Here is a 288,358-nt window from a genome sequence, read left to right as displayed (position 1 = left end):
TTTAGCCCAGAATTTGCAAGATTACAACTTCATTGCAGCGTGAATGTAGACCTACTTCTGACACTAATAAATAAATTTAAGAAACTTAAACATCTTCCAGAGATGAAACCTGGAACCTGCAATCTGACACTGGTTTTGTCGTTTTTGTGGACCTTACCAAGTGATCCCTTTGGGAGGCTTTGTAAACTGCATAAACATTTTTAATCTGAAGAAATAAAAATATGTAACAAAAAACTGTTCTCTAGCACAAATTTACTTTGTGCATAATTCTGAGCGATTTGGTCGGAAGTGTTAACCTGCTTAAGAACTTCACACCATAGTGGTATTATTCCTGTAAACACCAAAGTTAATGGCACTGTTAGAAATCTAAATCTTAAGTAGGTTAACTGGATGCGTTTAGTGACAAGAACAATGTATTTATACAGAGTAACGGCTTCAATCTAGGAGCTGTCTCCCTGCTTGCTTGTGCACATGGCTCCGTCCAACGTTAGACTAACCCTGAGGTTCAGGTCATGAGTTTTCTTACATTAATATGTGGGCAATAATGTACTTAGTCCCACATCAGACCCTCGTAATACACTTTCCTCCAAGTCTTTATCCGATGTATTTCAAGTTATTTGAGTTTACCCTGTGTATTTACATAAACTGCATCAATCTGCAATGAAATGTGAGCAGGCCTAAGCATAGATTTATTTTTGTGCCGGTTATGGGGTTAATGCCTCATAGCCCTGGTGAACAGCCACTGCAAGAATGCATCATAGTCACAGCAATCTGTCAGGTGCAGATTCAGTCTCACACATGTTTGTAGAGTTACAAAGAGTGCAAATGGGTCTAATTGGAGCAATAACAGTCTGAAATGCACAATTCTCAAATTACTATTTAACATCTGTACTTGGATACACTTTCCATTATGAAGTGCTGATTTTTGTACAGGGCAGTGGATAAAATATACCAGCAGAAGGGACCAAATGAGAACGGTATCACTGTGTTAACTGACCTACATTAAACAGGTCAGTGGAGATACTTCGCAAAATGCCACTGCGGTAATTTTAATGAGTTTTGCTAAAAGGTGTATTTAATTGGATCGACCCTCATTAGGAAAAGATCATTTACAAAAATGATGCCGAACAATCAAAGACATCAGAAGACAATAAAAGCGAGCCTGAAATTGGGCATAATTTAAGGAATACAATTTGATGCAAGCTGAGGCTATAAATTGGCTCAGTGCTGATGAAATACTGAACCACACACTGAAATATTTAATTGAAATACTGGAACATTTGGTGAATGGGTTGGAGGGGTCAGCACACCATGGAGTGGCAGGGTGTGTGGTCACCCATGTCTGGTCTCAGCCATATTTCAGAAAGGGATTCTCAGCAAAAACTGCATCTGCTGCCATCAATTTGTGTCTAATTGCAGGAATATTAATAGGACTGAAATTAAAATATTAGTCACATGACAAGGCAGACCTTCCAAACCCTCATGACCACTCCCATCTTTAAGGACAAGGGCAGCAGAAACCTGGGAACACCACCACCTGCAAGTTGTCCTCCACCTCACTCACCATCCTAACTTGGAAATACATTGCCGCTCCTTCACTGTTGCTGGGTCAAAATCCTGGAACTCCCTCCCTAACACCACAGACACCACATGGACTACAGCAGCGGTTCAAGAAGGCAGCTCACCACCACCACCTGGAGGGCAATTAGGGATGGGCAACAAATTCTGACCAACTAGCGACGCCCATACCCCACAAATGAATTTTTAAAATTCCTTCCTGAGTTATGAACTTTTTTGATCTATTAATTCATGGGATGTGGACTTCGCTGGCGAGGCCAGCATTTATTGGCCACCTCTAATTGCCCATGAGAAGGTGCGGCAAGCCGTATTCTTGAACTGTGCAGTCCATGTGGAGTGGATACTGGTTTGGAAAGTCGCAGATCCTAAATTCGACATATGAAAATCTACCTATCTGTGCCTTGCCCTAATTCAGTCATGTATATTTAACCTTCTTACACGCAGATCACAGAATCATACAATAGAATCATAGGATCCCGACAGAGCGGAAGAGGCCATTCAGCCCATCGAGTCTGCACCGACTCTCTGACAGGGTATCTTACCCAGGCCCTCTTCATCACCCTATCCCTGTAACTCCTCACATTTAGTATGGCCAATCCACCTAAACTTCAGATCTTTGGACTGTAGGAGGAAACCAGAGCACCCAGAAGAAACCCACACAGACACGGGGAAAGCATACAAACTCTACACAGTCTGTAGCTTACATTCTATATACCAGTTCCTCAATACTGTATCTGATTTATAGTAGTTTTCATTGCCAACATTTCACTTCACAAAAGCCCAAAAAGACCATTCCTATTACTGCTGAATGGCACATTAAATATCATTCAGGGCAAAAAAAACCTTCCCTTCTCACAGAATGTCATCCTCAGATGCACAGTTTTGTAGTTGGAAAATGGCAGAGAAAACTGAAGTTTAGCAGTAACACTGTGGTGGGATTTCCTGCAGATACTTTATCACTTATTCTGCCCTGCACATATATATGGCTTTCCCTGATGTTTTTTTCTTTGCTAATATAACTACTGGGAATTAAAGAAGAATTTCAAATAAAGGAGAAGCACGCCAGTGGTACTGTGCTGCTACTAGACCTTTGACATACGCATGCATTTTGCTATTAGTAAAACTGGGAAAAAAACTAGGTTCTCTCACCAGCTGTAGATTTTTATTATCACGATTAGGTTGCTGGATGTTCAGTCTAACTCTCCAAACATTTATTTGAATCTGATCTATTGATATACTTTTCTCACATTTTATAAATGCTTGCATTTTTCCTACTTCCTTAATCTTTACCCCAGCTTTGGGACCTGTCACAGTGAAGTGTCCTCAGAGTTATTTCATTCATTTGACTATTTTCAATCCAGTCAGAATTTAAGTATATATTTCACATGCACACTGGTACTGAGTACACTCTTTTTCCATTTGGTAACAAAACTCTCCTATTTTCTTAACATCTGTTTCATTCAAAAAAAAGTGTTTATTTTACATTCTGAATGTTTATAATTGTTGCAAATGAATATATTGCGAGTGCAGCCTCAGTAAAAAAACATGCTCGGGTTCTTCGGAATAGCAGTGAAGAAGCATCATCAACCTCATGGTTTTGCCCATTCCAAAGGTATCTTATCAATCATGAATCTTTTAGGTGGCCATTATGAGCAAAAGGAGTACTTATTTTTAAATGATCTATTTGGAAGTAATATTCCTTGACGTTAAACCTAAACTTTACAAATTTGATAAAAGGTTTTTAAAATTCTTTCATGGGATATGAGCAGTAGTAGCATTTCAGAGAATCCCCACAGTGCAGAAGGAGGCCATTTGACCCATCGAGCCTGCACTGACAACAATCCCACCTAGGCTCTATTGCTGTAACCCCACGCACTTACCCTAGCTAGTCCCCTTGACACTAAAGGGCAACTTAACATGGCCAATCCACCTAACCTGCACTGTGGGAGGAAACCAGACGGTGGGAGGAAACCGGAGCACCCGGAAGAAACCCGTACAGACATGGGGAGAACGTGCAAACTCCGCACAGACAGTGACCCAAGCTGGGAATTGAACCGCGGTCTCTGGCGCTGTGAGGCAGCAGTGCTAACCACTGTACCACCACGCCACCCCATTTGTTGCCCATCCCTAGTTGCTCTTGAACTGAACAGCTTGCTAGGCCAATGCAGAGGGCAGGTAAGAGTAATCCACATTGCTATGGGTCTGGAATCACATGCAAACCAGACCAGGTAAGGACAGCAGATTTCCTTCCCTAAAGGACATTAATGAACCAGATGGGTCTTTACAATAATTGAAGATGGTTTTCATGGTCACGATTACTGAGACTGAGACTATCTTATATATCAAATTTATTCATTGATTTTAAATTCCACCAGCTGCCTTGGGGTTTGAACCCATGTCCCTTGGCCATTAACCTGGGCCTCTGGATTACTAGTTCAGTGATTATGCCCCTGAATATGATGAAGTTAAGTAAAATGAAGCATAATTAACACCATTTACTCATGTTACCACAAAAGATTAATTTCCCCAAGTTACGTAAAGATTGGACTTGCCTGTTTAGAAAGAAAATACATCTTCTTGTATTAGAAAAATACAAATTAACTTTGTAGAACAGTCCATGACTGAAAAATCAGAGAAAAATATAGTAATCTCCCTTTCCAACATATCATTCAATAGTCAAGCAAAGCACAACTTAACCAGTTGAAAGTCACATCATGCAAAACAATTTTTAAAAGATACTATTGTATCATTGATTATTATTATACTTACATACCAACTTATTTACACTTTCCTTTAATAACTCTGGCTTGGTTACATTAATGGTGCAATTAATATGAACATTCATTTCCAATTGAAGTAACGAACATTTATACAATGTAAGCATCGCACAAAGCTTGTTGAGGGATCTAACTTGAGTCTGTGCTATTTTATTCAAGTAATACTTTTTCCTTGCCAGTTTATAGACCCACATCTCCTCCCTTTAACACATTTTCTAGCTGGGTTAGAGGCCAGTTGCTAGCCAGCAGCTCATTCTACTGGCTATTAATCATGGAAGGGTCCTCACGGACAAGTGCTGATAAACTGGTTGGCAGTGAGGCACCACTGGAGTTAATCCTATACTTAAATGCCCGTATGTAGATACTTCCGAGTAGTGATCACTGGATAGCAGTCAGGAGCAAGAACCCTGGCTGATTTTCCCCTTGCTAACTGAGATATTGAAGCCAATATACAAACACCCATCTGTCAACTATGACTCAGTGTTGCACTCTCATCTCTTGGGTCAGAATGTTGTGGATTCAGGTCCCAGTTCAGAGATTGAAGTGCAAAAATCAATGTTGATACATCAGTGCAGTACTGAGGGAGTGCTACACTGTTAACATTGTCTATCAGACGAGATGTTAAAGTGCAGCCTCACCTGCCCTCTCAAGTGGACTGAAAAGATTCCCATACACTATTCGCAGAGTAGGGGAGTCCTCCTATGTCCTGTCCAACAGTTATCCCTCAGCCAGATAAATTATCTGATCATTACCACCTTGGTGTTTGTAGGACTTTGCTGTGTTGTTTACATTACCCAAGTGACAACACTTAGACATTGGGACATTATGAAGCTGTGAATGACACTTTGGAATAACAGGTCATTTGTGCTCTGCTCCTCCCTCCACCCTGCCTTAAATCAGTTAGCTGAACTCAGCACAGGGCTTGAAGCTTTCTTAAACCTTCTGGTGTGCATGGATCAGCTGGATAAAAACTCTTCTGGCAGGCATCAAATCAATTCTCAGGTGAGTTTAACTTCCTTTCCCTCAAACAAGTGCGAGAAACTTCGACTTTTGTCACATGATGAATTGTATTGTAAATACACATTGCCTGTTCTTGATTTGATTTATTATCACATGTATTAACATACAGTGAGAAGTATTGTTTTTTGTGCACTATACAGACAAAGCATACCATTCATGGAGAAGGAATGAGACTGCAGGATGTAGTGTTGCAGTCATAGCTAGGGTGTAGAGAAAGATCAACTTAATGCAAGGTAGGTCCATTCAAAAGTCTGATGGCAGCAGGGAAGAAGCTGTTCTTGAGTCAGTTGGTACGTGATCTCAGACTTTTGTATCTTCTTCCCGATGGAAGAAGGTGGAAGAGTGCATGTCCGGGGTGCATGGGGTCCTTGATTATGTTGACTGCTTTTCCGAGGCAGCGGGAAGTGTAGACAGCGTCAATGGATGGGAGGTTGGTTTGAGCGATGGACTGGGCTTCATTCATGACCCTTTGTAGTTTATTGCAGACTTGGACAGAACAGGAGTCATACCAAGCTGTGATACAATCAGAAAGAATGCTTTCTATGGTGCATCTGTAAAGGTTGGTGAGAGTCGTAGCAAACATGGCAAATTTCCTTAGTCTTCTGAGAAAGTAGTGTTGGTGGGCTTTCTTAACGATAGTGTTGCATGGGGGGACCAGGACAGATTGTTGGTGATCTAGCCACCTAAAACTTGAAGCTCTCGACCATTTCTACTTTGTCCCCATTGATGTAGACAGGGACATGACCTCCGCTACGCTTCCTGAAGTCAATAATTATCTCCTTTGTTTTGTTGACATTGAGGGAGAGATTATTGTCATTGCACCAGTTCACCAGATTCTCTCTCTCTTTCCTATGCTCCATCTCATCATTATTTGAGATCCAACCCACTATGGTGATGTCATCAGCAAACTTGAAAATCGAGTTGGTGGGGAATTTGGCCACACAGTTGTAGGTGTGTAAGGAGTAGAGTAAGGGGCTGAGGACACAGCCTTGTGGGGCATCGGTGTTGAGGATGATCATGGAGGAGGTGTTGTTGCCTATCCTTACTGACTGCGATCTGTGGGTTAGGAAGTTCAGAATCCAGTCGCAGAGGGAGGAGCCGAGCCCCAGGCCATGAAGTTTGAAGATGAGCCTCGTAGGAATAATGGTGTTGAAGGCTGAGCTGTAGTCTATAAATAGGAGTCTGACAGAGGTGTCTTTGTTATTTAGGTGTTCCAGGGTTGAGTGTAGGGCCAGGGAGATGACGTCTGCTCTGGACCTGTTGCGGCGGGAGGCGAACTGTAGTGGATCCAGGCCATCTGGGAATATCAGCATGTGACAAAATTGTTCATTATACAAACAGAATAAAACTTGATTGTTCATTGCATGGGTAACTATTTCTTCTGCTGCATTTTCATCAACATAGTCTTCTGTTCAGTAAAATTGTCAGTAAACATAGATTTTTAACCAAGGGAAAATTCAATATTTAGACATGTGACTATTTCTTCATTTATAGGCACATCCTACCCAAAAAATTCAATATTATTAACACTGACTTTCTATAAAATTCAAGACAGCATGAGGCAAGCAAGGTAATTCAGTCAATTAAAGCCATTCCTTCCACACTATATTTCCAATCTATCATATGGTGGAGGCCACCCCACCTTATTTGTGTTCATCTCCTTTGGTAGGTTGAGTGTAAATACTCCATGCAGTGAACTTTACAGCACCAATTTGTGATGAGGTCTAACAGCAAGTCGGAGTTTGTTTTTTAAAATTTGCTCCCAACAATTATAAAGCCAACGGTTTCTGGGCCATTTTGTGAGGAGCCTCCAAAAGGTCCCATTTAGGACATCTGGTTATTCTGCTCATAGCCTGGTCCACAACCGTCCCATTTGAAACAGGTAATTGCGATCCAAAGCTTACAATGTAAGACCCTTGCCTGCACATTGCAAGGGGGCCCCACCTATTTCAGGCCTGCCTTGAAACTGCATTTGGCTTTAAGGCCAAAATGGGCCCCAGACCTCTCTCCAACCTGGTTTTTAATTGTCAGCTATCTGTTTCTCCAAGTGACAATTGGGCAAAGTGCGATTGAAAAACACCACTGCCACGTCATGGAATGAAATAAAAAATATTAATATTCCTGCTCAGTTGGCTTTTTACTTCCACGTTATTTCACCCCGTCTTGCCATTTGACCTCAAGTGTGCACTCCTCAGAGAGTTCCATGTGCTCCCAGTGTCAGTGCCCGGAATGCATACAATTCCTTCTGGTGGGGCTTTTAAGAGATTTTCACAACTAATTTAGCACTAGACAATCTGAAGCACTCCGTTTTTCGCATAAATACATTTAATCTTTGCTTTAATTGGTTGTTAGCCTAGCATTTTAACAGACGTTCCTGCTCTAAAATTATTTCCAATAACTTATGCTGCATGATAACAAATTTTCATTCTAAACACAAACATACTCACAACGATAAAGGAAAATCTGTCATTTTTCTAAGGAGGAAGCAGTTGAAATAAATACTGTCTTGTTCTGGCATTATATAAGGAATGTAAGAGAGGGGGAATCATTACTATGCAAATGTACGATGCTGAAAAGAAAGAGAGACTAAAAGGTCATCGGAACTGCAGTGCAATGACAGACAAGAAGAGCTGAGGCTGTTGGAAAAATATGAAAACAGAATAAATGAAAACTCAGCAAAACTGGATTAAAGGAAAGGGAAAAGGGTAAAGCCACGTTTCAGTTCTATCGGTAGTAATTCTTGTTTGGTTTGTTATGTCAGAATTGTAAGTGCTATCATCCTTCTGAAACAGATTGACAAATGGGATTTTTCTCAATCCTCTGGAACAAAAAAAGCTTTTTTTTCCAATTGGAAAAGTAAGGATTGTTGAACAACAAATTTGCCTTCATTTCCTATGCCTACGTCTGTAGAAATCTGCACTTCAAAGACAAATTTATATATAACGCTGATAATATTGACGATGTTAAGGCTGCAGTTATTCTTTAAAGACAAAGCTGTAATGTACAGTGCTAACTCACTGTTCCTTTATAGCTGAGGATTATGGGCGGCACGGTAGCACAGTGGTTAGCACTGCTGCTTCACAGCTCCAGGGACCTGGGTTTGAATCCCGGCTCGGGTCACTGTCTGTGTGGAGTTTGCACATTCCCCTCGTGTCTGCGTGGGTTTCCTCCGGGTGCTCCGGTTTCCTCCCACACTCCAAAGATGTGCGGGTTAGGTTGACTGGCCATGCTAAAAAATTGCCCCTTAGTGTCCTGGGATGCGTAGGTTAGAGGGATTAGTGGGTAAATATGTAGGGATATGGGGGTGGGGCCTGGGTGGGATTGTGGTCAGTGCAGACTCGATGGGCCAAATGGCCTCTTTCTGCACCGTAGGGTTTCCATGATTCTATGATTATACTCAACTGCTCATTGCAGTGAATGCAAAGAAAAGGTTATCTGCAGAAAGCATCAACCTCATTGCCGGATTGCAAGGAGTACTGAACTGATAAATCAATGGCCTGCAGGTTCAGAAAGGTGTAAAGATACAGGAGTAGACAAGATGCTGTACAAATTCATTGTACCCTTGAGGGAGTTTAAACTGCAAAGAAATAGAGATGCGGTCATCAAGGATGATATTTATGAACCCGTGACAACAGCAGCCACCAAGGGTAAAAATCAGAAAAATACTGCGGATGCTGGAATCTGAAACAAGAAAAGAGATGCGGGAAAAACTCAGCTGGTCTGTTAGCATCTGTAGGGAGAGAAAGCAGAGTTAACGATTCAAGCCCATTTGGCTCTTCATCAGAACTAAAGAGAGGGAGGAATGTGTTAGATATTAAACCGTAACTGTGAGAGATTGTAACAAGACGGAGCAACCTTCAGAACAAAAGACGGATGGCCTGGTATGGGAGGGGGCAGGAGAACAGAGGGTTGTTGCATTGAGGCAATAAAAGTTTGGCATATTTTACAAATCAATGCTGATACTTTCTAAACCTAATAACCTCCACACTTGTCTATAAGAACTATGGAGATCTGGTGGCCGAGCCAGTGGGCATCACCAGTCAGTGTCTGGGACATGACATCTGACTCACTGATTCCCACCTCTCCTTGATGGCGGTTTACATCCATTATTTCTGGCAGCTGGCCAAATATTCTATTTGATGCACATCAGTGAGTCAGCATCTGGTGATAAGCACCAACTCTCAGCGGCTATCCTTTCCCCCGGTTCTTTTTTTGTTGAAAATGCAGCAAACAAATAACCCAGCTGAAATCGCGGAGCCAGGCAGCCTGATTGGATGCCTCCTTGTGAAGACAAAGTGTTTCACCTCAGAGGAAATCTAACTTTGACCCCCTTCTCCTACAGAAAACGCATTGCTTGTCAGCTGAACAACGCGGAGTGATGTTGATATTAGTGGTCACGTGGGAGTTCACAACCCCTTCACCTCGAGTCCCAGTTGATGGAGAATGTGTCACGGAATGCAACTTCTTGAGTAAAGGGAAAGAAGCAAGGCAGCTCTGCGAAAAAAAAACACCCATTCTTTTTATGCTTGTGCATAATACTTTCTGGATGATACTAATAATATCAACACCATGGCACAATTGGAAAGTTGATTTCTCATCTTCCTCTTAACTTATCCATACTGTATTGTTCGAGTGTTTTAAGGCTCACTATATTTTAAATTATGCTTACAGTTACAATAAAAGACTCATTGGAGATGGCATTAATAATTTAGGATGCCAGTTACACTGACTTAATTTTAATACTGAATAATGGGGTGGTAAACTCAGTGAGAATAGGAGGAAGGATTGATTATTTAGTTAAGCAAAATGTCCATGGACTATGATCTTTAACTATGCCATGTTGCATGGCTAACAGGACAAACTGCCATAAGAAAAATGATTGCCACCAATTTTGCTTGGAGAAAATAGTAGATTTAAACAAGCTATGTATTTAATAGATTACATTTAAATTGTTGATTGCTCTGAAAGAGAAATAACCTAAGATTTGAAAGGTAGAATCAGATAACGCAGTGCTCCGACCATTGTTCTCATCAGTTGCTGTGTTACAGCTGCAATGTGAGCTTACAGGTCAAGGCAGTGACCCAAAAAGTGCTGCTGCTTGTAGACTTGGGCGCTGCTTGCTGAACCAAATCATGCCTGAAGTGTACTGAGGGCTTCTTATACCCAACAGTCGGATGCAAACATTGACTCAATTGATCAATCACAAGACACTACTGATCACTGAAGCTGCAGAGAACATTTCTGGCTCACTACATCAAGTAGTGAGCCGGTTATATCAGAACGGCTAAATTCTCACAAGGGTTCTTTAAAGGAAGGAGCACGATTGTCGACAATGCACGTGCACATCTTCAGAGCACAGAACGCAAGGAAACAGCAGACAACATGTCAGACTGCTAAACTGTTGCCATATTGGTGGCGGCAGTTCAGTACAATCAGAAAAATGAGACAACTTGCCACAGTCTGAACATCAAAGCTTTTGCAAAAAGTTCGCACTTTTGAAACTTTCCAGAAAAATCTACTTTGGTTTCAGCAGCGACATAACTTTTCATTTTACTTTGAAACCAGCAATCAGAACAATGCTGACAAAACATTTATACCATTCAAAGTTCTCTTTTCCGGCAGGGTTATTGCAAAGATGCAAATTCCCAAGAATGGTTCGAAAATCTTAATCCATGCTTGGAATTAGGCAGTGAACTACAAGAATAACATGTGAGAAACTCATTATTGTCCTGTGAAGTACCAAGATTAATTTACAGCCTGGAAACCGTCTCTGAGTGGAAATTCTTCATATATATCACGTGGATGGTGCTACTTGTCTCACCAATATTTCAACCCAATAATGAAATTGTGCATCGACCATTCATACCCTCACCATTTTCCGTTAGAGATTGAAATTTTATTTCCAAAGAAGACTTTCAAATCACCACAAAAGCTGCAAATGTTAAAGAATCTAAAATACAAAAAGTCTGGGGGATCAGCCCAGTATCTGTATGGAGAAACACAAGTCATGACATTTTAGGTGAATACTTTTCAGTATCCTGAATTTGATGCCTAATATTTTTTTAATGGATTATAGCAGTAACCTGATAACCCTGCAAGTGTTATTCGAAAGAGGACTAGATATATACCTGGAATGGAAAATATTTCAGGGCTACTGCGAAGAAAACAATAAATATGTCAAATTTGATAGCTTGTTCAAAGAGCCAAGCCAGACAAAATGGGCTGAATGGCCTCCTGTTTCATTAAGAATTTGGTTTGTGCTTTTTCCATTCTCTAAAAATAGCACAGATTTGGGGAAAAAACATGAATTTATTCAAGGTTGTGTGTCTCAGTTTCCCAGATAAACAAGGAATTACAGTGCATTTGTAACATCTGATGTGAGTGGAGATTTATTTTTCACCAAGTGGGGTTAACCCCAGGAGTTAAAAAACTTGAACTAAATCATTTAGCTTTGGAGTTAAGATCCTCAAAGCACATAGGTTGCCACTTGCTCCAAGCACATGTGTTGCCACCTTCCCAATAAAGCGTTGCAAGGTGATCAGAATGTTACAGATACTTTCCTCTCATTGTGTTTAAGTTTATTTCTTAGTCATCAGTAGGCTGACATTAACATTGCAATGAAGTTACTGTGCCCCAGTCGCCACACTCCGGGTGTGGGAGATTGGAAATTCATACTGAAGACAAAGTATAAAAGCTCAGGGAGTGTAAGGGCTGCGAAGGGGGGGATGCAGAGATGAAAGGAAGAGGACATTCAGCAGTGCTAAGGAAGCAGATGAGATCCCTGGGCTGTGTGAAATGTGCAATATTATTGGTCCATACTGCACTACCCTGAGAAGAGTGGCAGTAAACAGCAAATACTCTCCTAAAGTCAAAAGTCGGAATGTTGAAAGTCACTTCAGCCAATGGGACCATCTCATTAGCACAGAGCATGTGTTTAACACACAATGCAAAAAGCATCCCTTGGCACTATTTTAAAAAACATATAATGCTTTAATGTCTTACCCAGCTGCTCCAGCTGAATCTTCATCTTGTAAACATGGTGGGAAAAAATGTGCTCAAAATTTGAAAGCAAATAAATAATAGGAGATAGAAATCAGAAAAACACCCATCTGCACTATGTTGCCGAGCGCAACTGTTTGTTAAACAAAGAATAAGGCGCCTGGTTCTAATTAGCAGGAGGGTGCGAAAGCATTCCTCTTGTTCTCAGCAAACACAGCACCCAAACGTCCCTTGCCTCAACACAAACCTACAGCTGGATTCCTTTACGTTTGAAATGCACCTTCCTCTGAGTTTCAAGACATGCCGGATAATGTATTTCATTTCAAGCTCTTTGCAGCAGCTGTTTAGGTTGTGGGGGGACGGGGGGGATAGGGGTCATCGTGTCATCATTGACCACCAGTCAATCCTAAACCGCACATTAAAGCATTTACACAAGATGTGATACATCTGTTTCCATTGCGCAGGAAAACTGGAATCCCCTCCCCAAGACCCTCTCTCTCTCTTCCATTCAGACACTCCCATAAACCTATTTTTTGACCAAGCTTTTAGTCACTTGTCCTCAAATCTCCTTTTGTTGCTTGGTGCACATCATGTGGCTAACTCTAATGTCCTCTGAACAAATGATTAGCTAAAAAAATACTGCCTTGCCAGAGCTACCAAGCACCCCTCCACCCTGGATCCAAGGAACAAAACCAGGAGGAATCAAAGCAGGAGCTAATTAATTAACTAAACTTCCTGTTTTTTTATATAAATAACTAAGCATAATGCATGTTGTTTTGCACAGCATATGCACAGAGAAACCTAAAGTGTAATGTTTATGCACAGTCTGCTGCCAATTTACTGGAATGACCCTCTTTTCATCCTGTGCTGTGTGGACTGAAACTAATTGTTTAGTTAAAAGGGTTTTTTTTGAAGTATTAACTATCTGCTGTACTCTGGGAATTTGTATGTCAAAAGAAAAATTGGCATCCAGTAAAACGGACCAAAGGACAAAGTATAGGAAAGCATGCATCGATCATGAGAACCAAAGTGCCCTTTATACATGTCAAAAACAACTGGCATTATATTGTGCCTTTAATCCAAAGCCCTTCACAGGTTACCAAAGAAAATTGAACGAAAATCACCCATGGGCTTGACTGGTCATTTTCTCATGCTAGCCCATAAATGACAAGATTTAATGAACTCATGTGTCACTATTTGCCACACGAGGATCTGAACTTATGACACCTACAGTGCTGAGTGCAGTACCATAACCATCCATACCATCCATTTCAGAGCTGAGCTGCAGCCTGCCTCATTTCTGACTTTTAGTAGAAAGTCTTCATATATAACAAAAGTAAGCCTCAGTAACTAAAGCAGAGATCTCTCAAACACCAATGAAGTTGTTCATAAAAATTGCAAAGGGTAATGTACGTGTCCACCAGAAACTTTGGGAAATCATAGTCTCCCTAACTAAAAAGAACCAATTTGACTATATTTCCTTACATGGATTTTACTTGTATGTGACCTTCAGCAGGTTCAATATGACAACATTGTCATTCTTTCTTTGGTTTGCGCTTTATCTCCATCCAAGCTGCAACCTTTGCTTTATTCTGGCCTGTTATGAATATTACCTTAGTCACATACCTGACGAAGAAGCAACGTCCAGTATCTGCAGAGAAAATAATGGCGTGTGAACAATTGACAGCATTATTGTGAAAATCAGCCACCCATACCAGGGATTTAAGATACAAATTTGCAGAATTAAGCAGTCAACCTAACAACATCTTGCCATTCACCTCCTGTTATTTTTAAAGAACTTCCAGGATTTGCATATTAATTGTTCAATAAGCTCGCCACAGAAAGTTCATGGTAAGTACCAAGAAAATACACTTTTAGCAATGTGATTGGTGTCAATCGTGACTAATCAACTCCTGGGCCCAGAAAAGGAATAATTTAAACTTTGTTGTCATATTCCTTCAGGTGGTGAAATGTTGTTGGAGAATTGGAAACTGCCAAGTTTTTTTTCCCTTACTTTAAACGTCTGTTTCTTTCGCCCCTCGTGCATTAATTACCGTGCATTACCGTGCATTAATGCAAGGTAAGAGAGCCTACTAAGACAACAGCCACGCAAACATTTCATAATAGCAGGGTTGTTAACAGTCCTGAAGACCAAGCTGAATGTCAGACACTGGATAAACATCCTTTGTTCAAAACCTTGTGGAGAGGGAAGGTCACACGACCTAAGACTCTGGCTTGTTGAACATGTTAATATTGCCTTCCTGAGCTGCAAGCAGTGTGCTGAATTGGCAGGCCCCACAGGAGCAGCTCTGGGCAGGCTGAACAACTGGCCCCATCTACCTTAGCTCTGCTGAAAGTTCCGTGTTATCAGCCACAAACTCATTTATCTCAGCATGCCTATTTCATCTTGTGATGTCAACACCCCTGGAAAAACAAATTTTACACTGCCTGTTTTTGGCCCACTGACCCCCGTAAAGGAATTTCTCATAGGACAGTGATCCTGGGCTCAGGAACTCACGTGAACCAATATTTACTTTCTCCGTGGTTTTATACTGTAAACATTATTTTCTTTAATCCTCTCTTTACTGTAGATGGATGGTCTGTTCTCCAGTTGGTTCCTCAACGTATTGGTCCAGGAAACCATCCCTTATTTACTCCAGGAATTCCTCGTCTGGGGTATTATGACTCATTTGGCTAGCCCAGTCTATATGCAGATTACAGTCACCCTCAATTACAGATATTCCTTTCTTGCACGCATCTCCAATTTCATGTTTAGTGCCATTCCCAACATCAACTTTAAAAGTGGCGAGCAGGACCCGGATGCAGAAGTCCCACCCCCATTTCTGATGTATCTAATTTTGCTAGCAGAGGAAAGTATATGTGACTGAGTGGGAAACCCAAACTCAGCAGCACCATTCGAACATAATACTGAGTTCAAACAGGCCCCATTTCATCTGGTCCAAGGATTTTAACCTGGAGTATAGGAGTTATGAATTGTTGGAATAGACATAAATATTCTTGAAGGCTGGATAAGGTCTATTTAGGTGTCATATTCTGAACTTTTTGTTAAAATCTCCCACTCTTCAAACATGAAAAGAACAGGCTGAATCTGTCAGAGTTAAAAGAAAAATCGTCAGCTAGACCACTTTGATTAACAGGCCATCTGGAATACATTAAGAAAGCATTACCAGTGGTCCATGCAGTTTTAATGGTGTTTGTTAAACAATCCCAATAGATGTTATTATGTCATTGCAAATGTTTGGCTGAGCCTCAAATGCTCCAATTATCTCAGCAAATAGTTTGCAGTTTGATTAACAGTTTAAAGAGGCTATCAGAGGATTAGCCACCTTTAATGTGGGAATTCAATGGAAATTAGTTTTTTGTAATCATAGATTAACCACTTCAGAAGATTTAAAAGCTTTGACTGAGTTTCGTAAATGGGAACAGTTTTCATTATCAATTGTGTATGAGTGAGAGCTGTATCAGATTGTTAGAAATGTATTTTTGTTCTCATGTCCTTGTGACTTCTGAGGTCTACCCATACTGTGTGATTGACTATGGAGCTAGCATGGGAATATGAGGGATGCATGGGGAGAGGATGGGTGATATGGTTTGGCATGGGGGACATGAGGGGTCTTTGGGGATTGCTAGGAGTGAGGCATCATCAGTTAAAGTGCCTAATTGGTTCTGAAAGAATTGGGACAAAGACCCAGAGAATCGAGATGAGCCTTCGAGCTAACCCATCTTGGTACTCACTCACCCCTTTGGCAGTCTGGGATCTGCTTCCAGGGTCAACAGGCTCCACTCTATCCCATTCCAGTCTCCCCAGAGTGAAAATTGGTTTTAACGGGGTCCTTTTAAAGTGAGACAGGCCTGCCGAGTCGGGAAATTTCCCAACTCACGTTCTCCACCTTGGTACTAAAAATCTGACCCAGGACATCTCAGCACCATCTGCGACACATTCACTGGACTACAGATATTGGACTAATCAGACCCACAGAAAGCCTGGAATAAGGAGGCAAAACATCTCTCTGCTCAATAATTTATGTATTAAATATCATTTAGTGCAGGTAAGTGAAGCACATTTTAAAAGGTTACATTTACATTTTTATTCAGCATTTAATACCGCAAATGCATTTTTGAAATGTTAAGAAGGATCATTTGTTTTCCAAAGGGTTTTCCATTCTATTCTCTTTAACAGTGCTGTCGCTTAACAAGTTTCTAAAATAAGGGTGGTACAGCCCTACTTTACATTTAAAAATCTGTCCATTATCATTACTCATTTTAAATTATAATTGTGCCATTTTATGGTCCCACAAACACCTATTATCATCAATTAAAATGTAAATAAATACAGACTGAGAGTCTAAAATAGGCTCCTAAAGCTCTTTGAACACTTTACTCAATTCAGATGTTCAGGCCTAAAAGCTGAGGTTTGAAATCCCTGGTGAATGTCTTACTTTGGAACAGTAACTTAAAAAAATTGCATGAAACAACATGTGGTTAGTAAATGATTGAGCTCAGCACCAGTCCTGCTGAATAGAATAGTTTCTGAAATATTAGGACTGGCCCAGGGGAATAGATACAAACAGGCTCATACGCTTAAAATCAACAAAACAGCTCATGGTTTTTTCCAACAGAGAAATTACATTGTGACAGCATCTGTGAAAACCATTCACAATCAACAGCTCTTTTAAAGTGACGGCTATATGAAATCTAGAAGGAAATGTCAATGCAAATTTTTGTGGAAAAGTCTTAGCAGTCAGTGAGTTAAGGGAAGGATACAAGTTTTCCTCTCGGCCTCAAGAATTTTAACAAACTGCATGCAAGAACAGAGCCTCGCAACATAATGCATGATATGCTAATACGCCACTCCAAATAGCGGCAGGAGGCGTGTTCCCTTAATAATTTTTCAAAAATCGTTTCATAAAGTTCTTTGCACAGTTGAGTGTGTAAGATGCACATTGATGAAGGATGATGTTTCTCTTTCCGCATCTCTTGTTGCACAAGGCAGACTTCCATTTATCTCCATAGCCAATTTTTCCCGGAACAGTTCACTCGCCTGTCGCCAAAGGCTTAAAGTTTGAGGGTCGCAACGGCACATCAAGCGTGGCTGACCAGGAGTCTCCCCTGCTCTTACTGCCTGCCGTCAACATGGAAGGATTTTGCAGGTTAATATTCAACCTGTTGGCCATGTTACTAACACACTTTCTTTGGCCATCAAGTCATGGGGTGGGAATTGAACCTGGAGCTCTGGCACAGAGGCAGGGATATGACCCACTGTGCTACAAGACCTCCAAATTGATTAAGGTACTAACCCATAAACATTCGAATAATGCTGATTCAATCCACGATGGATGATGGGTTCATTGATTAAAGCAACAGTGGTGATAAAGTTGCCTTCAGAACCTCTAAACTACGGAGAGGCAAACAAAAAGGTCTTTGCCCTTCCATTAAGTGCAACTTTTGCTGGAACATGAATACCAATCAGGCTCAGCTATGATGCCTTCCATGGTTGAAGGGCTTAGAAACATGCACCATTTAATCCCACAGAAAACAAATGACCACTTAGACTAGAGGGTACCTGGCATCCTTGAGATAAGTAACAATACCTTCAAGAGAGGAAATTGAGGGAGAACTGAAGTGATTTCACATTTCATTTGTTACCCTAGCAAGCTTTTGCTGCTGTTTCACTTTTGAACAATGCATTTTAGTACACTTATTAAGAATTTAAAAAGACAAAATCATTCAAACATCATTTTCAATGCTGAAGCATTCACAGTGTTGGGCTGAAGAAAGGTCACTGTTTGAGCTGTATTGCGTATCTGTGAGTAGGCCACAAAGGAAAACACGCTTATGACATCAAGATCAGTCCTCGGCCTCAAAACATGGTCGCTTAAAGTCTGGAAACGCAGGAGTTCTTGGAGTATTTTTAAATAATTCAATGGCATTCAGAATCAGTTCTTGCCAGTGTGAGGTCTAGCCAAGCTGTCCAAATACACCTGCAACTCCTACTCTCAACCACTTTAGTCAAGAGTGGCTGAATACTGGTGGATTGCATGGTTAACTATTACAGATGCTACCCTGAATAGTAATTGTTGGAGACTTCTTTTTCTTGTATTTTTCAACATTTTTAGAATTGGGGAACGATGATTTCTCAGAATATTTTTCAAAACAAATGCACTGTGCTGGATCAACCTCCACAATGTAAAAGGACCCAAATGATCCTTCATTAGCTCTGCCCTGCAGGAAAGAGTCTTGAGATAACGCCCTCGGAATTGGGCGAATGTCTCTGTATATTATGAAGAAATGTCAGATGTTGACATGGTTTATTTCCTGCTTTTAATACCATGTTAAATATGTCATCCTAGCGCAGAGTGTCACTGGAAGTCATTGTAGGGTGACCTACAGGAACTGTCACTGGTGCTGCAGGAGATACTTTCACATAGCAAGGATCTGACATTCCCAAGTAACACACAGGAAGAGTGACATTTGATGATGAACATTTTAGTACAACTCAGCTTTTGATAACCGTAAAGACCTGGCATGATTCAAATAACATATAGTATATAACTTTGTTAAAAAAAAGACAATATTACTGTACAGGATAACCTTAGACATAAATCACTTGCTATAAATTACTGTAGCTTTACAGTGATTATTATTAGACCACTTCAACCCCTGACTTTTCCCAAAGCAGCCTAGCATTCCCATTATTTGCAATTCCTATCAGCCCACTGTGCCGACTATTTACCTGACTCTAAATTCCACCGGAATATGCTCATATAATGAAGATCACATTTACATTGAAGAGTCTGGGACACCAGCAGCCCCCTGGGGCTATTCATTAATACATTCTCTATGGGGTTTATTTTTCAACAGTTAATCCAAAGCCAAATTTGAACATTTGGCATGTAGAAACAGAAATTACTTTGGCTGCTTGGACTAGTAAGGGTATTTTAAAAAAAATGTTAGGAGGAGTTTTGAAGAAAATTATTCTCCAAAATTCACTCTGTGTTTGCATAGGAACATGCCCCAAATAAAATTTCTTTTCAGGAAATAATAGGACTCTAAGGGCATTTACATATATGGATTAAATGTCAAGAGTAAAATGCAGCATCTTAATTCATGGTGAGACATCACAACAGAACGGATGAAATCATGCCCTCGCTGTTCTTGTTTGCTGAGTATTAACATTTGAGCAGTAGAAATTAATGATTCCAAAAATATCATATCGGCTTTCCGGAAGTGAGAATTAAATGCTAACAATGAATCCTTACTGTATGGCTAAAACAGATTAAAAACAGATACAATTGGCTGACAATTTTAAATCCTCAGAAAACTGCACTGATGTTGCAGCATTAAACCAGACATTTGCTGTTTATCCCACAATAGGAGTAAAATTCAACTTGTGCAGGGGCATATACTTAGGGGTAGCGGACATTTTGTCCATTACTTACCCCACCCGATCTTCCTTTCTACTCAAGTACCACTGCCTCGGAAAAGCAGCCAGCATAATCAAGGACTCCACACACCCCAGACATGGGCTCTTCCACCTTCTTCCCCGTCGGGAAAAAGATACAAAAGTCTGAGATCACATACCAACCGACTCAAAAACAGCTTCTTCCCTGCTGCCATCAGACTTTTGAATGGACCTACCTAAAGGTGATCTTTCTCCGAACGCTAGCTATGACTGCAACACTATATTCTGTACCCTCTCCTTTCCTTCTCCCCTATGTACTCTATGAACAGTATGCTTTGTCTGTATAGCACACAAGAAACAATACTTTTCACTGTATCCCAATACATGTGACAATAATAAATCAAATTGAGTCAATGGTTCTAGCTTCACAACTCTTGCTACAGTGTATTTGAAAGTCAATCTACCAACGTAACCCTTCATTTTTGTACCCCAAAATCTTGTTCCCTCAAAACCATGAGGTAGAATAAGAATGGTCTTTTGGTTTGAATTTTGTTACCAGATAATTTTAAACGGACTGTAGAACATTCACACAAATGTATCCTGATTGCAGTGGAAATCTGGAGCCAATATGGAATTATATTGATCTTTAACATGTAGCAGTTAAACCCATTTGCACTTCATTATCACTGCAACTTTCCAGTAATAAGCACAAGCATCGGTACAGAATGTTCTACTTTGTCAAAAGCCATTACCTTATTGAAGTGCCAGCATACTTCACAAAGATTATGCCTTCTCTTCCAAAGTGCCATATGTTTGCATATTATTAAACTAGAATTTTTTTGCAAGAATTTTCTTTCAGCATTTAAGGTGCATTTACTTGTTGGTAAATACTTGCACTTGTCATTACAAAGACATGCCAGGTGTTGTATTGTTTCAGATTTCTTCCAAAGAAATTAAAGATGTTCTTTATTTATAGGGAATGCACAATTATCCAAAGCCAAACAATTTATCACCTGAAAAGTTCTACTTTTTAGGCACTAATTATTGCATCCTTGCATTTACCATTCAAAGCAGCTTATATTTAAATAACGCCTAGATGTTTCTTTGTAAGGAAGCAATGGAGGAGGAGGTCTGGCCAGATTTATCATTGGGGGTGTCCAATATTGATTGGGTTTATAACAAGCAGAATATTTATTGCCACCCAGTTCTCACCAGAATTTCAATCCCTGCCTGACTGATGGGCTACGCACATCAATAAGTTTATTTATTAGTGTCACAAGTAAGCTTATATTAACACTGCAATGAAGTAACAATCCACTAGTCGCCACATTCTGATGTCTGTTTGGGTACACTGGGGGAGAATTTATAATGGTCAATGCACCTAATCAGCACGTCTTTCAGACTGTGGGAGGAAACCGGAGCACCCGGAGGAAACCCACGCAGACACGGGGTGAATATGCAGCCTCCGCACAGACAGTGACACAAGCCGGGAACCGAACCTGGATCCCTGTGAGGTAGCAGTATTAACCACTGTGCCACCGTGCTGCCCCAATAAAGGGGAAAAACGAAATTTGCTGGACTCGCAACATGTTTTCCTCAAAGAAACCTGGAGACAATGTTTTGCCAGCTAAATAGTATTTCTGGGAATACCAAAAGGAAAGTGCAGAGAAGGCAAGAGGATCATGGAGAATGAAGCATGACTGAGGCTTTATTACGTCTGAAGCCAAAGTAAATTGGAGTGAGAAAGTTGATTCTAAAAAGTGAATGAATGTAAAAGGAAAGTTGTTTCAATTGAAAATCTCCTAGAATCACTTCGAATTATTCAAAATATTATAATCCATAATATTAAACAAAAGCTTCCACTTTCTGCAGATTGGAAATCTGTCTTCAGGATATATACCAGATCTTGAAAGAAAGGCGGGTTTAGACTCATAAACTGCATCAATTTGTAAATACACAGGATTTGAGCTTACTATCTAGACTGCCACTCCCTCCCACTGAGGGAGTGCTACACTGTCAGAGATGCTGTCCTTCAGATGAAACATTGACCAGGATTTTCCAGCCCCCCCCTCTGTGTCGGGTTGTCCGGTGGTAGAAGTGGCTCGCCACTTCCAGTCCCACAAAGTCAATGGCCATATGACTTGCTTGCACGCGACAACACAGGGCAACCCCGCTATGGGGCAGGGGTGGTAGGGTCACCTTCAGCGGGACCGGAAAATCCAACCAGCAGGAAGGGCTGGAAATCCCACCCTCTGTGAAGTCTTCATCTACTTGTTTGACTGTCCATAAAAGATTGTATCACATTTTCAAAGTGAGTGTGTGGATTTCCCTGCATCTCCATTTACACCTCAACCAATACCACCATAACTAGTCTTCATCTCATGGTTGTAAGTTTGATCTGATTGTGCACAAATTGGTTGACACATTTGCTGCCAAAATAACAGTAAAGACAAGTCAGAAATAATTCATTAATTGTGCAGTCCTTTTGGATGCCCGGACATATAAAAGGTGCTGCATAAATCTGAGTTATAAAATATAAAGCACAAAGATTAGCTTGTCTGAGAAGACAAATGGTCAGCCTGCTTACTGGAAATAATTAACTTAGTCATATGTTTAGATTAACAACAGGCTTCTTTCTCTTGCAAACCCTGAAATGGTCACTCCTCCAATAAACTAGAATGCTCCATTGCCAAGTAGGCACCTGCTTCCACATTCTGCTAGGTTTCTTGTCTCCTACAAAGACAAATAAATTCCTTATATTCCTTTAGGGATTTGGCTGATACTCTAGATAGAGCTCTGATCAACAAAAAAGAAACCAAACAAGATATGCCAGGAGATGTATGAGCAAATGTTTTACTGATACATTTTTTAAAAATCCAGTAAAAGGCTTGAGGCAATGGAGGTCTAAAGGAACAGGAAAGTATGCATGATTGGAAAAGAGAACTGTGATTTCTCTCACCAGTCCCAGCATCTAAGAAGTATCATGTTCTTTTACACGTAATACCTTATTTCTCAGGAGGTTTGCAGCTTTGGATGCTGAGTTTCGCTCTGGCCCCCTAAGAGCTGTCCGCACAATGTTTCTTCACTTTCTGTGGACAAGGATAGTTTCAAGGTTGCTTCTTGGATAATGTTTACTGACATATATGATGATGTTTCCACCTTCACTCAAGGGAACTTTGACTTTCAAGAAAACTCTTGACTCTGTCCATTTGATCTTTCCTTTCCAACAGTGAAAATTCTGACAGTGTCAGACCTTGCAGACACAAAATTAGTCATATGGTGTTGTACGTGCATACCACAAAGTGCCTGATATGACAGAGGACTGGTGGCTGGGGAGGATTGACATGAGACACTTGTGCTGTGATAACTTCAGTCTCCACAGGACAGAGCTTCCCTGCAGTCGGAGTTATTTCATTTACATTGTTTGTTTTACTGACACTTCTCTACTGGGAATGTAAACTTTTCAGAAACTCTATTGCTTTCTTCACTTATTTCCTGTGTTCTGCTCATCATTAACAGTGCCATTTTCCTCTTTGTTGGTGACTGTGTATTTGGTAAAACTGATTTTCCGAGTGCCCGATTTCCCAGGAAGTCTCTCCACATTGATTCCAGAAGAAGGTTCATTCTTTTACTACTGGTTTCATTTATGGTAACAAATTACTCTTTGATAATAAACAATTCTGACTGTTGCACTTGTCATATGATGGAACCCAATTTCTCTTCCCTGAACTGCTTAACATTTGCTCAGAAGCTCTTCCTTAGCTGCTCAGTTTCTCACTTGCAGATGCCTTGTTCTTCAGCTTTATCTAAACCTCCCTCTCAAACATAGCTTTATCAAAATTGCATTTCTTCCTTTCATGCAGCTGGGATGTAAAACTCAAGGAATGTTTGATGGACGCCGAACTCCAATTCCTTTTATACTTCACCTTGTTTATCCATTATCTAACCTCATTTCTTACTGAGTCTTTACCATATGCTCTGATATTCTGACCCTGCACAGTCTGTCCTTACCAAAAGATGTTAGCCACAATGCTCATATTGTCAATTGACATGAGGTTCAGCTCCTCTTCTCCCACCTCTGTCTACATGCCTTATTCCTGAGTTTTCCTCACCTGCTTCCAAATTTGACCCCCTCTGCTGTCCAGAGCATTTGTGAACTCTTCCCTTCAGTCTCTTCCTACACTTGATCTTTTAAAAAGAACTGTCCAATGTTTGGCTGCCTCAGTTCTGTACTCATATTATTCTTCTTTCTGAACTTGCAGCTCTCTTCTTTACTGTTGCCAGCTCAGTTGCCAAAGGGGAAGCTGCTGTTGGGTAAGGAACACAGCTCCACTTGGGTTGAGGTCAATCATCTGAATTTCCAACTCCAATCTCCTCTTACATCGGAACTTTGCGACTGAGTACCAATCCATCACTTCCCAGATGGTTACATTTCTTCTCGAATTTCCCTGCAATGTCTCCAGCCTCACATTTCCCTGCCCAAGATAAAACATTTCTACGTCGCTCCGAAGATAAAAAAAGTCAATGTCCAATTTGACCAAATGTTTTCGGGAAGCATTTGCTTCATGACAGACTCCCCAGCAAAACAACTCGTGTGGACAAAGTTCTTGTCAGTAAATCAAACGATGATCTCTTTATAAAAGACTATGGCCACGATTCGCCCCGAACATAAACGGCAATGTGGGTCCAGGATTTTGACCCAGCGACTGTGAAGGAACGGTGATATATTTCCAAGTCAGGATGGTAACCTGGAGAGGAACTTGCAGGTGGTGGTGTTCCCATGTATCTGCTGCCCTTGTCCTTCGAGATGGAAGTGGTGGTGGGTTTGGAAGGTGCTGTCTAAGGATTCTTGGTGAATTGCTGCAGTGCATCTTGTAGATAGCACGCACTGCTGCTCCTGAGCGTCGATGGCAGAGGGAGTGGATGTTTGTGAATGTGGTGCCAATCAAGTGGAATGCTTTGTCCTGGATGGAGTCAAGCTTCTTGAGTGTTGTTGGAGCTGCACCCATCCAAGTGGGGAGTATTCCATCATACTCCTGACTTGTGCCTTGTTGATGGTGGATAGGCTTTGGGGAGTCAGGATGCGAGTTACTCGCCGCAGTATTCCTAGCCTATTTGAAATAGAGTTTGCAAAACATGAACCAGGTGAAGGGAACCTGCTGGGGTCCACAGATAGGTATGGATTTCCCATCTCAAAATGTATCAGAAAGATAATACAGAGATGATTGAATTACAGGTTTGTGTTTAGCGTATCTGATAAACATGCGATCCAGTGTGATGCAAAGTTACACAAATTGTTGTGGCAAGTTGAAATTAGTCAACTGCAGAAGGAGACAGATAAACTTGCTGCTCTTGGCCTTTGACACTCACTTGATTAATATGAAGGCTGTCTCAAAGTGTTAGGGTTAGAGCTTCAATGACTGGGGAATTGCACATCTGATCCCTTCTCTTATTTGTAACGTAGTTTAGTATAGGTCGCTATAATGGTGGGTGGACATCTGACTTATCAGCCTCTTCTGTAAATTTAAACTGTGCCTTCACACAAAAAGCTAATCCCAGAAATTCAAAAAAAGAGGCTAAATCTCACTGTTAATTTTGTATCGTTGGCTGTTGGTGATTACCACTCTAATTTGCAGTGATTAAGCCTTTGCTGTGAATGTTACCACTCCATTCACCACACACTTCCCAAATCTTCCAACATATTTTTTCTCCTTCCAGCAACAACTAAGTGGAATGAAATAAAGTACCCCATATAGACAACAAATACAGTAACCGGAAGCCTTTGTAATGTAAACCTCAGTGAGATACTGTCTCATAATTGCACCCAGATTTCCACGATTATCCATTTTTGTTGAACATGTCACATTTCAGTCCTTGGCTCTGATTCGCTCCAAAGCAAACCCTGAAGTGCCAAAATGCTTTCTTCCTAAATTGTTACTGCCTAATCCCATCAAAGCCAGATTAAAGGTGACACTAAGAAGTGCAGGCCCAGTGTTATAAAAGCACCAGTTTATGTGCTTAAATCATCACAGCAGTGACTATCATTGTCTAGTTAAATATTCAAGCTGGTGCTGCGATGAAAAGTCATTTCTGTCATCAGCTGTCCATGAAAGAAACTGCATGCCTTAAATTAACTGTCCCCCTGTGTTGTCGACACAATCTATTCAATACAGCACGGCACAATATTTGCATGCAGTAAGGCAACATAAGCTACAAGACTGATGATGACAACAAAAGTCATATGTTTGGACACAATGAACCCTCGTTAGACAATACCAAACATATGAACCTAATCATTAACAAAGAATCTATCAGCAGTAATGAACCAAAAGGCAGATATATTTCAATGATTTTACTGGGCTATATGTAATCCGCCTTACCCTGTGCCAAAATTATCAATGTAGTAATGCTCAGTATATATAAATCTTCTGGATCATTGTAAGCCAATTGATTATAGACTGTTAGAGAATAGATTTTTACAGTAGAAATTTCATTGCAATAAGTCTAATAAAAAGTAGACACAACATGTTTGATACTTCCCACTAGATTTAAGTAGTATGCACACAGCCCTTTACCATGAAGAAAAACATATCATGCACCTCTACAGCGTTTGCAAAGCAATAAGCTTCAAATGAATCAGTGATGAAACACTGTACCATCTGAATATCACATGGAACAATGGAACAAATGAGTATAGGAAGAAGAAAAAAACTGAATGTGTTATTTAACAATCAATATCATTTTCAGGTTAAGGTGGGCTCAGTTCCAACTACACTAATTTCAGAAAAGGTTGCAAATAGATGAGGGTATATATTATATATATAATCTATGTATAAATCTGTATTTATATATTTTTTGCATTAATGCATCTTGCAAAATCAATGCTGTCTTCAATATGCTTTTCTGTACACTCATTCAATAGTCTGACAAAAGCATCTCCTACCATTGGTTTAAATTCACTCAAGTCAATGACACTATGGGCCCGATTTTACCATTTTCATTCTGAGTGCCGAATCTGGGCGTAGTACAGATCCGACTTAGAAATCTGCTTTCTGGCGCCCCCATACGCTCTCAGCCATCTCCAGTCCCATTCGTGCTGTGGGCGGGGCTTAGCACTGCTGGAACGATTGGAGCTCTGAACCGCGCATGCGCAGTTAGAAAAAAATTGGAAAAAGCACGCCCGTGTCGGATTGCTCCCGACACAGGCGTGTGTCCCCCTTACTCCCGGTGAGTAAGGGGGACACACACACATCACTGTCCCCCTTATCCACCACCCCCCACTACCCAGACCAATCGCCACCCCTGCCCCTCCCCACCACCAATCACCCGCAGAGTGGCAGTGGACCTCCCTACCCCCTACCAAAGATCCATCTGCCCCCTCCAAGAGATCCATCTGCCTCCCTACCAGAGATCCATCTGACCCCCACAAGAGATCCATCTGCCCCCCGCCACAAGCGATCCATCTGCCACCCGCCCTCCCCAGGATACATCTTATCCGCCTCCCTCCTCCCCCCCCCCACCCAAGACAATGATCTGGCCTCACTCCCTCCCCCCCCCCCCCAAGACAACGATCCGGCCTCACTCCACCCCCCCATCCAAGAGAATGGTCTGGCCTCACTCCCCCTCCCCTCCAGAGGAACATCTGACCCACCTCCCCCCCCCCCCCCACCACCAGACAACGATCGGCCCTCCCCCCCGCCCCCGCCACAGATACATCTGACCCGCCTCCTCCTCCTCCCCCCCCCCAACCAGACAACAATCTGACCCACCTCCCTCCTCCCCCCCACCACTGATCTGAGCCAGAGAGCCGTTGGAAACATTGAACGCGCTCTTTAGAGGCTGGAGCACCTGCTTCAGACTTTTATTTAGCAGGTCGCTAAAAGCGCGGTTCCGGATCGGCAAACGCGGTGGTAAAGGGGGAAATGCTGATAGAGTTGGGCAGGCAGTTCATTAATTCAATTTAAATGCATGCAAATGCATTTAAGTCGTTGTTACACCCGATTTGGACGTGGAATGGATCCCCGCCATTCGCGGGTCTCGGTAAAGTGGCGATCTGCGCGGACGCTGGTGCAGACCGCGATAAAGGCCTCACACCCGACTTTACCGTGATTTCACGCCCGAAAACAGGCGCAAATTGTTGGTAAAATCGGGCCCTATGATTGCTCTATGGCGAACCCAGTTCATGGTCAGTCTATTAATATTCATGTTGAACAGTTGGACTAGAGGAACAATTTGGACAAGGCTAACTGCATTATGAATGCACTTTAAGGTTAGTGGATACAAGTGGACTCGTGCTCAGGCTTATCAGCAAACATTTGCGGAGAAATTGCCATTTATGAGACGTTGACAAAGGTCCCTTCACTCACCCTATGGGTAAGATTTTAATTCCCTCAAAACCCATCCACATGTACAGCATTAACATCAGATCCCATACATCTGGCTTTTGTTCTGGCTCTTGTGAAAGAGGGCTATTGAATAGCTTTCCTTGAAGAAATATTGGCCAGGATACGAACCTGCTCATACAGAATTGTACACAGGTTCTTCCACGCTGTGCTTGAACTCTCAGCCTTCAGCGGTCAAAGGTGAATGTAAACCCCACTAAGCCAACAAACATTCTGTACCCCATTTTCACACTTCCTTTCTGCAAGGTATGTTTATCACATCTTGATCTCTCTAGTACACATTGTGCTAAATAAAAATATATACGACATATATTAGCACCATTAAAACTTGTAAGATATGTTAGATAAAGAATTGCCAGCTGTTTTTCTCCTACGGATCATGAAATATTAAACGTGCTATATTAATTGCTGACACTGCCTTGACAAAGCAAACAACAGGGTATTTCTGTCTGATTAAACTTGTTCAAGTGAATTAAGAGATCTTTGTGCCTCTCAAAACGAGATTACCAATTCCATCACAAGTCTGGGGAAAAATGAGCATCTGTGTATTTTCTGAAACTGATAGGCCAAATTTTAAAATACTTACAGGGCACTTGCTCATTTGCAACATGCTACTTATTTTTAACCTTGGTTTTATTATTTGTTGGGGCAAAAATCACCTCTGACAGTTTTACGAGCAAAGCACAAATTTGAATAGTTGAGGGAGACATTTTGAAATGTGGTCCCATGAAATAAAATGCAACATGTTGGCAGGCTCGGAAGATCAGCAATTGCATCCAAATAAGGAGAGAGAGCCTGATATCGTGGGTGTACAGGATTAAAAATGTCAAGACTGAATCACAAAGTTTAATCAAAAAGTGAGATAAACAGTTTTACATAATGTTATATTTGGACTGCAACCTTTTAAAAACTGAAGGTACCAGGGTGTTTTCAGAGGGTACACTGCACAAAATGCTTGGGGTCTAATATATGATTTTTGCTGGCACTTCAAAGACACTTGATTGATGGCCACTTTAGTTACAACTTTAGCACATCTCAGGAACGATGCTTTTAATATTTTGCTACCAAAGATAGCAAATTTTGATACCAAAGATAGCAATATTGGAGTTATGTAGGGCAACTCCAATTTTATTTCTAAAAGGGTTTTAAGGAAGAATCAATACTATTTTAGATTATAGAAGTGATTTTTCTGTACAATTGCTGTGATAGATTCATCCCAAAAATCACTCAGTACTTCAGGCGAAGTTCCTTGCTAGTCTCCTTGACTAAGTATTTAGTGCTTTATACAGCCTGGGCTGCAAACTAGAATCATCAAATCACAGAATCCTACGGTGCAGAAGGAGGCCATTCAGCCTATCAAGTCTGCACCGACCACAATCTCACCCAGGCCCTGTCCCCATAACCCCAGCTAGTTCCCCTGACACAAGGGGGCAATTTAGCATCGCCAATCCACCTAACCCGTGCATCTTTGGACCAATGACAAATATTCAGCCACATATCCATATCATGTCAACTAATGTAACAGATCACATCGCCTCGTCATACATGTCAATTGCATGCTCATGTGTCCCTAACGTCTCAGATCTCAGAGTAGACAGAATTTTCCCAATTTTATCCAGGCTCATAAGACACTATTTCCAATCATGAATGCAGTATTTTAATAATTCAGGTTGTACCATTTTTCTCAGATTTCAAAATGGCCCCTTCATGCTCCAACTCAAACACAAAATCCACAAAAAGTGGGGGTGAAGGGGAAGAAAACAGGAACACAGCTTACATCTCACCCACTCCACCCCAATACCTGTACCTAACTTAAATAATAAATATCCTTTTAACCTATAACTGATTTAAAACTACAATCAAATGGCAAACACCCATAACAATATTAGAGGCAGCACGGTGGCACAATGGTTAGCACTGCTGCCTCACAGCACCAGGGACCCGGGTTCAATTTCGGCCTCAGGTGATTGTGTGGAGTTTGCACATTCTCCCCGTGTCTGCATGGGTTTCCTCCAGGTGCTTCGGTTTCCTCCCAAACTCCAAAGATTAGGTAGAATTAGGTAGTGCAGTTTAGGTAGAATTGTTTGCCAATACAATGAAAAAGAATCAAGTGATCTTTGAAATGGCAGCAAGAGAAGGATGATTGAAGAATTTTGCAATGGTTGCATATGTGAAAAATAAAATGGAGAAGGCCTAAGTGGTCACTGATGCTGTTACAGTGAACTGGCACAATCCTGTGCTTACAATGATAACAAAATCTGACTTTAGCAGCTTAGATTAGGTCATTGAAATTCTTTCCGCACTTCTTCTGGGTTAAATAGATTGAACTGCAGAAAGTTATCTTAGTATCTTAGAATCCCTACAGCACAGAAAGAGGCCATTCGGCCCATCGAGTCTGCACCGACCACAATCCCACCCAGGCCCTACCCCCATACCCCTACATATTTACCCACTAATCCCTCTAACTACACATCCCGGGACACTAAGGGCAATTTTTTTAGCATGGCCAATCAACCTAACCCGCACATCTTTGGACTGTGGGAGGAAACCGGAGCACCCGGAGGAAACCCACGCAGACACGAGGAGAATGTGCAAACTCCACACAGACAGTGACCCAAGCCGGGAATCGAACCCAGGTCCCTGTGAAGCAGCAGTGCTAACCACTGTGCTACCGTGCCGCCCATATAAGTTCAGCCACAATGGACCATTCTTAAAGTTTATTTATTAGTGTCACAGGCAGGCTTATATTAACATAGAACATAGAACATAGAACATTACAGCGCAGAACAGGCCCTTCGGCCCACGATGTTGCACCGACCAGTTAAAAAAAAAACTGTGACCCTCCAACCTAAACCAATTTCTTTTCGTCCATGAACCTATCTACGGATCTCTTAAACGCCCCCAAACTAGGCGCATTTACTACTGATGCTGGCAGGGCATTCCAATCCCTCACCACCCTCTGGGTAAAGAACCTACCCCTGACATCGGTTCTATAACTACCCCCCCTCAATTTAAAGCCATGCCCCCTCGTGCTGGATTTCTCCATCAGAGGAAAAAGGCTATCACTATCCACCCTATCTAAACCTCTAATCATCTTATATGTTTCAATAAGATCCCCTCTTAGCCGCCGCCTTTCCAGCGAAAACAATCCCAAATCCCTCAGCCTCGCCTCATAGGATCTCCCCTCCATACCAGGCAACATCCTGGTAAACCTCCTCTGCACCCTCTCCAAAGCCTCCACATCCTTCCTGTAATGTGGGGACCAGAACTGCACACAGTACTCCAAGTGCGGCCGCACCAGAGTTGTGTACAGTTGCAACATAACGCTACGACTCCTAAATTCAATCCCCCTACCAATAAACGCCAAGACACCATATGCCTTCTTAACAACCTTATCTACTTGATTCCCAACTTTCAGGGATCTATGCACACATACACCTAGATCCCTCTGCTCCTCCACACTATTCATAGTCCTCCCGTTAGCCCTATACTCAACACATCTGTTATTCCTACCAAAGTGAATTACCTCACACTTCTCCGCATTAAACTCCATCCGCCACCTCTCGGCCCAACTTTGCAACCTGTCTAAGTCTTCCTGCAAACTACGACACCCTTCCTCACTGTCTACCACACCACCGACTTTGGTGTCATCAGCAAATTTGCTAATCCACCCAACTATACCCTCATCCAGATCATTAATAAATATTACAAACAGCAGTGGCCCCAAAACAGATCCCTGAGGTACACCACTTGTAACCGCACTCCATGATGAATATTTACTATCAACCACCACCCTCTGTTTCCTATCCGCTAGCCAATTCCTGATCCAATTTCCTAGATCACCCCCAATCCCATACATCTGCATTTTCTGCAGAAGCCTACCATGGTGAACCTTATCAAACGCCTTACTAAAATCCATATATACCACGTCCACTGCCTTGCCCCCATCCACCTCCTTGGTCACTTTCTCAAAAAACTCAATAAGGTTAGTAAGGCACGACCTACCTGCCACAAAACCATGCTGACTATCACCTATCAATTCATTACTCTCCAAATAACTATAAATCCTATCCCTTATAATTTTTTCCAACATCTTGCCGACAACAGAAGTGAGACTCACCGGTCTATAATTCCCGGGGAAGTCTCTGTTCCCCTTCTTAAACAATGGGACAACATTCGCTAACCTCCAATCTTCTGGTACTATACCAGAGGCCAACGACGACCTGAAGATCAGAGCCAGAGGCTCTGCAATCACTTCTCTTGCCTCCCAGAGAATCCTTGGATAAATCCCATCCGGACCAGGGGATTTATCTATTTTCAGACCCTCCAGAATATCCTGCACATCCTCCTTATCAACTGTAATACTGTCTATTCTACTCCCTTGCAACCCAGTGTCCTCCTCAGCTATATTCATATTAACGCTGCAATGAAGTCACTGTGAAAATTCCCTAGATGCCACACTCCGGCGCCTGTTCGGGTACACTGAGGGAGAATTTAGCATGGCCAATGCACATAGTCAGCAAGTCTTTCGGGCTGTGGGAGGAAACCGGAGCACCCAGAGGAATACACGCAGACATGAGGAAAACGTGCAGATTCTGCAAGGTGACTCAAGCCAGGAAACAAACCTGAGTTTCTGGCATTATGAGTGAGCAATGCTAACCACTGTGCCACCACCATGCAGCCCCATGTAACGGTTTTTCCTTATGATGAAGATAGGAGAATCTTTCTTCTCAAAATCTTGGCAGTTTCCCAGTTGACATTTTTTTCCCATTGCAGTCCAGAAGCTGTCTTTTTAATTGAGCTTTACAAAGAGTACTGCACCTCCCATTTAATAAAAATAATGGTATTTCATTCCATTTTGCCGCCCAAATTATAGTGAGGTTCACACCAACAAATTCATTAAAGGTGCAGGCCACAGCGAAAAACCATCTGACCGTGGGCGAGCTAATAGACGCTTCACAAGATTTCCTTCAATATCTTGCCTGTCAAATTCGCAAACCATTGAATCTGAAAAGGGTTTGTACCACACGCCAATGACATTTGGTGAATGACAGCCATTTCATGGAAGTTTTGGGAGCAGATTACAATGATACGGCATGGTGGCACAGTGGTTAGCACTGCTGCCTCACAGCGCCAGGGACCCAGGTTCAATTCCAGCCTCGGTCACTGTCTGTGTGGAGTTTGCACATTCTCTTCATGTCTGCTTGGGTTTTCTCCCATAGTCCATAGACGTGCGGGTTAGGTTGATTGGCCATGCTAAATTGACCCTAATGCATGGGGGATTAGCAGGGTAAATGTGTGCTGTTACAGGAACAGGGCCTGGGAGGGATTGTGGTCGGTACAGGCTTGAAGGACAGAACAGCCTCCTTCTGCACTGCAGGATTCTCTGAACATACCTCATAAGACAACATTGCTCTACACATTAAGAGTAGCAATAATTATTGTAGATGATTCTGATCTCAGATTTCCCATAAGCAATTACTCAGGAGGTCAGCTACTTAGCGTCGCACATATTCCTGGACTTACCGACATGACACCAAACAAACTTGAGGATTCCTCCAATTGGCTGGGCTTGTTAAAGAAAATCTTTAAGGACCTGGTCCTCTGGGCATGTAAGTAATGCGCTATTGAAATTACCGATCAGATTTCTAATCAGGAAAATACATTTTGATTCATTTCTTCCGAAACCTTTCTTTCTTTTATAGGCTTGGATGCTCAGATGCATGAAATCTCCCAGCTTGCCTTGGGAAAAATGATGGGATCTTCATTTTGGGGGAAGGGGCAGGTGTAGGATTGACTGGGTCTCTCCAGCACCAGATACAGATTGGAGGTGGCCACAGGGGCTGCTAAATGCCTAGGCGAATTGGTTCAAAAACCTGGGTTCCCTAGGGCTTTGTTCCAGCTGTGTTGTTAAATATTAGGCCCTCCAGCTCTTAGCCTTCGCACCTCCTCACCCCATTCATGCCATCTCATGCTAACTCTTATCCCCCACCCAGCTCCAGTGGCCCATCATTTCCTCCATGCCAAGTGCTCCCCCCAACCTTCACACCCCCATCCTGTGCTCTTGTACCCTCCATGCCAACTCACCCAGTGTCCACCACTCAAGAGCCATGCTCAGATTTAAAAAAATAAAGTTCTCTATAACAGACCTCTCGATGTAAAAAGAACACATCCAAAAAATCCCGTTCAATATATTGAAATCCCTTCAAGTGCTTGATCCCTTATAAGACCAAATATTTGTATTCTTAACTCCACACCCAAAGATAACTAATCTTATAATCACCTCTTGGAGGTGTAATCAAACTGTGAACCTGCTGTCCCTCCACCACCACCTTGTGATAAGGTCAGGTTGTGGAAGTAGTCATGTAGTAATAATGTGATAATGATAGCATATAATGTATGTCAATTGAAACTGCAAGTACAGATTATTTTCAACTCACAGACAGGCTGTTATTTAATTCAACGAGCGTGGGGTTTCCATGGCTTGACTGTTCCACAGACCTTATGCTCCCTCTTTGAGCATTTACATCTACTCTCGAAAATTATAACTCATACACCGCAGAATAAGCCCTCGCTTCAGCGAACATGGGGTCTGTTTGAACTCAGCACTGCCATTGTACCAGGTGGGCACTGCAGTGAGCCAGGGACAGTGCATGAAAGCTGTCTTGACGGGGCATGTCAGGGGTCGGGCAGATGGATTCATTGGAAGGGCCCAGATGCTGGCAACCGTGTCGGGGAATGAGTGAGGGAACATGTCACCGATTGGGGGGGTCTCCCAGTGTACTCTGAGATTGAGGCATGCTTGCGAAATGGCGCCCGTGCGCTCTGAAGCCAGGCTCACTGACATGTTTAGGCCCTGCTCCCCCACTACCGGCACAAAACTCCCAAGTCTCCAAAAAGTGACTGAGTGTGGGAAGATTGCGGTCCGGGGTGTGCGTGAGACACCGGCACAGATCACTCCATTATTCTTGCCATTATGACTTTTTGGGAGAATTCCATCCATGACTGCCCTTGGGACTCTGCCAAATTGAACACTCTTCCAATACCCTGATCACTTACTGTCTTCAACTTGGCCTCTTCCTGTGTAAGCCCAGAAGATGGAAATCTGTCCATTCACATCCTCCAACACCATTGTCGAGAGCCCTGAACACCTTTTTACAAAAGACAGCATTTTATATGTACTTCTTTCAACCTATTGGATACCATCAACTGCTCATGATGCAGCCTCCTCTTAATGGAGAAAGCACCAGTGAACCCCCAAAGTAAGTGCTGTGCACCTTCCGTGTCTTGTATTACCGAGCCAGCTCATTACAATTTTGGTACTGGGCTTCTTGTCCAGTTGTCAGTGTTTGTGACCTCGGTGCACAACACTGCTTCAACACCAGTATTTGAAGGGACATTGCAAACCTCCAAGCTGTGGGTTCAGGATAGAATAGCTAGAGAAAAACTGTTCCCATTGATGGAAGGATCGAAAACTAGAGGACACAGATTTAAGGAGATTGGTAAAAGACGCAACTGCAACACGATAAAAAACATGATTGAGTGCTGTGTAGGTAAGAATGCTCAAAGTTATTATAGAATCATAGAATCCCTACAGTGCAGAAGGAGGCCCTTCGGCCCATCGAGTCTGCACCGACAACAATCCAACCCAGGCTCTATCCCTGTAATTCCACGTATTTACCTGACTCATCCCCCTGTCTCTAAGGGTCAATTTAGCATGGCCAATCAACTTAAGCCGTACATCTTTGGACTGTGGGAGGAAACCGGAGCTCCCAGAGGAAACCCACGCAGACACGGGGAGAATGTGCAAACTCCATACAGACAGTCACCCAAGGCCAGAATTGAACCCAGGTCCCTGGCATTGTGAGGCAGTAGTGCTAACCATTGTGACACCCATAAAATCAATGCCAGGAGAAGGATACTTGTGCAAGTAATCATATTTCAAAGGTTGTTGACATCAGATTAATATGAGGAGCGAGTGTTGTGTACCATGTGGCTCCCTGATATTTAATTCCATCACCAGATATGTCTTGGTGAAAGCTGCAAAATGTTGGCCACCATCTGATGCAAGATCCTAAGCAGCACATCACGCTGGAGTTCCTACTTGCCAAGGAAGCTAACCTCTACCTGTAGATTCAATAAGCCAGGTATAGCTACCCGCAAGCTGAACATCCTTGGCTCATCCTCTTTGACCTGTGGAGCTGAAGATTGTTGCTGCTCATCTCTGCTGCTGCTTACCGTGGTCATCAACAGAGGTCCGAAGTGACACAGGGTAGACCACCCAGACATCACAGGTCTAAAGTGCCGATCGTCCTTCAAACTTGTGTGCAAAATAACCTTGCAAGTCACGGAATCATGCAATGGTCACAGCAGAGGTGGTGGCTATTTTGCACACTGCAGCCATTCTAGCTCCCTGCCAGCCCCATTCTCAGCACTTTCCTTACAGCCATCCAATTCTTCCCTCTTCAGACGCTTATCCAGTTCCCTTCTGAAAGGAATGTTTGAATTTGCCTCCACCATCATCTCAAGCAGTGCCACTAAACCAGTTGCATAAATAGGCAGCATGGGACCCGGGTTCGATTCCCGGCTTGGGTCACTGCCTGTGTGGGGTTTGCACATTCTCCCGTGGGTTTCCTGGGTGCTCCGGTTTCCTCCCGCAGTCCAAAGATGTGCAGGTTAGGTGGATTGGCTATGCTAAATTGCCCCTTAGTGTCAGGGGGACTAGCGAGGGTAAATACATGGGTTTATGGGAGTAGGGCCTGGGTGGGATTGTGGTTGGTACAAACTCAAAGGGCCAAATGACCGCCTATGATCCAATGATCCTATGAAGTTGCCCTCGTGGTCTTTTATCATTCACCTTTTATCATTACCCTTGAGGGAACAGAAGCAGCTATTTGAGTGGGCAGGGCCGTGGGTAGCAGGTGGTTCTGTAATAAAATGTCCTGGAATACACTGAACCAGAGCTGGAAAACCTTGTGCCAATCAGCTTTTCTTTGCCTCAAGCTGTTGGATTCTGCTCCATGTTGCCAACTATTCTGGTTTCCATTGAAGACCCAACTTATCTCTTGCCACATCAGTTGTTATTCATGCATTCCCCAAGTCTCTTGCACATCTTCAGTCTCTTACACTATGTTTCTTGCTTTTGGCTCATTAGCACTTCAGCTATTTAACCAGATCCTGCTATCAATTTAAGCACTTTACCACTCAGTCAACCTAGAACTTGTGTATTTACTTTCCCATCTTTTCACTATTTTTATTCAATGCTGGAAATGTAAATTTGTGCAGTGCATCTTGTAGATGGTACACACTGCTGGAACTGTTTGTCAATGGTGGAGGGATTGCATGTCTGTGGAGGGGGTAGCAATCAAGCAGACTTTGTCCTGGATGGTGTCAAGATATGCAGTGGTCACTCCTCCCAATGTTGTCAAGGACAGATCTGTGACAGGTAGGTTAGTGAGGATGATATCAAGTTGGTTTGTCTCTCTTGTCGATTCCCTCGCTGACTACCTAAGACTTGGTCTAGCAGCTTTGTGCTTTTTAGCTCTCAGGCGCCTCGGTCTGCAACAGTGCGACCAAGCTACTCTTGGTGCTTGAATTGAAGTCCCCCACCCAGAGTATATTCTGTGCCTATGCCACCTCAGTGCTTCCTCCAAGTGGCGTTCAACATGGTGGAGTACTGTTTCACCAATTAGGGGTTGGGGGGGGGGAGGGGGGAGTGGTACAGTAGTTGGTACCTAGCAAGAGGTTGCCATTTGACCTAATGCTATGAGACTTCATGGGACCCAGATGTTGACGACTCGCAGGGCAATCCCTTCCCATGTGCATACCATCGTGTCGCCATCTCTGGTGGGTCTGTCCTGTTAGTCTGGATGGTGATGATCTGGACATCGTCTATAAGGTGCGATTCTGAGAAATATCGGTATTGTTACAATTCCAGCTTGTTATTACTGCTCAATATGGGGTAGAGTTGATGAGGTAGGGCCCAAGAACTACCTCAGGCGGTACGGGGATGGAACGCATGTTTTTCAGAACCATATTCTAGCCATCTAAGCTAATCAATGCCCAATCATGCTTGCCGACATGAAAAGCGCTGTAAGTGATGTTCATCTCCAATAACGAGGACAATAAGATGCTACACACTCTGGATGCTCAACATCACCTTGAGTTCTCAATATCAGCCCCATTAGTATAGAGAAGAACAGTAGAAAATGGAAGAACTAGAAACTCGGTGGGAGAGTTAAGTGTGGGTAGGATATACCTGATGGTCACTTCATAGCAGCTTTAGTGGGAGCAAGCGACTTTGCCATTTGCACTCCAGAGTATATGATGCAAGCATGTAAAGGAAAACAAAATAGAACATCTGTCTTTAATACATTGACAATCATCTATTGCAATGACTTGCTGTTTCCAAACCTTTACTTTCTGCAGTCATATTTTAACAACAATCATGGAGTCATAGACTGCCCATCACACTTGTGTTGGCTCTTTCAAACAACAGTCATGCTTAATCCCACATCCTTGCCTCGTTTGTAAAGTTCCTCATCCTCACTTTCAAAATTATTTGAGATCAGCTTCCAGTAACTTTTCAGGTATAGCATTCCAAGAACTCCCAGTTGAAAAAAAAATCTCCTCATCCCCCTGCCTCCCAATCTTTTGCTAATGATTTCATCGACAACCCCCAGTTATGGACCCAGTCGCCAGGGAGAATAATTTTCCTCTCTTTACTCCATAAGATCAAATCATTTTGGAAACCTCTATTGGGCTGCCTTTTCATCATATTGGCTCCCAGGAGGACAGTCAGAACTTCTCCAACCTCTCCCCATAACTGAACTTCAGCCCCTGTAACATCCTGGTAAACCTCTCCACGCTTCCTAAACATACTGAACAAAAAACAAAGAACAAAGAACAGTACAGCACAGGAAACAGGCCCTTCGACCCTCCAAGTCTGTGCCGCTCATTGGTCCAACTAGACCATTCGTTTGTATCCCTCCATTCCCAGGCTGCTCATGTGACTATCCAGGTAAGTCTTAAACAATGCCAGCGTATCTGCCTCCACCACCCTACTTGGCAGCGCATTCCAGGCTCCCATCACTCTCTGTGTAAAAAACGTCCCTCTGATATCTGAGTTATACCTCGCCCCTCTCACCTTGAGCCCGTGACCCCTCGTGATCGTCACCTCCAACCTGGGAAAAAGCTTCCCACTGTTAACCCTATCTATACCCTTCATAATTTTATACACCTCTATTAGGTCTCCCCTCATTCTCCATCTTTCCAGGGAGAACAAGCTCAGTTTACCCAATCTCTCCTCATAGCTAAGACTCTCCATACCAGGCAACATCCTGGTAAACCTTCTCTGCACTCTCTCTAAAGCCTCCACGTCCTTCTGGTAGTGCGGCGACCAGAACTGGACGCAGTATTCCAAATGTGGCCCAACCAGCGTTCTATACAGCTGCAACATCAAACTCCAGCTTTTATACTCTATACCCCGACCTATAAAGGCAAGCATACCATATGCCTTCTTCACCACCTTCTCCACCTGTGCTGCCACCTTCAAGGATATGTGGACTTGCACACCTAGGTCCCTCTGTGTTTCTATACTCTTGATGGCTCTGCCATTTATTGTATAACTCCCCCCTACATGAGTTCTTCCAAAATGCATCACTTCGCATTTATCTGGATTAAATTCCATCTGCCATTTCTCCGCCCAATTTCCAAGCCTATATCCTGCTGTATTGTCCGACAATGTTCATCGCTATCCGCAAGCCCAGCTATCTTCGTGTCATCCGCAAACTTGCTGATAACACCAGTTACACCTTCTTCCAAATCATTTATATATATCACAAATAGCAGAGGTCCCAGTACCGAGCCCTGCAGAACACCACTGGTCACAGACCTCCAGCCGGAAAAAGACCCTTCGACTGATACCCTGTCACCTGTGGCCAAGCCAGTTTTCTACCCATCTAGCCACCTTTCCTTGTATCCCATGAGCCTTAACCTTCTTAACCAACCTGCCATGAGGGACTTTGTCAAATGCCTTACTGAAATCCATATAGACGACATCCACGGCCCTTCCTTCAAAGAACAAAGAACAATACAGCACAGGAACAGGCCCTTCGGCCCTCCAAGCCCGCACCACTCCCTGGTCCAAATTAGACCATTCTTTTGTATCCCTCCATTCCCACTCCGTTCATGTGGCTATCTAGATAAGTCTTAAACGTTCCCAGTGTGTCCGCCTCCACCACCTTGCCCGGCAGCGCATTCCAGGCCCCCACCACCCTCTGTGTAAAATACGTCCTTCTGATATCCGTGTTAAACCTCCCCCCCCTCACCTTGAACCTATGACCCCTCGTGAACGTCACCACCGATCTGGGAAAAAGCTTCCCACCGTTCACCCCATCTATGCCTTTCATAATTTTATACACCTCTATTAGGTCACCCCTCATCCTCCGTCTTTCCAGTGAGAACAACCCCAGTTTACCCAGTCTCTCCTCATAACTAAGTCCTTCCATACCAGGCAACATCCTGGTAAACCTCCTCTGCACTCTCTCTAAAGCCTCCACGTCCTTCTGGTCGTGTGGCGGCCAGAACTGGGCGCAGTATTCCAAATGCGGCCGAACCAACGTTCTATACAACTGCAACATCAGACCCCAACGTCAACCGATTTTTGTCACTTCCTCAAAAAACTCCACCAAATTTGTAAGGCATGACCTCCCTCTTACAAAAGCATGCTGTCTGTCACTAATGAGATTGTTCCGTTCTAAATGCGCATACATCCTGTCTCTAAGAATCCTCTCCAACAACTTTTCTACCACGGACGTCAAGCTCACTGGCCTATAACTGCCCAGATTATCCCTGCTACCCTTCTTAAATAACGGTACCACATTCGCTATCCTCCAATCCTCAGGGACCTCACCTGTGTCCAATGAAGAGACAAAGATTTCCGTCAGAGGCCCAGCAATTACATCTCTTGTCTCCCTGAGCAGTCTAGGATAGATGCCATCAGGCCCTGGGGATTTGTCTGTTTTAATGTTACCTAAAAAACCTAACACTTCCTCCCTTGTAATGGAGATTCTCTCTAACGGGTCAACACCTCCCTCTGAGACACTCCGAGTCAACAAGTCCCTCTCCTTTGTGAATACCAATGCAAAGTATTCATTTAGGATCTCCCCTAATCCCTTGGGTTCTAAGCATAATTCCCCTCCTTTGTCCCTGAGAGGTCCGACTTTTTCCCTGACAACTCTTTTGTTCCTAACATATGAATAAAATGCCTTCGGATTTTCCTTAATCCTATCTGCCAATAACATTTCGTGATCTCTTTTTGCCCTTCTAACTCCCCATTTGAGTTCTTTCCTACTCTCTGTATTCCTCCAGAGCTCCATCTGTTTTCAGTTGCCTGGACCTAACGTACGCCTCTTTTCTTTTTGATCAGATCCTCAATTTCCCTGGTTATCCATGGCTCTCGAATCCTACCTTTCCTATCCTTCCTTTTTACAGGTATGCCTGTCCTGCAGCCTTATCAACTGTTCCTTAAAAGACTCCCACATGCCAGACGTGGACTTGCCCCCGAACAGCCTCTCCCAATCAACGGCCACCAATTCCTGCCTAATCCGGCTATAGTTAGCCTTCCCCCAATTTAGCACCCTGCCCGTAGGACAACACTCGTCCTTGTCCATTACTATCCTAAAGTTAACAGAGTTGTGGTCACTATTTGCCACATGTTCCCCTACCGAAACTTTGATGACCTGACCGGGCTCATTTCCCAGAACTAGATCCAGTATAGCCCCCTGTTCCAAAGAACCTTCCAGTACGCATTTTACAAATTCCTCCCTGTCCAGACCCCCAGCCCTAAGCACTTTCCAGTCTATACCAGGGAAATTGAAATCTCCCACTACAACAACCCTATTTTTTCTGCACATATCCAGAATCTCCTGACATATCCGTTCCTCCACTTCCCGTGGGCTGTTGGGTGGCCTGTAGTATACCCCCAGCATAGTGACTGCACCTTTCCGGTTTCTGAGCTCCACCCACAGCGACTCAATACATGACCCCTCTAAATTGTCCACCCTCTGCCCCGCTGTAATATACTCTCTAACTAATACTGCTACTCCCCCACCTTTTTTAGCCCCTCCTCTGTCGCGCCCAAAACACTTATACCCCAGAATATTCAGCTGCCAGTCCTGTCCTTCTTTTAACCATGTCTCCGTCACCGCAACCACATCCAAATTCCGCGTAAGCATTAAGGCCCTAAGTTCGTCTGTCTTACCCGTTACGCTCCTCGCATTGAAGCAGATACACTCCAGACCTCCAGGCCCACTCAGGTCATCCTGCTCCAGAATGCTTTTCTTCTTATCTAGCCTTGCCCTGGCCCCCAGCTCGACCCCAGCCTCAGTACTTACCGACCTACTGTTTTGATCCCCACCCCCCTGCCACACTAGTTTAAACCCTGCCGAAACACTCTAGCAAAACTCCTGGCCAGGATATTTGTGCCCTTCCAGTTAAGGTGGAACCCATCCTTTCCGTACAGGTGCCATCCTCTCATGAAGACTTCCTAATGATCTATGAATTTGAAATCCTCCCTCTTGCACCAGTCCTTTAGCCACGTATTCAATTGTAGAATCTCCCTGTTCCTGGCCTCACTAGCACTAGGCACTGGGAGCAGTCCAGAGATTGCTACCCTCGAGGCCTTATTTTTTAGCCTAGCACCCATCTCCCTGAATTGCTCTCGTATGACCCCCCCCCCCCCCCCCCCCCCCGCCCCGCTCTTTCTACGTCATTTTCACCAATGTGTACAATTACATCTGTTTGATTACCTTCCCTTTTTAATATGCTTCCTACCCTCTCAGAGACATCCAGTACCCCGGCACCAGGGAGGCAGACTACTATCCTGGAGTCTCATTCGCGCCCGCAGAACCGCCTGTCCATGCCTCTAACCATCGCATCCCCCACCACCATTTCTCTCCTAATCCCCTTCTTTCCCTTCTGGGCCTCTGAGCCTACTGTAGCGCTATTTCTCCTAATTCCACAGACTTCTACCTTAAGGACTTGTGTGGCACATGGTCAGATGCTTTCCGAAAATCTACTTGTTCGAATCTACTGCACTACTTTGATCATCATCTCTATAAACTCATGTCTTGATATTTTAATAACAGAAACTGCCTCTGCAGCCTTACTGTAATTACACACTCCTGCCAACGATGGCACCATTGTGCTTCAGTCCAGTTCCCCAACTCCTCAGACTGTGCCACAGGAAAACTATGATGCTCAAATCAACTTGCCTCCTTTCATTCTATACCTGCGATTTAATTGTAAATAAAGTATTATGCAAAAACAAAGGCAGGGTTTTAAAATGCAGCTTGAGCTACATCTCTTGTTCAATGGTCTTGAGCTCCATTTCATTTGAAAATGCCACATCATTTTCCAGTGTTTGTGAGATATGTATTTACCTTGATCATCAATCTATAGCACCTGTTCAGTATCCTCTTCTGCTAATTGGTTGGCCTATTGTCACAGACTAATCCCCACTCCCTACAGATTTCTCATTCCAGATCTTGAGTTCTATCTTGCCTAGCTGCAGATGTGCACAAGATTGCTCAGACTCATTAGATCAATGTTGCCTGGCCTCAAGGTTTACGCAAACCGAACTTGCAGCCATTTGATTCCAACATCCTCTTTCTGTGACGAAGGAGCAGCAATCTATTTCCAAGGTAGGATGGTGTGTGCCTTGAGGGAAACTTGGAGGTGTCGGTGTTTCCATGCATCTGCTGCTGTGGTTCTTCTAGACAGTGATGCTACAGGTTTGTATGTAACTGGGGCACAGACATTGACCACAATGAGCTGTGGTAAAGTAGAAAAGCAGACATACAAGGTGGCAGTGGCATGAGCAGAGAGGTTCCACAGCACAACTACATTATTGCAGACAACTGGTTTCAGAGCTTTTCCATTTTCAATGTTTATACATGCAATGTTAGATGTAGTTTCATTTATTCAAAACTGGAGCAGAGGAGCATGTTTCATGTTGGGGCCATAAGTATCATTGATTTTTACTGACAGCACAAAAAGCCCTGGATAATGCAGTTCCAGGTATAAATGGAAGAGATAGATCTCACCTTGCACACCACCACATCCTGGCCAATGCAAAGATGCATGTTATTGTACTCATCTACAACAACGTCAGTTGTAAGCAATGAAGTAAACACTGGATCTTTTTGGGAGGTAGAACAGGAACAGAATGAAAAAGAGAAAATGGAAATGAGAAAGTTTCAGTTAAGACAATTTTGGATTATTTGCATTCTTAATGCTAGAAGAAAAATGTCTAAACTAGGTGTGAAAAAATCTAACTGATTGATTAGTAATTTGAGCTTACTTGTGGGCAGTCAAGGAACTCTTATACAACTAAATATGATTTTGTAACTATATAAATTATAGGCACGGTTTATATGATGAAAGCCTCTTCCTGAGTTCTGAAGAATATCAGACTCCAAACACTCATCTGTTAAAGTTAAACATAGTTAAAGAAAATTGGAGTAGCTTCTCATCTCAAGTCATTTGAATGACCTAAAGGCTGAAAGTCCTCAGGTCCCGACTGCCTATAATTTAGATATTTAAATAAACACTGGGTCTTTTGGGAGGTAGAAAATGAACACAAAAGAAAGATGAATGCAATATAAAACAAGTGGCTGCAGAGATTGCTTAGATTTTGCAATGGCCCCAGCAGATTGGAAAATACTGAATTGAACATTTTTATTCCAGAAAGGAGGGAGCCAGAAAGCTGAAAATTATTGGCTAGTTAGCCTAACATGTGTCAGAGGGAAATACCTATAATCCACGATGAAGGCCATTATAGCAAGATACTTCCAAAACATAATGAAATCAGGCAGAGTCAAGTTGGTTTGGTGAAGGGGAAATTTGTTTAACTAATTCATTATGAGTTCTTTGAGGAACTAAGTAACAAGTAAGGTGTATAAAAGGGAACCTGTAGAAGTGGTTTACTTGGATTACAAAAAGTCCATAGAACCATATAGAATTGCTGCAGTTCAGAAAGAGGCCATTCAGCCCATTGAGTCTGCACAGACTCTTCAAAAGAGCATCTCACCCAAGCCCAACCCTCTGCCCTGCCCCTGTAACCCCACACAATTATCATGGCCAACCCACCTAACCTGTACATCTTTGGACTGTGGGAGGAAACCAGAGCACCCAGAGGAAACCCACACAGACATGGGGAGAACGTGCAAACTTCATGCAGTTACCAGAGGTCGGAATTGAAACCTGGGTCCCGGCGCTGTGAGGCAACAGTGCTAACCACTCTGGCACCATGCTGCCCTATACCAGTTTTCTCCGGATTTTGCACCCCCACCAGTGATCTCATGCATGGAGGCTGCGGACTCAAGATCCCGCCACAGGAAAGCATATGGAAGGCATTTGATAAGGTGCCACATCGAGATTACTTCACAAAAGCTCATGCTGTAGGGAATAACATAGATAAAGGATTGGTTAGCTGACAGGAAGGGCTAAATGGGTCCTTCTTTGGGTTGGCAAACTGCAACTGGTGGACTGTCATAGGGATCAGTGCTGGAGCCTCAACTATTTACAATCTACATCAATGGCGGATCGAACGTATGGTAGCTAAATTTGCTGATGACATCAAGATAGGCAGGGTAAGAGGAGGTAAAGAGTCTGCAAAATGATGTAGATAGGCTGAGTGGGCAAAAATTTGGCAGATGGAACATGATGTGGGAAAATGTGAACTTGGGCAGGAAGAATAGAAAAGCAATATTCTATTTAGATGGAGGGGTTGCAAAACTCAGTGGCACAGAGGATCTGGGTGTCCTTGTAGATGAATCACACAAGGTTAGTACGCAGATACAACAAACGATTGGGGAGGGGCAATCATACCAGATTACCAAGTGTCAGTTCTGGCTCTTCAGCTCCACTTTTCCCTCCAGATTTTGAGCCTCAGTCTGAACAAAAGGAGTGGGTGTGCTATACGGTCACTCTGGTGGGTTGAGGACTCAGTCGGCTGCACTGCAGATTTGCCATCTTTAAAGGGTGCCCTTATCAGAACAAAGCTTCCCCACGTCCAGATCACCAGCAGCATCCCACCCCCACCATGATCATCGCCAGCATTCACATCCTCAGTCACCCCCACAGCTTGACCATGTCCCTCTCCCCCAGGGGCTATACTGACCTTTGAGCCCCAGAGGAATCCCCTTGACAAACCTGTTGAGAACTTAGCTGACGTGACATCATGTTGGTGAGGTATCAACATTTAGTGTGTGGGATGGGAAATTTGGCGAGGGGACTAGATAATATTTCAATTGATTTAAAATTAGATTCATATACTCAATATGGCATGAACCTGATCACATCGCAGGCGAGGTACGGGGAAAATCAGAAATTGTGATCTCATTGATGAGATCCGCGATTTCCGGTTTTGTCCGGACTTTGTGCCCCTGCCAGTAATCCTGCACACGGAGAGCTCAAGATCCCACCGCAGGAAAGCAAATGGGATTTTTATATTTATTGCAAAGTGAATTGAATATAAAAAATAAGTTTTACAAGCTGTACAGTGCTTTGGTGAACCCATATCTGGAGTAGTGTACACAGTTTTGGTCTCCTTATTTGAAAAGCAACATATTTCCATTAAAAGCACTTCAGAGGTGGTTTACAAGATTAGTTCCTGGGATAAAGGACTTATTTGCTTAAGAAAAGTTGAACAGGTTGGTACTATACCGAGGAGTATATTGGGGAGTTTAGAAGAATGAGAGGTGATTTTACTGAAACATATAAGATCCTGAGAGGACTTGGTAGGATGGACACCAGGAAGCTGTTTCCTCCTGTGGGGGAGATGTTCAACAGTAAGAGGGGCCTCCCTTTTAAGACAGAAAAAAATCAATTTTCCTCATCTCCAAGGTCATTAGTTTGTGGAATTCTCCAGGTCATTAATAAAAATGACAAACAGCAGTGGCTCCAAAACAGATCCTTGCGGTACACGACTAGTAACTGAACTCCAGGATGAATATTTCCCATCAACTCTCACCCTCTGTTTTTTTTTTACTTACAGCTAGCCAATTCCTGATCCAAACCGCTAAATCACCCTCAATCCCATGTGTCCGTATTTTCTGCAATAGCTTACCATGGGGAACCATATCAAACGCTTTGCTGAAATCCATATACACCAGATCAAACGCTTTACACTCATCCACCTCTTTGGTCACCTTCTCAAAGAACTCAATAAGGTTTGAGAGGCACGATCTACCCTTCACAAAACCGTGCTGACTATCCCTAATCAAATTATTCCTTTCTAGGTGATTATAAATCCTATCTCTTATAATCCTTTCCAAAGCTTTGCCCACAACATAAGGCTCACCGGTCTATAATTACCAGGGTTGTCCCTCCTCCCCTTCTTGAACAAGGGGACAACATTTGTTATCCTCCAGTCTTCTGGCACTATTCCTGTAGACAATGACGACACAAAGATCAAAGCCAAAGGCTCTGCAATCTCCTCCCTAGCCTCCCAGAGAATCCTGGGATAAATCCCATCCGGCCCAGGGGACTTATCTATTTTTACCCTTTCCAGAATTGCTAACACCTCCTCCTTATGAACCTCAATCCCATCTAGTCTAATAGCCTGTATCTCAATACTCCCCTCGACAACACTGTCCCTCTCCTGTGTGAATACCGACGAAAAATATTAATTTAGTGCCTCTCCTATCTCTTCAGACTTCACGCACAACTTCCTACTACTGTCCTTGACTGGCCCTAATCTTACCCTAGTCATTCTTTTACTCCTGACATACCTATAGAAAGCTTTAGGGTTTTCCTTGATCCTACCTGCCAAAGACTTCTCATGTCCCCTCCTGGCTCTTAACTCTTTCTTTAGGTCCTTCCTGGCTAACTTGTAACTCTCAAGCGCCCTAACTGAGCCTTCACGTCTCATCTTAAAATAAGTCTCCTTCTTCCTCTTCACAAGAGATTCAACCTCCTTAGTAAACCACGGTTCCCTCACACGACTGCTTCCTCCCTGCCTGACAGGTACATATTTATCAAGGACGCGTAGTAGCTGTTCCTTGAACAAGTTCCACATTACAATTGTGTCCATCCCCTGCAGTTTCCTTCCCCAAACTATGCCACCTAAATCTCGCCTAATTGCATCATAATTTCCTTTCCCCCAGCTATAAGAACATAAGAAATAGGAGCAGGAGTAGGCCATCTAGCCCCTCGAGCCTGCCCCGCCATTCAATAAGATCATGGCTGATCTGACGTGGATCAGTACCACTTACCTGCCTGATCCCCATAACCCTTAATTCCCTTACCGATCAGGAATCCATCCATCCGCGCTTTAAACATATTCAGCGAGGTAGCCTCCACCACCTCAGTGGGCAGAGAATTCCAGAGATTCACCACCCTCTGGGAGAAGAAGTTCCTCCTCAACTCTGTCTTAAACCGACCCCCCTTTATTTTGAGGCTGTGTCCTCAAGTTTTAACTTCCTTACTAAGTGGAAAGAATCTCTCCGCCTCCACCCTATCCAGCCCCCGCATTATCTTATAAGTCTCCATAAGATCCCCCCTCATCCTTCTAAACTCCGAGTACAAACCCAATCTCCTCAGCCTCTCCTCATAATCCAAACCCCTCGTCTCCGGTATCAACCTGGTGAACCTTCTCTGCACTCCCTCCAATGCCAATATATCCTTCCTCATATAAGGGGACCAATACTGCACACAGTATTCCAGCTGCGGCCTCACCAATGCCCTGTACAGGTGCATCAAGACATCCCTGCTTTTATATTCTATCCCCCTCGCGATATAGGCCAACATCCCATTTGCCTTCTTGATCACCTGTTGTACCTGCAGACTGGGCTTTTGCGTCTCATGCACAAGGACCCCCAGGTCCCTTTGCACGGTAGCATGTTTTAATTTGTTTCCATTGAGATAGTAATCCCATTTGTTATTATTTCCTCCAAAGTGTATAACCTCGCATTTATCAACGTTATACTCCATTTGCCATATCCTCGCCCACTCACTCAGCCTGTCCAAATCTCTCTGCAGATCTTCTCCGTCCTCCACACGATTCACTTTTCCACTTATCTTTGTGTCGTCTGCAAACTTCGTTACCCTACACTCCGTCCCCTCCTCCAGATCATCTATATAAATGGTAAATAGTTGCGGCTATAACTCTTGCCCTTTGGTATATACCTATCCCTTTCCATTGCTAAGGTAAACGTAATCGAATTGTGGTCACTGTCACCAAAGTACTCCCCTACCTCCAAATCTAACACCTGGCCTGGTTCATTACACAGTACCAAATCCAATGTGGCCTCGCCTCTTGTTGGTCTATCTACATACTGTGTCAGGAAGCCTTCCTGCACACATTGGACAAAAACTGACCCCTCTAAAGTACTCGAATTATAGCTTTTCCAGTCAATGTGTGTAAAGTTAAAGTCCCCCAGAACAACTACCCTGTTACTTTCGCTCCTATCCAGAATCATCTTTGCAATCTTTTCCTCTACATCTCTGGAACTTTTCGGAGGTCTATAAAAAACTCCCAACAGGGTGACCTCTCCTTTCCTGTTTCTAACCTCAGCCCAAACTACCTCAGTAGACGAGTCCTCATCAAATGTCCTTTCTGCCACCGTAATACTGTCCTTGACTAACAATGCCACACCTCCCCCTCTTTTACCACCTTCCCTGCACTTACTGAAACATCTAAACCCTGGAACCTGCAACAACCATTCCTGTCCCTGCTCTATCCATGTCTCCGAGATGGCCACAACATCGAAATCCCAGGTACCAACCCATGCTGCAAGCTCACCCATTTTATTCCGGATGCTCCTGGCATTGAAGTATGCACACTTCAAACCACCTTCCTGCCTGCCAGTACACTCCTGCGACCCTGAAACCTCATCCATGACCTCTCTACTCTCAACCTTCTGTACACCGGAGCTACAATTCAGGTACCCACTCCCCTGCTGAATTAGTTTAAACCCTCCCGAAGAGCATTAGCAAATTCCCCCCCCCCCCCCCCAAGATATTGGTACCCCTCTGGTTCAGGTGCAGACCATCCTGTTTGTAGAGGTCCCACCTACCCCAGAAAGAGCCCCAATTGTCCAGGTATCTGAAACCCTCCCTCCTGCACCATCCCTGTAACCACGTGTTCAACTGCTCTCTCTCCCTATTCCTCTCCTCACTATCCCGTGGCAGGGGTAACAAACCAGAGATAACTCTGTTTGTTCTAGCCCTAAGCTTCCACCCTAACTCCCTGAATTTCTGTCTTACATCCCCATCCCTTTTCCTACCTATGTCTTGAGTGCCTATGTGAACCACAACTTGGGGCTGGTCCCCCTCCCCCTTAAGGATTTCGAAAACACAATCCGAGGCATCATGGACTCTGGCTCCTGGGAGGCAACACACCAACCGCGAGTCTCTCTCGTTCCCGCAGAATCTCCTATCTGTCCCTCTAACTATGGAGTCCCGAATGACTAATCCTCTATTCCTCTCCCCCCTTCCCTTCTGAGCCACAAGGACAGACTCTGAGCCAGTGACCTGTACACTATGGCTTACCCCTGCTAAGTCCCCCCGCCCCCCCACCCCCACCCCACCCCACCCCAACAGCATCCAAAAGTGTAGTATCCCCAATTTCTACTACATTTCTTGTTTCTCCCCCCACTTGGACGGCTCCCTGTACCCTGCTGCTGTGGTCAGTTTGCTCATCCTCCCTTTCCCTATCCTTCTGAGCTGCCGGGCTGGACACTGCGCCGGAGGCACGGCCACTGTTGCTTCCCCCAGGTAGGGTGCTCCCCCCAACAGCACTCAAACAGGAGTACTTATTGTTAAGGGGCACAGCTACTGGGGTACTCTCTAGTACCTGACCCTTCCCCTTCCCATTCCTAACTGTGACCCACTTGTCTGTCTCCGTGGCCCCGGTGTGACCACCTGCCTGTAACTCCTATCTATCACCTCCTCATTCTCCCTAACCTTATATGTCTCTATGAGATCACCCCTCAGCCTTCTAAACTCCGAGTACAGGCCCAATCTACTCAATTGCTCCTCATAAACTAACCTCCTCATCTCCGGTATCAATCTGGTGAACCTTCTCTGTACTCCCTCCAAGGTCAATATATCCATTCGCAAACAAGGGGACCGAAATTGCACACAGTACTCTAGTTGCGACCTCACCAGTCCTTGTACAATTGCAGCAAGACCTCCCTGCTTTTATACTCCATCCCCTTCGCGATAAAGGCCAACATTCCATTTACCTTCTTGAACACCTGCTGCACCTGCAAACTGAGTTTCTGCAATTCATGCACAAGGACCCCCAGGTCCCTCTGCCCAGTAGCATGTTGTAATTTTTCACCATTTAAATAATAGTCCATTTTACTATTATCCCTTCCAAAGTAGATAACCTCACACTTGTCAACGTTATACTCCATCTGCCAGATCCTCGCCCACTCACTTAGCCTATCCAAATCCCTCTGCAGACTTTCCGCATCCTCCACGCAATTCGCTTTCCCACTCATCTTTGTCATCTGCAAACTTTGTTATCCTACACTGGTTCCCCTCCTCCAGATTGTCTATGTATATGGTAAACAGTTGAGACCCCAGCACCGATCCCTGCGGCACGCCACTAGTCACCAACTGCCAACCAGAAAAGCACCCATTTATTCCAACTCTCTGCTTCCTGTTAGATAGCCAATCCTCAATCCACACTAACACTTTACCCCCAACTCCGTGTACCCTAATCTTCTGCAGCAACCTTTTTGTGAGGCACCTTATCGAACGCCTTCTGGAAATCCAAAAACACCACATCCACCGGTTCCCCTCTGTCAACTGCACTCGTTACATCTTCATAAAAATCCAGTAAATTAGTCAAACACGACTTTCCCTTCATGAATCCATGCTGCATCTGCTTGATCAAACCATTTTTTTCCAGGTGTCCTGCTATTTCTTCTTTAATGATGCATTCCAGCAATTTCCCAACTACGGACGTTAAGCTAACCGGCCTGTAGTTACCCGCCTTTTGTCTACCTCCTTTTTTAAACAGTGGCGTCACATTAGCTGTGTTCCAATCAGCCGGCACTTCCCCAGAGTCCAGCGAATTTTGATAAATTACAACCAATTATTAAGTTTAGAGAATGGAAGATTAGCCAGGAAAGCATTAAAAGGATCAAATCTGCAGATGACAAAGGCATGGATGGTGAGGATGGGGTGTGACTGAACATTGTAAAGCCGTGATGGCTCCTTATCATGACAAACCTGTCAGGAATGGACTCGTGGGCGAGAAAAGGACCAGGCACATAACGTTTGAGATTTTTTTTTGCTGTTGAGGAATGTTCCTCTCCTGGGTCTCCACCCCCAAACGCCACCCTTACCTCAGAACCAGAGTAAAATTCACCAATAAAGTTCCTGCTCCCAACTACCATGAGGTAGCACACATGGTCAGGTTCATACAGTAGCCAAAGTAAACTTGCCCAATTATGTGCTGAACTTCTATGTAGTGGCACAGTCAGATAGCCACTCTGTTGGTAGTTTTCGTACCTCAAAATCCTTTCAACCAAGGCCAGCATGTTTCTGAGACCTTCTGTCAAGGGTTGCAGAGTCAGATGCAAAGAGGCCACTCCCCCTTTATTTATTGTCACGCGCTGTAGTAAAACAAGGTAAGTTTAAAGGTCCAGCTGTTTTCAAACCAGACAGAAATTAGGTTCTTAAGCTAAGAGGGCTGTGAGAGGGTGGTAGGTCAGTTGGGTCCCCTGAGGTGTTGGAGGTGGTCAGTTGGAGGTGACCAAGGCGGTACGGTGGCACAGTGGTTAGCACTGCTGCCTCACAGTGCCAGAGACCCAGGTTCGATTCTGGCCTTGGATGACTGTCTTGTGTGGAGTTTGTACATTCTCCCTATGTCTATGTGGGTTTCCGCCCATAGTCCAAAGATGTTGCAAGTTAGGTGGATTGGCTGTGCTAAATTGCCCCTTCATGCCAGGGGGGAATTAGCACGGTAAATACGTGGGGTTATGGGATAGGGCCCGAGTAGGATTGTTGTCAGTGCAGGCTCAATGGGCCAAACGGCCTCCTTTTGCATTGTAGGTATTCTATGATCGATATAATAGCCACCCAAATGCTATTAGTGGTTTCAATTTTTGGGGGCAACTCTTGCCGTTTAATGGTTGGAATCATCATATGTCTTCAATTTCAGTTGCATTTTCAGATCATTTCCAGTGCAAGACAATTGCCCATTGGACTTAACCAGGAGGAAAAAACATTACAATGGGGCAATAGGGATACTGGTCCACAATGGGTTCATGCACACTGCACCCACCCCTATTCTATTGACAAGAAGCCTAAAGGTACAATGCAGCAGGCTTTAACCATAAAGAGGTTTTGTTTTAAAAAAACATTAAATTTGCCTTAAAACATGCAGCCAGAATTTGTACAAATCCAATACACACCCATCTCCTGAACTGCCAGAAAAATTGAATGCGAAACTGTTAATGCAAAATATTCTCAAATATCTTGCTCTACATTTAAATTAATTTAATCTACACACTAAAGCAAAGGATTTCCACTTACCAAGCAGAAGGCATTAACTGCTCGAGAGATCACGGACAACATTTTCACAAGGTAATTACAAAGATTGGATTCGGCCCATCTTAATTCATCCAACCTGAAGCACCAACGATTCCACATTGCCTCATCCAAATGCCTCATAATTCCAGGGATTCCTCAGCATCAGCATTCTACACGAGTTCCCATTTCATGTGCTGATCATTTCTTGTGTGAAGCATTTCTTGACATCAGTTTTAAATGTAATTATACCAATTTGAATTTTTATCCCTGGTTCTACATCATACTGAGTGTTCCGCATTTACCTTTTCTTTATCCTTTCCACCAAATATATAGGGGTTACTTGTTGCAGGAAATTGGGAACATTCAAAACAATGCTGAGCATTCTATGCATAAGCAGCATCCCTCAATCTGGAAGGTATATAAAGAATCTGCATTCAATATTGCACTTTCCACAATTTAAAGGATGTCCCAAAGAGCTTTAAAGCCAATGAACTACTTTTAAAAAAAAAAATAAAGTGTCATCACTGTTTTAATGTAGGAAACATGGCAGTCAATTTGCACACAATAAAATTCCACAATGTGATTGTGACTTCTTTAAAAAATTGGTTTTGGCCGAAGGATGAACATTGGCCAGGAGAATTTCTTGCTTTGCGTTGAAGTGATGCCATGGGATCTTCAATGGCTACCAGAAGGTAGACATGACCCAGGCTCAATATTTCATCCAGAAGACAGCATCTTCAACAGTGCAGCATCCCTCAGTAATGCACTGGAGTGCCAGCCTAGATTTTATGTTCAAGTCTCTGTATTCTAACTTGTATTAAGGCACATGACTCTTAATTTCATGTCTTGCACCAGTAACAAATAGTCATATCATGAGATACCGGGGGAACTATTACCAGCTGTTAAAGTGGCACAGTCAGTGTTTTGGGGTTACAATGCCAAAACAGCTACACTGAATACTCATTACTGATATCACCCACAAGTGACTCTCTTCTATTCTCAGAGGACAGAGACTTTTTCCTCCCTGCAAATTAGATCATGGTGTTCTGCTGCAAAATCAAAATAAGAGCTTGCAAAACCCTTCTCGTGGTGATGAAACTTCTCAACCCTTTTGGAGAAATTAACAGGAGGCAGAAAACTCCCAATTTCCAACTTTTTTTTATTGAGTGGATGAAATGACAAAACTGCAAGGCTAAGTGCTGTTTGTTGTGGCTAAAATGTGCGTTTTGGAATTCAATTTTTTTTGGAAAGTGCACATGATGATTCAGTTGTGTAATTTGTAAAAATAATCAGCCTGGCCAAACAATGCCCAAATGTAGACTATAAATTGCAATTTTAAAAATGAAGCATTGACACATCGAATCAAAAAAAATCAAACATTGAACAAAGCGATAAATATATTTTAGGACGCATGTGCATGGTTTGTATATGTGCAGCCAGAAACAAGAAAAAATTAATTTTTAGCCTGACATTTCTTTGGATGTTGTATAAGTGTAATTAAACTATGCAACCACAAGGTGGCATAAAGATAGTAGAATAACTACTGGAAACATTGGGAAATCTCTGGAAGAACTGTTTGGATTTAACAAAGCAAAAATAAAATTCTTATAATTAATGTTTCCAGCATTCAAAATGCAAAATTGCTGAAACACCAAATGATTTCTGTGAACCCTGGATTTTAGGCCATATCATTTGACATTCAAATTTGACAAAATAATCAAATGCATTTAATAAATGGGTGGGAGAATATTATACAAGTATTGTTTCTGAAGAATTGTATAAAATTTGTTAGTCTGTCCAAAAAAATCATTAACAAAGCCATTGCTGAAAAATATTGCCTTTGAGAACAACGTCCACCGAGGTGCAAATTCACAATCTGTAGGACACAAATTAATAAGCTCATGTGAAAAACGTTTATATGTTTATTGCGTCTCAGCCAACAGTGACTGTCCTAGCCAGATGCAAGAAAGCACAACTTTATAGTCAGTACACTGAAAAGGAGGGGAACTGTTCGCAAGTTGACAGGTGACTCTTCAACACACAGACACACTGTCTCCTCAATAAGCTTTATTACCCATGTACCCACTGTCAAACTGTGCTTTTCTGCATGCAGAGCTCATTATTTTAATCAGCATTACTGAAGTAATAAAATACAAGATCAAGCAGCTTTAACAAAACCAAGAAATTAAAATTGTTTAACTCTTAAGGTGCATCACTTTGTACTTGCACATTTCTCACAAAAGGTTTTGCTCATATGGGAGAACAATCTTGAAATAGTATACTTATGCAAATATGAAAATGCAAAGTAGTCATTTTAATAATATGTATATATTTACATTTCACATCACAGCAAACCACATATCATGTTGAAATTTAAGTCCTAAATAATATGAACAATTCTACAGATTTTCATCATTAGGAAGGATTTTGAAAAGAAAACTCAATAAAGTTTATGGATCACTATCTTGCGCATATTGATTTGCAAAGGGATGAATTCTGCTCCCCACAGACACAAATAAAGAGGCCAACACAGAACATGTCAGAAATGGAGGACAGATATCTATTCATGTTTTGAATGCAAATAATCACAAACCAAGTATTACAATTTAAAACTTAGATTCACGTAACTATAATACAAATCTGGAAGCTAGCTTTTTAGACATCATCAATTAAATTCCATTATAAACATTTGACATATTATGGAGATGGGTTTTTGTGTTGATAAATTTGAAGCAATTCAGGAGCCAACTCAAACATAATCATCATGGTAACAGAATAGCTGCATATTTAAAAGCAAAATCAGTTTGGTAACATGGCAGCATGTACATTAATTAAAAAGTATATTGTGACAATAATAACGTGAAATTAAGAAATGGCAATTTTTTAAAAACTACAAGTCTTTATAAAATGACCAATAGCTATTTCATAGGTTGAGAAATTATCCATCAGCAATTCAAGAATAAGTACAACACTACTCAAGTTTGATAGCCATGTCATCTGCTCCAGCCATTTAATACACTTCATTTACCTGATCAACAATTATAATCAGAAATTTGACTCAGCAGACATTTGTTGTAAAAGATGCATTAAGGCAGATTTCAGAATAGCATGTAAATGTTCACTTCAAATATAAAATTTTAAACAAAACATGTTATTAACAGACAAAAGTGAACAGAAACATCAGGTTTTTATGTCATTACATTTACAAATATGTGCATGTGTGCGTCTGTGGGGGAGAAAAACGGAACAGATATCTACTGCATTTTTGTTCAATTATATCAAAGAAATGGTTACATTCAAGAGTGCTCATGTCAGAAATACAAAAGCAGACCAATTTTCTAAAATAAACAATTTGTAAATTTATTAGCAAGTAGCATTTGTCATATTTTGTGTTGAATTAGGATAAATTAAAACAAAAAATTTTCAGATCTATCCCATAGTTTTGCAATAAAGTGGCTTTGTCATCAGCGAACTCATTACACAAAACATTTAACTAAAAAAACTATTTTTCTGGTTAATTTTTGAAGAATGAATGTGCTAGGGAAGCTGTGGGGATTTGTGCAGTGGCATCCTTAGTGCATATTCTTTATCAATATATAGTTAATTACAATTAAATAGAAACATTTTAGCATTTCTGTAAAATATAAAGGCACATTTTATAGTACTTTGGTTTTCTCCACAAAATAGATGCACAAGGATTTACAAATCTAAAAAACAATTTAATGCCTGGCCATATTTGCAACACAATCCAGGCTGAAAATTAGGACAGACTTGTTTTGAAAAATAGCTTTTCTTTTTTAAACAAGTTAATTTGCAATAGTGAAAATTATAAATGTTAATGATAATTCACAAGAATAGTCAGTAATAATTTAAAGATAGAGATTCTATGACCAAATATGCAACAATTAAATTAATGCCACAAATGTACAGAGACAATCGGGCAAATGTAACACATTTTCAATTTTTTTTACTGATACAGTAACAGATTATACTGTTAATTAGTGTGATATCACTTTATCCTTCGCAACACAGCATTGTTTTTGGCTGACATCTTAAAATCCCTTCATGGGAATAAGGAATAAAATTCAAATCCCTTTTAGCTCAAAATATGGAATAGCCATCTCTGAAGCCTGGGAAGAGGATGAGGTTTCAGCTATGACTTCGTATAAAATTTCTTTACAAAGCGAAAAAATGTAAAGGAATTAAAATGTGCAGTTCCTAGATACATGTTCTACTCATCTTGTACTTCAAATTCACATCGGGTCATTTATAAATAAAGGTTTTTCTTCCATGTTAAGGGAAGGGAATTCCATTTTGGGCGACATGCCAAATCAACTTACTCTTGTGCTTCCTCACCACCACTTAGTTTTTCAGGATGGCAAATGCTCAATTTTAGAGCGTGGCTAAAAGCAATTTAAATGGCTGAAAAACTACCCACTGCACTTAGAAACACCTTTCTAAATCAAATGTAAAAGAGTCAAGAATCGGTGTAACAGAAATTCCATTTCACAAATAAAAGATAATTTTCTTTGCCCTATCCTCTCAGATTTTAGTCTGTTTTATTTTTGTCTCATGTACTTAGAGATGAGAGTACGGTTCCACAAGCTCTGGCAACTTTCCAGTATCTGAGTTAAGTAACCACTCTTCACGTATGCACCCGGACAGTATCTTCAGCTGGGATCACTGCAATCCTCGATCTGGAACAGGAATCTCAACTAACATTTCCTTCTTAATTCAAAGACGTCCAGGTCCGTTGTAACACCTCCCAAAAGCTATCCAAGTTGAGATCAGATGATTCAGCACACCCCCTTGAACCTGAGATCTTATCAGCCTGCAATGATTAACTATCACACCTGGTATCACAATTTAGGGAATAGCTTTTTAACTGACAACTGTCACTCTTCAGCTGTCGAATGTTTGTACTCTCAACATATCCTGCATTCCCGGTTCCCTTTCCGTATTCTATTCAATAAAAATGTGGACATTTACTTGACATATTATCAATAAATCACATTTACTAATTGTCTAACACTGTAGAACTGATCTAAATGCTTTGTGAAAATAGTCTTGTGAGGTTTGTAGAAATAGTTCTTTAAACTTTAATGTGTTTTAGGTGCACTAAAGCCACTAGAAATAATTTAGTTTAATAAACTGAGAACAGCCCTGGGCAACGTGGTGGCACTGCACGTTGGAACATCACAAAACTAGAAATAGGCAAGTTATTTCCCCCTTCTCTGCTGAGTAACAAATTTCAACTGTGCTGCTTTGGGGATAAAGAAAATCAGAGACAGACCTGGGTGTGATTGTCCAGTCCCGTCATGGGTGGGGCAGAAAATTTGATGGAGCAGCCAAAAGTCTATCGACTTTGAACTGGAATTTCAGTCATTCCCAAGCCACTCTAGCACATCTATGGGCAAGCTGACACAGAATTGCAATAGTCAAGGATCTTATCTATAGTTTCTGGTGAATCAGGGCTGGGGAAAAATGAGGAAGCTCATAATCAAAGCTTAAACAAAGAAAATGGCCAAACTTCATGGTAACAAAACATTATTCTGGTTTTCTGTGCACCTTTAATTCACCAGGTAAAGATATGGTTGAACAGTAATTGTTCATAATAGTGATATATCAATGGGTAACTAAAATTACAGTATTAAATTGTTTTTTGTCACAAAAACAACAATAAAGGCACCTTTTAAAAGCCATAAATGTCACTGAACATTTAATAATATTTTGGTTAGCATTGTTGTGACTTACAAGGAACATTCAAGCAATTTAGAATTTGGTCCATACAAACCAAATGTTGATTTGCATAACATACCAATGCTTGGTGCAAATTCATACAATGTCACTAAGCAGTTATGGGGTCAACAGAAAATATCACAAAGCCACAAGATAGATGTAATAAATGCTATAAATAAGAGCATGACTTATGTAACAAGGCACAGTAATGTCTGGTCCAATAGGCCTACAGGAAACAGATTTGCATATGATTGTAAAAAAAACTGCAGGCATGCCAATTTTATTTTTAAAATATCAAGTGTAAGGACAGAAATGGAAACAGTTTATGAAGTAAAACACAGAAGGCCATTGAGAGGATGTAATTACTAAAACAAATGCAATTCAGCATACAGAACCATGTCATTAAGAACTTATTTCTTTTGGGTATGTGTAACTTTCCTTCCAATTATGCCACTGAATTCTGTACAACTATCCTTAGACACAGAATAACAAAGAGTAATGATAGAATATAGAAACACTGAATTTTTATGTTCATATCTTCTGGTTTTTCTTCTTCCTGATGCATGATTTGCTTTAGCTTGCTGAAGAAAGTGCATGCATGCGCTTAGCTACTTCATACACATAGGCAATATCTGGTCTCTTCTCTGGATCTGGGTTAATGCAGATATTTACTAATTGTCGAAGCTAGAAAACAAAGCAGTTTGTTCAGTCTAGAGGAAAAGAACCATTGTCAAGAACAAAGAGGTCATGAAATTGGCTTAGCAATGTAGTATGTACTGATAGGATTGCATCTCATTTCCTCAGTCTGAAAGTAGTACATCTAACATAACTCACAAAAGTGCAAGGCTATAAATGAGCTACAGTATCTTCTCAAGAATGAAATACAGTTTCCAATCAACCACTATCCACATACATGAATGGTAATGGTTATCAGACCCAGGTGGAAATGGTAAACAACTAGGCCACTGGTAGACAGTAAACTAGGAGTTTTGCTGCTTAATTAGATGTCTAGTTTAAATAATTCAGCTTTGGTGCAGTTGGATATAATAGAACCTTTGACTATGTGATGCGCATAATTCTCTGACTTAAACACCCCATTTCCATTGTGTTTAATTGCAAATGTATTACACAGTGACAAAAATGGCCTGATCACCATCAATACTTCACTAAAACAGAAAGCAATTTTTGGAGTCTGCACATGTGCAGTTAAATGTGGGTATCCAGAAGTTGCTGTTTTTAATTCTATGCTTTCCCACAGTGCACTGGTCAAATCCACCAAATAGCAATCAGGTAGAAATCACTGAACAGATAAAAATTTGTAATCTGCACTATTTGTTTCACTGTAAGGACTTCTGAAGTGGCATCATTTTGAGTGAGGTGTACTGGCTTTTCAACTGTGTGCCAAGAACTAATTACTGCTGAACTGTCTTACCATCCCTGAAAAACTGTATACTTGTAGAATGCCTTTTTTTAAAAACAACTGATACTTCAGCTACCTTCACCCCATGCTTATGTTCCAAACCATTTATTTTGCTCTAAGATCTTTTAAAAATTAGAAGTGAAAAATTCAGTGCATTTCACTTCCCAGTTTACAGCCTGAGAATACTTCAATGTGATTCATTGCTTACCCTACTTGATGACATCACTGTTGCTGGATGCCTGGAGATCCCCTGGACTTAGTGCCGGATGCAACTGACATCGGGAAAGGGGAAATCCACACCAGAGATCATTGTGTCTTTTAGGGCAGCTTTCTTCAGGGTCAGTGGTGAGCGTTATTGCTTGACCACCGACCGCGAAATTCAGACCATTAGTCACTGGCAGGAAAAGTTTCAAATCTATGCCATCCATTCGATCTCATATGCTAAGCACACCCTGTATTCAATGTAGTCTACTTTCTTTTTGGACTACGTGAGTGATTTGTTCAAACATTTTTTGCATACAATCCTATTCTAATTCTTTTTATGCAACCATTCTTAGAGGAGTCAATCTCTGGTGTAATTTACTGTGGCATCAAGCTCATATGAGAAAAAGATGAGCTGGGAATTAACACAAGGGACCAAGTGAATCTTCCAAAACATGTTATATCTAACTTGTTGATATACATGAAACAAAAAAAAGCACAATTTTATCTGAAATGAAATTGTCGCTATGTCAGTGAATCACGGCTACTATTGCAGTGATCACTGGAGCTCTGCATCACCAGCAATATAGTAACTATACTTCACTGCCATTTAGCTCCTGGAAGAGTCTTGCATGTTTTGAAAAGAATTTCTGATCACAAGGAATTAATACTGACCATAACATTTTAAGTGCCACCTTCTAGGTTTGGATATCACTTCACATCAACTAGGATTTTCATGACTACAAGTTGTTTCAATGCCATCAAAGGTTCATTTGAATCTTAAACATTTCTCTTATTCTATTGTAGTATAATCACCCTAAGGAATTTCCTGAATTTTGTTTCACAGATATTGGAATTTAAAATGTGCATTTCCAAAAGTTGTGCGCAGTGTTTGGTATTCATGCCACCATGGGAACTACACAGCAAATAAAGCTGATGGAAATGGTACTACAATCCATATTGCTGGCATTTAAAAAAAATGTCAAGTGTCAAACTAAGAAATAAAATGTTGAAAGAAATGATCAAATTCAACATTTTCTATAAACTAAAACATCTGGTTAGAATTCATCATAGACTGAACTGAAATTCTATAGAGGGGTAAATGCTTGTTGCATTATAGAAGTTTTATTTCTCATTCAGAGAGAATCATTCTCTGCATTGTTATAGAAAACGGTTTCATAATGTAAGGCATGATTGATTATCGAATGCCTCCCTGTCAAATAGTTTGTGTTTCTATAAGCGAGTTAGAGTCAAAGTCACAATTAAAAATGTTAATTTTTTGGGGGGATGTAGGCATTTGTTGTCCATTCTCAATTGTCCTTGAACTGAGTTAGACCATTTCAGAGAGCAGTTAAGAGTCAACCATATTGCTGTGGCTATGGAGTCACATGTAGGCCAGGTCAGGTAAGCAGGGCAGATTGCCTCCCCTAAAGGACATCAGCAAGCTAGTTGGGTTTTTTTTTTACAACAATTCATGTCAGTTACCATCGTCACTATGTTGAGACTAGCTTTGTATTTCAAATTTATTAATTGAATTTAAATTTCACCAGCTGCCATGGTGTCCCCAAAGGATTAGTCTAGGCCTCTGGATCCAGTGACATTGCCACTCCACCATCACTCCCATCTTTTTATAATAAATATGTTTCACTGGAAGGCATTCTGTGTTCTATTTATAATTGCTATGACTTTTGAAAAAATGTGCACTTTCTGTATGTATAAACATTTGGCCATGTCATTCTATTCAAATATTTTTTTTCCACTTTCCAAAGGGCGCGAGTGACAAAATAATACCTAAAAAGTCAGCAGCTTAATTATTCTAAGCAGCATCAGATGGCTCACAGAAATGCACTCAACATTTAGATTTGATTCCAAAGGTTCAGTATGCATGGATAATGGACAATGCCAAAAAAATTACTGCAGGTGCATTTAATAGAAGAATTGTTTGCATTTAAGCCTTTAGTAACATTTCATGGCAGGCCCAGTTTGCTAAGTGCAGGACAGAGAAGCAAATGTTATCAAATGTAAAATGTTGTACACATTATATGTCAAGAAATAGTACAACTTAATACAAAAGATCCTTCTACTATTTTGTACATTTATAGATCAACTAGATAGTTTGAAAGAGATTCATATTTGTCACAAATACACTATTTCTTTGACCATTTCTTTGCCAATGTAAAATGTGGCATATTGAAATGAAAAATGTACTATCCAACAAAACACTACAGTTATTCATGTATTTTAACGATGTATATATTTTTAGTCTACATTTTTCATAAAATAACGAGTGAACATGAATGGCAGTAACTATACACAGTAACTCCCTGTTTGGAACCCAAATAGAGTAAATCTATCTCCCATGCCTCTAGGAAAGAAGCAAATGCCAAGAATACTAACAAAAACAAAGCCAATCTATTACCATACACATTCACATTGTGTCAGGCTGGAAGGAAAGATATGCTCCTGTTTTGTGCTAATTATCTTTCCACACTGGCATAGCTGAAGGTAGGGGAGGAATGGATTGGATTCAGCCTTTGCCAGCTCTGGGACCTTCCATCTGGGCCGGTCCCTGATAATTGCCCCTTGGCTGCAAATACACAACCCCCACTTCACACTTAGCCACAATAAGAGGCTGAGCAGAGTAGCCCTGCAGGCAGGCCGACTTCAACCAACCACTAGTGGCATCATCATTAAATCCTGCCGAAGGTCGCCATAGCAACCGCCTGCTGAGGCTCCTCTACCACGCTCAACATCTCCTAATCAGCTACCATGTGAAATGCAAATTCAGACAGTCTGAAAATTAGTCAAGAAGAATGGGGATGAAGAAGCAGATACGTGAAATATTCATGTGCATCACAGCAAAAGCAGACAGTCTGAATGACACAATAAAGAACAACCTATGACATTTTTGCCATCTTTTCACATTATTGTTTACACCTAACTGTACCATCTAGCCCCACAGATTCTAAGTCAGCTAAACTGAAACAGTCTATGTACATTGCTGGAAATATCACTGATCAAGAATTAGATGGGATATGTATGAACAATTAGAAAATAAAATAAAAGCTAACAAGGTGCTATCATCAAATAACACAGTTAGTGCTCCAAGTAGATTACAATTAAAAGAGAACATTGAAAAAGCAAACTGAAATTTTGCACCAAGGATTTCCCTCTGCCCCCTTCCAAATATGGTTCTATACTGACATAAACCAATAGTTTTATTATTAACCTTAGTTAAGCCTGTAAATGAACATTGTAAACACAATTCATGTAGAATCATCTTGCAATTACTACTAAAATATAAATCTGTTGTTTTACAAAGTCTAGATTTATTGGTATATTGCATGCAACTTTAAGATAAGAAAAGTACTAATGGCAATATTGATTAATGTTATTCTGCATCACATTTTGCACATGCATTTTCCTTTCTCATAATTGCCTGAAGGAAAGAGCAAACCAATTCCATTGCTCCTGAACTGAGCATTACAATGGCACTCTTCATTTTTTTTCTTGCCTCACAAACTTCCCAGATGGTTGGGTTGAGATCAGAAACTCACCAGATGGGGAATAAACACATTTTTACCAACCAGAGTGAAGTATGTCAAAGTTGTTTTAGAAGGCTGCCTGACATGAAGCAAACCCAAGGTAAATATTGTTCGAAAAACATTTAAAATATTTTGTTAACTATTAATATTTTACATTACTAACCTGAATAGCAGAAAATACTGATTCTAGCTCTTTTGGACTCATGGTGATTAACATTACTTCATTTGAAATCATAAAAGAAACCTCGACCGCACAAAAACAGAAGGCTTCCAATAGCGGATGGAGTACTCCAGGATCATTTTCTTGCATTCATTTGCATTATAATTCTTTGCTTAAAGTCGAAGGACTACCAATAATGTAAAACAAAATTGCACCCACCTCTTCTGAATAATGGTCAGAAGGAAGAGGAGGATAATCACACTGTTCGATCTTTTTACAGAGAGAATATAGGTTCATCTTATCACCGTAGAATGGACTTTGGAGTGCAGCCATCTGAATGAAATTGAGAGAGAAATCATGGACAGATGAGTAATTGAAAGAAATTAAAGTGCATCAACATGGGGTTTATAAATGGGACCAGTTTCAGTATTGTTCATATGGAAAGCACATTTTAATTTCTCAATCTTCAGTTAAATTCCAACATTTGCTTTTCATTATCACTTCCAAATAATCCTAACCGATTGACCAGAATACGTTCCACTAAAGCAAAGATGAATTTCATTCAGGATCCATAAATTATTCAAAATTTCCACCATTTAAACACCTTTGCTTGAATAAGTTGCCATTATGATAAGCATTGAATACAACAAAAAATACAGGAAATCGTCTAAACCGTTTGTTATTCATTTTGATAATTTAACCTTTGACAAGAATGTCCCATTTTGCATGGTGTTGCGTCACTTTCTTTGACTGTTTAACACATGCAGAATGCCATATCAGTTAAAATGCTAAAATAACCAAAGTACAAACTTATTTCACTCTGGATTTCCTGTGCTACTTTTTGAAGGTACAAAAGGGGGTTTGTTACCTTTAGGTACGAAACAAAGTGACATTTTTTTGCAAATGATTATGTGAAAAAGATTCTAACATTGACATTCATGGAAAAGCAGTCCAGATTAGTAATACAAAAAGCAGAATACTGCAGATGCTGCAAATCTAAAACAAAAAAAAGAAAATGCTCGAAATACCTGCCTTTTTACCTCCTCTTTCCTTACTGCCCAAGGCCCCAAACACTCCTTTTAGTGGAAGCAGCAATTTATGTGCACTTCTTTTAAGTGCAAACCAAACAGAAAATGGGTGACTGCTTTGCAGAACATTTCGCTCAGTGCACAAGCATGACCCTGAGCTTCTGGTGGCCCGTAATGTTTAATTCTCCACCTTGCTCTCACTCTGATATCGGTCTTTAGCTTGGTTCACTGTTCCAGTGAAGCTTGAGGAATAGCATCAGACCTTTTGATTGAGCTCTTTACAAACTTTGGGACTTAATACAGAGTTCAATCATTTCAGAACTTAAACTCTGTTTGCCCCATATTGTTTCCCTATCATTGCATGCATTGATTTTCTCTGATTTTTGCTTTCAGAAAACAGCAAGTTCAAGGGACAACTTTTGTTTTCTTGACCCATCACCATTTCCTTCGCTCCTGGAAGAATAAACTTTGTCATCCAATCTCTCCTGTTTTCCACCCTATTATAGACCTTCCTTTGTCCTTGTTCCACCCACTCCTTTGCTCAAATCTTATTACATTTCCAACTTTTCCCAGTTCTGATGAAAGGTGATCGATGTGAAACATTAACTGTTTCTGTCTCCACAGATGCTGCCTGACCTGCTGAGTATTTCCAGAATTTTCTGCTTTTATTTCAGATTAGTAATAGCGAGCCAAGTTGGAAACAATTTGACCTTCTGAATCCATGCACATTTTCAGTAGTGATCACAAATGCAGCATAGGGTGCAAACACTGCTGCCTCACAACGCCAGGAGCTTGGGTTCGATTCCCAGCTTGGGTCAGTGTGCGTGGGTTTTCTCCGAGTGCTCCGGTTTCCTCCCATAGTCCGAAAGACATGCTGGTTAGGTGCACTGGCTATTCTAAATTCTCCCTCAGTGCACCTGAACAGGCACAGGAATGGGGTGACTGGGGGATTTTCACAGTAACGTCATTACAGTGTTAATGTAAGCCTACTTGTGAGACAAATAAGCTTAAAAACTTACTACTTTATCAAACAGCAGAATGCAAGTTTCTGTCCATGGTTCCCCATTTGGTCAGTTGTCGGATGTCAGCAATTTTTAAAAAATGATTTCTGTGTGGCATTAGTAGTATTTATAGTTAATTATTTAATGTACTAAGACTCCTAATTTTGATCAACCGACTAGACTCTGAACCGGTGAGGGCTGGGTATCCCCAAAACCTGCAATAATTCAGGATCTCATCTACTAATCTGCATTTGAGTGTGTTCATGTGCCCCAGAAACAGAATCACATTTTTTTTCTACACTTGCTTTTTTTAAAAAACAAGTCTCAATGTCTGGTTGAAGAGTGCAATTGACTCCCAGATTCCTGCTGACCAAACTCGGAGCTTTGCTAGGATTTATTCTTTCCTCTTCCTTCTAATCGAAAGCAGATTGTGGAGAGAAACAGCAAACTTCTATTTCAATTTTAAGCAAATTAGAGAAAAAGGAAGAGATTGAAAAAGATGTGGAATGGCCAACTTAATGAAAAAAAGAATGCAGTAAGACTCATATTTATAACCATGTGAAAAGCAAAAAAGGGCAAAAGGGCAAGTTTGACAGGAAAATGCATTTGGAAGTGCAACAGCCCAATTTTAACCAAGGATAATTCGTACATCCAAACTTTTAAATAACCTAAATTTCAGCCATTCCTTTCAAGAAAATTCCTTTTTAACCAGTCGCCTGTCTTTCAAACATGCTCAAAAGATACTGCATTGTTACCATTGCTCTTTACCAATGCTTCAAATGTCACAATTCAGAGTAAATAGAAACAAGACAAATCTTTGTTAAAAGTGCATGAATGTTGCTTACACAGACTGACCGGCAAAGTAAACCTCACTTTTACTTTTGCTGAATGCTACTGTTTTGGGGCTGTTCCCACTTCCTCAATGAATATATTATGCACTGTAACATACTGAAATGCACAGCACCACACATTTACACCACCTATTAAATGAGTCATAAATTCAGGAATTCTAACCAGAGGAATCCTCCAATAAAACCTGCACAAGATCATTTTAGAATTCAGAATAGCCCAGTAAGTGGTGCAGGGACTTGAGCTTAACTTGCTTCATTATTACAGTGTTTAATTTACAGGGTTTGGCTAGTTGTATTCAGCAGTCATTATGGGACTGTAATATTGTTGTAGGAGGATGAGTCCAGGACCAACTTGAAAGTATCGTAAGAGATGTAGCAGTGATCATCGCTAGCTACTGTGAAGACATCAATGTCATGAATAAAACTCAACTTTTCTATAAAAGTGCAATATATTTTGCGATGTGATTAATTGTAGAATGAAACAGGCTGGTAAAAATTAGACTTTTAAGTAAAAGATAATGCAGTTTGGAGTGAATTGTTTTGAAACCAGCTCCTTTGTATCATTAAAAGAAAGTAAATTTAACAGCAAGATGTTTGTCAAATTTATGACGAAGGAGACACAATGAGGAAGTGTCATGCAGAGTTCAGTTCGCAGCCTAAAAAACAAAAATACACAAAATGCTGGAAAATCTCAGTCATCCAGACTTAAAATGTTAGCTCTGTTCTCTCTCCACTGATACTGTCAGACCTGCTGAGATTTTCCAGCATTTTCTGTTTTTGTTTATGATTCCAGCACCTGCAGTAAAAAAAACAAATTTCTAAGCGTTACCAACTGTAACAGCAGTTTTCTCTCAAAGTTCAGTGTAATCTGTTTATGTATGAAGTGTGAAGAAAAGTCTTAAAAATTAATGCAACTTGAATTATTTAGCTGTATTCATTTGGAGAATAGTTTAAAGGGAGTTTATAGGCCAAACTTTGCTGTTAAAGTAATGGTAAGGCTAATGGTGCTTGTTGCCATTTATTCACAAATGGTACAGCAACTGCAAGCAAAGGCAAGTGCAGGGAAATCCAAAAGATCATGTCCATTAATTTTGCAAAGACTGCATCATGCTGATTGCCTCAACAGTAAAATTCATCAAAACTGCTGTATTCACAAGATAGCCACTAAACTAATTTTACCACAGAATGTTAGTCTTCTCCATATTAGTCTGCATCCCCTTTTAATTACACGGTAAGTGTAAATTACAGTCAATCAACCCTCTGGCACTGAAAATTAACTACAAGTGTTAAGTCATTTTGCTTTAGGGTTCAATAGTTTGAGATTTTAAAAAGGGACATTTTAAACTCAAACTTTTATTTCATTTTACTTCTGTCTCTTTTGTTAATCTGTCTCCCCAATTCAATGTTTTCCCATTTCTCTTTCTGTACCAGATTGACATTAAATTCAGTCAATATAATTTACAACTCTTCCTCAGTCCTTGTAATATTAATTTCATGATCCTTCAATCTCATTAGTGAAGGAGATACACTGTTACTTTAATTCTGGTCCCAAATCCTTGGGTTCCCTCCCTGCAATGATGTCAACTCTCACATTTAAACAACTTGCCAAACAAAAAAATGTAAAAATTTTAACTGCCAAAGGAAGTTTAACTAAAATAAGGCATCATTAACTGCCCTGCCATAAAAAACATAGATCCATTCTCACAAGCACCAAGCACGCATCAGTGCTTGAAATTATGTCACCTGGACAAGTCTCTCTTTAGAAAACGCCATCATCCTGTTTAGCTGCAATTTGTATGACCTTCATCATGCTATTTAAGACCTGGTTATTATTTTTTGCAAGTGAATCCTATTGCTCGTATAAATGGATAGTTCCGCAACACAAAGCAAGACAAAAAAAGCTTGGCAGGGTTACAACAGCTGATCAAAGTACAAGATGAAATACTACTTTTCCTGCTTTGGTTCCATTTAGCTACAAGGATGATACGAATGCATAAACTGTCAGGAATGAGGAAGACAAAGTAGTTTTGAACATGGCAAAATAATTTGACTGAGGTCATTGAGCAAAACAGGTGCTCCAGAAACTAAAATTAATGACCTCCAAAGAAGGTGCAGGCATGAAAAGGTGATGAAAATGTTAGAATCATTCTGTTAGCATTAACTTCATGGTATCATTTTAGTCGCCAAGTCAGAACGTTGCAAGTTCAAGCCTTACTTCAGAAAGTGAGCACATAATCTTGGCTGATATTTGGCTGAAAGAATGCTGCACTGTCACAGGACTACCTTTCAAAAGATATGTTGAACTGAATCTTCGACTACCCCACCTCCCCAAAGTAGACATAAATTAAACAGTGGCGTTATTAAAAAAGGAACATTCTCCTGGTCAAGATCTCCTGCTGAGATTTTCCAGCATTTTCTGTTTTTGTTCTCCTGGTCAACATTTATTTCACAACAAAGTTAAATTCATAATTGATTCCATTGCAATTTGTGGACCATTGCCTTGCAACCCCACATTTCCAAGAGTGACTAAACAGTAAAAAAAAATAGTTGGTTGTGAAATGCACTGGAGTGTCCTGAGGTTGTGAAAGGGGCTATATGAATGCAATTCAATTCTTTGTGATCATATCCATCCAATTTTCCTGGAACGCTATACAGTAGAAAAATAATGAACATCTTACCCAATTAATTTTACCTACATAACTGTTGTAAAATAAGTAAATTCTATCAGCTGGTAACTGTGGATTTACATATATAAATATATACAAGTAAATATATGTCACAATGCTAAATTATAATAAAGAACAATGAATGCATTTCTACTTTCACGGAGGAGGAAGACTTTCATTTATGCAACATTATCACATCTCTCAGAAATGTTGCCAACTGCTGAATTACTCCGAAACAGTGACTAAAAATCCTACAATTTAGTAAGCAGCTAATAACCAGTTATCTATGCTTGGAATTGTTGGCCAGTACACGGAGGAAAAGTTCCTTCCCTTCTTACAATAGCATGATAGAATCTGTAATGGCCCTTCTGTATCGCAGGGTTTCGGTCTCAAACCTTAGGAGCGATTGTTGATGTAGGACACTTTCAACACTGTACTGGAATGTCAGCAATAATTACCTGAATTCCTGGAATGGTTAGATAATTAGTGACTAACCGAGTCAATCCTGATCCAGTGTGTTTTACTTGTGGGAATAGAAATAGGTTTTCACTGGGAGAAGTGAGAATCCTGGATTCTTTAGAAATTCGTACTTCAAGTCCTTATAAAGCCATGTACGTGGTTTCAGAATTGTGAATGAAAGCTTTGGGTATTTAATTTGTTTCCTCCTGTTTAAGTTCCCTCCTCTAGTTTCTTGACTGATTTAATAAATGGGACCAGAATCTTTGAGGTTTGATGAAACAATTACTTCCGTCAACAGAATTCCATAAAAATAAACTAAGTGTACGATGAACCATCATGGCAACAATACAGAATTGAAGTAGTCATTTCAATGTGCATTCAAATTTGTACTCGTATCCATATAGAAGCAAAAATTTAAAGTACCTTTGTTGGATGCAAGGCTTAGGAGGCTGCTTCGTCTAGAGAAATGGGAATAGGAATTTGTCTGATATGGTGGAAACCACTGAAGTACCCTCGGCGTCCACAATTATTTTAATCAAGTATGTAAAACCTAAATTAAAATGGCTCTCTTGTTAAGGAAGCATTTAAAAGTTTTTTTTATAAATAGCAGCCTGAACTGTTAATATCGAGCTGAAATATTAGTCAGTCAGATAAAATCTGACCAATTTGTTAAATGGCATCTGTCTTAATGGAACTACACACCCAGCTATTCATAATTCACAATTTCAGTACTTGGGGCTTTTTAATTTCTACATGTGCAGTGAGCACAGCATTTACCATCCAGCTTAATTCTGTCCGCCTCCATTATCAGGGCAGTCCCACAGATAGTCACAAGGATTTAAGAACTGTTCTAATGAAATACCTAAACCACTGAAATGTATGTGTCAATGTATGTAAACATTAAGAATATTGTGAATTATTCTGTCCTAATTGTTATATGCTGAACCAGAATATTTATGTTGGATAGCTAATGCAAAACTACCGTTCAGAAAGAAAAATATGTTCCTGCCATAATTGTTTATTTCCATCCTTAAGAAACACTTCTGCCAAATAGCAACCTGAATAGTGCACTATTAATCGCCTAAATTTCAGTATTTAAAAATAAATCATTCACTCTGAACATTCAATTTTTTAAGAATGAAGTGCCGTAAAAATAGGTACATCATTTCTGAAATACATATGCACTTCATATATAATACTTCAGAAAATAAAAAAGCAATTATCAATGTCCAATATCTGTCCTGCCTGACAGGATTGCATGGACTATTACATACACGTATCTTCAAACAGCAGACTTTAGAATCCTCCACACACTTTCTTTTCCACTGATAGTGTCCTTGGGATTCAGTATTAGTACCTTTTAAATCTCTTAACATGGACAGCATCAACGCTGCAGTGAGCAGAGTGGTGCCCTAAAGTCAGTCACCCTTTTCTGCATGTGCTAATAAGTTTGATTTTCAAAGGACAATGTGTACATTCCCCAGACACACAGACCTTCTGCAAAACACGCAGACCATCCTATGGTACTCAGTGAGCTTTAGCAGGGACAGGACAAGCTGAAAATGGCTCTCATCTGTCGGCTGCTCTTTGAAACGTATCCTTAACTGTTTGATTCCCAGAACTGGTATTTAGATATCTGAAGTTCTGAATCAACATAGTGGAGTAATTTAGTGATGGATGCACTAACATAATGTTCAAATATCACAGGCACTTTGTGGCTTCCAGCAACAGTTAAAATGTAAGCAATATTATGTTACTAAACACAAGTCAATAAAACATTTCAGAATATTACTGACAGGAAGCAAATTCACTAAAGAGTTAAACTGGGCATATTTTCATGCATCTTCTGCTTTGACAGATGAAAAATGTCAACTGTCCTGTTTTTATTTTCTAGCTTTTGCACTATTCATCTGGTTCATTAGTGCATATCGCTGCTGCCCCTGACAGCTGCTTGCCCTCTCTTCCCAGCAGCTGAATTTTTCAGGCTAATTTGATTCTCCTCACTGAGACGATCACTGAAATGATTGACTTGCTCCCTGACCTCAAGGGTCCGACTTTCCTTATTAGTATTCCTCGTGTGTTCAAGGTAAGGGAGCGCAGTGTCTGTCTTCAGGGCTGGTGGCTGCACTCTCTCTTTTACTGTAAGCCACCAACCTACAACCTTCTAAGGAGGCAACTGCTGCTCTGTACAATGAAGGAAACATGTAAAACCTCATCTTCAGATGTCAAGGTCCGTGTAGATGAGTAACTGATTTATATTATCAATTTATGCAAATAATTTGTGACACTGAACAACAAGGCATTAATTAATACCAGGAAATTATCCTATTGCATTATGCTCTCCAACTAGACACATATGCATTTTTACACCTTAATGGCCTTCAGTTAAAAAATTGGTACTGCTCATTCTAGTAGAAGTCAGATTTAACTATCTTGTTTAAAAGATTATTCAACTTAATGTAAATTGTGCATCAACAAAACATAATTTTTTTTCCTGAACAGCAAAATAACGTGACCTGCCCTAAATGCATTGTAAGTATGAAATGCTTTTTAAAGAAAAGGGAAACCATGATCCAATGAGTGCAAAATGAATGAAACCATTTCCATTTTGACTCCCTTTTTCCCCAATCAGGAACCATCATTTGTAGGAGGATGTGGACCCAAAACACTGAGCCCACAGTACTTACACACAAGCCAAAATGATATGCAAGTACCTCACATGAGATACAATGAATATCCCCATAGTTGACTACAATCGCACCTATATAATGGCCTGGACTTTGGAGTCAGCAGCAAGGCAATGACACTCATCGCTGACCTTGAAGATGACTGTCCACAAAGATCTAGTGATACCGGTCACGTAGATTTCATCTAATTTGAATCTGGTCCCAGGTTAAGGGGATCTCCCAATATCCAGCAACAGTAATTAATGTCCTCAGACAGGGTGAGCTGATTACCCTTCACTTTTTCAAAATTTTAGAGAGCGAAATAGAGATTTGGATCTGCACAATAAAAGTTGAAATGAATAAACAAAATTTGGTAATGTTTAAGAAAACAACGGGATGTCATCATAATAAAATGAATTCATACAACAAAAAATAATAAATTTCTGGGGCAATGTTGTTCAGCAATAGTTATGGCCTGTGCAAAATTAAAAATCCAATTACATCTCATTAAAAGGGTTTTAACTATATCACAATGTAAAAGGGAAATCTCTCTTCATTTCAGTAATTTCTGAAGATTGCCATCTGCAGGGATTTCAACAGTACACACTGTGGAGGAGCAGAGAATCACTTGCAGCAACTGCTGGACATCCACGTTTAATTACTCATATGCAGACTCCAGAAATTGCCGTCAGTTTCACAGGTTAATGAGAGCGAACTCTCTGGGCGGAATTTAATCCGAGCAACAGGGGAATTGTCTGCCAGCTAGAGAGCCAGTGAGAGCCCCGTGTTGCCTCCTTTGGGAAAGGCCCGCTATGATATTAAGTGCCAGTCAGATACTGAAGTGACCGGCAGCGGGCCTTCACTGGGATCAATGACCTCGGGAAAAATCCTCACCCGTCTGGCTGGCAACTCATTACAGGCAGTGCCACCAGGGGAACGGTGGTGGCTGCCAGCAAAGCACTCACTAGGGGCCCGGGATCAATGAGGGATACAAGGCAAGAGGCAAGTGAGGGCAAGGTGAGAAGAGGTCTTGGGGCAAGGTCAAGTGAAAGTGAATTGGAGGGAAGGCTGATGGGGGATAGTTTATAGTGGGCCCTCACCTTCTCGATGCCAGCCCCCTCAATTTGGCACTCACTATCTAACTATGGATGACCGCCTTCTCCCAGGAGCCCATAAGCAAATCTGTCAAGGTTTGTTCACATGTAGCCCACATGGCGACTGCCCTACCCACATGGCAACCTCACTGCTGCTTGAATTCCAGTGACGGCAGGATGAGGCCTTTAAGCGGGCATTAATTTCCTAATTAACAGCCACAATTGGCAGTGTGGGGGAAGGCCTTTCCATGTTGGACACAATTGACGCAGAAATACAGCAGGACCCTCACCTGACCTTCCACCAGCTTCAAACTCATCCCAGAGGAAGGCATTAAATTATGTCCTTTCGGTTTTGCTCTCGTGACAGCAAAATCTGGGTCATTATTTTGTAAAGTATTTAAAACATGCACAAATAGAAAGCTGCATTCCAACTACCTGAACATTTGCCATTTTGCCATATTTTTAAACCCGAATACCCCGTGGTCAGGTGTACATTTTTTGATTTCCAAATTGGAAAAATATAATGTCTGTTCACTTCCAGTGAGACGTATGCCACTTGTATTGTGATCAATTAACTAAGGAAAAAAAACTGGAATCAAACCTTGGAGCATCATACGAACACATGACGAGGAGTAGGCTCAGTCCCTTGAGCCTGCTTTACTGCTTAAGAAGATCAAGGAGGAACTGAAAATCATTTCAGCTCTGCATCCTGCCCCCCCGCCCCACCCGAATAACCTATCATCCCTCTTGCTTACCAAGAATCTATCCACCTCTGCCTTAAAAATATTCAAAGACTCCTCTATCTTTTAAGGCAGCGAGCTCCAAATACTCATGACCTTCTGAGTTAAATCATTTTACCTCATCTCCATTTCAAATAGATGACCCCTTATTTTTAAACAGTGACTCCTAGTTCTAGAGTCTCCTACAAGAGGAAACATCCTCCCTCCATCCACCCTGTCAAGATCCTGTGATTTTCTTTGTTCTTTATCCCGCAGGATCATATACATCCCAATCAAGTCGCCTCTTAATCTTAGAAACTTCAGCAGATACAAGCATAGTCTGTCCAACCCTTCCTCTTAAGGCAACCCACACATTTCAGGTATTAATCTGGTAAACCTTCTCTAAACTGATTCCAACACATTTATATCCTTCCTTAAGTAAGGAGACCAATGTTGTACACAGTACTCCAGTTATGGTCTCACCAGTGTCTTGTACAACTGAAGCATGAACTCCCTACTTACATATTCAATTCCCCCAACCATAAACAGTAACATTCTATTAGGTTTCCGAATTATTGGCTGTACTTGCATACCAGCCTCCTGTGATATATGCACTAGGACACCCAGATCCCTCTGCATCTCAGAGCTCTGCAATCTTTCACTATTTAAATAATATGTTTCTTTATTATTCTTCCTACTAAAATGGAGCATTTTTCATTTTCTCACATTGTACTCTATTTGCCAGTTCTTTGCCTACTCACCTATCTATATCTTTTTGTAAACTCATGATCCAGTTCTATGTTGGCTTGCCATAACTGGTACCCGTACCGTAACAATATCTCTTTCACACTGACTGCTGAATTAGTCAGCTGAATTTTATTTTTAAACTCTGATCAGGGTAAAGGGAATTTAAATATGCATCTCTTCATTTGAAATAGAGCTGCCAATCCAATATATATTGAAACAAACCACAAATGTTTGTATTTAAATTTTTGGCATCTCCCTTCACATACCTTTTGTAGACATCTGTTCTGAAGCAATTGTGTCAGATTTAAGCTGGGACACTTTCTGTTTATGAACCTGGTTAAGTGCTATCAGAAAAAAATAAGCCAATGGTTTAACACACAAGACCAAAGAAAAAGTTTTAAATTTGCTCCAGTCATGTCAGGATGGAATATCGTAGCTCCAAAATATCATAGCCAGTATGTGCATGCAAGGAAGAGACCCCTCAAGTTTGGGAGTACTGCTGTAAATTGAGGGAGTACTTGCACAAGTCCGACTGCAACATAAAAAAAAGATGCCTAATGTAGCTCAGTTACACATCAACTTAGGTAGCTGAGCCATTGAGGGACTTCAAAATCATCATCCGTTCCCTCGATTTACGATTGTTTTAACCATATCAGAAGGCATGGCTGATGAGCCAAAATAATTGAATGGTTATCTATTTCCTGGAATTATAATGCAGATTATTTTCCACACCAGCAGTGCAAAGTTTATAAAAGTATTATTAAATTGTAAAATTGATTCATACATTTGTTCATTAATAATAATAATAATAAATGATTTTATAAATCAAGCTTCTGGAATAAATTTGAAGTGCAATTTTAAACATTTTTAAAACTATTTATATTATTGCCATTAAGCTTTTTTTTGCCTACAGTGGCCTCTCTCGCTGTGAGTAAAAGCTATAAAATTCCTCCAGCACTGGTCAGCTAATAATAACATTCTACTTGAGTTGTTTGTTTAAAAACAAAAGGATGTCTTGGAACATCCAATACCAAACTACAAATTGGGATTGAGTGAAAGATGATGAGCAAGCGACACGTTTCCTATTCCAAATGTTTTTCATAATAATCTTAATCATATAATCCCACAAAAATTACTGACATTTCCTTCACCAGCACGATTTGAAGTGACTAAAGTGCAGACCAGTTTTTTGGAACTATCATTTCCAAAAAAACTCTTGATAATTCAAATGTGTTTTTCTGAAAGCAAAATCTTATTTTCTAACACAATTTCAATTAAGCAACTTAGTTAAAATGCACTTACTTTTCCACGCTCAAATTTTTAGTTCAAAGACTATGCACATCTGGTCACCCCAATGATCAGAAAGTTGGTGTCCCAACTATATATTTTCTCCTAATACACTTAGTAAACCTGTAGCTCTCTGCAGGCAAATGAGCAAGGTCTTTGCTACGAATTTTTTAAAAAGAGCAATTTTTGGACTGCTTACCCTCTTTTACACTTTTGAGCATAATGACCAACCTCTGAAAACCAGCATCCATTCCTCACAGTGCTGAGGCTGTTTTGGTTACTTTAGATTCTGCTATGGAGGAGCCTTGCCTACAGTAGAGAACACTTCAGTCATCCTACAAATCCAAATAACTGATCCAGGACTATAGTCATCAATCTCATTTAGAATCATTGTATGAAGGATGGTTTTTAAAATATACAAATTGCAGTATCCTTGAAACAATATATTAGTAACACTGTTCCTAATGAAGTTTTATTAGATTGCTATACTTTGGCACTGTGTCACTAATTTAGAGTAAAATGAAGGTCCTTTGATCTGTTCTGAAGTCTTTTTGACTATCGGCCTGGGTAACGCAGCTGTTAAAAATTAAAAGGAAGCTTGGATTGTTGCTGGAAAGAAGGTACATGTTCATACTTGGAGACAATGGGAGCAGAATCTGTGTTTACAGTGGTTAGACCGCTAGTCTCCAAAGTTCCAGGAAAGTACTGAGAATAAACAGTTATGCTTTAAATGGTCCACTTACTTCCAAGATAAAAGAGAGTTCGGGTCTCAAGCATTGCTAGTCAGCATTTTTACCTGTAAACAAGGCCCATGTGATCCACACTGCAATAAAGCTAGGCTGTGAGAGAAGTGTTTCTAAGATATCCCTGAAACTCAGTCATTGGCAGTCTGTCAGGATCCAGGAGAGACGGAGCAGCTAGAGGCCAAACGTTTCTATGGTTCTTCACACAAAAATGGGAACTTGGATTGGAAAGATCAAATTAGAGAGGATTTGAAATTAGGCTGCAAGATCACCTAGCGTGCACGAGAGGGGGAGTCTCCAGGAAAAGCCCTCAACATGAAAGGCGATTCCAGGGTTAAAGGTTACCAGATTGGGAAAGGAAAGGAACAGGAGTAAACGATCATGAACAAAAATTCACTTTGGACTGGGTCCAGGAAAATCAAATTATTGAGAACGACAATGTGAAATAGGTTGTCTTAAAAGCAAAAAGGGAAAATTATGTTCTGTGGTTTAAAGTATAAGTGGCCTACAGCAATGATATTTAGGCAACAATGCTTTCAGTCTGTTGCCATGAAAGTCTTAAAACATGAAATCTTGTAATGTCTTCATCTCATCTATTAACTGGAAGTTTAAATTGCTTTTTAAAAGTTATTGATTTCTATGGGGATCTTAATAGCAGCAAAATACAGCTTGAAACATCACAGGCCTTTTGAGCATATCACAGGTTAATCTGCAAATGCGGCACTTAGCAAAAGGCTGAATTACAAAACCTACCCAGAGACAACAACATAATGAAGTGTTGAAAACATTAACTTTAATGTAACTTCAATCAAGTGACATGGCTAATCTTGTACCTTAAATGTGTTTTGTGTAACTTCACCTAAAAAAAAACAAAATTATCAATACATCACCAAAATAAATAATTCTTGTAAAATCAAGTTCGTACTGAATGCCATATGTTTGATGATTACAACCTTCCTTAAAGATTATAAAACCAATACTAAAACCCCTGATATGAAAAAGTTCTTTTGCATGAGCTGACAAGAGCTATCCCCTTACCTAATTAAATGGCCTTTTTAATAGGATATTCCCCACACAAAAAAGTTTTGCTGTGTAAAATTTTACTATAGCAGTCACTAATGTTTTCTCCTTCCTTAGGAGATGCAATATAAAAACAAACATTTTCACAATATAGCACAAGTGAAAATCAGAAACACTGAAATGCCATATTTCAATAAGTGATATAATTGATATAAATCTTCAGTTATAGCAGAATCATACATATATGGTAAGTATAACTTTCTCAACATACAGTTCAGAATGGTGCCAAAGTAGAGACAATGTTGTTGAAATAAGGGAACTGCGCCAACGTTAGTAAAAATCCAATTTATCGTGAAATGTTGCCACCAGAAGATATTAATTTTGGCAAGAAACACAGTTGTCTTCATTTTAGTTTTCTACTTATATTTAAGGATGTGGCAAATTCCTGTTCAGTGCAGATGCAATTTTTCAGAGATTTTTACCTCACACCAGTGCTTTAAAAAATCTTTACATTGATAAGAATGAACCCAATATAAAATTAGCCCAAGAAAAACCCTTTTACATAATAGATTATGGTTAAGAGGTTAGAGCATGTCATCAACACGAGCGAAAGAGACAGCAACACAGATGGTTACACGAAGCATCCTACAAAATAAGATTGGAAAGGCAATGTTTTGGCTGTTGATTTAACTTCCCAACATTATCACTGCAATTACCCCTACTTTGGATTCTAGTAAATGACTAAGTGAAAGATTAGCACTCTCAAATAGGAGATCCATGGTGATTGCTGCACAATATGTGTATGTCATGTTAAACATACTTCTCAGAAATGACTAGAAAAGGGGTGCTAAGAAAGCATTTATCAAGCAAATCTCTGAATTCTCCTGCCATAGTTTGGCTGAGTTTTAACACAATTTGGCCAGCAGCCAAACATGGAGCACATCAGGATAGCAGCAAGCTCAGTCTGAGATTGAGAAAGAGGAAGAGAAAGACATAAGACAAAACAACTAATACGGTGTAAGCCTGTAATTAACACAGCATTAGCTAATTAGAGAGCACAGTGGTGGCAATTGTGCTTTGGACAGATTGGTCTTCCTGCCTGATGTCAGCTATTATTACACAAGCTGAAAAAAACCCAAGGGAAAAGCAAACCATCAGAAAAAGTTATTTCATTAGGAACTTTGATCAAGCATATTTTAGTTGAAATGTGGACATCACTGGCAAAGCATCCCAGTTGCCTCAAGGTGGTCGTCTTCTTGAACCATTGCAACCTGCATGGCATTCTTCAGTGGACTGACAAAACGGAGTGGTTTGATAGACCACTTGAGGGTAATTAAAAGTCACATACATGCCAGACTGGGTAAAAACAGCAGGTTTACATGCCTAAATTATACCAGCAACTTTGTTTTTACAATACTTTTTACCGCATCTCTGTTTTTTTAAATCTGAAGATGTTTTAAAAACTGAATCAAAATTTTCCAAGAGTCAAGAATTTAACTCAGGCTATCAATCCTGGCTTCTAGATGACTGATCCATTAACATAACTACACTACCATACATGGAAATTGTCCCATTGAGAAGACAGCATGGGTCCATGAAAGGCAGGTCATTTTTAACGAATTTACTGGAATTCTCTGAGGACATTACGAGCACAGTGGACAACGGGGAACCTGAGGATGTGGTGCATCTGGATTTCCAGAAGGCATTTGGCAAGGTGCCGCGTCAAAGACTGCTGCATAAGATAAAGGTGCATGGTATTATGGGTAAATTTATTAGCATGGATAGAGGACTGGTTAACTAACAGAAAGCAAAGAATATGTGTTTTTCTGGTTGGCGATCAGTAACTAGTGGTGTGCCTCAGGGATCAGTGTTGGGACCGCAATGTTAACAATTTACATAGATGATTTGGAGTTGGGGACCAAGTGTATTGTGTCAAAATTCACAGATGACACGAAGATGAGTTGTAGAACAAAGTGTGCAGAGGACGCAAAGTCTGCAAAGGAATATAGATAATTTAAATGAGTGGGCAAGGGTCGGGCAGATGGAGTACAAAGTTAGTAAATGTGAGTTCATCCATTTTGGTAGGAACAACAGCAAAATGGACTATTATTTAAATGGTAAAAAAATTGCAGCATGCTGCTGTGAGAGGGACCTGGGTGTCTTTCTGCATGAGTCACAAAAAGTTGGTTTGGCAACTTTGGTGTAGCAGGTAGTTAAGGCGGCAAATGGAATTTTATCCTTCTTTGCAAGAGGGAGTTTAAAAACAAGGAGGTACTGGTGCAGCTGTATAAGGTGCTGGTGAGGCCAAACCTGGAGTGTTGTGTACAACTTTGGTCTCCTTACTTGAGAAAGGATATCAAGGCACTGGAGGAGGTGCAGGGGAGATTCACTAGGTTGATTGCGGAGTTGAGAGGGTTGGCTAATGAAGAGAGACTGAGTAGACTGAGACTATACACATTGGAATTCAGAAGAATGAGGGGAGATCTTACAGAAACATATAAAATTATGAAGGGAATATACAAGATAGAAGCAGGGAGGTTGTTTCCACTGGTGGGTGAAACTAAAAATGGGGGAATGGCCACAAAATAAGGGGGAGCAGGTTTAGAACTGAGTTGAGGAGGAACTTCTTCACCCAAAGGGTTGTGAATCTATGGAATTCACCACCAGTGAAGCAGTTCAGGCTATCTCATTTGAATGTTTTTAAGGTAAAGATAGTTGGGTTTTGAACAGTAAAGGAATTAAGGGTTATGGTAAGCAGGCAGGTAAGTGGCGCTGAGTCCACAAAAAGATCAGCCATGATCTTATTGAATGGCAGAACTGGCTTGAAGGGCCACAAAGCTCCTCCTGCTCCTAGTTCTTATACCCATGTCTTAGATAGAAAATATATATTTGTATATTGATCGGAAAGTCATTTCTCCCCCATTAATTTTAATACAAATCAGCATCCCCACGACATACTGCCACACACACTCATTTTCCTGAATTCAGGGATAATAAAGGGAAAGGATGGCGAAGTATACATTTAGTTATAAAGAGATATATCAGTACTTGCTTTATAGCCAAATGGTTATCTCTGAAAACTATTTTAACAGGAATCTTCTAAATGGACAGGATTCAGTTCACTCAGGTCCTTCGCACATTTTTGGAAAATATTCTGGATGTGTGTCTTCAGAATAACTGAAGTCAGTTGCATTCCTTTCCTTCAAGCTGTTCAAGACAATAAAATATTCTGAACAACACGCAAGGGACCACTTTATGTCCATGAGGTCTCCAGGTTTGTCAGATTTATTACTGAACAGGTCATGTTCTTCAGGCAGAAAAAAACATTTCTTTGGGTGGGATGCTTGGAAAATTCCTTGTATTGTTAGACTATATGTCAAACCGACAGTCGAATTTGTTTTTTTACTTGCTACTACTTTCCAAGATTCCTGATGTACCAGCCATGTCCATCAGACTGTCACTTAGTTTCAGACAATTAAAGCTGTCAATTTGCTCAGGGAAGAAAACAATTTCACTCAGCTTCTGCCTCCAATCAACTGCCATATGCAATCAACTCCCAGTCGCATGAAAAATATATCCTCCAAGTTCATCAGGTTATGTTTCACCCTTGCTGTACATTGCTTGTGTATTCCTCCTCCTGCCCTTTCTGCAGTTCTTAATCAATTTCTTTCCACCATTCAAATCCAATCCTAGCATTCACCTACACAACTTTTCCTCAAATTTGCTGCCCAGTCACCCTTGCGCTCTGATTTTTAGAACTAAAAAATATACTAGTTGCTGCTCAATTTAGTTTCCTTTGTAACCAAGACAATTGGATAAAATCACAATAAGTATCAAGGAACATAAATAGACTTTCAAATTATGAATGTAGCTAGGTAACCCATCATGTTCCAAATCATAAAGCAACTTAATATCCATTTGTGAATCTCTCTGATCATTTCAAATGTATTTCATAGTTGGCTGCATTTCCCTCCGTTGGAATAAAACCTACTACATATTTGCATAGGGATGGGTGAGCTGATCAGAGATGTCTCATCTTTGCGTGAATATTTAGATTGAAAATCAGAAACTATAAATGTGGTCTTTATGCTTTGTCCTGAAAGCAATTAATTTATGGGACAGGACTTGATAACCTGCGCTATTGGACAACTACGGCACAGACAAGCAAGCAGCTCTTCGTTGAGCTGAATTTGGACTGTCAGTCAGATGCTTGTATCTATACCAACTATGACAGAGTTTCTGGACCGGTGGACTTTTCCAGACCCACGAAGTTCTGCAGTTCTCAGATCACTGAAACAGACAGAGATCCGTGGTAGTGAAATGAAACCTCATGTGCAAGCTCTCTGTTATGGGTTCTAGTTCAGGTTTCACATTATTAGTTCACTTAGAGATGTGTCAATTATATTTTTGAACACCCAAGTGTAATATTTTATAATTAAGCAGTCTCCTGCATTGATTTCTTTTGCTCAGGTTTGCTTTCTTCTTATAAGGTGTTGTGGATAGTTTGGAGGGATGTCAGAAGTTGCAGCGAGACATAGATAGAATGCAAGACTGGGCGGAGAAGTGGCAGATGGACTTCAACCCGGATAAGTGTGTAGTGATCCATTTTGGCAGATCCAATGGGATGAAGCAGCAGTATAATATGAAGGGTACCATTCTTAGCAGTGTAGAGGATCAGAAGGACCTTGGGGTCCGGGTCCATAGGACTCTTAAATCGGCCTCGCAGGTGGAGGATGCGGTCAAGAAGGCGTACGGCGTACTGGCCTTCATTAATCGAGGGATTGAGTTTCGGAGTCGGGAGATAATGCTGCAGCTTTATAGGACCCTGGTTAGACCCCACTTGGAGTACTGCGCGCAGTTCTGGTCACCTCATTACAGGAAAGATGTTGAAGCCATTGAAAGGGTGCAGAGGAGATTTACAAGGATGTTGCCTGGATTGGGGGGCATGCCTTATGAGGATAGGTTGAGGGAGCTTGGTCTCTTCTCCCTGGAGAGACGAAAGATGAGAGGTGACCTGATAGAGGTTTACAAGATGTTGAGAGGTCTGGATAGGGTAGACTCTCAGAGGCTATTTCCAAGGGCTGAAATGGTTGCTACGAGAGGACACAGGTTTAAGGTGCTGGGGGGTAGGTACAGAGGAGATGTCAGGGGTAAGTTTTTCACTCAGAGGGTGGTGGGTGAGTGGAATCGGCTGACGTCGGTGGTGGTGGAGGCAAACTCGTTGGGGTCTTTTAAGAGACTTCTGGATGAGTACATGGGATTTAATGGGATTGAGGGCTATAGATAGGCCTAGAGGTAGGGATATGATCGGCGCAACTTGTGGGCCGAAGGGCCTGTTTGTGCTGTGGCTTTCTATGTTCTATGTTCTATGTTCTAATATGGCTTGTAGTTTAAAATCCCATGTCATTAGATCCAATCGAGCAGATATTATCTACAATTCGATTAGCAGAACACAAGAGGACTTGTAGCAGATCTGCAAGCTAATTACAGTTTTAAAACTTTCTATTCAATATGGGTGACAATGCAACACACCTGTTGTGAAGATAAAGTCACATTTCATATAGAGCATGGATGTTATCTTTGACAAGATCTTGGCAGAAATATATAGTGAATTCCGAATAATGTAATCCTTCAATTGTTTTGCTACACGATTCCCGTTGCACATTGTACTTTTAACTTGGTTTGGATCAGTTTATTTTTACTTAAAGTTGGTATATTTGTTTCACCTCAGTAAACTGCATCACTGTAGTATATTTACAGAGTGGATTATTTAAGGGAACTTCATTTGCCTTCTATTACTTAGAAAAATGGTTTGAAAGAGGCAATTGCATGTGATTCTTTCATCTTTGAAGTTATAGGAATTATAGCCAGGCTAATGTGCTATTCTTGCTCCAAGTGTCTTGCCATCACCCAACCCAATTTTGAGTTGCCAAGTGTCTAAAACCAATTGCTGACCACAAACCGGTAGAAATTGACAAACAACTCATAGATGGCCCTGGAGGATGATTGTTGCAAGCACTGAAAATTGAGAAAAGTAATTCAAATGCATTGTTAGAACAGAATAGAGCACCAAATGTGAACATGAAGAACAAATTACAGAGAAGCATACAGACTTCTTCCACCTTGAAGAGCAAAACAGATTTCTGAGTTTTACACACAGTACATATTTAGATATCTTATTCATCATTATTCTGATCAGCATTATGGGGACAGAAAAATGGCAGCAATTAGTTTCTGGTCCAAAACATGACACCTTCAGGACATTTATTTGCAGAGCATTTCATAAGAACAGAAAGTTATCAATAACATTAAAAAAGAAAAGATACCAGTTATTTTCTTACATTCTCCAAGTTACTGTTCAATCTCAGTACAAGTGCTATCAACATGTTAAGATGCTCATAGTTTATAGGTTTACCTCATATAGCAGACAACCTAGTGACCAGATGTCAGATTTGAAGTTGTATCCATTTTCATGTATTCTCTCTGGGGACATGTAGTACGGGGTGCCCACTTTAAAGAAAATAAAAAAAGTTACAACTTGTACACAACAAAGATAAAATTTTTTACAAGATCACTTAAAGCTTGGTGTTTCATTCATACATATTTAAGTAAAGAATCTGTATTACTTACAAGATGCATATACATACTCCCAAGCAGGTGAAATGTAGTTTAATTCAACAGTTCCATGTTCTGTTAAACTGATCAGACAAGCTTTCAACGATACACTTTTGGTTATCACTCTAAACATGCTCAAGTAGAACAGAACTCAAACCATATGTTTCAGTACAGTTATTCCGTGCTTACCGTTTTGTAGTTGCATTCTGGTAAATTGCAACTTTTAAGTGAAAAAGCTTCAAGCAAATCAGATTTTCCCATTATAACCAATATAAAAGCTGTAGGTAGGGTCTGTTGGTCCCTTCTCATCAGAAGTTAAATATTAAAATGTTATACCCTCTGAACTGAAATTTCCTAAATTCCTATGTACGCAAATGAAATAACATTCAAGGTGCAATAAATTAAAAACTATAAAAGAAATGTGCTAACTCTTTGTACTTGACTCCTGCTGGTCACCCTTCTTGCTTCGAGCACCTCTCCATCTGGCTGCTTTTCTTTACTGAACCTCAGTAAGAACCAGGGCGGGAAGCGAGCGAGGGCCTGCGCAGGGCGGGAAGCGAGCGAGGGCCTGCGCAGGGCGGGAAGCGAGCGAGGGCCTGCGCAGGGCGGGAAGCGAGCGAGGGCCTGCGCAGGGCGGGAAGCGAGCGAGGGCCTGCGCAGGGCGGGAAGCGAGCGAGGGCCTGCGCAGGGCGGGAAGCGAGCGAGGGCCTGCGCAGGGCGGGAAGCGAGCGAGGGCCTGCGCAGGGCGGGAAGCGAGCGAGGGCCTGCGCAGGGCGGGAAGCGAGCGAGGGCCTGCGCAGGGCGGGAAGCGAGCGAGGGCCTGCGCAGGGCGGGAAGCGAGCGAGGGCCTGCGCAGGGCGGGAAGCGAGCGAGGGCCTGCGCAGGGCGGGAAGCGAGCGAGGGCCTGCGCAGGGCGGGAAGCGAGCGAGGGCCTGCGCAGGGCGGGAAGCGAGCGAGGGCCTGCGCAGGGCGGGAAGCGAGCGAGGGCCTGCGCAGGGCGGGAAGCGAGCGAGGGCCTGCACAGGGCAGGAAGCGAGCGAGGGCCTGCGCAGGGCGGGAAGCGAGCGAGGGCCTGCGCAGGGCGGGAAGCGAGCGAGGGCCTGCGCAGGGCAGGAAGTGAGCGAGGGCCTGCGTGAATCTGCAAGCCAGAGGGTAGGGGAGTGAAGTGGCGAGTAGGAGGCGGCAGCAGATGGGGTGCTTTTCCTCTTTTAGATTTCAACGGTGTAAAGCTTTTTCTCCCATACACAACACAACTGCTTCAAAAGATTTTGCACCTTAAAGAAAGATTTCCAAGCTTTGTTGTGATTTGAACCAGTGCACTCAGAGCCTGGGCCTCTGGATTATTAGTCCAATGATTATTACCACTATGCCCACACCTCAAACAAGTACTCAGTGCTTGTCGTCACAAGTGAAAGAGACAATACTCTATTTCTGAGCACTACTGATGCAAATTACCAAGTTAATCCCAGTAACCAAGTTCTCTTCACTAGTATTGCTTTCGGAGTTGCATTAAAAACGTAAATGAAAATCACCCATGCTGATTTATCTCCTGTTCAGAAATCACTGGCAGCTTTAACGAATACAACTATATATTTATTTCTGCACAGAGCAAAAACCAAACCCTATCTCATTGCACTATTCTTAAGAAAGGGCCTCGACAAGTCTATCGCTACAGCTTTAAACAGAACAAATCAACTTCAGTAAAGCAAATGAACAGTCTCTGTGACAGTAATGCAGTTCTGGCTTGCTTTAAAAGTTATGGACTTCCACCAGTTTTAAATCATAATAATTTGGAGGCACCGACAACAGTAAAATTTAAGTCGAGGATAAATGTACAAAGCCACATTTAAGCAATTATTGCGTATAAAGATGCATTTAGCCCATTTGAGCTGCAAAGGGTCAACAGTAATCACCTCTTGTTACCATAAAATATGATACTAATAATTGGCAGTGAACAACATGCAAGCTTGTGGATGTGGAGAATCCACAGGAAAATCTGCAGGGGGCAGGGAAAATATTTCAGCATGCACATAAGTAGCTTCAGAAAGGTACTGACAGTCAAGCTGATCAGAAAACTGAATCACAAGAAGCATCAAACATTTGCCAGCAATTCTAGGATTGAAGTTAATTTTAGTACACAAGCAAATGTTGAAGTTAGATTCTGTCCATAATCAAATAAGAGTTATACCAGTAACAAAGATCATTATCTAAGCATTATTCCTTTATTCAGAAATAAAATGATCTCTTGCTCTGAGTTGCAGATATAATTAAATAGTTATGTCAGACTCATCTGATAAATTTGCGCATTGAATACAACTGAAAAACTTGATACTTAAAAAATATGGAATTGTGAAAGACTTCAGGACAAGTAAACACACTCTGGAAAATAACAGCTGTCAAATAAAATTAACTACGAAGAGTGACTTTTCAGACAGTGCGTGAACTTTTAGTTCACAAGTATTAACTGTAGGATATGACGTCTCTGCGTTTTCAAGGTGAGTTTTAGTTTTGAAATTTAGAAGGGCTGTTCCAGGAGATACAAACCAGAAATCAAATGCTGAACTTGCAGCACTGACAAGTTGCTTCTTTTGCTGCAGAAACCTGGGAACATCGGTGGTGTTCAAAATTGGGACAAATTTAATGATTTGGGAGAAAATAACTTTTAAAATAATTAGGGAAGTCAGGAAACCTAACAAAGTACATAAACATTGCTCAGGTAATTTAACACATCTTCTACAAAGGTAAATTAAGTTGAGTGCATGACTGTTGGTGACAGCAACTGATCTAGGCCAGGAAGACCACTGAAATGAAATGGAGGTGGGAAGTCACAACAGAAACGCACCCTTTTAAATCTCAAAATAATGGATAACAATGTAAAATGTTTGGTATCCTAGCAGGAACCTACAATAAATAAGATGTCTAACCTGTTACAATTCCTAAAGTAAGAGGAAAATGATAAGCGCCTTGCATGTTTGAGGCTATATCACTGTTTTTGTTCAAGACTAATTTTATTTTACTCCCAGGATAGTTTATTTTTAATAAAATCAGAAAATGCTGGTAAAATTCAGCAGATCTGACAGCTTCTGTGAAGAGAAAATCAGAGTTCACTGTATGAGTCCATTATGACACCCCTTTGAAGAGTCATATTGGACTCAAAACATGAACTCCGCTTTCCTCGAAACAGATGCTACTAGAGCTGCTGAGCTTCTCCAGCTTTTTCTGTTTTATTTCAGATTCCCACAACGTGTAGTCTTTTGCCTTTAATTTATTTCTTCCCTACAACTTTAGTGCTCTATATAAAACGTGGCTTATTTCCCCACTGATGTCACAATAGAGGGTTGCAATGTACCACCATGTTTTACAAGAAGAAAAATATTCCACGGTGGCTTTTGTCTCCAATGCTGCACAAGCATCGTTTGAGTGAATTAATATTTTGTGATTTGTCAAGTTAAAATATATTAATGTGCAAGAGTCCAGGATAGTCACCAAGTTATTGTCCAATTCTGGTTATTGAAACTGCAGGGGCTTTACTGATGATTTCAAATGATGCTTCAAGTCTTCAATATATTGTGCCCCAAATAATTTGGACTCATGACACACTCTCAAATAAATTCCTTCATCTAGTACTGGTAGAAGCAGGTCGTTTTGAGGATGACAAAGCGTTACAGAAGGCAACTGGTTTCTGTGGAATGCCTGACAACTGACCTGCTTCTACTTTTTGATGAAGGAAACTGGTGTAGGAATCAGGACATTGTTATTAACTACTGTTGTGTCCCAATTTGTGCTTCTTTCTGGAAGCTATCCGATCTAATTTCCCTAGATTTGCTCACACACCTCACGAGAGGCAAAGTTGTTATGGAGGAAAGGATTACATTTGCTGCTGGAGATGGAGAATAGCCTCCGACAAAAGGTAAAAACCTGGTCATGACAAACACGAAATCCTAGGAATCTCAGAAATTTGTACACAGAAGCTGAAGCTAGAGACAGAATTCTCACGCAGTGAAGAATGGCTTCTGTCATACAGAATCTAAAAAGCACCAAGTCATGTAGGTTCAGACAAAACAACTCTCAAACAGGCTTTATTCCAATGTTCCCAATAGATCACACAATAGATATTTATTACTAAAACAATAAAGCAACACATGAATACTATGCCATACCAAAACTACAAATGTAAACAGAAGGCCTTTTTTAAAAAACACTATTCTAGCTGCATGTAATACAACCTTTTGATCTGCTCTCAAAAGCAGACCTCCGAAACTGATTGCTATTGAATTGTTTTAGCTTTGCTTTGCAGGCAAGTTCAGCATTGACTCTCCACATGCTCAAATCCAAAGTATGTTTTATCATTCATAAACTAAAATCTGCTAACATTTTATAATCAAACCATGCAATCCTACATTAGTTCCAGTGTCTGTGCTAAGGATAACAAAATTTCAAACTGGGAAAAGGACCACCACAGCACCATGAATTTGATTGGCATTAAGATTGTGGATTTCACTTTCATTATTTCAGGATGTGACTTGAGAAATTATTAATTTCCACAGTGCTTTAGCCATCTTGCCATTATTTTCCAGTGCTACAGTCTTATAGCATGACGTCCAGTGCCAGACACAAAGTCTAGCGTTCCTCAAAACATGTGCTGAATCAGTGGTTTGATTTCAGCAATATAATGCCCTCCCAGTGTGCAGCACTTTTAGACCTAGCATCTCATGAAAAGTCTGAAGTCCTGCTCAGCAAGAAGCATTATGACACTGTAATAAATGTGATCATGACTCAGCACCCAGTTATGTGCGGAACTCGAGAGCGTTAATTCAGCGACTCGCATTAACTGCTGATATTGGCAGTCAAATTGGACAGGAGTTGAAAACATCTCAGATGTTGGAACAGCCACTTCATTAAAGAAAGCTGAAACATTAGTGCAAGGCAAGATGAGATTGTGTGTACAAATGCACAAATATGATCCCCAAGAAACAATGGCGCAGTGGTTGGGGCAGCACAGTAGCAAGCACTGCTGCCTCACAGCGCCAGGGACCCAGGTTCAATTCAAGCCTCAGGTCGCTGTCTGTGTGGAGTTTGCACTTTCTTCCTGTGTCTGCCTGGGTTTCCTCCAGGTGCTCCGGTTTCCTCCCACAGTCCAAAGATGTGCAGGTTAGGTTGGTCGGCCTTGGTAAATTGACCTGAGTGTCAGGGAGATTAGCAGGGTAAATGTGTGGGGTTATGGGAATAAGGCCTGGGTGGGATTGTTGTCTGTACAGACTCAATGACCGAATAGCCTCCTTCCATACTGCAGGGATTCTATGATTCTATGAAAAGTCTTCTGGTCCATTGAATACCGAATCAATAAGAGACAAATTCTATTTTACGAGCAAACTTTTTATGACTCCGTTGTAATCCTGTCCAACATAAGCAGCTAATGGTTATTCAAACCAGAGAGAAGGCAACACCACAAAATCCAAAGCAGCAGTCCCAAATCTAATGGTTAGCTTGAGTCTATTTCCTACAACCCATTGCATCTGCGAGTACTTCAAGAGAACAGATCTTACCTTCTTTCTGCCTTGTTCCATTTCTGGTTTCACATGTTCTGCACCCAAGACTTCTTACCTTTTATCATCATTCATGGATGCAGGAATAATGATAAAAGATAGCCACATTTATGGTAACATAATTTTAAGTCAGATTCTAGAGATGGTGTACTTGAACCTGCTCCTGAGATTATTGACTCTGGGTCTCAATTTTTCAAGGTTGTGTGTCCATTAGTGGGCTGAGGGAGCTGGAAATAGCAGTACGTAGGCCTTGAGGAAGATCAAAGATGCTGATCTTGCAAAATCTAAAACAATAGTAAAGCTGCACAGCATCCTGCCTTTTTCCTGAACAGGTGCTCTCATAGTTGGGTGATAAGAAATAAGGACACAGAAGACCTTAGTCTGCACAAAGCGTTGCAGAATCCAGAAGAACAAGATAGAAACCAGGCACAATTATGTCTCTTGGTTCAAACTCACCTTCAAGCTCAAAGTCAAAGGTTTAACAGAGAGCTCAGAGGCAGAAAGAGAAAAAGACACATCTTGACTTAGCATTTTTCAAGCTCACTGGACTTATCCAAGGATTCTCTGGGAGGCAAGAGAAGTGATTGCAGAGCCTCTGGCTCTGATCTTCAGGTCGTCGTTGGCCTCTGGTATAGTACCAGAAGATTGGAGGTTAGCGAATGTTGTCCCATTGTTTAAGAAGGGGAACAGAGACTTCCCCGGGAATTATAGACCGGTGAGTCTCACTTCTGTTGTCGGCAAGATGTTGGAAAAAATTATAAGGGATAGGATTTATAGTTATTTGGAGAGTAATGAATTGATAGGTGATAGTCAGCATGGTTTTGTGGCAGGTAGGTCGTGCCTTACTAACCTTATTGAGTTTTTTGAGAAAGTGACCAAGGAGGTGGATGGGGGCAAGGCAGTGGACGTGGTATATATGGATTTTAGTAAGGCGTTTGATAAGGTTCACCATGGTAGGCTTCTGCAGAAAATGCAGATGTATGGGATTGGGGGTGATCTAGGAAATTGGATCAGGAATTGGCTAGCGGATAGGAAACAGAGGGTGGTGGTTGATAGTAAATATTCATCATGGAGTGCGGTTACAAGTGGTGTACCTCAGGGATCTGTTTTGGGGCCACTGCTGTTTGTAATATTTATTAATGATCTGGATGAGGGTATAGTTGGGTGGATTAGCAAATTTGCTGATGACACCAAAGTCGGTGGTGTGGTAGACAGTGAGGAAGGGTGTCGTAGTTTGCAGGAAGACTTAGACAGGTTGCAAAGTTGGGCCGAGAGGTGGCGGATGGAGTTTAATGCGGAGAAGTGTGAGGTAATTCACTTTGGTAGGAATAACAGATGTGTTGAGTATAGGGCTAACGGGAGGACTTTGAATAGTGTGGAGGAGCAGAGGGATCTAGGTGTATGTGTGCATAGATCCCTGAAAGTTGGGAATCAAGTAGATAAGGTTGTTAAGAAGGCATATGGTGTCTTGGCGTTTATTGGTAGGGGGATTGAATTTAGGAGTCGTAGCGTTATGTTGCAACTGTACACAACTCTGGTGCGGCCGCACTTGGAGTACTGTGTGCAGTTCTGGTCCCCACATTACAGGAAGGATGTGGAGGCTTTGGAGAGGGTGCAGAGGAGGTTTACCAGGATGTTGCCTGGTATGGAGGGGAGATCCTATGAGGAGAGGCTGAGGGATTTGGGATTGTTTTCGCTGGAAAGGCGGCGGCTAAGAGGGGATCTTATTGAAACATATAAGATGATTAGAGGTTTAGATAGGGTGGATAGTGATAGCCTTTTTCCTCTGATGGAGAAATCCAGCACGAGGGGGCATGGCTTTAAATTGAGGGGGGGTAGTTATAGAACCGATGTCAGGGGTAGGTTCTTTACCCAGAGGGTGGTGAGGGATTGGAATGCCCTGCCAGCATCAGTAGTAAATGCGCCTAGTTTGGGGGCGTTTAAGAGATCCGTAGATAGGTTCATGGACGAAAAGAAATTGGTTTAGGTTGGAGGGTCACAGTTTTTTTATTTTTTTATTTTTTATTTTTAACTGGTCGGTGCAACATCGTGGGCCGAAGGGCCTGTTCTGCGCTGTAATGTTCTATGTTCTATGGACATCTCAATACTTGACAGTGAATGAGACACTGTTGATATATAGCCACTGTTGCAATGTAGGAAATGTGGGTAATTGTATAGGGCATGGGTGAGGCCATGCCTGGAGTAATGTGTGCAGTTTTGGTCTCCATTTTTAAGGATGGACATACTTGCTTTGAACGGGGAAGAACAAAGATTGATGCGATTGTTTCCCATGATGAGAAGCCCAGTAAATTGGGTCTATACTCCCTGCAAATTAGAAGAATGAGATGTGATCTCATCGAAACAAAGATTCTCAAGTGGCATGATGGGATTGACATTGAGAGGATGTTTCCTAAGAACAAGGGAACACAGTCTCAGGATACAAGTCATTGATCATTTAGGACTGAGATGAGGAGAAATTTCTTCACTCAGAGGGTTGTTAATCTTTGGAATTCTCCATCCCAGCGGGTTGTTTTTTTTGTGGATGCTCTATCATTGAATATATTTAAGGCTAACACAGATTTTCTTTTATTCATTTGTGTGATATGAGCAATCCGGGTGACTAGGCACAAGATAAGTCATTGTTGTGTTGGTTAAGGCATAGCTCAACTGATCATTTTAATTTTTTTCTGAGCTAATATTTTAACCAAAGAATTGACTGCAGGTTTAAAAACAACTTACCTTTCAGCAGCCTTAATTGAAATGGGATTTCAGTGGGCATGACATTCATTTACTTAGACCAGTCGGGGACACAAATATACACCGAAAAACTCCATCCTTGTTCACGGCTGCGATTCTCCGATGCCACTCAAGTGAATGGAGTTTTGGCTGGAATGCAGGCTCGAGGGGCTGCACTATTTCTTTTGTAAAACCTTTTTATGTAGCAAGCGATGATGATTTGAATTGCAACCCCTAAAAGAATCACTGAAGCAGATCCTAGCATGCAATTCTAGCATGCAGATTCTAGCATTGCTCACCATTGGATGAGTACCTGAAGGGAAAAGATTTGTAAGGCTGTGTGTAAAGGGTGGGAGGATGGCACTAGCTAAATCAGTCTTGCTGACAGCCAGCACAGACTCAATGGTGCAAATGGCCTCTTTGTATGCTGCAACTACTATATAAATCTATTCTATGGAATAACCAGCAATGAATTCCATTGTCTGGAAAATACTGGTTTGAAATAGAATGGCAATTTGAGAAACAGTTTCTCCAAAATTGTAGGCAGGAGTTTCCAATCTTGTCTGTTCCTGCCCCGTTGCAATTGAAAACGGAGATTTTGGCATTCCAGCCAAAACTCCATTCACTTGAGTGGCATCGGAGAATCCCAGCCGTGGACAAGGATGGAGTTTTTCGGTGTCTATTTGTGTCCCCAACTGATCTAAGTAAATGAATGTCATGCCCACTGAAATCCCATTTCAATTAAGGCTGCTGAAAGGTAAGTTTTTTTTTAAAAACCTGCAGTCAATTCTTTGGTTAAAATATTAGCTTAGAAAAAGATTAAAATGATCAGTTGAGCTATGCCTTAACCAACACAATCGACAAAATAAGGTAGCAATGTAATAAAGAAAAGTAGCTGTCTGATTGTTCAAAGTTTTCTGCATTATAAACCCTTGAAAGGATCAATGGGTCAGCTCAGCATGTCGCCTTGAAGCAGTCTATTCATCATAAACTCTTTGGTCTTTATTACACTGTTGTGTAATCAGAGTTCTGTATCAGTAGCAAAATTGGACTTGTTACTTCCAGACATACCCTGTGTTATGGCAAAGGTCAAAGAAACAGGAAACCCCCCTAACTGCACAAGGAAATAGATACACCCAATTTTGGTTAGGGAGCATGCCTTTGCTGCTTGCATGTTTACAACAGACATATGGTTTTGGTCACACTCTTAATGAAATGCATCCCGCTTCTGTAATTAGATGGGTTCGTGTTGTGCAGGATTGCTCACCTAAAGAATGTGCTGCTGTAGTTTTCGAACTAAAGAATCTACCCAATCCAAGGTCTCCAAGCTTTACTACCCCTGTTGCTGTAATGAACACATTCGCGGGTTTGATATCTGCAAGGGAACAAAACATATGTAAATAAACGTATTTACACTTTATGACAATTTGAAATATTTTCTAAACAACTTAATACGGTCTTAAAACTCGGTCATTCAAATAAAATAAAAAATACTTTTGCTTCCCAATGTCAGCAAAATGGAAAACCTGCTTTTTCAAATACTCTATTAATTCTGAATTAAACAGAAACTTACTTGATTCTATCTCACCTTCTAATTTAACAGATGAGGCAATAGTTTAGCAGTTTTTGAAGACTATCTAAGGAATAAAATTGGTCTCTTAAAATCCCTCAAAATCATTTGCCTCTTATTCCTACATTTTCTTGCCTTATCCCTGGAGGACAATTCATTTATGGTGCTAAGTATAGTTCCACAGGCATCCAAGGTTGCCTTGTTTTTTTTTTCTCTCCCAACTGCTGCTTAAGCTGAGATCCGACAATTGAGTTCAAGGCAGGGATATAATCCAGGTCTTTCCCAGACACCACAACGCAAAACCGAAAAATAGACCAACAATGGATTCGCTCACGAGACAAAGTTATGGAAATCATGGATTCTCTCAATGTTCTGTCAAATCATTCTCCACCCACATTAGTAACAATGCAATACGATTCCCAAACTTCTGACCATGTGATTCTATAAATAGTTGCCAGAGTTTATACGAGTGCAAAAATGTTTATTCACTCTTCACGTTTCCTTCCCACCTTGCAGAGAAGCACACGATTTTGCCAGGTATTGAATTATATAGTCATTTGTAAACAAATGCATATGGCATCATTGAAATGCCAAAACTGGCATCTCATGGAACAGGTTGAGATACTTCTGATTGTATTTATACGTAGAGTAAATACTGTTTCAGAAATATGGATGAGCACAATGTTTCATTTATTTGATCTCAAGTTGATAGTTGTACATCATGGTTGCAGTTAGAACAGATTTGAAAAATGGATGAAAGAGAAAAAAATTAACTTTATAGGTCAAATCTTCTGGTTTCCAGATCGTCAGAAACTGGGTATATGACTGAAGATGCATGTTGGGACCCAATGGTCCACGTGTCAGGACTTCCAATGTGGGAATTGCTGGGAAGTTTCAGCTTCTGGTGGGCAATTCCCCAACTCCTCAGCACCCTCCCTGAATGTCTCTGAGTCGGAAACTTCAGACAGTTGCAGGGTACTTAGCTGGATAGTTACGGGGCGGGGGGGGGTACTTAGCTGGATAGTTATGGGGGGGGGGGGGGGGGAAGAGAGAGAGAGAGAGAGAGAGAGAGAGAGAGAGAGAGAGAGAGAGTATGCTGCTCATTTCCATAAAAGCCAAAGAAATGTACAGTAGTATCAAGTATAGGGGATTTTTGAGCGCAGTAGAAACCTGACAATCATTATTGCTGTGAAGATGACCATGGCCTATGTTTTACTAATAAGGAGTCAAATTGATAATCATAAACGGTCTTCCATACTCGTAATAAATCAAACTAGGGTTCCGAAGAAGAGTCATATTGGACTCAAAACCTTAACTCTGTTTCTCTCTCCACAAATGCTGCCAGGTGTGTTGATTTTTTGCCAGCATTTTCTGTTTTCATTCATATTTCCAGCATCTGCAGGTTTTTGCTTTTATTTTAAGGCTTAATTTAAATTGTCAATAATAAACAAGAAAGAACTAAAACAGATAAGCACAGCTGAAGAACAAATTAGCTTCAATCTGAGCAGTAAAATTGGGACATATCAAAGTAGCAATTGCAAAGGAGCTTTTGTCAGTGCTGAGATTTTGACCATCAGACCACTGCTTACATATGTGGGCTCTTTCACAGAAGGATTGACCTCGGTAACACAATCCATTAATTATCCACCATTTTCAACCTGTAACACACATCCAATGATCTCAGAACTAATTAGGACAAATACTTGCTTAAAAGTGCTTGGCATTCTGAAGAGATCATTTATTTCCACCCTCTTACACTGGAATTTTAAATTGGATAAGGTGCACGTCGTTTGAGTAGGAAAGGAAGTTGAGGAGGAGCTTAGGAAGGAATGAAGGAGACAGAACAAAAATTAGTGTTAAGGAATTAGGGAAATGAGTACTGGACACGAGGAAGCAATGAAGAGGAATTTGAGATGAGGGATCAACATCGTAGGCCGAAGGGCCTGTTCTGTGCTGTACTGTTCTATGTTCTATCTATGTTCTATCAGGGAATTTGGCCGGATCACCAGGGAATGCAGATTAGATGAAACTGACAGAGCAATGTCAAGCTATGTAGGAAGAAAATGGGGAAGTGGGTTGAGAGAATGAGGAATGGCAGTGTGGAGGAGTGATGAATGAATATGCATTAATATGCCATCTCTCATGAGCTCAGGGTGTCTCAAAGTTCTTCACAATGTGTTGTTTCTGCTGCAATTTAGGAAACACAACTACCCAGGTGTGCATAGTGAGCTCCCATTAATAGCAACATGAGAATGACCAGATAATTTCTTTTAGTAACGTTGGCTGGGAGCTTAAAATTATGATGTGGAGATGCCGGTGTTGGACTGGGGTAAACACAGTAAGAAGTCTAACACCACCAGGTTAAAGTCCAACAGGTTTATTTGGTAGCAAAAGCCACTCTTTTGCTTCCAAATAAACCTGTTGGACTTTAACCTGGTGGTGTTAGACTTCTTACTAGATTAAAATTAGCCAGGACATCAGGTAGCATTCCATGTTCTACTTTGAATAGGGCTAGGGTGATTTATATGTCCAACTTAGAGAACCGATGCAGCCAATTTAAAATCTCAAAAAGACAGCACCTTCTAGAGTGCAGCATTCCCTCAGTACTGTACTGTAGATCAGCCCACCAAATGCACAAGATAGAGTTGCAAAGGAGAAATAGGAAGAAGCAATAGGAGAGATAATCTCGTGAGTCTTCTGACCAACAGCGGTGCCAAAATCCAACGTACAGCTGCAGCAGCAAGCATCATGCAGTACCTCTTGTTGCTTTCTCTCAATCTCTGAGCCACAACAGATCACCACAAAGGCAGTCTGGATCACAGATCAGATGCCTCCCACACAAAACCAACGTCACTCACCATATCCCTCCAAAATGGAAAAGACAGACGAGAGATGTGCAATAGAACAAGATGAGGAACTTATCAAAAATTTGAGTTTCACGCATCTACAACACGTGCCGTGATTCTAGTTCCAAGAGACCATGGTGTCAGTGACCGAAAAACGATGATGCCATAGGCCAGGAGAAGCACAGTTTTTACAGGGTGTTTCATTTCCCTGGCTTTGGCAATCTTGTGGAGCTCACACAGGCCACTTCTGAATACTTGCCTATCCATCCAAATTAGCATATAATGAACATCAGGAAAACAATCACGAGAATTCCAGACCTTTGAATCAGTGGAAAGCTGCTGACTTGGGAAGTAGTGTAACTCTTTTGTAATATGTGCACATCGCCTGACCTCATGAATTCAAGAGAAACCCTGGTCACAAACATTTTTAACCTAGTTGTCACTTAAAGCCCTCCCTTAAAGAGATCAGCCACATGACACAACCGAAGTGTCCAAAATTTGGTTGGACTTATTGTCACATGTCCAGTGAAAAATATTGTTTCTTGCGTACTATACAGACAAAGCATACCATACATAGAGAAGGAAAGGAGGGCAGAATGGAGTGTTAGTCATAGCTAGGGTGCAGAGAAAGATCAACTTAATATGAGATAGATCCATTCAAAAGTCTGACAGCAGCAGGGAAGAAGCTGTTCAAGTCAGTTAGTATGTGACCTCAGACTTTTGTATCTTTTTCCTAACGGAAGAAGGTGGAAAAGAGTATGTCCAGGGTGCGTGGGGTCCTTGATTATGCTGGCTGCTTTGCCAAGGCAGCAGGAAGTGTAGACAGTGTCAATGGTTTGAGTGATACACGGGGCTTCGTTCATGACCCTCTGTAGTTTATTGTGGCCTTGGACAGAGCAGGGTCCATACCAAGATGTGATACGACCAGAAAGAATGCTTTCTATGGTGCATCTGTAAAAGTTGGAGTCATAGTGAACATACCAAATTTCCTTAGCCTTCTGAGAAAGTATATGCGTTGGTGGGCTTTCTTAACGATAGTATTGGCATGGAGGGACCAAGACAGGTTGTTGATGATCTGAAAATTTGATGCTCTCGACCATTTCTACTTTGTCCCCACTGACGTAGACAGGAGCATGTCCTCTACAACGCTTCATGAAGTCGATGACTATCTCCTTCATTTTGTTGACATTGAGGGAGAGAATGTCATTGTCGTACCAGTTCATCAGATACTCTATCTTTTTCCTGTACTCCATCTCGTCATTATTTGAGATCCGATACACTATGATGGTGTTAACAGCAAACTTGAAAATCGAACTGGAAGGGAATTTGGCCATACAGTCATCAGTATATAAGGAGTATAGCAAAGGGCTGAGGACACAGCCTTGTGGGGCATCGGTGTTGAGAATGATTATGGAGAAGGTGCTGTTGCCTATCCTTACTGATTGTGGTCTGTGGGTTAGAAAGTCTCGGATCCAGTCACAGAGGGAGGAGCCAAGCCCCAGACACAAAGTTTGGAAATGAGTTTTCTGGGAATAATGGTGTTGAAGGCTGAGCTGTAGTCTATAAATAGGACTCTGACACTGTTGTCTTTGTTACCTACGCGTTTCAGGGTTGAGTGTAGGGCCAGGTAGATGGCGTCTCCTGTGGACCTATTGCAGCGATATGGGGAACTGTCGTGGATCCAGGCAGTCTGGGAGGCCAAAATTGATTTATGCCATGGTTAACCTTTCGAAGAACTTCATAATGATGGATGTCAAAGCCATCGGACAAAAATTAAAGTTGATGCAATTTTCCTGAGAGTTTTATAAATCTGATAAATAACTTTGACCTTGGTGGTAGGGATCCAATTTCAAGAAAGCACCACGAACATATGTAATATCTAAATCAAATCAGATATAAAAATCTCAAATTACCTACCTAAAATGTGATCCACAACTAAATGTAAGCGGTATATTTTTAAATTACTATTGTTGACTATGAAGCTTGAACAAAATTAGCAGTAATTATTAGCCTTTTTAATTATATAATCCTTTTGATCAATGGCATATTAACTTTGCATGCAACAATGCCTGTGGAGAAAGCAGCTAGAAATAAGACAGCTTGACTACCCTTTAACAACTTTACATCATCAATCTTAACGCTGTGCAACTCTAAGAGTTCAGCAACTTCTGTTAGTGCACTTAGCTACCAACCAAGTGATAGCTTCCACCGAACCAACTGATAGAATAATGTTCCAAAGATCAATCCTCTGACTATGCCCGCACATCTCAAAACCAGTTCAGGAAACAATGCCTGTTGTTTAGTAATTTTATATTGTACTTAGGAAAAGAGGCTTTTTTGTTGCATGACAAGATAAATTGCACTCTTTGAGGATCAATACATTGGTCAGTTCATGCTCGCTCAGTGTTACTCAACAAAATCGCCATGAGAGAATTCTAGGCTCATACTCTGACTTAACATGAACACAATGGCATCCAAATGTTCTGTAAATAAGTGGATGATTTCTAAATTCATTAATTCATTCAAAAACTCCCTCTTTACCCTCAAGTTCTTTCATTTCTACTCTACCTGGACTCAGTCCTTAACTTTGCCTATACTGTATGACTCATGATAGTTGACTGAACATATTGGTATCTTGTCTTATTATCACAAGTCTGCCTACTTACGGAGAACCGATTCTAATCTGTGTTCAAAACAAATCCATTCAGAAAATGATAAGACAAATGGAAGGTTTTGTTTCCGAATCGGTGATGGCTATTGATGTTACCTCTGTGCATGACACGCCGAGAATGCATGTGTTCCAAGGCACTGCAGAGTTGAACAAAATACTTCCATATTGTTCTTTCTGGAATCAGCCGCTTCTGTTTCTTAAAATGCTGTGAAAATATGGATATCACTATGAATCCTAATTAGTACTAGTTTATAGCATTAAAATCTATAACATCCTTAATTAGAAACCAAACTTGAATTCTGAAGTCAAAAAAAGCAACAAATTTACAGACACAACACATTAGGATTGCAATTCTCAGACTGAATAATTCTCATATTGTACAAAGATACAAATGAATAAATGGACAACGGTTGAAATACTTGCATCAAAATACAACAAACTCTCTTTTTGAGAATACAGTCTCAGTTGAAGGCAAAAAGGCAACTATCACCACTAGGTATGCACCTGGTTTATTTTCACTCTCCAACTTGGCTTAAAATGACAAACTGAAAGCATGCATAACCAAGTATGGAGTACGAAAAGTTCATGCATCTCATTAAGCTCATTCCTCCCACAGATCATGCACTATGTACCCAGCATGGATTAATAACCACCAATGAAATCTCTTGAAAATAAACTGTCCAATAAATAAAGTTTTTAAAGTTTATTTATTTGTGTCACCAGTAGACTTACATTAACACTGCAATGAAGTTACTGTGAAAATCCCCGAGTCGCCACACTCCGGTGCCTGTCCAGGTACACCGAGGGAAAATTTAGCATAGCAATGCACTGAACTAGCATGTCTTTTGGAATGTGGGAGAAAACCAATGCACTCGGGAAACCCACGCAGACACGGAGAACATGTAAACTCCGCACAGGCAGTGACCCAAGCCGGGAATCGAACCCGGGTCCCTGACGTTGTGAGGCAGCAGTATGCCACTGTGCCGCCCTAAAATAATACCAAAGAAAATCAAGCAGGACCCCATGATGATGTCATTATCATTCAAAAATTTGAAAAGTACCGTCATCAGATGAATATTATTACAACCTAAATGAGGCTGGCCCAATTATGCTCTACATTCAAATTCAGATCAACTGGTATTTCGATTTCTTGTTCCCCTTCATTTCACCATTTTATATTTAATCCATTGCAATCAACATCTTGTCAGTCCAACTTCATAAACCATTCAAATCCCTCTGAATTTGTGCCGTGTTATTTGCTCAATCTACCTTTCAACTTTGACAGGGATAAATTTCAATCAATTTTATTTGTCTCAATTTCAAAATAACTTGTCTACACTGATAACAATGGGGGGAGGGGGGGTGCAGGGGAGAAGGTGTGGTGAAATGGGGGGGGGGGGGGGGGGTGTTAAAAGTGAGGAGGCATCCCTCAGGGAAAGGGAGGGCAGAAGGAGGAAAATCCCATGGGGTGGGGATGGTTGGGTTGTTCTGGGTCTGTACATTAGTTGAAAAGTGAGAAATGGTTTTAAGCCGTCTATCTTTTCTCTGCTTAACTCCTGATGTCACACAGTCAGTAGGAAACATTCAAAGTTAGCGATTTAATTCATATTCTCAGATGTTTCACAGTGCAGGGCAATTGCCCAAGGCTAGTTTACCATGCAATTACGAAGGAAACCTACTTGGGAACTTCCCAACATATCTTTGGGCTACCTGACTGTTACACTGCCCTGGAGCTCATAAGTTACAGCCCATTATATTCCAGCTTTCAGAACGACTTTTTTTTAAAAAGGAGATGATTTCTGGTAAAGCACTGGTTTTCCAGTATATGGTCATGTGACTATGTTACCTAGGAAGTAAACAATAGAAATAAGGCCAACACAAAGTTAATTATAGAGGTGACTAGATTGAGTGGTGGGGCTCTGGTCTTGAGCAGGGTTTTCGTTTAGAACAATCTGGCTGCCGAGCAAAGAATGCTTATTTCAGCAGAATTCAGCTGAAATTCTGGTTGTTGGCTCAAAGGGTTTTCAAAATTCTGGTTAACTGAAGGACTATACAAACTGTGAATTAGACTTCTAGGATAACCAAGCTGAGGAGAGAGAGAGAGAGAGAGAGAAAGAGAGTGAGTCTGTGTTCAAGGATGTAATACTCCAGAGTTAAAGAACATGAGAATCAGGAGAGTTCTGACCCCAGGTGGCTACACTTAAGATGCTAGCAACATCTTTGTTGAATGGGTAAATCAACAATCTTGCTATGGTTCAGCAAGATTCGAAGGGAAACCTTAGGTGCAAGGAGTGGAAAGCCTAAGAAATCTCAGCCCTTATACAAATCTTCAAAATGTTACTCAGAACAAATGGCTAATTTCTGTTAAGCATCTGACTTCATTTTTTGGGGGTGTAAAACAAGTAGGTATAGAAAAAAGTGAGTTAGGAAGTTTGGTTTAGAAAGTAAGTGACTGCATTCATTGCACTTATCAGCTTGGTATTCATGTTCTTTGATTTTTGAATGGTAAAATTCTTTTGTTTTAAACTATGAACATTGTGGCTTCATTCTTTTAGTAAACACTTAGGCTTTACAAACCAAAACAGAAAGAAAACATTTTCAGTCTCTACCGAGATCATAACAATGTCCTTTCAGAAATTAAATTTGGAAACACTTCATGACAAGTTATATAAAAGTTCAGAACTCTTCTGCAAATGGCAACTGATGCTTGAATTGTTAATTTTAAAAAATCAGATTTTTGTTAGCCAATGCTACCAGGGAATTTGGGGCAAATGTGGGTATGTGGAGTGATGTCACAGATCAGTTATGATCTAACCAAATGGTGGAACTGGCTCAAGGGAGTAAATGACCTGCGCTGATGTTGTTAATACAATAATATAGTAGCATAACCACAATTCATCCTTCCACTCATATGGCATTCTTCATTAATATCCCCAAGTGCAGTTACTACCATTTTAGCAGAAGTTCAACTCAAGCAAAACGATTACTCTTCAGGAGCCTCGGCCAGGTAGAGCTACAGAAAGACAACTCATCAACACAGAACTGGAGTAAGCCATGCAGAGGAATGAGCCAATCACAGGTCAATATCAGAAACCGGAGTCAAAATAAAAGCCTATCCCAGCAAGTATTTCACATACAAAGATGGCACAGAACAGTTAGGAAAGCACCATGGATGGAATTCAAAAGTTCCTTGCATTGCTAGAGGGGAAAAAAAGATGTTTAAACTTTCTTTCTCCTTCAGTTTTTCTTCCCACTTTTGCTTCTTTTCCCCTTTCCTTCCTGTAAGCATACTTGGCCTTTGCTTACCTCTAGCATATCTTTACATGCACAGGCAGAATAAGACAAGTAGTCATGCTGTGTCACTAAATGGTGCAAATTATTTTTTTTACTTCCCTTCTGCAAGATAAACCCTCACATGGGGGTACCATCCCCCAGGCACTTTGCCATTCGGCATGTATGAATCTGAACAGCAAGTCTGAACAGTTTATTCAATTTCTGGGTTCCATTCTTTGACTCTTCTATTGTTTCAAGTGAGGTGTTAGGGACATTTTCCAATTTACATTAACAGATTAGAAACAGCAGTGATTTCAACACCAATGCCGTGTAGCTCTGCCCGCACCCCCAGCATAGTACCACCCAGCACCAATGCCTGCCTGCCTGGGGCCATGCGCACACAAACGCATCCCCTTTCAAAGCCAATGTCCAAGGTGCACCCCCCCCCCCCGCCCCCGCCCCCCCCCCCCCCCCCCCCCCCCCCCCCCCCCCCCCCCGCCCCCACCCCCCCCAGTTCCTCCACCACCAATGATTGGGGCACCCCATTCAGAATCCCTACCCATATCCTGAAAATTTACATTTGTTTTGGAAACCTCATTTGCACACTGCACTGTTACAAGGACCAAAACTGTCAGACATCGCGTGAGCCAATCTGCCAGCAGACTCCTGCATCTTAAAGCAGATTATACCGGGGTATTAAAAAAACATTACATTGCAGAGACAACAATAAATCACGTAATAATGATCCATTGTCGGCAATGCAAAAACCTGTTTTGTTTTCATTTTGGGATAATTTTTTTTCTGAAGCAAAACCACAATCTCTATGGGAAATGTAGAACCACCTGGTTTTATTTAAAGGAATATGGCACTTCATTTCACAAAAAAAGTGATAAATCTCAATGATGAGCGAGAAAACCTTAAGAATTAGACATCTGGTCTTCTACTAAAGTGTAATAAATGTCAATAAGAGTTAAACAGTGTTTACTTATGCTGCAAACTCAGAGGGAGCCACAGTGGCACTGTCTAAATATTACTTTAACACAACAAATGGTTCATCTGTGATTAATATATTTAAACATTAGTATCTGTAGAATGCTGAAAACTTTCCAAATTTCATTTCTCTTTCAAAAGAGATATACCAGACCATTGCAGTCCAGTCAAGATTTTCCTCCCAGATGTTTTCAACTTGTCCACATGCAAATTGCTGGTCAGCTGCTCTGCTCATGTTTCAAATATAATTCCAAGTAACAAAGTTTTGGCATTCATCCAAAATGAGGCTTTGCATCTATTCTTCCCAAGGCTGCATTTACATATCAGAGGTTTGTTTGATGTCAGGAGGGTAAGGATATGAAACAGCCTTCCTTTCAGAAACATGTTGTATTCTATACAATACACACAGCAAAATGAAAAGATTTTTAATATATAAAAATGGACATTGCTGTTGCAGCTAGAATAGATTTCAGATAAAAACGATACAGGACAAAGATTCAGAGAAATGTGAAAATAGTGAGTAGCAATATTTAATATAATCATATACAAAAGAGGGGCAACATGATTAACAGCTGATGGGTTAAAATTAACAGCTGCAAGATACACTAAATATCACAAGGTGGCTACAGAGCACTGTACCCAAAAGATACAAATGATAGGAGGTTAAATATTTTCATTTACCATAATTATAATAAAATATATGCAAAAACAGTTCAAGTACTTCTCTCAAGTTTTATTTTAGGCGTTTTATAAATATAGCCATAGCTTTAGGAATTTAATGTATCACTAAATAACATAAATCTAAATGTATAACACCCATCTTCATATTTAACCACTTCAAAGTAACTGTTATCAGTTCATTGAAAATCTTTCACTTTGATAAGATCCTGATATTGATGAACTAAAGCTCCAATTAAACAAATCTGGCTTTTTTCAGTGCCTTTTTTATAATGTTGATTCCTGTAATTGAGGTTGAATTTGAATGCAAGTTGTATCTTTTTTGAGTGTTGGCCTAGAATTCATTTCACTATTGATTCTATGCACTAAACTCTGATTTTAAGTTCCTACAAAAAAAACTTGTGGACTTGCACTCCTGCTAATTGTTTTGATGGGCCATAATATTATTAATTATGTGATGTCTGCCAATTTCAGAAATCGAGAAGTTAGAAAAGTGAAAAGACCTCCCGTGTGATCATAAAATTTAAGTTTATTAGTGTCACAAGTAGGCTTACATTAACACTGCAATGAAGTTACTGTGAAAATCTCCCAGTTGCCACACTCCAGCATCTGTTCAGGTACACCGAGGGAGAATTTAGCATGGCCAATGCACCGAATCAGCACATCTTTCAGACTGTGGGAGGAAACTGGAGCAACCGGAAGAAACCCACACAGATACGGGGAGAACATGCAGACGCTACACAGAGTGACCCAATCAGGAATCGAACCCAGGCTTTATATCACACAAAGATATATGAATACAAGAAGCATTCTGACTGACTTTATTCCACAAATATAATCCGAAAAGAATTCACAGCTAGAATACTTTTTGTATTTCACCTACACTGGAAATTGGTGTGTTGGGCTCCTCTAGAAGCACGGTGCCACAGTGGTTAGCACTGTTGCCTCTCAGCGCCAGGGACCTGGGTTCGATTCCCGTTTGGGTCACTGTCCGTGTGGAGTTTGCACGTTCTCCGTGCCTGCTTGGGTTTCCTCTGGGTGCTCCAGTTTCCTCCAACAGTCTGAAAGACGTGCTGGTTAGGTGCATTGACCTGAACAGAGTGTGGCGACAGTAATTTCATTGCAGTATTAACTCAAGTCTTATTTGTGACGAATAAATAAACTGAACTTAAAAAGGTATACACACAAAAACATCATAGACTGGAGTTGTGTGAGCCAAGTAGTGAGCCTGTCTCATGAAAAAAAGTAACATGGGTAATTCTACAACCCTTATTATTAATTGTTTTCATACAAATATGGTAACAAAACTCAAATAAGTCATCCTGATATCTACTCAACGGCCACTAAACAACTAAATAGTTGAAGCCCAATTTAAAACAGTGATTTTATTTTTAAAAGGATACTGCAGTGATGGAAACTACACAGCATAGTACAGTCTTTGACTCAAAAATGTGAGACCTGACTAGGATGAATTAATGCATGTGCGGGGGGAGGGACACTTGAAAATGATTGGAATTCTGAAAAATAGGCAGTTTTCATTATAGGTATCTCACCATAGAAACATAGAACGTAGAAAAACCACAGCACAAACAGGCCCTTCGGCCCACAAGTTGTGCCAAACACATCCCTACCTTCTCGACCTACCTATAACCCTCCATCCTATTACGCTCCATGTACTCATCCAGGAGTCTCTTAAAAGACCCTATTGAGTTCGCCTCCACCACCACTGACGGCAGCCGATTCCACTCGCCCACCACCCTCTGTGTGAAAAACTTACCCCTAACATCTCCCCTGTACCTACCCCCCAGCACCCTAAACCTGTGTCCTCTCGTAGCAGACATTTCCACCCTGGGAAAAAGCCTCTGAGAGTCCACCCGATCTTTGCCTCTCAACATCTTATACACCTCTATTAGGTCTCCTCTCATCCTTCGACTCTCCAAGGAGAATAGACCGAGCTCCCTCAGCCTATCCTCATAAGGCATGCCACTCAATCCAGGCAACATCCTTGTAAATCTCCTCTGCACCCTTTCAATCTTTTCCACATCCTTCCGATAGTGAGGCGACCAGAACTGAGCACCATGATGTATATAACATCCTTACCGGCTAAGACAGAACATAAGTACTTTAAACTGACTGACAAACCACAGGTCATTTTTGACAGATACAATCATCTTTATGAAAAAGAGATGCTAACCGAAAGGATCTTTAAAAACAACACTGGTTGATGTTTAAGAAGTACCACCGTCAAGTCACAATGTTTAAATGGTTAATTTCCAATTCTTGGTGTCCAATAAAAGCTGAATCAAGGACAGTTTTCCACACAAGGATTGTAAATTCATAAGAACGCAATAGATTGAAAGAAAGGATATACAAGTTTAAGTCGTCCCAAATCTGAATCTCAAAATGGTTTAGAGGGGGGAAGATTTCTTAGCGAGTTTCATTGAATCGGATACAGAGGATTATTTACCAAGAGATCCTTCCTTTCCAAGAAAATAAAATTGCAGAAAGTAGCAAGTAGTGTAATTTGAGTTTTCACTAAGTGCTGAAGATACAGTACTCCAAAATGAACGCAATCACAACATGGCCAAAGTTTCAAGAATGACAATGTTGATGCATTACCTTTTTGACGATGAACCAGATGAAATTCTAATTATTAAGTCATTTAATTCTGGAGAACTGTATTCAAGATAACTGCTGCATCTCTTAGATGCTGATCTGCAAATTCTTCTTGTGGGACAAGGAGACAAGACCTTTTCTGCCCAATGCTAGCACAATTAACATGATCTAAAAGGCTAATTTTGTTCTATGTGAATCAATGTTTTTCCACCTCATGTATGTTTATACATTTTGGGAATCAGGAAAAAGATACGTGAACACCCTTGTGCTTTAAAAAAGGCACAGTCCTTGAGGATCAATGATGGATATCATCATAAATAGGTTTGATTCCATTCTTTTTCAGTCTGGTTTTATTTGATTAATTAGTCAATATATTAACTTATCTCATGCATTGAAAAGCAATGATTTGCAACTATTTCATCTTTTGACTGGGAATGTCAAACTGGTTTAGAATCAACTATTACATTGTACACACACCAAGAGGGTGATAAAGCTTGCAATGTTCCATTACAAGGTTCAAGAATCATGTAAATAAAAGGAGCCCAGTGCTACAAGAGCCATGTAAGCAAAATGAAATATGAGCCTGGTCATGTGCCTCTTGGAAGACTCTGAAACTTGCCACGGACAAAGGTGGCACTGTAACCTGAATCCTGACAGAATATCTGTTTCCTCAGTTCCAGTTCAATGCCAGGTTATATATCTGGTCTGTCATTACCACTGCAAACCACTGGATGGCAATGGTGAACAGTTTGGGGAACAATAATTGCATCAACGTCCGAAAAAGTTCTGCATCCAGCATCACAATAACGATCAAACAGCCAAGTTCCAATCCTTTATACAACATTTGTTACCACAAAGAGGCCTATTTGTAAGATGATAATTCCCAGAGATATTTGACATGTGTCAAGAATAAGACTGTTTACTGGCTTCAATTGAGGCTTATCATTCATGAGCAAATACATCCTTGAGAAATGAGGAGGATTTGCAATGTCTCATCAAGATGCTCACATGAGCCAACTGCCCAATTAAGTGCAGAGAAGCAATCGCTGCAGCCACAAATAGGCACCAGTAACAAATGTAATTTTTAAATCCCCCTGGAGCAGATGCAAGCCCAAAAGGGAATAAATTATACTGGTATTTCCTTCGCAAGGTGTGAAACATCTGGAACTTATAGTGTGGTGGTCAAATCAGTACAGAGCAGTCTGTGCATTTGAGGTTTATTGTGGCCAGCCAATTTAACAGAGTACAAAACAACAAGAGTTCCAAATTTTTCTTTTCGGTCAAATTTTATTTATTGGTTCCAGCTTCAAGAAAGTATTATCCTCACTTTTTGACAGGAAATGTGAGAGAAAGAATATAAAAAACACTAATTATCAGGAGTAAAACATTCTTTCCTGGTCTGCTGGAAGCTCCTGCATGACAACAGAGCAAAGTTGAGTGCTCACTTCAGCTGTGGGAACATTTGGATAATTGCACAATAACAATTCAGAAGAATTTGAAGAATCCTGATTCCAAATACAAATCCTGAAAACTGTCTCTCAGCTATTGTTTTATATGAACCATTAAGGGGGGCACTGAACCCACAAAGCACTTTCCTACATGAGAACACAACTCCTGCACAACAGTGCCTTAGAAATGATGGGCCTGCAATGCAAACTTAGCAGACGTTGACTCCTATCCTGGGAGGTTTTACTGCTAGCGTCTGCCTCCATAATCTTTGTTGAAGATTCTCAGGCAGATTGCTAACCATACTATCCTTCAATAATAAGCACCTGAAGCAGCAGACATGACTGTCAGCAATGAAAGCTGAGAACATAAAGCAAAGGTTTCAACAATGTCTCCAAAAATGACAGGTGCTGTGAAATATCAAGGCATCTTGACTAAAAAGGATTACATATCTAATCTCCTCTATACTATACGATCCCAAACATTTCCATATTTGTCTTCTCCCCCCACTTGACTGGCCTCCTTAACAACTGTGACGTGGGTCAGTTTGTTCATCCACCCTCCAGACTTTCCCCTCATCTAAATAGGCATAACAACTCATACCTGTTGGATAAAGACAACAGCAGAGTCTCTTCCAGGACTGCATCTGCAGTCCCTTATTTGTGACCCGCAATAACATCTTGCTGCACCTGATCATTAGCCAAACTGGTACCACTTCTGAATCCGAGGGCTGGGACTGGTTCCTGGATCAACTTGTCCAGGTGACTCCCACCCTCCCAATGCTAAATGATATTGTTGAACTCCAGCTCCACAACTCCAAGCTGAAGTTCCTCAAGATGCGGACACTTGCTGAAGGTGTGGTTATCTGGGATAATATCTCAAGATACTCTGGCATATTGTAGTTTGGCAGACGATATGTACTTCCATTCTGTTTTTACCCTTGTTTTAAATTAAAATTACTGAATAGAATACCTTCATGTAACACAAAACACATGTATTGGTAGCAAAAAGCAGCATCCTCTGCACTGAAGTTCCACTTATGCCAAATTCCCATTTTTGCACTCTGTTTGCAATGCACTCTGCAACCACTGTGCAAACCACTCTTGGTTAAACATATAATTTCAGGCAAAATATTCTATCAAAACTCTATTACATTTGATTCAACATGGATCAAGAACAAAAGTAATCAATCACAAGTGCATACCAGAGCACTATACTGAGAATGATATATTCACTCAGCCCTTGCCTTATTTGCTAAACTCAGAACTGTGTTATAATTAACTTGAACCTTCCATTTCTAAAAGAAATTAACCAATTATAAACTCCAAGCAGTTGTTAATATTGCACCTAATTGCAACAGTTTGTTATAATTAGGGTATCATTCTTAAAAGGGACTGTCCAATATTTAAGCCCTATTGCAGGCGTCATAAGTTTTTCTTTAAAATTGTCCCGTATTTTCTGCCTCCTCCTATCTATTGCATTCATAACACATGGTTTCCCACCGCAGCTCCCGTTGAACAAGTGTTTTTCCAGTAATAAAGGCAGTTTGGTCATCTGAAAAATCACACCACTGTTTTTCGACCATGAAGACTACTTTTTTGTGCATGTGATTTCTGACCAGAAATATATTGTATTCTACGACAAGCTACAAGTGGACCTTTTGAAAAATTGCTTCAAGTGAGAAATACAGTCCACAAGAAACACTGCACTGTGGAGGACAGCAAGCAGAAGATCGGGCAGCTACTTCTAAAGAACAATACAATTTCATAAGTATATAATGACATTTTTTAATCAATGTTACAATAATGGAGTACTTTTCAATGGGGGCTCAGTGAACTTATTCATAATTTAAACTTCTGTGCAGCAGATTGATTGCCTTTGAACTCACTTGAATGAGTAATTTTACCATGTCCTATATTCAGCACATGGAAATATGGTCACCAGCGTTACAATGCAGATGCCAATATATTAACTTCTGATCATTAATGCTCAGCGCATCCCTATAATTCATGACATTATTGCACTTGAACATGTCAAAATGGTGCTTTTCTCATCTTGTCAGAGGAATAAAACATGGAGCCTATCATCTACAAATCACAGATTTCTGAATGAAATTATTCCATAACAGTTAAACTTAAACACGCAGTGAACAAAAACAAAGCAGAGTTAACCCAATATTTATATTCAAGGAAATTGGCTGGTTACAAAATATATACATTTATGTTTCAACTAGGAGGAGATCTTTATGTGAAATTAATTCATCAGGCATCAATATGAACTTCAAAGAAAAACTATGTTGCAGTTCTTGACTAGGGATTGTTTTCAGAATTGTTTTTAAAATATCATCTATACTGGTATCTATCAAGTGAAAGAATATTAACATACAAAGCAATATCCACTTATGAAGTAAGTCACATTAAATACATTTTTAAAATGTATGCACAAGTTAAAAATGGAAAATATATGCCTGTAGAATTTAAGCGCAACTGGGCCAGAAATCCTTTATTTAATCATTAATTCTGTTTAAAAGATAGTTTGACACTTTTACTCAGCACATCAAGTTAATTTGCTGCTGATGGTCTTTGTGGAATAGTACATTAAGTTGCATTAAACTTATTCCATTAAATTTAAATAAACATTTCATTACTTGAAAATATGTACTCTTGCTTGGGGATTAAAATAAATATCACCAACACTGAAGACTTTGGAGTGTGGGCGCAAAAATGAGCAGGAAATGTAAATTACCAATAAACAGATCCTTCTAAGATGCACATCATTGAAGCATACTCGCTTTCTCCCCTGGCAAAAAGTACAGTGACTTTGTTCATGAAAAAATGGTTCATTTAGCTGTAATTAATTTATGTACAACCAATTATTGCTGTTTATGTAAAATACAATTTCTATTGGATACAATTTTAATGGTGTTATTCCATATTAGAAAACCAGTAATATAATGAAGTGCCTGTCGATGTTTACACCAGTTAAAAGGGACCATGACATATTTATACAACATTGCTTTCATTTCATTTCTTTAAACATCAATAACTGAGCTTTAGAATGGTGCAAGCCTTATAAAAATTAAAGCCATTATACATAACTGAAATCAATTAAAATTAATGATTTCCACAAATATAAAGTAAAATTAGAATGTTTATTTTATAAAGTTGATTTATTAGTCACAAGTAAGGCTTACATCAACACTGCAAAGTTACTGTGAAATTCCCCCAGTCGCCACAGTCCAGCACCTGTTCGGGTCAATGCACCTAACCAGCACGTCTTTCAGAATGTGGGTGGAAACTGGAGCACCTGGAGGAAACCTACACAGACACAGGGAGAATGTGCAAACTCCACACAGACAGTGACTGAAGCAGGGAATCGAATTCAGGTCCCTGGCGCTGTGAAGCAGTAGTGCTAACCATTGTGCTACTGTGCCATCTCAGTCTATGGTCTATAACAAAGAACAAAGAACAGTACAGCACAGGAAACAGGCCCTTCGGCCCTCCAAGCCTGTGCCGCTCCTTGGTCCAACTAGACCAATCGTTTGTATCCCTCCATTCCCAGGCTGCTCATGTGACTATCCAGGTAAGTCTTAAACGATGTCAGCGTGCCTGCCTCCACCACCCTACTTGGCAGCGCATTCCAGGCCCCCACCACCCTCTGTGTAAAAAACGTCCCTCTGATGTCTGAGTTATACTTCGCCCCTCTCAGCTTGAGCCCGTGACCCCTCGTGATCGTCACCTCCGACCTGGGAAAAAGCTTCCCACTGTTCACCCTATCTGTACCCTTCATAATCTTGTATACCTCTATTAGATCTCCTCTCATTCTCCGTCTTTCCAAGGAGAACAACCCCAGTCTACCCAATCTCTCCTCATAGCTAAGACCCTCCATACCAGGCAACATCCTGGTAAACCTTCTCTGCACTCTCTCCAACGCCTCCACGTCCTTCTGGTAGTGCGGCGACCAGAACTGGACGCAGTATTCCAAATGTGGCCCAACCAGCGTTCTATACAGCTGCAACATCAGACTCCAGCTTTTATACTCTATACCCCGACCTATAAAGGCAAGCATACCATATGCCTTCTTCACCACCTTCTCCACCTGTGCTGCCACCTTCAAGGATATGTGGACTTGCACACCTAGGTCCCTCTGTTTCTATACTCCTGATGACTCTGCCATTTATTGTATAACTCCTCCCTACATTATTTCTTCCAAAATGCATCACTTCGCATTTATCCGGATTAAACTCCATCTGCCACCTCTCCGCCCAATTTTCCAGCCTATCTATATCCTGCTGTATTGCCCGACAATTCTCTTCGCTATCCGCAATTCCAGCCATCTTCGTGTCATCCGCAAACTTGCTGATTACACTATAATGATGCATCAGAATTTACTGATTTCTTTGGTGCCCAAAAACTTATCGATCTCAGTCCTGAAGAGCCAATAGCTCATATCCATAAGTTTTTAGGGTACAGAATTCCAAAGATTCATGATCCTTTGAATAAAGTTTCTCCTCATCTCAATCCTAAATTGCCATAGTTTCATCCTGGGACAATGACCCCTAGTTCTCCAAGCAGGGGAAAAATAGCCTCGTAGTACCGTCAGTCAAGTCCGCGAAGAATCAAACATTTCAATGACATCACTGCTCATTCTTCAGAACTCCAGAGAATAAAAGCCAGAACTACTCAACATTTCCTCATGGGACAGCCCTCTCATCACAGGAAGCAATCTTGTGAACCTTTATGCAACCACTAAGCAAAGTACATCTGTCCTTAAGCAAGGAGAAAGTACACATGTACTCCAAGTGTGGCCTCAGCAAAGCCCAACATAATTGCAGCAAGACTTCCTTATGATACTCCAACTCCCTTGCAAAAAAGGCTAGCAAATGATTTGTCTTCCCAATTACTTGCTGCAATGGCATGTTAACTTTCTGCAATTCGTGTGTGTGAACTTCGAAACCCCTCCAAATGCCAACATGTACGAGTCTCTTATCTTTCTAACATTTCGTTTTCTCATTCTTCCTACCAAAATTGATAATTTCACAAGTCCCCATAATATACGTCATCTGCGATTTTCTGATCCAATGGATTACCTTTTGATCCAATGGATTACCTTTTGCAAACTGTCTTCCTCACAAGTTAGTATTCCATCTATCTTTAGAATGTCAGCAAACATGGAACATACTGCCCTCAGTCCCCGTAAAGTCACTGGCATACATGAGACCCAATATGTTAGACTGCAAGACGGATTCTTGTAGCATTGGACTAATTACACTCTGCCTTCCTGAAAATTACTTGTTTATTCCTGCTCTTGGTTTTGCATCTGTTCACCCATCCATGTTCATAATTGTTGCCCTGTCTTGGATCCGAGCAATGTGCAACAACTTCTTGTGTGGCAACTCTTCAAAACCTTCCAAAATTCTCAACGCACTACCCCTTCCCCAGTGAATGGCTGAACATGCAGGTGGTAAGAGAGAAGGGTAGGTTAGGTACGTGGGTAAGGTGCACAAGGTGCCAAATGGACACAGTGTTGACTTCAATTCAGAGAGTGGGGAGTAGGGTCAGGTCAGATCAGGGTGGAGACTGAGGTGCCAGGGAGAGGAGTTGAAGGTATCAGTTGTACGGTGCCCCAGGAGTTAGATTAGGATTTTTCTGATTTAACAATTCCTGGGCAGCTACTCAGGTTATTAAGATGCAACCATCCAAATTCTCCAACTCTAACTCAGAGTTGAAGACATTTTTAGAGGAGCCTGAGGAGTAGAGGAATTGCCCATCAGAAGCTCAAAAATCTGGAAGGCTGTGTATTGGTTCGTCAACTGTAAAGGAACTCTGAAAAGCTGTGTCATCAGGATAGTCATGACTTGAGGGAGAGAAGGTTCATAGAAATGTGGCTTGCTGATTATAGTGTACCTGTGAAACTCAGGATGAAGGATCAGATAGTAATCCTGACCTTTTCTGGGTGAATAAATAACAATTTGAAACTGTGCAGCAATATAATGCCATACATGCTGAATACTTGTGGTTATCCAAGATATATATTTGTTGCATCGATGATTTAAAAGTGAAATTTATCTTTTTATTCATAGTACCATTTGCCTGTTGATCCATGCTTATTTTATTTTGATTCTAATTTGTGTTAAAACAAAAGTTACAAAACGTGAAATTTTATTTGTAACTTTTCATTTGGGGTGATTCAGTAAATGTGGAACCAATCTGCCCTCCCTCTTTTAGTAATTGGATATGCCAAAGCTCAAACTTGAGAAAATAAAGTACACCATAAGATATCCACTGATGGATCTTTATGCAGTTTGGCAACCTTTCCTAGATTTGAGGAACTACAGCTCAACTCTCTACTTTAATATAAACTGACCCCAATTAGGTTGTGTATATCATATGAAACTATATCCATCCAATAATAGTTGATTTTCTTGTTTTTTTGGGTCAGGGAGGATTTCTTTCATCTTTTTTCCCCTTCAGTTCGCTTCTTCCTCCTATTTCTTTTTTCCTTCCTCTTCCAAATGAGAATTTCTTAAATTATTGCTGTACTGTAAGCTATTTCTGTAATGTTACTCATTAGGCTTGTTAAAGCTTATAAGCAGAAATGAAAGAAAAAGGATAAATCTTAGTTACTCCCAAACAGCCTCTCTGGCAGTGAAAATGAACTTTTACTAGTGCTGTCTGTAAGTCTTTGAAACTTTAATTGCTGCAGATTTTATTTAATTTACTACTTTCTCTTTGTTTCTTTTCCCCTCTGAATCAATTATCATTTACTCACTTATACAATTCACGACACTAAATTACACTTCCTGGTTCAGACCCTATGTTGTCTATTAACAATACTGTAATGTGATTGCTTAAGGGGACACACAATTGCATGCCTTGTTCACACAGGTCCCAGATGCCTTGTGGAGGGTGCTGCACCATTTGGGAGTCTAATTTACAGGAACTTCCTTTACAAAAGGTCATACAAATGATGTGTGCAAAGGCAAGTCCTTTTGTCAGTTCCAACAAATGCAGGCCCAATGATTTGAGTTTCTCTTGTAATAAATTTCCTTGCAGGAATTAAATATCCTTTCAAATACAGAATATTTTTAAAGGACTTCTACTCGGACAAAATGCTGGATATGTTAAATTTAAACACTACTAACTGTAATCAGTAGTGTAATGTATTATTGGAAGTTTTATTTCTACTTAGTTTCCAGGTTCATCAAAAAGGCCGACAGAAGTGAAACCTCCGCAATGGCCTGAAGCTCATAATACCAATGTAAGATGCTTGGGTCTGTGGTTACCGAGCCAAATAGCAAGATGGCTACTAATGTACTGATTCTATTTTTTTTATATAAAAAGGGGGATGCTTCGTTTTTGGAAATGGAGGAAATGGCAAGGGAGGAAATTGCTGGGGCCTTGAGAGAAATCTTTGTATCCTCACTGGCTACAGGGGAGGTCATGATGTGGAGATGCCGGCGTTGGACTGGGTTAAACACAGTAAGAAGTCTCACAACACCAGGTTAAAGTCCAACAGGTATAGTTGGTAGCACAAGCCACAAGCGTTCGGAGCGCTGCCCCTTCATCAGGTGAGTGGGAGTTCTGTTCACAAACAGGGCATATAAAGACACAAACTCAATTTACAAAATAATGGTTGGAATGCCAGTCTTTACAGGTAATCATGTCTTAAAGGTACAGACAATATGAGTGGAGAGAGGGTTAAGCACAGGTTAAAGAGATGTGTATTGTCTCCAGCCAGGACAGTTAATGAGATTTTGCAAGCCCAGGCAAGTCGTGGGGGTTACAAATAGTGTGACATGAACCCAAGATGCCGGTTGAGGCCGTCCTTGTGCGCGGAACTTGGCTATCAGTCTCTGCTCAGCGACTCTGCATTGTCGTATGTCATGAAGGCCGCCTTGGAGAACGCTTACCCGAAGATCAGAGGCCGAATGCCCGTGACCACTGAAGTGTTCCCAGGCAAGAGTGTTCTCTTCCTGTTGGGGAACATTTCAGCGGTCACGGGCATTCGGCCTCTGATCTTCGGGTAAGCGTTCTCCAAGGCAGCCTTCATGACACAGGACAAAGCAGAGTCGCTGAGCAGAGACTGATAGCCAAGTTCCGCACACGAGGACGGCCTCAACCGGGATCTTGGGTTCATGTCACACGATTTGTAACCCCCACGACTTGCCTGGGCTTGCAAAATCTCACTAACTGTCCTGGCTGGAGACAATACACATTTCTTAAACCTGCGCTTAACCCTCTCTCCACTCATATTGTCTGTACCTTTAAGACTTGAGTACCTTTAAGACTTGATTACCTGTAAAGACTGGCATTCCAACCATTATTTTGTAAACTGAGTGTTTGTGAACAGAACTCCCACTCACCTGATGAAGGGGCAGCGCTCCTATATAATATATATATAAAAAATATATGTTTTAAAAATATATATATATAATATATATAATACATATAAATGATTTGGAGGAAAATGTAACTGATTTGATTAGTAAGTTTGCGGATGACACAGATTGGTAGATTTGTGGGAAGTGATGAGGACTGTCAAAGGATATAGATCAGTTGGAGACTTGGGCGGAGAGATGACAGCTGGAGTTTAATCTGGACAAATGTGAGGTAATGCATTTTGAAAGGTCTAATACAGATAGGAAATATACAGTAAATGGCAGAACCCTTAAGAGTATTGACAGGCAGAGGGATCTGGGTGGACAGGTACACAGGTCACTCAAAGTGGCAATGCAGGTGGAGAAGGTAGTCAAAAAGGCATACGGCATGCTTGCCTACATCGGCCGGGACACTGAGTTTAAAAATTGGCAAGTCATGTTAGAGCTTTTTTGAACCTTAGTTAGGCCGCACTTGGAATATAGCGTTCAATTCTGGTCGCCACACTACCAGAAGGATGTGGAGGCTTGAGAGGATACAGAAAAGATTTACCAGAATGTTGCCTGGTATGGAGGGCATTAGCTTTGCGAGAGTTTGGAGAAACTTGGTTTGTTCTCACTGGAACGACGGAGGTTGAGGGGCAAACTGATAGAAGTCTACAAGATTATGCGGGGGGCATGGACAGAATGGATAGTCAGAAGCTTTTACCCAAGGAGGCATAAATTTAAGGTGCGAAGGGCAGAGTTTAAAGGAGGAGATGTACAAGGCAAGTTTCTTTTTTAAACAGAGGGTGGTGAGTGCCTGGAACTCGCAGCCAGGGGAGGTAGTGGAAGCAGATACGATAGTGACTGCTAAGGGGCGTCTGGACAACTACATGAATAAAATGGGAATAGAGGGATATGGTCCCTGGAAGGGTAGAGGGTTTTAGTTCAGTCGGGCAGCATGGTTGATGCAGGTTTGGAGGGCCATAGGGCCTGTTCCTGTGCTCTAATTTTCTTTGTTCTTTGTACTTAAGGGTACTAACTGGTGCACCATAGTAATGTGACTCTGCCACGAGACAACCCGACTGTAGGCTGCCATTTCTCATCAGTTTAATAAAGCCTCTCACTGACAACACACTGAAGTACAGCTGTCCTTAAACATGAAATATGGTGTCAGAAAGTGAAAAATAGATTGATTCCTGGAAATGCTACAGAGAAGACAGTTCAAAGGCACACAGAAATGTTCAAAACCGGAAAAAAAATAACTCCTACACAAAGAGTTCAGAAAAAACTCAGCTGCAGAACAATGACAAAAAGAAATGCAGACAAAGGCTGCAAGTAAATCACTGGATGACCAAAATGGCTGCAGTAAATTTCCCACTCCTATCTCCAGTCAAACTGAAAGGCAATGCGTGGCAAAACTAGCAGTTTTTCCACTTAATTTATTCATGGGATGTGGCTCAGCATTTATTGCCCATCCCCGAGGGCATTTAAGAGTCAACCACATTGCTGTGGACCTGGAATCACACGTAGGCCAAATCAGGAAAGGATGGCAGATTTCCTTCCCTAAACAACATTAGTGAACCAGATGGGTTTTTATGACAATCAACAATGGTTTCATGGTCAACATTAGACTTTTAATTCCAGATTTTTATTGAATTCCCAGAGCATTGCCCTGGGTCTCTGGATTCCGAGTCCAGCAACAATATAACTACATTCCTGCCTTCTGACAATGACAAAAAACTATGAGATTGCAATACACTTAATTAGCAAGCTTGAATCGATAAGGATAGCCACACTTTAACACGGAAGTGGAGGGACTGCTAAAAAGTGTATAACCAAAGAAAACAGATGGCAGAGATTTTGAATGCACATTCTGAACCTCGAGTGAATGTTACATATGAATGATATGTATTCAACACTAGAGTACAAGGTTCACAAGAAACCATCAAACAATATATGATGGCTGTAACGCAGCTGACAGGATCATATGAATTCGGACAGCTAAAAGTTAACCTGATTAGTGTTTGCCATGCGAGACCCTTCGGTGAGAGGAAGTCTTCTGAAAGATGAGAAATTGATGCTCAAGAAAGAGGTAGGTGTGTGTTGAAATACAGAAGTTGTGAAACATATGTATGGCAGAGCAGACCAAGAGATACATTTTGTTGAAACACATTGTCTGCAATTGGTGCTTTGGCATGCAAAGGGCAAGATGCAAATACTGCAGAGGACAGCAGACAAAGGAAAATAAGGATTTTTCAACATGTGGAAAGCGGTTTTTAACTGCAAGAAGCGGAGTTATTTTGCACACAAGTGAATGGCAAGAAAAAAAGTAAAACAAGCCTACACAGATGATGGCAGAACTAACAGAAGAATCTAATGAAGATTCTAATGGGCAGCATGGTGGCACAGTGATTAGCATTGCTGCCAGGGTCCTAGGTTCAATTCCAGCCACAGCCACACACACACAGCCCCACACACACACACACAGCCCCACACACACAGCCACAGCCCCACACACACAGCCACAGCCCCACACACACAGCCACAGCCCCACACACACAGCCACAGCCCCACACACACAGCCACAGCCCCACACACACAGCCACAGCCCCACACACACAGCCACAGCCCCACACACACAGCCACAGCCCCACACACACAGCCACAGCCCCACACACACAGCCACAGCCCCACACACACAGCCACAGCCCCACACACACAGCCACAGCCACACAGCCACAGCCACAGCCACACAGCCACAGCCACAGCCACACAGCCACAGCCACACAGCCACACAGCCACAGCCACACAGCCACAGCCACAGCCACACAGCCACAGCCACACAGCCACAGCCACACAGCCACAGCCACACAGCCACAGCCACACAGCCACAGCCACACAGCCACAGCCACACAGCCACAGCCACACAGCCACAGCCACACAGCCACAGCCACACAGCCACAGCCACACAGCCACAGCCACACACACACAGCCACACACACACAGCCACACACACACAGCCACACACACACAGCCACACACACACAGCCACACACACACAGCCACACACACACAGCCACACACACACAGCCACACACACACAGCCACACACACACAGCCACACACACACACACAGCCACACACACACACACAGCCACACACACACACACAGCCACACACACACACACAGCCACACACACACACACAGCCACACACACACACACAGCCACACACACACACAGCCACACACACACACACAGCCACACACACACACACAGCCACACACACACACACAGCCACACACACACACACAGCCACACACACACACACAGCCACACACACACACACAGCCACACACACACAGCCACACACACACACACACACACACAGCCACACACACACACACAGCCACACACACACAGCCACACACACACACACAGCCACACACACACACACAGCCACACACACACACACAGCCACACACACACACACAGCCACACACACACACACAGCCACACACACACACACAGCCACACACACACACAGCCACACACACACACACAGCCACACACACACACACACACACAGCCACACACACACACACACAGCCACACACACACACACAGCCACACACACACACACAGCCACACACACACACACAGCCACACACACACACAGCCACACACACGTGTTGGTTAGGTGGATTGGACATGCTAAGTTGACCCTACTGTTGGAGGATTAGTAGGGTAAACGTGTGCGGTTGCAGGAATAGGGCCTGGATATGATTGTGGTTGGTGCAAACTCGATGGCAGAATGGCCTTCTTCTGTACTGTAGGGATTCTACGATTCTAAGAACTATATACTATACAGTTGGTTCAGTAAAATCTTTGAGACAAATGATTTGTGACCATTATAATGATGACTGCAGAAGGGCAGTAGCAAGTAAACAAAAAGTGTCAGATAGACACAGGTGCATCATTCAACATCATGGCCTTCACAGATGTGTGAAGTGGCTCAACATGATGATCCGAAAATGGAGCCTTCAAAAGTAAGATTGAGGCTATACGTTGCTCATAACGAGTGACCAAATTCGCATGACATTCCAACACAATGTCAAGATAGATAGATCAGGGACTGCCTCATGTTATCTGCGTGCTATCTTCTGGAGCCATAGAAATGCCGAATGGCATGTGCAGCCATCTGTATCTCCCGAACAGCATCCAGCAGGTTATTAGAATTCTGCTGTTCTCATCCAGCTGGGATGGGCCACACATTTCAGCTGAAACAAGTCTAAAGTTTGGACTAGTAACCCTGAATGTGCAACAGAGATTTTCAGCATGTCACAATACACAAAATGATTGACAATAGAAGAGATCTTTAAGGTGAACAAAATGTGATTACAGGGTTGGGATGTCTACCAGGAGAATATAATCTGGAAATAGGTGAGATGCCAATGCTGAAGTACAATGATGAAGTCACCTTGCATTGTGACAGTAGCGAGATGGATCTGGGAGCAACTCAAATACAGCAAGGACAACTGGACTCATTTGCATCCAGGGCCTAAACACAAGCTGAGCAATGCAATATTCAGATTGAGAAAGAATGAGCGCATTTTCAACAGTACCTGCTTGAAAGAGACAAAGCAACAGTGGATTCCAACTGCAAGCCCTTTAAGAGCACTTTTTGCAAAAAAGATAGCATCTGTTCAAAAATATCTGCAAAGAATATTACTTTATTTATAAAGCTATCATCTGGATATGACATATAGGCAAGGGAAACAGATGTACATTGCAGACATGCTGCTGAGAAGTAGTGCATCCCACGAAGATTGTTGAAGAAGCTGTAAAATGTTCCAGATTCAATGAGAAGCAGCAGCCAGACATGATCTGGAAGCCATCAATCCAACAGAGATACTGAATGTGATGGACAAGAGCCTTGTCAAATCAAGCGATATATCCAAGATGCAATTCTATGAGCACTGCAGGAAGTAGTGATGAAAGGATGGCCCAAGAACATCAAGGACACACCTGTGGTCACAACAGCCTATTGAGCAAACTGAGATGAAGTGACAGCCTAGAATGGCATCTTGAACAAAGAAAATGGAGTCATCATCCTAAAGGAGATGGGAGAAGAGATGCTGAAATGCAAGTACTAATTATCATGACACTGCAGACTACTAGTAATTCGACCAGCTAACTTCAATGACAAATGAAAAAATAGCAGGATGCTTCAAAACCCACTTCAGTCCATACAGCATTCAAGACATTGTGAGGAGTGACAATGGTTCTCAGTTCACAGTGAAGAATTCAGACAATTCACAGTGCATTTGGAAATTCAGCACTACACATCATCTACGTACTGTCTCATTCAAATGGAAAGGCTCTGGCAGCAATGAAAATTGCCAAAGGACTCATGAAAAAATCAAAACTAGCAGACATATGCAAGGCAATCCTTCAGTGGGGAAACACATTGACTGAAGGCATGGAAAGTAGGCCTGTCCAGAGACTCATGTCATGCCACATGGAAACTACTCTGCCAATAACAAAGAAGCGAATGAAACCAGAAGCAGTAACAGATGGGAGTGAAAAGATCAAGGTGAAACAGCAGGATGCCAAATTTCAGTTTGGCAAAACTGCCAAACCATTACCAGAGCTGGGACCCAAAGACAAATCTTCAACAGGAGATAGGCCAAGTGGAAACTTGGCATGTGCAGAGAAATTGTCACCTTGGAAGTGAATGACCAAATATCCCGACAACCACAGGCACATCCAACCAACCAGTGAAGATAATCCTTCACAGCAATCGGCAGGTCAGAGAGAAGGATTCGCATCAGGTGCACTGAGTCCAGAATTACCATCAATCCCAGAGGTCCACAAGCCCCAACAACTGCAATGAAACAGCACCCACCTAGGCAACAAGGGCCACAGGAACAATACTCTCCAGACAAGGAACATCACACAAATGAACAGCCAATATCAATGCATACATGTTCCATTAAGCGAACTGCAGTTTAAAGACAGTGTGTGCAATGCATGTGCAGAGACTGGCAAGGAGAACAAACAGCTGCTAAGACATGAGAACAGCTGGTAATTCACAGTCACAGGATCATGCATGCAAATGTGTCTTTTAATCAATAGGCACAAAGGATGTTTGTATCTTTTGTTCAATATAAAAAGGGTTTTGGAAATGTAATCTTACCAAGTGTACTATCTGACATGCCATTGTCATGTGACTCGCCATGATGCAAGCTGACTGTAAACTGATATTTGTCTTCAGTTCAATAAAGCCTCTCACTGAGAATACACTGCCTTTAAGCATGAAACATGTACAAAGACTAAACAATTGCACAATTCAGTCCATTGTTACATTCAACAGATCATTGTCTGCCATTTCTGTTACCTCGAGAGCGATGCCACGACCTTATTCAAGCAAATTTTTTTTCCATGATGCCATGCCACTTCTCAATCATCCCAAAATTCCATACCTCTTTCCACAGCACCTTGTTGTGCAAATACAGGAAATGCTATATTTGCCTTTTCACCTCTTTTCCCCAGCCCATTGTCCTACTTCCAGGTGAAACAGCGATTTTATGGTGCTTCTTTCAATTTAATTATTGTATTCATAGAATCCCCAGTGCAGAATGAGGCTATTCAGCCCATCAAGTCTGCACCGACTCGCCGACAACCAATGCCATGCCCTATCCCCGTAACCCCACACATTTACCCTGCTACTCCCCCTAACCTGCACATCTTCGGACTCAGCTTACAATGCAGTCTGCACGAGGAGATGACAAGTGCATACTTGATTCTCTTTCTATTTTGATTCTCTTCCCACTCCCATCTCTTTGATCCCAGTTTCCAACATTGCTCTACTGAAACACAAGCTTGAGGAACAACATTCATTCTTTCGAATCAGCACTTTGCAGCCTTCCAGACTCAATATTTTTGTATGTTTCAGATAACAATCATGCCCCTCCTTTTTCCTGACAGCAGATGTTGAGAATAAATCTACTATTCCACCTTGCATTTCCACTAGACCCATTTTTGTCTTATCCCATTAAATTCTTTGCCTTGTATCATCAATCCTTTTATCATTCATCTCCTGCCTTTTACTCTGTAAAGACCTTCCCTTTTCTTCTTTCCTCCACTCTTCTTTTTCCTTGCCTCTTGCTTAATGTTACATTTTTAAAATTTTCCCGTTCTGACGCAAGGTCATCAACCTGAAATATTAACTCTGTTTCTCGGTCCACAGGTGCTGCCCGACCAATGTTTTCTGTTTATAGTCCCTGATACATCCTTGAAGGTCTTTGTGAAAATTCCAACTGTCCATTTAACCCATTTAAATGATTATCCGTTAATCCAGAATGTAAATTCAGGGTATATTTGGTCCAATGTACTATAAAACTGGATCATTACAATATTAGAATTGGAATTAATGTTGGTCAATGCTCTAGAAAATAAAACCCTTCAGCAGAAACCATCAAACTATCCAAGCAGGGGGATGTTTGCTGCTGTTAATGAATTAACTGCTGAAGTCTGAATCTCTATCCTTTCCCATTTGGAACTCGCATCAGAACTAACTCCAAGAATTGTCTTAATTAAAAGCTCTATCATGGATATCATCTCTGTATGGAAGGGGGAAATGGTGGAGAGGAAAATTTTCCTTTCAAATGGATCCATAGGACACATTGGAATGTTACCACTTCATAACAATAATAAGGTTAAATTCTGGGAGCTCACAAGTATGGAAAACTGCTTTAAGAACAGTGTTACAATAAATCTGACACATCAGCACTTGCAACCCTTTCTCTCTAGTCAATTAATGTAACTTTTACTTAAGGCTATGCGTTTCTACACTTCTAACAAGAGTCCCCAATTTGTAGCTGGCTCTCAGTTTATCAGTATTCCTTTATATGCATGAAACAGTTGGTGCCAGCATCTTGTCTATAGTTTGTGACTGTTTAAAAATGAAAAAAAGAGAATCAGAAAAATAAAGTTTGGCGGTTTACAACAAAACAGTTTTCATACTCCGAGCCAGCATTACTGCAAATGCATATTGCATTTCAACTCATTTGTAGTTAGTTTTCATTGACTATGTTTAAAAGACAAATGCCTAGCAAGAAAAGGTTCTACAATGCATGATTTATAAAATGTATAAAATTTCTGAAGACATCATAATAGTTGCCATTTCGATTTCAAATTACTGAGACAATTTAGTAGAAGAATGTATGTGCTATCGATAAGTTATTTTTTGTGGGAGAGGTCAGGAAAAGTTCAGTAATGGCAGATACTTCAATCCATCTTTATAACAAAGATAACAGTTACATGATGCGGCAATCTGTTAAGGGCAGAAACTACTCAAGGGTCTCCAAGCTGGCAATAAAATTTACATTTTTACGAGTGAACATCAAAGAAACATAGTTTCGTCTTCAAACAAAGTAGGGTGCGCTTTGAAAATGAAGTACTCTCCAAAGAGATACCTTCCATTTAATATGTTGTCTTATGTACGTTATGCCATCATACAATTTTTACAACACCTTAGAGGATAGGGACTTAACAATGATACAACATTAGATCAAAACTTATTGCTACTGCATTAGTGAGAGACAATTATATGAAGTTAACAGTACTTACCTTAATCATTCTAGAAAGGTCTCCAGCATCTGCCAATTCCAATACAATGTTTAGCTCATTGTCTTCAATGAATGATGCAAGATATTTTATTACATTTGCATGGTTCAGTTGCTGTGAAATACGTAGACACAAATTATTTAATCAGTTATTTGTCGTTGTGGATTTTGGCAGCATCTGCGATTTAATCAATTGCAATTTTACTCTCATTCGACTAATGTGATGAAATCACGATACCAGTCATAAAGAGAACTTTCTGTTAACGTGTTTTAGACATTCCACACAATCCAGATTCTTTTGTCAGCTATGATGTTTAAGCTCGAGTTAAATTCTGCCACATTCCTTGTACTAATTGTGCTGTGGCAGTGATAGGACTTAATTTAGTCCTGCACTCAATTCATAGAATCCCTATAGAACAGAAGGAGGCCATTCGGCCCATTGAATCTGCACTGACCACAATCCCACCCAGGCCCTATTCCTGCAACCCCACGCATTTTACCCTGCTAATCCCCCTGACACTAACGGACAATTTAGTATGGCCACTCAACCTAACCCGCACATCTTGGACTGTGGGAGGAAACTGGAGCATCCGGAGGAAACCCACACAGACACAGGGAGAACGTGCAAACTCCACACAGAGTGACTCGAGGCCGGAATTGAACCTGGGACCCTGGCATTGTGAGGCAGCAGTGCAAACCACTGTGCCGCCCCTTGACAGCATTCACTATGCTGTCAAGAATAATCAGAGATCCAGTAAATACCTTTTGGGAAAGGAAAGCCATAAAATAGCATCAATATTGGATTAGACCACTTTTCAGCAGTTCATGATGGTAGCCTCTGTGTAACATTAGTCACGAGTAACATGGGCAGGATTCTCAGATGATGGGGTTTCCTGTCTCATCACATGAAAGTTGGCAGAGAATGCATCCCCATCAATCACTGCAACCATATAATGCTCCAAGCAGTGTTAATTAGCTGGAGGCGGGACTTCTGCTTGAGTGAGGGGTGGTTAATCTGAATGGCAGGTACTTCGTGGTCCTTGCAGTGTCAACAGCAGCAGTAGCCTGGCAACTACAAGCAATTGCCAGATTTCAAGTCCTGAAGTCCAGGACCAGCTAAGCTCAGGGAGCTCACAACAGGAAGGGGACACCCAAGCCTGAATAGGGGTGGGTGGGTCTTGATAGAAAGGCTGGGGATTGGGGGGGGAGGGGCCAGATCTTATAAGGAGGTGGGGCTACCTTGAGGGAAGCCTCCCTCTCTTCACGCCCTCTGCCCAAGCATGTGACCTGCTGGGCTTCCCATGCTGCCTTTGAACTCCTACTATTAACCTCAAAATTGAGGTTGGGCGGGAAATGGTCCAGAAATGGCAAATAATTGATCACTAAAGGATCTTGGAGGGTGGCAAGGAGGACCATCCAGGGAATTTTAGTCTCCCACTACCACCCCGCAAACCCACCAGGGGAGACATAAACATCTGGCCCATGTTTGAGACATTGATTTATAATTTTAAAAATCCTTGCATCATTGCTGTTCTGAAGGTTAATTTATATTTGAAATCTACACAGTTCTTATGTGTAGAATCATATGATTTTCTTTTCATGTTGGATTTTGAATGTTGATTTGACAGCGTTGTCAATTTCTACAGTTCAGTTCCAGTAAAATGGTGAAACAAAAGCTGTAAAAAAATCATAGCACCGAAGATAAACCCACACGCAACTGAATGAATTTTGATAAACTATCTGGAACACAACCAATTAAAAGGCAAGTAAAACACCAGTTAAAGACCTGGCACCAGCTAATTTATGTAATTAACCTACTAAACCAATTAAGCATTAAGCATTGACAGAGGAGAAAAAAATAACGACAATGAAAGATTCCACCTATATCTAAAATTAATACATTATCCTTTATGGGTTGTATTCTGCCTCCAACAGGTAGCCCAAACAATATTAGTGTTCCATTGAAAGACATCCTTTTGAAAACGTGTGTTGTACTTACCATAATCATAAAGCAAATCCAAATATTCTGTTCACTTTAATTTTTTTTAAACATGTTAAAAACCTCGTGGTCACAGATTTACTCGGAAAGTGGTCACTGGTGCGTAATTTGTTTAGCCTGCATCCGACTGACTAACTGGATGCACAAGATCATGATCACAACGAATGTTGCCACAAGCATTAAAGCCTTAGACTGTCAGCAGTGTGACAATTACTGTAGGCATAGCTCTCCCAAAATTGTAATTGCCAAATGATTTGTTGGAGCCTGCAATGTAAAGTAATGCACAAGTATTTTCTGTAGTTGTTTTGGTTATTTCAAGAATTTAGTCAATCTCTACTAGATAACTAACTCCAACCACGTCACTATTAAAAACAAGTTCTTAGAGTTACCTTGTCCCAGTTTGTAATCTGGTTCTCACACCCCCATTCTTACCTTTAAGAGATCTATTTCTTTGATGCAATCTTGGCGGGCTTTGGCATCCATCATTTCAAATATCTGGGAAAAATAGTAATTTAAGTGTTCCATAACATGTCTAATAAACAAAAGCAACGTAACAAAAATAACAGATTGATTCTCCTTTAGTGCAAGGTATTTTCCCTTGCACTAAAACACATTCAAAATGAAGCAAGAATGATGATTCTTATAGAAGGACACACTGTAAAATACATGTCAAAAGCAGCAAAAAGCAGGATTTAATCAAATAGAATTATGCGCTTTGTACCATTCAACACGGAGAAAATGTTGTGCATCATTTGGAGATGGATTTCAAAGCAATGTTCAAGTTGTATGGTACACTCCAGTGAAAGGTGCATCGTGGGTGGGGGGGCCAACAGTTAGGACATGACAAAGAAAATTGGCAATGAAGGTGGGATTTTCTTTCATTGACAAAATCAAAAAAAAGATTCTAAGCTCAAGAAAAAACATTGTAGGTCCTCACACTTTGAATAATTACTAGGAGGCTGGGGACAAGCAACAACAGGATTAAAGTCCAAGTGCAGGAAGACCAACTAAGGAAAAAGCTCTTGTGTGGTTTCACACCTCAATTATGTTCTCACTCAGCTTTCTCTGCGCTAAAGAAAACAATCCAAGCCTATCTAGTCTCTCTTTATAGCTCAAATGCTCCATCCCAGGCAACATCATGGTCAACCACCTCTGTATCTCTTCTCGTGTGGTCGCATCCTTCCTTTAGTGAGGTGACCGAAACTGCACACAGTACTCCAGCTGTGGCCTCAACAACACTCTGTACAACTCCTACATGATCTCCTTGCTCTTATACTCAATGCCGCGACTGATAAAATCAAGTATCCCATATGCCTTTTTAAACTTTTCCTGTCCCTTTAGCCCTCTCGCTTTGGTATCTGGATGTAGCAGATCTGGAGAAGACTTTGCCTTCCTACCCATCAGTAATTCAGCTGGTGAGAATCCTGTTGTTGTCGTGGCATGATACGATACTGGACCAAGAACCGTGAGAGCATGGTTGCCAAGGTATCATCTGCCATTCTCCTCAATGCTTCCTTTGGTGTCTGAACTGCTCGCTCCACTAAACTATTTAAGGCTGAATGAAAAGGCGTAGTACACGTGGCGTTTTCCATGTTGGACTGTTGTCAGAGAATCCGGTAAACCATGAGTTGCAAAATGGGAGCTTTAATATTGATCATGATGTGTACTTCACCCACTGAGAATGCGCATCCATGATGACAAGAAACATATGACGCATGAAGGGCCCTGCAAAGTCCACATGAAGTCTAGACTGCAGACGATCAAGCCAGTCCACAGATGTAGTTGTGCTGGCTGATCTGACACAGAACTGTTTCAGCTCATTCTCCAAGTCCTGATCCATATTAGGCCACCAAACATATGACTTGATGAAACTATACATTCGGGAGACATCTGGGTGAGCCTCATGAACTTCATTGTAAAAGACCAGGGGTGGAACTACCACTCTGGACCCTTGAAGGTTACAGCCATCCTGCACACTCAGCTCATTTCTCCACTTTGCATATGGTCTCAATTCATCATCCCCTATAACAGTAGGCCAACGCCGCATAAGGCATCCATTGACCCGGGTAAAACAGATTCCGGCTCCTCCACTGCTTGACCTGTTTAGCATTCACTGGAGAATGTGAAAGTCTCTCAAGCAAGAAAATTGTCTCTGCAGGAAACAGTGTTTTGGTGAGCATGCCTGGTAAACGATGATGATTCAAAACGTCTGCATTTATATTGTCCTTCCCTGCCCTGTTCACAAGGTTATACTGGTAGGCTGACAAACCAGCTCTGTATTCTCACTGACACATCGGAAGAATGAACTTGATTCACGGAAAAGGCTCAAAGGCTAGTGGTTGGTACATAGTGAATGAATGACCATAAAGGTACTGATGAAAATGTTTCATAGCAAACATGGCGGTGAGACCTTCCGTGTCTAACTGCAGATATCCCTACTCAGCTGCTGTAAATGTATATGATGTAAAACCAATGGTTTTTTATGAGCTGTGCTCCATCAGATGAGACAGTACTGCCCCAACAGGGCAAGGTATCACGTGAATCAACAGATAAGCTCATTGCAACAATGCTGTCATGTCCTTGAAAATTTTTTGTGCTCGCCCTCACTTCTATTCGTTTCTTTGTGAAGTAGTAGATACATTGGCTCCAACACTATTGAAAGATCTGAAATAAACTTCTCGTAGTAATTCACCATGCCCAGAAACAACCTGAGCTCCGACACGGACTTTCAATAGAGACAGACCATGCACTGTGATTTTGCGACCAAGTATTTTACACTCTGCACATGGAAGATGCATTTGCTATGCTTCAGGCGTAGCTCTGCCTCTGAAAATCTCTAACACTTGATCCAGATTGCTGAGGTGCTCCTCAGTTTTCCGTGATCAGAAAAATGCACCAGGCAGCTCACATGCTGAGAATGCAGGCTAATAATTGATCTCAGTTAATGGGGTGTTTCGTTTTAATCTGGGTGAATGCATTTTTGTTTATTTTTGGTTTTCCCCCTGGGGTTTCAGAGTATGGTTTGAGTAGGTGGATTGACTGGAGACAGTCATGTCCTAATGAGAGGGGTTACGTTTACAGGGGAAGATAAACAAGTTTCTGCATGGTCCTAAAAGAAGCAAGTGGTGTCTCTGTCTCTCTCTGTTGGCTGCTGGAGAATTGGAAGACAGGTGTCTCTCTGTCTCTTCATAAGTGTTCAAAGCTCTAGAACAGTTAATTAGTCAAAACGCATAATCCAGTGTTGTTTGCTAACTGATTTTGAAGAGGAGTTGAAGTCTATAAGAGCAATATTGCTTGAATCGGAACTTTTAGAGATAGGTTTAGAATTGTATCAGGTCATGTTTAAGTCTTTCAATTGGTATTCGTTAAACTACTTCATTTGTTATAGTTAAACTGTACTGTTCAAGTAAAGTTTGTTTTGATAAAAGCTTCCTCATGTATTAATAGTATCACACCTGGAGTGAAATATCTTATCCTCACACTTAGGCCAAAACAAAAATTAGTTGGGGTCTCGTCTAACTTCATAACATATCTTGTGGTTTCTGATCTGGTCCCTAACACTTAGCAATCTGAAACTCAACGACATTCGCCACATAAATGACATGGCTCACAAGAACATAAGAATTAAAAACAGCAGACCCACATGGCTTGTTGAGCATGCTCCACCATTCAATACAATCATGATTCAACTTGGGCTTCAACTCCATTTTCCTACATGTTCACCATGTCTCTCAATTCCAAGACACCAAACAATTGTCTATCCCAGTCTTAAATGTATTCAACAATAGAGGATGGAGCAACCACAACTCTCTGGGGAGTAGAGAATTCCAAAGATTTACAAACCTTTGAGTGAAGAAATTTCTCTATCTCAGTCTGACACGACCGGCCCCATTATCCTGACGTTGTGCCTGTTTTGCAGATTCGCCAAACAATTGTTCAGCATCTACTTTATTAAGCCATTTCAAAAATCTTTGTTTCAATATTATCTCTTGTTCTAAACTCCAGTTAAAACTTAAAAGAATTAAGTGAATTCCTGTTGTAGCCACTGAGCATCATATCACAGTTTGACAGTGCCATAAAATAAATTTAAATAACCAACACATTTCTAAAGTTCATAGCTAATTTCCATGCAGAAACATTTGCAGCTCTTCCTTCTGATCCCTGGATTTAAAGTTTAATTATCCCAAGTAGGCTTACATTAACACTGCAATGAAGTTCCTGTGAAAATCCCCTAGTCGCCACACTCCAGTGCCTGTTCAGGTACATGGAAGGAGAATTTAGCGTGGCTTCTGCACCTAAGCAGGATGTCTTTCGGACTGTGGGAAGAAACAGGGAGAACGCACAAACTCCACACAGACAGTGATCCAAACCGGGAATCGAATCCGGGTCCCTGGTGCTGTGAGATAGCTGGGCTAACAACTGTGCCACCACGAATCTATGGCTTTCGACTGTACTTGTGATAGAGTACTATTAAATTTCTTAAAGATACTTACCTGCACCTTCTTCAAAGCTACAGGCATTCCATCTAGGAGACATGCTGCTCGATACACTTCGCTAAATTGTCCACGGCCAATCTTCTTCTCTATTTGGAAGTTTCCCAGTGTACCGAGACCCAAATCAGGGCGCAGGGGCTTCTGTAAATTTGAAACATGCATAAAATCAAATAGAGCACCAAGAACAAAAGAGAGCTAACATGAAAATTTTAAAAAGCCATTCAGCTCCATCCATTTTTGTCACCTTGACACAATGATTGTGGGTGTCAATTCTTAGTTAAAATCTGTCAAACTAATAATTCACATAAAAAGCATTACAACTTAAAACTTTTGGAAAAGCTAGAAAAATAATTCGCTTCTTCAGTTTTGAAAATTAAAAATGCAAAATAAATACCCAGCAGATCTTACTTGTCGATAGCCCTAAATACAACCACATTACCATTCTTCAATCTTTCTTTCAAGTTTTTTTAAGCACCTTGTGTCATATGCATCATCCTCACCCATGATAGCAGGCAGACTACCATGCAATTGGCAGGAAGTTACAAGCTTTATTTGATACGGATAATTATTTTTTGCATTTGAATGGGGATAACATAAAGACAAGGATTACTGAGGGTCTTTGCTTGACACCTCTTGCTCAAAATATACTTGTCACTTTAAGGAATCACAACTATAATTTAGAGCCTCATTCTGTAGTGTGGTGTATGGAAGCACTAGTGCTGAGTCAATTATCATTTTTAAACATTTTCAAAAAAATACAATTCATTTTAATTACCTCAAGAATGTTTGCTTTGCATCTTGGACCCACTTGTGAAATGATCATTTCATTTGAGATAAGGTTAAAATTACTGGTCTAAAAGGTTCAAATATCTTTCATCAATTTAGTTCAAGTCTACTGGTGGTATCTAACATAAGGTACAAACATTTGGACTGTTTAGAGGCAAAACATGGATCATTCATGCATGTTTACTCAACCACCATTTTATATTGCATTAGTGTGTTCCCATCCATAGGTCTTGTATAGATAGATGAGCCTCAGATGTCAAGACAGCAACCAGTATATTTTGAAAAATAGTAGTTCACAGAATGATAGAATGGATAAATCACACAAGTGGGCCATTCAGCCTCAAACCCATTCTGGTTCGCTGCAGAGCAATCTAATCAGTCCTTCAACCCCACTCTTTCCCCATGACCCTTTTTTTCCCCCCCCTTTCAAGTACTGAACTATTTCCCTTTTGAAAGCATGATTGAAACTCCGTTCACCTCCCTTTAAAACATTATATTTTGGATCACAACATGTCCCAAACAGTTTCCACGAGCTACACAAGGTCTTCCCACACAGAGCTGGTGGTTTTGGTATCCAATTAAGCACAACATAAAATAGAAGGAACAGCAGCTAGGAAAATGTCATTGAGACCTCACTATTGATGGACATGAAGTTAACTTTCTAAACTGTGTGGGGTATCTGTTTGCTGCTGCTATACTGGTGCAGCAGCAAACTTTGCTGATACACAATTTTGTTTCAAAACATTGTTTTAAATACAAATTTATTCTCAACATTTTAAGTTGTTCTTCCCCTGCACCACTCACCCGCCACCTGACCAAAAGGAGTTTCAACAGGATACTGTTACTCATCTACATAGAATTTCAAAATCATGATATACTTGACACTTTCAACTCCTGTTTCAGCCTCCCCCAAATCTGCCTGCTTTGCTTCCTGCCTCCGTCAATGCCAATCTCATACTGTTTTTCTTCGCTAGCATGCCTTGGATCCAGTCATCATTTCTCAGCCGATTTTGGATACTGGATCTCTGCCTTCTCATCCGCTCTCCCACTCCTGCCCTTGAATTCTTCAACTCTTTCACTCCCTGAACTTAAAAATAATCTGATAATTTAATATTTTGAAAGCTACCTACTGTATTCAAGCCCGAGTTAACACAAAATTCAAATACACACAAGATAATCTAAAAAAAGTGATAGTTTATGGTTAACATTTCTTGGAAACGGGGTTTTGTAAAAGGGTCCGTGCCAAAAGCATCAACCGGTCTTTTCTTACTTGGTCTCACTCCTCCCCATCTTTCCAATCTCTTCCAGTTCCATAACCTTCTGAGATGTCTGCACTGAATTCTGGTGTCTTATGCATCCCAATTTTAATTGCTCCACCAGTGGTGGCCAAGCCTTTTGGTGCCTCAGCCCCAAGCTCTTGAATACCTCACTGCACCTCGCCACCCCTTTACCCATCTTTCCTCCTTTAAGAAACTCCTTAAAAGCCCACCTCTTTTCCCAAGCTTTGGTCTTCTGACCTAATATCACGTTATGTGACTCACTGTCAGTTTGTTCTATAATGCTCCTGTGAAGTGCCTTGGGTCGTTTCATTACATTAAAGGTGCTATATAAATACAAGCTGTTATTCTTGTTACTGGCACTTCAGATGCTGACAGTCGCTCTTGTATTTCCAGCACTTTGTTGCCCTGATTTCCAGCTACTACTATTTATTTAGCTACTTAAATTTGCTTTGTTTCTGGCACACCTTAATTAACACACCCAAAAAGCTGTGGGGACATGGCTCTCCATTCATTTAACATAACGACCTTTCCTGCAAACGAAAGAATGCACGATTGCCAAGACCAACAGTCTGCAACAAAAATTTACAGAATGAGTTTTGGAAATGCCACATGACAGACAACATATGCCACAAAGGAAATTCAGTAAAGATTAATGTTCTTTGACAGATGCAGTATTCTTGCATTTAACACAACTGCTTTATCCAGAATTTATTTTTAAAAATCATGCCATGAGCTTTGCTGCCATTCACTACAAAACAAAAAGTCCAATCCAATAAGTGAACCCACCAAACTGTAGAAACTTCACCTTTTGAATATTTGCTTATAATTTTGGAATTCAACACTACATTAGATAAATATAGACCATTTGTGCACCACTATCCATTTAGACGCCTGATAATAGTTGAAGCATTCCAGATTATGGTCTGGATTTTGCAGTTGTGGTAGCACCAAAACCTCCAGCAGCTACCCTCATTACTCCATGAAACTGATAAAAATTCTGGTATCCGCATGTGTGTAGTTATGTACACAGAAAATGAGAAATTGCAGTCAGTGATTCCTCCCTCCTCCACAGACTGTGCCACTTAAACTCTGAAGAGATGCAAATCGGCTAGAAATTACTCAGTGATCTGACTTCCATTTTTTTTTAATGGTATTATTCTTGCTGCAAAACCCTTTGAAAAAGTTATGCCTTGTTCAATGAGGTCTAAATGCATTTTTGGCAACTAACTGCTGAACTTCTTCGGCTCTGAAAAACTAATTTTATGGAATTTGTACATCAAATTTCTCCAATCCACAATAACAATTGCCTTGACTTTTCAAATAATAAACATTTAAAAAATATTTCAGCTTCTCCCTTAATCCTACACGTCCCAATTATTTTGCTTTTGACAAAAATATGACGTGAATAATAAAATCTGCTAGTTACTTCCTGGTTTCAATCTGCAGGAATTCTTCAGTGTGATTGGCTGGTTAGCCTGCTTAAGGACATCACTACTGCTGGACCCCACTGATCCCTATAGCTGGCATCAGAATAAAATTAATGCGGGAAGAGGTGAAATTCAGGCCACAGAGTTCACCTGATCTTTGTGGGCAGCTTTCAGAGTCTGTGGCAAGCATTAGCAGGCCTTCATGCTTCTGCATTCTTTAATTTAAGACAAATCAGTCGAGAACTTCTCCAACTTTATATTCTCCAAAAGGCATAAGTACCAATTGATCCAAGTCTGCAGATGGCAGTCTACTTCCAGCTCATTATTTGGCATACGGTGGAAACCAAAACCAATTCCATTCCTCAGTGACATAACGCACTGGAAACCCAACAAAATAATCTCTCTCCATGAACAAAAGTTGAAGCTTCTTTAAAAAAATTGTTGCATTTCTGCCAGAGTTCAGGTTCTCTCCTCTTAAACTCTTCAGTGGTTGGAAATCTGAGCATGGCCAGAAAATACAATTTTCCCTCATACTTCCTTCCATTAGATCCCCAAGTACTGTAAAGAATAAAAAAACAGTGCATTTAAAAGATAACACTGCAAAAAGGGAAAGCCAATCTTGACTGCTGAGTGTCCAACCACAGACCTCACTTCACCAGATTGTTAGGATACATAGAGACAATAATGTCATGAACATGAAAAATGATCGAATCATAAAATCCCAACAGCGCAGAAGGACGACATTTGGCCCATCAAGCCTGCACCGACAATAATCCCACCCAGGCACTATCCCCATCACCCCACATATTTAACCTACTAATCCCCCTGACACCCCCCTAACACTAAGGAGCAATTTAACATAGCCAATCAACCTAACCCGCACATTTTTGGACTGTAGGATCTCCTGTCCCTTTGTACTTTTTAATGAGGAAAAAGTGCCATTAAGTTCAAAATGGTTAATACCTGAATTAAAAAGAGTTTGTGGCAACATACAAAAGTGAAAGCAGTCTTTAGGCATTTTTTTTTATATTGACAACACAGGTCTGTAAACAATTGATAACTCTGAACGCTGCTATCAGATATCAGCGAATAGATCATATTCAAATGAATAGAGCAAAATAAATCAAAATTTTAAACGTTGGAGCTGCAAATGCTGCCTATCAATTAAAGTTATGTATTTGATAGGAGAGCACATACAATGCTAACATGAATTGAAAGTGTTTAAAAACAGCAAGGTGAATATTTTCAAATACTTTAGAATTTGTGAATTACAGATTCATTAAGTAGACCACATTTACAGCACTATTTTTTTTGTCTTTTTGGCGTATGTGATAACTTGACAAATGTTAGCATCAGCTTTTGAGGAACTATGACAACCACATGCTGAGAGCAAAGTCTCACTAATGTGTTCTGGCATGCAAGTCTGTAATCACACATTTACATATGCAATGACCTACATTTGCATGTCAGATCACACACTGTCTTGGTTTATTAAAGCCAGGCACCTCCCAGTGCACTGTGAAGACATTGGTGATATAAGGCCAGAGGGTGGTGTTTCTTGGCAGCTGAGGGACAAACTGCCACCTAGGATTAGGCTGATGCAGGCTGAGCATTAGACACTTCATTAGAGGTAATCTGTTTAACAGTGGGCAGTGTATGTAAACTTCACAGCCTATTTGCAGCACCTTTTCCTCCCATGGCCTCTCTTCAAAAGGCCAGAGTAGCTGAGCGACAGCTTGTCTCATCTGCTGCCTTGTCCTGTCATACAATTTAGACATGGAGAGCTGATGTGAGGAACAACATAACTGTACATTCCTAACCACCACTGGGTCACTTTTATTTGCCATACAGTTGTTTGCTTTTGTTATTCCACTAACTTAATTTTATCCGAAATGTGCTTTAACTCAGATCAATGAAATGTGTCTCAGAAAACCAATTCTTGCATCTTGTGAAGTGAAATGAAGTTCTGCTACTCATTTAACAGAACAGAATTTGAGCTTCATTGAGCAATTCACATTTGGAGACAGAATTATGCATCCATCAAAAATCCATTTAAAGGCATCACGTTTACAGCCACAATCATATTACATTTTAGAGCACCAAATTGTTTTAGGATAAAAGGTTTTATTTAACAGCTAATAAAACAGGGGGGGAAAAAATCAATATTCAAAAAACTATTTTCTGAATTAACTAATTCCTGTTGAGACTTAGTTCATAATATAAAGAGCAGCAAAATAATAAATACATTGGATGTAATCAGTTTTCTAAAGTTGAATTCACTAAATGAGTAGTTACAATGCACGTTTCCTCCTATCTTGCAGCATTACAACGACTTCTTGGTTAATGATGTTTAACTCCTACAGTTCCTGATGCATCAACAAGATTAGATGGCTGGCTACACTAATAGCAATAAAATGAGCTGCAACTTCAAGTAATTATTTTGTAAACAGGATTTTGCGATTTCAACTCAGCTCATCTCAATTGGACAAGCCAAAAGTGTATTTTTCCCCTCGGGTGTGATACCTAAAGAATAAATTACGCTCCAAGTAGGAGACACTGGGTAAAATCTTACTAAAAACAGTAGAATCTTTTTTTCCAGTGAGAAAACCAGCATGTTTCTCACCAAGGAAAAGGGTTGGTATTCTCTCCAGATATTATAACACTCTGCCAAAAACAAACCAATGGTGTTTTACACCACCATGGGGGTGGGGGTCTGAGCAACAATGCATCAGCAAAACTCCACTGCTCAGAGTGCCCTTTAAAGAACCAGTACCTGAGGAAACCGCCCCTCTCCCCGCCCCCAATCGAAGTCAGCACTTCTCTATCTTCCCCACCCACCCCCAAGCCCCTCCCTCTCCACGCAGTCATAGCAGGTAGTGCCCCCCCAATCCCGGCCAGTCCCTTCAACCACCATATCTAAATGAATTCCCTCTCCAAATGAGGCTCCCACTGGCATGGTGCCAACCTGTGCTGGGGCATTGATAAACCACTACCTGGCCATGTTCCTCTCCCCTGGTTGTCATACTTGCCTTTACAACCCTGGGGAAATCCTTACAACAGGTTCACATTTAGGTGGACCTATTGCAAATGAATATTTGCTAAATATCCTGTAAGTGGGGAGCACGAACCACGCTCTCTGGGTTTTGAGTACACACAGCCATTCCTGCAGTGTGTGCAGGCTCAAAATCACATCGAGAAGTCAAGTATCTGAGGACGCACTTGAAATGCAGAGTATTAAAATAGTAACAAAATAGCAAATTAGGCAATAAATCCTGTCTATAGCATACTGCTTCAATTGACAAACCTGTAATGAAAGCAGAACATACTACATGCATCATTTTCCTCTAACTGGTAGTGCATTTCCCAGTAAAATGCAATTCTTGAATCCACTGCCAAAACAACTTGCCAGACTATTATACAGCATTTCTCCTTTCTATTATTTAATACATCAACAAATAAAGGAAACTCCTTATGACCCCATAAAAAATTTCAACAGTGGATACAATTAAATACAATATGTTGGGCGTGTGTTGTAGGCTATAATGCATCATAGAAATTCTAAACTGGTAAGCTCTACCCTCAGTTCAAGAAATCATCAGAATGCCCGGAGTGTGTTACAAAAGCTTGTAATGCATCCTGACTATGACAAGTTGGAAATCCTCTCAGAAATGCAAGTATATTCCCCACATACAGTTCACAATTTTCCATAGTCTTCTGCAACAACAGATTGCTGCTGTCTTACTTTTGCATCTGTTGAGCCTTGTATGATTGAGATTCTGGAAAGCAGAACTGTAACAGTTTTTTGGATATGTCTGAAAATACAGTATAGTGCAAATAGTGTACCGTCTTGTAGAACAAAAGATTCCACACACTCCGATGCATTACTGGAATGTACTGGGATGAAATTTCATGATGAATTCCAAATCATCATTGTGCCACCATTGATGGCACAGAAAAGAAGCCAGGTGCTTATGTCATAAGAGAGCAAGGATTTATTTTATTAAAACAAAATCACTCCATTAAATTGTCAGGTGCATAGATCAGATGCATGAAGACGTAGTTATACCGGCTCAAACTGTTGGCGCCTGTTTTGCTATAAAGTCATCGAACCTCCGAATGTACAAATTTGTACATTCTATGAGGATTTTACAGATCAGAAGACTGATGTGCACCCCACATTTAGAATTGTCACTCAGTATTATGACCACATGGCTTCGCTAAGTTTCTGATGAAGCTTGGCGGTTTGATTTTATGCAGCAATGCCAAATGTCCATTAAAATGCTGACTCAATTATTAAATTAAATCTCAAACAAAGTATAGTGTAGCAAAAGTTAGCTCATTGTAAAAATCAAAATGCTGTTGATGCTGCAAATCTGAACCAAAGGTAAAAAAGAAATGCTGTAACACTCAGCACATCAAGCAGCATCTGTGGAGGGAGAAACAGAGTTATTGGCCCAGATCTTCTAGTCTCATTAGTGGCAATTCTGTGACATTTGCTGTTATTGAGATGCAATGCAATTGCAAGTTCAAGGGAGCTAACTATCACTGGAACCCAAACCTTCCGGTTTGCCAGAAAAAGCTCCATGGGAACTCTCACTATTGGCCCTGCCAGGACCTAACATGTAATCTTGGGCTGTTTGCCTGATACTTACTTTCATGCAGTATTGTATGAGCACTATTCCTAAACGGCATAAAAGCACAGCCCCTTCAAATCATAATGGTCTTTGCACTTCTGTTAATCCAGTGCTAGCTAGTGCTGCTAAACACTTGTACCCCTGGTTCACCACCCCTCATCCCCCATAACTGTCACCATACCCTGTCCAGGAAACCCCTATCTACACCACTGACTCATGTGTACCCCCCTCCCCGTCCCCCCAGGATCACACCCAACCCCATTGTTCTGTCAGCAGGGGTTTTAACAATGGGCCAGACAGGGATGGCCCTGTCATGGCCGCCTGCAGAACCTGCAAGCGCATTTTATGGGGGCTAGCAAATTAAATGATGAATTGAGATTAGTTTCTGGTCAAGAAATATATATTTGGGTGAAATACAGATGAAGTTACAATCTTGAAATTACTCATTTACAATATGTGCCAGCAATATAAAAGTTAATCAATCTTACTTATTTCAGTTACTGGTCCCCAGTCTGGAGCAATTTGATACGAAGAATCTAAGGACGTGTCGCAGGTCAGCAGTTTTATTTTAGCATGTTGTTGCTGCTCTCATGTTAGTGACTAAAAATAGCCCTCTCCTCTTCAGTGAAGGCAATTAAAACATAGGATTGACAGAACATAGGTAACTTAAGGAAAGTTTGTTTAGCAAGCTACCTTTGCGACAGTACAAGCCTCAAATCCCCAGAGCTAAATCCACTGCAAATACAGATATGGTGTAAAATTAACTGAACATACTGAACTTGTCTGTGACATTTAATCAATGCAAGTTTATGAAATGAAAGTCAGAGTTAGTTAGCATCAAAACACAGTCAGTGCCAAATGTGACATGATTGTGGTACTTAAGGATGAGAGATAAAACAGTACAAGATTTTTAAACTTGCTTTATTAGCGATAGTTAACAAAGTATCTCGAATTGATTTTGAAATTCGCTCCGACCCACTTAATTTGCTCCGACCCACTTAAAAGGTGAATCATTTTTTAAAAACATATCCAGCATTAGATGTACACTTGCACCATGAATTGCTGTATTGCATCCATACTAATCAAGCAAATGTCAATAATTTGCATCTTCATGTCCATAAGCGAAGATGTGGCTTATGCCGCCGACGACATGTTAGAAAAAAGTTACCTGCTACATTCTGTCTCGTCTGCAGCGAGAGCCCAGTGCAAGGTAAATAGGCTCTAGCGGTGAGTTGCAATTCCAGCCAAGTCATGCCCCCTTTGACATCCTGAGATGAAGACACACTCCTTGAGGTCTGCCTTCAGTTTGAGGACAAGTGTTTTTGGGTTTTTTCCAGTTATTTATACTCAGTCTTGTGAGCAATGTCTCAGTATTTGAAGCTATTGGGAATGCACAAACCAACCCTTTATCATAAAAAACATCGACACCACAAGTATAGGTGCACTTTCTTTCCAAAGCTTGTTCAACCAAAACATTTTGGGTTTTCTTTTTAATCCTCTCAATATCAACTTAATCTATGATCTCCTACTTTCTTTATCATGGAAGGCAGTCTACATTTTCAACCTTCCTTTTCAATCATTCTTCTACCAAAATACTATGTTTTCTGTACATCAATTATTCATGTTGGCTATAAATAACTAACTAAATTCCATTTAAAATGTGTTATTCCCACAAAGCACATTTTATGAAGTAGCAGTCCAGATTAAATAAAAGGTGTTCCATAGGTGTGCTGAAATACTGGACAGTACAAAGTGCAAATTACTGTTAAGTAGAAAATGTGTTAAACAGATTTTGAGAAGCTTGGCAAAATAAATTCTATCCAAACATTTTAAAAGTGGCAGGAAGCATTTGACACCTGCAAATTGGCAAACTGTTGACTTGGCTGTATGTGAATACACCAACGAAGCAACATCCTGTAATAGTTGCAGCAAGTCAAGGAAGAGAACTAAAGCATGTTTGTCAAAAATATGATGTTATGAATACCTTTTGAAAGCTACTTGTGGGGAGATAAGGCCACTGAATAATCTTTGTTTCATTAGTTAACAATTTAATCAACAAACAACTTTATTGAAAGAAATCCTGTAAATTATACTTGATTAAAAATATGATATTTCAAATTATACAAATCAGTGGCCTCTGGTTTAGTACGCCATCACTCTTTCAGAAAAATATTTTAACTCACGACAAGTTGTGGCAATCATAGAATCCCTACATTGCAGGAGGCGGTCTTTTGGCCCATTAAATTTGCACCGTCTCCCGAAAGAGCATCTCATCCGCCACCATTCCCTCCCTCCCCACCATAACTCTGCACATTTACACAACTAATCCACCTAACCTGCACATTTTTGGACTGGAAATATATATTTTTTAAAAAGCAAATGCCACAACAGGACAAAAAGAACAATTTTTCTTCCAACACAAATATCTGGTTTGAGAAGTGATGTGAAAATCAAAAATACCTCATGTGCTGTGCTTTATCTGTTACTTAATGCCACATTTTATTACTTAATGAAAGCCTTCACATCATCTCACATTGACATGTGTCCACCATAACGTGAGCTGCAGCATGACGGATACAGCAACCAGGGCAGGACCCAGCAAATCTATAAGTTGCTCAAAATGTTTTTATTTTATTCCAGAAGCATGTAAATTTAAAGTGCCCAAATGTTGCGCTCAAAATAATGGCGAGGCTAATGGTGTTTGCTGCACTTTAACCAACTTTATAGGTGTGGGACGTTGCACAGTTAAATGCCAATATCCAAAAAAGTGTTAGTTTAGCAAAACATCAGTCTCACAATTGACATGCATTGGAAGTTGTGAAGCTGTTGTAATTGTGCCATGGACAGAAACTAAACTCGCTACAAAAGACTAGGTCTCATTATGTTAAACAAAAGTAACCTTTTACCGTGATAATTGTGCAGCACTTCCTCAATGGCACTGGAAATGAAATATTACAAATGTTAAGTCTCATTCCTTCAGGTATTCATTGTTGTTGATATCTAAAATGTCAAATTTTAAATATTTACTTCTTTAAAAAAACTCTTCCCTTTCTCTTTATCGAACCTTTCTTTCCCTTTATTTCTCACCTGTACCTGATTTGATACTGAGTTCATTAACTATAATTAATACTTCATTCTCAATATTGCAACTGTTAACTTATTTTAATGAAGTCATGGGATGTGGGCATTGGCTGCATTCCTTTGCTCATCCCTAACAGCCCTTGAGAAGATGGTGGTGAGTGACCTCCTTGATCTGCCAGTGTGCGAGATGTAGGTACTTCCACAGTGCTATTATAGGAGCGAGTTCCAGGATTTTGACCCAGTGACAGCGAAGGAACGGAAACATAAACCACAATTTTCCCATTGCGACCCGCAACTTTTCTGTCGGGTCGCGGTGGGAGACACGCGTCTCTGGCCTTGAACAGGGATGTGTGCATGCGCCGGGAGCGCATGTGCATCTCCCAGAGCCAGCCAACAGTTGCCGGTTAGACCACGCTGGAAACCGGCAGGAAGGCAGTTAAGTAATTTGAATCTTTTCTGCAGGTATATGTGTTCATTATCAGGACCTTTCAGGTCCCGATTGAATCTCCCATCCCGCCAGGAGTACTTCATTCCGGTGGGGTTCAGACTAGCTCTCCACGTTCTGGGAACTAGCGGGAGACCCTGCCGGAATGGGGGGGGGGGGGGGGGGGGGGGGGGGGGGCAACTGGGGCCCTCAGGGGGTCAGCCAGCCGGGGGGTGGTGCCCCCTTGGGCACAGGTACCCTGGCAGTACCAATCTGTGCCCCCTGGCACTGCCCAAGGGGCAAAGTGGCCATGCCCAGGGGCACCTTGGCACTGCCCATTCGGCATTGGCAGTGCCAAGGGGGCAGGGCCAAGAGTCCCACTGCCACTTTGCAGACAGGATCGGTCTGGGATGGAGGGAGAGCAGTGATTGGGGCATGCAAGGCCTGTCCATTGGGGTGCTCCGGAGGAGGGGGGAGGGGTCAGGGCTGGCCCAGGAACTGCTCTGGGGGCCATGATCGGGTCGTTGGGGGGGGGGGGGGGTGTCCAGGCTGGCCAGCAATTGAGCTGGCCAGCAAACGGGGAGTCTGAGAGATTGGGACCAAGAGTTCCAGAACTGTCAAACTCTGGCGTGAATAGGCCCCGTCCTCCTGGGTATTTAATGAGATTCCCAATTGGGACCTCGTCAGTGCACAGAGTGCCGAGATTCAGGTGAAAAGCTGAATTGACAGAACAGTCGGGATTTAGAACAGTTCTCCCATCAATTCAGCACTTTTGGGACAATCGTTGCCATAGTTCTGTATCAGAATGGCGCGTGGCTTAGAGAAGAGCTTGCAGGTGGTCATGTTCCCATCCATCTGCAGTACTTATCGTTCTAGGTGGTAGAGGTCACAGATTTGCTGAAGTCTTAATTAGTTACTTCAATGCAAAGTGTAGATGGTAAACTGCTGCTGCTGTACGTTGATGCCAAACAGGCTGTTTTGTCCTGGATGGCATCAAGCTTCTGCAGTGTTGCTGGAGTTGCACTCATCCAAGCAGGTGGAGTGTATCACATCTCACTCCTGATGTGTGCCTTCCCAATGATGGGCAAGCTTTGAGTCGTCGAGAGTGGGGGTTACTCTCCCTGGAATTCCCAACCTCCAACCTGCTCCTGTAGCCACAGTATTTATATGGCTGGTCCAGTTCAGTTTCTGGTCAATGGTAACCCCGCCACCCCCCCATGATGTTGAGAATGGGTGAATCAGTGATGGTAAAGCCAATAAATATCATGGAGAATGACTGAATTGTCTCTTATTGGAGATGATCATTGCCTGGCGCTTGTGTGGTGAGAATGTTATTTGCCATTTATCAGCCCAAGCCTGAATGTTATCCAGACCTTATTGTATATGGACACAGACTGCTTCAGTATCAGAGTAGTCATGAGTGGAGCTGAAAACTCTGCAATCATCAGCAAGCATCCATCCCTCCCTCCCCCACTCCCGGATTCCAATGACTCCAGTTTTTCCAAGGATCCTTGTGTCACACTTAGTCAAATGCCGCATTGATGGTAAGGGCTGTCACACACTCACCTCACTGAGTTCAGCTCCTTTACCCATGTTTGCAGGAAGGTTATAATGTGATCAAGGGCTGAGTGGCCCGAGAGGAACCAAAATTGAGCATCAGTGAGCAGGTTACTGCTGACTAAGTGCTACTGGATAGCACTGTCAACAACACTTTCTATCATTTTGCTGATAAGGGTTAGACCGATGGGGTGGTAATTGGCTAATTCACCAAGGTCTCAGATGGCTTGTTTCTCTCACTGCTGCATTAGCAGCTCACACTTTCAGGAACTTAGTGGGCAAATATGTTTTGAGCTGAAGGGGAAGAGCAAGACTAATGAATGACAGACACTATTAGATGTGCTGTTACATCAAAATTTGGTTCAATATTACAGCGGGAAGAAATTCTATACACTTCTGGTCAGACAACAGAACAAAGGCAGTCATTTTACAACAGGGACTGGAGTCTGAAATTGAATCAGGATTAAGTGTCAAGAGCCATTTGCCAAAGAACTACAATGCTGATATATAAATATATGCACATCTGAAAATTTGAAACCCAATTTCACTTATGAAAAAAAACAGTAAAATATTAAAGGCTGAAGTATCTTTTTGTGACCAGTGGTTATCCTTATTATTATGAGCGAGAAAAGTTTCAGAAATCTCCCACATGTAAATTACAAGCATGACATCCTATTCCATGACCCCTGATGAAAAGGGAATTCGGGTCATGTGTAAAGTAGTTAGAGTATAGTCTGTGGTAGAAACATGAAGGCATAACTGAGTACATGAATTATCATTTTAATTTTGAAGCAGTGAATTATCCTATTGGGAGCAGTTAAATTATGATTAACAGCCACATAATTTATAACCTTTCACACATAGTAAATTAGAAGCAAGCTTTGCCTCTGTTTAAAATGCCAGTTTCCAATTCCATATGAATACATCAATTAAAACTTTTTTCTCCTCACAATAAAGTGCAATTTTATTACAATGACTATTGGATAATTGAATAGCACAAGGATAATTTAAAATGAAGTTGAACAAGAGAGAATTGTATTGTGAATTTCAAAATCAGCTTCCATATTTCAAACAGCTCTCTATTATGCTACTTCAACTGGTTGTCAGGTGACATTTCTAAAGTCCAAAATATTCTTTAAATTCTTACTGAACCTTTTGAATGATATATTACAACATTTTAACCCAACAAGTAACTTATCTCTCAAAAGAAAATACAGGAAACCCTAGGTCTATTCAAACAAAGTCTAAAAAAACTCTAATATTACAATACTTTTGAACCATGTATTACAGTAATCAGGCTGGATGCATACAACATTCATTGTGGTTGCATTCAAAAGGTAATTTTAAATGAAATCTTCCCCATAATTTAATAAGCTGTCAAACAGAAATAACAAAATTAAACAACACTTCTGCACATGTAGGTTCTGTATTTGTATTGCATTACTTTACTTGTATTGTATTACTTTACCAAAAAATATACATCTCTGTGCCTGATTTTCATTGTGAGCAGATTGTTCCCATTTACTGTGCAAAAATGAAACCAAATCTACTGCAGCTGGAAGTATGAAAATACAAATTAGGAGTAGGCCTCTTGGTCCTTCGATCCTACACCGCCATTCAATAAGATCATGGCTGATCTGACTTTAACCTCCCTTTCACCCCCTTATTTATCACAAATTCACTGATCTCTGGCTTGAAAACAGACACTGCTTCCATTGCCTTTTGAGAAAGAGAGCTCCAAAGACTCGCTACCTTCGAAGAAAAAAAATTCTCATGTGTTAAATGGGTGACTCATTTTTAAACAATGACCCCAAGCCTCTCCTACAAGAGGAAACATCCTCTCCGCATCCACCCTGTCAAGCTCCCTCAGTATGTTTCAATCCAATCACATCTTACTCTTCTGAAATCCAGCAGATACAAGCCGAACCCGATTAACCTCTTTTAAGACAATTCGCCCATTCTTGGTATTAGTTTAGTAAACCTTCTTTGAATTGCTTCTAATGCATTTACATCCTTCCTTAATACAGTACACAGTACATCATTTATGGTCTCACCAGTGTCTTGTATAACTGAATCATAACCTCCCTACTTGCACATTCAATACCCCTCACAATAAGCAATAGCATTCTATGAGCTTTTCTATTGACTTGCTGTACCTGTATACGAGCCTTTTGTGATCCATGCACCAGATCCCTCAAACACAGAGCTCTACAATTTCTGATCTAGATAATATGCTTTATTCATACCAAATTGGATAATTTCACATTTTCCCACATTATAATCCATTTGCCAGATCTTTACCCATCCACTTAACTCATTTGTCCCCTTGTAGCCTCATGTCGTCTTCACACATTACTTTCCTACCTATTTGCATTATCAAATTTAGCAACCATACCTTGGGTTGTTTCATCCAAATCATTTTGCAAAGTGAGGTCCCAACACTGATCCTTGTGGCAGACCATTTGTTACATCCCACCAACCAGAAAAAGACATTCATGCCTACTCTTTGCTTCCTGTTAGCAAGCCAATCTTCTATCCATGTTACCCCTTACATTATGAGCTTCTATTTTCTGCCATTATTTTTGATGTGGCACCTTCTCAAATGCTCATGGGAAATCCAAGTACAGCACGTACACAAGATCCGCTTTATCCAAAGTATATGCGACCCCTTCAAGGAACTCCAATATATTGGTAAAACATGATTTGCCTTTCACAAAGTCATGTTGACTCTGCCTGATAGCTTTTAAGTGCCCTGCCATGACACCCAACAGCTATCATCATTTCCCCTTTGACCAGATGTTAAGCTAATTGGCCTGTAGAAATCATAGAATCATAGGAATCATAGAAACCCTACAGTACAGAAAGAGGCCATTCGGCCCATCGAGTCTGTACCGACCACAATCCCACCCAGGCTCTACCCCCATATCTACCCACTAATCCCTCCAACCTACGCATCTCAGGACACTAAGGGCAATTTTTAGCATGGCCAATCAACCTAACCCGCACATCTTTGGACTGTGGGAGGAAACCGGAGCACCCGGAGGAAACCCACGCAGACACGAGGAGAATGTGCAAACTCCACACAGACAGTGACCCAAGCCAGGAATCGAATCCAGGTCCCTGGAGCTGTGAAGCAGCAGTGCTAACCACTGTGCCGCCCCTGTAGTTCCCTGCTTTTTTCCCCCTCCCCCCCTTTTGAGCATTTGCTATCAAATCTAATGGCACCTTCCCTGAATCCACAGAACTTTGAAAAATTACAACTAACACTAACTATCTCACCAGCCACTTTTTAGGACTCCAGATAAAGTCCATCAGGACCCATAAATCCAAATACAATTTGCTAAGTGCCACATAGAACAAGTAAAGGAAATGATTAATTCAAACTAATCCTGCTCCAGGAACAAATATACAACTTGTTCTTGATTTTAATTTCACACTCAATGATGAGTCAAATGGTTAATTTCTTCATAGAATTTTGGGGTTGAAAACTGAAACATTTGTTTACTTTGAAATTAGCTATCACAGTTCTTCAATTATTTTCAATGACAAGTCCCACAAGCTTTAGTACAATTAAAGATCTTTAACATTTATATCTATTGCATTCTCCAGGTGTTCTTACTTTATTTTCAGCATCAAGATCCATGATGAACTTCAAGGAAAATAATCGGAGTGCATCCAACCCCCAGTCACTCGACCACCCAACTCCACTCTTCCAAAAGAGTGGATCGTAAATTCAGAGGCAAAAATTCCTTTTTTTTATAAACTTAAGTCTCAAAATAAGTTACAAAAGATCAACAAGGCACAGCCCACAATTATTTCCAGCATCCAAAGAAGTCACATTTCAATAATGTTAACAGCAGTTCCAAAAGTAACCATGGTTACAAAATATAGTTAAGATATTTTACAGCAACATGCATTTATAATATTTATAAATGAATTGCGCCAATGTTAATGACTGAAATTCATGTTTTAGCAGCTATCATAATCTGAGGAATAAATATTTTGAAGCCTGACTGATAAATGAAATTGTTTATGCTAATGTGTTTGTGAACAATATATTAGTACACTTTTTTTTAAAAACTGGTTCTCAAAATGAATTAAAAATTGGATTGACTGTTTTGGAGCTGTGCTCCAATCTCCAATAATGTATTTATAATTCCACCATGTTTAAGCACAACATGGTGCTTGTTTTACATCTTGTAAGTGGAGTCTTTCAAATTAAAAACAAAACACACATTGAATGATGCAAAAACTACTTGATTAGCCATGATTCCAGGTTATGCCATTTTTTAAAAAAATTTAAAAATTGCATTATCTTTATTAATGTGCTTGATACCCTTTTTGATTTTAGCGTCTGAGTTTGTAAGCATTTTTATTACTATTTGCAAGCCAAGGTGAAAGCTGACAGATGAGAATATATACCAATGTTTCACAGTAAATGTCAAATCATGCAATGTTAAAATTCTTACTTCTGTGCATCACTTCCTATGAAACATTACCATTGCCATACTCTCAATATATTTGGCTGCAATTTTTTAATGCTATTTCTCATGTTTACATTAATGGAAATGCTATACATTGTCATTATACCCTCCTACCACCAGTGGTGTTGCAGGACTTCAGCTCTGTGTTGCCCAGCTCCTCCTGCTGCGCTGCAGGGAAAGTTCTCCACTCCACTGAGCTTTACATCCTTGCTTCTGGAACTAGGCTAAAATTTTCCATTGAAATTGTGGCAGTATATGAAACTAGAAACAAAATGCTTAACTTTAAAATGGAGACTCAACTTCACCCATGCCCCCGGTCCAATTTTTAAAAAATCATTCACAGGAGATGGCAAGGCCAGCATTTATCATCCATGCATAATTGCCCTAGTCTAGAACATGGAGTGAGATGCCTTAATTACAACTGAATGGTGTGCTAGGCCATTTTAGAGGGCAGTTAAGAGTCATCACATTACTGTGGTCTGAAGTCTGATCAGTTGACAGCAGATTTCCTTCCCTAAAGGATGCAAATGAATCGGAAGACAATAATGAGCGTTTTACGGTCATTGCTGATAATAAATTTATTAATTTAACTTAACAGGTAGGATTTGAACTCCTGTCTCGAGAACATTTCTGCAGGCCTCCGGTTAACAGTTTAGTACCATAACCTAGTGCTACCATACTCAGATATTATTCAATTTTCCCAACAATCCATCCTTGTTTCACCCCCTTCACCCAGATTCCCCTTTATACAACACACAGATAGATCAATGAGTACATCAAAATTCTTCAAGGCATTTTATTTGTAATAACTATTGAAATCAAGCAAGCCAAACAGTAAAGTGGTGATGCATTCTTTCACCGTAGGCATTGCCAACCCACCCCAATTGTTTCTAGTTTAAACCTTGAACTTTTGACCCATACTAATCCAACTCAAAATCTTCAAAGGTATTTTGGCACTCCTGTTCACTTAGAATTTCTCCCTTTTTAAACTTAAATGGTGAATGATAGTTAAATTGACTTTTCCCATGTCCAAAACTCCCTGTCAAGTTTCAATAATAAATAAATGTGAACCTCTCATTTTCTGTGATGTTGAATAAAATCCTGACCCTCCAAAGCCGAAGAGTGCTAAATCACCGTTTGACTTCATGTGCGTGCTTTTAACAGATTTAGGAATGTTTATTTTTCCTGTGCTTGCAGGTTTCATCTATGCTGCAAGAATGAATAAGTGAACCATGCACTTTCCATAATATGACCAAAAAGACAAGTTACCTGTCTTTTACAGGCCCTCCAATACACAATGTGACAGCATTGGGGTTCTCTCTCATTCTGCCTGTGTCTTGCACAATAAAAAAAAATCAATCTACTGCACCTGCGGGAGCTTGCCCAGATTTTAAAATCAACATTTTAGCTCTGTTTTTGAGAGTTGTTTCTCCATTAGATTACCATTTTGCTAAAAATTTGTATCTTCTACCCAGCTGACACAAGAACTGCTGGTTGCTCGAGACCATGCAAATACTTGTCCTGTTTTTGCACTTAATGTGCACTCATCATCACTTAAAACATAAATGGCCCAGATCCTGAACAACATAAGCTGTTACAAATGTAGCAACTTGCATCGAGGAAGAAATGTGAATCATAAGTTGCAAGGCAACTCCAAAGGATTTGATCTACTCTGTCATTAGCTATGCGAAAATAGCATCTTGCACTTCATCTCCAGGTGTTTTTCACCAACTTGCACATTACTTTTCTACTAAACCCAACAGAAAAGGTTTGGTGCCTCATTCCTGCATGATGTGAACCATTTTAGCAAATTTTAAAATGACCAAATCTTATATTTTTACTCTTACTTCTTTTTTCTTGCTCGGTCTCCATCTTTCTCCCTTTACGTTTCTCTTCACCCACTCTAGTATATACTTCCTTCTCAGTCCTTCCTCTACTTTTATTTCAATCCTTAAATCTTACTGGTTAAGGGGATAAACCACCTGAAAAATTCTTCACCCGGATCCTGGATGCTGTGTTGCCTTGTCATAATGTTATCAGCTCACACTTCCAACAACTTTGTGGGCATAAATGATAAACCCTGAACATGTACCAAGTCTAACAAATGGCCTGTTGGGAGCTGCCCGACTCAAACAAAATCTTGGTCTGTGTGCATTTTCATATTGGTTTGAAGCATAATACCCAAGGGTGTAAATACCTTTCTGAACTCTGCAGTCCTTTGCTGTGTCTCTAGTTTTTTCAAACCTGTTTGTTACTTGCTGTTTAACTGTATCAATTGTGACTGTTTCTACCCCATGCCAAACCCTTAAGTACTTTCTACTGTCCATGGAGCCTGCTGCAAACTTTCCACTCGCTGGCACTACAACTCTGCCTGCTTCTCTGATTGTCAATTCATGGAAATCATGCTATTTATTTCATTTCTTTTAAATGTAGTTGCAATAAATTTGCAGTGTTCTTGTTCTCTTAATTCCTTTCTAAAATTAGTGCCCCCATTTGCTTAATTCTTACTAAGTAGACATATTTAATTGTTATTCTGTGTTATGTGGTTGAAAAAGTTTTTAAAATTATGTCATCTGCAAGTACTTTCTGGGTTTATTTCTGGGCATGAGAGAACTTGTTCCCATTCTGCAGGAATATTTAATTGTGACATGGTGGCTAAGTGAATGGAATACTTATTTCACAGTATTTGAAGTTCAACAGCTTGGTTCCTGTTTGAACAGTGGGATCTTCTTGCATCGAGCACTTTCAAGAATTATTTGTCACATTCTTCAGGAATGCGAAATCTCACAATCAAATAATCTTTAACCCTTGCGCACATCAACTCAGGGAATTTCCCATACACATTAATTAGCATGCGTCCAGTGATATGCCTCATGCCAATTTATGTGATTTGTATTGACATTATGCCAAATGATGAACAGGGTATTTTTCCACCGCTAAATTGTGATTGTCCTGTTAGTCCACAAATTTCCCACTTCCACGCCCCTTATCGCTAAAGCTACAGTTCCACAAACAACAGCATTCCTCCAGTATTTTTACGTTCCCTAACTTTGTGTTTTAGGTGGCCCTACCGCATTAACAATATGCTCCCACCACCACCAACAGATGCAATATCTTAAGAACTTTGCCACCAGAGGTTTTAAAATTCCCTTTCCCAGTAGCTACAAAAACACACTGCTGTATGATTATCCTCCTTGTATTTTCAGTGTCCAAAACAATATTTATTACAGCCTTTTAACCTATGAAATGGTAGTGCTGTGGTTATACTATTTATTATAATCCAAAGAACAGATGCTGAAATTGCACAATAGTTTAAATCTTGAATTTAAGAAAAAGTTATCTAGATTGTTCTAAGTACCCAACTGTTTCACTAATGGTCTTGATTGAAGAAAACTGTTTGCGACTTTCAGTCCCACACGACCACGGTTGACTCTCAACTCTCTCAAGTGGCCTTGCGAGCCACTGCAGTTGTATGAAATTGCTAAAATGAATATACCTTCTTCACACATAGCACAGCAGATGGCATTCCTTTGATATGCTTACACATCCCAACTTTATGTTTCAGATGCCCATTACTGCCACTATGTAATAATATGCTCCCATCACCAGCTACAGATGAAATATCTCAGCAATAAATGCACGACTTGTAAACAACATCCTGATCCGAAGAATTGTTATTTTTGAACTGATTTTTAAAATTGCCAATCCTTGCTCAATATCTACTCTCGCCTTCTCCATTTACCTGGTTTTCTTTTTGACCTCATTGATGTCTCAAGTGTTCCCTTTTGAAAGAAAATGATCTTAACGAGTATGACGCTACCCAATGGACAAAGTTATTCGACAAAGACAAAAGAAGATTGCACAGAATTTTGGGTTGCTCATGTTTAGTTTCAGGATTTTAGAGCAAGTGGAAAGCAACTATCAGGATTCCAGAAGTATGCTCTTATATCTGGAAATTGTCACACAAAGAATGGTGCCAAACGTGAAAGATATTGTTACTACATACAATTAAGCCAAGTTTAATTTGAAATAACAAGAGAAATAAATTAAATCACAAACCGACTTCTAAAAACACTGACCTCCAACCCACTCAGTAAGCAGATCCTCAGATACTCCTTGATTAATATGAATAAAGGCTAATGATAAATAAGCAATGTATTAGAGTGCATGATAGCTCAGCAATGCCAACTGCAAGAGAATAAAAGTCCTCAAAATCATTTCACTTGATCAATGTCCTATGGCTAACACATGGAAAAATAAATTGTTTTGAAGTACTACAGACTTAAAATAGATTTGCAGATTGATATGTATTTCATTATATTTCATAATCATGTAAATTAAAAGTGTCTGTTTTGCACTCTAACGGAGATGCATCATTTTGCATATACAGTTACCCTTACAATGGCTTCACTTATCAGAAATTCAAGTAGCCAAGTCCATCAAAAATGCATGTTGAAGCAAAAGCAATAGTTGAAGAGTGATAATTAGGGTGGAATGTGTATTTGAATTTTTCAGAATTTGGACTTATTTATAACTGCACCAGCCTCATTCTGGAATTAGATCCATCACAAATTTACTGAAGGATTGCTTGTTGTTCACTCCTGAACACAATTCATGTGCCACCACTCTTCCCCAAATGTATTGCATCACCAAGATAAACAAGAATTGTCCAGCACACTTGCAAAGCTGTTTGGCCAAAAATACATTTTTAATGAAACTTTGTGTATTCTTGTTAAATATTATGTAGCCAAATGCATTCTTAAAAACATGTTAAATCCTGTCAGGCATGGCTCAACGACAGTTCTCTCACCTCAACGAAATACGTTCACAGGTTCAAGCTCCATTCCAGAGACATTGGCACATAATCAATATTATCTCTTCAGTGCTATACGAAGGAAGAGCCGCATTATTTCAGATGGGACACAAAACTGGTTGCCCATCAGCCCACTCAAGTGAGTGTAAAAGATAGCAGGGCACTTAAAGACAAGCACATGGTTCTCTGCAGTTCTTGGTCAATATTTCTCTCTTAACCAATCATCACTAAACAGGTTATCTGATCACTATTGCACTATATATACACTATAGTCACAGAAAGCATTTGATACTTGGAAGTTTTTTTTTCTTTTTACAAACCATTTTGGCATCAAATTTAACAGAGAAGCTTTTAAAACATTTGAAAATAGTACCTGTGACTGGAATGCAGAAACTGCAACATGACCAGCGAATTGCTGTGGAGACTGCTCATCCATAATGCAGTGGGAATAGGATTCTTTTACCTAAGATATTAAATGTAACAAGCATCACCATTTACATAAACTTTGATTTTTCTCCGTGCATTCATTAAACTTATTTACACTATGCACATCCAGAGGTGTTTGGGGTGAATAAGCTTTCTGCTGAAATTACAAATAAACTTTCAGCTTTGTAACTTGGGTAGTGAATGCCACTGAACCATTTCTGTTCGAGAACAAAAGTAGCAATTATTTAGGTGTTCATATTTCCAGTAGATTGACATACACCAACTTTCAGTTTAGCTCACTTGATATGAGATTCAGGAGGTTTTGGATTCAAGCTGCAATGCAGGAAGGATATAATCTTGGCTAATATTTCAGTGCAGTACTGAAGGAGTGCCACTTTGCTGAGAGTGCAACTTTTCAAAAGACAGTCTAAACCAAGGTCCCACCTACTTATTCACTCAGATTGATGTAAAAGATCCCCATAGTATGATACAAATTGAGGTAGTTCTGGCCAACATTCTGTTCAACGCCACCACAAAAAGCCTCTGATCCCTGTATTTGTGGAACCTTGCTGTGTAGGAATTGAGCAGCCTGTTGGTCATACAATAGTGCCAACACTGATCAGAAAGAACAACTCGCATTTTTTCATGACCACAGTGTGCCCCAAAACACTTGACAGCCAATAAGTACTTAGAATCATAGAGGTTTATAGCATGGAATTAGGCCCTTCAGCTGAACTTGTCCACGTCGCCTTTTTTTTTAAAAAAAACAACTAGGCTAGTCCCAATTGCCCACGTTTGGCCCATATCCCTCGATAGCCATCTTATCCATCTGTCTAAATGCTTTTTAAAAGACAAAATTGTACCCGCCTCTGCTACCACCTCTGGCAGCTTGTCCCAGACACTCACCACCCTCTGAAAAAATTGCCCCTCTGGACCCTTTTGTATCTCTCCCCTTTCACCTTAAACCTATGCCCTCTAGTTTTAGACTTCCTTTGGGAAAAAATATTGGCTATCCAGCTGATCTATGCCCCTCATTACTCTATAGACCTCTATAAGATCACCTCGCAGCCTCCTACGCTGCAGAGAAAAAAGTCCCAGTTTATCCAGCCTCTCCTTATAACTCAAACCATCAAGTTCTGTAGCATCCTAGAAAATCTTTTCAGTACTTTTTCTAGTTTAATAATATTCTTTCTATAATAGGGTGACCAGAACTGTACACAGTATTTCAAGTGTGGCCTTACCAATGTCTTGTACAATTTCAACAAGACATCCCAACTCCTTTATTCAATGTTCTGACCAATGGAACCAAGCATGCTGAATGCCTTCTTCACTACTCTGTCCACCTGTGACTCCATGAGCTTTCAAGGAGCTATGAACATGTACCCCTAGATCTCTTTGTTCTATAAGTGTCCCCAACGCCCTACCATTAATTAAGTCCTGCCCTGGTTCAATCTACCAAAATGCATAACCTCGCATTTATCTAAATTAATTTCCATTTGCCATTCGTCAGCCCACTGGCCCAATTGATCAAGATCCCATTGTAATCCGAGATAACCTTCTTCACTGTCCACTATACCACCAATCTTGGTGTTATCTGCAAACTTACTAACCATGCCTCCTAAATTCTCATCCAAATCATTAATATAAATGACAAATAACAGTGGACCCAACACCGTTCCCTGACACACACCGCTGGTCACAGGCCTCCAGTTTGAAAAACAATCCTCTACAACCACCCTCTGTCTTCTGTCATCAAGCTAATTTTGTATCCATTTGGCTACCTCACTCTGAATCCTGTGAGATTTAACCTTATGCAACGACATACCATGGGGCATCTTGTCAAAGGCCTTGCTAAAGTCCATGCAGACAACATCAACTGTACTGCCCTCATCTACCTTCTTGGTTACCCCTTCAAAATACTCAATCAAATTTGAGAGACATGATTTTCCACTCACAAAACCATGCTAACTGTCCCTCATGAGTCCTTGCCTCTCTAAATGCCTGTAGATCCTGTACTTTCGAAGTGTTCACTGTTGCAATCTAGGAAGCATGACACCCAACCTGTGCATAACAAGTTCCCACAAATACTTGTCCTTGTTCCCTTAATACCTTGGATAACAAAAGTTTAAATCGAGAGTGATAAGATTTCATTGATCTGGCATCAAATGTTGCTTGCGGAAGAGTCAAAAAGGCCAATGGAATGCTGGCCTTTATGTCTCATCATGTGTGCTGTGCCAGTCTTTTGCTCTATCTGCCACTCTGAAAACGTTCACTTTTATTTTTCATAATTATCCACAGATGGTATCAGGAGCAAAAATGCTTTTCTGGATCAGCATGTCTTAACTGGACAGCATCATTCATCTTTGACCTGTAGCCCACTGATTTACCAAAGCAGGTATCTTTAACAATGCTTTTGTTGAAATAAACATACCGCTTGAATTTAAACTTACATCCTCTTATTTTCATGACTATTTCCAGTGTTGCAAATGTTCTGCTGGATGGTACACACTGGCTCAGAACTTCTGATCTCGATAGATAGATGTCAAGAGGTATCCCAGGAAATAAGCCCAGAAAGTTTGAACTTCTAATTACCCTGCACTGGTAACCACCCAAAACACTGATTTAAATCAGAGACTTGGGATGGTTTAGACACTCTTAGCAGAACAGTTACCCTGGAAAAACGAGAAGGGTTAAAATCACTTACAATTCCCAGTTAACTATGATACTGTAACTCCCCTCTCCCATCCACCCACTTACCATCTCCCTGGCTTCTGAAAGTTAATTTAAACACACGGACCCTTAAGCTCAAATAAAAATAGAAAATGCTGGAAAACTCAGTAGGTCTGGCAGCATCTGTGGAGTGAGAAACAGAGTGGTCATGACACTTCTCCAGAGTCTTAAGGACCAAGTACGCTGCATGTTTCTCATCAGGCCCATGTTGGAAGAACGGGTGAGAAACATGCATCTCTCAAACTGGCAAAGTAACAAGGAGGAGTGTGGCAATCCGACTACAACTGTCACTTTTTGGAAGTTCTGGCTCTTTGCTATCAGAAGATAGAGTAAAACTAGAATTCTGAATGCTTACCTCTGCTGGATCCTGTACTAGATGATCCAAAGATGGTGCAGGTCCACTGCTGTTGCAATGCTCCAGTAATCACCTCTGCGATTTTGTCTTTACATGACGTCCTGATTGAAGACCAGCATTCTGCTGTGAAAATTCAGATTATAATACAGATTTTAGTTAAGTTCTGCTCAAAATTTTATAAGTTAAAAGAAAAATGCTTTGAATAATTGGGATACTTTCATTCAAAATTTGACATTGTAGCACCTGGTGTTCAAAATGGCACTTGCAACAGGTGAGCACACTTCTGCTACTAACTGTGCCAAATGCTACTTTGATGAGGATCTTAATGCACTACTTGCAGTCAGAGACAGCCAGAATAATGCAGAGTAGGCTGAACGTGATGTCAATCAGCTAGCAATGCTGATTTGATGCCAGCTCGGCCATTCTTAAGTCCAAGATGCCAGCTGAAGCCATCTCCGAGTCTTACACACAGCTGAGTATACATTCAGCAGACACCCCCATCACTGTTATTCGAAGGGATCATCAATTTCATTCAGGTTAGTTAACGATGATTTCTGGCCCTTTTCTGTGATTGTTCAAGTATTTTATGGTTTCCAGAACAGTCTACAAGGAGTGGTGCGACACATGCTAAAAGATTTAGTCCTGGCTTCAGGAATTCTGCACAATCCATGCTCCCAGACATTAGGGCGGGGGCGGGCGGGCACCTGTTGTAGCCACAACTGCAGCCTTAAAGACAGACAAGAATGGCATTGTTAATGGCTGTGAAGATGACCATAGCTACAAGCTTCTATACATCCCATTCATTTCAGGCTGAAGGAAGCAATATTTACAACATCTCCTGGTTCACCATTCACTGTTACATTAAGGACATCACTAATGTTCTGCATTTCAAGTGCACTGAATACATCACTCATTTGCCAGAGGAAAGATGGTGGAATGAATATTGCAGAGCTTTGCCATGATGCAATATTCTTGACAACAGACATACATTGCATCATACATCCCAGATTCCTGGCAACAATTGTGATGCCTTCATTTTGTGGTATCCACTGCATCATCTTAATCATAGAAAGAAATCATAGAAACCATTACGGAGACGTGGGTAGAACAAGGACAGGAATGGTCGTTGGATGTTCCGGGGTATAGATGTTTCAGTAAGTGTAGGGAAGCTGGTAAAAGAGGTGGAGGAGTAGCATTGTTAATCAAGGATAGTTTCACGGCTGCGGAAAGGCACTCGAGGGGGATCTGCATACTGAGGTAATATGGGCTGAAGTTAGAAATAGGAAAAGAGCGGTCACGTTGTTAGGACTTTACTATAGGCCCCCAAATAGTAAGAGAGATGTGGAGGAAGAAATTGCTAAGCAGATTATGGATAGGTGTGGGGGTCACAGGGTAGTTGTCATGGGGGACTTTAACTTTCCAAATATTGATTGGAACCTTTGTAGGTCAAATAGTTCGGATGGGGCAGTTTTTGTGCAGTGTGTGCAGGAGGGTTTCCTGACACAATATGTGGATAGGCCGACAAGAGGTGGGGCCACATTGGATTTGGTACTGGGAAATGAACCGGGCCAAGTGTTAGATTTGGTTGTGGGACAGCACTTTGGAGATAGTGACCACAATTTGGTGTCTTCTGTTATTGCAATGGAGAGGGATAGGGCCGTACAGCAGGGCAAGGTTTACAATTGGGGGAGGGGTAATTATGATGCGATTAGGCAAGAATTAGGGGGCATAAGATGGGAACAGAAACTGTCAGGGAAAGGCATTAATGAAAAGTGGAACTTTTTCAAGGAACAGATACTGGGTGTCCTTGATAGGTATGTCCCTGTCAGGCAGGGAGGAAATGGCCGAGTGAGGGAATCATGGTTCACAAAAGAGGTGGAATGTCTTGTGAAAAGGAAGAGGGAAGCTTATGTAGGGATGAGGAAACAAGGTTCAGATGGCTCGATTGAGGGTTACAAGTTAGCAAGGAATGAGCTGAAAAAGGGGCTTAGGAGAGCTAGGAGGGGACATGAGAAGTCCTTGGCGGGTCGGATCAAGGAAAACCCCAAGGCTTTTTACTCTTATGTGAGGAATAAAAGAATGACCAGGGTGAGATTAGGGCTGGTCAAGGACAGTAGTGGGAACTTGTGTATGGAGTCAGTAGAGATAGGCGAGGTGATGAATGAATACTTTTCTTCAGTGTTCACCAAGGAGAGGGGCCATGTTTTTGAGGAAGAGAAGGTGTTACAGGCTAATAGGCTGGAGGAAATAGATGTTCGGAGGGAGGATGTACTGGCAGTTTTGAGTAAACTGAAGGTCGATAAATCCCCTGGGCCTGATGAAATATATCCGAGGACTCTTTGGGAGGCAAGGGATGAGATTGCAGAGCCTTTGGCTTTGATCTTTGGGTCCTCACTGTCCACGGGGATGGTGCCAGAGGACTGGAGAGTGGCGAATGTTGTTCCTCTGTTTAAGAAAGGGAATAGAAATGACCCTGGTAATTATAGACCGGTTAGTCTTACTTCGGTGCTTGGTAAATTGATGGAAAAGGTCCTTAGGGATGGGATTTACGACCATTTAGAAAGATGCAGATTAATCCGGGATAGTCAGCACGGATTCGTGAAGGGCAAGTCGTGCCTCACAAATTTGATTGAATTTTTTGAGGAGGTAACTAAGTGTGTTGAAGGAGGTAGGGCAGTTGATGTCATATACATGGATTTTAGTAAGGCGTTTGATAAGGTCCCCCATGGTCGGCTTATGATGAAAGTAAGGAGGTGTGGGATAGAGGGAAACTTGTCAGATTGGATAGCTAACTGGCTATCTGATCGAAGACAGAGGGCGGTGGTGGATGGAAAATTTTCGGACTGGAGGCAGGTTGCTAGCGGAGTGCCACAGGGATCAGTGCTTGGTCCTCTGCTCTTTGTGATTTTTATTACTGACTTAGAGGAGGGGGCTGAAGGGTGGATCAGTAAATTTGCTGATGACACCAAGATTGGTGGAGTAGTGGATGAGGTGGAGGGGTGTTGTAGGCTGCAAAGAGACATAGATAGGATGCAAAGCTGGGCTGAAAAATGGCAAATGGAGTTTAACCCTGATAAATGTGAGGTGATTCATTTTGGTAGGACTAATTTAAATGTGGATTACAGGGTCAAAGGTAGGGTTCTGAAGACTGTGGAGGAACAGAGAGATCTTGGGGTCCATATCCACAGATCTCTAAAGGTTGCCACTCAAGTGGATAGAGCAGTGAAGAAGGCCTATAACGTGTTAGCTTTTATTAACAGGGGGTTGGAGTTTAAGAGCCGTGGGGTTATGCTGCAACTGTACAGGACCTTGGTGAGACCACATTTGGAATAGTGTGCGCAGTTCTGGTCACCTCACTATAAGAAGGATGTGGAAGCGCTGGAAGGAGTGCAGAGGAGATTTTCCAGGATGCTGCCTGGTCTGGAGGGGAGGTCTTATGAGGAAAGGTTGCGGGAGCTAGGGCTGTTCTCTTTGGAGCGGAGGCGGCTGAGGGGAGACTTAATAGAGGTTTATAAAATGATGAAGGGGATAGATAGAGTGAACGTTCAAAGACTATTTCCTCGGGTGGATGGAGCTATTACAAGGGGGCATAACTATAGGGTTCGTGGTGGGAGATATACAAAGGATATCAGAGGTAGGTTCTTCACGCAGAGTGGTTGGGGTGTGGAATGGACTGCCTGCAGTGATAGTGGAGTCAGACACTTTAGGAACATTTAAGCGGTTATTGGACAGGCAGATGGAGCACACCAGGATGATAGGGAGTGGGATAGCTTGATCTTGGTTTCAGATAAAGCTCGGCACAATATCGTGGGCCGAAGGGCCTGTTCTGTTCGGAGGAGAGATCGAGTAGATTGGGCCTGTACTCGTTGGAGTTTAGAAGGCTGAGGGGAGATTTTATAGAGACATATAAGATAATGAAGGGGCTAGACAGGGTAGAGGCAGAGAGATTCTTTCCACTTAGAAAGGAAACAAGAACTAGACTTCACAGCCTCAAAATAAGGGAGAGTCAGTTTAGGACAGAGTTGAGGAGGAACTTCTTCTCTCAGAGGATAGTGAATCTCTGGAATTCTCTGCCCATTGAAGCAGTGGAGGTTACCTCGTTAAATATGTTTAAGTCACAGGTCGATAGATTTCTGATCAATTAGAGAATTCAGGGTTATGGGGAGTGGGTGGGTAAGTGGAACTAAACCACTATCAGATCAGCCATGATCTTATTGAATGGCGGGGCAGGCTCAAGGGGTTAGATGGCCTACTCCTACTCTTATTTCTTATGTTCTTATGATCCAATGGAAAGAGACCATAGCCACTGTATAGAATCCCAGTAGGATACCAAATTTTTATGCATTTCAAAAGCTTTCAGCACTTCATCTGTAACTACCAGTTTAATAAGCACCCAGACTGGACAGCTGTTAATTTTAACTTCAGTTCACTGTTCTGACAAGCACAGTATGCTCGGGCAGAGGGCATGCAAAATAAATTGACATGTTGCAATACAAAAAGAAACTACTCCTTTTGTTTAGCATTTAAGTGGCAAATCTGATCTCAGAAAATCAATACTCAGCCAAAAAAAACTCCGAACTTCAATGTAAAAAGAGGGGCAACAATTGGAAAGACTTCTCCAAAAGATTGGCTTGAACTGCAACATGTAGCATCAGTGATGCACCTGGAGCCAGCTTGAACATTTTCTAACCATTAATTTGGTGATTTCCAGTGATAACTAGTTGGATGGAGTCAAATTGCACTATTATTTGGATTCAATACTTGCGCATTAGGAATGAACTGCATGCCACTCTCCTTGTCAAGATTCATTTTCTGCATCATTATAGCACAGCAAGCCTTCTGTACTTTTCATTTTAATCTGCTCCCAGAACATTCAACTGTTAGCAAAAAATACTGCCACTGACTTGAGACTGGAAAAGTTTAATCCTTTTTTTGCATATATTTTGTATACGCTTTTGGTATTTTGACAGCGGATTCAACAATTCCACACATTTTTCGAGAAAACTATAAACCAGTTACATTTCCTCCAAAACACGGTGGCACAGTGCTTAGCACTGCTGCCTCACAGTGCCAGGGACCCAGGTTTGATTCCCAGCTTGGGTCACTGCCTGTGCCGAGTCTGCACGTTCTCCGTGTCTGTGTGGGCTTTTTCTGGGTGCTCGGTTTCCTCCCACAGTTTGAAAGATGTGCTGGTTAAGTGCATTGGCCATGCTAACTTCTCTGTGTATCCGAATGTGATGTTCGTTTTCGTGAGACTCTTCCGTCCTTGACACAAAGGCAAAATACCAACCGCTGTCCGATTCAAAAGTTCTTTATTCTTCTTACATAGGCAAGCTGGCAAGCCTTTGCTACGTAACCTCCACTCAGTGCTGGGAGTCAGATAGCAAAGGCGCGCTGAATAATGGGACAGTCCCCCTTTATGTATTTTTACAATTCTCATAAATCACATGTGGTTTGATACAATATAGCTGATCACAAGACACCCTTTGTTCTCATCAGGTTAACTACATCTAAGGTTGTAATATGGTTATGTTGAAAGAAAGAGAACTGTTAATGGGTAATCTCATTAATCACAGATGTCTTAAGCTTGTCATTTTGAATTCAACTCACAGCAGCATGCGATATTTAACCCCATAACAGCTCACGAACAGGTGGCGACTAGGGGATTTTCACAGTAACTTCATTGCAGTGTTAACGTAAGCTTACTTGTGACAAAAATAAATAAACTTAAAACGTCTTCCTCACACAAGTGACTAAACACAGAATATACAGCGGGCTATAACTGGATACCTGAATTCAGCAAACGTAACTTATCTAGCTCTTTGCATTAACACTCTATCTTTTTGCATTATTAGCATTAAGTGACACGTTAGCTGTTACTATGAGCAGTCAAAAGTCTCTGTAGTCCAGTAATAGCTATCTTTCCTTGATTTTGCTTCTACACATTTTGGGTGGAATTTACTGCCCACCTCTTGGGTAAGTTCAGAACTGAAAGCAACCGTGCACGTGGGCAGGCGAATGCAGGGTGGAGATCCCACCATTTTCCTGCCCAGACATCAACATTGAAGGACTTAAATGGGTAATTAATGTCCACTTAAGGGCCTCACCCCACCATTATCACCATGAGGGGAAATCACTCAGCAAATGCCATCAGGTTTGCCTGCAGCTTACTTTTGGATTGGGGGGAGGGGTTCTGTTTCAACAATACATGCACTTGTTCAGAACAGCTTTATGCATGTTCTTGAGAACCTGTTGGTCTAAAGTTTCTATATTGTATACATTAGGTTTAAACCATACCTATTGATAGCTACTTACAAAAGTAGGCTTACCCCCCACCCCTTCCTTCATCCACCTATTCAAATTCATCCTGCATGTTAACATTGTTTCCTCCATGGAAGTGAACATCCTCATAACTCTTTCTCCTGTGCTGTTCTCTTATTCATTTTGAATTCAATGCAGTCTCAATTCCAGGACATATGTGTAATAAAAGGCTGGCATAAAACTGTCCTTAACACTATAATTAGCAGGTCTATATAGGGATTTGAAAAGTTTGGAAACACAATGAGCACGAGCGAAAAGAAAAGACTCACTATAACCCAGACATTGAAATGGACTGGGTGGGGAGGAGGACAGTGTGGTCGGGATTCAGAAAGCAAATAAAACTGCATTGTTGAAATATATGTTTCTTCCCCCCTTTAAGTAATTTGAATGCATGCAATGACTTTAGCTGAGGAATCTTCCCAAAGTCCTAGAGATGGTCTTCATTTCTATTCTTCCCAGTTAGAGGGCAAACCTTTTCCTCACACAGACCAAGAAACAAAAGACACATGTTGGTAAATTTGAACTGCATAAATCAGAGGTTTGCTGAGTTTATGTATAGTCCAAATAAAATTACTCAACCTGATTTATAAGCACACAATATTTCACCCATGACTCTCCACATGGAACAGCTGCTTGCTTTCACAGAAACAATGGAGTCAATCAAATATTTGCATAGTTGAAATGATTTGCATTACTACCTTTTCATTACCTCATCAGAAAGGGTTCACAGGTAAATGGATATGCCTCACCAGCTCAACCTTGCCCTGAGGTGTGGTGACCGTCCGGTTGAATCATCACCAGTCAGCTCTCTCTCTCTCTGAGGAAAGCAGCCTATGGTCCTTGGAGATGGTTGCGACATTTCATTCCATTGTACTCACAAGTGACGTTCCAGTATTCAGAATAATGTAACATGGGAGCAGAATTTTTTTAAAAAAGAATATGTTTGAGCTCAAAAAGGAAATTTTGAACTGGGTGCCACGTTTTGTTTGATTGTTGCACTTCACTAAGCAAGATTTTACTTCATTATTAAAATTTACTCCCCCCCCCCCCCCCCCCCCCCCGACAAAGTTTTCACATGTTAAAAAAAGTGTGAAACAGCCATAATTTTCCTCAATACATTTTGTCACATTGATTTTCAGCTGAATTACAATAATGGTGAATGTCAACAATCTATTTGCAGAGGAATGGGCAGCATGACAGCAGAACATTTCCGTACACAAATCCATGAAAGTTCTCTTCCAGCAGCAACAGACGCATCAGCAGATCCTATTAATTCTGAACTCACATAGTCGAGGCCAATTTTACTGCAGCAGCTGAGTGCAGGATCAAACCTCTGTACATCTCAGCCATTCATTGGCAAAATTTGACAATCATGAGCTCTGTTCTTATTTTTGTTCTTTTAAAGCTATAAGAGGCAACAGAACCATGAGGGTATCTTAATGGCAAATTTATTCACTGTCAGCTATTTATCCCTTAGACATGACGCATTCTCAAATATGTAAGTCAGTCGTTCAGAAATAGCACCAACCCCTATGGTGATGCAAACTGCTGCAACAAAACCTTGAAACTTTGTTAGCCTAGTTTCTCAATCTGACCCCTCACTTCCTCCAAGGATACCACTCTTCTCTGCTATCAACATGCCAAAATAACCTTTACATTTATTTTCATATTCAATATCTTTTTTCCAGTTTTCATGTTCCATGCTCAGTTGTTTTAGAGCTGGTCTGTACATTCATACAGTATCTAAAATAGCTCTGCAAACCAAATTGCATTATTTTTGCATTTAACTTGATGCCTTCTTTTACCTTCTTATTTAAATACTTTAATTAAAGTTATGAAATTTTTTCTACTTTCCATTCAATATCTCACAATGGATACATCTGTTTCACCATCGAAAGAGTTTGCTTTCCTCCAATGCCAACTGTTCTCCCCAATTTATTCTCCCAACACAATAAATGTAGTCAAAATGTCATCCTGCTTGAAAAAGCACTGGGTTATATCACGTTTACCATATAAAATTAATAAATTTATATCTAAGATAGGTGTACAATATTGGCTCGGCATTGGGTAATTAATTAATTTTCCTCAAAAATGTTTGCGAATAATACAGGGCATTTTCTGTGAAATAAATACAAATGCAGAAATGTTGAACAGTTTAGGAATAATTTGCATTATTTATTATGGAAATACTAGTTTGAAACACAGTATGACAAAGCACTGTGCCACAACTTATTCACTTCTAAATCCATGAAGAAACATGCTCTGCAGTAAGAAGTAATCAAATTATTCAAGAAGTTTTCAGGACCAAAAAGTTGTGTCCCTATTAAGACTGAGCTTACCACTACAAGCTAAACATTACTGCATACGCTGTTTCCACCTGAAGATTGTAACTCAACTTTTCAGTCCACCATTCAAATCTGTTCTTCTAATCAATAGAAACTTAGTTTTCATCATTTCACAAGCAAGTAATAAACAGTTATAATTCTGCTTGCTTATGTTTGAAGTTTTATACAATTTGATATGGAACATCAATATCACAAACTATTCATATCAAACTTGTTACTCATGCGCTCCATTTAATAGGTATTTTGTTTCAGCATAGCAAAAGGAAAGTGATCACAATTCTGAAGAAAATGAATTGAATTTTTTTGACAAGTTGCACACAAAATACAGTATTTCAATTACTGACGGAGAAAGGAACTAGGAAAAAAATTCATATCCTATGGTTGTTTTAATATTAATAGGCAAAATGTTCCAGTATCACAGATCAAAATTTGAGGGAACTCTAGAACATGATTACTTACTGCAGTAGCTTTGAGGACATTGCATCTTCTCCTGAGTGCAGCATCAGGTCAAGTAATTGTGGACACAGGTCCATACATTTTACTTCTTACAATAATTATGCAATAAAAACTCAATGTTCATGAGTCAACTCATTTTTGAGACTTTTTATACAAATGTTATCTATTTGCATATTTTCTAAGAAAGATAGCAGCACCCAACCTTGTCAAAAATGTGTCCATTGCAATACCTCAAACACAGAAATCCAAATCATACTTTTCTCAACAAAAATCAAAATGAATTTTGTTCAAATTTACTGTAAAAAAAAAGGATGCCAGTTGGCATCCCTACTTCTACTTACTCAAGTTCCAACAAAAAAACAACTCATCTTTTCAGAGAAACTCGACAAGGACTGTGCGGCCTGTTGAAGTGTGTCTTGATAGATTTAAGAAACACAAAAAAAATGTAAGCATGACATGTTTGGGTCACAACTGCATGCAAAAGAATCCTTTCCATCCTCTACAGAAGATGTTTTCAATGAACCATGCTGATGGAGACCATTATGCAGTCAAGCCTGTGTTGATTCTTGGTCAGCACTATCCAATTATTTTTCTGCTCCTTCTTTATTGCTCTCAAATTTTTCTTTCAAATAGATATCTGACTTTCCTTTGAAAATAATGATTGAATCTGCATCCTCCACCCTTTCAGATACTGCACCATAGATAATTCACCATGCAAAAAAAGTCCAATCATCCCTCTGGTCCTTATGCCAATTACATTAGATCTGTATCCTCTAGTTACTCAGCCTTCAAACAGTGGAAGCAGATTCTCTCCATAATTTGAAATCTCTCTATTAGATCTCCCTTTTGTGTGCCAGCTCTGGCTCAATTGGGAGATTCTAACCTCAAGTCAAAAGATTATAAACTCAAACCTGGCTGTCTGATCGAAGATTATAAACTCAAACCTGGCTGTCTGATCGAAGACAGAGGGTGGTGGTGGATGGAAAATTTTCGGACTGGAGGCAGGTTGCTAGTGGAGTGCCGCAGGGATCGGTGCTTGGTCCTCTGCTCTTTGTGATTTTTATTAATGATTTAGAGGAGGGGGCTGAAGGGTGGATCAGTAAATTTGCTGATGACACCAAGATTGGTGGAGTAGTGGATGAGGTGGAGGGGTGTTGTAGGCTGCAAAGAGACATAGATAGGATGCAAAGCTGGGCTGAAAAATGGCAAATGGAGTTTAACCCTGATAAATGTGAGGTGATTCATTTTGGTAGGACTAATTTAAATGTGGATTACAGGGTCAAAGGTAGGGTTCTGAAGACTGTGGAGGAACAGAGAGATCTTGGGGTCCATATCCACAGATCTCTAAAGGTTGCCACTCAAGTGGATAGAGCTGTGAAGAAGGCATATAGTGTGTTAGCTTTTATTAACAGGGGGTTGGAGTTTAAGAGCCGTGGGGTTATGCTGCAACTGTACAGGACCTTGGTGAGACCGCATTTGGAATATTGCGTGCAGCTCTGGTCGCCTCACTATAAGAAGGATGTGGAAGCGCTGGAAAGAGTGCAGAGGAGATTTACCAGGATGCTGCCTGGTTTGGAGTGTCGGTCTTATGAGGAAAGGTTGGGGGAGCTGGGGCTGTTCTCTCTGGAGCGGAGGAGATTGAGGGGAGACTTAATAGAGGTTTATAAAATGATGAAGGGGATAGATCGAGTGAACGTTCAAAGACTATTTCCTCGGGTGGATGGAGCTATTACGAGGGGGCATAACTATAGGGTTCATGGTGGGAGATATAGGAAGGATATCAGAGGTAGGTTCTTCACGCAGAGAGTGGTTGGGGTGTGGAATGGACTGCCTGCAGTGATAGTGGAGTCAGACACTTTAGGAACATTTAAGCGGTTATTGGATAGGCACATGGAGCACACCAGGATGGTAGGGAGTGGGATAGCTTGATCTTGGTTTCAGATGAAGGTCGGCACAACATCGTGGGCCGAAGGGCCTGTTCTGTGCTGTACTGTTCTATGTTCTATGTTCTATAAACCCTATCTCATCAAGTCCGTTCAGAATCTTGTTTGTTAAATAAGTTCACTTCTCATTCTTCTGAACTCCAATGAGTTTAAATCAAACCTGTTCAACCTTTCTTCATAAGGTAAGGAATGAATCTCATTAACCTTCTCTGAACTACTTGAGGTAGTTAGACCCTTTTTTCATAAAAAGTGACCAAAACTGTTGGCAGTAGTCCAGATACGGTCTCACCAAAGCCCTGTATGGCTGGAGTAAAACTTCCTGCTTTTATATTCCATCTCCCTTGCAAGAAATACCAACATTCTATTTCCCTTCCAAAACACTTGCTGTGACCGCATGCTCACTTTTTTTGTGATTCATCTACCAGGAAATCCAGATCCCTTTGTACTACCAAGATGCAGAAACAAAGCACTGCGTTTGCTGGAAATTGGAAATAAGATGATAAAAATGGAGGAAATACTCAGAAGGTCTGGAGAGAGAAACAGAATTAATGTCTCAGGTCTGTGATGTTTCATCAGAACTGGGAAAAAGTTAAGGGTGCTGACAAAACATCAACAGAAGTGGGTATGGCAAATACAATCATTGGGGTGAAAACTGTTAGGCAGGATATACTGGATCAGACGGCGATGTTTGAAGTGGATAATTCACCTGGTCCAGATAGCTTGTGCTCCAGATTGCCAAAGGAAGTGGGGTTGGAGACAGCAAATCTGACATCTTTGTTCAAGAAAAGGTGTAAAGGCACTCCTTAGTATTACAGGCCAGTCAGTTTATCATCAGTGATTGAAAGGGTTTTAGAAATATCAGGTAAAAAGATAATAGGCACTTGGAGAAGTTAAAGTTAATTACAGTGAGCCAGCATGAATTTGTAAATGCAGATCATGTTTTACTAATCCAAGTGAATTATTTTCCCCCCCCACACCCAAGTTTCATGAAGGGAATGCAGTGTATGATTTCTCTATGGATATGTTCTATATGGATTCTAAGAAATCACTTGACAGAGTACCACATAAATGGCTGGTCAATAAAATTGAGACACATGCAACAGGAACATTTTTTTTAAAGACTGGATGATGGTAGCTACTGGTGTTGCCTGAGGTCCAGTGCTAGGTGCATTGTTTTTCTTCCACATGTGGAAAATTCCACATTCTCATGCAAGGCCGTGTAAAGATTTTTTTTCATCTTCCCCATGAAGTCTTTTGGTGATCATCTCACGTGTGTTCTTGTCATAATGCTTCCTGTTTTTCTCATTTTCTTCATTCATTGTCTTGAAGGCATTTATCTATGAATCTTAACTCCAGTGAAAAGAGCCCTTTGAAAACTGTGTAACTGTAACCCTTCATTATTGGTAAAATTCTGAAGTCCAGGGGTAACAACAGAATAGATAAAGGTTTCAAGGTGAGCAGAAGAAAAGATGGAGTTGGCCGCTGTTAGAAGCAGGAGTTCCTGGTGATGGAATCTCAACATATCTCAACATATCAAATACATTAAAATAGAAAACAGTCTGCTTCAGTCTCAGGCAGTGCCCAGTGAGAATAGAACCAGTGGCAAGGCAACTGACTTATAGGCAGGGACCAAAGGCAATGGCTTCACTCTCATTCTGATGTCAGACAACAGTATACCAAGTCAACGACAGTGGGGGGAATCAAGAGAGGTAGCACTGGGTATCATCAGGGTTTATGTGGAACCTGACATGTTTTCCAATCATTTCACCAATTGGCAACTTGTAATGAGAAATAATATGGGGCCAAGGATAGATTCTTGAAAGGTTTCAGAGGTTATGATACCCGAATCAAAAACAGGAGTCAATGCCAGGTGATTCGCTGGCTATGACTGGATAGATAAAAATGCAAGCAGGTGAATTCAATCCCACCCAGCAGAATTAAAGAGCAAAGAAGTTGGAGAAGCATGGTGGAATTAACTGTGCAAAAGGCTGCAAAGGTTGTGGACAAGCAGGGACAGTTTGAGACTTTGATGATGGTCATTTCAATAATGTAGGAGGAGCAAAAGTTTGATTGAAGTGAATCGGGGGGGGGGGGGGGGGGAGGCAGCAGCAGCAGCAACACATTCATTGACTTGAAGGAAAAGGGAGGTAGGAGATGTGGGTGATCAGTTTTCAAGAATAGGGGGACACTGGCTCTTTTTTTGAGTTGGGTTTTGATAGCAAATTTGAAGGGGTGGGGAACAGCATCTGGACAGGTAGAAAATCTTAACATCTAACATGATGATCAGCAATTTGGTAGAAATCAGGGCACCCAGGGAGCCAAGTCCCAAGGTTTAATTGGACCAAAGTACAAGTCAAAATGCACAGTAAAAGAAAATCCAGCATTCATATAAAAAACTAACACATTAAAATACTTTGATGAGAATCATTACATGATTTCAGTCTTGAATGCAAATGTGAACACAATTTAAATTATGACTAATTATTTGCATCAAATAATTTAACTTTGTAATTTTAATATTTTTTGCTGCTCTTCTTCGATGCAACATTACCAGCTACCTAACTTGAACAATTTTCGGAACAAATATTGATTCTATCCAGTTAGCAACCATTAGCATTTAGTACATTTTGCTAGTTAAACATTTGAACACACAAATGAAAACCTACCCATTGATATTACATAACAGATTGATTGTAAAGCAGTTTGTTAATCTATTAATTTTAATGTAGTGTGTTTTGGGGCACCCCTTAAATCTTTTGTTAATTAAATAACTTTAAATAATCAAAGCGAGGTGAACGCAATTTTCACAATAAATTATCTCTGTGGTCAAGTAATTTAAGCTCATGTGAAGCTGTATATCACACTGCTTTCTTCCAGTATACCTTTCTATTTCAGCACTGCATACAAAAAGCAATCAACAATTCAAGCATGCCATTCTATTTTCTAATTTCAAAGATCGGTTTATTCAACACAACATGGCAAGTAGAGGTCAAGTTATTTTAAGTATCAGTGCTGCAAGCAATTTAATGCCTAGCGCCAGCAGATCATTGTACTTTTATATTGAGCAGTATTGCTCAGTTTAACTGTACTATTAGCTTCAAGTACAGCATGTTCCTTCAATTATCAGTTGCTTAATCTTAATTAACCAAGATACAAATCCAGTAACCAGTGAAAAGCATAATCTTCAATACCAGACCACATTTGGAAAAATTGTATTAAGCCTACTTTATGATAAAATTAAACAGTAAAGCAAGGAATAACTGTGATCTATAGAAATCAGAGGCCAACTAGCTTAGTTGAGCTAATTTCCCTCAATTTAAGCACCAATACACACTTCGAGATACCACTACTTCCAAAGACGACAAAATTGTGACCACCAACAATTTTACCTTGAAATACAAGCTGACCAGAAGCATCCCCAAAACCTTAAGCTATGACATCTCTTTCCACTTGCCTCATTAATTGTTCTCAAATCCACCACCACCATCCAACACACTTCACCTCCACCACACCCGCCCCCCCCCCCCCCCACCCCCAAATAAAACATTGAAACTCCAGACATCTGGCAATATGATTTCCCACCAAATTATTAAAACAGTTCAAAAAGAAATCCATGTCATATGAATCATTAATTTTGCTTCCCAATCTAATTTTACTATGTATTCATTAGGAACTAATGAATCATTAGAGTCACACTAACATGATAGGCATAGAAATATCAAGTTGCAGCTTAGACACTATTTCACAATCTGTTCACTCTTAATCAGTATGTATCATACTAATCAATCTATGATTTCTAAAGTAATGACTTGAATTCTTTGCAGCTACAGGCCACATCAGGGCGGCACGGTAGCACAGTGGTTAGCACTGCTGCTTCACAGCTCCAGGGACCTGGGTTCGATTCCCGGCTCGGGTCACTGTCTGTGTGGAGTTTGCACATTCTCCTCGTGTCTGCGTGGGTTTCCTCCGGGTGCTCCGGTTTCCTCCCACAGTCCAAAGATGTGCAGGTTAGGTTGATTGGCCATGCTAAAAATTGCCCTTAGTGTCCTGAGATGCGTAGGTTGGAGGGATTAGTGGGTAGATATGGGGGTAGGGCCTGGGTGGGATTGTGGTCGGTGCAGACTCGATGAGCCGAATGGCCTCTTTCTGTACTGTAGGGTTTCTATGATTTCTATGATCATTCATTAGATGTTCCTGCTCAAAATTGAACCAAGTACACGACACTGTACCTTCGATATATTTTTTGACAAGTACAGCAGAAAGTAGTTTAAACATGTGGTCAGAATATCCTGCCATACAAGCAGTTGACACATGCAACTACTAACTGCTTACCACCTCTTAGTGCTAATCCAATGATCTTGCTGACAAAAAAAACACAAATATTTTACGTACATTGTACATATTGCTCAGCTTTCATACAGCGCAGTCAGAATTAGAATCCTCATTACTGAACAGAAATCGGCTGTTTGGATGAATGAAAATCCTTAGCTTGCAGACCACAAGCATATGGTACTTATTATCTTTAATTAAGTGATACTGTTCATTTTGAACATGGACAAGACAATAATCACCAGGGCTTCAGACCACAATGTATACATGGTAGTTAACAAGGCTTTATATCCAGCATACTGAATCTAGTTCCCCATTGCTTTCTCCATAGCAACATCTCAGCCAGAGTCAACTTACCAACCAACTAGTCCCTTTTCTTCTGTGGTATAAATTGCTATGATCATTTGAAATAGGGCATTCTTGCCCTATTTGTCTTGGTGAGTGCAAGACAAAAGAGCTTCAGCAACATATCTCTCCTCTCAGATACGCCCATTAAACAGTACAGTTACACTGCGTTTCAACAACAAACACACTTCATAATTCATTCCATTTCAAACTCTATCCCTAAAGGTTTCTTCAAATTGAACTTGTTACTGCAAATAAAAATCAATGCAATATTGGAGGTAATTTCATTTGGAAAATACCAAGTATTAGATTTACGATCCTGAACGGGAAATGGAAAGAGTCCCATCACTCTTGTACAATCAGCAGTGTATATATTCTATGAAAAGTAGACCATTAATCCAATAATACAAAATCAATTGCTATTCATTTTTGCAGACTATATGCATGCAGATGCACACATGTAACATTGCCACCAAGAAAGGAGAGAGACAAAAGCAGAAATTAGAATTGGAAAGCTAGTTAGTCTAACATCTGCCATTGGGAAAATGCTGGAATGCATTATTAAGGAGGCAGTAGCAGGACATTCAGAAAATAATGATAGCGAGAGCCAACATGGTTATGGGAAAAGGAAACATACAAAACAGAAGGTGTAGGCCATTCAGCCCTTTGAGCCTGCTCCACCATTCATTTTGATCATGGCTGATCATCAAATTCAATATCCTGATCCTGCCTTCCCCTCTATATCCCTTGATCCCTTCAGCTCCAAGAGCTATATCTAATTTTTTCTTGAAATCTGAATGTTATGGCCTCAACTACTTTCGGTGGCAGTGAATTCCACAGACTCACCACTCTGGTGAAGAAATTTTTCCTCACCTCAGTCCTAAAAGTCCTCACCCTCAAACTATGACCCCTAGTTCTGGACTCCCCCACCATTGGGAACATTCTTTCTGAATCTATCCTGTCTAATCCTGATACAATTTTATAAGTTTATGAGATTCCTCTCACTCTTCTTGATAATTTATTAGACTTCTTTGAAGATGTAACAGGCAACATAGATAAGGAAGAACTAAAAGATGTGTATTTGGAATTTCAAAGGCCTTCCACAAGGTTCCACATAAGAGTATGACACAAGGAAACAGCCCAAAATATTGGGGATGGTATACTAATATGAATGAAGGATTGGCTTACTAACAGGAAGCAAAGTTAGGATACATTTTCAGGTTGTAAAGTACACCAGGGATTAGTGCTCAGCCTTAACTAGTTATTACCTACATTAATGATTTGGATGAAGACCCAGGCTCTTTTGTAACCAAAATTGCTAACGATGCAAAGTTAAGTGGGAAAGCAAGCGGAGGTGGATGCGAAGATCTGCAAAAGGGATCTAGATAGGTTAAGTGAGTAGGCAATAAACTGGCAGATGTAATGTCATGTGGGAAAATGTGAAATTGTCCACTTTGGCAGGAAGAATACAAAGCAGATTATTTAAATGAAGAGCAATTGTAGAATGCTGCAGTGCAGAAGGGTCTGGGTATTCTTGTACGTGAATCACAAAAATATTGGCATTCTGATACAGCAAGTAATTACAAAAGCAAATTGAATGTTAACCTTTATGGCAAGGTGGTGAACTATAAAGAAAATGGCAAGGCTTGCTACAATTGTACAGGGTATTGTTGAAACTGCACCTGGAGTACTTGTATAATTTTGATCTCCTTACTTGAGGAGGGATATGTGCCTCTTTTGTGAATGAGGGGTGGGTGTTGTTGCATTTATTTTTTGGGCGTTAAGAAAATAAACATTAATTCTGTCTTGTAAGTTAAACCTACGAAAAAGCAGTCTGGTGTCTGTTCTTGAAAGTCACAGCACCCAAGGGGTTAAAGCATCTCTTCTCTTAAATACATACTGTTGCAGTCCGTCGAGAGGTGGAAAGGAGACAAATGATCCCACATCAGTTTGTAACAGATACAACACAGGCAGCTATTCAGTCCATCCTGTTTGTACCGATTCTTTGGTAGAACTTTCCAACTGGTCCCACTCACCAGTTCTTTCTGCTTAATCCTGTAAATGATGTGGAGATGCCGGCGTTGGACTGGGGTAAACACAGTAAGAAGTTTAACAACACCAGGTTAAAGTCCAACAGGTTTATTTGGTAGCAAAAGCCACACAAGCTTTCGGAGCTCTTAGCCCCTTCTTGGGCTAAGAGCTCCGAAAGCTTGTGTGGCTTTTGCTACCAAATAAACCTGTTGGACTTTAACCTGGTGTTGTTAAACTTCTTACTGTGTTAATCCTGTAAATTCAGGGCAAGTCAACCCAGACTAAATTCACATATATTCATCAATGATGCAGAGAATAACATACCTTAATAATTGAATTACATTATTTTCTCACAAATCTTATTTCAATGTATTGGCTCTTTGAATGCACAAAACATTACATCAAAAATACTATCTGCGATTCACAGATCTAAAGCAACATGGACAGGATTTTTCGGCCTCCCTTGCCCGGAAACTGGAAAATCCCGAGGTCAAAGGACCTTTCCATGGTCCGCCCCACACTCGCTCAGATTCCCGTGGCGGGTAGGACAGTAGAATTCACCCCTAAATCTATTTCTTTCTCTACTGATGGTACCTGATTTGCTGAGTTGTTTCAGCATTTATTGTTTTTAATCACAAGTACTTCACATTGCACAGCTGAAAGTTTTGATGCAGTGCAATGTGAACCACTGCTCAAACATTCTAACACCATTTCAGGATTGGCTCTCTCATTAGCCTCATCAACCCTCCCTATTACGTCACACTAAAACATGATTTTCCTTAAACAAATGATTCCTAATTTGTCCAAGTTACTGTTAGATGTTTATTCCATCTTTTACCCTGATCAATCTTACAGATGCACCACAGAAAGCATCCTTTCCATATGTATCACAGCTTGGTATAGCTCTTGCTCTGACCAAGACCACAAGAAACTACAAAGGGTTGTGAACATAGCGCAGTCTATCACACAAACCAGCCTCCCATCCACTGACTCCGCTTACCACTTCCTGCTGCCTCGGGAAAGCAGCCAGCATAATCAAGGACCCCACTCACCTCAGATGTACTCTTTCACTTCTTCTGTCAGGAAAATAGTACAAAAACCTGAGAACACATACCAACCGACACAAGAACAGCTTCTTCTCTGCTGCCATCAGACTTTTGAATGGACCTACCATATATTAAGCCGCTCTTTCTCTACACCCTATCTGTAACTGGATGTAGAGAAATAGTGGAAAAAATTGTTTCTTGCATGCTATACAGGCAAAACAGAGGGGAAATGGTAGGGCAACTTAAGCCAGAACTTCCTGGATGATGAGAGAAATAGAGTAAGATAAAGCAGAGAAAGTGCATGTATGATAGATGTCTGATTGATAATACTTGAGAAGCAGGCTGACTAACAGAAGTTCAATTGAGAAGTGAAAAGGAAAAGAGACAAATAAAGAAATTTTGGATACTGGCAGCGAACATAAAAGGGAATCGAAAGTCTTGTATAAGTATATAAGTAAATAGCAACGGTATGGTAAGCAGACTGTGGGGCTAATTCTGGAGCACAAAGGGAACCTACACATGAAAGCAGAGGGTATGGTTGAGGTATTAAATCAGTACTAGCCACTTGTCTTTACAAAGGAAGAAGGTGCTGCCAAAATCAGTGGAAGGGGAGGTAGTTGAGACCCTGGATGGGCTTAAAATTGATTAGGAAGTATTGGAAAAGCTTGGCTGTACTTAATGTCAAGTCTTCAGAATTGGATGAGATGCATCTGAGTTTGCTAAGGGGAGGAGGAGTGGAAATCTGCATAGGTGGTGGCCATAGTCTTCCAATGCCTTTTTGATCCAGAGTACTAGAGAATTGTAAATGCTACATCCTTGTTCCAAAAATGACACAAGATTAACCCAGAAACTACACAGCAGTCAATTTAACCTCAATGGTGGGAAAGCTTTTAGAAATATTAATCCAGCAAAATTAACTGATTTGATTTATTGCCATGTGTTGGAATAAAGTGAAAAGTACTGTTTCTTGTACGCTACACAGACAAAACATACAAAGGAAAGGAGAGGGTGCAGAATATAGTAGCAATGTACCCTGGATGTAACCAAACCATCTCCTCTTTAAAGGCATCCCAGTGTTCTGTGACAGTTTTGTCTGTCAATCTTTCATTCTAATTTCCCTGGGACAGACTATTTCCATTTAATAAAGTCAAGCATCCTAAATTTAGTATTTTAATTTTAGATTGTTCCTGTTCTTCTCCATATATAACCAAAATACTATTATTCCTTGATAATTATCGTTATTCCCCAACAGACACTTCATTCACCTCATTCCACAGAACCAGATGGGTTGCAAAATACTGATCAAAAGAATTTTCTGCAACACACTTCACCTCTCTGCCTGCTACATGATTACTGTTGCTGTCTTTATTTGGATAAGTGAAGTCCCCCATTAGCACTATTCTATAGCTTTTGCACCTCTCAAATTTGCTCTCTTTCATTTGAGACTTCCGATTACACAGCAGTGGAATGGCATCTCTATTGTTTCTCAGCTCAAACGAAATAGATTTTTAATTTGACCCCTCCAGGATATTTTCTCTCCCTCCAGCACTTCCAATGACCTTAATCATTATAGTGTCATCTTTCTTCCCGTTCCTATTTATTTCCTGAATACTTTGTATCCAGGAATATAGAATATATATATAGCAATGTGGCAGCACGATGGCACAGTAGCTAGCACTGCTGCCTTACAGCGCCAGGGACATTGGTTTGATTCTTGGCTTGGGTCACTATCTGTGCGGAGTTTGCACATTCTCCATGTCTGCAGTGGGTTTCCTCCAGATACTCCAGTTTCCTCCTACAGTCCAAAGATGTGCAGGTTAGGTTTATTGGCCATGCTGAATTCTCCCTCAATGTACCTGAACAGGTGCCGGAGTGTGGCGACAAGGGGATTTTCACAGCAACTTCATTGCAGTGTTGTGAGCCTACTTGTGACTAATAAATAAACTTTAACTTTACAACGCATTGGATTCAATTCTCCAATATCACCACTGTATATCCGCACCTTTAGCTCACCAGCATTTTTAACCACATTGCACATTTACATATTTGTGCAGTAAACCTTTCAAATCTGACCCCATGGAATACCTTGCTATTTCTAAGGCTGGTGCTACCACTTCTTACAATCCTTCCAGCAACTATTTCATCTTTCCTATTACTATATCATGGTTCCCAATGCCCTGGCAAATTAGTTTAAACCCTCCCAAACAACACTTGTCCTGAGGAAATTCCCAGCTCTGCTTAAGTACAACCTGCTAAGCCTCCAAATTTCACTCCACTAAAACTAGCCCGAGGAATCTAAAGCCCTCCTTCTTACCGTGTCTCTCCAGCCACACAGCCATTTCTTTCATTATCGTTTCTATATTCACTATTGCATGGCACTGACTGTATTCTGGTTACTAGCCTGTCTCTTCGCTCCATATCATCTGCCTGTAGGATTTCATCACCATTGTGGCAGAAACACCCATCTAACACCTCACTGCTGAATTTCCCAATCTTTCTCCTGATCCCTGACACCTCACCCACCAGTGATGCCATAAACTTGGCTCTAGCCACACTCCCCAGATTAATCAACATCCACAAGATGTTTTGAGGAAAAACTGACCACTTAATTTCCACATGAGCTACTTCTTGATTTTCAGGGGCTTCTTGGTTTGCGAAGGGTCCTCTTGTATTTTCATTGACCCCTTTATTGGATGATCTAGTCACAAAGTAACATTACCTTTTGTATTTGTGCCAATTTAAGATAGCACAAATATCAAATCAAAAGATTACATACTGTATATAGCATACATGTATAAGAAATATTAGTAAATCTTTTAATCCTCATAAAAAATCAAATTGTTCACATCAATAATAAGATGCTAGACATTAAGATTTATATGCACTCGTATAATTACACACCAAGTAACAGTAACTAGCAAGACCCTTCCAGATCTCAAATTATAAACAATACAGAAATCAGGCCCATCACAAGTTTAGCATTAATATCGCATGCACCCTGCGTTGAACAGTGAAAATTTAAATACGACATTTGCAAAAGTGAAAAGGTTTGCTGACATTTTTATGTCTATCACTTTATCAGCGTCGAATTAGTTAATTTTGCTCGATTTCTACGTCTTATTCAAAATCATGTTCGGTTTCCTCTTCATGCTCATCTGCAGGACATGCAATCCGAGAAGGTGATGCAAATTCAGATTTGATAGCTGATGATCACCGGCACCTTCCATGCAGCTGAACATGTGGTCTTGTCACTTATTTAGCTGTTTTATACCACCTGGTTACAGCTGATTCTCCACTGAAGTCATTCTCCGAGGGGCACTCGAGCGAATCATCATGAAGTTGTTCATGGTTTGCATCTCGAGACTGACTCGTCAGTCACTCTTGATTGTGTTCCTGAGGGAAAAAGCCCTCCCCACTTTAACGGTGATCAATGGTATTTCCTGTGTCAGCTCCACTGGGGGAAAAAAAGAGGGAACCTTTCTTGCCTCTCCTTGAAGAGCTTACTCCATGAAGTGCGCAATGGAAATGGTCTATTTTCATTCGTCCGACCCGCTCAAACTCGATCAACTTTGGATGCATGGAATGCAGGGAAATTGTTCAAGTGTTCTAGATGTATTTTCATGTTGGCATCTCTATCTTTCAGCTCTGGTGGCCAGATTTTCAGTTCAACTGTTCACAATGAGCCAAATCGCTTTTGTAGACAGTGAATCACTGGCTCACTATGATTTCTGTATGATTGGGAGAAGCCAGCTGCACTTTCTGCAAGCTCTTTCAATTCCTTTATAGGTCCCCTCAAGGCAGTCTTCTTTGATGGATCACAGCTTGCGACTATCACCTTCCTGTGTCAGGTCATGCAGAACCTGGTGGTCTTGGACCACGATAATGCTGTCAACTCCCTCAGATAGGCCTGCACTGTGTCTGGAAAATAGGTGAGAAGGCTCCTCCAAAGCATCCAACACAGTGCCATATGGAGAAGTGCCAAAATGAGCCTCTTGATCATTCCTCTCGCTTTTGAGGCATTTTTTCCTTGACTTCAGTCTACCGTTCATTTTCTATGTCGCTTAGATGGGCAACAACAGTGGAGTAGCTTTATGTGCGTCCTATGATCAACCCAATCAACACCCTCTAACCATGTTCGTCTGAGGATGATTTCATCTAGCAAGTTTAAGTAAAAGTAAAGTTTATTTATTAGTCATAAGTAGGTTTACATTAATACTGCAACAAAGTTACTGTGAAAATCTCCTAGTTGCCACACTCCGGCACCTGTTCGGGGACACTGATGGAGAATTTAGCATGGCCAATCCACCTGACCAGCACGTTTTTCAGATTGTGAGGGGAAACCAGAGCACCCGGAGGAAACCCACACAGACACGGGGAGAACGTGCAAACTCCACACAGACAGTGACCCAAGCCAGGAATCGAACCCAGGTCCCTGGCGCTGTGATGCAGCAATGCTACCCACTGGCACACCATGCCATTTCACTGTGCTCCCAAAGACACTTGAGTATAGGATAACGTGTGTCAAGTTAAGAAGCCATCCATCTCTCTGGTAAAGTAACATTCTCTGCATGCAGTTTTGGCCACACACTGGATTCCAATTAGTCAGCGCATCTTGGCAGCCAGCTTTGCAAAGATCCCATCCTCCAGCCAACAATAATGCTAGCCCCATTTACACCAAAGCCATCAGTTTTCTTGCATTCTGGGACATCCTTATCCATGAACAAATGAATTGATATGGTCCAGCATTCTATCTGCTTTTGCACTCTCAACATTTTAGATCCAAAATACCTCATATTGGGAATACCATTGCCCGAGTATTTAACATAAACAAGCTCTTTCTCCTTTCTACTCCTGTCAGTGCTGCCGTCCGTCAGAATGCACATAAAGCTTGCAGTTTACACCCGAGTATTGCAGCCCTAACAAATATTCTTAGCCAAGGAATGAAGGTATGCCCTTGTGTTGTGTTCTCATATGCATTTCCAAGATCTACATATTCTCGTCTCCCCACACGTACGAGGAAAGAAACGAGCAGAATTGGACCTCATTATTTGCCAGATGGTAGATAACTTGACTATCTTCCCATAGGCTTATGCAGTAATTTTCACAATGTCTGGATTGTTTGATTTTTCCATGCACTATAAGCTGCCTTGTAACTTGGGTTCTGGCTGCTATATCATGATGCTCCATGGGTGCTCTGAGTCAGTTCACCGTGTGCCAAGGCAGACTTTGCAGGATATTACTGATTCATTCCATGCCAATCCAGTTTTCGGGGCTATTGCGGAGCTTTGAAGAGCAAAGTTCCCCGCTGGCCTGGTGTATTTTAAGCCCTGCCCTCACCAGTATTCAAAACTGAATACTGGTTGGGAACAAAGATGAACTCCAAGGACCCTTACACTACATGCCTAGTCCTCCTACAGCCTGCTGGTCACCCATTCCCCCTCTGTCCACACACCCTTAAACTGTGGTTTGACCACATCCAGAAACTTGCTAACCATGTAACTCTTGAGCCTGGTGGATGCACTGCAGTGCCATCAGCTATTAAAGTTCAAGCTGCTCCAACTTATGACACCTACTGCCACGGGGTTGTCCACAACACAAAAGTGTCCTGGATTTCCTAATTGTAACAGGACATTCATCCCACAGGACTGAGGTACACTGTCATGTTTCTACTTATGAGACTGACTAAATTTAAAAATAAACTCGCGACTTGTACATAATAAAATCCTCCCCAGCTACCCACTAATCAACACCTTCCATTGTGCTGATGTCATCTAGTTTTATTAACATTGTACCCTGATGTGTATGCTCACTCCGCCCTGCTATTTCATCCCCAAACACCTTTAGATACACACTCCTTACCTCCAAGTTCTTCAAACAACAATTTCAAAAAACCTGGTTTTTGTTTGGCAATTTGTTCTCGCAATGTGTTCTCTCACTCCTGCTGACTTCCCACAGTTGCTTTTCGCTGTTGCTCTGTGACACTGCTTTCTCTCAGGCTTAGTCTCTCTGACTTGTGCAAATTCCCCACCTCCACTTATACCTGTTGTGCTTCAGTATTGTATTACCTCCAGCTTGCTCTCTCCAACTTGCCCCTGTTGATCTCCAGCACTATTTCCCAACAGCACGACAAGGGAAAGCTGCTCCTTGGTTATTTGATGGGTAAATGTAAAGCAGAATCACAATTTAACTCCATGCTAATGCCTAGCTTCAATCAATTTCACCTTATAAATGTTCTGTGACAGTCACAGCAAAATCATGTTAACAATTTTAAAAAATGATATCCCAAAAAAAAAATGCAGTCTTGGTCACACCATTACATTGTCTTTGTCCATCAATTTCTGTCATAGCATTACACCATAGCAAAACTCAGCAGCAACATAAAACCTAACAATGTCAGTATTTGGATTAAAACAGACTGGCAAACAGCACCACATCACACACTTGTAGTGAAACCAGTTGCCAAGAGACTTCAGCTACAATGACAAAAGGAGGTACTATAACACCATCACATGTCCAAACATACAATAAAAATGAAGTTCAATTAACTGCTTAACACAGACATTGAATGGTATTTACACTGCCTCATCCGATACCTTGTGTCCATTGTGATGGATTTTTTCATAGTAGACCTAAGAATTATTATATTAGAATGTCTTAGTAATAAATCTCCTTTCAGAAAGGTAGGTGCAACAAAAAAACATAATGTGCTGTTGCAGCTATACAGGGCCTTGGTGAGGTCACACCGAGAGTATTGTGTACATTTCTGGTCTCCTTTTCAGAGGAAAGATGTTCTTGCTCTCAAGGGAGTGCAGCGAAGGTTTACCAGGCTGATTCCGGGGATGACAAGACTGATGTATAAGGAGAGATTGACTATGTTAGGATTGTTTTCGCTGGAGTTCAGATGAATGAGGGGAGATCTCAGAGACTTACAAAATTCTAACAGGTCTAGCTAGATAGGATAGATGCAGGGAGGCTGTTCCCAATTGAATGCATTCAAGAGGCAGCTGGATATAGCACCTGAGGCAAATGGGATCAAAGGTTATGGGGAAAAAGCAGAATTAGGTTATTGAATTGGATGATCAGCCATGAACATAATGAATGGCGCAGCAGGCTCGAAGGGCCAAATAGCCCCCTCCTGCTCCTATGTTTCTATGTAACGTACAATGGGATATTTGTCAGCTTCTCATCCCAACTATAAAAAGAAAGAAATTGGAAAACACACTATCAAATTTCCTTCCAGATGACATGCTGTTCAGGACCACTCCAAAATTCCAGTGTAGTCATTATCACAATGGCCCTGATGTCTATGAAGCTGAACAGCCTCCAAAACTTAAAGCATTGCACATGCATTAGTTCATACAGTCTAAAAGGTTTCAAATTCTGTCAGTTCCTGCTTCCGTTGCCAAAACACTGTGATCTGCAAATATAAACATTTATTTGTTCAGCGTGAAACATCATGCAGTATTCTATATACCTATCTACAATACTCCTTTTCAATACAATTCTCATTATGAATCTTTCACGTACAAGGAAGAGACACAGTCTCCCCACGCAATTTCCAGTTTAGTGGGAATGGTGGCAGGGGTGCCGAGTACTAAGACAACAGGCATTTTGGATAATTCATTCTTTGACAGGCTGAGGATATTCAATGACAGCAATACTGGTATTTGGATTAATACAAACTGGCAAGCACCAACATATCCTAACTTCTAGTGAAACCCATTGCCAAGAGACTTCAGCTGAAATGGACTTCATCCGTAGACACGGCTAGCAAAAATCAAAAAACATTAGAAAGATCAGAAAGCAGATGGCTTAACAGCAATCATTAATGAGGTAGGGAACAACCCAGGAAACAACACACTTGTGAACCTAACAACTGTTCTGAGTTGAGATAACTAGCGTTCAATAGGAACAGACCAAAAAGGAGGCTCAAAAAAGGTGGAATCATGAATCATAGAATCCTACAGTGCAGGAAGAGGCCATTCGGCCCATCGAGTCTGCACCAACCACAATCCCACCCAGGCCCTATCCACATATCCCGACATATTTACCCACTAACCTATGCATCCCGGGACACTAAGGGGCAATTTAGAATGGCCAATCAACCTAGCCCGCACATCTTTGGACTGTGGGAGGAAACCGGAGCACCCGAAGGAGAAAGTGCAAAGTCCACACAGACAGCAACCCGAGCCGGGATTCGAGAAGTTGAGAAGGTATTTCTCATGGGGACAGGCAGGAAAGTGGGGTGAAGGCTACAATCAGAACAGCCATCATCTTTGAAAAGCAGAGCAAGCTCAATGCACAGAATGGCCTATTCCTGCCCCTTATGATCCTCTTCCCCAGCACACAAACCTCATCACCTCTGCCTTTAACGAAATTTCTAATCTTCCTTGCCCCCCCCCATCCCATTTGTATTCCTCATCCATACAACATCACTAACTCGATCAAAGTTCAAGGCCAACGTACAAGCTTTAACCAGGCTGATTGCACGTCACAACTTCTGTTTGACCCCAACACAAGGCCTCACATCCTCCCTATTATCTATTTCCACATCCAATTCCAACTCAATGTGGATCCTCAGCCCTTTGTCACTTAAATCTTTATGTATACATTAACAGCTTCACTATTCCAACACTGTCGTTGCTGGCCTCCCAAACCCACCCCTACACAAATCGCTGTTCATCCAAAACTCTGCTTCTCAAAACCTTACCTGCTCCAAATCCCACTTACGTATTATCCCTATTCTTTGTGGCATACATTCACTTCTAATTCAACAATACCTCAAATTTAAAATCCTTTTCCTCATCTTAAAACCTAATGTCCTATCCTACCTACAATCCATCTTGAACTCCTTTATTCCCCCCGCCTACCTTGCTCCACTACTAGCAGTTGTGCCTTCTGTGGTCTTGGTCTTACAAAATGGATTTCTAACCCTCCATCTGTTTCAGCTTCTTTCAGCACTCTTTAAAACTCAGCTCTTTCTCCAACTTTAAACTATTCCTCACTGACTTAGCTTCTGTTTGTCAAAACATCTCAATGAAATTTCAATCATTTGTACTTTTGTGGCGTTATATAAATGCAAATTACTGTTGCATATCCTTGCTCTTTTATAATATTTATTAAACGGGAAGAAATGAACTTCAAAGCACTTAGCCATTTTGCAGGTTAACTGGATGCTGATTGGATGATACTGAGTGATGGCACCAAGGCCTACAATCCACCCGATCTTTTCAATTACATAAAATAGCAGGATTCGAATGACTGATGTTGATTTGGTTTGTGCCTGAAGAGATCTCTGACCTGGTGGCAGAATCAAACTGAAATCAGGAAAGGGAAAATCCAAGCCTCAGATCACTAGATCTTTGTGGACAACTTTCTTCAAGTTCAGTTTCAAGCACCATCATTTTAGTGCTGATCACAAAATCTGGGTTGTGTCCAGAAAATGTTACCCTTAGGAAGGCAACCAAGGACTGTTTTTGTAATCCAAGAAAGTCCATAATGTACTTTTGTAAAAAAGTGTAAAAGAAACAAATATACAGTACAAGTGCATGGTTTGAAATCTGATGTTTTAAAAGCACTTGCATATTGTGAACAGTGACCAAACTGATGAGCATGTCAATATTTTCAGTTGTACTCAATAATCTAAAAAAATGCCCATGAAATTTCAAGTGCACCCTCCTGTGGAACATGACATAGCAAGCTACATAGATCTGGAGTAAAAAGGAGGGTCATGTCTCATGTACACCAAATTAGATCGTTGCCATGCAGTTGAAAGGGCAGATCAAAATGAAAAGGAAATACAGCGGCAGTAAATAATATACACTTGAACCATGTAAAAATTGCTTTTGCATTTCTAAATAAATTAAAATGTTGGAAATCAAATAAAAACAAAAATACTAGAAGTATCATGTTATATGGCAAACATTTCAGGAGATACAGCAAGATAGAATAAAAATCTTAACTCCATGATCATGGAGGAATGCCTACTATTCAAGAGTGATCAAGTCATGAGCAAGTTATAAAAATGTCTCTCGACCCAATTTACAAGCTATTTTAAAAACATTCTTACATGTCTATTCCTAACAATTTAAATGCTGGAAGTTCTTGTCAACTGGATGTCAGTTTCTTACTAGAGGGGCAGCTGTTGACTTAGAGTAAACATAGCAATACCACAGTATTGACTATGTAACAAGCATTTATGGTATTTGAATGATAAGATCAAAGTCTATTTATAATCATAATCTGCAAATGTAAATGAAGCTTAATTAAAATACCACAGAACACATACATCTACCATTTAGCACAAGTGTACCCTTCAAATTTCAAGATCGGAATTAGTGTGTTAATACTGGGTAGTATTTTCAAATTAAACAAATATGTAAATACTAACAACTTCGAATGAGAATGCTGATTTTGCCCCGATGGCCTTCCACATGCTATAATATTCCAGTCACGGATTTGGAATTCTTGATGAAAATATGGAAACGTTGGTGTCACCCATGTTGATTTCATTTCTTCACTCTTCAGTAATTCACGTAATTACAAAAACAACAAAAAAGGAAGCTGACAAAACACAACAACATCCATCAGCATCAAAGGGACATCAGTCACTTTCAAAACCTATGGCTGAAATTTTATTCTCAGAGTATGAACAATTACTCCTTTCTTAATATTTGTCAAAAAGCTGAGAGCAAATTTCCAAATTGCTTCCTTGTTGTTACTTGAGCATACAATTTATTTATTTATAGGAACCTCAGTTTACATGTAAATTGCTTCAAAATATGACAATTGGCTTCCTTACATTTGTACCTTCCATGTCAGGATGCCACAACAGAGATGTTTTGGATGGGGCTTCTGCACTACTCAATATTACTTGCCTCCAATACCTGGATAATACATTTGTTTCAATTAAAAGCTAGCTGTTTTATGAACTGAACAATAATTTTGCACAATAAAAAAATTCTTAAATCAGGAACAGTGCTGAAAAGACACATTCATTGAAACCTGATGGAATGACATTGCATAACAAATAGTCACTAAGCACATTTGCAGAGAACTAGGTGATAGATCCTGTTAGTCCAAGGGAGAATTTTAAAAGGCAACAAGAAACAACCCAAGCTACTGTCTCAAATTCTGACCCGCTCATATTAACACTATGTCACTTGTGTTCAGACAATAAGTGTATAATCATTACTCAAACTCAACTCCACTTAGGACCTTACTCATCATTGTTTTTCCTTTCTCAGAGTTACAAAGCCAATGCAGAGTAGACAGGACAAGGCCTTCATCGATCTCCTTGCTTGCTCCAAAAACCAATTGAAAGTCCCTACAAAAGAGATATACTAGATCCAAGCTGATAATCAGCATTACACTTGATCTCATGCTTGCATCTAGGTTTGATCTTCGCCAAAGTTTAAGGTTAAGACCAGATTTTACACTTGGCAATTTGCCATATTGTCCGAGATAGATCACTATCATCTGCTGCTAATTCTCTCACATTAATACATTTATTTCAACCAACTGCTTCATCTTCCTATCACAATTCAATCCATCACTACCCTGACTGTCTTTCACATTACTTCCCATCCTGCTTCTTTGCTGACAAAGCTACTTGGTTTTGACAGTAAGAAAATGTCTTAACAGGTGCTTACCACCTTTCAGACTGCAACATCATTGCACAACTAACAGATATCCTTCCTCTGCACAAGATTAAAATGTATATTCATTTTGCCACACATTACCTTCAGTTATTTGAATACAGCAAAGAAAGAGTCAATTGCATAAATTGACCACTTTTGAAGGAATCAACCTAATTTACAAAGCACCATTCCCAAGCTGCCAAATACACGCTAAGTTTAAATAATCACCCGTCACATTTATCATCCAGACATTAATTCCACTTGTTACGGTCACTGCAGTTGTGCGCCCTGGCTCCCCTCTCATCACCTCACAGGCCTAAATTGCCACAGAAATATCATGGCTCAATTTAAGGTCTCACCTTAGCCTCACTCCTATTCCTCTGGCACTCCTCACTTTTGATGTGGATTTTGATGTGGTATTTGCTACCAAATAAACCTGTTGGACTTTAACCTGGTGTTGTGAGACTTCTTATTCCTCACTTTTACCATTCAACTCATTTAAAATTATATTTCTAACATCTGCGAAGATTTTGTGTATTTTGTTCAATTTGTATCAAAATCAGTGTAAATAATGCACTGGCAGGGATTGAATCTGCAATGTGTCAAAAGAAAGTTGAAACATAACTTTCAATTAGAAACAAATTGGACTGCAGCTTCTACAAGAGCTTAAAATATATTTTCTAAAATAACAAATTAAACATACTGGTTTCACTTGAAATTTAGTAATACATGATCAAATGACATTCTGGTTTTGAAAACAGTTGTTTGTATGTTGACAGTATTAACAGTAACAGTTGTATGTTGACAGTATTAATATTGTGCACAGCAATTAAACATTTTTTGAACCTTCCGAAATTTTGCTGCTTAGTTTACGGAAGATTTCTAAATGCCTAAGCTACAACGCAACTCCATGGTTCACACTTCCTGGAACAATAATCCAACAGAAGCAAAATCTGTGTGCATGGGAGCCTCTATGAAACATCCGTTTCCACAAGTGTTCCACTTTAGTGTTCCGCCCACAATGCCGAACACTGCACTTCTGACAAATGACCTGAGTCACGTCTTGATAGTTAATCTGTTAACTCTCAGAATTGAATTGAAACAGATCGAGTTACATTGTGTTCTATCAACAGTATTAGCACGCACCCCCACAACAGGTACTGTACAGCCAAATTGGGCAAGACTGATGACATTTTCATGAAACAAAGATTGTTTCGAAAGAACTTCAGATTGCAATGTGCATCAAACATTTACTGTTACAGCGTAGCAGACAATGGCAGAGTTTATCTGCCCAAAGGTCAATCTTCCTCCTCCATCAAAATCAGACGAAGAGAAAAGTATATGTGCGCCTTTGCAACACAAATTCCATCCAATATTTTGCAGTCTGTAAAACAGCATTGCTGGCTTCCTTCTGGTCCAGGCCTGATAAACTATTGTTCATTTCACTCCATTGCATCAATATATGATCAACTGAGCCCATTCCATGTGCGAAAAGATAATTAATGGACCATTACTTCGTCAGTCTTATCAAACAAGGTATATATTTGTCTCCTCAACAAAACAAAGTTCCAAGTCAAATGGTATAATTAAACACAAGGCTGTCATACAGAGAATGGCAAGATAAAATAATTCCAGAAATATTTGCATATGGCCTGTGTTACCAGACTGAGAAAGTGGGTGGAACAAAGCAGAAGCAGCAGTTAATTGTCATCTTTTGCGCAATTTTAAACTTAAATTGTGATGTAATGAATCTTTCCAAACTCTCCTAAAAGAATGACCAACTTATGTTACTGCAAACACGATTGAGGAACACTTTCAGCTGTTGCACTTCAGCATGTTTCTCATGCCAAATACAAATCCTTGGTGAGAGATGTCCTTTAAAGGGACATTCTCAGCAGGCACGCCTGATTCATCTGGTAAAAATTCTTGCATATAAACAGAGGCCATTTTCAGTGCATCTAAACAGTGGCACCATGCAAACTTGTCTTCACTCATGATTGATTTGCTTGAAGGATTTTTCAAACTGTTCAGAATAGTCACTGTCAAAATTTTGGCACATTCACTTTTACATCATTGATAACAATAATTGGCTTGTTAATTTACAGGCAATTTCTGTCTGCCACAATAGAAATGGATAACAATTCAAAATGCATCTTTCATCACATCATTACAAAGGGTTTTGAACTGCAGCTGTCACACTCGCAGCAGGCCCAGGATCCCACGCTCGGACAAGGTACGCATAGTGCAAGGCTGACTGCAATACTGCAGTGATAACACTGAACAAAAGTTTTTGTATGCATGAGGCAGGACGTTGAAAGTCTGCATGAGAAATTCAAAGCCAGTTTAGTTTTGCACCATGTTTGGCAAAAACCATAAAACAGAAAAACTAAAGCTCAACTGGCAGGACTTTATAACTAAATCACTTTGGTCTGGCAAAATGCATTTTCTTCACATGAGCTATGAGTTGAAGCGTAAGAAATAGGAACAGGAGTACGCAATTCAGCACTTTGAGCTTCTCCACCATTTAATAAGATCATGACTGATCGAACACTCTCAAAGTCCACTTCCTTGCCTTATCTGCATATAACCCTTAATTCCCCTACTGATTACAAACTAATCAATCTCAGCCTAGGACTCAACCTCCATAGCTTCCTGGGGTAAAGAATGCCAATGATTCACCACTCAGAAGAAATTCTTCCTCAAATCTGTCTTAAAAAGAGAACCCCCTTATTCTGAGACTATGCCCTCTGGCCTACACCCTCCCAATGATTGGAAACATCCTCCAAACATTTATCCTGTCTAACCCCCTAGGAATCTTATATGTTTCAACTATATCACCTTTCATTCTTCTGAACACCAAGGAGTACAGACCCAAACGGTTTAATCTTTCAGCATTGCGGCAGTCCGTCTACACCCAGGGTCATCCTAATAAACGTCTTGCGTACTACCTTCATTGATAATATATCTTCTTAAATAAGTGAGGCCATTCTAAATGTGGCCTCACTAGTTCAATGTACAGCTGCAGCAACAGTTCTTTACTTTTATACTCCAATCCTCTTTAAATAAAAGCCAACATTGCATCAGTCTTCCCTATTACCTTCTGCACCTTTATGCGAGCTATCTGGGTTTCATGAACAAGGACCCCAAAGTCCCTTTGTGCTACAGCTTTCTGCAGTCTCTCTCCATTTCAATAATAATCCACCTTCTCATTCTTTGTTCCATCATGAATAATCTCACATTTCCCCACATTGAATTCTGTGTCAATTTTCTGCCCATTCACTTAACCTGTTAATATCTCTGCAAACTGTTTATATTCTCCTTACAACCTGCCTTCCCTCCCAGCTTTGAGTCATCCACAAATTTGGCCACAGTGCACTCTGTTCCATCCTACAAATCATTAATATGTAGTGTGAAGAGCTGCAGTCCCAGCAATGGTCCCTGTGGCACTCCACTGGTTACTGTCCTCCAGCCTGAGGAAGACCCTCCTTATCACTATGCACTGCATATTAGTGGGGCAAAACATGCTGCTTCCAACAACCAGTTTGCTTTCCAAAGAAGAATACCACAGCACATTCTCTTTTGGTGAAACAAACGCAAAGGCAAAATCTCTCTCAAAACTCAAAAAAGTTAATGCTGAAATCTACAGGTTGCACCTCAGTATGCTGAACTAACATTGGAAAAACACTCCCCTTCCTTAACTATGCTACTTTCCCTGACATTTGTAAACATGCTCAAGATAAATTTTGCACTGTTGCTTGTGTGAAGAGGATTTGTTGTTTTTTTCAAAAAGAAAAGGTGCAGTGGCCATGCTAAATTCTCCCTCGGGTGTACTCAAACAGACACCGGAATGTGTCGACGAGGGGGTTTTCACAGTAACCTCATTGCAGTGTAAGCCTACTTATGAATAAATAAACCAAAAAAACCTTGTTATAGTCAGACCTGGAGTGGTAGCATAGGGGAGTAATTTTTACCCCTCACTTTGTTGTAATACTTGTCACACTTGCTGGATAATTACATTGATAAATACCTTCCACAAGGAGAACAGCTTTTGCAATTTGTACACAACCGTCAGAACAAATCTAGTCATCCAATCTCGTCTTGTTTAGCAATCTGATTCAATAAAATTATCTTTTTATCACAAGCACAAAAATGCAACAAAATTTTAAAGAACATGTAATTATTAATGATGCATTATCACGAGTTTCAAGAATACTCAGCTTTATGTTCTGGAAACTACTCCTCCAAACACGTGGCCATATCAAATGCACAAGACTACACATACTAGGGGGAACAATTTCTGGTTTCTAAAATTTTCAGATTGTTTGGGTGCAACGTATAGAGTAAAATCAACAATAACTTACATTTATGGAGCACCTTTACTGTGGAAAACCATCCAAAACCATGTGGGAGACATGATCAGATAAAAGTGGCAGACCCAAAGTGAAGACACTACCAAGGGTAAGAAAAATGTTGTCAAATAGATGGGTCTTATGGAAGGTCTTGGAGGAAAAAGTTGGACAAGCCAAATGAGTTTATGAAGGACTTTCCAAGTGTGTCCTAAGTTACTGAAGACCTGGCGAACATACATGGGGCTTAAGGGAGAGATGAGACACAGAACAGGAGTTTCAGGGGTTTGGCTGCGCTGGAGAAGGTTATAGAGATAAGCAGGAGTAAGACAAAAAGTTGAAATATTCTTGTCTTTATTCATAAATCTTGGTACAGTTACATCTTCCAAAGGCCATCACATCTCAAGTTATTGGAAAACAATGATACATAACCACTTAGGACATCTATGTTTGTTTGCAAGCTGCGCATTTCCATGTCACTTATGCATGCACTCCTTCAACTGCCAAGGCTACTGTGATGTTGGTATGAGTTTGCACCTTAAGGGCAGACTAACAGAATGGAGAAAAGCCCCCTAATTGAACAAAGTTTATGAAAATACATCTTCAGACATGAACAGTTCGTCTGGCAGGCTACATGAATCAAATGGCAGGAAGGCGAAGGGATGTGTTAAAAGTAGAACCAAGTTTAGAGCATTACGTAAGGTAGAGTGTTAAGCTAGTGGTGCTTGCTTCATTTAACTTCTCTTTATATACACAATAATTTTTGTTTTAAAAAGTTGAAACTTTTAAATGTAGTTCGGCAAACTAATTGTTAAGTGTTTGAATATCTTCAAATGTTAATGGCCCCCAAAAGGAGAGTCACACAAAATTGAGGACTTTTGATGAGTCATGAATGGACAGAGAAATTGTTCCCAATTCCAAAAGGATCAAAAAAAGTCAGAGGATAAGGATTTAAGATGCTTAAGAATCAAAGGAGGAAAATATTTTTTCGGGTTAGGATCAGGAATGCACTGCCTGAGAGGATGGTGGATGCAAATTCAATTGTGGCTTTCAAAACAAAATTTGATAAGCATCTGAAGAGAAAAATGATGGGGCTACAGGGAGGGAGCAGTTAAGTGGAACTAGCTAAACAGCTCTTGTACAGAAACAGCATGGGTTATTGGACTGAGAGGCCAACTACGGTGTTAACCATTCTGGGATTCATGACTGTGAAAAAAGGCCATCAATTCTTGGATGGGTAACTGTCAAACTACACAGAGCAGGATCATAAGATAGAGAGAGAGCAAAGAAAAACAGCAACAGAGGATGCTGGAAAAACTCAGCAGGTCTGGCAGCATCTGTAAGGAGAGGAAGCAGAGTTAACACTCAGTCTTTGGCTCTTGGTTGGAATTGAAGGGAGGAAGAAAGTATTAGAGCTGAGAGAGATTGCAACAAAAAGTTGCAAATTTAAGAAAAGACAGATGGCTTCTGTGCACGTGTGGGGTGGCGGTGTGCTTTGCAGTGAAGCAATCAAGCTCTGTGATATTTTTAAAAAGGGGTTTCAGAGACAGGAGAAAGATTATAATCTAAAGCTGCTGAACTCCACTTTCAACCCTGAGGGCTGCAATGTGCTCAACCAAAAGATGAATTGCTGTGCCATGAACTTGTGCCAGGCTTCACTGCAGCACTGCAACAAGCCAAGGACAGACATGTGGTGTGAGAGCAAGGTGCTGAGTTAAAATGGCAAGTACAGAAAGGTTGGGGTCATGCTTGCAGACTGAGCCAAAGTATTCCACAGAACGGAGACAAGGCATGCTGCACTGTCCAGCAGCCACTTGGAACCGCAAATTACTGCCAAGACACTAATGTGTTGATCTCTACAGTGTGCTAATAAAAGCTTTGCTGCAACCAATTGGTATCAAGCTTGAATCTCTTGCAATTCTGACATTAGAAACATCAGACTTCCTTACCTAGATGTGGACCATTCTGCCTTGGAAGATGTTCAACCATTCAACAAGATCATGGCTGATGTGGATCTTCGCATCATCCACATGCTTTGGCTCTATAAACATTTGCGTTTAGCTACCAAAAAGCTATGCAAGGCAGGTTTAAAATTATTTCAGCTCGCATCTACTGATTTGTGGCAGGGTTCTACTCTTCTACTACACTGAGTCTCGGGACATTTCCCAGCTTCTCTCTTGAATGGCCTGGGTTGGATTGGAAGTTGTCAAGATACCCCACCAGCAATAAAAAGTTCCTCTGTCTAATCTATCAATTTCAATCAAACTTACAAAAGCTTCAATTAAGTCACCCCTTAACGTTCTATATTTCAGGAAATACATAGCTAACTTATGTCATCTCTCCTCAGAAACTAACCTTTGCAGCTCTGGTAACTTTCTGGTAAATATATACTGCGTTGTTTCCGAGGCCAAGATATCCAATGCCTGGTGCCCTGAACTGTACACACATGTACTTTTAACATATGTAGGCTTTGTAGAGTTGCAAGCATGACTTCCTTACCTAGGCATTCTAGCACTCTATTTAAAAAGGCTAACATTCCATCAGCTTTTTTGATTTATTTTGTACCTGTGGTGAACCACTGTAATACTGTCTGTATATGGGATATGCCTGGGCACGCCCCTGCTGCCTCAATCTGGGGCTCCGCCCTCCTCGGGGTATAAAGGTGGCTGCTCTCCGCCCCTTTTGCCTCAGTTCAGGTTAGCCATCGGTTTGGGAGTGCTTCTGCTCTTGTTAATAAAAGCCTGTTGTTTCGCAACATCTAGTCTTTGCGTGAATCAACGGTGCATCAATTTTATAAACAAAATTTTTGAAATGGAGCAACTCCTGAAACCTGACAAATTGGATTTGGATCCGCAGGCAGTTGGCGCCTCTAACTCTTTTGATCACTGGCTGCGTTGTTTTGAGACCTTCATCGCCTCCTCCTCCACCATCGTCGTAACAGACATCGACAAACTGCATGTGCTCCACGCCCGTGTCAGCGCTCACGTCTTCGCACTGATCCGAGACGCAGAGACTTACCAGGAGGCAATCGATCTCAAGAGCCAGTACAACCGGCAGCCGAACGAGGTCTACGCCAGACACCTGCTGGCCACTCGCAGACAGCAGCCCGGGGAATCGACTGAGCAATTCCTGCGCAAACTGCGTGCACGCGGCAGAGCCTGCAACTGCAAGGCCGTTTCAGCCGCCCAAAACGCCAACAACCTGATCAGAGATGCCTTTGTCACGGGCATCAGGTCGACCTATATCCGGCAGCGCCTGCTGGAACAAGGTGGGCTGGACCTGAAGAAAACTGTGGAACTTGCCGGCTCACTGGAGGTAGCGTTCCAGAACCTCAAGGCCTACACCCCCGACCACGAGGGCGCACCGTGGACACCGCGACCGCAGCCATCGCTGTACCCGGGAGGGCTGCAAACCTACGCCACGCCCCGTCCCGAAGCCGAACTGACCACTGCGGCAGTCCCCGGAGGCCCGAGGTGCTACTTCTGCGGCCTGGAGAAGCACCCACGACGACGCTGCCCGGCGAAAGACACGATCTGCTCTGGTGCGGTAAGAAGGGTCATTACCCGAAAGTTTGCAGGACAAAATCGGCCCCCAGGCCCAGCAGCGCCGCGTGCGATCCACGGGAGTAACTGCCTGCGACGCCATTGACCAGGTGCGATCCGCGGATGCCGCCATTTTGGACGCCAGCGGCCGTGTGCGACCCACGGACGCCGCCATCTTGGGAACCGTCCACCGCATTGCCTAACCCAACAGTGGCCTCGGTCGCGTTGGACCAGTCCAGGCCTCACCAGCTCGCCTGGTCTATGATGGACATCAAGGTAAACAGCCACACTACTAACTGCTTATTTGACAGAGGGAGTACGGAGAGTTTCATCCACCCTAACACGGTGAGGCGCTATGCAGTGCCAGTACTGCCAATGCAGCAATCAATTTCTATTGCTTCGACATCCCGGTCAGTGAATGTCCACGGGTACTGTGTAGCAAATCTGACTGTACAGGGCATGGTGTACAACAAGTGCAGGCTCCTCGTGCTGCCACAGCTCTGCGCTGCCGTACTATTGGGGCTAGATTTCATGTGCCACCTTGGGAACGTCACTATGGTGTATAATGGGCCTTTTCCCCCAATCTCCGTCCAAAATCCACAGCTAACAGACCAGCTATCGCACACCACCTGTGGTCTCTCGACCCTCAAAGTCGCCCCTCCCTCGCTCTTTGAGCACCTCACCCGCGACTGCAAGCCCATTGCCACCAAAAGCAGATGGTACAGCGCTGGAGATAGAGCGTTCATCAAGTCCCAGGTGCGACGCCTCCTGGGGGAGGGGATCATTGAGGCCAGTACCAGTCTCTGGAGGGCCCAAGTGGTGGTTGTCAAGACTGGGAGAAACTTTGCATGGTCATTGACTACATTCAGACCATCAACCGATACACGCAGCTGGACAGGTATCCCCATCCCCACATATCTGACATGGTCAATCAGAGTGCACAATATCGGGTGTTCTCCACCATTGATTTGAAGTCTGCATACCACCAGCTCCCTATCCGCCCAGAAGACCGCCAATACACTGCCTTCGAGGCGGATGGCCGTCTCTACCACTTTCTTCGGGTCCCCTTAGGCGTCACCAACGGGGTCTCGGTTTTCCAGCGTGAGATGGACCGAATGGTGGATCAGAACGGGTTGCGGGCCACCTTCCCATACCTGGATAACGTCACCATCTGCGGCCACGATCAGCAGGACCACGACGCCAACCTCCAAAAATTCCTCCACACTGCGGCACTCCTCAACCTGACCTACAATAAAGGAGAAGTGTGTATTCCGCATGCACCGCCTCGCCATCCCTGGTTGTGTTGTAGAGAACGGGGTCATCGGCCCCGACGGCATGTGTCCCCTCTTGGAACTTCCCCTCCCCACCACCCTCAAAGCGCTGAGGAGATTCCCAGGCTTCTTCTCATACTACGCCCAGTGGGTCCCCAATTATGCGGGCAAAGCCCGTCCGCTCATCAAATCCACATCTTTTCCCCTAGCGGCGGAGGCCCGGCTGGCCTTTGACCGCATCAAAGCAGATATCGCGAAGGCAACGATGCACGCCGTAGACGAATCCACCCCATTCCAGGTGGAGAGCGATGCGTCTGATTTTGCCCTAACCGCCACTCTTAACCAGGCGGGCAGACCCATGGCCTTCTTCGCGCGCACCCTCCAGGGACCTGAAATTCGACACTGTTGAAAAAGAGGCACAAGCCATTGTGGAGGCTGTGCGACACTGGCGCCACCCTGCTCACGGACCAACGGTCCGTTGCCTTTATGTTCAGTAACACGCAGCAGGCCAAAATCAAGAACGATAAGATTTTGGGGTGGAGGATCGAGCTCTCCACCTGCAATTACGACATTTTATACCGGCCTGGGAAGCTCAATGAGCCCTCAGACGCCTTGTCCTGGGGGACCTGTGCCAGCACGAACCTAGACCGGTTACAGACCCTCCACGATGACCTCTGCCACCCGGGGGTGACCAGGTTCTTCCATTTCATCAAGGCCCGGAACCTGCCATATTCCATTGAGGAAGTCAGGTCTGTAACCAGGCACTGCCAAGTCTGCGCGGAGTGCAAGCCGCACTTCTACCGGCCGGGCAGAGCGCACCTCATCAAAGCCACCCGCCCTTTCGAACGCCTGAGCGTTGACTTCAAAGGTCCCCTCCCCTCCTCTGACTGCAACGTATACTTCCTCAACATTGTTGATGAGTATTCGCGGTTCCCCTTTGCTATTCCCTGCCCGGATATGACCTCGCCACGGTCGTCAGGGCCCTGCACAGCCTCTTCACCCTGTGTGGTTTCCCCAGCTATATTCATCGCGACTGGGGTTCCGCTTTTATGAGTGACGAGCTGCGCCAGTACCTACTCTCCAAAGGCATAGCCTCGAGTAGGACCACCAGCTACAACCCCAGGGGGAACAGACAGGTGGAGAGGGAGAATGTGACAGTCTGGAAGGCCATTTTATTAGCTCTCCGGTCTAAGGGTCTTCCAGTCTCCCGCTGGCAAGAGGTCCTCCCTGATGCGCTACACTCAATTAGGTCACTACTGTGCACAGCTACCAACGCCACCCCTCATGAACGAATGTTTGTTTTCCCCAGGAAGTCCTCCTCGGGGACCTCACTACCGTCGTGGCTGACGTCCCCTGGCCCTGTCCTGCTCCGGAAGCACGTGCGGACCCATAAGGCGGACCCATAAGTCGGACCCCCTGGTCGAAATGGTCAGGCTCCTCCACGCCAACCCCCAATACGCCTATGTGGCATATCATGACGGGCGGGAGGAGAGAGTCTCCATTTGTGATCTGGCTCCCGCAGGTACTACGTCCCACAGCCCCTCACCCCCAGCTCCCAACGTCGTCCATGATGCACCAGAGTCGCAGCACGCTCATTTAGCCCCAGCGTACGGCACGCCTGAGCCCCAGGAGCAGCCTCCACACACCCAGCAGTCTGAAGGCGCTACAGACGGCTTCACTGGTTATGGACTGGCGTCTGACCCATCACCGCAGCCTCCTGAACCGGCACCACGGCTGACATTGCGGCGGTCGCAGCGGCAGATCAAGCCCCCGGAGAGACTGAACTTATAACTTGAATCAATAATTTGTGACTGTCGTTCCACCCCCTCGCTGAACTCTTTTTTAAACGGGGTGAATGTGGTGAACCACTGTAACACTGTCTGTATATGGGATATGCCTGGGCATGCCCCTGCTGCCCCAATCCGGGGCTCCGCCCTCCTCGGGGTATAAAAGTGGCTGCTCTCTGCCCCTTTTGCCTGAGTTCGGGTTAGCCATCGGTTTGGGAGTGCTTCCGTTCTTGTTAATAAAAGCCTGTTGTTTTGCAACATCTAGTCTTTGCGTGAATCAATGGTGCATTAATACCTGACTGCAACAATTTAGAATAGGTGCACATGGATCCTAGAATTCTTCAAATGTCTATTGTTCCAAGCTTTTCACTATGTATATAATAAATATTTGGGGTTTATTCTTTCTGGTGCACAGTAGATGATGTCACAATTAACAGTGCTGAATTCCATCTGGTTTTGCACACTTACCAAATGTATCAATGCCTCTTTGTAAATTTATGGTCCCAATTGCTGGACTCACTAGTCTACCAATCTTTGTATAAACATCAAACTTGAAAATGTAGCTATCAATCGTGTTAAGTCAATAGTTTAGGCCCTGGCACAGACACTTGTACAACATTACAATTGTGTGCATATTCTGCAAACTAATCAATCGCCTAATCGGGTTAATAATTTTCCTTTAAATTCCATGAGTTTTAATTTTATCTAAAAATCCTTTATAAGAAATGAGAAGTAAGCCAACTCGCCCTTCAAGCCTGCTCTGCCATTCAATAAGATCATGTCTGATCTCCTACTTCAACACTATTTTCCCGCACTATCCCCCACCCCTTGATTTTTTTTAAAAATATGCAGAAATCTAACAATCTCAGCTTTGAACACACTGAATGACAGAACCTCTGTAGCCCTCGGAGGCAGAAAATGCCAAAGATTCACCAACCTCGGAAATTCCTCCTCATCCCAGTCCTAAATGGCCTGCCTTCGCTCAGAGAATGTGCCCACTGGTTGCAGACACACTAGTCAGTGGAAACAACCTTCCTGCATTACCTTGTTGCGCTGAGGTTACCTCTTGCACTTCTAAGCTCCAGGGAATAAAGGCCCAGTCTTTTCAATGTTTCCTCACAGGGAAGAAACATGTTATATTTATTATAATAGGTGGAACCTTATTGAATGTCTGCTGGAAGTCAATATTAACTATATCTGTAGATATCCCCCCCACCCCCCTGTCAACATCCTCAAAAAAAGTTTCATTAGGGTCAGGGGACATGGGTTACACTAAGAAATACTGCAGAATGAAAATTTTCACTTCAGGCATCCACTATCAGCTAACACTCCCAAATCAGTTGTTATGTAAGAAATGTAAACTTTTCCATTTTTTCCACTGTTTTTTTGACTTCATTTACAGGATTGGGCCTCACTGAATAAGCCAGCATTTATTGCCTATCCCTAATTTCCTTTGCGTAGGTGATGTTGAGCTGCTTTCTTTAACTGTTGCATCCCTGTGGTGCAGGTAAACCCACTATGCTGTTAGGAAGGGAGTTTCAGGATTTTGACCCAGTGACAGTGAAAGAACTGTGATATAGTTCTAAATCAGGATGGTGAGTAGCTTCTAGGGGAACTTCCTGCCAGTGGCATTCCATGCATCTGCTGTCTTGTCCTTCTAGAAGTTAGTGGTCCTGGGTTTGGAAGGTGTTACTTAGGCAGCCTTGGGGAGTTCCTACAGTGCATGTTGCAGATGGTACACACTGTTGCAACAATTTGATGATGTTGGAGGGAGTGAATGTTTATGGATAGGTGCCAATCAAGTGGATTGTCCTCCATGGTGTTGAGCTTCTTGAGTGTTGTTGGAGCAGCACTCATCCAGGCAAATGAAAAGTATTCCATCACACTCCTGACTTGTGCTTTGTAGAAGGTGGACAGGCTTTGGGGAGTCAGAAGGCGAGTTACTCTCCATAGAATTCCCAGCCTCTGAACTGCTTTTGTAGTCACAGTATATATATGGCTTGTCCAGTTCAGTTACTGGTCAATGATAATCCCCAGGATGTTGATCGTGATGTTTCAGTGATGGTAATGCCACTGAATGTTATGGGGCGATGGCTCGATTCTCTCTTGTTGGAGGTGAATGTTACCTGCCACTTGTCAGCCCGTCTAGACATTGTCCAGGCCATGATGGGGCAAAAGAACAACGTACGTCACAATGAGCCATCTGTAACCAATAAGTCAGCGGGAAGCAAGAACTACCTGATCTAGGATTGACTGCCTTCGTTTGCCAAGTATAACTTGCATTACTTAAGAATTTATCCTGACATCATTGTATCCAGTGCCTCCTTGTCCGAATGTTGTTGTAGGTCTGTGAATCCTACACAAGTCTACTTCACCTCACAATGTGCCTTAACCCCGGACTGCAAGAGCCTTGAACAGTGTTGTTTTTTTAAACTAATGGTTTGAACACAAATGAAAACCATCCGTAAATGAAAGTAGATGTACACATGACTATTTTCCCTCAATTGATGTGATTGGCAGATGCTTACCATGGCTGTTTCCTGTACTTTTTTCCAAGAAAACACGAGCTGTATTATTGTTGTTGGCGCTCAGCACTCTTCCAATGGAATGGTTTTGTTTCCCTCACATATCTGTTAACTTGCTGTCAAAATACTGGAAATTCTATGTTGCTGACAATATTTATTTACTTTCTTAAAGCTATGAAATGCATTTCAATCATTTTACATCATAGAATTAATGTTTGGATTTAAAAAATATTGTCGTCTAAACACTGAAGGGGGCGTCTGACCATTCCTGAACTCGAGAGGGAGGAAGGATCAGTCAGACTTCCCACTCCTAAATCAAATTCATCTACTCTTGCTAAAAAACATACCTTTTTGACACGAATTGACAAGATCAGGCTCAAATGTTTTATTGCCATGGTTTAATAGCTTGCTGTCACCCAGTGATAAATGGGCATTTAGGTTAGCTATCACAATACAGTAAGCGCCTCAGTGCGCTATATGTGGAGTCATTACCTTCAAGAGAATGGAAAGTAAAGCGATAACAATTCAACAATAGTATATTAAACTAGGCAATAAGTTTCAACTCCACAAAATAGACAATATTGCATTCACAAGCACAATAAAATTCCACATGGAGCAAAGGCTTGTGAAAAAGAGGCACACTGAATCATTGGTTATCATATAGTCTGTCAAGGCAAGAAATAAAAATAGAGTACTTATGGTCAGCTACAATAACTGTTGACTGATGCTGCTTCCTAACTTTTTAAATCAGCTCAAGATTAGGAAATTCAAGAATCTGAACCTTATCATATCATATTAAAACAATCACTTTAGGCACTAGTCATGGAAACAAAACTTTATGGACAATTTAACGAAGGAACCAGAGTTCAATTCCAACCTTGGGTGACTGGAGTTCGCACGTCGTCTCCGTGGGTTTCTTCCGAGTGCTCCAGTTTCCTCCCACACTCCAAAGATGTGCAGGTTAGGTGGATTGGCCATGCTAAATTGCCCCTTAGTGTCCAAACGTTGTGAAGGTTACGTGGCTTAGCCATGGTAAATGTGTGGGATTATGTAAATAGGGTGGAGGGGAGAGCCTGGATAAGATGCGCTTTCGGAGAGTCGGGGTACACCCAAAGGGCCGAACAGCCTCTTTATGCACTGTGTGGATTCTATGGTGGTGTGTGTCAATTTAGAAAAGACCACTTCCTCCATATGTGGAGACCCCCAAATGAATATATTTTCTAACATATGAATGCAAGTCAAATAATACACAGGAGTCTTCACATTTTCTACCATGTAACATTTTAACATTAGTCACTCTAGGAAAATGTAAATTTATTTTCTTTCTTAGAATCTGGAAAGCTTGAAGTGCCTGCCAACAACTGTAGACATTTCCTGGAAACATATGACGTCAATTCTAGAACATATGAAAATCTATTTTAAAAATTTGTACACTATTTCATAACTGAGCAGATCTCAGTAATCAGAGAAAACAGCTTTATAATACAAGTGTTAAGTCATATAATGCACAAAGTATTAAAAGGGCCATGAATTTAGTGACTAAAATGGTGATTTTTAAAAAAAAGATTGTGCAAATTTTAAATGGTGCTTCGAGTGCCAAATTCCATGATGTAATGGAATATCAATGGTTTTTGATTACTCTTCATTTACCTAATCTGTCAACTGTTAACTCTCAGCTATCTTAAGGTCAGGATACACAGCAACATGTATCTGTCATTCCATGGGTCTAGGAAAATAGTAGTATTTCAGGTCATGAATCTACGGTTTAACAAAACCAGCAAAATGAAAGGAGCAAGGCACAGAGTGGAGTAGATAGAAAGAGGTAGTTTGGCTCACTCGCAACATAGACCTAAAGAGGTCTTGCAGCAACTGTGGGAGTAGGAAAGAGTGGCAGATGATTGGAGGTGAGTGGGTGCACTAAGGAAGTAAGTAGAATGAAGCTTCAGTAATTGACATTTTGGTTGGTCATAAACTGCACAAAGTTTTAAAATTTGAAAGGATGCATTGTTCTTGTTTTGCTTAAAAAGCTAAAATTTTGCTTTACATTTTTCCATACTTTAATAAACAAACTGTTCAATGTCCCAAAGATGCTTTCCTCGAACAATAATGATTGCATTATTTGCAAGTGGGATGGGAAAGGGACTGCAAACCAGAAACATGCAATCTCACTATTAATCCCAGAAAATATTGACCTGGATTATGTATTCAAATATAAAATGACACTCATTAGGAACGTAGGAATTAGGAGAGGAGGCGGCAAATTCAGCCCTTCAAGCCTGCTCTGCCATTCAATCAGATCATGGCTGATCTCTTGGTCTCGAATCCACCCCCCCACCCGTTCCCCATAGCCACTTAACCTTTTTTTAAAATTAGAAATATATCTATAAGAGGGAATTCAGAATAACCTAGGACTGAAAGACTAACATATCAGTGTAGATTAATGTAGAGTGAAGTCATAAAGTGCCTGGAATATATTTTACAAAGGTATTGCTTGCATAGAGACACATGTAACCACTGTTTGAGAATTTAAATAAACATATTACATTCTGTATTAAAAACATGCACCTTGGCTAATGACACACTGCTCTAAGGCATGATGGGATGCAGTCAAGTTAAAAGAACCACATTCCTCGGAACAACACAACTGTTGAACGGTGGGGGGGGGGGGGGGGAGAGAAGAGAGAGAGAGAGAGAGAGAGAGACGGGACTCTCATCAGTGTGGGCTCCAGGCAGCCCTAGTAGTCCCAGGCAGTTTAATGAATAGGACATACATTACACAAGATAAGAGTGTCAGGAGACTGAGAGAAACTCAAAGTCCATGTACTCATGTATTCTCATGCTGTCAGAGGGTAAATGTTATTGGCCAAGGTAAATAACTCATACTAATAATGCCGGTTGATTGGAAAACGGCTAATGTTACGCCGCTGTTTAAAAAAGGAAGGAGACAAAAGGCGGGTAACTATAGGCCGGTCAGCTTAACGTCTGTAGTAGGGAAAATGCTGGAATCCATTATTAAAGAGGAGATAGCAGGGCATCTGGATAGAAATGGTTCGATCAATCAGACGCAGCATGGATTCATGAGGGGAAAGTCGTGCTTGACGAACATGTTGGATTTTTATGAAGATGTGACTAGGGCGGTTGATGGAGGAGAACCGGTGGATGCGGTGTTTTTGGATTTCCAAAAGGCGTTTGATAAGGTGCCCCATAAAAGGCTACTGAAGAAAATTAGGGCACACGGAGTTGGGGGTAGTGTGTTAAAGTGGATTGGGGACTGGCTATCCGACAGGAAGCAAAGAGTCGGAATAAATGGGTGTTTTTCCGGTTGGAGGAAGGTAACTAGTGGCGTGCCGCAGGGATCGGTACTCGGGCCGCAACTATTTACCATTTATATAGATGATCTGGAGGAGGGGACGGAGTGTAGGGTAACGAAGTTTGCAGACGACACAAAGATAAGTGGAAAAGTGAATCGTGTGGAGGACGGAGAAGATCTGCAGAGAGATTTGGACAGGCTGAGTGAGTGGGCGAGGATATGGCAAATGGAGTATAACGTTGAGAAATGCGAGGTTATACACTTTGGAGGAAATAATAACAAATGGGATTACTATCTCAATGGAAACAAATTAAAACATGTTACCGTGCAAAGGGACCTGGGGGTCTTTGTGCATGAGACGCAAAAGCCCAGTCTGCAGGTACAACAGGTGATCAAGAAGGCAAATGGGATGTTGGCCTATATTGCGAAGGGGATAGAATATAAAAGCAGGGATGTCTTGATGCACCTGTACAGGGCATTGGTGAGGCCGCAGCTGGAATACTGTGTGCAGTATTGGTCCCCTTATATGAGGAAGGATATATTGGCATTGGAGGGAGTGCAGAGAAGGTTCACCAGGTTGATACCGGAGATGAGGGGTTTGGATTATGAGGAGAGGCTGAGGAGATTGGGTTTGTACTCGTTGGAGTTTAGAAGGATGAGGGGGGATCTTATGGAGACTTATAAGATAATGCGGGGGCTGGATAGGGTGGAGGCGGAGAGATTCTTTCCACTTAGTAAGGAAGTTAAAACTAGAGGACACAGCCTCAAAATAAAGGGGGGTCGGTTTAAGACAGAGTTGAGGAGGAACTTCTTCTCCCAGAGGGTGGTGAATCTCTGGAATTCTCTGCCCACTGAGGTGGTGGAGGCTACCTCGCTGAATATGTTTAAAGCGCGGATGGATGGATTCCTGATCGGTAAGGGAATTAAGGGTTATGGGGATCAGGCGGGTAAGTGGTACTGATCCATGTCAGATCAGCCATGATCTTATTGAATGGCGGGGCAGGCTCGAGGGGCTAGATGGCCTACTCCTGCTCCTATTTCTTATGTTCTTATGTTCTAATAATGACTGGTTCATACCTGGCAGGTGAGCAAAGGGGTGGGCAAATGACTTTTGAATATTATATAATGGTAATGCTGAGTATGATGTAATTTTAGAGTTGATTTGGACTACCCAAAATCTCTCCCACATGTGTGGACCGAGCTTGGGAAATAAAAGATTAAAAGATCAGGGCAGATTAATTTAATTTGGGAAATAAAGCAACATCTCTAACCACAGCATGGTCTCCTTAAGTCTGTGTTAGTTAAGAAAGCCAGCATTATACATGGTTTCTGAAAAAAGCTCTAATAATATCCATCTCCTTCTTGAAACCATTCAACGATTCAGACTCCACTGCGCAATGGGGCAGCGAGTTCCACAAATTCACCACCTCTGTAGAGTTTTTCCTCATCTCAGTTTCAAAATACCACCTCTTGTTTTAGACTCCCCCTTAACAGGAAACATTTGGTCTACATTTACTTATCAATCCCTTTTAAAATTTTATATACCTCAATCAGTTCCCCCCTCATCCTTCTAAACTTCAGTGAGTACAAACCCAAACTTGTTAATCTCTTCCCTTATATTAACTCTTTAATCCCCGAAATCAATCTGGTGAACCTCCTCTGAACTGCCTCCAATGCCACCACATCCTTCCTCAAATAAGGAAGCCAAAACCGGACACTATGCTCGAGATGTGGTCTCACCAACACTGTATAGCATTGCAGCAACACGTCTCTACTTTTAGACTCCAGTCCCTTTGCAATAAATGCCAATATCCCCATTTGTTTTTTTATTACATGCTGCACCTGCATACTGACTTTTTGCGATTCATGATCATAGACACCCAGAACCCTCTGCCCAGACGCATCTTGAATCTGCTTTCCATTTAGGTAATAATTTGCCTATTTTTTCTGCACTCACCACTCATTTCACTCACAACTGCCCACAGACTTGATGCTTTTTGCACCTCAATTTGCAGTAATTACAAATCCATTTCAGCATAGTGCTCTCTTCAAAGGATCGGAGGCCAATGTTAGCCACATCATGAATGTGGAACAAACCAGACTGAAGAATTCTCACTGAGACATGCAGAGACTAACCAGAAAATGTCAACTAGAATATTTGCTAAAAGTAAAATCACAAAAAGTATAAATGAGAGAAACTAAGGTATGAAGAGATATAAATGTATTTAATATCTCAAGGAATGAGGTTCCACACATAGAAAACAAATTTTCTGAGCCAGAGTGTTTGTTTGTCAGTAATTAAGGTTTAGTTTGTTGTAAAGAAAAGGCATATACAAGAACAGGACTCCAATGATCTAAGACAGTTACATATTAGAAACTACTAAACAGACCACACAGTTTATGTAGAAATTATCCTCTCTGATTCTAAGTATATTTACGAGATCTGAACTCTTTCAGGACTTTCCTCTTCCCAAACAACATTCAACTCAATAGCCTTATACGGCCAGCTTATATACGATTGAATAGTTATGCTGGGGAACGTCACTCCTTGGTTCAGCAAAGATATGCTTTGAACTGCTTCAAGGGGACATTGCTTTGTGGATTCAGAACTGGCTTGCCCACAGAAGGCAGAGTGGTTGTAGATGGGTCTTTTTCAGCATGGAGGTCAGTCACCAGTGGAGTGCCCCAGGGATCTGTTCTGGGACCCTTGCTCTTTGTGATTTTTATAAATGACCTGGATGAGGAAGTGGAAAGATGGGTCGGCAAGTTTGCTGATGACACAAAGGTTGGTGGTGTTGTGGATAGTGTAGAGGGATCTCAGCAGTTGCAACGAGACATAGATAAGATGCAAGACTGGGTGAAGTGGCAGATGGAGTTCAACCCAGATAAGTGTGTGGTGGTTCATTTTGGCAGGTCGAATAGGATGAAAGAATATAATAGTAAGGGTAAGACGCTTGGCAGTGTGGAAGATCAGAAGGATCTTGGGGTCCGGGTTCATAGGACGCTCAAAGCAGCGTCACAGATAGAGGCTGTGGTTAAGAAGGCGTATGGACTACTGGCCTTCATCAATAGTGGAACTGAGTTTAGAAATCGGGAGATAATGCTGCAGCTGTATAGGCCCCTGGTCAGACCCCACCTGGAGTACTGTGCCCAGTTCTGGTTGCCTCATTACAGAAAGGATGTGGAAGCCATAGAAAGGGTGCAGAGGAGATTTACAAGGATGTTGCCTGAATCCTTATGAGGATAGGTTGAGAGAGCTAAGTCTTTTCTCCTTGGAGGGGCAACGGATGAGAGGTGACCTGATAGAGGTGTATAAGATGTTGAGGGGTATTGATGGAGTAGATTCTCAGAGGCTTTTACCCAGGGCTGAAATGGTTGCCACAAGAGGTCACAGGTTTAGGGTGCTGGGGAGTAGGTACAGAGGGGATGTTAGGGGTAGGTTTTTCACTCAGGGGGTGGTGGGTGCGTGGAATCGGCTGCCGGTAGTGGTGGTGGAGGCGGACTGAATAGGGTCTTTTAAGAGACTTTTGGATAAGTTCATGGAAGTTAGTAAGATAGAGGGTTATAGGTAAGCCTAGTACGTAGGGACATGTTTGGCGCAACTTGTGGGCCGAAGGGCCTCTTTGTGCTGTAGCTTTTCTATGTTCTATGAACTGCTTCCACAAAGGTGTCCGCACTCTTGCTTCTGGTGTGCTAACTGAAACCAGCTTGCAGACTGCTAAATGAATAAGCTGCCCCTCAGGCTGCTGGATGGCATCTGCCTCCCTGCCTCCACAAAAAGGTTGCCAATTATACCACTGTTGCCCTTTGATGATTCTTTATGTTTGATGTCTGTCCCCTTCTTATAATTCTAAAAAATGAACATATGTATGCCTTGCTTGGATGGTGCAATCGTCTACACAAAAAGTGTTCCCTATTAGTAGGATGATACCTTCTTGTGGTCTGTCTACAACTCCTAATCTTGTGATTGGGATTCACATCCTGTTAAATACCCTTTGAAATGCTGTTTTTAACAAATTCTTTCTGAACAAGAGTCAAAACTTCTTAACCAGCTGGTTTTGACATCTTTTGGAAGAACAAATCAGAATGTAGCATGTTGAGAAAGAGAAATACCAGTAAATACTGCAGATGATTTGACTGGAACATACAGGAAATTGGTGACATAGCATAACTGGGAAAAATATCAACTGCAAAGCCAGGCTTTACAGCCTCAAGAAAAAACCCTTTACAAAAATATTCTGTCACAGAAGTAAATTTTAGACTATCTACCACAAACATTACTTTGAGCTTTTAGTCTGTTGTCCAAGAGAAATTGGTTTCAAAAGAAAATTAAAGCATATTTTCAGTGGTTAAATTACTTTGGATTGATAAAAGATGTGATTATCAGCAAGTTAAAAACCGTAGCAGCTGAATTAACAAAAGCACCATAAAAGAGAACCAAGGGATACCATGAACATTGGGGGAATTTAAGTAAAGAATAAGGGGAAGTGAGGTATGACTGAGCTGAGAGAGAATGAATCCTGAAAGTCAGGTGAAAAGCTCAAGCATACAAAAATGCCATCTGAACTGAAGACCAGATCATAAACTAGTTATTGCTGGTTTGTTGATTGAAAAGAAACTTTGAAAGCTACCATATCACTGATGTCACCTCAGTGTTTGTAGACACGTACCTTGTCGGCGATAACTGAATCCGAGGACCTTGGACAGAACACAGCTACCAGTGAATGTGGCTCGAGGGCCGATTGAGTGGCAAAATGAGAGATCCTACTGAGCAGAGGCTGAGTTGGAAAAACTGAGATTACACATGATGCAACGCTTGTGCAGAGAGTGATGAGAATGATTGTGTTTCAGTCAGAGAATTAAGTATCGACCAGAAAAGAAAATTTACTCTTATTTTGAAGTACCATTTCCTGTTAATTTGTGTTAGTTCTGATTAGTGAAAAAGTAGAAGTTACAAAAAATGAAATTGTGTTGACAAATTCTTCATTTGGGAGTAATTCAGTAAATTGATTACTTTGGTTTATGGTTCAGTTCCGTCACCAGGTGTACAGTGAGTTATGATCTGCAATGCATGGCCTGTCGTGCAACTGGATACAGTGGTAATTTCCAAAAGGGAATGAGAAACATTTGAAACAATTGAAACAAAAACATTTACAGGGCTTTGGGAAAAAAGAGAATGGGGCTAACTTCAAAAAGCCAAGAAAGGCCTTCCATATGCCTGCATCATTCTATGATTTTATGTGAGACCAAAATGCTGCTGACACAAACAACGCACTGTCAAGCAGCTTGTTTAATGGTTTTATTTTTTAAATAACTATTCGTATTGAAGTGTGCATTTTTATTCTGACCACATTTTTCTGTTATCTTCAATAGGTTATCTAGTTTTATTCCAACGATGTATTTTCCACTGATACTTAAATTACATTGGCACAACTTAAAAGAATTTTAAAACTGAAACTTCCAACGAAGCAAGCAGCATAAGGATTAGTGGATAAACAATTGGATTTCTGTTTCATTTTCCATCAATGTTAGAGTGGATCACAATATCAGACTACTCTTATTCTACTCCTTCTTGCTATTCACCCTTCATGAATAATTCTGGATCTGCAACCCTTCTTGAATCTATTCTCGTGCAACAACTGCACAATGATCAATAAATCTAAAACCAGACAGACATGGGTGGCCTTGGTGCAATCATGGACCCACCCACAATTTTTGCGTACAGAAAGATAAATCAGTCACATTATATTTGTGGCTTACAGAAGAAAACATTTAATATCTCTGATGTATTCTATACAATCCTGTTGCTTTTTTAAAAAATACCTGTGCCGCAGGCACCATTAACCCACAAATAAAAAGGATAACACCTCCACTCATCTCAATCTGCAACAGCTGTCAAATGTATATTTTTAAGATGAGTTAACATGTCGCATGTGCTAATTATATGTGCTACGAGTTAATATAAGGTGCAGAAATCAACAAATGCTGGCCAGTCTGCTGCTCAACAATAAAAATGCAGGACTTTGGTCTAATACAATCACAGTACAGTTACTTAAATGGGACTTTGAAGACTGAAATGAAGTAACTCCTTTTAACTTACAATCTCAACCCACAACACCTAGTTGTTCTTAAATTTGAAGCTACAACTTCACAGCCAACACCGAAAAGAAACAAAATCTAGTGAACTGGTTCAATTTTACTACCGACTCCCACTTCTCTCAATTAAAAACTATGATAAATTCATGTTTTTGTATTTCTCTGACCAGAAAAACTTGATGCTAACTTGGCCACCTGGATTGCAGACACATTTTTCTAATTTCAGTGATGTAATTGAAACCTTCTAGCACTTATGTAAAGCTCTGCCTCAACCACATCATAAGAGAAATCACTTAAGAGAAGAATGTCATCACAGGGAATTGGATGTACACAGAATCAGGAGTATAAAGATACATCAAATCAAATTAGATCGCAGAGGCCCTGGAAACTCTAATGATTTGAAACACCCAAGGAGCTTAAAAACAATTCAGACTGAATGCAAAGTAAAGCAACACTTGAAATTAGGACAATGCCAACAAAAACACTATTCTGACAATGCATGATACTAAGTTTGCAATTTCTTCAGACAAAATACGAAAACAGATCTTGAAATGTTGTACACGTAGAAGCTTCTATGTATGTCCCACATATTTACATAAGCAGTTCTAAACTTATATCATGTTTTAACATGCTCAGCAGCACAGTGGCACATCAAACATGATGCAGCTTTTTCAGTGATTTCCACCCCCAACCCCGCCCTCCGTTCGCCCAGTTAAATAGAAATGTCAGTTAGAAAAATCAGTTTACTAAACTTCCCACACTTGCTATTTTTGCAAATGTAACAATATTTCTCTTTTGTTCTGGAATTAAAACAGCAGATTCGAATAAAAGTATCATTCATGGAAGGCCCCTCCTTTTTCAAGTATTTCCAAGCGTTAAGTGATATCATTATTTTCTCATGACGGAAGAATCCCATGCGGAATTGAACTGACAGTGCGGCTGCAGAAGTTCCCCGAACATCAACATGCACTATCTCTGGCCTTCCTCGGGGCATCTCAGGTGTTGCGAGTTTGATATAGGTGGCCCTTGAAGCATGCTGACCTAGGTTTCAGTGTCTGCCTCCACGAGTCAGTTGGCTGCACTGCTTTCCTATGAGGAAATGGCCTACAATGCAGAAATGTGTAAGGTTCTTCTTTAGGGTGCTTTTGCATCATGATGTCACTTGCCCTGAGAAAGTTCCAGAGAAAGTTGCTTACAGCAGAGCCATTCTTACAACAGGGTGGCAAGAACATTCAGCCAGCATTGTGCACAGAAGCACTGGTTGCCCACAAATAATATATCCAGACTACAGCAAACAAATTCTCAAGTGCTGCCAAAATCTTTGATCTCCAAATCAGTGTCTCCAAGGCCAAGGGGCAGCACAGTGGTTAGCACTGCTGCCTCACAGCGTCAAGGACCTGGGTTCAGTTCCCAGCTTGAGTCACTGTCTGTGCGGAATCTGTATGTTGCGCGGGTTTCCTCGCAGTCCGAAAAACATGCTGGTTCGGTGTATTGGCCATGCTAAAGTCTCCCTCAGTGCACCTGAACAGGCGCTGGAGTGTGGCAACTACGGGACTTTCACAGTAACTTCATTGCAGTGTTAATGTAAGCCTACTTGTGACAACAATAAATAAACTTAAAGTTGTTTGCTGGATGTGTACAGGGATATCTTCAATAATTTAATCCCTACAGAATACATAAGGTACGAGGTTTCTACGACCTTGAGACTGATTTCATCAAGTTATGTCTGGTGGTTCATAACGTGTGCCTGCTGCTGGTTTAAACATAATCTTAGTTTATTAACTTTATTTGTGTCACAAGTAGCCTTACATGAACACTGCAATGAAGTTACTGTGAAAATCCCTCAGTCGCCATACACCCACTGAGGGAGAATTTAGCATGGCCAATGCTCCTAACCAGCACATCTTTTGGACTGTGGGAAGAAACTGGAGCACCCAGAGGAAACCCATGCAGACACAGGGAGAACGTGCAAACTCCACACAGACAGTGACCCAAGCCGGGAATCAAACCTGGGCCCCTGGTGCTATGTGGCAGCAGTGCTAACTACTGTGCCATCATGCCACCCTTCTGCCTTTGATTGACTCCATTATCTTGTCTGAAAGTAGTATGGCATTAAACTGAAGACTCAAATTGAAAGTGTTCATTGGTCCCCATTCCAATTAAGTCGAAAAGATAACCTGTGATTTATTGGTTGCATTCAAACACAGGATTTCTTTGAAAAACTCTGATCTTTAAAAGTGTGACAGAAATGAATTTCACAGATGTAGCTGCATATTTACTTCGACACCCAATATAAATGTTAACAACTGAAGATAGATACCTCTAAATATTGTTTTTCTGCATCTCAATCAGCACTCACCACTGGTCTTTTAACTGCAAACAGATAACTTGAAAAACAGATCAAAAGTGGCATCAAATGATCCAGGATTTTCCAGGCAAAATACACACTTAGAGGGGAGCCAGGCTATTACAATTCCAGCTTTCCACAAGAGCACTTAACCTATGTGCTCTTAAGCAGTTAAGCAAAGGATGCAGTCTTCAATAGGTTATCTCAAGTGTTGCTGTCATGACAAAGTTCCAAAAGGCTCCTACTGGACACAGCAGCCCAAGAACCACATTTATATCTACAAAGAATAAGGGCTAAGTTTAAGATTTATAGTACCAAAGATAAACATGGTTTTAAGAAGCAATAGCCCACTTTTTAAATTCATTCATTTGTGATGTGGGCATCGTTGGCTAGACCAGCACTTATTGCCCTTGAGGTGATAGTGAGCTTCCTTTTTGAACTGCTGCAGTCCCGGAGGTGTAGGTACTCAGTGCTGTTAGGGAGGGAGCTCTACAATTTTGATCCAGCGCCAGTGAAGGAAAGTTAGGAGTGATGAGTGACTTGGGTGGAAACCTCCAGGTGATTGGGTTCCGAGGTATCTGTTCTTGTCCTTATAGATGGTAATGGTCGTGGGTTTGGAAGCTGCTTCCTTAGAAACATTGCTGAGTTTCTGCAGTACATCTTGTACATGATATACACGGCTGCCACTATTCATCGGCAGTGGAAGGATTGAATGTTTGTGGAAGGGGTAGAAATCAGGAAGCTGCTTTGTCCTGGATGGCGTCAAGCTTCTCAAGTGTTACTGGAACTGCACTCATCCAGGGAAGTTGAGTATTCCATTACACTTCTGACTTGTGTCTTGTGGATGGTGAACAGGCTTTGTGGAGTCAGGAGGCTAGTTATTCACCGCTGTTAATCTCCTCTGGTAGACATGTTATTTATCTGGCTAGTCCGGTTAAGTTTCTGATCAATGGTAACTCCCAGAATGTTGATCTACGTCTTATTGGTTTTCATTTATAACACAACTTTTCTCAAGTTGTTGCATCTGTTGACATTCTTGCAAACATTTGGAGGAAACATTTATCTGATAGTACTAATGGAAATTGCAAATAGAGCGCAGTCTGCCAATGATAGTATATTTGTGGCAGGAAGATACAGAGAGAACTATTCCTGCAGTAGCCAGATATGTTTTTGAAAAAAAGACTGTACCTTACAATCTGCAATCAGTTATTCACTGCATCCACTTGTACAAGTCTTCATCTATTTAGGCTTTGAAAGGATGTCTCTGATGGACAAAATTGTGCAGCACACAGCCCATATGTTCCTCAATACACTATTGCAGGAGATCAAACTATGCACCTGAACCACACCTTCGGTGCATTAAATTATTAACCAAGTAACCAAATAGGCCAAATTGTATTTCCTTCGGCTGATGCTCATGGAAACCACATGGATGCACCAGCCGTGGCTGCAGAGCATAGCCCTGGTCTCCAAAATGCTACTCAGATTTGTCCTCATCAGTTGAAAGTTGCGAGAAAAGTAAACTAGCTTGGAACCAAGTAAAATAAGTCCTCCTCGTCCATGGTATCAAGTCAGGTTTGACACAACAGTAACATTTTCACTGCTGGGTCAGAAGTTCATGTGTTCAAGACCAACCTCAAAACTAGAGCATATAATCTAGCCATATAATCAGTTTCGCGCCAAGGGACTGCTACACTCTGGGGTGCCATCCTCCAGATAAGACATTACACCAGGGCCCGACTCAATCTCTCAGGTGGAGGTTAAAGATCTCCCCCCTGCATGACTCCAATTAGAACAAGCAAGTTCTTCTTATATCTAGCCAATATTTATTCCTCTCGAAACATGACCAAAAAAAGCTTAAGTATTCTTTCATTGCTGTTTGTGAGACTTCTCTGTGCATGAATAGGAGGTCACTCTGACTTTGGTAGATGATGTTTTGGTGCTATAGTGGGGATGGAAATCTGATTGGAGGGATTAAAGTGTGTCGTTGAGAGAAAAATAGATTGCAGAGACCTCCGAAGAAATAAACATGCAGAATTAAATAGACATTTTTAAATAAGTAGGTAACTCTATACTGATTGTATATCAGATTTCATAAAACAGTTATGTTATGCTTGCACTCACTTTTAAAAAGTTTAGTCAGTACTTGGAGTTATGTAAAAATTTATCATATTTCCCTTTAAAATCATGTGCCTGGATTTAAAAAGCTATGCTGTTGAATTGGAATTGCAAAACAGCATCCTAAGCTGTCCACATAATAAAACTGAAGCTTTGTGCATACTTTGCTGCTTTTACAGAGAAATTTGTCTGGTGTTAAGGAAAACTATATTCACAATGCATCCCCCAAGCTGTACAAATTCAAAACAAACATAAATCTGTTCCCTGTGTGTATGTCAAGAAAAACAAACTATCACGCATTCAAAATTCAACCTGCCTTAATTCCTTGAAGTCTACATTTTAATACATGATCTTTCTTCTTTTGAGCATTTTTGTGCTTCCATCCAAAATTCCTAGGTTTGTTCCAGGCCATTTAGATTTTTTAATGTACTGGGGCACAGAATCATGACAGCGCAAAATCAGCCCATCATGTCTGCACAGGCTCTCCGAAGGAGCCATTTCCTTGATAACAGTCTTCCACCCTAAAACCCTGCACATTCTTCCTTTTCAGATAACAGTCTAATTCCCTTTTGAATGCTTCAATTGAATCTCCCTCCAACACCTGCTCAGGCAGTGCAGCTTTTACAACATGAAACTAAATGATTAAATTACGCACAAAAATATGGTCAGACAACGAAACTGGATAACTAATCAATAATGCAGCTGTAATGTTGAACAATAAAAAAAGCAGTGTGAAAGACCATTCTGTAACTGCTGATCAAGCTTGTGAAAACCAAAACTCTAACAGCAATACTTTGCATGGTAAAAGAAATTCAAATTCCTGCCTGTAAACTGTAAGTCACCTCTATCCTTCATCAAGTTTCCTCTAGTTATAATTCACTTGCTGTTTCTCTGCCATCACACCACTCATTTCAGCCAGCTCACATCTCAAAGCCCCACTGCAATTTTTTCAATGTTACTGCAAAGCACTCGCTCTTTCAAGGCCTCTCAGTATAATTCTTATATTACTCAGCAGCCCAGCTAAGTATAGTAAAATTCACATAAAACAGTCAGTTTGAATTTCACTCAAACATAGAATGACCAACACAACAGTTGCACTAGTCATGACAAATCTGACTGGTATCACTATCTATAGATTTGCAAGCTGCTCTCCTGAACACCTCCTGATGGCGTAAAACAGGCTTCCAAACAGTAACCTTTTCAAAAATACTTTATCATAATTCAATTCTAGAATGATTACGAAGAAAATTGCCATTTAAAATAATGCTTTCAGTACATCCATTACCTTTTCTTTTGGAATATTGACTCTGCACTGCCATTGCTAAAAAACAATGCAGTCAATTTCCTAAAGTTTGCAGCAATCACGTTCAATAAAAAGACGCTCACATCTGACTCAGTAAACTGCAATGAATGTGGCCAGTAACCAAACAGAAAAGCATGACACAAATGAAACAATGATCCTAATCCATCCTACCTAACAAACTTGCATAAAATGTATACACCACTGATTGTGAAATCTGTACATCTCAAACTAGAAACATTTTTTTTAAAAATTGAGATTAATGGTTCTCCAAATATTTTTACATTTTCATTTAATTTTGCAATGAATTAAATAACATACCATGCAAATGAAAATAATACATATCTAAGCACGATAAAAAGCAATGAACTAATCATGAAAATAAATCAGGGTTTTAACAGGAACTGAAGGTTCAAGAAAAACTGACTTAGTCGTGGAAATAGAGTGAGAGAACTAACAGATAGGCTGCATCAAGAAAACTTGTGACAAAGAACTAAATTTTATCTCCGATTCAGAATCTGTAGTCCTCACGTGTATAATCTAAAGTCTGGAACAGTGTACTGACAACTATTTAGTGAATTGTTTTTTTAACATTCATAACATTACATCACCATGGAGTCAAATATGCTGTAAACATTATTGTCCCAAGTACTATTTATTGATGTGCATTATTTCAAGTTACTACTCCAGTGGCATTGCTTAAGATTACCAAATTCACTCGACTATGACAGGGATTTGTGGGATGGGGTCATCTTATGAATTGGCCGGGCCTGTATCCATTGGAGTTTAAAATATTGAGGTGTGATCCTACTGACACATACAAGAGCTGGAGGGGATTAGACAAGGTGAATGGTGAAGGGATATTTCTTCTTATAGGAGGGACTGGAACTAGGGAGACAGTTACAAATAAGCGGTCGTAATTCTTTTGAATTCTCTTGCCTGTAGAATGGTGAATATTTTTAATTCAGAGGTCGATAGATAAATTCTTGACTGACAAGGTTAACGAAGGTTATCAGGAATAAGGAGCTATGTGGACCTGAGGCCACAATCAGATAGTCCGTGATCTTATTGAAAGCAGGGCAAACTTGAAGATCCAAATGACCCAAGCCTACTCCTAACTCATATGGTCATATGTTTGTTTATTGTAGATCTTTCACAATCTCAGGATATGCCAAAGCATTTCAGTCTCGAGTACTTTGGAAGGTCAGTCACTCTCGTAATGTCGGATAACACAGCAATTAGATGAATAACCAGAACACCACATTTAATGAAATAAATGTACAAAATGCTGGAAATACTCAGGGCTGTGATGTAAATTCAGACCTCAAATAATAATACTATTTCTTTCTCCACGTACCGTGTCAGGGCTGCTGAGTATTTTTAGCACATTTTATTTATTTCAAATATATAGCAACCAGTGTTTTGCTTTTGAACTCTTTTAGTGATGCTGGTCAAGACACAATTACCCGCCAGCATACAAGCCAAACTCTCCTGATATCCCTGAAGATCATTACAACCACCTGCAAGGGTTGATCAGGTCTCATTTTACACTTCATCTGAAAGATCTCTAAAATGCAACACTCCCTGCATACGACATAACCAGTTTGGTGTACATGTTCATGGCTCTAACGTGACACTTGGACCTAAGACTTGCTGACTTAGAGGCAGCAGTGCTCCCATGGATTCAAGCATTCCATCCATTGTTATGTTCTATAGGGGCAGGAACATTTATACGATATAAAACAATGTATTATTCTTGCTCTCTCTGCTCCTTGAAGTTTAATTAAGGGACAGCACTGCTGCCTCACAGCACTAGGGACCCAGCTTTGATTCCTGGCTTGGGTCACTGTCTGTGTGGAGATTGCACATTCTCCCCGTCTGCGTAGGTTTCCTCCGGGTGCTCCGGTTTTCTCCCACAGTCCAAAGATGTGCAGGTTAGGTGAATTGATCATGCGAAATTCTCCCTCAGTGCACCCGAACAGGCGCCAGAGTGTGGCGACTAGGGGATTTCACAGTAACTTCATTACAATGCGAACCTTTGTTTCTTGATTTTTCCCCCCCACAATTTGCACAAGGTACAAATGGGCAGGAAGAGCACGCGTGCAAAGCAATCTCGGATCTTAGTAATATTTGGATAAGTGTACAAGAATATTTTAATGCAAGTTTTTACACAAAGACTTGTGCAAAATAACTATGTGGAGAGCATTTGTTTCCCCCCTCCCCCCCCAAATATACATTTAGAATATTAAATACAAAAGCCAGAAATTCTTATTTTTAAACTCAATAACACAGCTTGTGATCCAACACTGATTTTGACATCCCTAAGTAAACACATTTTATAACATTTGTTCAACTATAATAATAAACAGTTTTGAGACTACAACTCACAATGGGCAATGCAACTGTTCTTAACACTGCAAATTTCAATACCACGGAGGGAAATTCATATTTAATACAAAGTGATAAGACCTGGAAATATGCACCAGATGTACTCTTTTTTATTCATATACTAATAGATTGCCTCCAACTTTGCCCATGACAAGTTACTGTTCAAAGAGCCGTATTCAAAGGGCAGGAGAAATGCATGTCCCAAGTGAACAAATACGAAAATAAGTTTCTCAGATATTTACCCAAGACAGCCATGCAAATTCTACTTCTTCAAAGCCAAGTAACAATAATTCCCTTTGCAGCTGGATCAATTATTAACGTGGCTGCTTTAAAAAAATATTACGCACAACAGAATTCTCATCATAACAAAAAGAAAAAAATCCAAGTCATCTTTCTATTTTTCACTCCATTGCTCAACAAAAATATAGTAATTGTAAATGCTCGCTCGCCAGGAATTGACTGGTTTCCTCAAAAGGGTTTAAATTAATCTTTTTTTTAAAACAGCAAGTAAATGCAAATATTATTTCTGTTTGAGCAAGGCAATTAGACATTTGCACAAGTAAATGATGTTCTGTGAACAATTGTCTGAATCTGAAACATACAAATTATCAAGAACAGATGGGTGCATAATCCAACTTGTCCCCCACTTTAAAAAAAAACAAATTTCAAATAACAGAGTTGTGTGTTATACTTAGATTTTTAATACAATATTGTGTTCACTCTTCTCTGGTGACCCTCCAAAACCTTCACTATATTTCGCAGTTGCGTGCATAAGTACACAAAAAAAAATGTTTAACTTGTCACTTCCCACTCCAAGTGGCAGCAAGTTCTAGATCCTCACCACACCTCTTGTTTGTCTGTTTTCCAAAGGGAGCAAAATTGACAGCAATGTTCGCCAAATCTTTCCTGAATCCAAGTGGATTTTGGGTGCTTCCCATCTAATCTACGCGATATTTTATCAAGTTGTTTTCTCTGACCATCAGCTGGAGGTGCAACGTTTGTTCATCAGACCCCCAACAAATACACATTATGCTTGAGAATCATTTACAAATAAACAGATTTTCTTGGAATTTCAGACAGAGAGAGATAGGAAAAGCTGTGTATATAATTTAAGGAAGTTACAGCATGGAAAGGATGACATATTATTAATTCCACTGCTGTACAGTGACTGAATAACTTGTTGAATTAAATATTCTGACATCTCTCAGTTTTGGATATCAAATTCTGCACATTTTGACCACGGATGTTACAAGCTTTAGTTCTAGGTCTACATAGCAATTTATTCATTTTGTTTTAAAAAAAGTGACCCCAGGTAATAGCAAGGCGGTAAAGAACATGTGCCAGATTGAGGTAAATACCAGGTATTTAACAACATTCACGAAGCAAAGAGATCTTGAGGAGTTTTGCATCAACGGGGGGGGGAAAAGAGAGAATTTTGGCAGCAGTAGCAGTGGAATAAGGTGGACTAGGCTTTAACAGCATGCAGGTTTTTCTTGAATTTGGCAGTGTTAAGAGGTGGAATCTCTTACTTAAGTCACGTGGAGATTTCTGGAGATTGTCAGCACTGAGGAAGAAGTGGACCGCCACACATATGGTCACATGCAGGGATCTGGAAACAAGGTGAGAATTTTAAACACAACGTGTTGCTTCACCAGGAGCCAATGTAGATCAGCATTCACAGAGGAAATGGGCGAGCAGAGTTTTGAATGAGTTTGGTTTATACAAGTTGGAAAATAAGAGACTGACCAGGAATGGGTTGACTCAAAGTCTAGATAAAACAAAGGCAAGGTTGCAAGTTTCAACAGCAGTTGGGATTTTGACAGTGCAGGAGTAAGTGAATCGGGAGACAGAGTTCTTTTCAGGGACAGAAAAAGTGGGGCTTTAGTGTTTCCTTGCAGTGCCAAGTTGGACAATGTAAAGAACCACCACATAAAATACAATTATATTGTGACATGAAAGCAAAAGTTCACAATTGTGTCAGTAATATGACAATAGGGACTAAGAGACTTATTTGACCCCAAGATGAGCTGCTGATCATATCTCTGCTCCATCACCAAAACCACCACATTCACCTCCTTAATATTGCTCACTTATGCCCCTGCCTCAGCTGAAATCGCCGTGCTGAACCTTCGTTACCTCTAGGTTTGAATATTTGAGCAAGTCATTCTCTTGCCTCCTATCTTCCAATAAATATTAACTCATCCAAACTCTGCTGTCCATTTTCCAAATAATGCCAATTCTGTTTCCCCTGTATTGGCCTACAATGGCTCCCAGTCTGCCAAATTTTAAAAACCATCCATACTTTCAAACTTCCAAAGTCCTCACCTCTCTCTCTGAACTCCTTCAATCATACAACCAAAGAACTCTAGACTGTTACACATCTCATAGAAGAAATCATAGAAATCACATCTGGCTGCCTATAAATCCCTGATCTTTAATCAGTCTGCCACTAGCAACCATACTTGGAGCTACTAGGTCCTTAGCTCTCAACCTTAAACCTCTCCATTTCTCTACCCCTTTCTCATACTTTCAGCTTGGTTTAAAAACCTACCTCACTGATCAAGATTTTGATCATCTGCCCAATATCTCCTTTTGTGGCTCGGTGTCAAAATTTGTTTGGTATTGTTCCAAATGCCTCGGGACAATTTATTACTTTAAAGACTTGATTTAAATGTAAGGTGTTGTTATTGTTGCTTATGAGCATGAAGTGCAAACAGGTGCAAGATTTCTAATACAAGTTAATGTAGCTAGTTCCCCAAATGCAATGTACACTTCCGTTCCCCGCATGCTACGTCACTGTAAAATACTGTTGTGAAAAGCTCTAGTTGGATCTATAAAAATTCACAGGCTGCAGCAATGCATTTTTCCCCACAGAATTATGCCCCATCAGAAATCCACACAATTTAAATTATGAATTGAAAAGGCAGCATCAGCTTGGACTCTAAACAAAACTAATTTACAAAACACTTAATACATTAGATTCCTGGTGGAAATCATCAGTATTGCAGTCTAGATCATGTGTGAACAAAAGATCTTCCAGAACAACAGACAAGGAGGCTGCTGGTGTGGGAAATATGAATGTGTCACTCATGTATCAAGGAGTCTTCTCTAATTTAAATTAGTGTGCATCATTTGGACTGTGGAGAGAGAGACCTTAGCACAATATATGCCTATAACATACCTGACACAGTCATGCTTGATGCTAGCACAGCGTGCCAAAAGTAGAATGTGTTCTATTCTGCAGCATGAACATACCTTACCTTATTGAGTTGTTGCACTGAGGCAGTTGAATGTTGAAAACATTTGCATGTACATTGTGTAGTGGTAGAAAACAGCAGGATTTATGACAAACATTACAAAGTTTCCAGACCACTCTTACTGCAATATATTGGATGTGCCATGCCAAAGAAACAGACTTAGTTCCACAAGTGAATGACACTCCACTTCATAAGTGAAGTGATTTACTAAATCACACTGATAAATCAAAAATTCCCCCCCCCCCCCCATAGAGCTACAAGGCAAATGTACAATTTCAAGATCACAGACATCATATACTCAACAAGAACGATTCACGTGAATAAGTGAATCCCTCTTTTGGCATCACTTCATATTAAAGATTTCTTGGCATGTATATGTTGTGCATCATGGGCCACAGCCACTACTGATTGTTTCCAAAAAAAAAGTCATCTGTAGCAGCCAGTAGAGTAGTGCAACATCAATCAATTCACAATATACAATAATATTTGCCTTATGAAAATGAGAGAGCATGCATGTTTACTTGCAGTGAGACTAAAGTCACAACTGTTCTTCCAAAACACACACAGCCCAAATATTGTTTACATGGTACAATGTTTAGGCAAACTAGTTAAAATTGAAAGTCCTTTTAGCACTGTGGCTGACAAACTGGTTTTCCCTCACAAAAAATATAAAGATAGTAAGAGCTAATTCAGATACAATAAACAAAACAGGTTTAAAATAAAACCTCAATATCCTAAACACTTGATAAGAAACACCATTCTGCTTATTTGGACATTTTTCAAGAAGTTGGATGTATTTTTAAACTGCAAATGCCCAAAACAGTAACACACGTGGTGTGTAGACAAGCAAGAACAGAGAGTGAATTTCAACCCAAATCGAAGTGTTGGTGAATATGCAGATGTCTCAAAAGATGTGGTAAATCCACAGAGGCTGACTTTTTTTTTACCTTTTTGATATCAATTGCATGCAAAGGAAACTGAAATTGCAAGGCTTTGGAAAATATAAGAATACAATGATTCTGCAATGGGCAGAGGGAATATACTGGAACATGCAAGTATAGTCTGATTCAGATCAGGCTTTTTATTCATTACCGGTTGCTGTATGAAATTCTCATTCCTATACAGCAATAACACTGATCCAAAACAATTAAAAGATTTTACAAGTGAATGAAACAGCATAATGGAGTTTTTAAAGATGAATAATAACCCATCTCATCTTGGAATATAATCTCGAACAACATTCAACAACAATAATAAAAATCTGAGTTGTAGGAGCAGTGTGTTAAAACTTGCAAAAAAAACTTCCTTCTCAAACATTTGTATTCCTACTTTACACACATGGAAGTTAACAAGTCTGCGCAATGCAAACATTATTTAATGAATGAACTAGAAGGCTTAAACTGATTTGTTACAATTAAAATAGTTTGATATTCATTATAACCACATATTAATCTATTAAAGAATTATCAAAAACAGGCAACTCATCCAATAGAACCACTGGTTTTAAAGAATGGTTCAATGCTGGAACAAATGTCCTCAAGCTACTTCAAGAACAAAACTGCAACCTTCTTCTTTATGTATCTTGGGTTCACTGTGCAGGATAAGTCACAATAGCCAGAGTCACTGACTTACATTGGCTGAAAAAGTCAAATTCCATTCCTACCATGTGGATTTCTCAGAAATAGGTCATTGTTTGGAGAACTATATACCTTCAATTTCGGTGCATTTTCCAACACGAAGCAGAATCCACTGACAGTAACTTTCAGCACAACACGAATAGTAATCTCTACCTGAAACATTAACTCTCTCTCCAGAGATGTTGCCCAGCCTGCTTTTTTGCTTGTTTTATTTCAGATATGTAGCACCTGCAGTATTTCACTTTTGGAATGTTACAGAGCTTTTTTTTTTAGTATATTAAGTTATGGTTGCAGACTGTTAGCCCAGGCAGAATGGGGAGGATAATAAGCACTTACTTCATATGATGCTTCTATTGTAAAGATTTGTTTGTATTTTATACTTTATTCAAAAGTGAAAACTGAATTAAGATGTCAACCAAAAGCACTAGCAAAATGCCAATCTACTCAAAACAGCAACTAAACAAAATATATCATACAAAACAAATGCAAGAAACCAGAGACTGCACTTATTTTCATAAACCTGGAACACTTCAAAATTACATCAATCTAGGTATGCCACCTTAGTATAATCTGCAAGATTTATTCTTACCTAATTATTGAGGGCAAAGAGCAAAGTCACCTCAAACGCTACGCAGATCTGAATTAGATGATTTAATTTTTCCTAATTCACCTCATTTGCATTAATTCAGACTCAGATGACAAATGAGGATGGGGAGAGATACAGCTGCTCATACATGGTTACATTTTCATCTTTACCATACAGTTGCTAAGTCTCATCTCAGTGATGCAAAGTAAAATCTGATGAAGGCCTTCACAGAAACTACTCCGTTTCCTTTCTATTAATTTCAATGGGAGGAAAAGCAATTGATCCATCAAACAATTTCTGACTCTGCAGTCAAGGTGAGAATCCAATCCCACAAATCTGCACTACTGTAATTTTAGAAAGAGATTCACTCATATTCAATTTAGAAATTTTAAAAGTCTAAAAACAGAGTTGAATTCCATGAACATGTTCAAGCTTAAAAGAGAATGGCTCAGTTGTATGCAAAATTCTGAGAACCCAAAATCAAGTTGATAATTAAACAAAATGAACACCTTAGCACAAGGTAGTCAACGATGTGCAATGTTGGGAAAGTTCAGGTACAACATTATGGAGGAAATATAGTATCATGGATAGAAGTTGTACTCCAAGGAATCAGTGCCTTGTCAACTTGTACAGACATATGACTTGTCTTTGATTATAGGAAATACGGTCTTCAGATTTGCTGACAGCATAAACCTAGGAGGTTTCCCAAATCAAAAAGATGGCCATAAAAGACTCCAGGAGGATGTAGAGAGATTAGCAGAGTAGGCAGACAGAAGTCAGATGCAATTTAACGTGCAGGAGTGTGAAGTAATACATTTTGGAAGAAAAAAATCCTAAACATGACTACAGGACAGGACATCCCAAAGTAATTCACCAAATGAATTACTTTTGAAATGTAGTCACCATTGCAATGCAGGAAAAACAAGGATTGGGTGCATAAATGTAATGGAAAGACCACTGAACAGAGGCATACATATTCAAATACATATTTCCCTAAAAGCCAGAAGTAGATTCAGCAATACAGGAGGTCAAAGGAATTTGGGATTTTATAAGGACAGTGGGCAAGAAATAATGAAGAATTTGTACAAAGCATTGCTTAGACCACAGTTAAGAGTTTTTTCTAAAATGCAAATTTGTTCTATTGCAAAGCTGAGCGCATAACAACATAGCCGCAACATTTGTATATCAACCGTTTGAGTGATATTTGGAAAAACTAAAATAGAATATAAAAACATAATTTAAACACAAGGGTGGCACAGTGGTTAGCACTGCTGCCTCACAGCGCCAGGGACCCGAGTTCGATTCTCAGCTTGGGTCACTGCCTGTGTGGAGTTTGCACGTTCTCCCCGTCTGTATGGGTTTCCTCCAGGTGCTCCTGTTTTCTCCCACAGTCCAAAGATATGCGGGTTAGGTGCATTGGCCCTGGATGCGTAGGTTAGAGGGATTAGTGGGGTAAATGTGGGGTTGTGGGGAAATAGCCTGGGTGGAATTGTTGTTAGTACAGGCTCGATGGGCCGAATGGCCTCCTTCTGCACAGTAGGGGTTTCTATGATAAATCATAAACTATTCCTTTAAAATTAGTGATTTAGGGTAAAAGTACCTGCCAAGGTTTACCTCCACATAGGCCTGTCCTTCTCCCTGGGACCTGAGGCTGGAGTTCTGCTTCCAATTCAGAGCTAATCACTTTTCTTTAAGCCTTTGGTAAGTGGGATTTCCTATGCCTGTGGCAAATTGACTTCCAAATCAATTGTTCACTATCAGGCTCAATAATGAGATTTCCCTGGCATACTGATGTGGCAACAACAACTTGAAAAACAAAAGGAGGTTGGAAGGAGAATGGGAGGTCATCAAACATAGCAGTCAGCATGTACGCAGCAAGCAATCACCAATAACAAATAAACAAAGGATCAGAACAACTGTTTCACACAAAAAAAATGCTGGCCGACAAACTATAAAAGGCCTCCTGTCCTTTGAATAGCACCTAATAACCTCACCCATCTAGTTAGATAGGTAATTGGCTTATTCAAAAATCATCATGGCAGGCAGTTGCCAAATTGTAATGACGATCCAAACAAAATAATGTTAGGACCCCAGAGTATGTTATGAAGCCCAACTCGGCCCCAATAGTTTTTTTTTATTTTGGCATTAGTGTGAGGATAAGATGTTTCAGTCCAGTGTGATTCTACTAACACACTACAAAGTTTTTATCAAAACAAACAATTTAACAATACAGTTTACCCATCACAAATACTCAAACATAATAAGATTCATTTCTTAACTCAAGCAATCTAATCAAAATCTGAAACCCAAACGAAAAACCAAAAAAACAAAAATGCACTAATTCAGATAAAAACAAACATATCCCTAGCTAAAATCGATCAGCCTGCATTCTCAGCATGCGAGTTGCTTAGTGCAGATAATTCAGCAATGTAAAACAGAGCTGAATTTTAAGCATAGCCCCGACAAGAAATGAAAGGAATATATTTCTTAAAGGCACGGTAGCACAGTGGGGGCGGCACGGTAGCACAGTGGTTAGCACTGCTGCTTCACAGCTCCAAGGTCCCGGGTTCGATTCCCGGCTCGGGTCACTGTCTGTGTGGAGTTTGCACATTCTCCTCGTGTCTGCGTGGGTTTCCTCCGGGTGCTCCGGTTTCCTCCCACAGGCCAAAGATGTGCGGGTTAGGTTGATTGGCCAGGTTAAAAATTGCCCCTTAGAGTCCTGGGATGTGTAGGTTAGCGGGATTAGCGGGTAAATATGTGGGGGTAGGGCCTGGGTGGGATTGTGGTCGGTGCAGACTCGATGGGCCGAATGGCCTCCTTCTGCAGTGTAGGGTTTCTATGATTTCTATGATTCTATGATAAGTAATCATAATTCATAACTATAGACATGTATAATAAAAAGGGTGCACAATTAACATTTCAGTAATTATAACACACTGCAAAATGCAGGTCTCCTTAACAACTTACAGAATAAAAATGCAAGGTCAACTGCACTCTGAATTTTGTATAAAAGTCCATAGATCCTATGTTGTTGGGCAGAATTAATTAACTTCTCTATCATTCACATGCTATGTCTACGCCATCTACATCACAGCCTTGGTTTAATATTAGTCAAAAAGTGGCAACTCCAACAATTCAACTCTTTATTGGTATAACACTGAAATGACAACCTTAATTACATTTCCAAGTCATTAAAGCAGCCTGACTCAAAGGCAGGGATGATAGCAATTGCAGCTGCCATAAACTTACTGGGATAACAAGCAGAGAAAAAGAACAAAGCTTAGGAAAAGTGCTCAGTACAATAAAACAAATCTTGAGTAATTACTGAAAATCCATAGGAGGTAGAGGAATGGGAGGGCATTTTAAAACTGGTATGTTGCAGTCTTGGGGAGTTACTTAAAGAGCAAGTTTTACAAAGTGAGAGATAAAGCTAAGTAAATATTGTATTACTGTGCAATTTACACAATCAGTGAAAAGTGTGAAATCTTTATCTCCTCTTATCATACATCAAGGCATTTACCATATTACAATAGTGGAAAACATCTGTGCTGCAGAAGTACATTGAACATAGATGAGCACAGGCATTAGCATATATTGTACATATTTGTAATTCTAGTCTATGATTTAGATGCAATTGCAATGAATTTCTGAAAAGGTGTCTGTGTTGAAAATGTTAATATACACCTATTTACAGCATCTGTTACAAATGTTCATTTCTAGTTTTACTATGAGATTATTTTTAAACAAGGTGTCAACTCTGGGGTAACAAACTTTCAAGCAAATCTGATTAGCAAAGCAAAAGTGCAGCATTTGTCAAAGATTTCAATTTCATAAATGTTAAACCAACTATGAAATGTCGTCCGAAATTAGGCCCCCATGTTTCTGATTACATTACCAACTTATGTTCAGAAAGACATGAACGGCCATCAAGTTTGCAGGCAACAAATTGTCAGAGATAGCAAACAGTATTCTAGAGAAGGACTGAGATGTTTGCAAGTGGGCAAAACAGTGGCAGATTAAATCAATGCAAATAAGTGCAAAGTATCACACACAAAGCAAAATGAAAGGTACAACAATTGAAATAGTTAAAGACCATAAGACATAGGAGCAGAATTAGGCCACTCAGCCCATCGAGTCTGTTCCACCATTTAATCATGGCTGATATTTTTTTCATCCCCATTCTCCTGCCTTTTCCCCATAACCCCAATCCCCTTATCAATCAAGAACTTATCTATCTCTGTCTTAAAGACACTGAATGACCTGGCCTCCGCAGCCTTCTGCAGCAAAGAGTTCCAGATTCACCACTCTCTGGCTGAAGAAATTCTTCTTCATCTCGGTTTTAAAGGATCATCCCTTCAACCTGAGGTTGTGCCCTCTAGTTCTAGTTTTTCCTACTCGTGGAAACATCCTCTCCACGTCCACTCTATCCAGACCTTGCAGTTTCCTGTAAGTTTCAATAAGATCCTCCCTCATCCTTCTAAACTCCAACGAGTACAGACTCAGAGTCCTCAACCGTTCCTCATATGACAAGCTCTTCATTCCAGGGATCATTCTTGTGAACCTCCTCTGGACCCTTTCCAAGTCCAGCACATCCTTCCTTAGATACAGGGCCCAAAGCTGCTCACAATGCTCCAAATGGGGTCTGACCAGAGCCTTATAGAGCCTCGGAAGTACATCCCTGCTCTTGTATTCTAGCCCTCTCAACATGAATGCTAACATTGCATTTGCCTTCCTAACTGCCGATTGAACCTGCACGTTAACCTGAAGAGAATCTTGAACAATGACTTCCAAGTCCCTTTGTGTTTCTGATTTCCTAAACATTTTCCCATTTAGAAAATAGTCCATGCCTCCATTCCTCCTTCCAAAGTGCATAACCTCACTCTTTTCCACACTGTATTCCATCTGCCACTTCTTTGCCCACTCTCCTAACCTGTCCAAGTCATTCTGCAGCCCCCCCTGCTTTCTCAATACAACCTACTTTGATTTATTGTCACATGTATTAACAGTGAAAAGTACTGTTTCTTGCACACTATACAGACAAAGCATCTCGTTCATAGAGAAGGAAATGAGAGAGTGCAGAATGTAGTGTTACAGTCATAGCTAGGCTGTAGAGAAAGATCAACTTAATGCAAGGTAGTCAGTCCATTCAAAAGTCTGGCGGCAGCAGGGAAGAAGCTGTTCTTGAGTCAGTTGGTACATGACCTCAATCTCTCCCTCTACATATCTTTGTATCATTTGCAAACTTTACAACTCATTAGAGGATAGGCTGAAAGGTTTCAGAGAACGATGATAGAGACGAGAAATGGGCAAGTGCGAATGAAACAAAAAAGATGGTGATAGGGTGAAAGGCAGGATGGCTTTCCCACATCCTTCCTTGCTTACATTTCTAACATTTTTTTAGTTCCAATTATGGTAATTGAATTGGCTTGGATTTAGGAGTTCATGGTGGAGTCTCAGCACTATACCCACAGAATCCGTCAGAACTCAGTTTTTGCAGCATATTTGCACATATCACTTGTTTGCAAACAGAAAGTTTATAAATCTACATAGGATCAGTTTAAAAAAATATTTAAATCATTCTGACAGCTGACATTATCCTCCAGTACCAGTGTCCTTATTAGCTATTCACAAACAGAGGAAATTTTCCACCTGGAAAAACTAGCACTATTAGTGGTGGTGAGGAAACTTCCCAACACTACCATATTTTTCCTTTTAATGTCAGAGTTCAAGAGCAAACTCTCTAGAGCAGCGTTATAGTACACGTAGTCCTGAAACTGCTGGCATTTCACTGTAAGACTGATAGCAAACACTGACAGCTTCACTATCACCATCACAGTAAAATCAGGCTGTCAACTCTGCTCGTCTCTCCAGTCACTACCTCATCTGCTGAGTATTTCCAACATTTTCTGTTTGTGCTCCAAGTATCTAACATATTTTCCTTTGTATAAGAATACGGAGTGATGTTGATAAATGAGGAGCACACAGGTCCAAGGCCTTTATAAAGCTGTTGGTTGGCAATTCAAGCATTGTATTTGATCTCGTCACTAAAAAACATTCAAGCGCTGGAAGTAGGTTGTAATAGAGTCAAAAGGCTAAACACTTGTATCTTAAAATCACAAAGTCATTCCAACAGAGTATGAAGCTATTTGGCCCATCTGGTCCATGCCATCTCCTGTAGAGCATTCCATTCAGCTCCATTCCACCACTATCACCATTGCCCCGCTAGTTCATTTCTCTGAAGTGCCCATCCAATTTCCTTTTCAAATAGTTGATCAAATTTCAGTTGGGGGGGGGGGAAAGAGAGAGAGAGAGAGAGAATCAGGAAATAATAGGTATCAGAGAGCTGGCACAGACGCAGCGGACTGAGAATGGCCACCTCCTGTGTTGCAACAATTCTGTGACTTGGAATCTTCTGTGACCTCTGCTGCCACTCTTGTAGGCACTGAGTCCCAGAAGAATAATGGCACATATCAGAGAATTGAATTACATGGGAACAAAATCTCTTCAACCATGACATCAGGCTATTAAAAGGATAATAGATAAGCTTACAAAATACAAAGGAAAATTGAAAAATGTATCTTAAGCTCCATTCCAAATTAAAACATAACTTCAGGTCAACAGTCACAAAGCAATAAAATGTAACAAGATTGTTCAAAGCATTTCTTCATGCAAAGAATGACTCATATCTGCAATGATCTTTGCAAGAACAATGTACAGTACTCAAGTTAATACAATGATTTCTAAGTTTACAAATAGGTCACTGAATGAATGGTTTGCGAGGTAAAGTTAAATAACCTAATTCTGGCAGACCTAATTCTAACCTAATAGGAGTGGGTAATATGATTGCCTTACCGGTTCAATACATAATAAATTGACTGTTAACAACATGTATAAATTTCCCATTAAGGCATCCAATTATGACCTGGAAAATCTACCATTACAACCAGAAAATTGCACAAATCTTTAGCAGTGGACGAGTACAGATGCACAGTTCACATAGCAAAATAGTTCAATAATGGCATCAAGGATATAGTTAAAAACAGGATTCACAAAGCTTCAAGATGAAGACCAAGTCTGAAAGTAAAGTTTTTAAAAATAACAGACGATCAAAAGGGATTAAAACATAGTTTGACAATACCTGAAGAGGTAGCCTAAAAACAAACTTCCCAGATCAAATTATGGGATAACATTATTGTCCATGCTGAGAGAGACAAATTATTGGCCGTTTCAGCCAGTTGAGGAACATCAGCTGCCATCTCTGCCCCCAGCCCCCATATAAATGGGTGATGCAAGCTCATATTATTTAACTAGAGTAACTATAATCTACAGCATTACTCAAATGCTTTTTGGAAACTGGAAATTAATGTCAAGATTTTTAATGTTCTATCAGAAGCAACAGATTTTTTTTTTTCAAAAAAAAAGGACAATTAATTAGTTTTCTTAATTTTTTGTGCCATGTCATGTCTTGAACAGATCATTGATATGCTCAGAATGTGAAAGTGGTGGACGAATGCACATTTAAATCAAGAAATTGCACAAATAAACAGAGGGAGGCTATTTAGCCCCTTGGGTTTTGTGCCGCAAGATCATGGCTGACCCGTCTATCCATTCCAGTTTTACAATCAGCATTTGACCTAGCATTAATATACAGAAAAGTTCCAAACTTCACAGAATTGTTACAGTGCAGGAGGCCATTTGACCCACTGTGTCCACACCAGCTCTCCAAACAAGCATTATGGCTGAGTTCCATTTCCCATCTTCGCTCCCATACCCCTGCACATTGTTTCAGGTAATCATTTAATATCTACTTGCATACCTCAATTGAATTTGCTTCCAACACTTCCAGACAGTGCATTCCAGACCCAAACCACCGTGTGTGTGAAGTGTTTTTGAAAGGAATGGTTCAGTGGCCATTTGGATCAATTATTCATGAAGTTCCCATCACTTAACCAAAAGTGTAAGGGCCACAGGGTGACAGAGTGGTTAGTATACTGCTTCACAGCACCAGGGACCTGGGCTCAATTCCGGCCTTGGGTCACTACCTGGAGTTCGCCCCGTGTCTGCATGGATTTCCTCCGGGTGCTCCGGTTTCCTCCCACAGTCCAAAGACGTGCAGGTTAGGTGGATTGTCCATGCTAAATTGTCCCCTTAGTATCCCAAGTCCGGATGAAGGAGCAGCGCTGAAAGCTCGTGCTACCAGATAAACCTGTTGAACTTTCAAGCTGTTGAGAGACTACTTACTTACTGTGCCTACCCCAGTCCAATGCCGGCAACTCCACAAGATGTTGAAGTCAGATGGATTAGCTATGGGAAATGTTACGGGGATAGGGCCTGGGTAGGATACTCTGTCAGAGAGAGTCGGTGCAGGAGTCGAATGGTCGCCTTCTGCACTGTCGGGATTCCATGATTCTCGCTCACACTTGAAATATAACAAGCACTTGGCTGGTACTTAAGTTATATTTTCACAAATGTGAAAAGCTTACTCGTCAAGAAGACCCACTGAGCACAATAACAACTACCTTTAAGCTGAAAGAAGCGACGAACGACAAAACGAAGCAGAAATACTGAGAATTTTCTTTCAATCACATTCGGAGAACCTACTCATTGCACAAACCCGGTGACAACAACTTTTATCTTTCGAATCAGAGCAACTTGCTACTGTCTGACAGCGAGCCCTATCCAACAAGTGACAGGCCAGCCAGCCAATCCCCAGGGCGAGTCTGCTTGGCAGAGCTGGCAGGCGGCCAGTCGCAGGGGGAGAGGGGCGGGAGCTGCGCTGCCAGCGGGTTTGGTTGCTCCTCGGGCTGGCGGCGCTGACTCTCCCGCAGCAGCACCAGCGCTTTGGTTACCGTGCACTCACTGAGGCAGAGACCGTGACCGGAGAGGCTGCAGCCGGCCGGGGCCGACAGCGAGTTCCATGTCGCGGTGCGGAACCGGCTCGGCCCTGAATCATAAGGGGAAAAACTCACCCTCCCCCCTAACCGGGCTTCGGAGGACAGGAGGCGGGACGGTCATTTCAAACTTAGGCCGGAGGAACATGGTCGGGCGGTGGGAAAGAAGCTCCGCGACCATGAGACGACGCCATCCGCCCGCCCTAATCTCCCTCTCCCTCTCCCTCCCCATCTTTGATAGCCTCCCAGATCCATGTCCTTACCAGGAAGTGGCAGCTGCCGCTGTGCGGGTTGTGGCGATGGCGCCGCTTTTAGCCGGCGAAGTGTGTGCGGCGGCTCGAGCTCAGGCTCGCGCGCTGATGTCAATACGGAGACTGCGCTGCCGCCATTGGCTGCAACCTCCCAGCATTCCCTGGGACACACACGCACGCAGGCCACGGAGGAGTGGGGGGGCACGGGCAGGGGGCGTGGCGTGACTGCAGCGCAGTGGAAGGAGGGGGCGTGACAGGGGCGCGCGGAAGAGGGGGGGCGTGGCGTGACTGTAGTGGGATGGGGCGTGACTCCAGCGCGAGGATAGGAGAAGGCGGGGCGTGACAACAGCGCGCGGGGCAGGGTGCATGGCTGCAGCGCGTGTGGAAGGTGGGGCGTGGCGTGATTGCAGCGCGTCAGGGAAGGGGGGGAGATGGAATGTTTTAACCCCGCGTGTGTCAGTGCATCCACCGAACGTGCTCAGCCTCTGAACAGTTGCTCAACCTGTGGAGGTGCTGCTTAAGCAAACTCATTGCATTGCTTTCTCCTGCTTTTTTGGACTGCCGATGCTCTCAGTCCTCTCTTTGATTTATTATTGTCATCTATTAGTGGAAAAGTATTGATACTTGCGCGTTATATGTCGAGCCTAGCTCATCTCCACAGCCGTGCCAATAAAGCTCCACACCTCCAATCCCAAAGAGAATATAACATCGCCCTGACAGAATAGTTGATCCTTTGTGACAATCAACTAATTTAACCGATTACAGAAACACCAACGAGGCTTGGCACTGAGAAGCAATTTTGCAGAGAGCAACTGTCAAAGTAGAAACAGCCAAGACTGCAATAAAACACATAGTTCATCCAAAAAAGCTATGAATAAAAAGGGACAAATTTTATATCACTTCTATTTACGTGGTACCTTGAAGGCAATAAACATCCCAGGGTACTTCACTGGAACAGTGACAAATAAAATACAACATCCAGCCACACTCAAAGATGAAAAAAACGAAATGCTGGAAAAAGTCAGTGAATTTTACGGCCTCACTTGCCTGCCCAAGGTCAATGGACCTTTCCATGTTCTGCGCCTTGCGCGCTCCTTTTCCCTTGGTGGGCAGGACAGTAAAATTCCAACCACTAAGTCTGGCAGCATCTGTGATGAGAGAATCAGTTAACTTTTAAGTCTGTAAGACTTCTTCATACAGAGATTTTTAAGTCAAAGGGCTTGGGCAAAGACATAGGTTTTCAGTAAGACCTCTCCCCTCATGGGAGAATCCAGGACCAGAGTTTTTAAAGTTTATTTGTTAGTGTCACAAGTAGGCTTACATTAACACTGCAACGAAGTTACTGTGAAAATCCCCTAGTTGCCACACTCCAGTGCCTGTTCGGGTACACTGAGGGAGAATTTAGCATAGCCAATGCTCCAAACCAGCAGGCCTTTTAGACTGTGGGAGGAAACCAGCGCACTCGGGGGAAACCCACAGAGACACGGGGCGAACGTGTAGACTTCGCACAGACAGTGACCCATGCCGGGAATCAAACTCAGGTCCCTGGCGCTGTGAGGCAGCAGTACTAACAACTGTGTCACCCTTAGAAGTCATAGTCTGAGAATAAAGGAGCGCCAATTTAAGCCTGAGATGAAGAGGAATTTCTTCTCTCAGATGGTTGTGTGTCTTTAGAACTCCTTGCTACTGAGAGCTGTAGAAGCAGAGTCCTTGTGTATATGTAAGGCTGCGATCGATTCTTGATCAGCAAGGGAATTAAGGGTTACAGGTAAAGGGCAGGAAAGTGGGCAAGAAGAATGTCAGATCAGCCATGATCCTATTGAATGGCAGAGCAGGCTTAAGGAGCTGAATGGCCTACTCCCATTCCTATTTCTTATGGTCGTATTGCACATGACCATGTGTACACTTGCTTTGCTGCCCAATATGGCAGTGAATCAGCAAATCATTTGAAGCAAACCTAAAGTAAGATGACACATTACAGCAAGAATGTATTCAAAAAAAGTATTGCAATCTTGAGTGAGGGTAAACTTAATTATGCGCACCCTGTGTGGTTACAACACCATGCCAGCCAGGGCTCAGTGAGTAGAACTCTCAACTCCAAACTAAAAGGTCAGAGATTCAAGTCCCACGGCACAGATTTGAGCACAAAATCTAGACAACTGTTCCTGTGCTGAGGGATTGATGCAATTTAGATGCGATCATAAACTGAGTTTACTCTCAGTTGAGCACAGAAGAACCCATGGCACTATTTCAATGAGAACCAGGGGAGTTAACTATGGCTCACCCAATAATGCAAAAAATAATTCTGGTCATTATCACGTTGATGTGTTTGCGGCACTTTACTTTGTCTAAAATGGCAGCCATGTTTACTGCAGAACAGAGACTGCACCTCTAAAACATTCATAATCTTGAAAGCGTGATGGGACACCCTGAGGTTATGCAAATATTATAATCACGTGAGGGGGGGGGGGCGGGCGCAGAAATTGACTCTCACCCTTCCAAGTCTGACTGTAACAGGTTTTCATTGTGAATTTTAAAAGGATAAAGGTATTTGACCTCTGTCTGTGCTTAACCATTTACATGCCAATTGTGAGGAAACTAGTCAGGTTTTCCTGCGTTTAAAACAAAAAGGGTTTTTTTAGTTATAAACACACCCAGGTAAGATATAAAAATATTCCAAAGGATAGTCCTGCATGTATCGACCTTTGCAACACACACACACAAGTATGCAGAATTACAAGCTATACAGTAGGCAGTTATTTATTTTTTTAGCCCAAATTGAAGTTCAATGCTGAAAGGCATAAACATTGTGAGTTTACTATTTGAGTCCTTAGTTGCAGCAAATTTTTCTCCAGGGTGGTCTTGAGATTTCAGAGTTGAAGCCCATGTAAATTGCAATTATAGAGACAATTTATTTTTTAAAACATAATCACTCTTTTCCAAAAGTAGATGATTTTTGCACCTGAGATTCTTTTCATTAAAAAAATTCTATATCAGTGCTGGATTTTAAACTGGAATAGAGATAGTATTTTGGAAGAGAATGGAGCTCGTATTACTTGATTATCAGCTTTTCCAGTCTACTGTTGTAGCAACCTGTGTGCTGTATTAAGAGATTCCAAAAATGGTTACCCTGGTCACATGATCAATCTTCCCAAAATTATTCCGGAAGTTGTTTGCTTATGGTATCAGGGTAGACCGTGGATTTTCTTTCATGGTCCAAGTGATTAGATTTTGTAATGTCCCAACCACTAGCTCCTGAATATTTATTATCCATCTTGAGATGGGAAGAACTCTTCATATAGCTATTGTTCCAGTAGACTTTCTGTCACTGCTTGCAAGGAAGCCTTATAGAAATGCAAATGTGAGTCTCATGCAATTTTCAGAAAATTATTTTGAAGTAGTTCTTGATGTCAGCAGGTATGAAATTTTGTGAGAATGTCATGGCATGTCTGAATTGTAATTCTCATTGAAACTTTCCAGAAACTGGTCAACTTGCAATACCAGACATCAGGTGACTTGTCACAGCCATCTCAAGTCTGTGACTTATTACTTTTAAAAAGTTATGTTTAAACAGTTCAATGTATAGTTAATCAGCCAATGAAATAATTTTTTTCTTTATTCATTTTATGGGGTGTGGGCATTGCTGGGTAGACTTGTATTTATTGCCCATCCATAGTTGCCCTTGAGAAGGTGGTGGCCAGCTGCCTTCTTGAAATTCTGCAGTCCCTGAGATGTAGGTACACCCGCTCATGCATATATCACATCACTGTGACTCCTCCATCACTTGAGGAACAAACTGCAAATTTCAATGAGCATTTTATTACATCCAAATGTTAAGAGAATTAAAATAACACATGCACACCCATTCACATTTTTAATCATATTGCATCCATTCTGTGCTGCTGTGATATTGTGTGTCAGAGGTAAAGAAGGTGTGGGTATTGGAGGTCAGAGAGTATAGGGAGGTTGGCGGGAGAGTGTTGGGGAGCAGTGGGGGTGTCGGGGGGTGTTGGAGGGGTGGGGGGATGTGAGGGGGAGAGATGGGAGGTTGAAGCTGTGTGAAAAGTGGGGAGGGGTGGGGCAGTTGGTGGTGGGGGGCGTCAGAGGAATTGGGGGTGGCCTGGGAAGGTTGGGATTGCGGGACGATCGGGAGAGGAGGGGAGGGTGGTCAGAGGACAGTGGGTGTCAGGGTCGAGGGTGGTCGAATTGGGTTGGGGATTTATTGTCAGGTCCGGGCGGTGGGGGAAGGGGGGTGGGTGTGTGGTAGCAGGTGAGGGTTGAGGACCATTCGGGGGGTGGGTGCTTGTTGTGGGGGTGAGGGGAGGGGTAGTCAGGGGTGTGGAGGCAATTCCCTAGGGAGGAATAGGTGTGGGTCTTTACAATACTTACCCAGAAGTTAGCAGAGATTATAATTCTTCTAACTTTTTCAGAGTAACTATTACAGTAACCCTGGCGTAACCATCCACATTATTTAAATCACATTTTTGGATGGTTCCCAATTCAAGGCAACTGCCCAGAAGAAGTTAGTATTTCTGAGCAATGCTGTGCAAACATTTACCTGTGAAGTTCTGAGAGAAATTCCTGAGTGCATCTTTCGGGTCCTCCCCCGCAATCTGATGCTGAGGAGTTTGGAAGCTAAGGCACTTGGGTTCTAGGAGGTTAGTGGGTTATCATTTGAATTTTGACTCCTGTTGAACTTCTGGACTGGCATTCAGGACTTCACTTTTAGTGAATTTTTCATCAACACAGGGTCCCTGTTGAGGTTTTCCGTTTGCTGCATGAGTTTCCCTGATCTCCACAAGTGTTGGCTGCTTTGGGGTAGGTTCCCTTCTCTTCCTCTTGTGTTTTGGGAATGGGCATTCTGCTAACTGTCCCATGGTCCCTGCAATACTACTGCCCCCAAATGTGTGGATGCTCAGCTCCTGCTGTACTCACCTGTGGCTCTTCAACTGAGTGGAGCATCACCCTCACACCTTCTTGGTCTATTTGGAAACTTCCCTGGTCCACATTTAAATCTGTCATGAAGGTGTCTGCTAAACAGATCACTGGTTCTCTTCCTCCATCCTTTTTAACTTTTATAGGCCCTCTCATGGACCTCTTTTCCTTCTGCTAGTCTAGCTTCAGCCCTTTTAAGTTCAGGTGGCTGTTGCTTAGCTATCGCAACTCTCACGGATTCTATCCTGACCCATTTCATGTCTTCTGGCCTAGCTTTGGCTTTGTTAGATTGCAGTGGTGTCTCCCTAGTTCTATCCCCCACCTGCAAGGTCTCTGAACCTCTCTTGGTTGCATGATCTTCAGAAGAGCCTTTCTCTATCACCCCCTCAAGGGCTTCTGAACCTCTCTCGGTTCTCTGCACTTTCCTGCTGGCTCATTACCATCTTTTCAGCCTCTCTGGACTGTCCCTGACTTTTCAGGAATATGATTCATGTGGATGGTTACGCCAGGGTTACTGGCTACCTCTAACTCCTCTTGCTGTTCAGGTAGTCTGATCTCTCTTTTTCGCTGTCTTCTTTGGAAAGATTCCTCGCTTTCTTGCTGTTTGTTTTTAAAAATCTCCTGCCTCTCTCTTTCCCTTTCTTTCTTTCCAAATCTTGGAGTTCAAGCCCTGTTCACCTCTGTTCCGGCTGTATTTACGTAAAAGCCATCTTTTTCTTTTTCACAATTCTTAGATTGCAATCCAATTCTTTTACCACCAGATTTAAGAGTTCAAATCTTCTGGTTTTTGGGTGAAACTAACTCCAACCCTTTCGCTACACTTTTTAACTCCTTGGCAGACAGAAACTTTAAATCCTCAAAAGTATTTTCCGTCTGTTCTAGAAAAGCACTCTCTTCAAATGTAAATGTTTTTGGTAGTACTGTTTCACTGTAAGAAAGCCAGGACTTGACTTTTTAAATTTTGTGTGCATTCTGATTACCATATTACAGGAAGGATGTAATTGCTCTGGAGAACAAGCGCAGAGAAGATTTACTGGAATGTTGCCAGGGCGAGAGAATTGTAGCTACGAGGAGGGATTGGAGATGTTCGGGTTGTTTTCCTTGGAACAGAGAAACTGAGGGGTGACAAGTGAGGTGTACAAAATTGTGAGGGGTAAGGAGAGAATCGACAGGAGGAAGCTGTTCAGAGTTCAAAAACCAGGGCTCATTGATTCAAGCTAAGTGGCAGAAGGATTAGAGGGGACATGAGGAAATATTTTGTGCAGAGGATGTTAGTTGTCTGGAATTCGCTGCCTGAGTTGGTGGTGGAGGCAGAGATCCTAAACCCGTTTTAAAAATACCTGCATCTGCAATGGGCCATGTGCAGGACGATGGGATGAGAAAGGGCACCTGGGTGTTTCTGGGTCGGCATGTATAAGGTGGGCAAAATGGCCCCCTTCTATGCTGTATCATTGTCCTATGGATTAATTTAGTCCTCTCTTCCAATCACTCTCGTTGTCTGTGGATTCAAATTCCAGGTGTTGGGTGGAATTCTCCCAAAACAATTCTCAGCATTAAATTTGCATAAAAACTGGAGTACGTCCCGCTGGTTTTTTCAGCGAGATTTTCAAAATGAATTTCCCACATGAATCTCCCAGCGTGAATCACATGAAAAATAAGTGAGCAGGGCCTATTCCCACTGGAGAGGCTGGCAGCAAGACGCTGAGCGGGCCACTGCCGATCTGTCAACGTTGAGATCAGCGCATGTGCAGTTGCCTGCACTGCTGTGCTCCCAATCACTGGCCAGCCCCGCGACCCCGCATTGCTGGCACACAGAATACACCCCCGCCCCAATCGCTGGTCCCAGGATATGTCCGGGCCAGACCCGTCCCCCGAGCCTGCCTCGATCTCCCCGCATCCTCCCTAGCAGTCCCGATCTCTTCCCCCAACTCCCGCAGTCCCGATCTCCCCCCCTGCCACCACCAGCAGCCCGACCCTTTCCCCCAGAGATATGAAAAATTAAACAAAACCTCAAACTTTACCACAATCTGCAAAATTCCTAGTTTAATGGTGACTGGGCATTGTGGCTTTGTAGGTAACAGCCCTGCCTCTGATCCATAAGCTCCGGGTTCAAGTCCTATTCCAGGACATTTTGATCATCTTGGTTCACAACATCGCCAAACAAGTTAATAATCAGCTGGCTAATGTTTCCAACAGTGGCACAATGGTTAGCACTACTGTCTCACAGCACCAGGGATCTGGGTACAATTCCGGCCTCGAGTGACTGTGTGGAGTTTGCATGGTCTCCCCATATCTGTGTGGGTTTCCTCCAGGTCCAAAGATATGCAGGTTAGGTTGATTGGCCATGCTAAATTGCCCCTTAGTGTCGGGGGGATTAGCAAGGTAAATACATGAGTTACAGAGATAGGGCCAGGCTGGGATTGTTGTTGGTGCAGGCCCGACAGGCAGAATGGCCTCCTTCTGCACAGTAGGAATTCTATAATTCTAAGATTCTAACCCAGGGCAGCGGTAAGGGTGGGAGAGATTCCTGGTCAATCATTCTTGATGGGGACTGATGGCCCCTCATGCTCATAATCGCTTCCCCCCCTCTAAAACAGAGAGATATCTATGGTTCCAAAACGATGGGTGACTATTGCGTACAAGAGGGGAGTGGAGGCAACCATCCTGTTCCAGTGAGTATGGTTGGTCATTTAATTATTGTTATGAGGTTCCTACCTCAGATTTAGACAATCATTTAGGTTTAACCTGAGGGCAGCACAGTTAACACTGCTGCCTCACAGCGTCAGGGACACGGGTTCGATTCCTGGCTTGGGTCACTATCTGTGTGGAGTTTGCACATTCTCCTCATGTCTGCGTGGGTTTCCTCCAGGTGCTCCGCTTTCCTCCCACACTCCAAAGGTGTGCAGGTTTGGTGGATTGGCCATGCTAAATTGTCCCTTAGTGTCAGGGGGACTAGCTAGGGTAAATGCATGGGGCTCGGGCCTGGGTGAGATTGTGGTCATTACAGACCCGATGGGCCGAATGGCCTCCTTCTACACTGTCGGATTCTATGGATTCTATGGACAGTTTTCCTGGATCTCAGGAAATCTTGCATCTAAAGGAAGACATGCTTCATTAAAGAAGTAAGTGCATTTAAACCACTGATTGTGAATCAAGATGAGCAGGAATGCTTCCTCCCAACCCACTAAGCTTATCTGCTTTCCTGTCTACCACCTCTGCCCTAACCACGGCACCAATGGGATTGTAGATTAAACCCAACCCCAGGACCAGCGACCACCAATCCCTTAAATTCAGCCCCTCTTCCCACTCACATTGCAACCACCAAAGCTGCAAGCCCCATACTAGCTCCTGGACCACAGCTACCTCTTGGAACATTCCCTAACCAACAGGGACTCTCAATTCTCTCAATCTTGCTGGCTTCTGGATGGGAAACCTGCTGCAAAATAGACACACATTGTAATGTTAGAACTGGAAAGCATGTGGAGAAACCTGGACTCTGGGTGTTTATCCAACTCTCTTCTGCAATCTGACAAAGCCTACTGTGGTGATATAAACAGGGCCTAGTTTTAAGGCTGATAAAATTGGATATCCTAAATTACAGAATTGGGCATATTAAAATCAAACACCGTCAAATCTCAGGCAGGCCAATTGTACAATACACAAACGTGTCTGCGCCTGACCCATCAACCACCCATCAAAGGTTTCTCTACTTGACATTTAGCAGGAGATCATTGCACCCCATTGAAATGCACCGGCCTATTGTTAGAAGCCCAGATCGGGCCAGACTTTCCGTCACCGAAAGTTCCTGGGAGATGGGACACCTGGGGGCGGACCCTGGTGTCCTGTCAGGCAGACATCAAGAAACCCACTGGGTATTGGAACCCCCTCCTGGGACCTCATTGGCCGGAAGCCAGAGAAGTTTCTGGAAAGGCAACCAGGCTGGGGGATAAAGGGACACACTTTGAGAGACCAGCAGCGAAGACTTGACAGGGGAGACGGCTGTGACAATTTGGAAGACTGACCAGAGAAAGAAGGAAGGAAGAAGCTGCCGTCGAGACTCACCTTCGTGAAGATGGACCAGAGGGACTCAGAGAATCGAGCTTGCAGTTTAACCAAGCCATCTTTGCGGGTAGTATACTTGAATCTGGGGTATCTGGGGTATCCTCTTGGGCGGCACGGTAGCACAGTGGTTAGCACTGCTGCTTCACAGCTCCAGGGACCTGGGTCCGATTCCCGGCTTGGGTCACTGTCTGTGTGGAGTTTGCACATTCTCCTCGTGTCTGCGTGCGTTTCCTCCGGGTGCTCCGGTTTCCTCCCACAGTCCAAAGATGTGCGGGTTAGGTTGATTGGCCATGCTAAAATTGCCCCTTAGTGTCTTGGGATGCGAGGATTAGAGGGACTAGCGGGTAAAATATGTAGGGGTATGGGGGTAGGGCCTGAGTGGGATTGTGGTCGGTGCAGACTCGATGGGCCGAATGGCCTCTTTCTGTACTGTAGGGCTTCTATTCTTCATGTTTTATGTGGGTAATTTAAGGGTTAATAGTGTTATTATTAATAAACTTGTTGAACCTTTACTTGTGTTTGTCCTTTGTCCATCTTGCAAATAAGGACACCGGGGTAAAACCTTAGAGTAAGCAAACTGGTCAAAAGTATCTGAGAATTAACAGGTACAACGCTACCTTAGTGAGTAGCAGATCCATGTGTCTCACGCAGCATAAACCTTTGCTTTTGACAAGTGACCTCAGAAGAATGTTTGGGCGACTGCCATGATTCATGGTGGCATAGAATCCATTTCACACACTGAAAGCAAGCATTGCCACGATGAATAATGGGAACCTCCAAGTCTTTGTCTTGATGACTGAGGAAACACAAACAAAAGGGTGTTTCAAGCACACAAATTCAGAATTCAAATGACTTGTCAACTGTTTGTGCTTTATTTTTGGAATCTGTAACTACATCTCAACACTTGGACGTCCAAAGTAATTCATTCAACCAACAAAAGTGGCATATTCATGTTGTCCATGATTAACAACTGACTAAATCCTCACTCAAAACTATAGATTCCAATTACCCTGCAATCTTTAAACAGTTCAATCCTTCCAGGAAAAAAATTGTTTCTCCAATATTTATCTAAAGAGTATTTTCAGCCTCTTGTTACAAGATCATACTTAGAATGAAAATATAATAGTAAGAGTAAGTTAAATTAAAGTTGGCAGTGCAATGACAGGATATATTTGACTTTTTTATATAAACATGTTCAAAGAAGATGACATTCGACTCTGAATTAAAAATTCTATGCTAAATGGAAAATCTTTGATTTTACCTTATTACGTAACACTGACCACTAAATCACTAATTCAGAGCTCATGAAACAGCAGGGGCAGTCCCATCTTATACTTCTTTCCAACTTCACAAAGATTCAGGAGAAGTGTGACATCTTGATGATGGCTAGGTGCCATCACAGGTTGATGAAACTGCAAGCTGATACTCATTGCACAGGAAGAAATATTGTGGACATACATAAACATCATTATGCTGTCGAGTTAATGGGAAAAGCCATATGTCTTAACTGTTAATTTAAGAATTTTGTCTATTTAATGGACAAAGCCATATGTCTTAAGTACTAATATAAGAGGCTTATAGTTCTTGTTAACTCCTAAAGCACAATGCCTAATCATTGCATGCAAGCACAAAAAGGAACGATTATAGTTATAAAGACAACCCTGCAAGGTCACTTCTGTAGAAGGAATGCATTTAGGTGATAAGGGGCAGTTGTGGTTAGGATAAAGAGAGTGTGTACTCACTTAATATGGGTTGTATTATTGTAGAGTGTTTCTATTAAACATAAAGTTTGATCTCAGGTGGACAATGGTTAGGTGCTTTATTGAAGCCCACAAATTAAACCAGGAATAAGCTCTGGTGTAATACCCTGATGTGGTACTTCACTGTTGACATCATCCCATATGTGCTTATTATCCTGTATATACCCAATGGCTAAGTAACCATTCTCTCCAAATTTCACATGAAAAGCAACAATGTTTTGATTTTAATAATCTTATACAGGGGCTTTCAAAAAGCCTTCAATATGGCACTGCACAACAAAATCAGGAGTAAAGTCAGATCGCTTGGAGTTGACAAGTTGCAGAATGGGTAGCAAACTGAAACCAGAACAGAAAACAGACAGTAGGTGTATAAGATAGTTACTGAGATTGGTGAAAGGTGTTCCGCAGGATCTGTGCTGAGACCAATGTTATCACTATATAAATTTAGATTTGGAAATCAAAAGTAGAGTATCAAAATCTGCGGACAGTCCCAAATGGGTGTGGTGTTAAGGTTGGTTGGGATGGGTGTTGCAGGGGTAGTATAATTAATACTGTGGAAGATTATGACAAAATGCAAGAAGATATTAACAAATGGATGAGTAATTGGCAAACTAATTGCAGTGCATATCATTATGAGATGATGCATTTGATAAGGAAAATAGGAAAGTCACCTTTTCCTTTGAAAATAATCTAAATGGGATAGAGCTGTAAAGAGAGGTGAGATGTTCACAATCACTAAAAGTAGCAATGTCAATTTACAAAACAATGAAAAATCTCGAGTTCAGTTCTAAGGGAATAGAATTCAAAATACAAAAGAACTTGGAGCAGGAGTAGGCGATTCAGTCCCTTGAGTCTGCTCCACCACTCAATACTATCATGGCTCTTCCCGTCTTGGCCTCAACTCCACTTTCCTACCGTTCTCCATAACCCTTCAATTCATTACTGATTAAAAATCTCTCCTTAGACTTACTCAATGTCCTGGCATCCACTGCACTCTGGGGCAGTGAATTCCACAGATCCACAACCTTTTGAGACATGTAATTTCTCCTAATTTCTGTTTGAATCTGCTACCCCTTATCCTAAAACTATGACCTCTCATTTTAGATTGCCCCACAAGGGGAAACATTGCTGCTCTACATCTACTTTGTCAATCTCCTTTATTATCACATACTTCAATTAGAACTCCTCTCACACTTCTAAACTCTATAGATAATAGGCCTAAACTGCTCAATATCTCTTCATTAGACAAATCTCTCCTCTCTGGAGTTAATCTAGTGATCCTCCTTTGACCTGCCTCCAATGCAACTACATCTTTCTTCAAGTAAAGGGACCACAACTGTGCACAATACTCCAGGTGCAGTCTCACCATTGCCTTGTACAGTTGCAGCAACACTTAACTACATTTTATTATATTTCTTTCTCAATAGATGTCAAAATTCCATTTGCCTACCTCATAACCTGCTCTACCTGCAGATGAGTTTTCTGCGATTCATGCACGATGACACCCAGATCCCTCTGCACCGAAGCATTCTGAAACAGAACTTTGTTTGGAACACACTTAGTGTTCTGTGCAAGTTAATTGTCTGAATGTTACAAAAATTATGTAAAAAGCACTCGAGAACATGCAAAAAACATTTACATGGATGATGCTGGAATGAAGAGGATACAACTAATTTGAAATAGTGAACAGTCTGGGACCCTTCTATAGAAGAGAAGACTGAGAGGTGACTTCATAGAGGACTGCAAAATTATGAAGGTGTTCAATACTGGGATAGATATGGGGAGTCCAAAATTTGATTTGATTTATTATCAAACTAAAACTAGGGGCCATAAATATAAAAGTCATTAATTAATTCATTAAAAAATTCATGAGAAACCTCTGTACTTAGAAAATAGTGAGTATGTAAAATTCATTACCAAATACGGTCGATGAAGAAAATAGCATAGATGTATTTTAAGAGCAGCTAAGCAAGTGCACAATCATAGTATCAATACAGTGCAGAAGAGGCCATTTGACCCATTGACTCTGCACCCTACCTATGCCCAATTGCTTGACCTAACCCCATAACCCCACACATTGATCATAGCCAATCCACCTAACCTGCACAACTTTGGACTGTGGGAGGAAACCGGAGCACCTGGAGGAAACCCATGCAGACACGGGGAAAATGTGCAAACTCTACACAGACAGACACCCAAGGCTGGAATCAAACCAGTGTCCATGGCATTGTGAGGCAGCAGTGCTAACCATGGCGCCACCGTGCCGCTCACAAGAGATAAAAGAGAAAGATTTGTAGATAGGGTGAAATGAACTAAGTTGGGAGGAGGATCATGTGAAGCATATACACTGACGTAGCCCAACTGGGCTAAATGTTCTATTTCTGTGCTGTGAAATCATATGTAATTTTGAATATTCAGTCAGCCAAAGGTTTCAAGATTGTAACAATGTTTATGTTGTATTGCAGCTGCATTTTTAAAAAAAACAATAGAAATTCATCATTCAAGCTGCAAATAATTTGGTGAACATGCTGTTCTCTTTGGGACACCTATTTTTTTTATCTCTTTCTCTCGAAGACTCTCATTAAATTGCATCTGCCACATGTTTAAAGTTTTTGATGTCTTTTGCAGTTGTCCTCATGGCTTGAACAACTCCCCACTTTAAAGCAATTGACCTTGCACTCCCTCCCAAGTTTAACTCATGCCTGTATGTCAAGAACAAATGTGGACACCTTGGGACTGACGCTTCTGTAACACCCATTAACCTAACTAGATTGATTGGGCGGCGTGCACGGTGGCACAGTGGATAGCACTGCTGCCTCAAAGTGCCAGGGACCTGGCTTTCGATTCCTGGCTTGGGTCACTGTCTGTGTGCTGCTACCTGCTCATAAAGTAACAAGGCAATGAATAAATTCAAAGCCTTCCTTTCCCACAAATTAGTTTTTTTTAAAACAGTAATGGTTTTGATTTAAGAAACAAGATGAAAACATGATTATATTGCAGCATATTTTTAACCTGGACGAATGTTTCATGCCCTTGTTGCACTTTCATATGGTTAAAAACGAATGCATTTCGTGGTTGGGGATACCTTTCACCAGTCATTTTGAATTGAGAATAGTGCTTGCAGACTTTTTTGACTCTTTGAAATGTGTTCATCCGACTAGTGTGCTGAAGGTTTGAGACAACTTGGTAACTATGTTTTCTAGTTCTATCATTAGAATTTCATACAAGTACCTCATGATAAATGCTCCATATATTGGTAAATCGTTAGATATCTAGATGGATACGTGCCTCTCTTTCAATGTATACTCAAGATGATCCATTGATTTTCCTTGTTGATGTGTTAATCAAATGTGTTAATAGGGGCTGCACAGTTGTTATCACTGCTGCTTTACAGCGCCAGGGTCCCGGGTTTGATTCCTGGCTTGGGTCACTGTCCGTGCGTTGTCTGCATGGGTTTCCTCTGGGGGCCCCAATTTCCTCCTACAGTGCGAAAGACGTGCTGGTTATGTGCATTGGCCATGCTAAAATCCTCCCTCAGTGTAGAGTCATAGATATAGAGTCATAGAGGTTTACAGCATGGAAACAGGCCCTTTGGCCCAACTTGTCCATGCCACCCTTTTTTTTAAAACACTAAGCTAATCCGGGCGGCACGGTAGCACAGTGGTTAGCACTGCTGCTTCACAGCTCCAGGGTCCCGGGTTCGATTCCCGGCTCGGGTCACTGTCTGTGTGGAGTTTGCACATTCTCCTCGTGTCTGCATGGGTTTCCTCCGGGTGCTCCGGTTTCCTCTCACAGTCCAAAGATGTGCGGGTTAGGTTGATTGGCCAGGTTAAAAAAAAAAATTGCCCCTTAGAGTCCTGAGATGTGTAGGTTAGAGGGATTAGTGGGTAAATATGTGGGGGTAGGGCCTGGGTGGGATTGTGGTCGGTGCAGACTCGATGGGCCAAATGGCCTCCTTCTGCACTGTAGGGTTTCTATGATTTCTATGAATCCCAATTGCCCGCATTTGGCCCATATCCCTCTATACCCGAACAGGTGCCAGAGTGTGGCAATTAGGGGATTTTCACAGTAAATTCATTGCTGTGTTAATGTAAGCCTACTTGTGACACCAATAAATAAACTTAAACTAACTCCATATTGCCACTTCTACTGTTGTCCAGTGTCCTTAAATTTCTGTAACATGCCTTCTGTGAGAGATCTTAGTGAACACTTTCTTGAAAATCAGACAAACTACTTGCTCTTTATACAACCAGTCACTCCTTCAAAGAATAACCTCTTATTAAATATGCCAAACACAAAATGCCTTTAACAAATTGCATGTATAAGTTGCATAATTTGATTTAGTCAAGGGGTGTTATTAATGTTCAGAGAGCAATTGAGATTCAGCATAGTAATTTATGATGTCATTGGAACAGTCAATTGAATAATACATTTGCAATTCACTCCTATGAGCATTCTGTGTGCTCACTGATAATACTTTGGTGTAGCTCAGTGCTTTGAATTATAGTCTACTATGCTTTCTTAACTAATTGTCCTCATTTGCCATGCAAATTAACTACTATTAACATAACTAATTTATTATACCTAATTTCCTAATGATTACACAGTGCTAATTTCACAAAGGTAGGTCTAGGGTTGGCCCAGTTGTAGCAACATGGGGGGGTCATTGGCCTGGTTTTGCTCACAGTTCTCCGAATGGGAAATTCTTGACTTTAAGCTAACTGGACAAACTAGGACAGGAATCAAACAGTGGTAAAACATTTCTTTTTTTCTTGTTGTTCCAGTCTTGATACCATTAGCCTAATAGGCTCGGCACTGGATTGGTAGCAATTGGCTCATTCTCTCAGCTGGCGAATCATGCGTGTTGATAAGACTTCCATAAAAAAAGCAAGAAAATTGTGAAAAGTCATTGACCTGAAAAGCTAACCATTTTTCTCTTTGCACTTGAGTGTTGCCTGTCCAGTGTTTCCCAGCATTTTATGTTATAATTTGACAAAATATGTTCTCAGGGTAGTTTTGAGTTCATCAATGCATTATGCAAAGTACCTTACAAGAGTAGCTAATTCTATCAAGAGGTAGATAATTGATCTGCTGCCTGATTTCTGCCAATGACATGTTCTCACCATCAACCTGGACAAACATGAAAGCTTACAGGTTGAATTTGTTAAAAAATAATTCTCCCCAATTATATGGAAGTGTTTTGTTAACACTTTGTGCCTCCACTAACTATCCAGTTGAGTTTTCACTATCGCTGTGTTGGAATATGAATTTGTGCCCTTAATTTCCTATTCAATAATGAATCAAAGTCATAACTTTTGACCTATTATCAGGGGAATTCAGAAATACAATTTAACTTACTCCTTGTACAATAATAATTTGCTCTCCACAGGGCTTCTTCATCATGTGTATAATTTTTTATATGTATTATTTAATATTTCTCTTATTATTAATGAAAATATTACTTGATTGTAGGCTCATCACTTATATTAATTCTACAGTGTTAGCTTGACTCAGTTGGTAGTACTCTTGCTTCTGGGTGAGAAGTTCAGATGCCAATTCAATGCTATAAAGTAATCTGACTACAATACCAAGGACATCCTGAGCTGCCAGATCATGTGCTTTAGCTATGATATTATAGCAGCACGGTGGCACAGCGGTTAACACTGCTACCTCACAGCACCAGGGACCCAGGTTCGATTCCCATCTTGGGTCACTGTCTAGTAAATTTGCGGATGACACTAAAGTCGGTGGAGTTGTAGACAGTGCGGAGGGAAGTGGCAGGTTACAGAGGGACATAGATAAGCTGCAGAGCTGGGCTGAGAGGTGGCAAATGGAGTTTGATGCGGAAAAGTGTGAGGTGATTCACTTTGGAAGGAGTAACAGGAATACAGAGTACTGGGCTAATGGTAAGATACTTGGTAGTGTGGATGAACAGAGGGATCTGGGTGTCCATGTGCATAGATCTCTGAAAGTTGGCACCCAGGTTGATAGGGTTGTTAAGAAGGCGTACGGTGTGTTAGCTTTTATTGGTAGAGGGATTGAGTTTCGGAGCCAGGAGGTCATGCTGCAACTGTACGAAACTCTGGTGCGTCCGCATTTGGAGTATTGCGTACAGTTCTGGTCGCCGTATTATAGGAAAGATGTGGAAGTGTTGGAAAGGGTGCAGAGGAGATTTACCAGGATGTTGCCTGGTATGGTGGGAAAATCGTATGAGGAAAGGCTGAGGGGCTTGAGGTTGTTTTCGTTAGAGAGAAGAAGGTTAAGAGGTGACTTAATAGAGGCATACAAGATGATCAGAGGATTAGATAGGGTGGATAGTGCGAGCCATTTTTCTTCGGATGGTGTTGGCTAGCACGAGGGGACATAGCTTTAAATTGAGGGGTCAGAGATATAGGACAGATGTTAGAGGTAGGTTCTTTACTCAGAGAGTAGTAAGGGCGTGGAATGCCCTGCCTGCAGCAGTGGTGGACTCGTCAACGTTGAGAGCGTTCAAGTGGTTATTGGATAAACACATGGATGATATTGGAATAGTGTAGATTAGAGGGGCTTTAGATTGGTACTACTGGTCGGCGCAACATCGAGGGCCGAAGGGCCTGTACTGCGCTGTAATGTTCTATGTTCTATGTCTGTGCAGTGTCTGCGCATTCTCCCCGTGTCTGCGTGGTTTCCTCCAGGCATGCCCGTTTCCTCCCACACAACGACGTGCCGGTTAGGTGCATTGGCCATGCTAAATTCTCCCTCAGTGTACCTGAACAGTTGCCAGAGTGTGGCAACTTGGGGATTTTCACAGTAACTGCATTGCAGTGTTGATGTAAGCCTACCTGTGACACTAATAAATAAACTAATCAACAATTGAGGTCCTCTCTGATTTTTCTGTTGGACATTGATGGCCTCATTCAATGAAAAGCATGGATGCTTCTATTTGCAAATCGGTAACTTTTGACTCCAGGTTGTTTCCATAAGGGAAAGCAGTTTCATATTGACAGTCTGGCACTTACCTTTCTACGTGATTGAGTTGGGTTGTTTACCTGGAGTGACAAACACACACATACCAAAATTTCAATGTCATAGGATCTTCCCATCACATCAAAGTACAAAATATGAGCATTGTCACACTTCCCCCATTCAGATATGTGGTTCTATGGCCCACCCATTGGACAGTGCTACCCATTTCATAAGTCTAACAATATGCTCACTGGATAATCAATAGCTTTTTGTTGTGAGTCCAACCCTTTTGTTTCTCAAAATGACAGGATGAACAGAAGAATGGCATGACTCCCTGAAGGCTCTTGCAAGCAAACTGACTTTGATATATTGAAGGGAAAAGCTGGGAAATAAGCAGAAGCGTCTCGCTAAGTTAATCAGGAAGCACCTTGAACGTGAAATGACTTGTATTTCATAACCATCCTGAAACATATGGCAACCTTTGAATATTAATAAGTAAAAGCTTGAAAGGGATTGAGAGAGCAAACAGTGAAAGATTATTTCCGATGGTCAGTGAATCAATAGCAAACGGATATGTAGATTAAAGATAACAATAAGCACAATGGAAGTAGTTCAGAAGGATTGTTTCCACACAAAGGGTTACCAGGATACAGAATTCATTACCACAATAGGCTTTTGAAGCAGAATTACTAACATTGAAGAGGAAACTGAATAAACACTTGAACAAGAAAAATACGAAAGGCAGGGATAAGAGATTGGAGTAGATCATTCAGGAAGAAAAGAGTAAGTAAACTGAACATTGGCCCTCTGCAGAATGAGTCTGGGGAATTAATAATGGAAGAACAGGAAATGGCTGATGAATTGAACAGATATTTCACATCTGTCTTCACTGCAGAGAATACAGATGACATCCCAGGAATACGTCTGCATCAAGAGGCAAAAGGGAGGGAGGAACTTAAAACAATCATCAGGGAAAGAGTACTGAGAGGATTATTAGAACTAAAAACTGAAAAGTTCCAAGGTCCTGATGGACTTCACTCTAGGTTTTTAAAAGAAGTGGCTGCTGAGCTAGTAGATGCACTGATTTTAATTTTCCAAAATTCCCTCGATTCTGGAAAGGAATTCAGATTGGAAAATAGCAAGTGTAACTCTTCTCTTGAAGATAGGAGTGAGACAGAAAGGAGGAAACAACAGGGATTTTCCAGCCCTTCCCACCAGCACGACCTTTCAGTCTCTCTGTGGCAAATAAATCCTTTCTTCGCTAAGGAGACCAAAACTGAACAGCATACTCCTATGGTATCACCAAGGCCCGATACAGCTGCAGTAAGGCATCCTTGTTCCTGTACTCAAGTCCTCTTGCAATGAAGGCCAAGATACCATTTGCCTTCTTAACTGCTTGCTGTACTTGTATGTTTGCTTTCAGTGACTGGTGTACAAGGAGAGCCAAGCCCCTTTGTACATCAGCATTTCCCAATCTATTGCTGTTCAAATAATACTCTGCTGTTCTGTTTTACCTACCAAGGTGGTTAACTTCACACTTACCTGTGTTATTGAGGGGCGGCATGGTGGAACAATGGTTAGCACTGCTGCCTCACAGCTCCCGGGACATGGGTTCGATTCCCGACTTGGGTCACTGTCTGTGTGGAGTTTGCACATTCTCCCCATGTCCGCAGGGATTTCCACTGGGTGCTCTGGTTTCCTCCCAGGATATGGCGCTCGACTCATCGATCGACAGTTCTGACGCGCCATAGCGAAAAACCGCACCAACCTCCTCAGAAGACAAACACGGGACACAGTGGACAGAGTACCCTTCATCGTCCAGTACTTCCCCGGAGCGGAGAAGCTACGACATCTCCTCCAGAGCCTTCAACATGTCATTGATGAAGACGAACATCTCGCCAAGGCCATCCCCACACCCCCACTTCTTGCTTTCAAACAACCGGGTGCTCCGGTTTCCTCCCACAGTCCAAAGATGTGCGGGTTAGGTTGATTGGTCAGGTTAAAAATTGCCCCTTAGAGTTCTGGGATGCGTAGGTTAGAGGGATTAGCGGGTAAATATGTGGGGGTAGAGCCTGGGTGGGATTGTGGTCAGTGCAGACTCGATGGGCCGAATGGCCTCCTTCTGCACTGTAGGGTTTCTATGATTCTATCTATGAACTGCACAACCTCAAACAGACCATTGTCCACAGCAAACTACCCAGCCTTCAGGAGAACAGTGACCACAGCACCACACAACCCTGCCACAGTAACCTCTCCAAGACATGCCGGATCATTGACACGGATGCCATCATCTCACGCGAAAACACCATCCACCAGGTACACGGTACCTACTCTTGCAACTCGGCCAACGTTGTCTCCCTGATACGCTGCAGGAAAGGATGTCCCGAGGCATGGTACATTGGGGAAACCATGCAGACACTACGACAATGGATGAATGAACACCGCTCGACAATCAACAGGCAGGAGTGTCCTCTTCCTGTTGGGGAGCACTTCAGCGGTCACGGGCATTTAGCCTCTGATCTCCGGGTAAGCGTTCTCCAAAGCGGCCTTCACGACACACGACAGCGCAGAGTCGCTGAGCAGAGACTAATAGCCAGGTTCCGCACACATGAGGACGGCCTCAACCGGGATATTGGGTTCATGTCACACTATCTGTAACCCCCACAACCTGCCTGGGTGTGCAAAATCTCACTAGCTGTCCTGTCTGGAGACAATACACATCTTTTTAACCTGTGCTTCATGCTCCCTCCACTCACATTGTCTGTACCTTTAAGACTTGATTAGCTGTAAAGGCTCACATTCCAATCATTATTCATGTAAATTGAGTTTGTGTCTTTGTGCCCTGTTTGTAATCAGAACTCCCACCCACCTGACGAAGGGACAGCCTGTTCCGAAAGCTAGTGGCTTTTGCGACCAAATAAACGTGTTGGACTTTAACCTGGTGTTGTTAGACTTCTTACTTTACCCCAGTCCAACGTCGGCATCTCCACATCATTCCTCCCACAGTCCAAAGATCTACGGGTTAGGTGCTTTGGCCATGCTCAATTGCCCCTTTGTTCCCGGGATGCATAGGTTAGAGGGATTAGCAGGAGAAATATGTAGGGTTACAGGGATAGGACCTAGGTGGGATTGTTGTTGGTCCAGACCCGATGGGCCAAATGGCCTCCATCTGCACTGTAGGGTTTCTAATGTACTGCATCTACCATGTTTTTACTCACTCACTCAACTTTTTAAAATCAGCTTGAAATCTCTTAACATTCAGCTCACCACTCACATTCCCACCAGGTTTTGTGTTGTCAGCAAACTTGGACATATTACATTTAGTTCCCATTTTCAAAACAGTGATGTATAATGCGAACAGCTGGGGCCCAACCATTGACCCTACTAATCATCACCTGTCACTTGAAAAAATATCTATTTATTCTATTAGTTGGCATGGTTAGTAAGTTTGCAGATGACACCAAGATTGGTGGCATAGTGGACAGCGAAGAGTTATCTCGGATTGCAACGGGATCCTGATCAATTGGGCCAGTGGGCTGATGGATGGCAGATGGAGTTTAATTTAGATAGATGCGAGGTGATGCATTTTGGGAGATCAAATTGAAGCAGGACCGACTCAGTTAATGGTAGGGCATCGGGGAGAGTTAGAGAACAAAGAGATCGAGGAGTACAGGTTATTGGCTCCTGAGAACTGGAGTCACAGGTGGACAGGGTGGTGAAGAAGGCATTCGGCATGCTTGGTTTCATTGGTCAGAACATTGAATACAGGAGTTGGGACGTCTTGTTGAAGTTGTACAATACATTGGTAAGGCTACAATTGGAATACAGTGTACAGTTCTGGTCACCCTATTATAGAAAGGATATTATTAAACTAGAAAGAGTGCAGAAAAGATTTACTACAATGCTACCGGGATTTGATGGTTTGAGTTATAAGGAGAGGCTGGATAAGCAGCGATTTTTTTTCCTTGGAGCATAGGAGGCTTAGGGGTGATCATATAGAGGTCTATAAAATAATGAGAGGCATAGATAAGGCCTTTCATAAGGCCTCAGGTAAATAGTCATCATCTTTTCCCAAAGGTAGGGGAGTCTAAAACTAGAGGGCACAGGTTTAAAGTGAAAGGGGAGAGATACAAAAGGGTTCAGAGGGGCAACTGTTTCAAAGGGTGGTGAAGTGGTGAGTGTCTGGAACAAGCTGTCAGAAGCAAACTCAATAGGGTCTTTTAAGAGACTCCTGGATGAGTACATGGGACTTAATAGGATGGAGGGTTATAGGTAGGCCTAAAAGGTAGGGATATGTTCGGCACAACTTGTGGGGCTGAAGGGCCTGTTTTGTGCTGTAGTTTTTCTATGTTTCTAAGCAGTAGTAGAGGCGTGTACAATTTTGTCTTTTTAAAAGCATTTAAACAGTTACATGGGTAAGATGGGTATCAAGGGATATGGGCCAAATGCGGGCAATTGGGACTTTAGTGGTTAAAAACTGGGCAGCATGGACAAGTTGGGCTGAAGGACCTGTTTCCATGCTGTAAATCTCTAAGACTCTATCTATCCCTACGCTTTGTTACTTGTCTGCTAAGTAATTCTCAATCCATGCCAATACATTACCCCCAATCCCATGTGCTTTAATTTTGCACACAAACCTCTTAGGTGGGATTTTATCAAATGATTTCCGAAAATCCAACTGCACCACATCCACCAGTTCTCCTCTATCTAATCTGTTAGTTATGTCCTCAAAAACTGTGGTAGGTTTGTCAAACATGATTCCCATTTCATAAATCCATGTTATCTTTGGTCTTGATTTTATCATTTTGATTCTAAGTGCTGAATCCGGGTACAATTCAGATCCGACTTGGAAAACTGCTCTCAGGCGCCCCCATACGCACTCAGCCTGAAAAAAAACCCGCAAGTCTGAATCGCGCTGTGGGCGGGGCTTATCGCGCCCAAAATGATCAGAGCTTTGAACTGCGCATGCGCAGTGAGAAAAAGAATTTGAAAAATGCGCCGCTGTCACATCGCTCCCGGGCTGCAAAAAGCGGGTAAAGCGGCCCGGGAGCGAAAAGTGGGAGCGATGGCCCCCACAGACATTGCCCCACCCCCACAACATAATTGTCCACCCACCCCCCCCCACTACCCAGACCGATCATGACCCCCTGACCCCCCTTCCCCCTACCGATCGCCCGCAGAGTGGCAGCAGACCCCCCTCCTGCCCCCCCAACCAGAGATCCATCAAGCCTCCCTCCCCGCCCCACCAGAGATCCATCGGGCCTCCCCGCCAACCAGAGATACATCTTAACCGTCTCCCTGCCCCACCAGAGAATGATCGGGCCTCCCCCCCCACCAGAGAATGATTGCAGCCCCCCTTCCCTCCCCCCCCACAAGAGAATGATCACATCCCCCCTTCTCCCCCCCCCACCAGAGAATGATCACATCCCCCCTTCCCTCCCCCCCAGAGAATGATCGGGCTCCCTCCGTCCTGCTGCCCCCCCCACCCCCCAGAGAATGATCGGGCTCCCTCCGTCCTGCTGCGCCCCCCCCCCCCCCAGAGAATGATCGGGCCTCCCCCCCCACAAGAGAATGATCGCATCCCCCCTTCTCCCCCCCCACCAGAGAATGATCACATCCCCCCTTCCCTCCCCCCCAGAGAATGATCAGGCTCCCTCCGTCCTGCTGCCCCCCCCACCCCCCAGAGAATGATCGGGCTCCCTCCGTCCTGCTGTGCCCCCCCCCCCCCCCCCCCCCCCAGAGAATGATCGGGCCTCCACCCGAGAACGATCTGGCCTCCCTCCCCCCCCCTCCTTCCACCAGAGAATGACCTGGCCCGCCTCCCACCCCCACCACTGATCTGAGTCAGAGAGCCGTTGGAAGCTCTGAACTTACCTCTTCAGAAGCTGGAGTGCCCGAAACAGACCTTTGCCGAGCATGTCTGTTTCACGCCGAATCTGGACGGGTGAACGCGATGGTAAAGGGGGAAATGCTGGTAAAGTTGGGCAGGCAGCCCATTAATTCAATTTAAATGCATGCAAATACATTTAAATCACTGTTGCGCCCGTTTCGGGCGCGATTCGGATCGTGGCCATTTTTGGGCCTTGGAAAAGTGGACACCTGCGCGGACGTGGGCACGGGCATGGATCGCGTTCATGGCCTCACATCCAACCTTACCAGGTTTTCACACCCGTTTTGGTAAAATCGGGCCCTTTGTCTAATTCCATTGATGTTTTCCAAGTGTCCTGTTATCTCATTCTTTACAATAGCCTCTACTATTTTTCCTCCTACTGATGCGAGGCCAACCGGTCAGTAATTCTCCCTCCCTCCTTTTTTAAATTGCAGGTTTAATTTTGCCATCCTCTAATCTGCCAGGGCTGTTCCAGCATCTTCAAAATTTTGAAAGATGAGGACCAACGCATCCAGTATTTCCATGGCCACCTCCTCTTGTACCCTGGAATACAGATTCAGGCCCTGGAGATCTATTGGCTTTCAGTCTCATTAATACCTCCAGCACTGTTTTTTAGCAATACTAATTTCCTTCAATTATCATACTCTCGGTTTCCTAGTGTTTCTGGGAAGTTACTTGTGTCTTCCTACATGAAGACAGAACTAAAGTAGTTGTTTAATTGCACTGCCGTTTCTTTGTTCTCTATTATAAATTCTCACTTTTTGGACTGTCAGGGACCTACATTTGCCTTTACTAATCGTTTTCCTTTTACGTACTTATGGAAGTTTTTACAGACCACTTTTATGTTCCTTGCAAAACCATACTCATACTCTATTTTATTTCCCTCTTAATTGCTCTTGAGAAGGTGGTGATGAGTCACCGTCTTGAACTGCTGCAGTGCATGTAGTGTCGGTACACCCAAAGCGATGTTGGGAAGGGAGTTCCAGTATTTTGATCCACCAACAGTGAAGGAAAGGTGATAGAGGCCATAATTTTACCACAGAATGAAATTCTCTGTTGGCCTCGGGCGGGATTTTATGAGCCTTGCACAAGTGAGGTTGTAAAATCCTGCCCATAATCCCAAGTCAGAATATTGAGTGAATTGGAGGGGAAATTGCAACTGGTGGTGTTAATGCATCTGTTGCTTTGTCCTTCTAGGTGGTAGGGGTCGTGGTCTTGAGCAGTGTTGTCGAAAGAATCTTGGTGAGTTGCTGCAATGGATCTTGTAATTGGTATACATTGGTGCTGCCGTGCTTTGGTGGTAGAGGTACAGCATATATAAGGTGGTGGATGGGGTGTCGATCAAGTGGGCTGCTTTCTCCTGGACGCTGTCAAGCTTCTTGATTGTTGTTGGAGCTGCTGTCGTCAAGGCAAGTGGAGAGTATTCCAATACATTCCTGATTTGTTCCTTGTACATGGTGGACAGACTTTAGGGAGTCAGGAGGTGAGTGACTTGTCACAGAAATCACTTACCTGCTTTATAGTCACAATATTTGTATTGTTGCTCCAATTCAGTTTCTGATCAATGGTAACCCCAAAGATATTGTTAGAGATGGTCATTGTCTGACACCTATGTGGCATGAATTTTACTTGCCACTTGTCAGCCCAAGCTTGAATGTTATCCAGGTTGTGTTTCATATGAACACAGATTGCTTTAATACCTGAGGAGTTGTTAATGGTGCTGAACTCAGTGCAATCATTGGAAAGTATCTCCACTTCTGCCCTTAAGGTAAATGGAAGGTCATTGATGAAAAAGCTAAAGATGGTTGGACCGAGGACACGACCCTGAGAAATTCCTGCAGTGATGTCCCAGGGCTGAGATCAATGACTTAAAAGGCACAACTATCTTCTTTGTGTCAGGTATGACTCCCAACCAGTAGGCATTCTCACCTCACTTCTTGAGTTCAACTCTTGTATCCATGTTTGAATCAAGGCTGTAGTGAGGTCAGGAGGTGAGCTGCCCTGGCAGAATCCAAGCTAAGCATCAGTGAGCAGGTTATTGCTAAGCAAGTGCTGCTTAATAGTATAATTGACCCCTTCCATCACTCTGCTGATGATCAAGGGTAGACCAATGGGTAAGCAATCGGTCGGGTTGGATTTGTCCTGCTTATTGTGTACAGGTCATACCTGGGCAATTTTACACACTGTTAGGTATATGTTTGTTTTGTAGCTGTACTGGAACTGCTTGGCTCGGGGTTCAGCTCGTTTTGGAGCATAAGTCTTCTGTACTATTTCTGGAATTATGTCAGGGCCTGTTGCCTTTGCAGTATCCAATGCCTTCAACTGTTTCTTGATACCACGTTGTTAATTGAGACCCTTGCTTCAGTTCATTGATAGATAGAAAAACTTTAAATCAAATCACATCTTTATTCAGAAAATGTAACAAAACATTAAATACTTATGACTGCTACTAGACTGATCCTCTTACATTCTATCACAATTCAATACTTTTCTTCCCCTATAAACCTGCCATAATTTTACAAACCTAGATTTTAATTACTTATACTTATCTAATAGACCTGTTGGGTTGTGCTGGCCAGGTATGCAGTAGGCTCAAACTTCATCAAGCTTACAGCTTGAGGTTCCTTTCCTCTTGCTTATGTTCTTCTCTTCTCTGATTGTGTTCTTCAAAACTTCAATATTTATTATTTTGAGACTGGCTGAAACACATGCCTTTCAGCACGTAGGCACTGACCATAGGCATATCATTTAAACTCATTTATTGCAGGCTGCCTGGCCTTTGGACAATTGTCCTCAGCCTTTTAACACTTAAAATCAATCTTCTGGCTCCATTCTTATCTGCTTCCTGCCCATTTGATTGATTACTCATCATAAAACTAAAGATATTTGTCGCAAGTAAACAGAGCAGTCCACATACCCAGCTTGGAGTTGAAACCTTCTGTCCTGAAGTTAACCACATTTCCCATCAGGCTATAGTAAGTGTCCTTTCTTTGCTTGGCCTACAATGTTGAGTGAATTGAATTGGCTGAAAACTGGCAATGATAATGCTGGGGACCTCAGGAAGAGGCCAAGAAGGAACTTCCACTTGGCGCTTCTGGCTGAAGGTTGCAAATGCTTCATCTTTGTCGTTCACACTGATGTGCTGGGTCCCTCATCATTGAGGATGGGGATATTTGTGGAGCCTCCTCCTCCAGTTTGTTGTTTAATTGTCCACCGGCATTCACAACTGGATGTGGCAGGTCTGCAGAGCTTAGATCTGATCCATTGGTTGTGTGATCACTTAGCTTTGTTTATTGCATGCTGCTTCTGCTGTCCTGCATGTAACTAGTCCTGTTTAATAGCTTCATCAGATTGACACCTCAGTTTTAGATGTGTCATGTGCTATTCCTGGCATGCCCTCTTGCACTCTTCATTGAACCAGGGTTGATCCCCCAGTTTGATCGTGATGGTAGGGCAGGGGTATACCAGACAATGAATAAAATTCTGCTGCTGGTAATGGCCCGCAACACCTATGGATGCCCAGTTTTGAGTTGCTAGATTTGTTCGAAATTTGTTTCATTTTGTGAGGTAGTGCCGCACAACATGATGAAAGGTGTCCCCAATGTGAAGAGGGGGCTTTGTCGCCACAACAACTTTGTGGTAGTCACGCCCACCTTTAATGTCATGGACAAATGCATTTGCGACAGGTAGATTGGTGAGGATTTGACCAAGTAGGGTTTTTTCCTCTTGTTTGCTCCCTCATCACCTGCTGCAGATCCAGTCTAGCAGCTACGTCCTTGAAAATGATTGATAGAATCTTGCTGGATCACCAATAATCACAGCTTGTGATCATTTCTAGGTCCCAACCTCACAGGGATCAGAGGCGTACTGATGGGGGGGCGGGGGGAGGGGTTGGTCTGACATCGGTAAGATACCTTGAGCATCTGAAACCTTATGGAAGGCTATAATTGGCCTTAGTTGAGCAGCTGCTGCCACTGTCAGCCCACCTCTGACAAAAGCACACAGAGATGGGAACAGCAACAGCTCATACAGCCAAGTGAAAATTGCAACTTTCCAAATAACCTCACCCCTCGCCACCAGAGCCACCTCTGTTGCAAAGATCCTGCCCAAAATTTCTGAAATTCAATGATCTAATTGAAGGAAAATTTACAATTAATGTCACACGAACAGTTCATTAGTTAGATTTTAGTGGGTTTCCTTGGGAGTATGCATTTCTGTCAACTCTAGTTCAGATTTCTTTTGAAACAGGCATAGGCCATTCGGCCCCTCAAGCCTGTCCCGCCATTCAATAAGATTATGGCTGATCGGATTGTAACCCCATCCCTGCCTACCCCTGATAACCTTTCACCCCCTTGTTAATCAAGAATCTATCTTGCTCTGCCTTAAAAATATTCGAAGACTCTGCTTCCACTGCCTTCTGAGGAAGAGAGTTCCAGAGACTCACGGCCCTCTGAGAGAAAAAAATTCTCCTGATCACCATCTTAAATGAGTGACCTCTTATTTTTAAAAAGTGACCCCTGGTTCTAGACTCTCCGACAAGAGGAAACATCCTCTCCACATCTACCTTAGGATCTTAAATGTAAGCCTATATTCAGCATACGCACATAAGAAATAGGAGCAGGAGTATTCTGTTCAGCTCCTTGAGCCTGTTCCACCCTTCAACAAGATCATGGCTTACACAATGCGGCCTGAACTTCTCTTTCCTGCCTGGGCCCCATAACCCTTATCAATCAAGAGGGTTGGGATTAATGTTAGCAATATCTTTGATGGGGCATTTCCCTCATATTTCAGTTTATTGCGTCTGAGTCATGATGCTCACTGTAGCGACTGGGTAGCCTCTTGACAGAGGTCAGGATTTACTGGTGTGGTACACAAAAGTTTGACATGGAGGTTGAAGGTTACTCACCTCAGCAGCAACTGAAATTTCATGGAGGAGATAAGGATTTGTCGATCTTTAGGTTTATCCATCATTCTCTCTCATTATTATTTTTAAATAACTGTTATTTTTTCAAACTATTTAATAGGTGCGCAGTGGAAAGGCACTGTCCCCGTACAATTTTCCACGTTTATTGTGAACTTGAAGGGTAATAATGATCCAAAAAACACATCTTGCTCAACTTTGACCAGAAAGGATGCGCTCTGGAGTTTCTTGCAAAATATGTGTTACTTATTAGGATTGTAACTTCCCTTTTATTATTTGATTCATGGTTGCGGTTCTGTTTCCACCCATCACCCATTTATCTTCAAGCCTGTTTCTCATTTTCTCACTTCCGACTTTCACCTTCCGTTTACTCTTTATTTAGCCTGACAGCATTTTGTTTCCCTTTTTCTCATTATTCTGTGTTGATTTATTTTTTATTGTTGACCTTTTTTCAAGATCCTTTCCTTACTCACCTTTTCACCCTATCTTCCACACCAGTCGTACCTTCCCACACTCACCTCTCCTAGCCATCACATCGGCCTCCCCACAACCCGTAACTCCCCTTGCCCAACCCACCCATAGCCTATTTGTCACAGTGAAATCCCAGGCTGTGGAGAAAATTGATATTTGGGGGGGAATAAAAGGATGCGTGCAACAAACTGGATCTGCTGGCCGAGTGCAGCTGAGTTTTCCTCCGAGACCTGTCTGTGAAAAGCTTAAGTTGCTGTGGGATCTGTCAGATAATTTCCAGACATCCTGAGAAACACGTCTGCCTCAGAAGAGAAACAAACTCATTACATCTTATGTGGCCAAAAGGAATGTTGATAATGTCTTAAAAATGGAAAGATTTGGAATTATCCGTTGGCTGTATAATGTGGAATGCTAGTAGCAGCTGGACCTCAATTGACATCCACAATACTGCATAGAGAATTCAAAATTTCAGCCAAGCTATTGGCTCAGGCAGCTGCTTGAGCAGAGGCAAGCGGAATTAGAAAACTCAACAGCAAATTAACTTAGGTCATTCTTGACCTTCAGATGTCCTGGGGCAAATTGTGTGTCATTCTTAGCAGTCAAACAATATTACTGTGATGACTTTAGCCAGGCTAATGAGGTTGGCTTGCTAGAGTATGAACTACCTGATGAGTCTTGTATATAAAAGAGATACCTGATGTGTCTTATGGGTGTCAGGATGGCTGAGTGGTCTAAGGCGCCAGATTCAAGGAGTGAAGTTTTTCCATCATAAGCTGGGTGTTCTGGTCTCCAACTGGAGGCGTGGGTTTGAATCCCACTTCTGACACATATTTTGGGCGCCTGGTGCAGAGGGGGGCGAGTCGGGAGAACGACCTCCTCGTGAACCTGCTCCTGGGCCTGGCAAGATGAGCCGTCAATAGGTCCAGGCAGCGGGCGATCGACGGGGCCGTCCATCCTGACTGTCTGCCCCTCTACCGCGGCTACATTCGTGGCCAGGTGTCCCTGGAGAGGGAGCATGCGGTGTCCACGGGCGCAGTTGACGCCTTCCGCGACCCCTGGGCACCACAGGGTGTATTATCAGGGTGTATTATCGACCCTGATCATCACCTTTCCGTGCCCGCTGGGCACCGCAGGGGCTGGGGTGTATTATAAACCCCAAAAATCACATTATGATTTAATGTTTTAAGTTTCCTTTGTACTTTGTTTTTTGATCGTGCTGTTCCCCCTCCTTTTGGGGAGCTGTCCCTTTTACTTTGTCCCTAAGTTAATTTGAGTTTGTTTATTTGGTTGGTGTTGAAAGAAATCCCAGATGTGTCTTATGGGTGTCAGGATGGCCGAGTGGTCTAAGGTGCCAGACTCAAGGAGTGAAGTCTTTCCATCATAAGCCCGGTGTTCTGGTCTCCAACTGGAGGCATAGGTTTGAATCCCACTTCTGACACATATTTTGGGCGTCTGGTGCGGAGGGGGGCGGGTCGGGATGGCAACCTCCTCGTGAACCTGCTCCTGGGCCTGGCGAGACACGCCATCAATAGGTCCAGGCAGCGGGCGATCGACGGGGCCGTCCATCCTGACTGTCTGCCCCTCTACCACGGCGACATTCGCGGCCAGGTGTCCCTGGAGAGGGAGCATGCGGTGTCCACAGGCGCGGTTGATGCCTTCCGCGACCGCTGGGCACCGCAGGGGCTGGGGTGCGTTATCGACCCTGATAATCACCTTTTGGTTTGATGTTTTAAGTTTCCTTTCGACTTTGTTTTTGGTTCAGGCTGTTCCCCCCTTCCTTTTGGGGAGCTGCCCCTTTTATTTTGTCCCGAAGTTAATTTGAGTTAGTTTATTACGTTGGTACCCGAAAGAGATACCTGATGAGTCTTAATTAATGGTTAAATCAGGGAGCCTCATGCTCCCTATTTAAAGCAAGTGTGTCAGATTCCCAGCCTGCATTCAGCAGGGATCAACTGGTGAGCTGGCTGTGCCTGGATCCGGAGAAGGTGATTCTTGTTGCTGCTGCAAGGAGGAAAAAGGAAAAAGCTGGGTGAAGGGTCCTTCTTTGCCTTCATCGAAGGATTTGACCAAGGAGGAGGACAGGAGGAAGAGTCATCAGTCCCCCTGAAGCACCTGAGGCACCCAGCCACTAGCTGTGCTCTCTCCTTGGGCGAGGAGAGGGAGAGAGGAAAGAGAGTGTTTCATCTGCAGGTGGGAGGACAGCACTCAACAAAGAAGAAAAATATACCATCAAAGGACTGAGTTGTGGGGCTGGTGCCCTTAATCATCGAAGTCTGTGCCTGAAAGGAGTGGGGGAAAAAACAGAAGATCCTTTTTCCATCTACAAGGGTTGAGGGGTGAAGACACCCCTGGACTCTTTTTTGTTTGGCCTGGAAGACTGAGGATTAAAAAGTCCCCCCACCCGCTGCTGCTGCCCCAACACCGGCAACCCCCCCTCCTTCCTCCTGACTGGGGCACCAGCCCTCCTCGGTGCCCTGTTCCTCGTCCTCCCACCTGCCCCTCCATCCCCCTCTCTCCCTCTCTGATATCCGGGGAGAGAGTACCTGGACCCTCACCCACCCCTCCCTCCCTCGTTCCCTCTCTGTCCCCCAATACCAGGGCAGAGACCACCCACCCCCCCGCCCCCCTTCCCTCTCTGTGCCTGACCATAAAGGCCAGAGAGGCCCCTCACCCGCTCCTCCCTCCATCGTTCCATCTCCGACCCTGCCCTGACTCCTGGGCAGAGACACCCCTCCCACCCCCCTGCCCACCACACCCATACTCCCTTCCCTCTCTACCCCCCTCTCTGTGCCTCACACAAAGGCCAGAGAGGCACCTCACCTAACCCTCCCTGCACCCCTCATCCCCCACGGAAAAAAGTCACAACAAATACACCCTGCCGTGCATCTGGCCAGTCTCGGGGTGGGCGTAACACCAGTTATTAAATCATGGTGACCACGACACCGTCGCTGGTGGCAGGGCCGTCTAGGCCCACCTATGCGGGTGTGGCGGCAGCCAGGGTCCCCACGGCACCCAAGGCCCTGCCACCTTTTAAATTGATTACAAAACAACTCGGGGTGAAGTGCTACGCCCACCCCGACATGACCATCGAGGCATGCGTTCGGGCAATGGCTGGGGTTGTTGGCCCCTCAGCCATTGTCGCAGCCTCGAAGATGTACGGCAAGGCCGTATTCTTTCTGAAGGCCGAGCAGGCGGTCCACCTCGCCCTGGAAAAGGGGCTCACGGTGGGTGGGACGTTCCTGGCTGTGGACCCCCTTGAGGCCACCGCCCATCGGGTTGTCATCTCGAAGTCCCGCCCTTCATCCCTGTGGAGCTCCTCCTCTCCCACCTCCATCTACTGGGGGAGGTCAGGTCCGAGGTGGCACCGGTCTCGCTCGGTCTTCGTGATCCCACCCTCCGGCACATGTACTCCTTCCGGCGCCAGGTATATGTCCGCCTGGCCCGGGAGGAGTGCCTGGAAGGGGGCTTTCATGTCTCCTTCGAAGGGACCACCTACCGGGTCTTCCGGTCTGCGGATGGCGTGCGGTGCCATGCCTGTAAGGAGGCGGGGCATATTAGGAAAAACTGCCCCGCCTCCAAGGGGGCCGCCGATACCCAATCCAAGGCAGCCGCAGCTGGCACCGCAGCCCCCTCTCCCCCCAACCGAACACCACCTGGCCCCCCGCAAGGGGAGACCACGCCGGCAGCAGCCGCCACCTTGGCTGCCGGCGAGGGGGGAGTGGAGCCTCCGCGAGGCCAGAAGACCACGAGAAAAGGGAAGAAAAAGGGGGGGAACGCGACCCCGACCCCCTCCACCCCAGTCACCCCGGCTGCCGGCTCGGGGAAAACAACCACCTCCGGCCCCCCTCCCAAACCATCTCCCGGGCCCGTGGGCGCCTCAGCGTCCTGTGCTGGGCCCGGCGTCGCAGGTGCGTGCGCTCCCGGGTCCTGGCGTGGGGGAGTACGCGACCCCGAGCCGGCACAACTCTCTCCAACGGGGGACGTGACGGGGAGAAAAAAGGGGCGTGGCAAGGCTAAGAGGGGCGGGGTGCGGGCAGCGTCTCCCACCTACGGGCACAACAACAAAAAGAGGCGCTGCCCCTCGGGAGCCGTGGGGTTCGAGGTTTGTGGGCCCCGGCCTCCATTCATGTCATCACCTGCCACGCCCCCGCCTGTCTTTACACCTTGTCCCTAGACTGGGGGCAAGAAAAAGATGAAACTAAAACACGTGCTGCTGCAGTCCCCCGGATGGGTCTCCCCAAGGCCGGGTGTGGGCAGGGCCCCCGTGGCTCCGTTCAGCCCGGTCGAATTTGACCCGGACTTCTTTTACAGCTTGTCGGGGGACTGGAGCAGCACCCCGATGTTCGGGTCCCTTGGCGGCAGTGGCGAGGAATTTATCTCCTCCTCTCTGTTCCAACCTTTGATACTGGGCACCCCCAACGTGAATCCGGAGGGTTCTCCGGGCTTGGGGGGTGTCCAGGCGTTCGGTGCAGGGGGGGGACGGAGCCGCCGCCGCCCACGGACCCACAAACCCAGGGTCGAGAGCCCGAGGGGAACCCCTCCTCCGCCGATCCTGGGGGTGGGATCGGGGGGGAGTCAGGACTAGTCGGTGGCTCCGGGCCGCCCGCCACACGCCCTGCGGCGGGGGACTCGGAGTCGAAGGGCGACGGCCCCGAGGAGGTAAGCTGCTCGGTGGTGGGCATGGGGATCGTTTCTGGGTCCACCTGTAGCGAGGCAGGGGACTCCCTCGTGCCCCTCACCGAGTCGCCCCTCATCCCGTTTGGAGAACTCAGGGCTTTCATCAAAGACAATTCTGGTCGCCCTGACAGCGTCCGACTGGCCCTCGACCGTTGGTCGGACCTGGCGCTGCTCGTCTGGTCCACACGGGCCTGCTCCCAGGCCGCGTCGGACCTGACTGAAAGAGAGCGGCGTCGGGTACGGGAGTTCCTCGACGGGCTCAAGGGGGAGCGGACTGGCGCGCCTTGCGCCAGCGCTCCCCCATGCACTTAGATAAGTGGTGACGGTGGCACAATGCTACTGACATGAAGGTGACCATAGCCAGCCTCAACGGCAGCAGCGAGCCACTCCGCAGATTCCAGAACTTCTCGGTCCCCCGTGACGGGAAGTATGCGGTGTGCTTCCTGCAAGAAACCCGTACCATTCCGGGAGACGAAGCCCGATGGCTCCTGGAGTGGCGAGGGGGGGGGGTCTACATGAGCCACCTCACGCTCGCTTCTAGTGGGGTGGCTATCTTGTTGGCCCCGACTTTTCAGCCGGAGATCTTGGGGGTCAAGGAGCCGGTGCCAGGCCGGTTGCTGCACTTGACGGTCCATGTGGGGGGCGTGGTCATTCACTTGCTGAACGTCTACGCCCCGGCGCCGGACCGCAGCAAACGACTTTCTACGAGAAAGTGTCCGCTCACCTCGACACCATCACTGGGGGCGAATGCATCATCCTCGGGGGGGGGGGATTTCAACTGTACCCTCGAGGCACGGGACCGCACCGGCCCCTGGCTGCGCACCCCAGCGGTGGTGAAGTTGCGGGACCTGCTTGGGACCCGCGACTTGGTGGACGTCTGGAGACGGGTTTCCTCCGGGTGCTCCGGTTTCCTCCCACAGTCCAAAGATGTGCGGGTTAGGTTGATTGGCCAGGTTAAAAAAATTGCCCCTTAGAGTCCTGGGATGCGTCGGTTAGAGGGATTAGTGGGTAAAATATGTGGGGGTAGGGCCTGGGTGGGATTGTGGTCGGTGTAGACTCGATGGGCTGAATGGCCTCCTTCTGCACTGTAGGGTTTCTATGATTTCTATGACATCTCCATCCTGGCTCCAGAGCTTTCAGTTTCGTGAAGCCTGGAGGCGGAGTGTCCAGAATCGACCGCCTTTACATTTCGAGGGCGCAAGTGTTCGGCGTGCCGTCGGCCTCCATGCGGCAGGTGCCGTGCACGGACCACCACCTGGTGTGGGCGGAGTTTGCTCCGTCTCGCGTCTGGGGGGGGTCCGCGTACTGGCACTTCAACAATACGCTGCTGGAGGACGAGCGCTTCCTGGACTCGTTCTGTCGATTCTAGGCCGGCTGGAGAAGGAAGCGGGGAGGCTTCCCCTCCTTGAGGCTATGGTGGGACGTGGGCAAGACTCACGTCCGGACCTTCTGTCAGGAGTATGCCAGGGGTTCGACGAGGAGGCGGAAATCCAGGCTCGAGCAGTTGGAGAAGAAGGTTTTCGACATTCAGCAGGGGTCAACTGGTGAGCTGGCTGTATCCAGAAGAGGATTACTTCTGTGAAGGAGAGAAAGAAGCTGGGTGAAGGGTCCCTTCACCTTGTGAGAGGGATTGTATCAGAAGGAAGAATCATCGACCTGCCTGCCCACCCAGCCACTGGAAGGTGCTCCTTCCCTGGGAGAGGAGAGGGAGAGGGAAAGCGGGATTTTCCATCTGCAGGAGGGAGGACAACACAGAACAGGACAGAATATCACACCAAAGGACTGAGTTGTTGGGCTGGTGCCCTCGAGTATCAAAGGTCTTTTCTTGAAAAGGAGGGGGGAAGGAAACAAACAGATCTTTCCCATCTGCAGGGGTGGGGGGTGAAGACACCCCGGACGTTTTACTGTTTGGCCCAGGAGGGCTGAAGAAGAGAAGTCCCCCCCCCCCCCCCCCCCCACCCACTGCTGCTGCCCCCAACACCGGAACCCCCCCCCCCCCCCGCCTCCTCTACTGACCTGGGGCACTGGCCCACCTCACTGCCCTGTCTCTCGTCCTCCCTCCTGCTCCTCCGTCCCCCTCTCTCCCTCTCTGACACCAGGAAGAGAGCACCAGGACCCCCACCCTCCCTCATTCCCTCTCTGATCCCCCTGACACCTGGGCAGAGACCTCCACCACACCCACAATCCCTTCCCTCTAGCCACCCCCTCTCTGCCCCTAGCATAAAGTCATGATGTGAAGATGCCGGCGTTGGACTGGGGTGAACACAGTAAGAAGTCTCACAACACCAGGTTAAAGTCCAACAGGTTTATTTGGTAGCAAATACCATGGTATACCATGGCGGCTTATGGTATTTGCTACCAAATAAACCTGTTGGACTTTAACCTGGTGTTGTGAGACTTCTTACCTAGCATAAAGGCCAGAGAGGCCCCCCCACCCAACCCTCCCTCCAGAGAACAAATGGCCAATACATCTGGGCAGTCTCGGGGTGGGCGTAGCACCGCTTTAATAACTATGGTGGTAACAACACCGTCACTGGTGGCAGGGCCTTCCAGGCCCACCTATGCAGGGGTGACAGCGGCCAAGGATCCCGCCGCTCCCAAGGCCCTACCATCTTTTAAATTAATAACTAAACAACTGGATGTGAAGTGCTACGCCCACCCCGACATGACCATTGAGGCCTGCGTTAGGGCAATGGCTGGGGTTGTCGGCCCCTCAGCCATTGTCGGGGCCTCGAAGATGTACGGCAAGGCCGTATTCTTCTTGAAGGCCGAGCGGGCGGTCCACCTCACCCTGGAAATGGGGCTCACAGTGGGCGGGACGTTCCTGGTGGTGGACCTCCTTGAGGCCACCGCCCACAAAATAGTTCGATCAAACGTCCCGCCCTTCATCCCCGTTGAGCTCCTCCTCCCCCATCTCCATCTACTGGGGGAGGCCAGGTCTGGGGTGGCACATATCCCGCTCAGCCTTCGAGAACCCGTCCTGAGGCATGCGTACTCCTTCCGGCACCAGGTCTTTGTCTGCCTGACCCGGGAGGAGTGCCTCGAGGTGGGCTTTAATGCCCCCTTTGAGGGGACAAATTACAGGGTCTTCTGGTCCGTGGACAGCATGCAGTGCCATGCCTGTAAGGAGGCGGGGCGCATTGAAAAGAACTGCCCTGCCTCCAAGGCCGCCTACCCCCAACTCCAAGGCAGCCGCAGCTGGCACCGCAGCTGGCAGCCGCAGCCGCAAGGGGGAGGCCACGCCGGCAACAACTGCCACCTTGGCTGCCAGCGGGGGGGGAGGGGGGAGCGGAGCCTCCGTGAGGCCAAAAGACCCTGGGTAAAAAGGGCAAGAAAAAGGGGGGGGGGGGAACGGAACCCCGACCACCACAACCCCAGTCACCCCGGCAGCTGGCTCGGGGAAAAAAGAACACCTCCGGCCCCCCTCCCAAACCAGCACGTGGGTGCCTCAGCGCCAAGTGCTGGGCCCAGCGTCGCGGGTGCCACGGGTTCTCGGGTCCGGGTGTGGGGGGGCGTGCGACTCCGAGCCGGCAGATGTGACACAATAATGATGTTAAGTCCATTTTCCGTTGAGGTCAGTCTGGTGAAGTAAAATTCCTCACACAGAAAGAAAGAATCACCAATGATAAAATGAAACAGATTTTGGCGGAGAAACATTAGGTTACCAACAAACAGACCACACAAAAGTTCAATAATTTGCATTGAGATGTCCAATTGACCATCTGAGCAACGCGACGGCAACTTTTTCTTTTTCATGCTGCTGGAGGATGAGCGCTTCCTGGACTTGCTTCATCGATTCTGGGCCGGCTGGAGAAGGAAACGGGGAGGCTGCCCCTCCTTGAGGCGATGGTGCGATGTGAGCAAGACTCACATCCGTACCTTCTGTCAGGAGTACACGAGGGGGTCGACAAAGAGGCGGAAATCCAGGCTCAAGGAGTTGGAGAAAGAGGTGTTCGACCTGGAGGTATGCCTCAGTCAGCCCGATGCAGACCCGGCCCTGCGGCTGGAGTACAGGGAGAAGAAGGGCGCGCTGTGGGACCTGCAACTTGTTGGGTCCCGTGGTGCGTACGTGAGGTCACGGCTCCAGTTCCTAGTGGACCTGGACTGCGGCTCCTCCTCCTTCTACTTGCTGGAAAAAGGGTGGGCAAACCCTCAGCAGCCCCTTGCACTGCTGGCTGACGACAGTTTCCCCCGTCTCAGATCTGGAGGGCATCCGGGCTATTGCCCAGGATTATTATACCACCCACTTCTCTCCGGATCCGTCCAGTGAGGATGCTCACAGAGATTTGTGGGAAGACCTGCCGCAGGAGGACGTCGGCAGGTTTGAAGCCCCATAAGCTTGGCCAAGTTGGCCGGCGCCCTTGACAGCCTCCAATGGAGAAAGGCCCTGGGGCTGACCGTGGAGTTCTTCAGGGCGCTCTGGGATATCCTGGGGAACGACTATGCGGGGGTCCTGGAGGAGAGCATCGCAACTGGGGCGATGCCCCTTTCGTGGCGCAGGGCCATTATTGCCCTGCTGCCCAAGAAGGGGGATCTCCGCCAACTTAAAAACTGGTGCCTGGTCTCCCTCCTCAGCACGGACGATAAGATCTTTGCCAGGGCAATGGCTTCACGCCTTGGCTCCGTGCTGGACCACATGATCCACCCTGACCAGTCCTACATGGTCCCGGGCAGATCAATCCATGATAATCTCCACCTCGTCCGGGACCTAATCCATCATTCCCAGAGGGCTGGTCTGTCGAGCGCCGCCTTGTCTTTAGGTCAGGAGAAGGCGTTCGACAGGGTGGAGCACGAGTATCTACTCGGAACTCTGCGGGCATTCGGGTTCGGGACACATTTTGTCGCCCGGATCCGATTACTATACTCTGCCGCAGAGTGGCTGATTAAGGTTAACAGGTCCCTGACGGCACCCCTTCGCTTTGGGAGAGGAGTACGGCAGGGCTGCCCCTTGTCCGGCCAACTGTATTCGAGTTGTGTGGAGCAATTCCTGCACCCCTTGCGGAGGAGGTTGTCGGGTTTGACTCCGCGTGGCCCGGACGTAGGGGTGGTCCTGTCGGCTTACGCCGATGACATGCTCCTCATGTTCACGGACCCAGCTAACCTGCCGAGGATACAAGAATGCCAGGCAGTGTACTCCGCTGCGTCCTCCGCCAGGATCAACTGGGCCAAGTGCTCCGGATTCCTGGTCAGTCCGTGGGAGATGGACCCCCTTCTGAAGGAGCTCAGGCCTTTCACCTGGAGCAGGATCAACCTCCTCTACTTGGGGGTCCATCTCTGTCCAGCCGAGGAATCCTGGTTGGCGAACTGGCAGGAGTTGGAGGCCAAAGTTACCGCTCACCTGAGTTGCTGGACAGGACTGCTCTGAGTGCTGTCCTATAGGGCGCGAGTTCTCATCATAAACCAGCTGCTCGCCTCCATGTTGTGGTACCAGCTGGTCACTGTGACTCCTCCCCCTGGCTTTGTCACCAATATTCAGAACATAGAACATAGAAAGCCACAGCACAAACAGGCCCTTCGGCCCACAAGTTGCGCCGATCACATCCCCACCTCTAGGCCTATCTATAGCCCTCAATCCCATTAAATCCCATGTACTCATCCAGAAGTCTCTTAAAAGACCCCAACGAGTTTGCCTCCACCACCACCGACGTCAGCCGATTCCACTCACCCACCACCCTCTGAGTGAAAAACTTACCCCTGACATCTCCTCTGTACCTACCCCCCAGCACCTTAAACCTGTGTCCTCTCGTAGCAACCATTTCAGCCCTTGGAAATAGCCTCTGAGAGTCTACCCTATCCAGACCTCTCAACATCTTGTAAACCTCTATCAGGTCACCTCTCATCCTTCGTCTCTCCAGGGAGAAGAGACCAAGCTCCCTCAACCTATCCTCATAAGGCATGCCCCCCAATCCAGGCAACATCCTTGTAAATCTCCTCTGCACCCTTTCAATGGCTTCAACATCTTTCCTGTAATGAGGTGACCAGAACTGCGCGCAGTACTCCAAGTGGGGTCTAACCAGGGTCCTATAAAGCTGCAGCATTATCTCCCGACTCCTAAACTCAATCCCTCGATTAATGAAGGCCAGTACGCCGTACGCCTTCTTGACCGCATCCTCCACCTGCGAGGCCGATTTAAGAGTCCTATGGACCCGGACCCCAAGGTCCTTCTGATCCTCTACACTGCTAAGAATGGTACCCTTCATATTATACTGCTGCTTCATCCCATTGGATCTGCCAAAATGGATCACCACACACTTATCCGGGTTGAAGTCCATCTGCCACTTCTCCGCCCAGTCTTGCATTCTATCTATGTCTCGCTGCAACTTCTGAAAACCCTCATCCGGTTCTTCTGGGACAACCGACTGCACTGGGTCTCTGCCGAGGTTCTGCATCTCCCACTTAGGGAGGGCAGTCAAGGTCTGATGTGCCTCCGCACACAGGTAGCGACCTTCCACCTCCAGACCCTGTAGAGATACCTTTACGTCGAGCCTCCTCCACAATGGTGTGCCCTGGTGATGTATTTCTTCCGCCAATTGCACAGCCTGAATTATGACATACAGCTGCTGCATATCAATCTAGGGCATATTCCAATCTCCTTGCAGGCATTGCCCATCTTTTACCTTCTCAAAGTCTGGAACACGGTCGCCTCGTGCCACAGCTCTCACCCAACAGGAATCCGCTCCTCCAGCCGTCTAACGTCAGGTGGCTGGCAGAGAGGAGGGCCGTGGAAGCCGGGGTGACCAGGATCGGGGGCGTGCTGGATGGCGGAGGAGCGGGCTGGATGAGCCCCCACGTGCTGGCTGAGCACACGGGGGTGGCCGTCTGGCGCGCGGCCAAAGCCATCCAAGACCTTAGGATGGTCGTGCTCGGCCCCGAGTGCGCACGCGGTCTCGAGGCGGCGCAGGCGTACGGTGGGATCCCGCCCAAGCGTTCCTCTGCTTGGACGGAATTTCACATTGGCCCCAAGCCTAGACAACTCCCCCCACCCCGTGTCAGGTGCCCCACAGCATGTGCTGCCTCATGGAAATGTCCTCCGTGCCTTTTGCTACCGCACGAAGGCGTTTCCTGTACGGGCTGCTGCTGCACACCTTCCACTACCGCATCCTCACCTGTCGCCCGGATACACCTTGGCAGGCCTTGTTGCCTCCGGGCTGCGGAGATCCCCAGTGGAGGTCCCTCTATGGAGGGATCTCTCCCAATTATCTTGGGGACCTGGGATGGAGGGTGCTGCACGCAGCAGTACCGTACAACCGTAGGTTTTTCCGGTACACGGGCTCCCAAGCTTGCCCCTTCTGTGGTCTTGTGGAGTCGTGGACCATGTCTACGTTACATATCTCAGGTTGCACAACCTTTTTGTTTTCCTGAAAAACCTTTTATTAATGTTTTGTTTGCACTTCAGTCCCATGCTCCTAATCTACGGGCGTAGAGGGGGCGGGTCGGGAGGGCGACCTCTTCGTGAACCTGTTCCTGGGTCTGGCAAGGCGTGCCATCAATAGGTCCGGGCAGCAGGCCATCGACGGGGTCGTCCATCCTGACTGTCTGCCCTTCTACCGCAGCTATATTTGCAGCCAGGTGTGCCTCGAGAGGGAGCATGCAGTGTCCACGGGCACAGTTGACTCCTTCCGTGCCCGCTGGATACCGCAGGAGCTGGGGTTTATTATAAACCTTGAAAATCACATTTTAATTTGATGTTTTAAGTTTCCTTTGTGATTTGTTTTTTGGTTCGGACTGTTCCCCCTCCTTTTGGGGAGCTGCCCTTTTAATTTGTCCCAAAGTTAATTTGAGTTAGTTCATTTGTTTGGTATGAAAAGAAATCTGAGTCTTACAGGTGTAAGGATGGCTGAATGGTCTAAGGCGCCAGACTCAAGGAATGAAGTCCTTTTCATCTTAAGCCGGGTGTTCTGGTCTCCAACTGGAGGCATGGGTTCAAATCCCACTTCTGACACATATTTTGGGCGCCTGGTGCGGAGGGGGGCAGGTCGGGAGGATGACCTCCTCGTGAACCTACTCCTGGGCCTAGCGAGACATGCCATCAATAGGTCCAGACAGTAGACGATCGACGGGGTCGTCCACCCTGACTGTCTGCCTCTCGACTATGGCTATGTTCACGGCCAGGTGTCCATAGAGAGAGAGCATGTGGTGTCCACGGGCACAGTTGACGCCTTCCGTGCCCGCTGGGCACCATGGGCTGGCGTGTATTATCGACCCTGATAATCACCTTTTGATTTAATGTTTTAAGTTTCCTTTGTACTTTGATTTTTTGTTCGGGCTGTTCCCCCTCATTTCAGGAGCTGCCCCTCTTAATTTGTCCCTCAGTTAATTTGATTTAGTTTATTTGATTGATACGGAAAAGAAGTGCCTGATGAGTCTTAATTTATGGTTAAATCAGGGAGCCTCATGCTCCCTATTTAAAGCAGGTGTGTCAGATTCCCAGCCTGCATTCAGCTGGGATCAACTGGAGAGCTGGCTGCGTACAGATGTATGGTGTAAATAAAGTAACTTGGTGACGGGACCTTCGCCTGTGTGGAGTTATTACAATTACCCAGAAGAGAATTGGAGGAGACATAATAAGACTCTCTCTTTGATTCTCCCTGCAGTCTTCCAGTGAAGCCTAGTGTTAGCTTGAGCTATATCTTTTGATTTGCACTGGACTCAGCACTGAGTTCAACAATTTCAGACCATAATATCCGCCTCCATTTTTGTTTCCTTTTCCTTTGCACGCTTTCTTCACATTTTTACTTCTGGACATATGGGCAGCATGGTGTCACAATGGTTAAGACTGCTGCCTCAGTGCCTGGGACCTGGGTTCAATTCCGGCCTTGGGTGGCTGTGTGGAGTTTGCACATTCCCCTGCGTGGGTTTCCTCTGGGTGCTCTAGTTTCCCCCACAGTACACAGGAGTGCCGGTTAGGTGGATTGACCATGTTAAATTGCCCTTTTAGTGTCCAAAGATGTATAGGTTAGATGGCTTGGCCATGGTAAATGCAGAGGTTACGGGGATAGTGGGAGGGAGTTATGGACCTGGGTAAGATGCTCTTTCAGAGAGTTGGTGCAGATTCGATGGACCGAATGGCTGCCTTCCAAGCTATAGGGATTCTATGCTGTTCATCATTCTGCCATGCATGCCTTCTGTAGAGTATTCTTTTGTTTCTTTACTTGTCCCATTACAATTCCCCTTGGCCTTGCACCACCAACTTCCACCCCATTACAGACCTTCCCTTTTGTTCCTATTTCACCCTCTGCCTTCCCCGGCCCTTTCACTCAGTTAAAACTTACTACATGAATAAAAAACATTTTCCCACCTCAGATGCGAGGCTATTGATCAGAAGTATTTCCTGTTTTTATCTGCAGATTTCCAGCATCCGCGGCAGTTTGCAGTTGTATTTGATATGCAAGTCAGGTATTGAAGCGAATGAAACTCATGACAATGCCTGAATGTCTGCTCTTCACACATCGACCTTAATGGGAGAATTGATTAATAACATAATTACCAATCAAGTGGGAACATCTCTTTTGATCTTCTGTGTTGCCTTCAGAAAAATGGGTTGCTCGGTTGGTGAGGTGGGGGGGGAGGTGCAGGGAAGTGCGGGAGTGGTCAGGGGGATGGGGCAGGGGGTGATGCAGGACTGGGTGATTTTGGTGGTTATCAAAGGAAACTAAACACAACGTTTACTTGCAGTAATGGGGATTGCAGTTGCAGTTCCTCCTGGGCTGTAGCATCACTAAGAGGTGGGGAAAGGCAGCAAAGAAAACAAGCTGCTCCTAGAGGGAGGAGAAGCACGTCTCTCAGCAAAGGACATATCCATGTAACGTATTTGGAGAACATTCCTATCTCTGCCTTAGCCAGGAGAGTTACGTGGCAGTCATTTAATTATGTCAGACGTCACTGGCTCGGCCAGCATTTACGCCCATCCCCATTAGCCCTTGAAAAGATGGTGGTGAGCCATCTCCTTGAACCACTGCAGGCCATGTGTACTGCAGGGAGGGAGTACGATAGGGAGGGAGGTGTCCTGCAGGTGTACTGCTAGGGAGGAAGTTTGAGGATTTTGGCTCAGAGACTATGAAGGAACTGAGATATAGTCCCAATCAGGATGGAGTGTAGCTAGGAGAGGAGCTGGCAGGTGGTGGTGTTCCCATGCATATGCTACCATTGTCCTCCGAGGTGATAGATGTCATCTGTTTGGAGGAAGGAAAGAACCTTGGTAAGTTACTGCTGTGCATCTTGGAGATGGGACACACTTTTGCCCCTTTGTGTTGGTGGTGGAGGGTGTGAATATTAAAGATGGTGGATAGGGTGGCGAAAAAGTGAGCTGTTCCCCCCCAATCAGATCAAGTGAACAGCTGTAACCTGTTCTGCTCACTTAGTGAAATATGGCAACCAAAAGATATAAATATGTTGCACAATATTTGTATTAGAGAGACACCTTGTAGAAGCAGGTTGTATCTCTCAAGCATGCTCGTGAATAAAAGTCTCTGGGGGTGATCTTACCTACATACAATGTGAGGTCTTAGTCCCCTTACACAGGAGCTACATCTCAATATGGAAATATAACATAACCACAAGAGGCAGCATTCATTGTGCAGTTGATGCATAACTACACCCAAACCACTGTCTTGATGAATGCCCATAATGCTGCTTCATTGCATCGCTCTGGTTTGCTCAGCTTCAAATGGGAGGAATCTTAACATCTTTAAAGATACTTGCGGGCCAGAACCATTTCTGGATCCCGAACCTGTATTTGCTGGCAGCATGACTACTGGTGCAATCCCCTGGAAGGCAGCCTCCTAACTGGGGTAAATGTTGACAGGGAGTGGTTTCTGAGCCTGCAGGCTCAATCAGTGGGCCAGCAGCCTCAACAGCCCTACCGCAGTAGGAGGGGTCCATGAGGGTGCTTCAATCTTGAGGTGCCTTCTCAATATGACTCAGTTTTGTTCAAATGAACTAATCCGAAATATTCATTTAACATCCTACCAATGTCCTCTGCCTCCACCCACAGATTTCCCCTTTGGTCCTTAATGGGCCCTACCCTTTCCTTGGTTATCCTCCTCCCATTGATATAGAATATCTTAGGATTTTCCTGACTTTTACCATTATGAAATGAACTGTCACATAAATGTGTCATCCATTAAAATAATAAACTATAAGTTTAGGTCTTTTTTTCAACTCGCTTTGTTTATGCTTGTACCAAAAGTGTATCATGTCTTTGATCATGAACCAATCTCTGTGCCTGTCATGAATGGAAGTATGCCACAGGATGAGTCGTCATCATAATGGCTGCTGAATAGCTGCATGTTCAGCATGGGGTCCAAGTTCATGCGAGGCCAGCATCAATTAAAGATAGTCTGTACTTCTTAAAGCCGACCTGAAACTTTGAAAACCAAGGTGCATTCTCACTCCAGCAGTTCATTCAACTGATTGGGAAACATATTGGGCAGGAATTGGCTGGTCCTCTGGAGGCAAGCTTGAAGATGGTACAAGTTAGGATGGGAGAACATTGAATGGGTGGGCTGACAAGTTACAACCTCCAATAGATCTTGCCAGATATGGGGTGAAGGCAGTAAGGGCTACGTGCCAGGCAGTAATAGGTATTCATATTCAAGTGCCCAATTGTGGGCATGACTGCCCTGTCGTCATGCCCACAATCATTATTGTTATCCATCTCCAGACATCAGAGTGTCTGGAGATGGATAACGGTGGCGGTCAGGATCTATTGAGGCATTTTACACAATTTCAGATGAATTGTGTCCCAGGCTGTTGTGGGAAGCAAGGGAAGAAATTGCGGGGGCTCTGACCCATACTTTTAATTCCTCCCTGGCCACCAGGGAGGTGCCGGGTGACTGGAGAACAGCTAATGTGGTCCCACCATTTCAGAAAGGTTATAGAGACAAGCCAGGGAACTACAGACCAATGAGTATCAAGTCTGTAGTTGGGAAACTACTGGAGAAGATTCTGAAGGAGAGAATCTATCTCCATTTGGAGAGGCAGGGATAGTCAGTACGGTCAATAGACTGGTGAAAAAGGCATATGGCACACTCGCCTTTATCAATCGGGGTACAGATTACAAAAGCAGAGAGGTCATGATGGAGCTGTATAGAACTTTGGTGAGGCCACAGCTGGAGTACTGTGTGCAGTTCTGGTTGCCACACTATAGGAAGGACGTGGAGGGGGTGCAGAGGAGATTTACCAGGATGCTGCCTGGGATGGAACATTTAAGTTATGAAGAGAGGTTGGGTCGGCTTGGGTTGTTTTCATTGGAGCAGAGAAGACTGAAGGGCAACCTGATTGAGGTGTTCAAGATTATGAGGGTCTTGGTCAGGGTGGATAGGGAGCAGCTGTTCCCCTTAGCTGAAGGGTCAGTTTCGAGGGGATGCAAGTTAAAAGTGAGGGGTGGGAGGTTTAGGGGGATTTGAGGAAAAACCTTTTTACCCAGAGGGTGGTGATGGTCCGGAATGCACTGCCTGGGAGGGTGGTGGAGGTGGGATGCCTCACATCCTTTAAAAAGTACCTGGATGAGTACTTGGCACACCATACCGTTCAAGGCGATGGGCCAAGTGCTGGCAATTGGGTTAGGTGGGCAGGTTAGGATCTTTCATGCGTCGGTGCAGACTTGATGGGCCAAAGGGCCTCTTCTGCACTGTAGTATTCTGTGATAAGGATAATACCATACAAATAGGGCATCCATGATTTAAAAATGGAATTTACTTCAAACAAGTCATTATTATATAAAAGCAAATTATTGCGGATGCTGGAAAATCTCAGCAGGTCTGACAGCATCTGTGGAGAGAGAACAGAGCCAATGTTTCAAATCAGAGCTCTGACAAAGAATCATCCAGACTTAAAATGTTAGCTCTGTTGTCTCTCCACAGATTCTGTCAGATCTGCTGAAGTCATTATTAGACATTATTGCACAGGGTTTTGGTTCAAATGAACCCAGATGAGATCAGTTTTAACAACCCTCATCTGGTGTAAACTGGGTGAGGCGGCAGTTACAATGGCACAGAGTATTTACTGACTCCTTTATCACCCTGATCTGATTGGCAGCAACTTTAAATCACAGATGGCAAGGATACTATTGTCCAGTTTGTGGGTCATTTTTAAATATGCAAATCATGCTCTGACTACATCCTCAGGCTCCGATCTGCTATTTTAACCTTGTGTGAGACATGAGTAGAAGGTCAATGGTGGCTTGACGTGCCAGGAGTAATCGCCAAGGGTAGAACAGGCCAAGTAGGGTCTTTAAAAAGTTTTGGCAGGTTTCCTTATGGGCCAGGATCTAAGGAGTGCTGCCTCGGCCCCCCAAGGATGCCTTGGGCCTCCCATACCTCAATACTCCCACCCTCCCCCCACTGGGATTCTCCCATTCAAACACTTACCTTGTGCCGATGACTATTCCCCAGGGTCACCTACCACCCCATTTGAATAGTCCGACACGTGCTTCCTGCTGACATTTGGCCATGAAGTTGACAAGTGATTTGTTGATGAGAGACAAGTGTTGAAATCAGACGAAACTTTCTCACTGTTCTTTGCTGTGTTCCCAATCAATCGAATCCCAAAGTTAAAGTTGTGGAAGCGTGCCTATGAAAACTACATTATAACTGTACCTTGCGCGCACACAAGCTCACAACCTATCCAATTAGAATAACTTTGACAGCTTTGGTCTGGTTCCAAATTAAATTTGCTTTAGAAGAACTCATGACTACATCATAATTCTGACACTATAAAAGCCCGTACAAACAGTCCTTTTAGGTTAAAAGTCCTTTTTAATTATTCCTCTAATTATTTTGTCAAACGAATGAAACGCTGAAGTGCTTCTATGGTTCTTCCATGATAATTAGAAAATAGAGAGTTTCTCTCTTAATTAACTCAATATAATGACTGAATCAGTTATTTCCTTTCATGGGTGTGAACCATAGCAAAACCATTTCTGCAAAGCTAGATAATTCCACAATGTATCTGTTCATTACAGAGCGGTTAATAAAAATAATGAGCTCTCAAATGAGGTATCCATTTTGGGCTTTTAAGTTAATAACCTCTGATTGTGTTTTATGGTGTTGAAGTCATTATTTTTAAAAGGACAGATTTGAACAATCTTTTTCCACAATCATAAAATTTAAAGAAAGATATTTGTGAGGCCTTGCACCTCCAATATTTAAGATAAATACATCTCAGCTTTCATGAAAAAAAACAAGTTTCAATTGAATTTAATGGCCGGAATTCCCCGGCCTCCTACTGCTGCCAGCAAGAACGGAGAATTTGGTGCTCAGCCAAATCTCTGTTCACTGCAGCGGGACTGGAGAATCCCAGCTGCAGGCAATGTTGGAGAATCCGGCCCAATTGCTTTTCAAACAATAAATCTCACAACGAGGGAAAGGGTAAAACCCAGTATATTTGTATTTATTCCATGAAGAATATTTCTAACAAAAAGGGAAGTTAGGTTTTACCCGAATTATCTTTCTTGATTTAATATTAAAAAGTAATCACCATCCAATGTTAGGAATGGGTTAACTGCAATCTTCCACATTAAACCTAATTTGTATGTTAATTGTTTAATAGTACTCACCGGGATATATAAAGGGGTTACAGGTGGCATTGGATCTGTGTATGTGGAATTGTAAAAGAGAATAAAGTGAGTTTGTGAAGAAGCTGGACTTGCATCATCTTTTATTACTAGACTGCAACTGAGAGGCTTAACATCCGAGTAACATTTCATTCGAGTATTGATGATTGCTAATCTGTTTTGAGAATTGGGAACAGTGTTAAACTTAGTCATGTTTTCATCAGAAAGCTGTTATCCCAACATAAAAAGCAACAAATAATGGGATTTTTTAAAGTAAAGGTTACCATGATATTAATAGCCTATTTATAGACGTTGCTTCATTATTTCAGAAGAAAAGTTTTACTAATAAGAGCACGAGCTGCTCAGTGCTTCATGAAAGTGCAACAGTCTGGAAGGCCCCAGGTTTGATCTTTGGTTTATCTTAAGTAGATTGATCTCAGCCAGGTTCTATAGCTGGCTTCAAAGCTCCTGAACTCTGAAAGACACAGAAAAAAAATCAGCCAGTGTTCCTGTTTTTTGCTTCTGATGGCTGCTCAATGCTTCCTGCTGGAAAATGCATGTGTTCAGACAGTGGGTAATAGCAGGGTCATGTCTGAATGTGTTAACACACCCCACGTTGCCACCATCCCCAATTAGCCACTTCCTCCCTCCCTCCCCGCCTCGCACACCCCAGCCCCTGCCGTTTCGATCAAACAGTCAGCTCCTGCTGCTTGCTGTCCAGGCTCACAGACCAGGAAGAGTCACTTGAGCTATTGGCTTCTGTGTCATGCTGCCCACCCACAGGCGCAGGCTCCATTATAGACTGTATTCAAGTTTTTTATGGGAGCTCTTTCTATTGATAAATAAATCTGAAATATATAGAATATTGTGGAGGGGGAGGAAAATATTATGGGGAGGCGATGGCCTTAAGGTATTATCACTAGATGATTAATCCAGAAACTCAGCTAATGTTCTGGAGACCCGGGTTCGAATCCCACCGCGGCAGATGGCGGAACTTGAATTCAATAAAAAATCTGAATTTAAGAAACTACTGGTGACCGTGAAACCATTGTCGATTGTCGGAAAAACCCATTTGGTTCACTAATGTCCTTTAGGGAGGGAAATCTGCCGTCCTTACCCAGTGTGGCCTACATGTGACTCCAGAGCCACAGCAATGTGGTTGACTCTCAACTGCCTTCCAAGGGTAACTCGGGATGGGCAATAAATGCTGGCCAGCCAGTGACACCCATAGAATCATAGAATCCCTACAGTGCCGAAGGAGACCATTCAGCCAAGCGAGTCTGCACCGACCACAATCCCAACCAGGCCCTATTCCTGTAACCCCACACATTTACCCTGCTAATCCCCTAACACCAGGGTCAATTTAGCATGGCCAATCAAGCTAACCCGCACGTCTTTGGACTGGAGTATGTCTCACAAATGAATTTTAAAAAAGGAAAAAAAGAAAATAGCATTGAATCGAGCAGAGAAACAGGATCTAGAAGCAGGAGTAGGTCATTTGGCCCTTCAAGCCTGGTCCACCATTCATTATGATCATGACTGATCATCAAATTCAATGTCCTGATCCTCCTTCCCTCTCATATCCCTTGATCTCTTTAGCCCCTCATCCCTTTAGACCATCAGGCTCTTGGGGCTGGATTTTCAATTGCCAGTTGAGGCAGGATTGGGTGTGGGCACAATTCAAAAATCGAGTTTCCGATTTGAGAATTGAATTCCTGGACCCCGCCGCCTGTGGAACATGATGCAATTTTCCTGGGGAGGTCCAAGGGAAGCTTGGAAACTCAGGGTTCTCAAGTTAACTGCCTGTTGAACTTACTAATGCGCTCATTAATAGGCCTCCACGGAGCAGTTTCAAATTTTAAATGGACAGGCACAGGGAATACGCAGGACCAAATTTTACTGCCCCACCCCCTGCTCCCAGGAGGTAGGGAGGATTGGTTCCCTAACCATGTCCCTCTATTGGAGAATTTTACCAACATCAAGACCAGAATCAGACAGGCTGCCCACCTTCTTGGGGCAATTCAATTATGGTCAGCATTTATTGCCCATCTTCAGTTGTCCTTGAGAAGGTGGTGGTGAGCTGCCTTCTAAAACTGCTGCAGTTCATGTAGGTACACTCGTGGTGATGTTAGGAAAGGAGTTCCAGGATTTTGACTGAGCGACAGTGAAGGAATGTAGACATATTTTCAAGTCAGGATGGTGAGTGACTTGGGAGGGATCTTCCAGATGGTGCTATTCCCTGTATCTGCTGCCCCTATCATTCCATATGGTAGTAGTCATGGGTTTTGAAGATGCTCTCGATGGAACCTTGGTGAGTTCCTGCGGTGTATCCTGTAGTTAGTACACACTGCTGCTACTGAGCATCAGTGGTGGAGGGAATGAATGTTTGTGGGAGGAGTGCCAGTCAATGGGACTACCCTGTCCTGAGTGATCTCAAGCTTCTCAAGTGTTGTTGGAGCTGCACTCATACAGGCAAGTTGAGAGTATTCGATTTCTCTCCTGACATGTGCCTTGTAGATGGTGGACAGGCTTTGGGGAGTCAGGAGGTGAGTTCCTTGCTACAGGATTCCTAACCTGTGACCTGATGTTTTTACCATGGTATTTATATGTCTAGCCCAATAAAGTTTCTCATCAATGGTAATCCCAGGGTGTTGATAGTTGGGGGTGGAGTATGGTTACATTCTCTCTTGTTGGAAATGGTCATTGCCTGACACTTGTGTGGTCTGAATGTTACTTGCCACTTGTCTGGATATTGTCCAGGTCTTGCAGCATTTGTACATGGACTTCTTTAGTATCTGGAGAATTACAAATGGTGCTGAACATTATGCAATCATCAGCAAACATCCTCACTTTGATCTAATGATGGAAGGAAGGTCACTGATGAAACAGCTGAAGATGGTTGGGCCTAGGACACTCAGGTGTGCAATCAGTTCCCAGAAGTTGTCATGATTCCTTCACCCTGCAGGTGTTCTGTGGTCTGACAACATCCATACTTCATGGGTGACTGCTGGGGGCTAAGAGTTATTCTCTGAGGAGGTGGTTCTGCCTGCTCCTCTGATATCAAGACACAGGTGCGTCGTCGTATGGTTCGGTACATAGAGAGTTAATGTAGGACTGAGTACAGTACTGACCATGCAGTGATGTAAGAAGGCACATGACCCAGAACCAGGTTCAATCTAGAGATGGACAGAGATATGTAAAGACCTACAATAGAGTGAGCTCCATACATTTACCTTATACATGTATAGAGTTATGTGTTGTTAAGACCTGCTGTTGATATACTGAAGACTACAAAGCCTACTTCATGTTGTCTGAAGCTCTTCAAGATGCAGTGAAGCTCTGAAACCAGAGCTATCTCCATCTGCTAACACAATACCTACATTGAGCAAGCCATTGGCATTTAAATGTTTGCCTTTATTGCCTTAATAAGTCAGATAGTGCCCTCCAGTGTCAGCCAACCAGGTTGTCTAATATTGTGGTCATTTGTTGTATGCTGCACACCATGCCTACACAAAGAGGGCTGAACTGGATGAAGAGGAGGATCTGGAATATTAACCTTCCTCAGAGGAGGATGAGGAGGAAGGGGAGGATGAAATTGGCACTGCAGAGGAGTTCAGTACCCAGCTTTTGAGGAAGTCTGCAGAGGCTGTGCCATGCCTTAATGCAATCAATAGGCTAGCATGGTTGCCAGGGCTATAACTGATTCAGAAACGCTTCCCATGAGCACCTTTCAGCCCTGACAGATGATTCTGCACCTCACCTCCCAATGAGAGAGAAGCTCTCCAGCGAGCACACACAGATTGGAACAATCCCCATTGACACACAAAGATATTGAGAATGGGATCTCCACAACCACCATTGTCCAACACCAGAGACCATACAACTGCACCAAGCACAGGCCCCCCACCCCTTTTTCTTGCTGGTAATGGCTTCAGGGATGGCAGTTCAGGCAGTATGCTGCATCTCCTGTGGGATGTATGTGGTGAGGAAATCCAGTAGTGTTTCAGGAGATTTTAGTTGTAAGAAGTGCATTAGATTGCAGCTTCTGGAGGAGCGTGTAAAGGAGCTGGAGGGGGAGGTAGAGGAACTCCGCATAATTCGGGAGGCGGAGGTGGAAGTTGATAGGAGTTATAGAGAAATAGTAACTCCTAGAAATGAGGCTTGGGTCAATGCCAGGAGGAGGGGTAAGAAGCAATCGGGAAGACAATCCCCTGGGGCGGTTCCCCTCCATAATAGGTTTTCGGTGCTGGAGGCTACAGTTGAGGAGGAATCAACTGAGCATAGAGAGCAGATCTCTGGGGGTGAGCCGAGTGAGAAAGCTCAGGTGGTTAGGGGCTGTAAAAGACTGGGCCTTGTGATTGGGGACTCCACAATTAAGGGGACAGATAGGAGGGTCGGAACTAAAGGTAGGGACTCAGGGTTGGTGTGTTGCCTACCAGGGGCTGGGGTCCGGGATGTGTCTGACAGGGT

The 288,358-nt window shown here is 42.2% G+C and overlaps 1 protein-coding gene and 1 non-coding gene across 5 annotated transcripts; one reads left to right on the top strand and one right to left on the bottom strand.

Moving 5' to 3' along the window:
• Positions 1–56,290: 56,290 nt before the first annotated feature.
• Positions 56,291–235,847, bottom strand: nek7 (NIMA-related kinase 7). Of its 4 annotated transcripts, none has more exons than XM_078218147.1 (11): positions 235,686–235,847; positions 159,567–159,689; positions 156,429–156,518; positions 133,570–133,710; positions 129,509–129,571; positions 127,082–127,192; positions 101,180–101,288; positions 95,264–95,371; positions 85,515–85,609; positions 65,038–65,151; positions 56,291–60,176 (listed from the first exon to the last, which is right to left on the bottom strand). In XM_078218147.1, the coding sequence occupies exons 3-11, from the start codon at positions 156,489–156,491 to the stop codon at positions 60,066–60,068; spliced, it is 915 nt and encodes a 304-aa protein (XP_078074273.1). In that variant the 5' UTR covers positions 156,492–156,518; positions 159,567–159,689; positions 235,686–235,847; the 3' UTR covers positions 56,291–60,065. The 4 variants fall into 4 exon arrangements, with proteins under 4 accessions (XP_078074273.1, XP_078074275.1, XP_078074274.1 ...); XM_078218149.1 differs by having other exon boundaries at positions 159,567–159,686; positions 235,686–235,841; XM_078218148.1 differs by lacking the exon at positions 235,686–235,847 and adding an exon at positions 235,051–235,180.
• A 29,522-nt stretch (positions 235,848–265,369) lies between these two features.
• Positions 265,370–265,483, top strand: trnal-caa (transfer RNA leucine (anticodon CAA)). Its single transcript has 2 exons — positions 265,370–265,407; positions 265,438–265,483. It is a non-coding gene; the product is annotated as a tRNA-Leu (tRNA).
• Positions 265,484–288,358: the final 22,875 nt, after the last annotated feature.

The sequence above is a fragment of the Mustelus asterias genome, chromosome 8, assembly GCF_964213995.1.
Source record: "Mustelus asterias chromosome 8, sMusAst1.hap1.1, whole genome shotgun sequence".
Classification (NCBI taxonomy): Eukaryota; Metazoa; Chordata; class Chondrichthyes; order Carcharhiniformes; family Triakidae; genus Mustelus; species Mustelus asterias.
The sequence above is the reverse complement of the archived record's forward strand: the minus strand, read 5'-3'. Positions and strand labels throughout refer to the sequence as shown.

Bases quoted from the DNA above. Each gene is read 5' to 3' on its own strand.
- nek7 (XM_078218147.1), bottom strand. From the start codon at position 156,491: ATGGATGAGCAGTCTCCACAGCAATTCGCTGGTCATGTTGCAGTTTCT. The intron at 95,372-101,179 runs GTAACATCAATA...GTTCCCTTGCAG, and splicing joins TCGGCGTGTCATGCACAGAG to ATATCAAACCCGCGAATGTG. The intron at 85,610-95,263 runs GTGAGCAATCCT...TTTTCTTTAAAG, and splicing joins TACAGCAGCACATTCTTTAG to TGGGCACCCCGTACTACATG.